Consider the following 280704-nt stretch of genomic DNA (forward strand, 5'->3'; position numbering starts at 1 on the left):
GCTGTGCTACCCACCACTCAGCACCTCCTGGGAGGTGGCAAGTGCCCTTGGCTGCAAGTCACTTCAGTGCAAGCTGAGGGCACCCTGAGCCTCGTAGGAGGCATTCGTGCTTTGGCAAAAATTTGCTATTTAAATAGGAGGCTGTGCTGCGTGTTTCATGATACACGCAAATAGAAGCTCTGGTGTCACTGTCATCTCCTTCTACAGTCCTAGAGCTGTAGATCTCAGTCTCCAAAGGTGGAGGGCTAGTGCTCTGCGGCAGTGTAAAAATACAGGTAAATGGGGATGCTGCCCAACTTAGATGAGCCGTTAAGGGTGCACACGAAGCCCCTCATATTTCCCACCAGTTCACCTAAAATGATGCCCATTCCTGGGCCCCAGGACCTTTGGAGAGCGCCTTTTCCTGAGGCCACATTCAGCATCCCTGCATTCCCCCCAAAACAGGAGTGGGGAGATACTCAAACCCGTGGGAAAAGCAAGGCCATGTGCTCCTGGTGCGAGTGAATGTAAGCACCGCAGCCAGGCCAGCCCTGCTCTCCCACAAACCCAGCACGAGGTGCCAGGAGCCCAGGGCTGGTACTGGGTGGGAATGCATCCTCAGGGGGCACTGGGGCCCTAAGCATCATTGTGCCAAAGCATCATCTGAAAACACATGGATAAAACCCATTTTTCTTACCCAGGTGCTTCCAAGCATTATAAACTTTCCCTCAGACAGAAAGGGCACAGTCAATACCATAATTATTGCAAAATAAAAAGATTAAAATTGATTAATGTATTCAGGCACCAGCATCAGGTCACATATCTATCTAGTTTTATCGGCACTTTCTTGGGCAGTGCAGAGGGAGGCAAAGCAGGCAGTCCTGCTCCTTAACTGTAATATTCTCTGACTTATATCATTATTTCTGCTTATTTTTTTCATTTTGTCTTTAAGGACAGAGTGTCCTGGACTACATGATCTCGTGTGAATAACAGAATTGGGGAGGGGCGGACTCTATTATCCTGGAAGGAATAAAGAAAAAAAAAGCAAGAAGTAATGATCTTTTCTTCTCCTGCTGACTCAAGATCATACAGCATGATCAACCCTGCAGGCATGGGCAGGCTGCAGGGAAGGAGTCAGTCGGGGGGGATGCTCAGCTAAACAGTGACACCTCAACGCTGGAGCAACCCTCCACAATCACACCGCCCTCTGCTAGCCCGGGAGGAACCAGCAGCTCACGATCCTACTTGAGACTGGAGTGACTGTCACTTTTGGGATGCTGTGCCTGGGCTTTCATTAGACTTCACTCGTGTGCCTCCTGCAGTCTGCCCGAGCCAGCTGGCATTTTGGGTGCCGTTCAGAGGAGAGAGTTTACGTGCTGAATGCTGAGGAAACCTTTACAGAGAAGGGCATGTGTAAATGTCTGTCTGCTCAGGGGCCAGGCTTCGCTTTCTCCTTTCTTATTTTGCTGCCGTTTGTTAGTCGAAATCCATCGTGATGCTTCCTGATCTCGATCCAGATGAAGTGACTTTCCCCAAAACCACAGGGGTCTTCATGAGAGCCTGCAGTGAAGAGGAGATACGGAGGGCATTAACTTGAGACGCAGGTCCTGGTCTCCTTTCCACCAAGGAATTCCTCTGCAATGGATGAAAATCAATTCAGTTTTGTTCTTTGCTTCAGCTTCCCATCTGCAGGACAGGTAAGATGGCACCTTTGTGCCTCTGAAGAAAGGCAACTACAGTGCAGATGCCCTCCCAGCCCTTTTCCCAGGGATGTGAGATTTTTTTCCCTCACAGCAGGAGCGTTGTTCTTCCATCAGGGCTCGTATGTTAGGCCATTGCTCTGGAAGGGCAGCCATCTCCCAGTAACCTGGCCCCTTCCCAGGCATCCCTTTGAAAAGCAGCTACAGCATCAACCTATTGCACCATCAACACTCCCAAAAGTCACAGAGCACTGTCCCTTCATGGAGCTTAAACTGGTCACAGGCAGTGAGGACTTCAGCTCCTTGGGAGAATGATCTCCCTCTCGCAGAGGGACACTGAGTCACGGAGGCAGGACGGGAACCTCCCATGGCCGGGCAGGACACCCTAGCCATGGTTTGCTGAGGGATGGACAAGCTGCAGAGGACTGTTCACCTTCACTTTCCTTCTTTCCTCCAGGCTGGATGAAAAACTATTCCTTTAGCTGGCAGAGGAGAGCCAGTATGCTTCCAGGTTATCATCGCTCTGCTCTGCTTACTTACTTCTCCCCTGCACACCCAAGTCCCCTTCTTGCCCCTGCAATGGCTGCAGGCAGGGGACAGCCACCGCCTGCCAAGACTTGGTGGTGGGTGGTGAGTGATGAACGACTGGTAGCTGAGAGCAGATATACCTAATGATCGTACCTCACACAAAGAAGGGAAGGTAGACAACTGAGCGTGGCTAATACACAGGCAAACACAGCCCCAGCCTGGCTGATAACTCCACTTCCCTGCCTTTTGCCACTTCTGAGATGCTTGTGCTGATGCCTGAACACCATGAAAGCATGTTGGTGCCTCCCATATTATAAATATGGGGGCTCTCAGAGATGCTGAAGAGCGTTCATAGTGATGCTGCTGCATTCAGAACAAATGCTTATCTGAATTAGTTGAAAATAGTATCATTTATCTGTTCCCCCCTTTCCTGTCCCAACCCCAGCATCATATAAATGAAACATGCTCAAAGTAAGCTTCTTGTTCATTTGTATTGACAGTTGGTAAGAGGAGATAAAACATGTCTCAAGACATTTGTCAGAGCTAGGTAGTCTCTCCCGTTCTCTGTTGCACTGGGACCTTACCCTGCCATGAACAAGTAACTCCTCTGAGCGGCTCTGCATTGCAATATTCACGGGCCCAGCTGCACGAGGGAGATTGTGAGAGCTTGCTTTCCTGCAGGGGGAATTGCAGGCAAGGAGCAAAACTGACATAGAAACATTACAAATATTTTCTTAATCACATTAAACAATCAGAGGGAAAAGAGCCCATGAAATGCAGCAAGGGTTATAAATCAGGCAGGGACAGACCAAGTTGGGGAGGAAAATGTGCAGAGTCCTGAGGGTGCTGACATAAAGTATTTCTAGCTCCTGAGTCCTGCTGAAATCACCCTCCTGGCTTTAGCCGACTTGCGGGGCCAACTGCTGGCAAGCCAGCTGTCCTCAGCCCCCGTGGGTGAAGGCGACGGCCTGGGAGAGGCTGTTCCTATAGGAAAGGAAAGCGTTGAGCAGCAGAGCTGAGCAGGACTGTGCCCGGGGACCCACAGTCCTCCTGCCACATCAGCACCTGGGGTGACTGCACAACCAAAATAACTGCAGCCATGGCACGACCAATGCCCAGCTGAGTAAGGCACAAACAAGAGAAACTCCTGACTGTTGCCAGTGTGGTATTTAAGCACCAGGAATGGTTTTGGGCAGCTGTCTGCCAAGGGGCTTTGCAGCCGCCGTCGCTCCTGTGATCCCCTGTTCGTGCCCTGCATGGCGAAGGCGAGGCTGTGCTGTGATTTTTCATTAGCTGATTGCTTTTACAGCCTCTGAACTTTACTCCTCACTACTTGATCATCTGGACTTTTATTTGTTAAAGGAGGCATGACATATAACCACTTTCCTAATGTACACCGGGTTGGTTTCACCTGCTCTCGCCCCAGCCCAGAGAGCCCACGTAATTATCTACATATATTTATGCCTTGTTTTTTTCCACGGATCCTGCTCTTTTATGTATGTAAGTGTTCATACGCCACCCAGTGGCTCCCGAGGCGTTGGGTACTGCTCTCACCCGTGACAGTCCCTCCAGGTACCCAAACTTGCTTTCCCGTGGAGCATCTCCCCAGTGGCAAGGACATGCCCGCCCAGAGCAGTGCTCCCCGGGGGTCACAGCAGCAACCTCCTGTGAAGCTCTTTCCAGACCTGGGTGCACGTAACCACATCACTTGCTCGCTCACGTAACCATATCGCTCGCTCACCACGTTCTTCAGTCTTGGGGTGTGGCATTGCGCTCTCAAATTAGCACAGGCTGATGGGGCGCTTGATGATCTTATAGGTCTTTTCCAACCTTAATGATTCTGTGATTCTGTGTACGCCATTTCCAGTTGCTAGCAGCCGTCATGCACATGAGAACGCTTTCTGCCGGATCACCTGGGCACGTGGTCACGTTCCTAGTTTTCAGCCAAACTTTGATCAAATTAAAATAAAGACAGAAATCCCCTGGGGCCAAACTCGGGAACATCCTTTCCCAATCACGTCTAGCCATGAGTCCTTCGGTCAAGCATAAAAATACTCTGTGCTATGGCCCCTGGCCCCTTACCGGGTGTCCCTGTCCACACTGCCTCACACTGCTGCTCCTTGGCTGATCAAGCAGCTACAGGGGAAAGCTGACAGGAGAAAAAGAAATGCCAATGTACAGCTGTAGCCAGCTCCATCCCCACTCCCAGTCTACCTCCCCCTCCTTCTCCATCAGAACCCCCCCTTTCCTCATCTCCAGCCCGCAGAGCTGAGGCCTAGACCACAAAGAGACTTGGGTGGGACCTCAGTTTCACCTGAGCTGCCATTCCTGCCTTTCTTTTGGTTTTCCTCCTTCGTTATTTTCCTGTAATTACCTACCCCTTCAAAAGCCAACAGCAACCGCGAAGAGCTCTCCGGCAAGATTTACATACCGTGCCGTCCCGCGCAACAATAAATTTTCCATCTGACTCTCTGCTTCTTGCATTCACCAGCCCTGGCTAACTTCATGCTTTAAGAGTATGCTCTTTGATTCGACATGTAGTTATTGGACATTACACATTCATCTCATTCACTTCACTGTTCCCCGAGGGCACGTTCTTCACCATTTGTTGCCATAATGCTCAAGGGCAAGAAGTCATTTTTCTTATTTAGTCTCTGCTCTATTATTTTGCCCTGCCATTTGCTGTCAGATGCCAGAGATGAGATGCCCCTTTGGGCAGAGCAGGCACACCTGACCATATTTGCAAAGCAAACCATTTTCTTGATCACCCTGAGCGAGGCAGCAGCAGTGGCTGAACTGGGAGGGAAAACCTGACCCTTGTAAAGCAATGTCCTAATAATAGGCCAGGGACTGATCCTTACATGCACAGATCCTCCCTGCTGGATCCTGGAGGTCTCAGAAAGCCCAAAACATGGAATTTCAATAGAGTCAATTGCTTACACTGTGCCCTAGCTGTATCCCACCCTATATGCAGGGCCAGGCAAGAGAGCCCCTTATATTTACAAGCACAGAGGGATCAGGGATTTGTCCCAGGATAGCTTTTTGCTGGATAGCACAGCTAAGTGGGGGCTCAAATGAGTGCGGGGAGCCGGGCAGCAGCTCCTCCCTCCCTCCAGCTGCTCAGGGTGCCTTGGTGACATTAGGGTTCTTCAGGGAAGAGGGAGAGGTAACAAGATGGAGAATAACTTTCTGGCCGCTGGAAGAGAGCACGTGAGCACAGGCAGCTCCCTTCCAGGATGCCCTTTGTCAGAGACCAGACTAGCCAAGCATACTGCTTTGCTTTTATTACCCAAAACCGGGCAACGTCGCGGCTCCATAACACTTGACCAACATTGACCCCAAGCAGATTAGACACAGATGAGTGCCTCGTGCTCCGGCGGGCCTTATGCCGGCTGCGACCACTTCCACGCTTCCTGGGGCCGGCCTCATCGTAGGACCAAAACACTGCTTCATGGATTTTAGACTTGCGGCACCAGCTTCTGTAACCCCGTGCGCCACACCTGAAGTTCAAGGTGGTGAGAGGATGGCTCCCATCTAGAGAGGAGCATGTGGCAGGGCTTCATGTGAAACCCAGACCAATTTCAGCCAAAGTCCACCCTTTTGCATAGGTACCACATTCCCTTCCCAAGCATTTCTGAAGCACCATGTCCGTCTGCAAACACTAAACATAATAAAAGGCCATTGCAGGTTCCATCCAAGCCTGGCTATAATTAAATATATTGACTGATAAATTGAGTATAGTTATACCTCTCCATCTGGTCTCAGCAGAAGACCACTGACATTTTGTTCATATGCACTCAGTTTTTCATCTCTTTCAGAACAAGATTTGCATCATAGCTTTTTAATGAGCTAATAGTTAAAATAGCCCCCTATAATTACGCTAGAATAATCCAGCATTATTTCAGCTTAATTATAGGGGGATATCTTAACTATACATCATTTGCAGTTCTCAGTCGCTCTAATGCACAGATGTCTGAAGAAATGACATAAAACACTAGCAAGTTATAAAATATCTAGAGTGGTGCTCATTGCGTCTGTGGAAAATGATCACATCTATTTTCCGTACCTCTGCTATGCAGTCTCCCTGCTCAGATTATTTCCTGCCAACCAAGAGATAATATTGAAAGCAATGGAAATAAAATACTTCACTATCTCATGTCATGCTCTGATATTGTTGACTCTTTCATTTTCGTATCTCCTTGATCCTCTCATAAATCTTCACATCAACATACTGTAGTTAATTTCTCCAAACCCTTAGCAGCTCTGGAAGCAAACCAATTCCTAAACATACTGCCTTCATAGCTGTGGCCAGACTACGGGGCTGCCCTTAACTTTGTTGTGGGTTCTGTTTATCTGCATTAAATGACCCGAAAGAATTGCACCCGGGAGCACACGGCGTTGCTATTCACAGTTAATCTCCTCTACGCCCTTGGAGACCGCCACATCCCGACAAAGTGGCATTGTTGGAAACATCAGCTCTGGGTAGACATGTCGCTGCTACACCACATGGCTCTTCCCTCTGGGGTACCTCCTGCTGCGGGATGCGGGAGAAGACAGGCAAGGACTTACTGGGAAGTGGCTGTTGTTTGGGGAGGTGTAGCTGCCACGTCTGCCCCCCCTGCACTCAGCACCCCATCATGTATTACCATGCCTGGGCTCACCTGGCGCTGTTATCGGTAGCTCGGCTACATCCCCTCTGTCCAAGCCTGCATGCAGGGATCTCAGCCCCCAGGACTCCTTACAGCCATCACTCTTCTCGCCTAACTAACTCAGCCATCCCTTCTCATCTTACAAGTCAATTCAATCTGCAAAAAACTCTTAGAGGGCACAAGGGAAATACAGGCAGCCCCGGTCTTCATGGTCAGTGCTACCAACAGGCAGAGTAAATATTTCCATTCACAGCCTGAGAGGATGTGGCAGAGGGTGAATGTGGCAGAGCGGTCTGAAAGCAGGCAGCAATGTGGGCAGGAGCTTGCCTCACAGTCCTTTCGCTGTCACTGTAGTGCTTGGCCAGCCAGCGCTGACTGCAGGCACAGGAAAATGCAGCAGCTCCTGGGTGCCCAGCAGAGGAGAAGGACCACTGCCTGACAGGTCTGTGCAGCACTGGCCCCCGGGCTGCAGGGCTGTCTGGGTGCGGAGGTACATCCCTGTCCCCACCAGCAGCTCACTGCAGGCTGCTAGCCCCACTGGGCAAGCTCTTGTGGAGATGAGCATGCTGCCCCGGGTCAGAAAGCAGAGGGATGATGAGGTGATGCCTAAAGAACCTGCATGGTTGAGTGACAAGCCCAGACACTGAGCCAGAAAGACCAACAAGGTAAAATCCTTCTGGACCCTGAAAGGCCAGACTGTCTTTCTGCAATGAGAAGGGAAACTTTTGGCCTAAGACCACTATGGGCACTGGTAGCCCTTCCTCCACTCCTTCTGAGTAACCAGCTTACCCTCTGCTTCTCCCATGCTCAGGGCCTTGGACTAGATGCTTACACAGAATACAACACCCTTTCCACCATTCCCCGAGTAGGGGTAGAATAAAGACGGGGTATTGAGATGCAGATAGGGATTTTATGTGTCTTAAGACATTTCCAAACAACATGGCATATTCGATGCATTTTTGAACTTAAAAAAAAAATCACAACAAATAATGGAATAAGTTAAAATTTTGGAATACTAACTATTTTTCTTAGGAGAAAACATAGCATGCTCTACAATTAGAAACCTATGCAAGGAATGCAGGGGGAAACGATATGTGTCCTCAAGTATATACTTTCACGTTCATAGGTTTATGTAGTCCAGAGAAGGAAAGATTCACAGGATGTTCCTCTAGGTCTGAGGACCCTGGAGAGGGCCACCAGAGACAGGCTGCAACCACATGGGAACATCTGCAAGGCTGCTCTGACTTTGGAGGATGTTACTGTGAAATGGGTCTCCATAAGGCAGGGAGGAATAGTTCGCATTATTGAGCAGACTGGGGAGATGGGCAGCACTGCTGCTTCCAGGGAGGTGTTAAGCACAACGGGAGAACACTGGGAGAAGACTGCTAGCTCCAAGGGAGATGCAGGCAGAGCCGCATTTCTGGGCAGTCTCTGAACTAAGCACCATTTTCAGCTTCATGTCTCTTAACAACTGTGGATCAGCCTAATAGGCAGAGAGACAGTGTATAATAAATGGCATAACCTCCCTGGAAAATAGCTCATGGCTTTTAAACTAATCCCTTGATACTTTGAGAGCACTGCTGCATGACATCATTGATTAAACCTCGGGGGCTGGTCATGCTGAGGTAACAGTGCTTGTAGGATGCTGTTCCCTTGCCAGGCTGGTCTCTGCCTCTGCTCCTCCATGCCATAGGGGCTCCAGAGCCCCTTGAGTCCATGATCCTGATGTTGATCCTCTAAGCTTGCACCAGACATGTCCCTCCTTGAGGGACATCTTCCCTTCAAAGTGGTAATGGATGTTACAGAAGCCTTGTCCTTATCCCACTGGTCTTACAACCCTACCAGTATCCCCCTCCCTCTACAGAGGTCCTGGTCTCTGGAGGGTGCCACCTCTCCTTAATTTGTTCTCCCTGTTAATTTGCTGGTAGACCTGCTCACTATTGTGACTCCCTTTCAAATGCTCAGTGGCTGACAAAGTCAAGGACCTTCACTTGGGACCATGCTGAAATATGAGACAAGTTTGCTTTACATTTGATTTGGGGCTTTTTGATGATCTGTTTGGTATTTTTACTTTTGACAAAAAAGTTTTTTTAAATATACTTTTTAATCTCACCAGGTAGAGAACTGCACTTGAGTGCAGGCAGATGCTTACCAGGAAGATGACGTCTGGCCAAGATGAGCCCAAAGCAATAGAAGTTGCACAGGAAAATGAACAGGTTGACCTACGTAATAAGCAAAATACTGTGAGGCACCGCAAAGGAGACCAACCATGAACGAGCAGTTTTAGGATAGGGAATGTTATGCACTCATCCCACATCTTAGCACATCCTTTTCCAGTGTATGGCAATAGCCTGAAATAAAACTCCAGAGGATTCACAGCTGGAATGTATGTGTGTGGAGGCATGCCCGCAAAAATTCTCAGATCGCTCTCCAGGGCTTGAAGGCATGAACAAGCCCTGGGTGTCTCTGGCCCTGCCTGTACTGTGAGATGGAGAGTGGCCTTAAGGGTGGCTTGAGCACATGGAGCACCATGACCTGTGCCCTTTCCCTCCCATCATAGCTCACCTGACTGAAGAGGAAGGAAGGATTATCCTCTGAGCATCTCACACTCACCCAAAGGGTCCACAGTGGCCTTAGGAGAGTCACAAGCAGGACACTGATGGTGGAGGGGGCTGCAGCAGTTGGTCTTGTCCATGCCCCATCCCCACAGAAGCCCTTGACAGGCAGCTGATCCAGTGCTGATACACTGCACCCGGAGAGGGTTGGTGTCGATCTCACCTGTCAGCCCTGCAGCTTGGGCTAAGAAACGCTCTTTGCATGACTGTATTTGCAATGTAAGGGTCGGGTTGGGCTAGCCTGAGCTGCCAGCAGAGATATCCCCCCTGTAGACAGTCTCCTTTAGATGTACATACTGAAGAAATGTATACTCTGGAAACTTCTAGCCTTCCTATGTTTCTCTTTCGATATTGTGTAGCTATAATGCTTTATACCCCTACTTTTGTATAGTAGGGAAAAGAAGTAGAGGGAATTGGAGTGCTTGTTCATCATCATCTTGTAAAAATGATAGAGAGCAGTCTCATTAAAGTCCTGAGTATCAGGAATCACTTCAGTATGCATTTTTAACTTATCCAAGGTTTTGGAAATATTACCAGGGAGCACAGGATGAAGACCTAAAGGAAATCACCTTTTATGACCTAACAAACCCATTAGAATCAATTATATTGAGTTATATCAAGCTGAAAGCTGACCCCATCAGCAACTTTCTGTGACCCACTTGTGAAAATGGTAAGGACGAAATTCTCAAGAGTTACACAAGCCTCTAGTAGCTGGAGGTCTGTTTGCCCTGCTCACTTATTTACATATGCATGCCTTCCTGCTACAGCTCCTCATTAACCTCCTTCATCTTTTATATGAATCAAAAGTATCTCTCTCATCTCCCTTACTGATGTTGAAAAGGCCTTCATACAGGTGAACTGGAAATGTCTGTCTTACACTCGAAAAGCTCTCACCTCCTGGAGATGTCTGTAAAACCAGTTAATGCATCTTATCAGGGCAACTGACTCCTGTTCCCAGAACCTGTCACTTGCCTAGAGCTCAGACCCCTCCAAACTCTTCCAAGGACTGTCCTGCACCGTGTCCATAAAGACTCCTACATCATCCATCCATAGTAGCCATCCTGGGCCGCAGGTGACCAGGATTTTCATTCCTTCACCCTACCTTTAAAGTGCACTTCAAATAGTGACAATGCAGCTTATAATGCTTGTTTGGGCCCAGAATCTTCTCAGCTAATTGCAGGCACAGGAATAGGGCGTCCTGAGTGAGGATACTCGTTATCAGGGTCCTCTCCAGCAACACAGGAGAGAAAGAAAGAGGGCATCTCTAGCAGCAGGGAAAGCTACGTGTCTTTGCCTCAGGGGGTAGCCAGACCATGGTCCCAGCCAAAGTCCTTCAACTGCATGCGATGAGTCTTTAGGTCTGTATTACATTGTCAAAGTTCATCTAACTGTTAAATAGTGATAAAACAAATCACCAGCATCCCCCTAACTCCCTGCCTAATGGCTGCACTGGAAGGGTTAATGAATTTGAGAGCTAGATGAGCTCTGCCAGAATGTTTGCAGACACAGTCACTCATAGATTTTAATGAATTTGGCCAGCAACCTCTCTTGGTGCTTGCTTTCTTGCATATTCATATGACAGGCTTTTATCAGCACAAAGCCTTGTAAAGGCAGTGTTTCCAGGCTGCACGCATGAGCGTTCCCAGGAAGAGGGTTTGAAACTCGGCCATGCAGGTGTTGGAGCTCAAAGTCCACGTGTGCCCATTCCTGTGGCGAGCACCCACAGTCTGGTCCCCCCAGCTGGGCAGTGATGCTGGGATGAGGAGCAGCAAGTCCTCCTCCAGAACTCTTTGAGAGGAAGCCACCAGCTTGGACCTGGAAATTGGTATACTGAACCATTCTGGGTAGCTGGGAGTTGCCGTTGACAGCACTGGCTGAGGATGCAGGAGTTTGCTCCTATATCACTTACCCCATCTCAGTGTGTGAAGTCAGAGTGTTTCAGGGTCATCGCTGGCACATAGGGTCATGATGGTGATTCACAAGGCTGTGAAAGTTTGAATTATTTAATCCTTTAGGGATCTGTGAGGGAAGAGCTAAAGACCAAGTTGTGGTACGTGGTACATCACACCGAGCAAAGAGGGAGATTTTGATTGTCTAATGAAGGCTCCCTGATGAACTTTCACTGAATCTTGTGTTTGTTCGTTAATGCCACTTCACTCCACATAACTGGTCCAAATAGTAACCCAACAAAGCAAATTACCTCAGCCCTGTGACTTGCCTGGTAATGCATAATTGTGCTAATTAGATCTTCACTTAATTTAAATCCTTAAGTAAATCCTTAATTTAAAGTGAGCCTTTGAAGGTTCACTGAACAAATAAAAGTACCGAGTCTATTGAAGAAGAGTCAGGCTCCCCATGTTCAATCAATTGACTTTAGAAGCTCATAATGTCCAAAGACCGTGAGTGAGCTCCAGGGCTCCTGCAGCGTTTATGAGGCACGACGCGCTCTCTGTAGAGCAAGGTGCCAGCTGGGACCAACTGCTGAGACCCCCAGGCCCAGGTGGGACACACAAAATAGGGTCTGCTAGGGAAGAAGGACCAGCCGGCCTTGTGCAGGAGGGAAGGAAAGGATATTGGGTCTATTAATTTTCTCGTTGCGGACTGAGAAGTCAGACGTTGTTAAAACGTGTGTTCAGTTTAAAAACCCGGCAAGGCCAGATGCTCGCTAAGTGGATACACTTCAGCAAGTGCCTGCGCATTAAAATACAAACTAAAAGGGAAAAAGCTAGTGCAACTGAAGCATTAAACAAACACTGACAGGACATGCGTGAGCACACACAAATCGCCGTGTTTACAGCCCAGGTCGCGCAGAGCTCCCATTTGCATCTGGAGACATCTAATTGTTCAGATGCTGCAAACACACTGTCCTTTTCCCCTCCCTCGTCATGGTCTGATCCTGCCTTCCCTCCCTGGGCAAGTAGGTACATAAAGAGGGGCAAATAGCTGCATAAATGGCCAGTTCACCTGGCGGCACATGGCCGCATCTGGGCGTGCAGCAGATCCCCGTCTGCCACAGCCGTGGGAGGTCACCTCCCGGGAGCATCCAGCTGGTTGTCTGATCCGTCTGCCCATGCCACGTCCTGGCTGCAGCCCCTGGACATCCCCAAGAGCTACAGCATCCCCTGAATGCTGCCTATGAAATGCCAGCACTGTCGCTGCCCTAGTTCCTGTGGATGCATTTCTCTGGCTGACACCTCCTGCCCTCCTGCAAATGGGGAGGATAAACAACAAACAGTTCTTTTAAACCAAATAATTCATCGTTTATGCTGCAGCTGTCAGACCACAAAACTGCAGCAGATGTTAAAGCAGGACTCCAAGTCTGCGGATCCAAAATGTAATGCAGTATCTGGTCAGCTCTCACTCCGACCACATGCAAAAGCAGATGCTAATGTCTCTATCTCCCGCTAGCTTATGAGGCAGAAGCTCCATCGTGATTCTCAGCAAGTCAGCAATATAGTCCATGAGGTCCCATCATAATGGTTAACGCTCCCTTACCACGGAGAATTTTTTAGTAGACTCTGTCCATACAATGTTATCGTTACCCCCTCGGTTTTGATCATCGATCTGAAGAGCATATCGCCTTGGAGATTAACAAAGAAATTCTGGCTGCAAAGCTGCTGAAAAGGCCACTTGGGTTGATTTTTTTTCATATTGCTTTGTGTTTCTGTTTCACAGAACAGAAGGGCAATAAAAATTAATTTCATGATGTAATAAAATGTTTGCCTCAGAGGTTTCTGGAAGCTGAAGCACTGGTATTTTATTTGCATGCAAAAAGTCATTATGGATATAAAAGTGTGAAGATATGGTGTGGTTGTTAAACCTTAGGATATCGCAGGCTTAGAACAACATAATCAACCAAATGAAATAGCATTTTAAACCACACCAGGTTACGAACATTATCATTAAAAATTGTAGTAAATAAATGCACTATTTCCAATCCATAATTGTTTTAATCTTCATGGAGTGGGAGTACAAAAGCATCATTAACTGGCCCCAAATGCCTCAGGATTTGGTTCCTAATTTGGAAGGTCTGCCTTCCTGAGCTTACCAGATGTTCAGAAGTAGTTTTGTGTCATTATAGGTTATCTTCGTTTCCCAAGGTTTTGTTTCCTCTTCTCCCAAATTACTTATGCTCAGTCAAAAAACCCGTCTTAGTCCCTCTCTTGCTGCCTGGATTAATAACAAGATGGAACAGCAACTCCAGAAATAAGAAAAGTAGCATAGTTGGATGACCCTCCTCTGAGGGTCAGAGCACTTAGCTGGAGGATGGAAAGGGAAAATAGAGTGATTATTTAGCGTGACTTGTTTTTTTCTTCATTCCTCCAGATGCCGTGTCCCCGTGTTTAGGTCGGGTTTGGGGTGTGCAGGGCGAGGCCATGACACAAGTCACTTTGTGTTCTTAGTAAGTTAGAAAGATGCTAACGAAGTGATTTTTCTGAAAGGTTGCTTTCACTGGCAAAGGGTGATGCTAGAGAACAAAGCATTAAATTGCTGCCTGACACTATGCGGTGTTTACTAAAGAAACTGCAGAAGATAAACAACCCACTGCAAGCGCTCTGAAGTGGGGGAGCCATCGCCTCATAGCCTCCCTTGGAGCTTAATCAAATACACACAACTAAGGTTTACGTTTGTTATCAGGAGGGCAGTAAAAATGAACTGCAAAGCAAAGATATTGTTTTGCCAGCGGCTGGGTACAGCCCCGTTAAGCTGGTGGGTGTAAGAGTCGCTCTTTGGGTGGATTGCAGAGGCTGAAACACTCCCATGTGAGCTGAAATAGCTGAAACTGTGGGATTCACTGCTCAAAACACCCAACATGGCAAAGCCAGGACCCCCGCAGCGCAGGCAAGAGGGTCTCCATGCAGCCAAATGCAAGCAGCCAGGGTCTCTGTTCAGGTGAAGGGGGAAGGTCCGGGAGCCTGTTTCTGGACCAAGGCAGGGAAAGCGGATGGAGGAAGCAGGAGAAACCTGAGCAGATGCAGAGGATGGTTTGCAGCGCGGTCCCTGGGCACCTTACATAGGCAGAGGCCATTCTGCCCATCCTATCCAAGCAAACCCAGTCCCACCAGCCCAGAAGAGGACAGACATACATGAGAAGGTTAGGAAATGTCACCGAAGCAGTCAGAGAAAGGCAAGGACCCGCCAGAGAAAGGTTTACAGAGTTATCATGACCAAGAAGTTTTTGGGATGGGGAGGGGATAAAGACTGGGGCTGTCAGCAAAGAAACACTCTTCCCACCTTCACCCCTACCAGCAGCATTCAGAGTAACAGGGCTTTTGTACATAATTTTACATTTTGTAAATAATCAGCCCAGGTCCAAAGCAGTGCCAATATTTTGTGTTTGACGTTCCCACCAGCCAAGCTCAAGACTTAGTGGAGCTCTCAGTCCAAAGTCGAGGTCTAATTTTACGTATATTAACCTTGTTCCTGCATCCTAGACCCATCTGCACAGGGAAGGCTCATCAAGTCTGAAATGCATTAGTATTTTGTAATAAGGGTGCTTTTTATACCACGGCTAGTCAAGAGCATTTTTTAAGCGTGACTGTAAGTAGTGATGTTATAGCAATACCACTTATTTTCCCAGTGTTAGATTTCCTTATTTGCTGAAGATAGCAGAAAGGCCACAGCACGAGTACCACAAAAGCCATTTGCAAGCCGCAGCGAGCCTATGGTATGTTGATACCCCAGGACTCCGTGTCCTGGAGGACCTCCAGTGACCTGTTGGCATCGCTGCATCTTTTGTGAAGGATTAATCAAGCTGGGTTTTTTCTTCCTTTTCTAAATGCCCCCCAGAGTCAGGACAGATCCACAGGCTGGTATGACCAACAGTCACCAAAAAATATCCCCCCTCTCCTGTTTCACCATGAGCACCCTGTGCAGCCCTTTGTTTTGAGCATTCAGTCCATGAACCCCCATGAACTTTTAGGCTTAGTGTTTTGGAGGGCAGTGTAGTTGTCCAGCACTGCTTTTGCCATAGTGTCCAACACTGAATTTTTTATAGCCAGACCTCAGTCACACTAACAATCGTGGGTCTTTGGGATTAAACATTCCTTTGCCAGGGAGCTGGAGGGTGTTTGGGAGACATGTATGGAAAGGCACAAGCTCCTGTTCTAGGACCATTCGGCACTCCATGTCTATGGCACAATTACCTGAAACTGCTAAGGGTTGCACTTAGTGACCCACACAGTCCTTTCCAGTCCACGTTCTTCAATAATCAAGAGGAACAGAGTCCCATGCAGAATGCAATTATGCAGGCAGGCTCAGTTATGCATAATAAAAATATTCCACCAGAAGGAGCCGTCTGTGAAACGGCAGCAATACCAAGAGACTAAGCAGTGACAATGCTCTGGGGATATTAATCTAGAATGAAGTTTAGAGACAAATAAAGATTAATACCATTTTGGGCTTCTTCAGCAGGGATGTTATGTTGGAAGACAGGATATTTTCTCTTTTTCACAGTAATGGGTTCACTCTCTCTCATATGACCTCTCCACACAGAAAATTATCCTGTGTAACTGCTCTGGCAGAGTGATACTCTTAATGCAACCACTCTTTAGCTAAGATCACTCCTTCTCTGAAAAAAAATATTTTGATAAGTAGCCAGGAGTTCAAATAAGAGCTATGAAACCAGTGAGAAATCCAATAAAACCAGGCCAATTTTGTTACTTCCCAAGCTTAGGTATGGTTATAACAGCCTATGTATAGCACGTACTGACTCCTGTGGGAAGGTTAGTGAAGTTATATAGGCAGTTGCTAGATGACAAAGACTAAAGAGGAATAAAGTATGCAATAGATATTATGTAGGAAGGACACATCATAACTGTCAACTACTCTATGCAGAGAAAAAGCAGACCACCACAGCCTATGGAGTAATTTTCCCCCCAGAGGAATGTGTTGGAAACATCATCATGAAAAACTATTGAATTGACCCTGGAGAAAATACTAATAAATAGATAGTCCTGTAGCAGCAGAAAGATGGACAAAATTACATAAAAAGGTCTTTCTTTTTTATAAACCTGAAAAGCAGGAGTGATGCCAGGTATGTTTGCTTTCATTTGAAAGGCTTGCCTAAGTAAGATTTTTCAAAAGAATTTCTCCTGACAGTGTGCTGAAAATGAAGACTTTTCTTTGATAGCAGCAAAGTGCATAAATGATTCACTGGAGAGAGAAAAAAAATCAGAGCCAGGGTGACAAAGACACTAAGCTAATGTCAATGTGAAGAGGCATTTCAGAGGGCTGGTAAACAAGCTTCCATCCCTGGTACATGCCAGCTTGTGGATTAGGACCTCAGGGCCTGAATTTCAAGTGAGGTTTAATCAGGTCTCTATTTCTCAAGTGCTGATGAGAAACCGTGCCTGCATTATTGCACCGCAAATAAGTTTTGAGTGAAATGTCAGTAGCAAGATACCTGAACTTCCAGTCTATGGGGAGGATCGGAAATATGATTAAGTGAAGGTACAAAATGATCATTGAGTAGCTAGAGACTTTCTCTTCTAATTAAACTGGTTCTGGATTCTGGAACAGATGGCAAAGAAACCTGTCTGATTTCAGGGTGGAGTCTGCCATCACTTAAGGGATGGAGTTGCTTGTGATTGCAGATGACTGGGTTTGATAGTCTATGAGGTCACTTTCTGTCCTATAATTGTATGTCCCTAATTCTACTCCCTCTGAAGACAATTATAAGTGGTTCATTGACTTCCATGGGGGCACGATGGCATAAGGATGTGAAGTCTTTAGGGAAGGTATGGCACCTGTCTCCATGGTCTGTACCTTAGGGCACAATGGCAGCACTTGGGAAACACTAGTATTGACAGAATGGTTAAAATTCAGCGTGTCCACCATTGAGCTCTTTCCATAAGTATGCAGAAGCGGGAGGTGGATGTACGTTGGTGGCTCAGCTCACTGCAGCTATACCACAACCACTTGCTGGAGCGGGCGCTCCTTCAGCCTTTCCCTGGAGTGAGATCAGTGAGAGGCTTCCCATTGCGCAGCTGGGAGCTACATCAAGTCCCTGAGTGTGACTCCTATTGCCTGGGCTCAGCAAGGTACTCTGCCAAAGTTTTGTCTGGGCTCTTTTCATGATGCATGGATGTTTCAGGGGTGCAGCTGAAGAAAGATCCCAGGGGCACACAAAAGATGAATGACTGGCCTGGACCCAGTAGATAGGAGATATCAGTCACATCTGCACTTGGGCTTGAAAACACTTTGATGTTTCATTATTGTCTTCAGGCTTGTGCCCTTTGCTGTCTGGTCCCACTCGTGTTCTGGCCATGACCTGATTCTAACTTAGTTGCCACCCCTGATTCAAACAAGCCCTAACTGTGCGCTATGGTTGGAAGTGAAGGCCTGGCCCCCATCATGGTACACTCCCCCTAGCCCTCTCCCACTGTGCAAAATGAGTTAAAGATGCTGACAGATCAGGATGGCTGTGTGTCAGCTGGAAATGGTTCTGCACAACCAGGGAATCAAGGAATCATGCCTTCCAGCATGGCTGCAACAACTTCTAAGTGTTTCAAGTTCAACCCAACCACTCCATCCCAACTCTGCTGCACTCCCACATTTCTTCTGGAACAGTTATTTGCAAGCCTACAGAGAAGGAGAATAGTTCTCTGCTCTTTTGTTTTGGCTTTTTTGAGCCAGATTCATCTCTGTGCCTGTTCCACACATGGTCCCAACAGGCAGATGAAGGAGCAGACCTCAGGAGGCAATGAGCTTTCATGAACCCCTGGCTAGGAGCAAAGTAAGCAGGAGCTGCTAACACCAGTCCAGCCATTGGAAAACATAGATCAGTTTGTAGCTGTCCCGTTTCCCATTACATTCATGCTGAAAGGCATCTTTTGAACATTCAGATAGGGGAAGAGGAGCTAAGCTCAAAGCGATTCTCCTTTCACGGGCAGGATACAACTGGCTGGTTCTGGAGGTGAATGAAGGTGATTAATTATCACTCACTTTTTCACTCCATCAGATTAACAAGGGACATGCCTGTCACGCCAACAGTCTGCCAGCTCAACCCCATGTATATACAGCTTGAGTGGTGTGATTCAGTCTCACATGCCACCTTCTGAAGGGAAGAGAGAGAGCTGTGAGTCAGTAGGACATGGCTCCAAGTGTCCTTAATGCAGTACTGTTAGCCTTATCAAGCAGCACTAAAATATTTATTAAACACAAACACAGAAGCGATTGTGCTTTCCTAATTTGGCAATGCTATCTGAAGAGTTAGAAGGCACACCGCAGATCAGCTTAATTAAAATGTATCATTTCAGAAGCTAATGATCCTCATCTGGCTACAAGGAACTCAATGAAGAAAACAGAAAAAAATGAATGAACTATGATATTATAATGAACTGTGGGGCATACTAATAAGTGTGAATTTCCTTTTGAAATGCCCAGTTCCCCTTTGTGTACGTACCAGCCAAGAACCGCATATCAGATAAAACAGATGATAGCTACGCCAAGGAAATCTGGGACCCTTAGCTGGGCTAATGGCCTAACAAGCGTTAAACCCCCATTAGTAACTACAATGGAAATGAACAATGACAGTAATAAATAATGAACGCTTGGCCGATAGATAAGATGTATTATATTTCCCATTGTATGTGCCACTAGTTAAGAGTATTTATAAGCTACAGTCACAAATGACTGGCTTGTGCTAAATGTAGCTTGGAGTAGGCAGACAAAATTTTCTTAGAAGTCTGTGGGCCAAATTCAGCACCGACGTCAGCGATACTTTCAGCAGTACCAGTTGTCCCCCATCTGCAGGAGCAACATGCAATTTAGTGCTTAGAGTACTTGAAGAAAGTGGCTGCAAATGTGGTCATAAAGTTTTGCTCGGTGCCCTCTCTCTTATTTTTTTTTTTTTTTTTTTTTTTTTTAGGTTGGACTTGATGATCTTACAGGTCTTTTCCAACCTTAGTGATTCTGTGATTCTGTGATTCTGTGAACACCAGGGTGCTTTGGGACAGTCTGTGGGAAACCAGGAGAGGAACCAGGAGAGGTCTTGGGGAGGAAGCCTTTTCCAAAACCTGAACAGCCACAGCTTCCTTGGGTGGGGAAGGGTCAGGCACCTGGGGCAGGAATCAGAGTGCTGACGCTCTTTTCCCTTGGACAGCCTAAATGTGAAGGTGTCTTCCCACCTGGTGTGTGGGAGAAGCCACCCTATGGAGGACTGCTGTGGGCAGTGCTGGGCAGGAGTCACTGGCATTTACTCCTCCAGGTGCCGAAGGGTTTGAGCAGACCAAGTCCAGAGTCACACTTAAATCGCTCGTCATTCAATGGCACTTCAGGACTTGTAAATTCAGAATAAACCAGAGCAACTGGTTCCTTAAACCAGCCAGTCAGTGACATCCCATGCTGCAAAGGGAAGGAGGTGGGCAGCATTGCCAACCCTTGGAAAGTGCCTAGCTCTTCTGTTTCCACTTGACAGAGTCCAAAACGACTTGGTGGATTTCATTTTCCCTGCTCCCAGCGTTCACTTTTTACCCATGCACAGAGGAGGAAATATGTTACTAATGTACCAGAAAACTGGAAACATAAAAAGAAAAAAAGGGGGGGTTCCGCCAGCTAGCTGCAGGGGAGTTGATTTCAGCCTGTGGTTTTATTCATCGTAGACGCCTATATGATTTCCAGGAAGGTGCATAGGCCCAGAAGATAGGTGTAAGCCAACTACTGATGGTAGTTCTCTTGTCTAGTTTTAATGCACCCCTTGAAGTACTCCACAGCCCCCCAGGTATCTCTGACCATGGGCTAAAAATTACTGCTCTAGCACCGCAGCTATAAGAAGGGAGACAACCTCACTTGAAAGGCCACTTTCACAGCTGCTGAAGCCATGGGGAGCTGCTTCAGGGGCACGGGGGTGATGCAGCAATGATCTGGTTTTCATTGCTTAGGGACAGTGAGGCTGTCCAGTACCCTTTTTCTATGCTGCTGAAGAGACAGATGCTCGGCTAGTGCAAATCAGTACACATTGTCAAGAGAATTTGGGCCTTACAGCCCATTTATTCAGCTGTTAAAGTCATTGCTGATGCTGTTGGTAAGCAGAAAGTTTTCACACAAAATTCGAGGCTTTCGGCAGACAGCATTGCAGTTCCTGCGAGGACTACACCTATGAAGAAACCCTCTTGGTAAACAGGAAAAAGGAGAAGGTCTGTTTGATTAGTGGCTGCAGCAACATCCATTTCTAGCAAAGCCTAGAAGAGGGGCTATTCCATCTCAGGCAACATTTGCTCTGTTGGCACAACCTGTTGTAAACCTGGTACAGTGAACAAAATGTGAACAGAGACCTATTAAAATGTCAAGCTGCAAAACCCACAAGCAATGGGGGGTGTAATTACCTGGAGAAGAAGTGCAAGGCTTTCTTGAAAACCAATTTCTTTTCTTTGTAGCCCTGTTCTCCTTGCAGTTATGCACTCGCTCTCTACCAAAAATACGTGGCCATCACACTCAGCAGGAGAGACAGAGAAGTGCATGAGTTATAAGCAAAGCTGGACAAAACATGAAGATAAACAGAAGCAAGAGCTTCTTAAAGCTCAATGAATTTTTTAAATGCCAACAAAGAGTATGAAGGAAAGCAGGCATATTTCTTATGAGTAACTGTTGCAGGGAGATGAGGCAGCTGAGATGGGATATGAAAGAGTCTGAAGATGACAACGCCTAAAGGAAACAGCGTCATGACATTTCTTCAGGCTCCCAAAGTCATTCAAAAGGTTAAACTGAATTTCTTTCATCAGACATTATACTAAGTGGAATATCTACAAGCAAAAATCGCATCACTGTATGACTGACCTTTCTTCTGATAAGGATTTAAAATATGTATTTTTAATCAGTCAGAAGGCATTATGTTTATGAAAGAAAAATCAGCTTTTGAGACAAAATTATTTGGATGACCATATGGTTTATGGCAGGCCAGAGCCACCAGAAAGTGCACTTTCCATGACTTAAATTCAGTAAAATACAGAAGCACAGCTTTTGTTTTCCAGAACAATTCTGTTTTTTAAAGGAAAAGAAAAGCAATTAAAATATAATCTATTTATCTTGGTATTCTCATTAAAGTCTTTGGTTCTTTCCCTAATAAAAGAAGATATACATCAATGATCCATTTCTTCAAAATAACTGATTTTCTAAGACAAAAGAGCTGTGAGTGTATAAAAGCATCCCCCAAGAAATCCAAACCTTCCAAGCTCTGTTTTATTTTGTATTTCTCCGAGTCAAAAATGTCTGTAGTGAATATTATCAAATTCAGTCTCTGTGAGAGATCCTCTGAGTCAGGTTTCAGCTCAGAAGAAATTGTTTTTCCTGTGAGGAGAGTGAAGGAGTCAGTGAAAACAGAGCATGATAATGGCATGGTCTCCTAAAGTTTAAGTATAATATTTCCAGTAGGCACCACCATAATGCACTTTATTGAGGGATTCAGTGGACACGTTGGTAACCATGAGAACAAAGCTCAGGAGTTTTGTGTGGAAACTTGAGGTGTAGCAACCCTAACATGAAATATACATTAGCCATGAAATCGGGTCATTATACAGCATATCTCTGAAGTCTTTTCATGAAAATTCATGGCCTTTTTGGAGCAAGCCTGGATTTCAGAAGGGCAGAGCTGCCGGACATGAGCAATCCCAGCTGGAAATTCAATGACAGAGAGGCAGAATGCTGGGTGCCACATTTCCTTGCGGACTGGCCTGGCCTCAGGGAGGATGGGGATGGAGAGTGGTCCTTCCCACTGGGGCTGCAGATGCTGGGGAGAAGCCCTGGAAAGGGCAGGCAGGTGGGCAACGCTTCTCCAGCCTCCAGCTGCTGCTCGCCTGCCCCTGTCCCACGGGGCCATGGGATGGGTATAGGACAGGAGATGGTAGCAGAGAAATGTTGCTGCAACGAACCTGATCACAAGGGACAGCCTGGGGGCTGACGGGAACCCCTGGCATGCCAATAAGCATTTTATAACTGTATGAGATGCACAGGGCCTTATCTTTGAAAATTAAACTGCATTAGACATCATGCACCCTCTTGCTCTCCATCCTTTGACTGTAGGATCTCTCCCCCAGACTAATTTTGCTCAAAGCAAGGCATGGGTGAGATTCAGTTTCAAGCAAGCAGGTGCTTTTTCTGTGAGTGCTCTGTACAAATTACTCTGTTGAGAAAATGTTCCAATTCAAGATTGAAACTCTCAATGTCTGGTAATGCCAAAATTGTGGCTAATGCACCAGCACCCGCTGAAGACGGTGCAACTTTTAAGGGGGTGAGGAAAGCGAAGTTATTGCTACTAATAATGCATTTGCATTTCTCAGACCCCTTCCATCTGTCTACAGAAATGCACTCCCCCCCAGGGTAATACAATCAGCCTTTGGGTCTAAGAAGTCAGTGAGGGGCCACTGGGACAATAAAACACCAGCTTGAAATTCAGACCAGTTTGGGTCTGATTTATCTCACCTGACATCACCCATCTACAAGTCAGTGTCTCCCTCTTGGCAATGAAGACACTTCCAATTATCCCCTGCTAAAAGAGGTAAGTGTACCAACTCTCCAAGAGGTGCTCATCTCTGCTTGGCTGGAGAGAAGGCTTAGACATTTACCTCAGACGAAGTGCCCGGTGTTTCGGTAGCTACGCTTACATGAGAGGAAACCAGGAGATGGTGGCCTTGGAGAGCTGTCAAGGCTGTGATTTTTAAACATCTCGTTCAAAACAATCAGATGAAGAGTATAGGACTTAGAGGTCTTGGAGAAAATAGGCTACAGACAGTCTCAGCTGGGCTCAGCCCTGTGTCCCGAAGTAGCTGAGGTGGCCAAAAGCTGCAAAGACATTATGCAAGAAGTCTCTGCCCTCCAAAGGCACAAAGCTAAATGAGGGACTGGAGAGATGTGAGCAACCAGGAAATATTCTCTCTGCCTCATATAATCAAGACAGCAAGATTTGCTCTGGGCTGAAATAAAATCAATTTTCTGATGAAAAACCTGTTAGAATTAAATTTCTATTAAATATTTCACCAGTGTCTGATTTCCACAGAGATTTTAATTTAGTGTTGCAAAGTCTTATGAACAAGTACACTATTCTTTCAGATGACGACTAAGGTATTTTGATCCAGAAATGCTGTTACGGTGTTGTATACAGCCCAGTTTCCTCACGTTCCTGTGCTTCAGTATCAGCGAAGCCACCAGCCAGAAAACCTCTTTCATGAGGTGCCACAGGTGGGTGAGCCCCATGACACCCCCACGGAGACACGATGACCCATCCCAACAGAGACGGTCACACCACAGAGCAAAAGTGGGAGTGCGACGCATCTAAACTACCTTGCTCACTAGCTAGCACCTCAGATCTGAAGTATTTGAAGTTTTTCTCAAAAACACAAGCGTTTTCTACTGAACAGTTTTGCCCGCCTCCCCTTCACGTTCTTTCAAAAATGTCATAGGAAAATACCCGTTTGCTAGAAAGGTCTAATTTGTACCCAGGTCAGGTCTCAGCCTCATGACAAATGTGAAGATGGGAACCTGGCCCAGTCTTTCACTGGACCCAGCCTCCAGAGCACTTTGCACCTCCAGTTTCAACTAACGTCAGCGGGAACTGGGAATGTGTGGCACTAACAAGGCTCAGGTCCCTCTAGGCCAGCAAAGGTCTAGTTAATTGCATGGTTAACTAAGGATGGAGTACCTGCAGAGGTGAGGAGACATGGAAGTTCACCTATCGCACTGCCAGCTGTCAAGGAGAGTTCAATTACAAGTAAATTCACCTGCAACCACCCGAAAGCACAGCTCCGTGCTGGGCATTTGTAGGCCTACCAGTTTCATCCTTGCTTTGCTATAGCTAAAATGCAGTTTCCATTATGCAATTGTTAGGGGATTATAGGGAAATCACATGGCCAGGTTCTAGGTAAGGTGCTAAAAATCCCATCCTGCAACCTCTTCATAGCACCTTTAACACTGTGGCTAGCAGAAGTCTATAAATAAACTCCTGTGAAGAGCTAACATAGACATTTTCTTTTGAACCACAGCTGGGAGAGTGAACCACTCATGAATTTTATGCCCTTTTTAGTTTTCTTTCTTCTGAGAACTTAAGTTTTTTGACCGGATAGTGAGAGCTGTTCAGCATCAAAACCGGAAATAATTTTTTGAAGAAAATGTTTCTTTAAAAAAACCCTGGACTGAAGTTACTGTTGAGGTTTAAAACCAATTTGAAGACAGAGGTAAAGACACCAAAAAAAAATCTAATGTTCTCCAAAATGTATCTCTTCTTGGTTCTGAAGTGGCATCATAGAATCACAGAATACCAGGTTGGAAGGGATCTCAAGGATCATCTGGTCCAACCTTTCTTGGCAAAAGCACAGTCTAGACAAGATGGCCCAGCACCCTCTCCAGCCAAATCTTAGAAGTGTCCAATGTTGGGGAATCCACCACTTCCCTGGGAAGATTATGCATGATTCCCTTGCAAGCTATATAAAAGTGGGCATGAAGTTTTGAAAAGTGAAAGGAAGAAAAAAGAATGAAGAGCCTTTATGTAGTATGAATATAACCTGTAGCCTGAAGGTAAAATTTGGAAAAATACCCATGTCTCCATTTTAAGCTCTGCGACAAGAGCGGTCATTTTCCAGACTTGCGTACACATTTTTTTCTGGCATGGGGACCGAGTTCTGAGAACTCCGTGGGGTAGATCAGGGCAGATGGGATGGACCTTTTCTGGTCGATGGGTGGCCTTGCAGGTCACGCAGCTCCCCGGTCCCGCAGGATTCCTGTGTCAGGGGATGACCCAGGTCATTTCATCTCAGTGCTGAAAAAGCAATCCAATTCCTAAAGCCTCCCAACTGCTACAGCTCACATAATTTTTTGGATCCAGAACACCTCCCAAAGCCCAAACAGAGACTTGGATACCTTGGAACTTATCAAGATACCTATGTCAAGGAGCTGGTGGTTTTCAAAGGCTCGTGGTTGTTAACTGCTATTGATGATCAAATGGCTTTAAGCTCATAGCTGCCATGTGCAATGATTTACCCAACATATGAAAACTTCAGCCCTGATCTTCTGAGCTGGACTTCCCCAGCAGTGAGAGGAGCTAACTGTACATCCATCCCAGGGGTGCTGGCAAATCTACCCATATTCAAAGAGTATACAGGGGGGGTTGAAGAGCAGTTGCCCTCCAGGCGAAGGCACAGCTAAAATCTATGATCATGTGGTAACCAAACCATGCCTCACTTGCCAGCTCTTGAGGCTGTCTCTGGATGATGCAGGTCTCAGGGTTGCTGTCTGGACACAGGAGAACCTTGATGCAGGCAGCAACAGGGACTGAAATGGCATGAGGAGTGGTGCAAGCCCAGAGCTGTGCGCGGGCAGGGAGGCAAGTGAGGCATTATTGTGCTGAGACCACGGCCAAGCAAGCAGGAGCAATGAGCTTGGAGGTAAGCCACAGAGAGCCAGAGAGGTGGTGGCGGGTGTTTGGGCTCTTGTTTGTGGATCTATTGTATCTGCACAGAGGAGAGAGAGGTTGGGATGAAAAGATGAGCTTTGCCAGGGCTGCTGCGGTGGAGGTACGGTGGTGAGCTGGTTAGAGTCAAGATGCTTGGCGATGCACAGCAGGCTGGCAAACAGCAGCATGAGTGCATGCATGAGTCTGCATGTATGTCCCATGTGCACAGACATAGTGCTGTTGTCACTCTGCCCACGGCATGACTAGCAGAGCCTTTAAAAAGAAACCACACACGCACAAATATTTTATGTGCATGCCTTATACATAAGGCATGGGCCAAATGACTTGCCCACACAGTTCTGAAATGTACCCTTTTAATCCCTTTGGTGCCAAGGAAATGTTACTGACTACAAATGGTGACAGGGAGAATTGCACAATCCAGTCCATACGTATAAAACCAGTAGGCTGAGCATAAATGTCTATTTGAAGGAATACAGATTAATCAGTAATGATATTAAAGTGATTAGCCAACTGCCTTAATTAATATGTACAAAACCATATGTGCTTATAAGCTTACAAATGCTAACTCACGCTTATCACCATCTGCACAGAAAAGCCACAGTAAATTTCCTTTTCCTTAATGCAGGTTTGTCTTTTTAAAAGAGATGGGCTGGGGAGGGTAGTGAAAGGCTGTGCCATGAAATGTCCATCACCACTGGCACATGGGTCTCTCTCAAACCAGATTTGTTTGGTGACTATAATAGAGGTTGGTTGTTGTCCAGGTCAGTGCAAAGACATGAGAGAAATTTAATAACCAGCTTTTCAAGCAGAAAAATAAAAGCAAGTTCTTGTGACAAATTATGAGGAAGGCTAGTTGAACATTGGTTCTCCTTCCTCTGCAGCTTTCTCCTGGCTCTTTCCTAGAATGGTATACGAACCCACAGGAGAAGGCTAAAGAAAAGCAATCCAGAAGTGTCTAAATGACTTACAAGTCCACAGGCACGTCACTGGTCACCAAAACTTCTGCTGGAAAAGCAATGATGGCAGGAAATGGTCAAGCGTATTTTTTTCCCAAAGTTACGCTGAGAGCCTTTGGCTGTCGGTACAAGTTCTTACTACCACAGTCAGGTGGAGTGTGGGGTCCTGCTCTATTGCTGCAGAGCAGTTCATGACCATGGTCCCTCATCAGCTCCAGGCAAAATGAGCTGTCTCTGTTTAAATTCAGGTGTGATGGCAGCTAAGCGAACTGCAAGAAGTAGCCTAGAATAACAGTCCCATTGCCAGATCAATGATTTGGCCTGACTGGAGTGGTTGTGTGTCCGTAAGCCAGCTCTGCCGGTTCTGCTGTGGGACCATCATGCCAGAAGAAGAGCAGCAAACAAGATTAAGAAATGACCTCTTCAAGCATCAGCAGTATTTGCTAGATGAGTCCAGGGCTAAGGAGAAGCAAAGGTGCATCTCACCTAACTTCAATAGCAGCAATGTATATGTAACTATGTGAGTTTGGTTCCTTCCTTGTACATATGTTCATACCAGTAGAGAGTTTTATGTGTTAGCAAGGTCTATGTCCTATTTAAAAAGTGGTGGAGGCTTAAAGTTAAGGTGCTATATTCATTCAGGCCAAATGTGTGTGTTTTCCCATCCCTTGGCAGTACAAATATGCTCCAGATCACTCACAGTCAAGGGCAATCAGTCATATTTCTGCTAATGTAGCCAGAGCATACAATTGCAGTGTGGATGCCAGCTCCATGACTGGCCCTGGGGAGACAGCTGACATCCAACCTGGCATAAATCTCTCAACATCATTTGGTCCCTCTGCTTCAGCAGAGTGAGTTTTGCATCACATATTGGTTTTGTCAAGTATCAGGTGCCCTGTAAGGTTATGCGACAAATCCATGAAGGTATTTAGGAGCTTAAATTCTGCTTAAAATCAGGAGATAAAGGAAAAAAAATGCTTATACATCCCCGTGGCCTGAAGGCTAAGTTACCTGCTTAAGCAGCACAGCTGAAAGTTTTATCCTGGCTGTCTCCACAGAAAGATCCATCAGGCTTTCCTGTGCTGGAGCCTGCCAGTTTTGACTTGGGCTTCATGGCAGAAGACTATTAAGAGAGAAAAATTGATAAGGATTCTCCTGACACTTCTGAAACACAGAGGACATGCATGTGTGACAGGGACAGGTGAGTTACTCTCGTTTTAAAAATCCTGACAGCGCTGTGCATTAATAGTGCCATAAATATTGTATCTGTGCTGCAAAGGAAGCTGAGAAGTTGTTATAATTCAGTTGTCACCATTGTGCTGGCACTGTGTTGTGTCTGGGTGACCTGCAGGCTCAGAATAATAACGAGGACGATTCATCAGACCCCACCAGTGACAAAGTGGAGAGGGAGTATGTGATGGGTAAAGGCTTTGATCACATTAGACAATACCAGGTGAAGGAAGGATTGGATGGGAAGGTGCATATGAAAAGCACGATTTTTAGACAGGTCCCAGTAGTTCTCAAATGACAGGGAATCCCTGGGTGCCAGCAATAATTGTCAGTCACTGCCAATTTAACAGGCACACCTGAAACAACTCACTCCTGAGGAGCTGACAAACATGGCAGGGGAGCAAATAAGTAAGAAACTGATCCAGGGGCCCCCAAAACATCCCACCTGATGTTTCATGTTATTGGACCTCAGGAACAACAATGGCTGGTCAAGCACAGCTGGTACAGGAGCAAACTCCAGGCAACGGTCCAGCTTGGCTGTGGGCAAACTATGTCATAGGAACAGGGACACCAGGTCATGTCCTCTTCGCTGGGTGAAAAACTGGCTGGACGGCCGAGCTCAGACCGTTGCTGGCAGCTGGTCACAAGAGGTGTCCCCCAGGGATCAGTTTTGGGGCCGGCCTTGTTTAATATATTTATCAATGATCTGGATGAGGGGATAGAGTGCTCCCTCAGCAAGTTTGCAGACGACACCAAGTTGGGCGGGAGTGCTGATCTGCTCGAGGGTAGGAAGGCTCTGCAGAGGGATCTGGACGGGCTGGATCGATGGGCCGAGGCCAATTGTATGAGGTTCAAGAAGGCCAAGTGCCGGGTCCTGCACTTGGGTCACAACAACCCCATGCAACGCTACAGGCTTGGGGACGAGTGGCTGGAGAGCTGCCCCACAGGAAGGGACCTGGGGGTGTTGATTGACAGCCGGCTGAAGATGAGCCAGCAGTGTGCCCAGGTGGCCAAGAAGGCCAACGGCATCCTGGCTTGTATCAGAAATGGTGTGGCCAGCAGGAGTAGGGAGGTGATCGTGCCCCTGTACTCGGCGCTGGTGAGGCCGCACCTCGAATGCTGTGTTCAGTTTTGGGCCCCTCACTACAAGAAGGACATTGAGGTGCTGGAGTGTGTCCAGAGAAGGGCGACGAAGATGGTGAGGGGTCTGGAGCACAAGTCTTATGAGGAGCGGCTGAGGGAACTGGGGTTGTTCAGTCTGAAGAGGAGGCTGAGGGGAGACCTCATCGCTCTCTACAATTACCTGAAAGGGGGTTGCAGAGAGGTGGGTGTTGGTCTCTTCTCCCAAGTGACTAGCGACAGGACAAGAGGAAATGGCCTCAAGTTGCGCCAGGGGAGGTTCAGGCTGGATATTAGGAAAAATTTCTTTACTGAGAGAGTGGTGAGACACTGGAATAAGCTGCCCAGGGAAGTGGTGGAGTCACCATCCCTGGAGGTGTTCAAGGAACGTGTGGACGTGGCATTGTGGGACATGGTTTAATGGGCATGGTGGTGTTGAGTTGATGGTTGGACTTGATGATCTTACAGGTCTTTTCCAACCTTAATGATTCTGTGATTCTGTGATGTTTGGTGGGCATAGCACCTTGTGCACGGGGCCGAAGCAATATAGCTTCAGTGCTTCCTGAGCCAGGCATTTGCAGAGCAAATGAGCCCCTTGGGAACCGGCTGCTCTAGAAAGCCCAAGAAGCCATCTCAGGTCTGAAACATTCTGGGTGTTTTCTTCAGCTGGGGTATCCCACTTTCCCCATCTCCCTCTGCCCGGCTGCCTGCAGTTACGGAAATCTGTACTCAGGATGCCATAAGCCCCAGAATAACATAGCAGGAGTGAGTCAGATGCAACTGCTACTTTGAGAAAGAAGCACACTCACAGGTGCCAAAGAGAAGCAAACTTGGCCTCTGTCCCATGAAATCCACGTATCAGGGAGTTTGCCCTGAAAATATTCCAAATTAAGTCAAGTAAAAAAAAAACCCAAACCCTAATGCAAAGTAATTCAGGAAGTACTGGTTTTACTCAAGGTGTTTAGAGGTACACATCAGCACATTAGCACCTTGCTCAGTAGAAGCTTAGGGGCAATGCTAGAGCATGAGAAAAAGGAAATGTATAAATCTAACATGCGCTGGCAGTGCTCCAAGACAGTGGTATCAAAACCAAAGGAACTTGCTGTATTTTCACCCAACCATGTCATTCGGTGTAGAGTCAACACATGTGTAAGTCAGTGTAGCACACATTAAATTATGATATTTGAAAGTCAGTAGTAAATATAAAGCCAGTATCCAATGGCAATTTCTAAAGGCATTTAGCAAAGTTTGTCTATGATTCCAAAACTCAGTTTTAAAGCAAATATAGCAAAATAGATCAACAATAGAACTGTATGTCAATGGTTGCACTATAGCAAAAGAGGACCAAAAGGAACTTGAGAGGTCATCCAAATCACCCTCATCCCAAGGAAGATTCAATGATACATTTACCAGCCCCACAAGTGCCTGTTTAACCTGTATTTTAAAACCTTCAGCAGATGCAATTCAAGCCGTGTACTTTTTGTCCTACGGACATGGCAAAGAGTTTGTTCTCTTTCTCTTTAGAGACACTTTTAACAAATTTGAAGGCTGTTATCAGTCTTCCATTCTTTACACTCTGCTGACCCAGTTAGTTTAGTCCTTCCGTGGAGCCCATGTTTTTGAGATCTGTCAGTGGTGGTGTTCTCCTCTGCATTCCCTCCAGCTGATTCACATTTTCTTTGAAGTGCAGCATCTGAAACTGAGCTTAGAGCAGCAGCAGAGGCCTTTCCAGTGCTGACCAGAGCAAAAGGAATATTTAATTTCTGTTGCAGGCTAAACAGCTGTCTGTATTCCCCACTGTAACATTTACCCCTTTTTTTTTCATCGTATAGACAGAGTTGACTCATGTTGAACGTGCAATGCATTGAAAACTCCAGTCTTTTCTGCAGATTTGCTTGAAAACCAAGTATTTGCCACTGGATATTTCTGTAGAAGGGTATTTCTACCCAAGTGTTCTACCTTGCACTTTTCCTTCTTGAAGCTGACCCTCTTTATTTTCAGACCATGCCTCCCATTTGGGAAGAGTGTTTTGAATTTCCAGTCCTTTCTTTCAGCATGTTAGCAGTCCCTCACAGGTTCATTATCAGCTACACAAGCATACATATTCTAGTCCATCATCTTAAGTCATCAGTGGGAACACAGAACAGAGTTATGGCATCATTATAGCATCTCTTTATAGCATAGAATAGTAGTTAGTATTTTAATGTAGAAGAAAATCTAAAGCCATGACCAGTGACATTTACAGGTGGTATAAACAGTGACATGCTAAATAATGACAAGTCAACTATACAAAGAGATCTAGGTCACTTTGTAAACTGGATTTATCTGAGAAGCATGAATTTTAATATGCCAAAATGCAAATCACAAGCATCATTGGAAATGAAGAATACAGGTCACACCTGTGGGATGAGGAAGTGTGTTTTGGAAATTGTGACACTCAGACATAACCCACTGAAAAGGCATCTTGAAGCAAAACAGCAGCAGGGCATAACGACAACCCTTGTATAAGTAAGCAGTGAATCATGAAGCAGAAAAAACATCCAAGGAAGGGATCTTTTAAAGAGTCAAAATGTCTCCTACAGAAATGTTTCCCAAGTTAAAATTAAATTGACAATTCTTTAAAAAGAGGTCAGCAATGCACTTCTTTCAGATACCTTTCTACCTGGAAGATATCATGTGATAGCATATGCATATCATTGCCTAAGATCTGCAGTGTCAGCGTGATTGCTTACTCAATGAAAGGAGTGAAGATGTTTGTGCTGCTGTCAAACACGAGGGCAGAATTCAGATTTGTGCATTAAAGGCACAAGACGGATGCGTGGGACAAGGAACAAAATGCTGCAGTCCCCAGATGAGTGTGCAATAATCCATTTCAAACTTTCAAAGTCTTAGCCTGTAGTGCAGAAACTGCACAAACCAGTGGTTTCCATTTCTGAAAGTTGTAAACAATGAAGTCTTCTTATGTAGTCCAGCTTGCCAGTATATCTGATCATAAATAACGCTTACGAATTAAGGACTAGTATGTCTTTACAGCTGCAGAGCTGAGGCTGAGAGCTCTGTTCTGCAATCATTAATATGGCACAGTTGAGTAGAGACCACTGAGATGGATTCACTTGCCCAGAGACAGGTAAAAACTGAAGAACTGAATGAAGTTCTTCAGTGCCTGTACCAAGAAGGTTTGGGGTGATCCTATTGCTGAAGCTTTAACACAGGCTTTATTTCTTCTGCTGCTGGAGCAGCAGGAAAAACAACTAACAGAACATATCATCTAAGGGTTTGTCAAAGAGCAGAAGTCTTTTTTTAATTCCTTGCTAACAACTTTCCACAAACGGGAAGAAAGATTGCAGGGAAGAGGTGCAATGTCAGACCCCATATGGCAGCATTCTCGACCAAAAAATGAAAGTGCGGCAGCAGTCTGGTTTCTACTGTAGACTCACAAATAGGCAACCTCAGACCTTCACTGGATATGAAGTGCCACCCACCTCATCTAGTCCATTATTAGCTCCAAGGCTGTCTGTCTCAGATACTTCAGAGGCTGGTGTGAGACCCTTCCTATACCGATGGCCACAATTATGCAGTGTTATGCAAGGTTGCACTTGAAAAAACTGTCTATTTTGAAGATAGCATCTCAGAGAAGGCCATCTGTCTAAAGCCCGCAAGCACTTTCATCCAAGCAGACTTCAAGATCCAATGCTCTGGAGCACCTTGGAGAATTTCAAAAATCTGGGAGAAGACTTCTTTTTGCTCCTCTGCAATACTGAGAAAGAACTACCGAGCCAGTTTTCCCTAGCGGAGGTGCAGCTCTGAAATCTCCTTTATTTCCACATTTTTAATGTCTAACTGCCTGAACTGGTCCCATACAGTACAGCACAGCTCTAACTACTTTCCAATGTATTTAAATGTATGCAATAGAAGTGTGGCTACAGTGCAATTAAAGTGCCACTTCTGTTCATTTTAAATGTCAGTGTAATTAAAGTTCACGGATAACAATATTCATAAATCTGTAGAATTTCCTATGGATTTTTTTCACACTCCCCATTTAATATTTCTGGAGATTTCCAAATGTGAAAACTTCGGCTTCTGTTATCACTAGTGCTTGGTTAGTTGCAGTGCTTCTCTACTCACTACGTAAGGCTTGCCTACACTGAATATCTGTTGCAGGCTGATATGTGGTCTATTGTGTTAGACTTGTACTTCTTCATCATTTTTTATCAAAAATAACCTAGCATTTTACAGTTCTTTAATCTGCAAACAACTTTATTGAGATACAGGGATAGTGCATCCCCATGCATGCTGGAAACAGATGAATATCCTTGACAAACAGCTGCTGCACGTGCAGCAGTCTCCTGCTTTCACACAGGGCTATGCCAGTGATAGTCATCATACAGCCCTATTTTCAGTGTGCCATGCTGTTCTGGGGTCTTTTCTGGCTGTCTTGTATGCTCCCTCTGCTACGGCTAGAGCAGAGCCGGCCGCTCTCCATGGCTCCTGTCTGAGAAGCGCTGGGAACTCTTGTCTTCTTGCTTGCTTCCCTGGTGAAAACCAAGAGACTCTTCCCCTCTGGAGACGACAAAATGTTTTACATGTAGAAATTTTCAGGATTCCCCTGAATCCTAGCCAGGGTACAAGTGGGGCTGTTGGAAAGGGAAAGCCAAAGTTCACATTTGCAGGGCCAAGCCACTGAAGCAGTAAGATGTTCTGGTTGGGTTGTAAGGAGATTATCACAGCTTCCTCATGACCATCCTATGACCTACAAGTGAACCTCCCTGCCTCTGGTACTGCTGCAGCTTTGGACATATTCTTCATAAAGAAAATCAAAAGCATGGGTTCTTATAGACTGTGCATACCATTGGAGAATAACGCCCCCCCAAAAAAAAAGAGGAAACCACATTAACTCAGCGAACAGCATACATCAGGCAAGTGTAGAGCCACTCCCGTCCCCAGCATTGAGAGACGTCTTCAAGAAGACAAGCAGAGCAGGCTTTCTGTGAAAGCACAAACTTCCCTACACCATCTTTGTGCTGGGTTGACCCTGGCTGGACACCAAGTGCCCACCAAAGCCAGACTATCACTCCCCTCTTCAGCTGGACAGGGGAGAGAAAATATAACAAAAGGCTTGTGGGTCGAGATAAGGACAGGGAGATCCCTCACCATTACCATCATGGGCAAAACAGGCTCGACTTGGGGAAATTAGTTTAATTTATTACCAATCAAAATCAGAGTAGGATAATGAGAAGTAAAACCCAAATCTTAAAAACACCTTCCCCCCACCCCTCCCTTCTTCCCGGGCTCAACTCCACTCCCGATTTCCTCTACCTCCCCCCGCCTTGAGCAGCACAGGGGTCAGGGAATGGGGGTTGCAGTCAGTTCATCACACATTGTCTCTGCTGCTCCTTCCTCCTCACGCTCTTCCCCTGCTCCAGCATGGGGTCCCTCCCACAGGAGACAGTTCTTCATGAACTGCTCCAGCATGGGTCCTTTCCACGGGGTGCAGTCCTTCAGGAACTGACTGCTCCAGCGTGGGTCCCCCATGGGGTCACAAGTCCTGCCAGCAAACCTGCTCCAGCGTGGGCTCCTCCCTCCATGGGTCCACAGGTCCTGCCAGGAGCCTGCTCCAGTGCGGACTTCCAACAGGGTCACAGCCTCCTTCGGACATCCACCTGCTCCAGCGTGAGGTCCTCCACGGGCTGCAGGTGGATATCTGCTGCACCATGGACCTCCATGGGCTGCAGGGGCACAGCCTGCCTCACCATGGTCTTCACCAGGGGCTGCAGGGGAATCTCTGCTCCGGCGCCTGGAGCACCTCCTCCCCCTCCTTCTTCACTGACCTTGGTGTCTGCAGAGTTGTTTCTCTCACATATTCTCACTCCTCTCTTCTCCGGCTGCCGTTGCGCAATTGGTTTTCCCCTTCTTAAATATGTTATCCCAGAGGCGCTACCACCATCGCTGACTGGCTCAGCCTTGGGCAGGAGTGGGTCCATCTTGGAGCCAGCTGGCATTGGCTCTACCAGACATGGGGGAAGCTTCTAGTGTCTTCTCACAGAAGGCACCCCTGTAGCCCCCCCGCTACAAAAATCTTGCCACGCAAACCCAATACAACCTTAAACAGCTTTTTTAGCTTTGCCCAGCTATGGGTTTGTCCAATATTTTTACTTCTCACATATTTTAACTTTGCATATTTAGTTCTAAATACCAAAAAATAACTGATGTTGTCCTCATAGTTCTGCTCATCAAACAATTAAGGCTGATTAATTAAACCTACCACAATCTCACACAAAGTATGAAGCGAGCTTCACGCTATTGCAGTTATACACTATTTTATGCGAAGTGATGATGATTCATGTTTAACATAAAACCAACCGAGCACCTAGCTGACACATGGCTTCTGACTAGGGACGCGGTGCTCTTGGACCTGGAACTGTTTCCTGGAGACATTTTTTTCCACCATATGCCTTTTCCGTGCTTTGGCAAAGGAGTCTCACTCCTTGCTTTTAGACTGTAAAACACACAGGAAGCTCCTGTGTTAGGCTAACAACCCTCATCAGCCTCCATTCACCTTTCCTTCTTCTGGTCATTCTCCAGCTACTCAGAGTACGGTGAAAGAGATCTGTATTCCCTCTCCAAATGGCCATTAAAAAGCTTCAGTCAGCTGGAAGAGTAACCAGGTTCCTCAAAATGAACAGAGAAATGAGGAAGCACTGAAGTCCATGAATACAGAAGTCACATCACCCATTTCAGAAAGTAGCTGATATCCTACTGCCTGTGATTTTTCAGTAATTTTCACATTAGTTAATTCATCCCAACAATCATGCAGATCACCTTGCAGCACTATCATGAAATACTTTTTTATTTTAAGGAAGTCCAAATCCTCCCAGCGGGCACAAAGGGGCACCCGGGTCCCCCCAGTAAAAGACTACAACCCAACTGCACAAACCAAAGCTTTTCGCAATGGTGCCTTCTGCATATTTTTTTTTTTCAGCTTGTCCCAGCTCTGCTGGGACACTGCCAACACATGTGCCAGTGAAGCAGCAGTATTGGGTCTCACATGTCAGAACCCAAAACCGGTCCCTAGATGGTCTGCTACAGAAACAAGTCTGGGAGAAGTGTCTGTTTGTTTTAGTCTCACCCTCCACAGGAGTGTGGCTCTGAAGTCGCTGTGTGAATATCAATGTGCTTGCAGCAAGCTGATGAGGTTCAGCACCAGTGTACTTCCTCACTGAAAGCACTTGGGAAATGGCTGTCACTGACTTGCAAAAAACCAGAGGGAAATGGGATCAAACAAAGAGAATGATGTGGATTATTTAACTGGACCACAAACCCCTTAATCCTTTTGCTTCCTAGTGCATAAAAGTCCCAGAAATCTGAAGGTTTTATTCCAAAATAGCAGTGTGGTTTCATCGCCATGGCAGGATTCATTTCCCCTAAGTCTGGCTGTCTAAAACTTGGGTGTCTCACTGTCTCTGGCCCCTCTGCAAACAGCAAACAGCTAGGTACTTCAACACGGTCGTGACAGGGGTAAGGAGCTTGAGCCTGGTGGTTTGGATCCTCCTCTGTAGACACCTGCCTCTCTCCACTGACAACTGGATAGCCCATTTTTGGGTGGCAAAAGTGAGTTATGTGGGATAAACCCCACCCAGCTTGAATGCACTGCCACAGGTTGTCCATGTTGCCCTGACATCACTTCTCAGGCAGGAACATGCCAGAGCCAAAAAACCTTGAGTGGGACCTTTTCCTGCCCATGTGTCAACACTCCCACCGCGATGCTGGTGGGTTATTGCCGTGCGAGGGTTATGCCGGGCGGGCAGGTGGCTCCACTGCCAGCTCTGGGACAATGCCCTGCTCCATCACCTGCCGTCCCCCCAGGGCCCCGGTACCTGCTGCAGACCGATCACAATGCAATAGCATCTCTCTAAGCTGCAGTGTCTGGAAAACACAGCAGAGATCAGAAAACAAATTTATGAAGCTGGGCCAACACCACAAAGACAGAAATGCTAGGTTTTATGGACTAAAGAGAAATCCTTCAGGGAGACAGCCCTTTGCATCATAAATAATGAATACACAGCCTGCTACCAAAGAAGACACCTATGGAACAGCTTATACAGTCTTATAAAACAAAATAGTTTTGTTAGCCTGCTTTGTCTTATAGTAATGCCAAAGGGAAAGGAACCTTGTAGACAGACAAAATGACTTGAACATATTTTCCCTGAAGTCTGCTGGATCCCAAGAGAATTTTTCTTTCTAATTTAATAAAGAAAGTCTGAATTCATAAACAGCTCCTTGAACTGAAATTTCTCCTTTGCTGAACTGCATTCAGCCTCACTACCCATGTCTCTGATCTTGGCTTAGGATGATGGTTAATTCAGATCTGTCCAAAACGAGATAGCTCCGTAATTGCTTATGCAAAGAAAACCTTATCTGTTTCAAGCATAAAGTCTGATGGAAGAGAAAACTTACAGAGGGCAAAATATATTTTGTCCTTATTTGGGCTGGCTTAAGCTTTGGGGAGTGAAACACAGGGGGGGTCTTTGTTTGTTTGTTTTGCTCTGGGAATGCAGCTCTTAAAACAATTAGTCATCTCTGAGAAATTAAGCAGAAGAAGCAAGTATGACTATGAAAAAGGTATTATTCATGCCCACATTAACCAAAACACTCTTTTTCTTCTTAAAAAAAAAAAGGAGCTGTTATGTGATTTGAAAGCTTATTGAGGCTATGAAATACAAACAACTCAGGGATTTTCAGCGCTCATGTGCCCTTCGTGGGCAGGGAAGGACAGTGCACATGCCTGGTGAGGAAAGCTGCCCACTCCGTGTGGAGGTAATGCGTCCAGAAAATGGAATATTTGCAGTAGAAAATGGCTCTGCCATGGCACTGAAACGGCGCTGCATTTCAGTGTATTCATCATGAATTACAAGCAGCACACTTGCACAGCTGACAGTATTAATATTCTGACCTTAACACTCACATTAATATTCTAAAGCAACCCAGCCAAAGTGAGTTTATAGCTTAGGTTAACCTTCTCTCTTAAACCCCCAGCCCTTTTACAACACAAAATCAGAGGGCTGCCAACACAGACCAAGGTGGGGATCCCCAGTGACAACCAGGCAGCGTGGAAAAAGGGAAGGCTGGGATCTCCCCTAGGAAGGGCTTTGCCCCTTTCAGGCACACTTCTTGCCTTCTTTGGGATGGAGCCACAGGGGCACAGGCTGGCTCTGCAGCAGGAGCAGGAAAAGCATGATCATACAACATGTGCAACATGGAAAGCTTTGCTGGCTCAGAGCTCCAAGTGCACCCAAAAATGTATCTGTGCCTCGCACACAGCATTTGGTGTGGCTTAGTACCAGGTTGGGCTACCAGCAGGCTGGCTGGGCTACCAGGGTCACTGAGGTTGCAAAATCCATCTCTGACATCACGCTCACCCAAGCACGAGCCTGGGGTCACTCCCCTGTACACCTCGCGAATCTGTTCCTCAGGTGATGAAGCAGAAAAGTACGTCTGGAGATGAGAGAGAGGGAGATGCCTTTGCTGTTTCCAGCACATCAGGAGCATGAAAAAGGCACAAGAGCTGCGGGTGGCCCAGCGCCCTCTCCCCTCCCTGTCTATGTACTTGGCCAGTGGCAGAGCCAGGGCCTGGTGGAGTCTGCCAGGGAGGACAGGTCCTCCTGTTTGTCAAATGGGGACCTCTCAGTTCCTGTCCAACGTGGAAAGGATGGACTTTGAGGCTGACCAAACAGCCTCCCTTTGCCTCTTGTGAAGCCAGCAGGAGAACTCCCATCAAACCCCACCCAGGCAGGACACCAGGCACTGCTGAAAGTCTCCATGCACAGATGGAAACCACAAGAAAGGTCACTTTTTTCTTAGATGTTTACATTTTCCGGGGTTATTTAGGGGTAGTGTTGAAAAGGTATCAGCAAGGAACAAGGAAAAGTGTGACAGAGAGGAGCAAGACCCTGTTGTGTTAGGGGCTGTACAAATCCAAAGAAGACACAGCCACTTCGCTAAGAGCATGGATTATAAAACATTAATGGCCGACTTTGGATTCCTCATCAGTGATATTTTGGTCTGTGGTGGCCCATGAATCCTCATTAAATGCTGTGTGTGTCACACAGAGCTCATATTCAAAACGGTGCTACGAAATCACACACAGGATCTAGCCACTGCTGTGGAAAACACCAGTTGTTCCCCCTCCACATCATCTGATGCAGCAGGCATGCTTGGGGAAGCCCTGGCCAGTCTGGCATAGAGCAGCTTCTTTCCTTTTATAAGTTCAATCTTACAGAACTTTCCCCTGAAAAGAAACGCCTGGCTACTTTTGGTCATTTTTAACTTCAGCAGTTCAGATCTGTGTTTTTCTTGAAGTCATTTTAAAACCTTTACAATTCTTGTTTGGGATGGCAAAGAGAAAATGTCTGTCTTTGAGAAAGGCAACAAGCTCAAACTTTTCCTGCTGCATTTGAAGCTTCCAGGTGAAGAAAGGAAAACTCTTGCCCCATGACAAGGGACTCTTCAGGAGATGGCAACTTGCCTCATCTGATCCTGGCAAAATCCTTTGGCAATACTGTTTATGTCTGAGATGCAACCGTACAGAAATATCCAACATCCTGTTAAAGAAAGCAGCTGGGGACAGACAACACAATGCAACTCATTTTTATAACAGCCCTCTTCACATGCAGCTGTCCCTGGTGTCCAACAGCAGAGCATCACACACTAGTTTGAGGCTATTGGAGCACCAGCCTTGAAGATGTGGGGTTACATTTTCCTGCAAGCACGCTACGGGGCATGCTGCCTCCTTCCCCATCCATATGGCTGCTGGGGGTAAGCAGCAAGCATGAGCTCATGCCTTGGATCACGAGGGCAAATTAACACCAGTTTTGATCTGCCATTACTCAGAGATATGTTCAACAGTGGCAGTGGACAATCTGAATGAGTAATGGTCAACAAAAATTAACAGCTTCAAAATCTGTCCCCTGCTAATAAACAGAAATAAATGTTGTAAGGTGTGATTCAGAGAGCTTAGCTGGTCCTGTGGCTTCAGAAAAAGGGTGTTGGGGTCAAAAGAGTTAAAAATTGAGATGCTGTACGGGACCAGGCACAGCAGAGGTTGGGCCAATGTCGGAGATCCAAGGGACCAGCAATGACTGGAGACACAGCAAGACGATGGCGAGGCTGTTGATGAAAAATAGTTAATTTCTCCAGAAACTAAATATATGGCATGCCCTGTACTACCTGCTGCTGTTTATGATTAAGTGCCAAGTTGAAAAGAAGAGGACTAAAAGCCCAGAAAGTGTGAGGTGGGTCTGAGGTGCTGCCGACCCTCAGGGGCTGTGAGGGGAGCCCAGCCCAGGGACAAGCTTGAGAGCTCTGTCCTGCAAAAGAAGCAAACCTACCTGAAAGTCTGCTGCACGCAAAGCTCAGCCTAGCAACTCCCATGCATCGTGTCTGTCCCTGCTAGCAGCCCATGCTTCACATACAGATAAACACAACTGTGGCTGGTCCTGGAGGGAAGAGTTTTTGTCAGCCCCCTGTGGTGATGATTTTAGAAACAAAACCCCAAGATTTGAATGCCTTATTTTAGCAAGCGAGACCAGGAGTATGTGATGGCCCACTCCAGCAGCCCCTTTTCCAGTCCAGCCTGATTTGGTGTCACTTCACTGGTTTGATGTCAGCCTGTGCCTCTGCAGCCTTGAGGAGGGTTGTCGTTTGCATTAGCGAGAGATTGCAGTCAGGTCTCTGGTAGTCACTGGTAAACATCGGGACTGGAGGGATAATTTTCATCCTTAATCAAGGCTACAGAATAGCAGGCAAGCGGTTACAAGACAGTCTCATCTGGGGTCTAAAGGCACTTGAATTGCAAATGGTGTTTGTTCTGCTCTCCTTCGGCAGCCCTTCCATGTGTGCACACATCTGCACCTGGGAACAGAAGAAGCAACCACATGCTTTATCAAAGATGAGTGAATTCAGTATTCATTTTGAAACATTAAAACTTCAGATGGCTTCCCAGGGGTGGCCTTTATGTGACACAATTACACTGTTACTGAACCTTCCTTTTTTATTCTTGCATGACTTTCACTGGGGAAAATCACGCTGAAAGCAACAGCTATTTTACAAATATTATAGTCCTGGCTCTGACCGTTTGCCAAGACTTTCCATTAAGTGCAGGCTATGTTGAGTAAAAATATTGTGTCAAGGCCAATATACACCAGGTAGAGTTTCATTAAACATCTTTGCTTTTATTGCCCTGTTTGGCCAAAACCAAATAATATTACCTCTCCTTATCCGAAGATTTAACTTGCATGGAAGCCTGCTTTGATTTTTATTGCGGGTCCTTTTAGGAATCTCTGAGAAAATTTTCAAGCTATTTGTAAGCATAAACACCAGCGGAAGGACCAGTGAGGTGTGCGGGCTGCCTCGCACGCTGCCAGCTGACAGGAGAAGCAGCAGAGAGAAAGCAGCTCAGCTGTGGTTGAACCCAGGACATCCACATGCATGGATGGAAAGGTGTTAAGGCGCTTTGGGACAGTTACAGCTCCTAGTTCTCTTTCTTTTGATTCTAACCCTTGTTTTTTGGTGAAACCCTTCAATGACGATCCCCTCACCTTGTGCACATCGTGTCCTACAGGGATGGAAGCGCTACCCCTATAGGTCTTATTGTTAATGCACGGGGTCCAGGTCAACAGTAAGGAAAGGGTGTCTTGTCAGGGCTACCAGGGCATTTTTAATAGTCACATTTGGATGTGAGAGCTCTGGGGCACTCTGCCAAACCGTTTTTCCCATTCCCATGCAGCTGAAAAATAGGCACAAGGCAACTGTGAGGGTGAGGGAGGAGACGAGGAGGAAGGATTGACCTCAGACATCCTTGTGCCTGGTCTCCTGCTATCACAGCAATGGCACCCCCATGTCCCTTTCAGAAATGCCACCATCTCCTGACTGGTGCTTCACCTTACCTTATGCAGCTGCACCTAGGGGACCAGCACTGTGTGTTTAAGTTATAGGGAAGTTATGTCAGCTTGAATGGGCAGGCACCACTTCTGCAAATGTCAGCCAGTGAGTGCTTTAGCCTCTTCTGGGCTGCAGTGTTGTAGCCTCGTTTGGGCAGCCACAAGAGGGCAATAGGACCAAACCTAGCTTCTCCTGGCTGAGATGTCCCTTTCAGCAGAAAGTAGGTATGCACAGAGCTCATCCCTGCAAGATGCTGGGCACTTGATGAAGGACACGTGCGCAGAGCTGCCTGGAGTCAGGGAGATGCAACCCTGGACCAGGAGCACCTATCTGGTCCTGCAGCCCCCCAGCCAGATCGGCCTCACTCACGAGCCATGAGCAGGTCGCAGGCAGAGAGCCCATGCTGATCCGCTTCCCTGGCCCTGTATGGGGCCCAGAGAGGAGGGGACAGCACCAGTTCTGGCACACAAGGCTGGGTGGGAACTGCTCACCCACATTGCTCCATGGGAAGCAATCAGTTTCACCATGGCTTTCAGGAGACAACATCTTCCAGCTCTGCAACCTACAGCCAGCAGGCATGTGGAATGATAAATGCTGTCAACATATTAAAATAATCATGTCCTTTGCCCATATTAAAAGCTGAAGTGGTGCTTTCTCACCATAACAAACCCCAGTGGGAACCTGATAAATGTTCCCGTTGTGAAAGTACACATTGTAACGGGGTTCAGCAATTAGCTGCATCAGAATAACGAAGAAACCTGCTATTTGCATAGAACATCACTTTATTTTACTTCTGTGCTTTCCATTTAGCAACCTTCAAACAATTTTTAAAGAGACAAGTAGAGGCAAGGACAAGAGGGAAAGCTGTGCGTTTACATGCTAAACACAGTGCGCCTTGAAAATAGCAAAAAAACCCATATGACTGTTGAATCCAGGTCAGCTCTGTGTGAACAATCCTTCTAATAGGCCTCATTACTGAAGGGAAAATTAGTTCTTGCTGTTGGAATTGTTATAAATGAAGGTTGTTAAAAGCCAAGTTTATTACTGTGAAGCTGGACTGTATTTAAAAATGTTATTGAAGATTTTCCAGTAGCCTAATAATTTCATTAGGAACCACTTAAAAGATCAGCTGAAAACGTGGTAATTTCTGCATAATACAAACAAGACTTATTCTTCAGCATGCAAAGCTACTGTGGTTTTATGTTTAAGGTTTATGTAAAGCAGCCATGGAGGTTAGAGATGCTGTTGACCTCCACGTGAGAACTGACTTACTAGCAGAGCTCAGCCGCACCAATACACCAACAAGTTTTGAAAAGTCCCCCCCCAAAAGCCTGCGGGGTGAACGTTAACATCCAGCAGATTAAAGGGGACTACCAGACACTGAGGACTGGCAATTCAGCTCCACACAACTGGCTCAAATCCAGACCTAGTCCCCAGTAAATGAAAGTTGTTAGCTCCAAGTGGCCTATCTGCCAGGGCGTGATGGTCTGCGTTTCTCACAGACACAAGCCCTCAGCAGCAGTCTCAGCAGAAGCCGGCGGTTAAGGGTGCACCTTGGCTGACCTGGCTTGGGCTCCCCGCAGAGCAGATCCTGCTGATGGTCCCAGATGTTGTGTCGACAGAGGAGAGTTCCCGGCTTCCCACCTCAGAAGTCGATGCCTGCTGGGCATATTTAATTCAGGTTTTAAAGTCAAACCGCAGGGCAAAAGGCATATTGTCACTGCAAGGTTATCTGAACTTGCCCCAGCTCAGAGACATACCTCCTTGCAAAACCCTTTCCTCTGGAGTGGTCTGTGAAGAAGCACAGACTGGAGCTCACACAAGAAGCACAGACCGGAGCTCACACTAGCACAGGCTGCAGTGATTTGGGCATGGAGATGATAATCATGCCATGGCTGCTCATTCCCCCAGAAAGTCACTCCGGAGCCAGAAGGGGTGCAACAAAAGTTTTCCTACTCGTAGTGGCGTGGGAATTCAGGACAACCTTCTCATTGCAAAAACTGGGAGCCACGGAATGTGCTTCGTACCGTCAAGAGCCATGTTGGCATGGGCACAGCACCAGGGTCCCTGCGTAGGGTGGACACCAGTCCCATGGACACCAGTCCAGCAGCTGGGGAGTCGCTCGGCACCAGTGGCTTGGGTAAATCCGCCGCAGCGATGTACCCTGCTGTAAGGGATATGGCAGGGACAGCTGAGGAGGATTTCACTCCTTCAGCTGGATGAAGGGAGGTCAAGACAGGCCACCAACCTCGTCAGTTGATCTCACAGGGGAGAGCCCCTGCGGCACAGCCCAGCAGACAGCAAGCTCCCCCTTCCATCTGCCTCCATGATTTCCTGGAGCCCGGAGTTATGCAAAAGGTTTTGCTCCATTTCCCTCCATGGCTATCATGTCAGCTCGTGGGTAAATTGCCGTGACAATTAGGGAGAATAATGGGAAGACGTGACATACGTTTCTTTTACTTCAGCGCTGTCTGCTGAAAACTGGAACTAAAAGGTACCAGGCAGCTTCTTCCCTGCCTCTGGAATTTCACAGAGGGTGACTCCGAGGCATTAAACAGGCAGAAATAATTACACTTGCACAGACTAAATTAAAAACAATGAGAGAAAGTGCATGATTTTCTTTGTAGCAACCCTTGCTTGCAGTGGTTCTGTATGTTTCAGACAAATAGAGTAGATGCTGCGAAACCTTTTGGAGGCTAATCAAAACCTCTAACACAACAATAAAACCTTCTCACAGCTGGAGCCAAAGAGCAACATTAATATTTACTAGCCAATGAGTATATTTGCATGAAAGACGGGATTCTAAGAGTATCTTCAATATGCAATTAAGGAATACACATGGGCTGGCAGGAAAATAAAATAAATCTTTTTATTATGTCTTTGCTAACATGTCCAGTAATGGGCTAATAATTACAAACGTACATGCAAGCTTCTTGCAATAGGGAAGGTTTTGCTGCAAGCTTTATTCTCATTTAAGCACATCTTGAAGTCAGTTGTAGCTTCTAAATTGTAGGGCACAGAGGAACAAAAACCAAAGGTTTAATTTGGGATCAACTACTTTAACACACTGTTTGTCAACTAAGATTTAGTGTGAGAACTATGGATATATTTCACAAACACCCAGGTAACAATAGCACTCGGTTAGTGTTCAAGGCTAGAGAAAAATGGTTTGGAGAGCAAAATACATCCCTTTTAACTAGAAAAATATGAGATTATATTCCTTTAGGTCTGCCTTTGTTTTTGGTGGGGTAGCCTTGCCCAGGCTGGGATTCTGCAGTGATGATGACCAAGAGCTGTGAGCACGTACGTCTCGCAGCCCACAAGAACAATGGGGCTTGTGAGGTCCACCGGGGTTTGCAACACAGGGCACTGGGGCACACCAGTTACACCCTTGCCCTTCACAGGTGGCTCATTTCCACTGTGCTGCCTTTTACTGGTACATAATGACAACTCGGTGTCAAATCAGAAGAATTAAAAGTCTTTAATATATTAATCAGGTCGTTTAACAAACAGTGGACAAAAGCATTTATGGAGGAGGCGGGAGGCCCTGTACATCTCTCCATCACAGCTCTCTCCACATCTGCATCGTGTAAGGGTTTTCCCAAGGAATGCTACATGACAACACAGTTGCCTTAGGGAGCCAGTTACATTTTTATTGTATTTTTATCACCTGATCTAACATCCATTAATGGGCTTGTTTGTACACACAGACCCTACTGATTTACCTGAAGGTCCAAGGTTGCACCAAACTATGGATATTTTGCACAAGAACACTTCTCCATAAATGTGAAAACCTAGCTTACAGATCTTGTCATTCAACCAGATCAATCCGTAAACATGTTTCCATACCAAATGGTTTAATTACAACAGTGCAGTAGTGTATGTGGCACAGCATCTTACAGTGAAATGCTCTGGACATTCATTCCCATTTTTGCCAAGAAGCACCTAACTATGGGGCTGTTCCGCTGAGAGTTGAGTAAGGCTTTGCTGCATTAGGACCTCAGTTTAATCCTGTCATTCTAGGCATGTTGTTTTGCATTATTACTTATTTGTTATTCATTTGGATTTCTGCTACAGGAATACCAATAGAATATCTTGTATATCCCAGACCAAAACAGCTGAAAGATGGGAAAAGGAAATATTGTCGGTGTTCAAAGAATGAATGATTGCCTACATCATCTTGCCTTGAAATATTTGAACTACAAAAAAATTGAGCATCAGTCTTAACAAAAATTACTGGTTTGGGTCTATCAGTCATTAGTGGTTCCTTCTGTATCTTTCAAGGCTCTGTTATGAAAATGTTATCAAAAATATATTGCTAGTGAAGGTCTTGGGCTTTATCCCTCAGAAAGAGATTATTAAAAGGGAAAAGGGAAAGAAATTTAAACATCCAATTTATTTACCTTTTTTTGATTGTTTCTCTCAGCTTGGCTAATAGAAAGTCACTAGCATCAGTTTCATGTTACTGGAATGAGTTTCACTTTCAGGTTGTCAGAGCTGCCATATTACGGCTGCCAACGCTGCAGGAGGATATTTATTGCTTGAAAAACAACGGTTCCCACTGGATTTAGAAAACAATATAATTGCAGTATTTTATAGGGCATAAGTTTCATAAATGCCGGAGGCGATTGGCCTCTCTCCCCCACCCTCAGCGTCCGTTTCCTTCCCCCTCCCCGCTCCCCCCAGGCTAGGTCTGGGAGCACTCCAAACCAGCAATGTTCTCTGCATGACAAACGTGCTGACGCACTGAAAGGAGAACAGCATTAATTGCCAGCTTAAGCCTAAAACCACACAAGGGAATTGCTAAGCAAGACTCGGGGTCAGGTACAACCAGCCTTACCCCTCCGAAGCAGCGAATGACACCAAATGTCATCAGACTGCCCACACGCAGAGCACCCCGCTGCAGACCCCAGACTGACCTGAGCACATCAGAAGGCAATGTCACGTTGGTTTTCAATTCCCCAAACCAGAGATGCTATAATTTTCATTCAGGGGTAAGAAACAAAGGTAAGACCTTGGAAAACATTCACAGGTTTGGCTGAAGGACACATAACTGAGCATTCCCGTAACGTGCAGAGTAAAGAAAGCAAGACTGAGTCCGGTTTTTATTTTGTCCTATTTTCCTTTCCAGCATTGGCAAACATTCACTGCAAGCCACATTTTCCAGGAAGAAATCGCAGAGAGAGAAAAAAAAAAAAGGTAAGAAATGGAAAAGGATAGCGTCATAGAGCTGGTTAGAGATAAGGAAAGCGGCTGTCTAATTTTAGGGAGAGAGACAGAGAGAAAAGTTAAGAAAATCGATACATTTCTTGGGTGAAAAGAAGAAGGTAAAAAGACTTCTAAAGAACACAAGCCAAGAATGAAATCCTTGTCCCTGGGCACAACCCAGCGCTTGGCAGAATATTTTCCTTAGGATTTAGGAAGAAATATCCTTAATTTTTCCATACGAAATTTTCCATACAAAGAATTTCCAAGCTGAAAAAGACAAGAGAGATAGACAGAAGTGCTTTAGCCTTGGGCCTTGAGTAGGGGAGCCATAGTTTAAAATCACCCAGAGAGTCCACAGGAAGATGTGCTCCCTGACACAGCTTAGCAGCATGGTCCTTACCCCATGGTGCCAGCCAAGCACCTCCTTCCCGTCCCTGTGCACAGGTTCTCGTGCATGGGAGGCACAAAACACAGGTGCCAGCGTGGTCCAGCACCGACACGTGCTGCAGGTGGGGACCTCAGCAACTGCAGCATGGTAATAACAATGAAGTCCTTCCCAAAGGGGATACAGAAAATACAAGTAGGTACTCAAAATCAGAGAGCATTTTTTAAAACGATCACTTACGAGGGGCATTTAGACAAGTTGCCAGGGGAAAGTATGCAAGCCGTCCCATTCAGAGTTCATGGGATCTCATTTCAGAGGCGTGAATATTTGCAGAAAATAGGTTTTCAGACACAAAATAAAAATCATCCAGATTATATTTTTTAAAAAAGAGAGAGAGAGTGATCCTTGGCCCTATATGGAAGCTGCACAAAGCACTTTTAAATGTACCCTAATGAACCTATTAATGTACCTACTAATGAAGTAGGTGCTGATTGCCTAAACAGTCCCTATCCAGAAGCCTCTTCTAGAGAAAGTTCAGGGTGCTGATTTTGCTCCTGCTTGTGGCTAATGCTTACAGCCAAAGAGGAGAGACAGCAGTACTTAAGCTGATAATCAGCTTTTGCTTCTGACACAGTTTTAAAAGCTAGCTGGGCAGGTAAGAGTGTACAAGAGGTTTGAATGTGCCCAGGGTTGAATTTACGCTGACACTAGACTGGGCTGTCATGCACAGAGCAAAGACATGAGCTATGCAGCTGCTGCCAATGAGCCCTGGGAGCTGTTTGTTTTGTCCAGTGGCTGTTTTTTATCTAAGCACGCACCAGCTAGGAGCTTCTCCAGTGAAGTGAGCTTGCCCAAAGCCACACTTCACCAAGGGTTATTTTCAGACGAGGCCAAAGAAGGCATTAGTAGAGGGTCAGAGGAGATGTCACATCCACTCTGACCACTGGTCAGCCAGGTGGTGGTCTGGATGCCTGGTGGCATGGGACACTCCAATCCTGTTTATGTCCTCACTTCTCAGGGTTTGTACGTCTGCAATCTCTGTGACCTTACAGTGAAGTCATTCATATCCAAGCCCCTAAAGGCATGGCTTTTTGAGGTCATATCTGTAACTAAGTTGCATCAAAAAAAGGGATGGTGGGACCCCATTCTGCAAACTGACTCAAGAACTCCCCAACACCTTAATGTTCCCAACATAGAAGAGAAAGGATTTTATTACCTGCTGCATGCATTTGTACAGCACTTGCCCAAGCTGTATTTGGTCTCAAGATCAGTGGCCTCACAGCAAAATATAAAAACTTATATTGCAACAGATTGATCTGGTGAGATTTGCCAACCGTGACTTTCATAGCTGCTCTGACTGAGTCCAAAATCCTAAGGTCCCTCCTCGCTGGCAAAACATCTGGCTTGCAGAATCTGTCACAGCATGCTGTATGGGTACAACTAATTCATTTCATAGCCACTTCATCATGCCTAATGCAGCACAAAGATAATAAGGCAGTTTCACTCTAAAACACTAGCTCCCAGGTTGGTACCACTGATTGAACTGATTAAATCCGGGCCACACCACCCCATGGGGCAATTCACAATGTCAATGGGACATGAAATGGTAGGACTTGTCCTCTTAGCAGTCAAATCACACACCACCCACAGCCCGTTGGAGGGCCCTTCTGTAAAGCTCCATGTCACGCCATGGGCCCTAACATCATGCCTATGAGTCACCATAAAGGACCACCTCATTGAACATTAGGCAACACGTGTGTGTCTACAGCTGTCCCTTGGCCAGTTCACAAAGAAAGGCAGAGAGATAACCTACTGTGTACACAACGCTGACAACACTAAGTATTTCACAAAATCCCCTTTCAATTTCCTGGGAAGAGCTGCTTTTGATCAGGTGCTGATGGGGGTTTCCAGATCTTGACTTGAACCAGCATTTGCTTCACGTGTGCTCTGGGCCATTTGGAGGTGGTTTCCAGGACGGTCAGTTCCCTGCTGCTGCTGCTACCTGGGCTGGCAAGCCCAGGACACGCAGCACAGTCCCAGCCCATACCTGGGACTTGTCTCCTGTCAAACCACAGATCTCCCTGCCTGTCCCCACCATCTCTGAGCTGTCTCTGCCACCACTATCATGTTAGGAAGCCTCTCTGTGCACCTCAGCACCTCAGCAGGGTTTATTGTTATTAGAATTGGCTTAAAGGAACCTTGCAGGCAGCCTCGACATGAGACATTACCTCGTCAAGGACATATAGTTGTAGCACAGCAATTACAGGGCTCTGCAGAGCTTAGGCCCACAGTCCTTGTAGCCCAGAAGCACCTTGTAGCCCAGGCTTTTTCCTGAAGCAATGAAGTAAGTTCGTAAAATGCCGTTGCTCTTTTATTATCGCTTTTAGATTCTTCACAATTATTCCTATCCGCACATCCACCTTTGCTCACCAAAAGAACAGGTGAGAAGAGCTCTTCTTCCCAACCTACCACACTGAAAGGGTCTCCTTCTCCCCCCACCCCTGACCCTGCTCCCCCAGCACAGCTGCACAGGAACCATCAGAGCAGGGCAACTCCGAGCTGTGAAAGACCAACGGGCAAAGGAAAGCCCAGGGCTGAAGTTTCCTCTCTGGAAAGATTTGACTTCTCCAACCTGTCTGCGTTAAAATCTCAAGGGCGTTTAAACCACGTGGTCTAAGGAGCCCAGCTGCTGCAGCGGTACTCCAGAAAGAGGCAGTCTCTAATATTAATGGGTATAATCCTGCTGGTTTGCAGATCTCCTCTCTAACTCTTGCACAATCGCACGCACAGCACTGTAGTGCCTATTGCTATCCCAAGGCCTCCCTTTGAGATGCTCCTCACACATCCAAATGTCAGGATGGACAATTACCTCTGATGATTGACACGAAGGAAGAGAGCTTCAGCAGTCATTAGCAGAGGCCTTCACTACAACAAAATCCACTCATCTATTCTCCCTTCCTAGAACACAGCTTGTAAAGAGAGAAAGAGAGAAAGAAAGAGAAAGAGAAAGAAGGAAAGAAAGAGAGAAAAAGAGAGAGAAAGAAAGAGAGAAAGAAGGAAAGAAAGAAAGAAGGAAAGAAAAAGAGAGCAAACAAGTAAGCTTCTTTTCCCTTCTGTAAACTAAAAGCTCTGTTTTCAATTTTTGTGGGTTTTAGCCTGAAGAACTCTACAATTCTTTTTAAAAGAAATATATAAACTGCCATTTGATAAAAAGAAGAAGTTTGCTCTCTAGTGGCTGAATTTAAATAGCTCAAAAAAAAAATACAGGCTGCTGAAGAAAGGGAGAGTTTCATCCAAAATGTGCTCAGTTCCTAATCTTTGTGCCACTAAATATTTGCTCTTTGCCAATATTTACTATTGAACAACTACCTATGACCAGTGTGATTGTACTAAGGAAAACCAAAGCGCATGGTATTAAGATCTAATCCCGTGGAGTTTCTAGTTGGAAAAGGAAATTACTTCTGTCTCTACGTGCTTCCTGACATGGGAAGGGGCTAGGATGGGTCTGAAGGGCCAGCTGGCATGGGAGAGCATGCTGCACAACCCAGATGTCACTGGCCATAGAAAGCTTACGGGGAGACCGCTGTGGCAGTGGGTGACTCCTATTGGTGCCATATGGCCTTTGGCCACATCAGGCCAACCCTGCACTACGGCACTTCCATCCATCCCAGTATTTCTGAGCTGGGACTGGCTTGTGCCACCAGCCAGGGTGTCATGGGATGGGAGAGCACAGGACTGGGGGTGGCCAAGGTCAGGAGGGGGCAGTGGCTTTCCCCAGGCCAGGAGGAGGACCACAGACAGTGCCCAGGCTCCTGCACCCGTCCCCGTCCCCGGGGCACCTTGCAAAGCTGCGCAGTCCATGTCAGGATACAGAAGAGACTTCCACATTTCTGCACATTTGCATTTCTGTCCCTGTTCTTTAGCCTTAGGGATTTCCGAGCAAGAAGATCCAGTCTGCTCCCCACACCAGGTCCCTGCCCCCCTGTTTCCCATTGTGGAAACCCCCATCGCCACCCCTCAGACCACATGTAGACCCCAGTGTCTGGGATCAGGAATGTGCTTCTGAGAAGTGCTTTTCCCAGGGTAGTCCCCCTGCCTTTAGGTGAAGAAGGTCAGCGGCAGGTTGTCTGTCAGTAGCAGTAGTGCCACCACTATCTCATTTCTGTGCTCACAGCACGTCTGCCAGGAGGAGCCGGGTGCCACAGTGTGATGGGATTAGTCCTGCAACGGTAATGAATCAGACGTTTCCTATCAACAACTACGAGGGAAAGGGGAAAAAAAAGAAACAAACTGAAGCTACAGCCTCAGTGAAGGCCAACCCCATCCACTTCTTAATTTTTTTAGTGCTATTATTTCATGGAAAAGCCTGGGAGACCTTATGCTCTGGCAGCCAGATGGAGAAGGGGATGAGGCAGATGAAAGCGACAGCCAGGTCTCAAAGGCCCACCCGCTTGCGAGGCCCATTCCCAGGCAGAGTAATTGCCAATCAGAAGCAAACTACTTTATAATTAAAGCATTGTATGAGCAAGGGGATGTCTGGGGCTTTTGCTTAATTGTTAGACGTGGCAGGGAAGCACAGAAGCATGCAGAGAGGGGCTCAGGCAATACTTGCTGAAATCAGGGAGGGTTTTGCCACGGAGCTAATCCAGGGCAGGAGCAGAGCTAGGGCAAGCGCAGAGGCACTAGTGATCCTCCAGCCAAACCCTGCTATACCTTAGCCCCAGAGAGCATCTACACCACCTCCTCCTTCCACACACCCGGGGCAGGCAGGGGCACAGCCAGGCCCTTAGGGATCTCATTCCCAAAAGAGGAGCCCCACGCATTTTGTCACCATGGATCATGCAAGTTTGGGCCATGCCCCATCGCTTCTGCTGCTCTTGCTCCTGGCCCACTGCCCCGCTCCCACGCTGCATTGAGGAGACCTTTGTGGAGCACAGGTCCTGAAAAGTCCTCTGTTGGGGAGTCCTTCTCTTTTCTTCCCATCACTGCTTCCCAAAAGATGGGTCTAGGTGTTTGGCCATGATGCCAGACTACCTTTCTTAGCTGCCTGGCTCCTCATGCTCAGAAAATCCTCTTTTGCAGTTTAAAACCAGAAAGAGTGCTGTGGTTGTCCGATCTGGTCTCCACAACCTGATTCATTTGGCCTTCCAGGACCAAGCCCTTCTTGAACAAAGGTATATCTTTGAGAAACAGCTTTTGTGCGAGAAGAAGAGTGGGATGATAAGGAAAGCCCATCCCTCAGACCGAGCACTGTGTGTGAGAGAATCTCACCCCACAGAGCACAAATTCTATTATTGGATAAGATTATTGAATTTTGATCTTGAAACAAATAATGCATACTCATTTACAGAACAAAACCATCCACACCTCGGTCATATTTCATCATTATGGCATTGCAGCATTTTGGAAATTTTTTTTTACTGTAGATGGAAAATGCAGAACCAGCTGTAGAAACCGTTTCTGAGTTTAATCAGACCCCTGGAGATGAGGAAGTGACTACATTAGTTTCTAGGGCTGTCTTTGGCTACAGCATCATTTCCTGTTACGAGCTAGTCCAGAGTGGCACAACATCAGTGGGAACCAGACCCAGGGTTTGGGGCTTTTTGCAAATCCCTAACCTCCCCAGTAACCACCATCCTCTTCCAAGTTCCTCCAGCACCAGCTGCCATGGTGTGCTCTTTGCGCACCATTAGCTGGACCACACAGAGCTACTTCAGAGAAAGATGCTATAAATCCGTCCCAGAAGGGACCATCAACCCATTCCTCTGACACAAGGCAGCAATAATATTACTGAGCATGGAGTTAGGTTGATGTCAAGACCAAACAGACCAGAGCCATGCCAGTGGGACTGGTAAAACAAGACATTCTCCTTCTTGGGGGTCTTCACTTCAAACAGGCCTGAGGAAAAAGAAAATGTGTATCAGCACTCTCCCGCAAATATCAGAGCCCTTCCAGGATGTGGAAGCACCATATATTCCCCTTTCTTCCCATCAGTCCTTCCAAGAGGCTAAACCTACTAGCTTGGCCATGATACTGCACTACCTTCTCCAGCTGCTCTGCTCCTCATGCGATAGAATCTAACACCAGAAAGGTACCACTGTGACTATCTTTTCTGATCTCCTACATAACCTGGCTCAGTGGACCTCCTGGAAGTGATCAAAGGTCCACTTTTAAGAAAAACACCATAAATGTTAAGTTTCCTGTGAGGGAGAAACCACTTCAACCTTGGTTGAAGTCACTGAAGTCCAATGACTATTACACTCCCAATAAGAAAATGCATTTTATTTTTGTCTGAGTTTGCTTATTTTCAGCTTCCACCCACTGTCTTTTCTGTTCATCTGCTAGAACGAAGAACATTCTGCCATCAAATGTGTCTCATTCCAGGTGATGATATTCAGTGACCAGCCCTCTTCTCAGCCTTCTTTCCAATGAGCTAGACAGAGGGAGGCCCTGGAGACTTTCTAATGTGCTGCCACTTCTGTTACCCAATCTGTGGCTTCATGTTTGATGCATGTTGAAGCACATGTTGTTCGTTTGCACCCTGCTGAACAACCGATCCTCCTGTGACCTGACCTTAAACATTCTCTGTTATCACCTGCAGATGTCATCAGCAATGGGTCCTCATTCTGCAGCATCAATAACATGTTCAGTAGAAACACAGCTTTTGGATAATGATTTATATCTGTGCTTATGGATTGATCCCCAGCAGTCACTGAAGACAAATCTAATGCTGTTTAGGCAGATCAGAACCAAGAAAACAGGTCTTACATACAGGATGGAGGGTCTTGTCTGGGAAACAGTGATCCCAGAAAGGACATGACACAAGGAAGCAGGTTGAACACCAGGTCCTTGGGACGCCATGACCTTTGCTGGCCAATACCTTTGCTGGCCAATCTGATCCCTCTTTCATGAGGAGAAAGGGCAGATCTTGCCTGCCCTGGAGTTAGAAATCTGGCAGGGCTAAGCCTGAAACCCTGCTTCCCATATGGCTTCCCCTGAGGAACAACCCCTCCTGCCTACAGACCGTAGACCAACCTGAGTTAGGAGGACGTGCCCAGTGAGGTCTCCCCTGGCTTCTGAGGCTGGACACGCTGTCCCAGATGGAAGGTGAACTCATCCAAGTTACTGAAATGTCTCTCCTGCACCTTACAGCGTGTGGGGAGGCTGGCAGGAATGGCAAGCAGATCGGGAAGGAGGGGGGGATGTGTTAGTGCAACGTGACGGGAGTACAAATTACATCACACCAAGCCTTGATGTCTCCCCTAATAACCTCTCAGAAACAATTTTTCTGATTTCCTTTCTGGCACTGTCTCACAACTAGGTTAGATTTTGCTTATGGACGATCTAACCCAGGCTTCACCAAAACCTAAGACTCTCTGAACAGGACACACTGGAAGTTCATTAGTGTAAGTCACACTTCAGCAAAGCCGAATGTTGCATAAAGAGGCTTTTTTTTGACCAGCGTTGAATCTGAATGAACTCCTCTTTTGACTCAGCTTTCATTCCCTGGAGTCTAAGTCCTTACGATCCTGTTTTTTAAAGGGACTTAGTCCCCGTCTCGCTGAAAGTGAAATCAGGGCTGATTAATTCTGTTGACTTGGGTGCTGTGCTGTGAACAGGCGATGTCTTTTAAAGTAGCTCAAACTTCTTTTAAAAGTGTATCTAAGGAATAAAAGTGAATGATGAGGTTGTTCTTATGTATTCTTAGTGTTGCCAGGGAAACCATTTCCTGCCTGTATTTATCTCAATTCATCCCTGTTTTTTTCAGGGAGGGGAGGTAAACCTTCCAAAATAAACAGACAATACGCTGAAATTAAGGTACTTATTAATGAGATGGGGTACCCCAAGATACACAGCATGGGATCTGGTACTTTTCCAGTTGAGGTCACGAGTTGAAATACATCCCATACAGTGAAAAAAAATTGATATAACAAATGGACAGTCTGTATTGCTGGTGGTCTGTGTCTAGTCCGTCTTGGATGGGGCTATATCTGGGGGGAAAACAAGGCATTAATCAGTATTGTTGTGTGCAGCTGGCCCTTGAAGTCTATTTCCACCTAGAGCTGGTTCTTCCAGACACACATCTGGAAAGCATTGCAGGGACTTGACAATCCTGTGAGTAAGGAGAGGCGCTTGTGGTGGGCCCACAGAAGCACTTGTGGTGCTCACAGAGCACCTTGCAAAGGATCTGAACTCCATACAGGACCCACAACACAACTGCCTACCACGGACTGACATAGTGTGGCCAGGATCCTTGTTCCTCAGGAGTGAACTGAATATATCCTTAGAAAAACAACAGAGATGGAAAGAAACGTGCCATTGGCTTGGTGGGATTGACTACACTTGAGAAAGGGTGCCCATCTCCTTCCCTCTTCCCAAGAAAGAGTCCAATACTGAAGGGGGATTGTTAGACCCATGTTTATGTCATTAACCTAGAGCTCAGTTTCTCACTTTTCACGTGCTCTTACCCCACGAGAAGTGGGTAATAGCACTTCTCTGTCTCACAGAGGGGTAAATACATACAAGACCGAGACATAGAAATACCTTCTTGAGAACTAAAAACATACTTTCAGTGGCATATTGCCCTTTGCCCTGTGCTGTCAGAAATGACAGCACTGTAATTATCCTCCTGCCTTCTGTCCCCAACAGACAACACATCACTCCCCTTGCACTTTGTAAGACCTGGCAGCAAGCAGCTCTCTCAAGTGGGATCCCCCTTTCTGGAGATCTGGAGATCCACCTTGTCCTGGTGGAGAAAAAAAAAAAGCCCTGGAGCCCTCAGCCAGCAATTTGCACGCAAGCTCCGCGCAGACCCAATGGGCTGGTGTCTGACAGGCAGCACATCACGATGTGCAACGAGGCATGAGGATCAGGATGCTGCCGTACACTTGCCACAGGTGTTCCCTTTGGGGCCACCGTGAAGTAACTCTGGAAGCCAAAACCCGTGGTGATGGGGCCAGCAGGAGGGAAAGCAGGGTGGAGAAAAAGGTAACCACGCTTGCCTGCCTTGTCTCTGTTCAGGTGTTCATACCTCCCTGCCGTGTTTTCCATTTTGCTGTCTTAAACATTCCTCATCATGTCAGAGCAAGAGTTTAGTGGAAAAACCCTCACTGAGTAGATTATATGCAAATCCATTAAAATCGGAGCATATTGCTAGAGACGTAAGTTGTGGATCCCGTGGGTGTGTTTGGCCTGTAGCTTTCCAACTAGCGTGCTGGTTAGGCTGAAACCCTAACCCTGTGAAAGCCAAGGGCGTTCTTCCAGTGAGCCCAGTGGGTTGGGGATGCGGCTCCTCACGTTCAGTGCCCGAGTGTTTCCACTGGCGTGTGAAGGCGGTGGCTGGTCTAGCAGGCACTGTGCCTGGCCATTGGGATTTGCAGGACCCTGGGACGGGAAACGATGAGGGGAGTGATGAAAGTTTGGCGAGGAACTGGGCCCTCACATGAACATCCAGAACATCCTGCTATTTCTTCTCCTTTCCTAAAAGCGTGACCCCAGATCCCTCCTGGGAAGACAACTGAAGTGGTGTTTTGAAAGACAGGCTCTCAAAATGGTGCAGACTTCTGCAGAGGCCTTTTCTGTTTCTGAGAGGGTTTACTTCATTTGTCTCAATTGCCAGCAAACTTAAGACTACTTCTCATTAAGCCAAAAGAAGGGTGGCGACAAAGGATTTAAATAATCAGCTTTTAAACCAACCTAAATGAAAAAGATAAAACAGCTTTATGGAGACAGACCATCCTCTGCAGATGTCACAGGCTGGGTTAAATTAGGCAGTCTCACCACACCCCTGCATTTGAGATAGCTCTGAGAGATAGCTAAGCACATATTTAAACCCAAAACAAAAGCAAACACAAGAAGCTGCTCTAAATTCTGGGCAGAGAAGATGGGTAGAGGGTGGAGTTGCCTATGCATATTCTGGGAGGGTGAGACTCCCTTCCCATGCCCTCGGCTGGTGATGGTTGCCCCTGGGGCAGCGGCCTGGGGCTCGGCATGAGGAATGACCTGCCAGCGGCAGGGGTGGCAGGGGAATTTCTGGTCCTGGCTTCCTATGAAAGGGAACATGCAGGGCACTGCATCCTGCGCATCGCCTTGAGCACGGGGTGTGTGTAAGGGGAAGGAGCAGGGAGGCAACACATGGAAGCAGACCTGTTGGATTCATATCAGAAAATGTAACTGCCTGTATAGCTGTGCTAGCTCAGGGGGAGAAAAAACACCATGCTTCCCAGCCCACGGAGCCGTCCTGGGCAAATTGGGGTGTGCACACAGCAACTCCATCAGCAGAGACCTTTTGTCAGCTTATTTTCAAGGAGATCATAGCTGATAGCTGCACCGCAGACACCACTTTTGGAGCCCTCGGCTGCACTGCCACCATGCCAGCCTTGCTTAATGCCAGTACTTGAGGGCATCCCAGGAGTACTCGACTCCTGGGATGTGGGTTACATCTCAGTCTTACATCCTGAGATGTAAAGAGGGAGTGAGGCACAGAGCTCTGCCAGACCTGTGCTGCCCCTGTGCAGAGCCAGCCTGGGCTGCCTCAGCACTGCCTTGATGGAGCCCCAGGGAAAATGTGCAGGAATGCCCAAGGGCTTAGGGACAGGTTGGGATCCTGAGCCTGGCCCAGAATCAAGCCAGTGTCGGGACATACACAGGGAGAGAACAGGAGGGCTCCTGGGGTTGAGTGAAGGGCATCAAAAAGGACGTGGGAGGAGGGCTGGGCACAGGGCAAGGAGCTGGACCCAGGCATGTACCAAGTGTTGCCAGACAGACAAAAAGCTGACAATCGTCATGTGGGCAGTCCCTGGAGAGGAAGCCTGACACATCCTGAACCCTCACTGTGCCTTAGGAAAAGCCAAGTATGTTCTTGTAAGTAAACATGATTGACCTGACTTTATCATACTTTGTGCCTCCTACCTGCAACAACCTACATGACACTCAAGGCTCGTAGCTATTTGGATCCAAAAAATTGTTCGGAAAGCTGCGTTTCACCCAGCTATAGCACTGATTTTCATCCCAACTGTTTATACTAAGGAACTCTTACACATACAGCGTAAGTATTTTGAGTATATAATATTGAACTATTAAAAGGGCTTTTGTTTTGTGGTATTTAGAGTAGTTCTTAAATCAAGACCTAGTCTGTCTCTTGACAGTACTATCCCTGCAACTTTCTGCCTTCAGTTGATGGAAAGATGAAGTACCATTACAGCTTCTTGCCAACACGCAGTATGATGCAGTTAATTAAAGAAACATAAAGTTCATATGTGATGCTAAAGATCACCTCTGTGCCTCTGAATGCACACTGGCATTAAATCAGCTGGGTAATGATGGGATAATTTTTTTGCCATTTTAAGCTGAGGTTTATACAGCCCATTATAGGAAGGAAATGTCATCTTATGATCTAGCTGAAGGTGATGTCAGACTGTATGGTCTATAATTTAGGCCAGATTGCCAATAATATTTTGATTTGATGACTCTGAAGTATGGACTTGAATGGTCAGACTTCTGAGCACCCTTAAGCATAGGGTGCTTAAATAGCCGAAGATGCCAGAGGAGAGGCTCACAGCCTCGCAGCCCCTCTGCTGCCCTGTGCACCTCCTCTAGCTGGCAAAACAGCTCTCCGGGGTGGCATTTGCTGTATTTGCACAGGTAACGGCTGCGTGCACACGATGGCCTCACCTGGGCAAGAACTGAGCAACAGATGATAGGAAGCCTGAGAATAGGCATGTCTCCTGCTCGCACCCACGTCGCTGAGGGAAAACCATCAGGAAAACTGTTGCTTTTAAATGAGCAAAAGCACTATGTTAGAGTTACCCCTGGTAAACACACGCTTGCAGAGAGACAGGCTACTATATCCAGAGCATCAGTGTTTTAATACAAAATGTTGTAAGAAAAAAAAAGTTTGCGTTGCTTCAGCACCACAAATTTAAAGTTCTCTTTGAATAAAAAAAGCCATCAAAACTCTTTAGATTTCACATTTCCCAGGTTGTGCATAACATTAGCATACAGCAGAGGCAGTAATTATTTAAGAATAAAGATACATAAACTATGTGCCAGCCACAAAATCTCGGGGGATGATATATCACTTGCCCTTGGTCTCCACAGCTTCTTCTTGGAAGCCCATTTTACCAGTGTCCAGAATACAACTGGCCTGTGCTGCGAGTCAGGAAGAACATTTCTAGGCCCATAATCCAGCCCTGTCGGAAACACATGCCTTGGGACTCTGCCGGGGTCGAGAGCCCAGCTCTCAGCAGTGTTAACCATTTCAGGCTTCAGTTCCCATTTACTGTTCCCAATTACCTGCCCCGCCAGCCTTGCACATCCCAACCCTCCAGTCTCTCAGGCTGTGAAGCCCGAAGTGTGAGCAAAACTCTGCAGCGACGAGGTGCTTGCACAAGGTTGAGGGAACAAGAAAAATGAAAACCCAGGCAAGCCGGGCCATGACTGGCTGCTGGATGCTGTGTTGGAGCAAGAATCACCAAATGGTTGGACTCGATGATTTTAAAGGTCCTTTCCAACTTAAATAATGATTCTATGATTCTAAAATGGGACTGTTTCCAGAAAGGGCACCAGCCGCATCATTCATTCCTGACAGAGTTATGCAGCTGTTACTTAAGCCAGTCCTTGTCATGCCACAGTTCCCTGATAGTATCAGGAACTACACGGACATTTGTCAAAACAGGATGACATTTAAAGATAGCATTGAACCTAAGAGAAAGGAATTTAAAAGAAAACAAATCACCATGGTTACAGTGTAGGGTGAGAAAAGTGTTCCCTGTGTGGGGAAACCTGACTTGGGCGACTTTGCTGATATGGACTCCTGAGACTGCACTAAGCTGCACAGAGACAGCGAATGGAAAACAAGGGAGTCTGAGCAACAAGCAAAGATATTTTAATGTTTAAGGTTGCACAGTGTAGCTGCTGCAAGTCAGACACCCCTGTGGAGCCCAAGGGCTCATCCCAGGGGGCTCAGTGACTTGTAGACACAGCAGCTGGAGCCCACATGCTGCTGGCAGCTCTGGCAGCGAAGGTGAACGTGCCAAAACCTCCACTGCATGGCCAAGCACCTCTACCAACCCATCCAAACACCCTGGCCAAACCACAGCTCAGAGCTGCGATCCAGCAACGCGCTGCAGCCAGCGTTAGGGTGCCTAGCGTCAAGCCAAATGCCACACGGTGCAAAGCTTTGATAAATTAGCTCTGGCTATCACGCTTGTTTAAAACCATTGGCGGGTTAACCTTGTACGAGCGTGCTGGGTGCTGGATGAGGTGCTGCTTGCCCGTGCCGCTCTGCCTCTCTGCTGCATCACGTCCTCCCACGGGCAGCATAAAGGCAGCATAAAGTCAGCAACTGATCTCATAGCAGTGTGGTCGTGCACCTGCTCTTGCCCAGCACCTGTGGAATGGCAGCATGGGTTTATAAAAGTGCTCAGTGCTTCCCGTGTCTTGGTGTGAGAAGCTGGCAAAGGCCAGAGCTTCCTTACCTGCGCACCTGGCCAGTGTATGAGGAAACACTCAGGGGTAAATTGCCACCTCTCCGTGCTGCCTGAAGCAGCAGCTGGGGTACCATTTCAACTCTTGTCAAACTCCATGCATTGGCTGGTCTCTATGCACGAGTGCCGAGCCTTTTGCTACAGCTCCGCAGCAGCTTCTCACTCAGCCCCTGCCCCGGCTGGGAGAGGGGGGAGCTGCAGGAGTGGATCACGCCTTTCACAGTCACTCCGTTTCCTCCTGCTGCTCCCAGCCCCACAGCACTGCTCTCGTTTGTGGCTCCCCTGGCCTTTTGGTGATTCCAGGTCTGATGTGGAGGAGGGTTCCCACGGTACTGCTCAGCCTGAGAAGAGATGTTACATCTCGCTATGACCCTTTGACCATCACAGCTACCACTAGGCAAACAGCGGGCGCATAAGGTTTCTGGCACAGATGCAAGCTGGCTGTGCTATCAGAGTAGAAAAAACATAATAGAAACATTTGTCTACCCAGGCAAATCCAAAGGAAGTTCTTGGTCTTCTCTTCCCTGCCTCCTGCATGCCTCTATTTCAAACCTCACAAGCGCTCAGGTACCTAGGTATCCATCTTTCACCACCATGTGAAACGATGAGACCCAAAACAGAAGGATGTTGATGTGGGAACTACTGGTACTGTATGTTCCTGAAACTCTTCTGAGCAGCATGGCCAAGAAAGTCCTGCTTTGGTGACTTCAAAGAGAAAGTCCACAAAAATCCTCTAGTTCCTGAATTTTTCATTTGATATTTTTGAGTGGTGTGGCCTTCTCTCCCAAGGCACCTTGTGGCAAGCTATAGCTGGATGGAGCTTCCGACAGTGTTTGCAATACTCCGGAGGGGATGAATTTGCATAAAAGCATCACTTCCATGCTGAGCTCAAAATAGTTTCACATAACCAAACTGTGATGAACTGATGAAAGTTTGTTCTGATGATGTAATCCCAACCATGTTAGGTAACACTGAAGGGTGGCATTGCCATGGACACAGAGATTTTGCAACCCTCCTTGTTCTAGCTTACTCACACACTTTAAGTTAAATGCAGCTGAATTGGTCTTTTTATTTTCAGTAAAGTCCATCTTTGTGTTTCTGACTGGTCTCTAATCTCTTACTACTAAGCAACAGTATGTCCTTAAAGTTTTATTTTTACTGTATGCAGGTAACAGACACAAGCAACGGGATCAACATACAGCAGCAGTGATAAAATTGCTATGCAGAATAGCAAGTTTACAAGTGCACCTTGCACTCTAGCCAGTGGTGGGTGTCTCTGTGTGTGAAGGAAGATAGTGAAGGTGCTTTAGCCCTCTAAAAAGCACCTCTGTTAACACCAGCCAGTGCTGTGACTGCTCTGGTGTCTCACATCCTTTCTCCCAAATGCTAAATCAGCATTTCAGCTATGTAGACATTAACCAGTTTTTTTTAAAAAATAACAGTTCAAAGCATCTGACTAAAATTCCCTTCAGCTTTCACTTCCCACTCTTCTGACATCATTCTTTCAGTAGCTCTCCAGCCATCACAGAAGACTGAACAAATGCTGAAGCAGACAATGAACTTTCCCAGAATTTCTTCATTTGTTGCAAATAAGTCAGCCAGTAAAATGCAATGGGAAAGGACAAACTCTTTGCTATGTTTTTAATTCACACACCTTCAAGACGTGAGTTAAAACTACAAATAGTTACACTGCACAGCAGAACCAAATTCATGACTGATGTTACAAACAGATTTTACTGTTTACGCGTGACCACAGTGTAACCCAAAGCACCCAACCATTTATTTCCCCAAACCAGTTACATCAATGTATCAGAAGGCACTGGGTATTTTGCAGTTGGTTTTCACTTTTTTTTCAGAACTATGTTGCAATATAGTTTTTAGCACAAAAATTTATCAAAAGTATTTACAGTTGGTTGAAAGTTCAAAGGGGCAAGATAGGAATTCAGATTAACTGGAAATCTAAACAAAAGTAAAGGAAAGTGAGGATCAGATTCCAAAAACCCTCTAGTCTACATCGCAAGCCTAACAAATGTTCTTGATTTGTGTCGGTTGTTGAAGAAGTGTAAATTCCATGATAAATTGATGTAGCTCCTGGGATGAATAAAATCAATAATGTAATAACACTGAGTTAATACCAAGCTGACGTTGATTGAGAATGAGTGCATAGAATTTGAGGTCTCCTTCCATGCACAAGGAGATATGAGTAAATCAGAGCCAGATTGCCAATTAAACCTTGTTATTTCAGGGCAGATGAATAAAATAATGTGTGCTGAAGAGAGCAGGCTGAGAGTAAAGCTATTCAGGTGGAAACTGAGTGTTCAGGGAGTCTATGATTCCTGAATGGGAGCATGTGAAGAAGTCAGTAATGCCCTCAGAAGGCTTGCAGAGCCTGATTGTGATGCCTTTTCCCATTGTTATTTCTATACAGGCAAAGCCAGTGGGGATAGTTTCAAAGCAAAAGACCTTTACTCCAAGGAATGGGGCCCCAGTTCACAAATTAGTCTTTGCAATTTGTCTTCAATTTAGAGGTATATTATTGCATTCCCTTAGCATATGGTGAAACTGGTTGATGAATGGGCCTGCTCCAGCTCCTAGCAGACCTGTTTGTTCCCTGGGCATGTTCAGCATCCTTGCTGCTTATATCCTACCCCTGTCAGGGGTGGAGCGTCAACACCAGCTGAGCTCTAGTCCTCTCTTGATACCCTGCTGAGAGCAACCGAGGGCTAATGGGAGGAATTTTTGGTTGCTAGTATACTAACTTACACTTCAAATCCCAAGTAAGGTTTAGATAACTAGGAGTTATGAGAAAACGAACAGAAAACCCAAAATAAAATTAGTGTGTGCAACAGAATGAGCAAATGAAGCCTCATTTCTTATGCCTTTCTCTCTGTCCCTCTTTCCTCTTCCCCACTGGGATCCTCTGATACCTCGTAAGACTTCTCTCTCAGCAGAGGTGATATTTGAATTACTCACTCTCTCAATTTTAGGGAAATTTAATGTAACTTTGATAACGCTGAGGCCTCTGCAGGTAGCTGGAGTTGGGCATCATGGTAGAAGTCACTGGGAGGGATGAAGAGGCAGACGCACATACACAGAGCACAAACTGTAATCTAGGTTTAAAAAAAATGTTCCTTTTATTATGATGAATTAAGTGGATTTGTTTTGAAGCAGGGAAGGGAGAATGACTGTGGAAGCTCAGGGTGCTGCTGGGTCACAGCAATTGCCTTTTGGAGCAGACGTGGGGACATTGCAGGAGCAGCGCGATGGTGAGAGTGACTTGCCCCAGATATGCAGAAGGACATCTGTATTGGGTTTGCATGGCAAAGTTTTGTAGCGGGGGGGCTACAGGGGTGGCTTCTGTGAGAAGACACTAGAAGCTTCCCCTATGTCCGGTAGAGCCCATGCCAGCCGGCTCCAAGACGGACCCGCCGCTGGTCAAGGCCAAGCCAACCAGTGATGGTGGTAGCGCCTCTGGGATAATGTCTTTAAGAAAGGGGAAAAACAACTGTGCAACAACAGCAGCCAGAGAAGAGAGGAGTGAGAACATGTGAGAGAAACAACTCTGCAGACACCAAGGTCAGTGAAGAAGGAGGGGGAGGAGGTGCTCCAGGCGCCGGAGCAGAGATTCCCCTGCAGCCCCTGGTGAAGACCATGGTGAGGCAGGCTGTGCCCTGCAGCCCGTGGAGGTCCATGGTGCAGTAGATATCCACCTGCAGCCCGTGGAGGACCCCACGCTGGAGCAGGTGGATGTCCAAAGGAGGCTGTGACCCCGTGGGAAGCCCACGCTGGAGCAGGCTCCTGGCAGGACCTGTGGACCCATGGAGGGAGGAGCCCACACTGGAGCAGGTTTGCTGGCAGGACCTGTGACCCCGTGGGGGACCCACGCTGGAGCAGTCTGTTCCTGAAGGACTGCACCCCGTGGAAAGGACCCACGCTGCAGCAGTTTGTGAAGAACTGCAGCCTGTGGGAAGGACTCATGTTGAAGTTGTTTGTGGAAGACTGTCTCCCATGGGAGGGACCCCATGCTGAAGTAGGGGAAGAGTGTGAGGAGTCCTCCCTCTGAGGAGGAAGGAGCAGCAAAGACAATGTGTGATGAACCGACCACAACCCCCATTCCCCGTCCCCCTGCGCTGCTTGGTGGGAGGAGGTAGAGAATTCAGGAGTAAAGTTAAGCCCAGGAAGAAGGGAGGGGTAGGGGGAAGGTGTTTTAAGATTTAGTTTTTATTTCTCATTATCCTACTCTGATTTGATTGGTGATAAATTAAATTAGTTTTCCCCACATCAAGTCTGTTTTGCCCATGACGGTAATTGCTGAGTGATCTCCCTGTCCTTATCTCGACCCACAAGCCTTTCGTTATATTTTCTCTCCCCTGTCCAGCTGAGGAGGGGAGTGATAGAGTGGCTTTCGTGGGCATCTGGCGTCCAGCCAGGGTCAACCTACCTCACCATCACAGAGCCAGACCTCAGGTTTCTCCCTTCCAGCCCCCTGCCTTGAGAAAACACAAACAAAAGTCTCTCTTTTCCTACGGCTGTGAGACTCACACATCAGCTGGACAACTCTGATAAAATATTTAGACATCTATTCAGACAGATCACAACCTCACCATCTAAAAAAAACCTCTGCCAGGCAAAGACCCCATCGCTGCTGTGATGAGAGATTCCTTCGTGCCTGGGGTCTGCAGCAGCCTCAGACTGTCCGTGATGGTTGTGCTGGGATCCACAGTGCATGCACCACTGGTGACGAATAATTACTTGACCAGTTACCAAACTCTTCAGACTGACTCCTATGCGTGTACACCCTTCCCAGATGTATTGGACTGGAGGATTTCACAGAATGACCACCTGACCTGGCTTCAGCTTGATCCCCTGCAAGTTTGGTCACCAGCTTCAGCAGAAAGGGGAGATGAACCCTACATGCTCCCCAGGGTTTCCTGTCAGATACCACTGTCTTCTAATTGCAATTCACTGTTGTGTATAACTATAGAGGCTGATAAGTATTGAGGGAAGATGTCAGACATGAACGCCCTTGAAATAAGCTATTCTAATGATACCATGTAGGGATCAAGAGAAGCACATTATCCTGAAGTTTGTGTGAATGAACTGGGGTTATTTGGCAGCTCTGTAACTCATTCAGCTTTTTTTCCCTCCAAGTAAAACACCAAACTCATTCATTATAGTTGGCTTCAGGGCTCTCGGGAGCCACCCTGAAAGCTCTCCGTCTTCAGCACGGACCGCTAATCTGGACAAATAATTCCAAACCGTTTAAGAAACAGTTTGACCCCCTAGGTAAAATAACCGAAGGTTAAAGGGACATCTTGGTGTGTATCTGTAGGGAATATAAATTGAGCTGTTTATTCCTTCTATCTGGAGCCTGTGCAAGGTTCAAATTCAGTTTATAAGTTGAAATAAAATAAAATTCATTTTATATAGTACCTTAAACATAAACTCCCACTCAGTCCAATCAAAGCTTTTCCAGCATGAAGCAGCTGAGCTACAATCGGTTCCCTTGTTCAGTGAGCCAAGTCAATGTTCTTAATCAGTATAAAAACATTAGAAGTCAAATGGTGGTTTTTAATAAAATGGGTTTGATCAGCTGCCAAGGAGGTGGCAGAGGTCTATGGAAAGAAACATTCCTGCCTGCTCCTAAAAAATGCATGTGAGCCCTGTAAAGTGCTGGGCTCTGAGAGGACCCTGTGGCTTGCTGATGACCAACCTCATTATCCTGGGAGGAGGGCGCAGCCTCTCACCCTTCACTCTAATCCACCTCCAGCCTGAACTCTTTGAGTTCCCTACTCCTGAAAACTTATTTATCTCAGCTCCTTCCACTGGATAATAATCAAGCCCCTGGGCTTTGCCAGAGATCAAAGTATGATTGCTCCAGTTGTCTCAAAATCTATTTCTTCTTTAGATGCTGTTGTTGCTTATTCAGACAAAGCGACCTTATGCTGAAAGGAAAGTCCACAGGAGCTGAGGATTAGAGACAGGACAATGTTTAGGAAGTGATGTATGCAGCGCAGCATCTCTCTGTCTTCCTGGGTGCTCGCTTAAGAGAGAGTGGACATACACCCAAGAGCACTGCATGGACATGGCTGTCCCCAACAGCTGCTTGTTGGTAGCGCTCCTACAACTCTTTTCCAAACACATGCCCATAGATGACAGCCTCTGCTCAGTGGTCATGACACATACACCCAGACGTGCCCCACAGATCAACACATCTGGCTGGAAGCTAAGGTCCTATTTTGAAATTATTGAACATAAAGCCGATTATTCCAGTGGTAGAGAAGGAGCTCCCTGAAGCCCGCACCCCTACAAAGCACAGACAGGGAGAAAAGCCATGTCCTGGGCTGTCTGATCCAGGACACTGATCACCCTGAGCACACTGGAAAATCAGTTATATTGCCCAAGGCTTCAGTGTGATTTGGGATTGTCAAAAACAGCTGGACGTCCCCACACTACAAAACGGAAGAATCAGGACAATGCTGTCTTCCAATCAGGTCCCCAATGGGCTCCCAACCTTCCTGATGTTTCTATGCTACAAATGGTCTTACTCCAAAAGTCTTCAAGCACCAACTGCCAGAAACCATTTTACTACCCAAAGAATAGCTCAGCTATGTGCCTCTACATGGCCGAAATAGAGATGATCAAGAAACATTCATGGCAGTTACGAAATAAAATTATTCTCTGGAATAGCTTCAAACATTTAGGGCCAGAAAATTAATGTGAATTAAATTCTGATCCATGCAATTAAGTTACAGGAACAAGACAGCAGGGCCATTTTAGATTCATGTGCTGGGAAAAAGAAAAAGACCTAACTCATGAAGATGCACTTCTGCATTCATGAAATCCTCTCCTCCCTCCAAAAGGCTGTCAACAGGAGTGGGCAATAAGACCAATGTCACTGAGATTTTTTGAGGAAAATGATAGCTTACCGACAAGACCTATTCACACATGCAAGTCATCAACAAACATTTCAATTGGGAAAACTAACCAAATTTGGCAGGAGGAGCCTTTTTTGCCCTTGGAACTATGCTTGAAACTAAGCATCACTTGCAGTCATCAGCCTTGTTGGACACATCACTACCCCAAGGAGTTTAATCAGTGAAGGCATAATCTCTCTTTAGGATAATTTGGGCAGATTCTTCTCTCCCCAAGGAGCCACTGGGAGGCAGGAGGGATGTGTCCACACACTGGTTGGTGCAATGAGCTGACTGATAGGAAGGAACCTCCAACCAGGAGGTTGGAGAGGGGAGGAAGGAGGCATTTAACAGAACATTTGTATTTCCATTTATTTATATTTTGATGGGTTACCCATCTGCAGAGATTTTATCATTTTAAAGAACCTCAAATAAAAGACAGGAAAAGTAGCTGACCCATTCTACTGGTTTGTTATGCATACTACCAATTCAGGCAAGTAGAACGACTCCCACAAAGCCTGAACGACTAAGCCCTACTCCATTCACAAAATAAGAGCAGGAAGAAGAGAGAAGCTGAAGTTGTCAGTGATTCCACACTTTTGAAAATAGGAGCGGTTCCTAAAGACAGACTTGTGATGAAATTTTTACACACACTTGTTAAAATCTTTATCTGATGCCCTAGCAATATCCTGTGAGTAATCCCTAGCTTCAGGAACTACACAGATCATGTCTTTTTGTCCTGATGTCACTATCGGTTTCATAAATAGAGCACAGTCCTGGCTTTTTTCCAAATCTCCAGCAGACCCGGTGGAGTTGAGGAGATGCACATGGAAGCACACAAATCTCAAGAACCTCCCTCCAGGCTGCTGGCTACCTGCTGATAATCCATCCTCTCTCCAACCGTGCCACACAATGTCTGTAAATCTACAGAAGTCTACGCATTATGTCTAAGTGCTGCAGCCAGTGCTTTCTTATACAAAGTATTCAATCCAAAGGAAAAGGTAAGCGAATTACTAGTTAAAAAATAGAAATGAAGCACTGTTATCTCTCATTTTTCCTTTGTTAAGTGCCCATCAAGCTTATCAGCTTTGCCTTGTTAAGTGCCCATCAAGCTTATCATCCTCCTTATGCATCCTCCTTTCTTATCACCACACAGTGACGGACAACTCAGATTTTCCCTCTGCAAGCCTGACCACCTTACCCATATCACTGATCTCACAGCCCTGAGCAGGTGTGACCACCCACCTTGGCACCCACACAGCCCATTTCCATTTTGGTGCTTCTGCCCAGCTTCTTCCTGTTGCTTCTTCTTGTTATTCTTGTTGTTGTTCTTCTGTTTGCTAACAGAAGTATGTTTGTGCTCAATTATAACTGCCATGCTATTGAATCACTGACAGATACAGGACAGGAGTTGAGTCAGGAGATTTCTAGGAATAGTATATCTTTCCTGTGCTGCTGAACTGTCTCTCTCTGAAATGCATGTGAATTACGGATTTGAAGAACCCATTTGTTACTGTATTCACCAAGCAAGATGCATCCTGATTCTGGGTAATGATATCTCCTCATTCAAATTCCTAAAAGTGAAAAATACATGCCTTGTTCTTGCAGTTCTTTGTAATATCATCAGTTATATATCTGCATGTATAAAATATTGTTCACCTGCATTTTTCACCTGTAGTGTACAGTGACAGAAAATAATTATACAGAGTAGTTGTTGCATTGTCATTGAAGAAGGCAGCTGACAACCTGGTTCAGTTCACATAAAGCCTGCCAACAAGACTTAGAGATTATAATTTTTGACGCACTGTTAACTCTTAGTCACAATATTTATTGCGCTCTGTGTGAGATAATGACAGGTTTGATCCTGCACCTTTGATAACAATACGGGGTTTGTCATATATTTCAGAAGGAACAGGATGAGGAGGGTATCATTCTTTCATTTTTGTTTCAGCCAAGTAAGAGGAATCATGTAGGACATCAACTGGAATAGTTCAGTGTAAAGCCTTCATCATTCCCACCTCATGTTGGTCACTAGTTGTTGACATGGTTAACTAGTGACCTAGATATCAGTAGGATGATGAGAAATGCCCACATTGAGAGACTTTATCTTTGTTTTACTACAGCATTTCTTGCATCTCCTCTAGCAGCCAGCGTTCATTGTTGTCTGAAGCAGGATACCAGACTTAATCGGTTTGGCCTAGCATAGCAACCTCCATCTTCCTATAAATAAGGAGGGTGCATTTCTTCTGCCTACCAGACTGGATGCAGTATCTGTGCGAATACTCACCAGCCTGCTCCCTCCTTGCAGCCGCCACAAAACTAAGCCCATGCTTCCCATACTTGCAGCACAGTGCCACAGTCTGTCTCCCACTCCGTGACCCCAGGCTTCTGGCAGAGGTGACCAGACAGTCTTCAGCTGGCAAAGCAAGTGGATCTGGGAAGGCAGAGTGGTGGAAAGGTAAAAAGGAGTCAAGGAGGTGTAAGGGCTGTCTCACCCACCACAGGCACAGCTGCAGGATTTCTGCCTATCCATGCTCTGTCATCTGTGGGGCTGAGTGCTGTGTCCCTCCCATCCTGCATGAAGAATGAGTTCTCTAATGCATCATCACAGCCAAAGAAACTTTGGGTGCCTGCATTTAACACGAACAAAGAGCAACAGTGTCACTTCTGATTGCAGGCTGAGGAATTTGAACTCAGCAGCTTTCACTCAAGCCCAAATAATTATGCAAGGAGTGAGGGTCACAAGACCTCTGATGAAAAAAGGAAAAGGAGGCATAGTCTGAGAATATAAGGCTCAGATGCTAAGAAGAGGATCGGGTTGTGTTTATGTAGCTAGGTAAGTAGTATGAAAGGTGATTCAGATGTTTTTATGAGCCAGATCCATATAACTACAAACTGGATAAGGTGCCAGATTTCTGTGCGGTTCTGTTGTGCTTTAGGGAATTGTCACACCCCTGATGCTGTGCTGGAGAGGAAGAAGGTGACTTTCCCCCCAGCGGAAGCCTAGCTTGTCATACAACAGCACCCGTATTTTCCCAACCAAAAGCTGCACCAGTCACTTTGCCAGGAATGGGAGAACCCCACCCCATCTGCAGAAAATAGAGGAGATTGCAATAAACATCCCTTAAAAAAATGTGCAGCTCATAATGGCTGCAGGCCACAGCAGGCCATTTTCTATCCTTCAATTAGTGATGGTCCAAATGACTCACCAGTGAGCATTGCATCAAGGGACCTGCAATCTGCAAGGGCCATATCTAAGTATTCATTGACAGGACTGGTAGCACCACTTTTTTGAAGATTGCCCAACTTCTTCCCATTTTCAGTTTGCTTACAGCTCTGCCAACCCTTTATCAGTTCCAGCTCACGTGTTTCAAGCTTAGTGCCTGCCTACAGCTCATTGCCTGTTGGGTGGGTTTGTCAGTTTGGTTTGGTTGAGTTTGGGGCAGATACCTTACTTTCTGTTTAACCAGTTCAGCTGTTTCCAAGAGAGATTTGTCAAAAAAAACAACAAAAAAAATTGTGGCTTTCTTCCTATAATTGCTCCCTGTGGCTGAAATTTGTCAGGCTGATGGTCCTCAGGTCATGAATCTGCCATGAAAGTCCATGCCAAATGGACTCATGATGGTAATCAGATTGCAAACGAGCAACTTGCCGTGTTTCAGCCCACACAGTAGGTGAAGCTGTTTCTTCCTTACAGTGGTTACTCCCAGCTGCACCGACAGCACGGAAGCACTGTCATCTGCCTACAACTCAGAAAGCCCAGCAACTAGGCTGGCCAAAAAGAGCCTAATGAGAGAAAGCTGAGGAATCTGTCAAGCACTGGAGCAGAAGATAAGGGCTGTCACTTGGGGTTTCACGCAGAGACAGAGCAGGATGGGGACCAACAGGGACTGGTCAGTCTCAGCCCCTCTACACTGATCCCTGTCACTGCATGGCACCCACTGCCTATTTGTGCAGCACTAGGGCAATATCATCATGAACAGCATTTGACCACCTCAGGAAGGGAGCGCTAAACTGAACAGGGCACAGGCATCAGGCATGGGGAAGCAGGCTTGCAGGCAAGAACCTACCATCAGCGTGCAGTTTGTGGTCACCAAGTGATCCACTCATTCCCTGTGAGGGTGAAATCTACTTGGACCAAAATCAAGAGAACGACCTGTGAGTCTGTCGTTGCTACCTGCCTCTGTCATCAGTTTTCTTTTAGTCCAGAGAAATCAGCCCTGCCAATTCGTACAAACTAATTCAGAAGAGGTTAATACGTTCTAATTCTAGAGGTTCTAGAATTCAGAAGAGGTTAATACGTTCTAATTCTAGAGGTTAATACGTTCCGTATGCTCCACGTAGATACGTGAGAATATAAGGCATGTGGCTGCTTCTCAGACCTGGGAGATTGTTATGCCAGAGAGCCACCATCAATCAATCAATTAGCATTGATTAATTAGAGGGGAGATGAAGGACAGCGAAGATACTGTAATCCTGTTTTCTGAACAACAGATTTGAGCATGTGTAAGCTCCAAGCGTTCCTGAGCCATGAGCCCTGCAATATAAGGTGTCCGGAGCAGGATCAGAGACTGTGTGGTGGGAAGAGCGTCCTAGGGGAAGAGGAACTGTATCTTGGAGGAGGAAGAAAGGCTTTCTGCAGTGAGACCAGGCAACTATGTGAAGGTAACAGTAATAAAAGAGTATGGATGATAGAAGTTAGAGGGCTAAAGCTGGAGAAGGGGAGGGAGTAAAGCAAGGGAGATATACTTGAAGGGGAGACCAGTGAGAGCCTGTCTGCTTCCCACTCTCCCCCTTTGAGGACTGAAACAGGACTAGAGAAGCTAGGACTAGCTCTTCTTACCTCCCAGGCCAGTCCCACCTGATCCATGGCATATCAGAGGGCCCTTGCCACAGCCAGGCTGCAATGGGGGAAAAAGCAGATACCAGTTCATGAGTCCCCAGTTGGGGTACAGGCTGGTTCCCACAACTGCGTAAGGGTGTGATGGGATGTAGCCTGGACAGGTATTTGCAGCACCAGAGGGCACCAGACAGCAAGGAGCAGGTGTTAACTGGGTCCTTAGGGCTACAGAGCTAAGGGGGTAGGGACAGGGGGCTGAGCTGGAAAAGTAGACAGGAAGGGCTATATATCATGAGGGTCAGGGTGGCAATGTCAAGAAGCATACGTATTTTTTTCATTTGCTTTTTGTAACCGACTTGGAGTAAATCTCAAGATACATGGCTTCTGGGATTTCTCTCTTTGCCCTGTCAAATCAAGAAAATGAGGCTACAATGTAAATTTAACCTACCTCCTCTACTACTTCTACCTCCTCTGAACTGGGCATTCCCATACCATGCACACCCCAAACGTGGCTTTGCAGAAAGTGTAAAACACTTTGAAGAAAAGGGAACCACCAGAGCCACTTCACTTTGCAAGCGTGATGAAACTTGTGCTGTTGGTCTGTACGGTCAGCATTCATTTACAGCCCTAGAAGCAATGAGACACCGAGTAAACCTTTCAGCCCTCGCACTGTCTCTTGCAGCCGCCTCAGCCTAATGCCAAAGATACCATCTGTACTCTCCCGGTGTCTGTCACTGAAGCCATTGGCCTCAGTCATTTTCCTGCCCTTTGTTAACAACCCCAGTGGCAAGAAGGCCCAGAGGTGCTCCCCATGACACAAATCTCTGCACTGATACAATCATTTGAACACTGGAAAAATCAGGCTTGCTTTTTCCCTCTGTGTCCTTGTGCTCTGAAATTAGATTTCCTTAGATGTAGGGCAATTAATATGAGTCCTCTCCTCAAAAAAGGCACATCAGTCAGGCTGCAGACCTAACTCTTTGGCTGCATGACAGAGACAAGCATTACATCTTTCCTCCACAGCCTGCTCAAAACGCAGTCTCAGGGCTCTAATGGACTCTTGAAGAGAAGCAGCTGTGGCCGAAGCAGACTCCCAGCCTGGGAAACAATGGGGGGAAGAGAAAATACCCTACCTGGCATGATGATTTATGGATGTGTTCAGAGCAAGACTTTCAACTGTTCCCCAGCTACACAGTCATCATCCTCTTTCTCCCCTACAAACTAGATCCTCTAAATCCCCCATTTAGCCTCTTTCCCACTAAACTTCTTAGTCAGGTCGTTTCATTTTTAGCCTTGAGTTTTGCCACAATAACTGCTCAGAGCAATGGAGGCCTTCTTTGCAGAGGTCGCCACAGTGCCTTTCAGCTAAATTAGCTGCTTTAGCTCTGACAGCCCCTCATTTAAACTCACTTTCTTATTGCTCTGCTTGAGTTTCACAGCAAGCTGGGCCACCAAGAGTGAAAGGATGTGGTCTACCCATCACATCAAAGATTAGAAACACCTTGTTTTGGAATGAAAACTAAGAAAAATATGAGGATGCGGCTGAATAGGAGTAAGTATTCAGAAAACCTTGATGTGTCATCTTAATCATCTTCCTATTCATGAATGCACTTGAAACCTCTCACAAGGTTATGATAAGGAGTCGCTCACCAGTGTTACAAGAAGACAAAGCGTTCTGTTTTTTCTGAGCAGCAAGTTACAACACGCAAGCGAACGCTGTGTGCAGAACACTTTTCACCTCCATGTTCCCATCCAGAACTGTATTTACCCTTGATAAATGATGAACTACGTCCTACAGCTGTGCTACATATTTCAGACTAACAAGGGTAGGAGTAAGGTCATACTGATTCCAGAGTGCTGTCTATCGAGACAAAGGCACTCACGCTGTGTCATGTGCTCTGTATTTCATGCAGCCTAGCCTTAGACTATTTCCTGAATTCCTTGTTTTCCTGGGGACATGGCAACAGTTTATGTACACTGCCCTGAAGTTAAAGACCTGGCCAGCTTGTGTGTTTTTCCCTTCCTCTACCAAACATTATCTTGTTCCTTTAAACCCTGCTTAACCTTACTTTGGTTCCTGTTTCTCTGCAGGGCCCATACACCAACAAGAGAAGTGAAAGCAGCTATTTCTGTTTCTTTCCACTGCTCTGAACAGTGCCTGAATGCCTGAAAGTGAGTAAGGGCCAGGGACATGTCCAAGAGGCTGAGTGAACCTCCAGTTCCAACTCAAAACAAAAGGAATCCTTGAACCATCCCTCTGGTGCAAAATCTCTAGGCCTCATCTAGTAATGGGAGTTCGCTCTGCTGCCAGCAACACATGGTCAGGCTGCACAGGAGCTGAACGCTAAGGCTGGGATTCATCTCACTGGACGTTAGCTGTCTAAAAAATTCAGATGGTCATCTAGGCCTGCTCAGCACACAACGCAGACAGACAGGACAGAAAAAGAAGGGTTCATCACACCCATTTCATACCTGTTTTGGGCTGGAACAAATTGTTCCTGGAAGGTGCCTCTTTGTCTCCATAGGCAGTAGAGACTGGTGTGGGCTAGGTGCTGAGCTATCAAATGACTGGGGTTAGACGAGAGGCATCGAAACAATCTTGAACAACTGTGTTTATCTGGGTCTTTTGCCAGTCTGTGCATCTGTATCTAGGCTCTCCCAATGCTGTTACTTCCAAGGCATCCAGAGGGCTGTTAGGTGGTGCCTCCAGTGACTCCATGTCTCTGTTGCTTTCTGGCTGTTTTTGTTCTCAGGAAGTTACTTCCCTTCAACCAGGAACATGATTCTAGAAGTCCAAAGATGATGGGCTATATGGAGGAAAAAAAAAAGGAGGTTACATCTCCCCTGCTCTTAATGGTGTCTGAAAAATGCCGAAAAGCTGCCCTTAAATGAGTAGTTCTGTGAGCAGTGTAACTGGTGACTCCTGATTTCTTATGGATTTCTGTTTACAGTTAAATTCTCTGATGCTTAAAAATGTACAAATGCCAATTACAGCCTCTCCTGCACTTGGGGAGGTCATAATGATCCACTCCCATATAAAGTGTCTGGTGTCAGCCATGAGTTCTGCCTGGGTCTTTCCTCCAGTGAAGGCTTATATGGGGTATGTCTCTTCCAGAGAGCTAGCTACTTTCCTGATTGGAATTGGCCTACGTGTTCAAAGATCTGGGTGGGATGGCAGAAATACATAGTTAGTCTTCCAACAAATACAGCAAGACTCTTAAAAACACAAACCCCATTTATACTGTGAAGAAGTAAACTAAGAATGGAAATACTTTTTCCTCTGCACAACTTTCAGTGAAAAGTTTTCTTCACCTCTGCCTTTTTTTCCCCGTTGCATCACACCTTTGAAGGCACAGGCCTGGTAGATGGTAGGAAGAGAGCAGTTGCTTTTGTTATTATTTAGATATAGAGCACCTTAAAGTATGCTAGTAACTGCTGAGTCGTGTGGAGAAAGCTTCCTGATGGCAAATTGTGCCTCCCTTTCAAAAAAAAAAAAAAAGAAAAAAGAAAAAAAAAAGGAGGTACTTGGAAAGATAAAGGGCAATTCAGTCCTTTGAATGCTCATATCACAAAACTGAATACAAAATAATTACCATAAATGAGGCAACTAGTTCCTACGCCCTCTGCAACCTGGATGACATCCTTCTGTGTCATCAAAATAAAAGTTACTTGCAGAAAACACATTCCTTACTACCTTATCTCAGTTACCTGAGCTCACACATACAAAAGGAGAAGACCAAAGTCTTCTAAATCATCTCTCTCTGCAAAGAAATGGACTACAAAGATTTTAACTCTATTTCCTTCTCCAAAACTACTGGCACTAGGACAGGCATGTGATTTTATCCCTAAACAGGGTGTTCCTTAGGCTCTTTGCCAATTTAATTGGCTTATTCATATCCTTCCCTTCCAGATTACCTCAGGGTGATTTACATGTTGGAGGCCTATAAACACTGATGATTCAGTGCATGAAAACCAAGAACATTGTTCAGTGCCTGACAGGGTCCTCACTGGCTTTTGCCCCAAAATTAATTGTTCTTATTGGAACAACCTAACTTATAATCAACCTCTGACATCATCCCAATGTAATACAGACAAAAGAGCTTCTAAAATACAATGGGAGTAATGTCATTTGTTTTTTACCGGTGTTTCCAGGTACTCTGCAGGGGCAAGCAACAGGAGAAGTTTTCAAGTGGGAAGATACAGATGCTCCCAGCACAGCTTCTTCAGACTACTGGCCATTTTGAAGACTGTCTTCTTCTGATTTTCCATGAATAAACTACTCGGACTGAGCTCTGAAGAAATGCAAATACAAAGACAATTTCATTTCCTCTCTCTGCAAAACATAACTTTTCTCATAGCAGTTCAACAGCTACTTACTATGGTGTTATTTAGAATGTGCAGGTGGAAATCCAGTGAATTCAGAACAAAATTCCTTCACATGTTGAATCTGAACTCTCTAGCTAGGAAATATTTTGCAGGCCAATTAAGGACAACTTTACCTCCATGAAATACAGAAACAAGCAAAGATTTGTATTCATGAATAAAGAAAAGGCTGAAAGAGGTTCATTTTGCCTTTTTGTTGCTTAAAGTCTTGGACTTGCATGTATCTCTCTCTTTTTGTGACATGAACAGTTTTAATAAAAAGCACCAGAAAACTTTATACAGAACATAATTCTTCTGTGCATCTTTGGTAACAATTTAATATATTCTTGTCTCAGTACTCTCACAAAAAGCAGTCACTTGGTCTCCCTTCAGGGGAAGATTACTGCACTCCATGTTCAAACAGATTCCGTTTTCTCCTTATGTTGTATGCCCCTGCAGTGTGTTTCCTAAGCAAGCTCCCTGCTTCTAGACCACACCTATTACCAGCTACACAGCCACTCATGCAAATCCAGCACCCTTCTGGTACATTCCCATTTTGCTGTCCACAAAGATTCTCCATGCTGAACACCCATCTCCCTAAGACCATCAACCAGCGCTTTTTAATCCTTTTCACAGTAAGACTTCCATAACGTCTTTAAAAGCCACAAGTTGCTTCATAAGGCAGTCCTCACCATTCTGGTACTTTGGCATATCAGCTGCTAATAAAGTTTGTATTCTTTAATAACAGAGTTTACGCACCTAAATACCTGCCGGGGGATGAATACATCTCCACCATTACAGCTGAAGTATTTCAAAGTCCAGCACTTTTAAATCAGCGCAAATGCCTTAAAACTAGTTTCCCTGTTTGTGCTGACAGTTGTGGTTACAGGTGTTATGCACTTACAAGCTCTGCTTAGATATTAAAACTTGCAGACAAATTCACTCATATTTGCATTCACTGACTGTGTTTATCTACAAAAAATCTGCAATACATTTGTCATGCCCACATTGCCTCTATATAACATGTTCATACAGAAATTCCAAGCAACATCACAGAATTATTGCAGTCCACATATGTAAATGCAAGTGAGCCACTGCATGAAGCTTTTAATATATAATACAGGAGAGTAAACATGTAATGAAATGGTGGGAAGAATGAGGGGTGAACTCCCTAGAATTAAAGCATATATGTACATAATTTTTATAAACGGCAAGAATGTTTCACTCCTACCGAATACTTTAAAAACATTTATACCACACACAAACCAGTAAATAAGATTCAGATCTCACAAGAAGTCCATTATAGGACCTGATCATTTAGAGTATTAGAGAGGCATTGCCTAACCGAGAGAAATAAACCCAGCCCGCACTTCAGACTCACTGAGGGAAAGTGGAGAGCTGGCAGCCCCGAGAATTCCTCCTCTTTGATCCACAATGAAAAAGGATAATAAGGGTGTACGTACTCACCCTTGTCTAGTTTTCACTTTCTTCAAGGAAAAGAGTTATGCTGATTCAGGGCTCTGGTCGTGGCCCAGGAGAATTTTGTTCTTATACTCCCCACACATCAAATCTCTACTTTTTAAAAAGTTCTCAAGACTTTCTCTCCCTTTCCTTAATTGAATCAATTCCAGTAACAGACGCTTCTTTGTTGCTTGTCACCAAAGTATTTTAAGCATTTTAAATCCTGTCTCGTTTTACACTTGTTTCTAAAGGAGTCAGTTCTGGCCTTCAGCTCTTTGTTTTCTTTCAAAACCTTATTGAAGGAGTTGTGCTCCTCTGCGTTCACTTCAAGGACACCACATTTTCTTTTGTCATGGTAACTCTCACTCTGAAATGTCTCGAACTTACAATCAAATGCAAAAATAAAACTCTCTCTTCCATTTATTCTTCTTAACAGCATCCTGATGGCTGCATGTTTCAGATAACCACTCAAAAGGGCATGCTGGGGGTAACCATGCAGAAAATGATGCTGAATCCTTGCTCGTCATAGCTCAGGGAAGAAAATCTGCTAGTGCATTTTATTTGGGAATGCCCAGGTTATGTCTCTATATTTACAGTTTACGTTGCAACATGACTGACAGCTGCAGTAGGTCTGGCCCTCTCACGTGCACTGGGCCCACATTAGCAGTGCCTTTCCTAAAACATTAAAGGTAAGCATGTGTCGAGCAAGCATGGGTATTGTATAGAAAACCTGCTCCTGCTTCCGCCCAAGTCAACAGGAAAACAAAACAGCCTAGGAGTCAGAGCTTTCCTTTCTTTACTCTTATTTAAATGTCAACCAGTGTTTTATGTGGTTGTTTATTAAATAATAATAATACAATAATGCCCAGAGGCTCCAATTAGGACTGGGAAGTCACTGCAGTGGGATTGTGCAAAGGCGGAGGAAGGGACGGCGGGCTGGGAATTGGATGGCTCCCCAGCAGCACGGGCTGGAAGCTGTCTCCTCTCGGCAGGCGGGAAGGGCTGCTCCCAGCGCTCCCCACCACCGGCAGCAGCTAAGCCTTTTGTTTGCGTGGGAGTTTGATGTTACTTGGGTTTTTGATTTTTATTCGTTTGGGGTTTTTTAATGTAACATATAGAATAACCAGGAAGACATACAAAGAGGTTTTCTTCAAAGCAGCTAAGCCCGCAAAGGGAAAAAAAGAGTGTATGTAGATGTATATGCTAATTCTTATTAATTAAAACCAGAGTGCTATGCTGGAGCTGTGCACAGGCTTTATTAGCTACTATTAAAAGAAAGGGTTGATTCGCCTTCCACAGAAATTTCACGTCGGCAAAGCTCTGTTCGCTGCAGTGGAGTTACTCCTCGCTTCACACCAATGTGAGCGCAGGATCAGGCCAGGAGCCCTCAGGAAGGACTCAAAAACCGATAACAAAACAAAAGGACAAACAGGAGGCACATGGGGAGGACAATCCTAAGGAGCAGGATAAGAACAAGCATGTTGCTCTTGGCAGAAAGCAACTGGCAAAAATTAATTGCGTAGTCAGTCTCTCGCTCAGTTCTTTTTGTTTTGTTACGAAACAGGATTTGTTTTTATTATAGAGGAATGGGATATATTTCAGCAGAGGAATCTGAGCTGGATAGGCTTTATGGCAGAAGTACATTTTATGGGGAGATCTGAATGAAGACAGAGTGGATTTGGTTCACAAGATGGGCGCAGTTGTTCCAGGCTTAAACAAAAAGGGCAGCATGAATGAAAGCCCTGGGAGGAAAGCGGGAGGAGGGAAGGAAGGAAGCGATTAGAGGAAAGCTGGGCTGGACCAGAACGTGTGGGAGCAAAGACACAAATCCTGAATTAAGGCAGCAGCAGAACAATGCCGGGCCATGAAGGTGAGGCCTGAAACTGAAGGGATGAACAACCCAAGAAGGCCCAAGAAGGGGCACAATGGTGGCGAGATGCTGCCACTCGGTGAGGGAAAAGGGGCAGGAGGGTAGTGAAAACTTTATCTGCTGGAAGGGGGAACAGAGTGACCCTGAACTGAGTGGAAAGGAGAAGCTAAAGATTCCCTGGGAGAAGCTTCTAGAAAGCTGGCAATTTATATGAGCATCTTCAGGTGACCTAAGTCTGGGAAGAATTTTGGAAACAAGGTCTGAGATGGGGAAACGGGTCATTGGAAATATTTAACAGGAGAACAAGCACAGCCTAAAACTAGCATTCATATGGGGGAGAAAAGGGAGCAAATGAGCTCAGAGGATGACAGAATTACCCATGGTGGTGGAGAAAGGACGAGGAAGGCATTTGCCAGCAGAAGATGGTCATCATCTTCTGTTTTATGAATGGAAAAGGTATGCTAAGTGAGAGGTACTGCACGGGATTGGCAGAGGGGGGCAGAGATGGGGAAGCAGAGGGGTGGACTGATCAGAGGTGGAGAAGCAGGTTAAGCCGTAGGTGTGTATAGATGGTACGGTGAACATACATACCAGCTGTGAAACTGAGGAGCATCCCGGAGGTCAGCTGCAGAGGGAGAGAGGAGGTTTTTGAGAACAAAATGTAGCCAGATACTATCTGAAAAAAAGAGAAGGATGGAAAAGACAGGTAAGATAGTGACAGAGAAGTTGAACTCTTAGTAAATGATCTGAGAAAAAAGAGTTTTAATTCAAGTCCTCAGTTCTTCATTGTTCTTTGCAGAAAACAGAGTTTAATAAAGCAAAATTTTCAGCTGGCTTTCACTGAATTTCCAAAGAAGCAACAGGTCTGCAAAGAACAGTACGTGCCCGTTTCTTCAACGTGCACACCAAACTACAGAGCTACATGTTGCGAGTGAACTGAATGGACGGTGTCTCAAACCTCCTCCTAGACCTGAGGAAATTAGTAGGAAATAGTCAATATGTCTCAGTTATCACTCTGCCCTACACTGGTTTGTTCACTAACATACTGGCACAGAAGAAAAGCCTGAGCTTCACCACTTCTCAATCTGACACGGTTGTATAAGCTCGTGGAGGATCCGGGCTCCAGTCCACCGCAACAGTGGAGAGACATTCACAACTCTGTGTTTGACTTCAATGGCTCTTAATTCACACATTCAGTATCACTCGTATGATTAATACTTGCCCTGTAATTTTTTTCACCATTCCAGTTCAGTGAATTTTTGGTTGACTCAATTCTACTCTCCAGTTAATATTTAATATGACACTGCTTTTTTACCCTTATAATCACTTAGGAAACATCAATTGTCCTACAAAGATGTAATTGAAATTTTTGGAAAAAATCTTTGTATAAGAAGTGTAGTTTTCCTTTCTGCTAAAGCACTGTGGCAGATTTTTAAGATTGAAAGCAAAGCAGAGTTTAGTTTGTTGCAACTTTCTCCAAAAATTCAGGCAGAGAACATTATATATGAAGTTTAAAAATGTGAATTCTTCACAGAGAAAAAGGAAGATAACAGATAGGCATAATGTAAATGTTTGTGTATTAAAACGTTTGACAGCGGAGGGTAAGGGTGTGCAGGACATGGGGATATAAGACCTTCTTACTTTAGGTTGCAGTAACATTTCCAGTACCTCATGACACTGCCTTCCCTATACCCCATTACTTTTTTTGGTGAACCCATTCAAGGTCATGACTGACAACGGATGGAAAAGTGCACTGATCCATGCTTTGCTAGTGTTGACGCTTTTCTGAAAATGCCAAGATAACTGCAGTAGTCAGAGCTGCAAAATTTTACTCACTGCTTCCCAATTATTCTAGATCCAGGTCCGTTAGCACAATTCATGCGTACACCAGTAAGTTTAGTAATTTTCCTTTTATAGCCTTGATGTATTAGCCTGAATATAGGTGAACTGTCTCAGATGGGTTATTACTGCTTCATCTCCTTGCAAGTAAAAAGTTTAGTTCCACTGTGACTTTGTTGTTGCCACCTTACATTACAAAATGACTGCAAGGACTTCCTGGGTCATTCTCGATAGTCTCGTGCCACTGAAAGCAACTGTACCATACAATCCCTTTTCTTAAAATATTAAGCCTTACCTAAAGACCGTCTAAGCCTCATCTAAAGATTTTAGTTTGATTTTGCTTATTTTCACCCATACTACTGCTACTGGAAGAGTGCTCTGGAAACTCATTCAGCTGGCAGTTATACATCTTCCTCTTACTTCTAGATTGGGTGAGGTAACTGACAGTTCCTGTATCAACACAGTCCGCATCACTAAAACAGATCTTAAAAATCTCCCAAACTTATCTCCTTCTTGCGCTTTTAGAGAAAAATCATAGACTTCAACAGTTATTTGGTTGGGCCAATAACCTTTAACTAACAATCCTTTAACTTGTGCAATAAGTAAATTTTCCATTTCTATTTTCCTGATCAGCTCAGTCACCTTTTTCTGGACAAGTTCTGGTTTAAAGTAATCTTTCCTGAATATGTATGAGTGGAAGTATACACAGTATTTTAAAGGAAATAGGTGTTTAGAATGTCTCTCATATTGGCAAATATACTTTTGTACTCCTGCTGGAAATACCTTAGCACCTTAGTCCTATTGAAGGTCACTGCATGTTGCAGGTTCAGATCATAATTTTTGGTACCATTTACCAGCATAAGTCAGCACCTAAAAAAGCAGAGCTGACTTTCACTGAACTCTGGCATTCATTCCTGTTCCCGTGTATCCCCTCCCTTTTGCCAGCACTATCTGTGTGACAGTATAGCAAAGCAGATTGAGAAATGTATTCCTTTTTTCTTTTGTCTGTTTTTCCATCTTACCATTCCTGCACTAATCCCCATTTTTTCAACTTAACTAATCCTTTTTCACTCAGCACCACACAAACACTTCACTGAAGTCCTGACAGATAACCTCCACTGCATATTGTCAACAAAATCTGCAACCACGTGTGCCTGATAGATCACTAAGAAATCTTCGGTATGCATGGCCAAATTCAAGTGGAATGACACTGCTTAAAGGGACTTTTGCTCACTCAGGGTGAGATGGAACAAGCCCTAGAGAACAGCTCAGCTAACCAGTGGTCCCGTGGTTGCAAAAACATGACCAGTTAATGAGAAATGAGCCACTGTGTGAAGTGGGAGGAATGTGGTTAGACAGCATAAAAGAAAAGGTAAGGACTGTGATGTGGACCCTGCATCAAATGAATAGGATGTCTCAAGGAAAAGGAAGAGGAAGCAGAGTCAAGATGTTATATAAAGAAAATGAGAGGAAGACAGAAAAAAAAAAAAAAAGAAAAAGAAAATTAAAAACAATGGGGGAATGGAGCAATGGCAGAGGAAGGGGAAGAAAAGAGAATGCATAAAAACTAACATTTGGTCAACTATGACATTTCCATCACAGTCCCAAAGCAATACGCTGAAAGGGTTACTTTCCCACCCCATTCAGAGCTGTACAAAGGTCAAAACATTCTCCTGCATCTGGACTTGTCTTTTTAACAGGTGTCATGCTTGAAGTGCAGATCCAATAAAACCTAGCACAACATCAGTTATAAATAAGCTCTCCCATTCCCAGTATTAATAAAATCTGTGGGTAGTATTTATTTTAAAAATATGCTTATAATATATAATTTTAAAGGCACCCCATGTAGCACATAATGGGACACTGCAAATTGGTTATATAATAAGTAAGTAGAAGAAAGAACAATATAAACAGTGGTTTGCAGCCTTGACCCTATGGTGTTTCCTGCCACAATGAAAGTAAAAACACATGTTCCCTGACAACCATCAAGCACTTTGTCACTGCTGTTGGACATTTTGCTGCCTTAGGGCTTGTCTACATGCAAAGCTACATTGGTTTAGCTGGGTTTAATTTGCTGCAAAGGGCTGTGTGAATTCTTATTTTGACTTAAATCAGACTTATTTCAGTTTAGCTCAACAAATTAAAGGTCAGATAAAGCCTGAGTAACTCTGTTGATTAGGACAATCATGGTTCTAATCAATTGCTTACAATTATAGTGCTGCCTGCACTGGCAAAAGCTTGCTTTCTACTAGCTTATCTTAATGAAGTTTTGCCTGATTCCTCAGACTGTTTTAATTGACTTAAATTGTGCCTGAATGGTCCTTAGAATCTGGTGTCACATGAATTAATGTAACCGAATCTTTTCTGCTCCTGAATGCAGAATATATATCCATTAAGATCAGTGGGAAAGTGCTGGTTATTCTGCATTTTTTTTTTTTTCTCAATATTGCACCCAAACACAGGCAGTTCTCAGCATACAGATGAAGGCAGAAGTGGCTGTTTCAGTCCTGTGTGAGCACAGGGCATTCCAAATGAAACAAGTGCATCATACACGTGCTGGAAAACATGCAAGATTTCCTTAATTTAAAGCCTGCAAGAACAACTTTGCCTCAGTCTTCCCGGTGAAGCGCTTGGTAAGAATACTTAAGACTGTTGCACGAACACAGGGAAATTTATCTGCTTAGGGAAATGTAAAGGAAATGAAGATTTAAATGAATGGAAAAACCGTCATCATTATTCCAAAGAAGAGTGTCCACAGAAGGAGTTATACTGGTATAGTAATAGTAGGACAATTATAACACTGTAATAACATCAGTACATTTCCTGAGCCGTGTTACGGAGAAACAGAACTTGTCTTAGTTTTAGAAAGGCTTTTCAGCATCCTCCTTACCAAGGAAATACTCCAAGTACTTCCTCTACAGAGGAAAAGTTAACAGTAGAAGAATAATTTTGCTATTTTCTGTAATTAGTTTTAGGCCAAGGCAAGTCAGGCAAACCTAGGGTGAATTTCACCTAATTGTTCCAACATTGTCATGAGCTATCTGTCACAGAAAGCAAATTATTATTATTTCTATTTTTGTTGGGCAAAATGGCTCTGCCAGGTCACCCCACCACCTGAAACCTGAGTTATGCTAAGAGCAGCACAACCACATTGCCAGCAGAGACATCAGATTTGTGTTTAAACTGACTGAGTGCTGTTATGGCTTAATAATATATGGCACACACCAAAGATGTAAGGCAAAAACTTGCTTCCAAACGATAGTAAGGTTTGTGGGGTTTTTTTTGTCATTAGAGAAAGGTCAGCTTGTGTTTCACTAGACAATAAAAAAAAACACTGAAGTGTTAAAATTTTATAAAGGTATATTGCTCATTTTATTTTCCAAAGACAATCTGTCTTTATATTAATAGTTAAATTAACAGGATTAGATACAGAAAAAGCTGAAGGTTATATATATTTTGGGGCCTATCGATTCCTGTTAACTTTTCCACCAGGGCAAACTGCGACACAAGTTTATTTCAACTAGGAAGCTCAACAGGAAAGAGCTCTGCTCTTCCCAGAGGCAGCTATAGTTCTTTGAACCTCTTCCCTCACCGCCCTCCTTAAGCAAGAAAGCCCTTTACACAACTGCAAGGAAATCAGTTGGTTACACCGAGATAAAACCCTCGGCATCGCCGGGCCTCTTCTAGTGTGTCCTTAGCCATCACCTCCACCTGCTTCATACCTCCGACTCCTGCGTGCTCCCTGCCCTGCCCTCATCATGGAAGCCACCAAACGCACTTTGCCCTTATTTCACATACAGACAAGGGCCCTGCGGACATACAGCCGCCAACAGACCCGCTCGACGCCTGCGGTATCAGGAGGCCCCCGGGCGCAGCCCGCCAGGCCGCGGGGCCTAGCGCAGGCAGCAGGGCTTTCACCCCCTTTGTGTCTCCGGGAGCTGACGGAAGCCCCCTGCCCCTTCCCCAGGGCCGCGCCGCTCCCCCGGGGCGCTGAGGGCGCCCGGCAGCCACCCCCGAGGCCGAGCCCTGAGCCCCACTCCCCACGGGAGGCACAACCACTCCATCCCCACAACCCCATCCCTAAACCCGCACCCCACACCGCAGCCACCGAAGGGGGATTTAAATCAGAACCCGGAAGCCGGGGAGGCCGGCGCGAGGCACGGCGGGATTTGTAGTCCAACCGCCGCTGTGGCCGCCACGCGCCGAGCCGCGGGGCCGAGGCGGGGAAACGACGAATCCCCTGAGCCTCTGCGGCCGCCAACGCCCCTGGAACGCAGGCGCAGTGCGGGGGGCTGGTTTTTGAATCCGCGGCGTTGTTATTGACGCCATATTGCTGGTGCGGGAGTTACAGAGGGAAGCAGCGCCGCCGCCGCCGCCGGGGCCCCGCCGCCATCGCTCGTCATCGGCGGCCCCGAACCGGGTAGCCGAGCCCGGCCCTGCGCCCCTCGGCCCAGCTGCTGCCTCGCCACCGGCCGCGGGCGGAATTAGCCCGGCCAGGGCAGGGCGGCCGGAGAGAGCGGGGATCCAGCCGGCCGAGCCGGAGCCGCTGGGGGGGCCGGGGCCGCTCCCCAGAGAGAGGCCGACAGGGAGGCGGCGGAGGCCCTGACGCAGCTGCCCCCTCCTTTCCCTGCCGCCCTCCCTTCCCTCCCCCCCAGCCCGCCCCAGACAGCGGGGAAGGCGCCTCTGGGCAGGGCCGGCTGCTGCTACCACCACCGCCGTCGCCGTCTCCCCTGCCCCTCGCTCCGAGCCCCCTTCCTCCGCCCCGCCGCCGCCCCGCGCCATGGCTTGCGGCGCCACTTTGAAAAGGACTCTGGATTTCGACCCGCTGCTGAGCCCGGCGTCCCCGAAGCGGAGGCGATGTGCGCCATTGTCAGCCCCGGCCTCGGCCGCCGCCTCCTCCTCCTTCGCCGCCGCCTCCCCGCAGAAATACCTGCGCATGGAGCCCTCGCCCTTCGGAGAGGTGTCGTCCCGGCTCACCACAGGTGAGGGAGACGGCCCCGCCGTGCCCGGCAGCCCCCCGGGGCGGTGGCGGCCGGGGGATGTGGGGGTGCGGGGCGGCGGTGGGGGGACCTCGGCGGGGAGGGGGGCGGTGGGTGCGCAAGGGCATGGGGCCGGGAGGGCGACCGGGGACGGGGGGAGGAGGAGGAAGAGGGGAAGGTTGGGAGGGTCTCGCGTCCCCCTCCAGCCATTTTCTGTTGGGCTGTGTGGCTGGCAGCGGCGGGGGCCGGGGCGATCCCTGCTCGGCTTGGCACCGCCGCGGCGGAGACACAATAGAAATGGCCGTTTGCAGCAGGAGAGGGGGAGGAGGGACGGGGAGGAAGGGGGGGCGGGTTGAGCCGATGCGGGCGGGTGGCTGTAGGAAAGGGGTCGGGGGGGGGGGGGGGAGACTGGAGAAAGGGACCCGAGCGGGGGAAGCGGAGGGGGGCGTTGGTGGGGGAGGCTTGATCCGGTGCCGAGGAAAGGGGGAGGCTGGCTTTCCTCGCGTTGGGGACGGGCACGGAGGATTTTTTCCCCCTGTTCCACGGGTGCCTGGATGTGGCAAGGGGAGCCGCAGGGGCGAGTCGAGCTGCGGAAACGCTGGGGGGGGTGGGGGGGTGACCGCGGTGTCTGCGGGGGCGGGGCTGGGGCTCGCTCCCAGCCTGCGCCCGGGGCCCCTCTCGGTGGGGCCCCCATCGATCCCTTGCAGCCATTATCGGTGGGTCGAGCGTTGCCCGAGCCGAGGCGGCGGCACCTCCTCCCGTTGCTCAGACATCGGGGGGGGTGGGGGGTGGGCGGGAGGGAGGGAGGGCGGGGAGCGCGGCCTGTCATCAATCACTCGCAAAACGCCAGTGGGAAAAGGCAAAAGCAGAGAAAACAAAGGGGTAATTCCGCTTCCAGTCCCTTAGTGCGTGCCGCCGTCCCGGATGACCCATTCTGTGGCAAGCTTAAAGTTTCGTAGGAAAACCGAGCGATGAAAGCGATTGTGTGCAAGGGTGAGAGTTGCCTTTAGGGCAGATAAAATGGAATCGGGCAGTCTTCTCGTCTTGGAGACGTTGGGCGAGAACGAAACCCTTTTGCATTCTTAACGTGTGAGAGATGAGTCAGCTGGTGGCCCTAAAAGCTCCAGGTCTGCTTGTGTAATTGTCAATTAAAAATCAGCCGAGTTCGTTTTACCAGCGAGTAGGGAGAGAAGAAAGGAATGAATCTTGGCTGGGCACGCAGGATTGATTGGCCCTTGCTACGGTTAGTCTAGTGGGTAGCTTCCAGTAATGCACTTAAGAACGGTTAATCTCGCAGCCATGAGTGGCTGTAGCGCCGAGGTATGGATCTGTGTCCTTTGTGTGCAGGAAAATAGCCCTCTGCAGTTGTTGCAGCTGAATTCCTTCTGCTGTTGCATTCGGTACTCCCTTTTATACAAAAGTTGGCCCCGGATTACTGCTAGTATTACCGAGCAGTAAGTTTGAATGTGTTTTCAAATTGCCATCTCCTCCTTGTAGGACAGTGCCTTGTTTCGATATTCTTACTTCGGAAAACTGTACACTAGAATATATTTTTTCACAGGTTTTAATCAAATAAAAAAACTGCTATGCAGGAAATATATAGAGGGCATACATAGTACTTACACTTGGCATCAGTGCCTTGATACTTTTTTGCATCTCTAGGAAAAGATCTTGAATGAGTCAGCGGTCTGGGATGAGAGTTGTGATGGATGGCACTCCTTGATACAGTGAGGCATTACATATACTGCAAGATAGATTATTTTTTTTTAAAAATCAGAGTTCATTTGATTCTTTTTAGAAGATAAGTGTTGCTTCATTGCAAGGATTTATTTTGGCTTGTTTCTTTGGGATTTGGAGAGCTTAGGTTATGAATATTTAATGTAAATATTGTCTGGCCAGTAAGTGTGTATGGCTGAAAGGGGACAAATCAATAACATTTTCAGCAGAGGTAACATACAGCAGTATTTGAGGTAATGCCCAAACGCCTATCTTAATGATTCTGAAGCTCTTAAAAAAGAAAATGTTACTGAAGTTGAGCAAATACAGGCCTCATCTTCTCTTGAGAAAATCAGAGGTGCCAGGTGGTAATCCATGTGAAAAGGTGATTCTGTACTGACAAGGGTGTGTTTTATATAAGCCATTTGTATAATATAATGAAAGGTGAAAGACAGTAAATCAAAATGTCTCTTACAGCACTTGAATGCTCTTGAACAGAACTTGAAGCATTTATAAATCGTGCACATTTACATGGGTTTTGCTTAAAAGCTCCCTCTATGGTTTCTGTTACAAGAAAAAAATCTTTATAAGGTGCTAGTGCAAATGTAACTGTTAAAGCAGCTTGCTTAGTTTTTACTTTCAGTTGAATTTAGGGGTATTATGACATTGTGTATACTTCATGTTGACCATCAGTGAACAAAATAGAGCTTACAGTTTTAAAGGGGCCACTTGAAAGATTGTGTGGGATTCATCTCATCTAATTTTGTAAATGTACATCTGACCTAATAATTTGTGGTTTTCTTGATAGTTGGAAGAAACATGGTTTATTCTAGAGCTTTGACTTACGATGAGGTGAAGTGTGCTGTAGAAATATGTATTGCTTTCCACTGACTGTAAAATGAATTTACATGACCATTTCTGATGTAGATGTCTACAGTTGGGTCAGATAAAGCTTGCTCTGTGTGTGAAAAGAATTCCAGTCTAATTTTAAAAGTGTTCCCAACTGAGTCACCATTTTGTTTAGTTTTTACATTGGGAAACTTAGTAACAATAGCCAGAATTCAGTTGACTTCACTTACGGTTTTCTCAGCATGTTACTGTAATGCTTAGGTTTCCAGCACTTCAAAAGGGTCTGTCTGAATTTTGTTTAATGAAAATTAATGGTCATACAAAATCAGAGCTCTGAATGTGAAACCTGATGCTGATACTTTAAGTTCACACTTAAGCATTTTTCTTCTGTCTGACACTCTGTCCTGCTAGTGTTTAACTTCACCCAGTGGAGACTATATCAGCACCAGAACTCCTTATCACATGGTTAATCATTTGAAAAATGAATTATCTGGAAGCAGAATACAGATTTATTGAGGGGGGTGCTGAGATCTAAGAGAAAACAGCTGTCTTTATAGAGTGGTCATACACAAATAAACCATATGTCTGTTTGAGAGAGGGTATGCTTGTTCAAGATGAAATTTATCTCTCACAAGAGTGTTTTAATATTTTGTGGTTATTTGAACAGCTGTTAGGTCACTTCCAGTTTCTCAATGAATTTGGCAGCCAAACTGTAATTGTGGCTTTACTGTCTATACTTTCTGTGGAATTTTGCTTACTGGCTTGACCATACTCTGAGTGTGTTTGCTGATTTTTGGATACCATTGTTTGCATCTAGAATTATGTTTTAAAACTGTGTTCACTATAAGCGGTGCAGAACATACCTGCCCGGCATAAGACGTGTTCAATTTTGAAAGAGTGGCTCCTCTAAGAAGTTTTCTACTGCTTGAGTACTAGAGATGAGTTTTACTTTCAGGTAAGCTCTAGCCATCAATGAGACTGTTCTGTATGATCAGAATAACTGCACTTGCCTCTGGATGCCTGTGTGTAATGCATTGTACATGTTCAGCTTCCTCTGAAGTCCTAAGGGTGCTGTTCTGTTTTGAAGCTGTTAAATGAATTTTAGAGGGTGACAGGAGGAAGCGGTGGCAGTATTTCTTTTCTGTTCTCTACTGCATGTTTTAGAAGCATTATTTGCAATTTTACCCTCATGAAAGATTATGTTCGGGGTGGAGGGGGAGAATAAACTACCCTTAAGTTGTTTTTTTAAATTCAAAGGCAGGTCAGTGTTAGAAAGCTTGCATGTCTGGATATTTCTGAGATTGAAGCTACAGTGGGAAATACAGTCCAAAGAAATGAAGGCGGGGAGGAAGGGGAGATGATGATGGCTTTAGGGATTTAAATCTCCTAATTCATGATACATAGTAACTGAAGACAAACTGAGATCAGTTCTTCTTCCATACTCCTCACCCAAAATCAGATGTTAACTTGCAGCTAGAACTTTGTAGAATCAAAAAGAATGTTGTATTTAAAAACAGTTTGTGAAATTGCTTAAAAATCCACAAACATTTGCATCTGCACATGTAGTTTTTCCTCCATCTGAAACATTCATCTGCCTCAGCACTCCCCCAGCAACCAAGTGATGTTGCAAACCAAAAATTGTAGTGGGTGGGGTTATTGAGAACAGTCCTTCAACTCAGGTCACTGGTTGAAATCCAAGCAGAGATAATGTCAAAAGTTTGACGGAGTATGGAAACTATTGAATTTATGCAGTATTTAGTAATGAATATGCATAATTGGTATTTGCTGCTGTAATGGCAGTTGCATGGCAAATGTCTCTAGTTAAAGATGGCAAATGAAGTTGGTTGTAAGAGCCTCTCTGTCATGAAGGACTCTTTACAAAACAGAAGGTAGATAAATTTGTCTTTAGTGTATACCTTTTTCTTTCACAGAATAATCGGAAAAAAACCTGATCTAATTAACACAAGTTTTCAAAGTTAACGCACGAAAATGACTTTGACCTTTTTGAATAGGAAGAACTGTTAGTCTTCCCTATAGGCTGTCCTCCTGTGACCTTTCAGTTGCCCTCTTAAGCAACCTTAACTACTTCTGTCTGAAACTTGGTTAGGCAGTGGCCAAGTACAGGTTTGGCTTTTAAATGAACAGATCTAGTGGCTTTGGAATGTGACATATTAGTAGTCCTGCATCTCTTTCTGCTTAATTTCTGTTTTGTTAACATTTATCCCCATGTGTATTTGTTGCTAAATTATCTTGGCAAGATGCCAAGTTTGTCATTGTGCTCCAGTATTGCAGAAATCATTAGGATTTTAAAAACCAAAACATTCCCACCCCTTAAAAAAAGAAAAAGCACATAATGGCTGCATCTGCACTTGATAATTTAATTTATATGAGAAATTTCTATATGGATGCCTGTGGTGACTATAAATGTTAAATACCCTTGGCTGTAGATGCCATAAAATGTTGAAGCAGTTTTTTGTTTCAGTGGCAAGTCTGATAAATGCAGTGTGACATTTTTTTATGTGAAGAGAAAGATCTAATTGCTGTGTCTAATACATTTTGCAGTGCCTGATTTATTTTTCATTCCTCAACGCCTTGATCAGGAGAACTGGGCTTTCCTGAAATAACACATTTGCAGAATGAGCTAATGCATATGTGAGCATCTGACTTGTTGTGGGAGAACCAGAACCTTTGTCAGCCTGAGACCTTGAGTAATTGGATCTTGTGAGGTGGCCAGCTCTGTGCCACAGAGTCCGTTGCGAGCTGCTTCTGTCTGTTCTGTAGCTATAGTCCCTGGCTGTGAAGTGTCAGCGTGTACCCGTTATCAGTGTTCTCTCTGGTGCTTAGAGCATGCTCCTCTGAGGTGAGCATGATTTCCAAAAGTATACGTTGTATTACTGAAGTCTCACAGACCATGCCTAATTAAGAAATGTAACTGGAGTGATTGATGTCTATGACCAAAGCAAGAGAGTAAGAGGAATATCTGGATTATTTTAATTTCTGTCTGTGCCTGTGGATTCCCTGGTTAAGTAGATTAAAAAAGTGAATACTGTTAACCATTGCTCTGCTGCAGTGCTGCCTTTAGGGGAAGCTAGCTTCTTAAAATTAATGTTGTGTGTCAGTAGTGTGGTGGGGAGACCAAAACTAGTAATATGGTAGCGTCAACTAAATGTTGAATAAGGGTGATGGCCTAATGGAAATGTTACAGATTTGCTAGGACAGTGAAGCAGTTTTGCTTTAGCAGGAGCTGAAATCCCTGAAGATGTATGCTGTTGGCATCAGGATAGCATTTGATTGATTCACTTAGAAGAAATCTTAGGCATGGTTCAGGTTTGAATGCATATGTTGAATGGTGACATTGCAAACTGAAACCTGAGCTTTAGGTTCATTTTGGGCCAGGAAAACTAACTGCTACTCTGATTTCAGCCTATTGAGTCACCTTCCTACGTATTTTGCCAAATTTTCCTTCAGCGAAATGAGAGAAGCCAGGAACTGAGATGAGAGATTAGTTTGAAAATCAAGCCCTCCCGAAAAAAAGAAGAAGAAAAATCCTAGGTGGAAACAATCAGCACCCTCATAGCTGATAAGCAGTTATTAAAATGGAGAAAATAATTGTTTGCCTTGTTACCTTTTCAAGTTGAACTGCTGTTTTCGTTGTACATAATTTCTAGGTAATTACAGGTCAGGATGAAGTAATTAGATGACAGAACTTTGCAAAAGAATAGCTTGCCTTTTTATCATGAATTAAAGGAAGTAAGAAGACAACATCACTCCTTGGAAATTAATATTTGGCTTTGTAATCCATTAGTGTGACATCATATTTCAGATGTCAAACTTGAATTCTGAATTGCCCCCTTCGTGTTTCATCCACTCTTCGTTGGGTGTGAAAGCAGCTGAAACGTGAGATTTTGGTTCCCCAAATCATGTCTCAAATTCTGAAAGAAGACTTGACGTGAATGCTGTCTTTCATCTTAATGCAGTATTTCATGAACATATATACTCAACTTTATGCTCTTAGTACACAAAGCTCTAGATAAAAATGGAGTGTTTATGCATTTCATCATACTCGGGTGTATTTATCTGACTTTCCTATGCCTTTAGTGGTCATGGTGAGACAGTAGCAATCTTCGTTTGTCCTTCTTTATCTTGGCCTTGAACCTGAAGGAGGAGAAGGGGCCATATAATACAGTCTTGCATAACTGGCCGGGATTCACAGTAATCTTGAATTTGAAATGTCATTTCTGAAGTACTAATTAATTTCAGTGTGTTAGCAGTGTGGCTTTTTCTTGCTACTACCCTAGATTCAGCAGCCCTAATTTTCACTTTCGGTACCTCTGCCTGGTGTTTCCTGTTAGGTAGCTCTGTGCCTTCAGAGGTACTGCTAACCGGTAGGAAACACTGAGCACCAGAGGATGAAGTGAAATTAAAAAGAAACTGAGGATAGGCCTCAGTGATGTATGTTTGATCATATTAGACATATATTCCTTTTGTCACCTCATAAAGGAAATTATTGCCTGATGTACAACATCTGATTAGAACTTCAGTACCTATAACATGGATGCAGGTCTTTATTTAAAATACCTAATAAGTTCTAATATATATGATTCAAGTTCTCACTTCAATTTTATAGTCTTAGAGAAGCTTCCTTAGATTAGGTTTTCTTTAATGAGTCCACTTTCAGATTCTAAATTTTTATATATAAAATAATTTGTTGATTAGAATGCATGTCATTGTTGAAAAAGACAATTTGGGCCTCCACATTGAGGAACACATAAAAAAACCTGTCCTGTGTTTGACACCAGTTAAGTGCACATTTTAATTCGGTTGTCAACTGCAGAGAGAATAGTCAGAGCTAATTGGAAGTAAAGGAAGTTAAGAAACTGAACTTGAAAAGGCAGGAAGGTTTTCTGGAATCAAAATTAGGCTGAAGAAAGAGATCTGTTAACTCTAAGCTTTGTTTAACTGGGCCAGAGTTTTAAAGGGCTTTACAGTTAGATGCTTGCAATACAGGTGTTGTTCAAAAGGTGTCCAGTTTGAATGCCTCAATATTTCATGGCTTCTTTCAAGTGCTGAGATGCTATAAAAACTGGTTTGAACAGAATATGTTTATTCATTAGACATATTTTTGTGGATTTATTAAACAAAACTGTAAATGCCAGAAGTAACTTGGTGCATTTAAACAACTTTTCTTACTCTCCTGGATTGTTGAAAAAAAAAAAAAGAAAATAATTCAATCTGGCATTCAGATTTTCATTTAAAATCAATTGTAAAAAAATTTGGAAGCTTACATTTCACTTCACAGTGAAGTAGTTTTGTTTAAAGGAATAGATTTTTTGCCACTGTATGTTAATAAAAGTGTCTATTCAGTCTTTGCTGCTGCAGAAAAATGTGCCTGCTTAATTTGAAGCATTACTAGTCTGATCATTCATGTGAGAAGTCATTGAACAGTTCAATGCTATGTTAAACTTGTGTTTCTTAACTATTAACCTCCATTTTACAAATGGTGGAGATTGGGAAGTCTGAGATGAGTCATTCTCACAGTCATCTTGCCTGCTAGCAGCATGGTACTGAGTACAGCTGGTAGTCCAGCTCTCTGTGTTGAGCAATAAATGCCTGAATCTTGTAAGTTAGACTAAATACAGGAATACTGTTTACCAAACCAGATTATGTACGTGCTCAGCAAGTGTTCAGTCAGGACTTGGATTTCAGGTGTTTTTTCCCTCTGGTGGCTGTTTGCAATGTAGACAGTGTATTGTCATGTTTAAATAGTCCCCTCCTCCATCCCACTTTGCTTAGTTTTCTACCTTCACCTGAAGTTACAGCAATGCAAACTGTCCAAGTGGTTTTGTCAGGACAGGGATCTCCCAATGTATCTGTCAGTGGTGTTTCTTAGATTTCTGATTTTCAGAGCAAGATTTAAAGATGGCAAGTTGAAAAGTGTTGCCAAATTAGAAGTAGATGAAATTGCTGTAATATCATTGAGACTTCTGTGTCCACAATTCAATATAATTTGGAATAGAACTGTGTATCCTTGGTGCACAGAACTTAATTTTCTGTCCCAGTTGTTACTGTTTTCCCAAAGTCAGTACCTGATTTCTCTGCTTCTGCTCCCTGTCGTGTCCCATGTCGGTCCCCACCCCCCTATCATGTGGCTTTTGCCTCTTCTGTTCTGGCTGATATTTTAACATTTTTTCTGAATTGTTCCCTATTTAATTTGCAGGGGTTGTTAGGGCTGGAGGAAACCTGGCTCATGATTGTTGGGAGTTTTATCCATTGACCAGAGTCTGTTTAGGTTTTTTTTTTCTTAATGCTTTTGGTGGTTAATGTTGTTTGAGAATGTTTCTGCAAAAAGGTAATATAAAGGAGAGCTATAGAGAAGATTTTTATCAAAGTTGTTAACACCTGAAGTTTGGTTGATGTTTTTACAGCTCATATGGAATTTGGAAAGTATGCCCAAGACGAAGTAGTTGTAGTGAAGGATGCACGTGATCTGTTACATTCTTCAATTAATGTAAATACAGTGGGAATGTTTGCAGTCACGTTTTTCATAATGTAGACATGCTTTAGGACAGATGTTATCTTATGAGCTAATTTGGTTCCCGCTCAAAATTACGCAGTATCGCTTTAGCTAGAACAGCACTTGATTCTGAGTAGAAGTACTGTTTTGCCACCATAATGCTGTTGAGTGAAAATGTTGCAGGGCCATTCTCTGACGTATGCAGTGTGTATGCATGTGAGGAATTCTACATGGGATTCTGTTTAATTTTGGAAGCCTGACTGCATCTTGGTTTAACCTGATTTATGTATTTCTGTACCATGCTGGAGTGTAGTATGTATCTTGTCCTACAAAAAGTATGAATCCTTCAGCCACCCTTGAGTACTTCCCCCCCCCCCCCCCCCCCCACTTTCTCATAGTTTCCTTCTCTTCATTTCCCTACTGTGCTGCTTTATTACATCTTCTGCATTTGCTGCTTCTTTGAACCAAGCTATTGATCCCCCTTTAGGGAGCTGAAAATTGTGCAAGCACAGTAGGCATGGGACTGAAAAGGTATAAACTGCAAGGCCTTCATCAATGGACACAACCCAAACAAGAAGCTTCTTTGTTGAAAATGCTGGTATTCCTGTTGACTGGAAACAGTTTCCTCTCTCTTTACGAGCTGGAAGCCCCCAGAGTGACTTACGGAATCGAAGAACCACTGCAAGAGTTAAACCTCTGAACTAGGAACTGTCAAATGTTTGCTTCTGCTTGGTCTAGCATAGGCTTCAGCCACTGACTGTATAAGCTGGTAGCTGAAGGTACTTGCTTCACACAGTTGTTTACTAGAAATTGTTCAAATAAGGAACCTCAATAGTGTACTGTTTACAAACCTGAAAATTAGTTGATGTTTTTGTGGTATTGTATTGGCAAAATGCCAAACAGAAGTAGGAGTGTACTGAGTGAGTGGAGTCCTTTGCAACTCTGACGTGATCACATTGATTTGTATGTATCTGAGTTTTGGAAAGCTGTCTTTGCCAATACTCCAGAAGTCTTAGTGGAAGACGATAACTGCAGGGAAATTTTTTTTTAAATGCATTTGAAAGTAAGAATTCTCATAAAGAGGGAGTCCTTGGAAGTCTCTTTCTGTGAAAAGTCTTCTGTAAAAAATAGAAAACGGCTTTTTTTTTTTCCTTTAATATTTTACATTACCAGAGGATAGGCAGTTAGGGCACTGATATACCTGAGAGTGTTTTGGTACATGGAATTTCAGAGAGAAGGCACACAGGATTGATAGTTTTATTGCAAGGATTGCTTTTTTCCTTGTAATTCTACAATGGAGATGAGATTATTAAAAGCACTTGCTGTATTTTGTTTAGTGTAATCAAATTCAGGACTACCTATTGCCATACTCCTTTAAAGGAGACTATTGATCTGTCCATTATGTTTATTTGGCTAGATCTGAGGCTGTCAGAAATGCTGTGGAAGGCTTTTGAATTTTGTCTGTCAGTCTTCCTTTTGAGTGTACAGTTTTACTTTAATAGTAATTAGAAGTGTTCTTTGAGATTTTAAGCAGTAGTTGCTTTATGCATATTCTGTCTAACTTGTGTTTTCCTCTCCACTTTGCCTATATGCCCGTAACTATACAGAGAGGAATGGTATTTCATGTACATGTTTTATTCTGGAGTCTTTTGTTACCCTTAACTGTATGAATGATAAACACTGTCTGGGGAAGAAAGATGATTGCAAATTAAATGTATGAATGGAAGATGATGAATACCGGTAGAAGTTCTGTAGCCTAATTTTTATGCATGTATATTGTATAGTTGATAGTTCCTAAATTTTAACCTTACGCTGTTTATTTTAGTTAGCAGTACTCTGGCACCAATACCTGACCTTAACTAACAACATTTTTGCTAGTGTCCTCCTGGTGAAAACAGTCTGGAGTTATCTTTCTTTTAGTTATAGTTTCATTGTATGCGTCTTAGGTAAAACATGGTGGTTTTTCCAGGCCGTGTTTTAAGAGTCTAGCTTTTATCATCTGTTAATTATCTACAGTGTTTGGTGTTTGAGTGGAAATAAAGTTAAGTGAAGTACTGAAATGTAATTATTTTAGGCTTAATTTTTTTACTTTTTTTTTCAGAACAAATTCTGTACAACATAAAACAGGAGTACAAACGCATGCAGAAGAGGAGACACTTAGAAAATAGCTTCCAGCAGACAGATCCTTGTTGTTCTACTGATGCACAGCCACATGCATTTCTCCTTACTGGACCAGCTTTGCCAGGTACCCAGAAAATTCTGTGTAATTTTGCTAAGTGTTCTTAGACTCTGTTAGTGTAAATAATTTTCCCTAGCTATCTGGTGGGTTTTGGCACCTTCTCAAAAGTTACTGTTGCTTTTTTTGGCAATACTAGCATTGATCTGGAAGATTGTAGGTTCTCATTTTAAGAATCAGTAGGACACAAAGCTTGCATTGTTTTCAAGAGACCATCGTGATTACCCTGCCACTGATATTGTAACATGCTTTTGCAAAGCAGCTGTCTTTGCAAAAATACACTGTACTGTAATTTTTACATAAAAAAGAAGCTTAAATTTGTAAATGGCAACTGCCATGTAAATGGCAGTCACAGTGTTTGTGTAACACTCTTGGTGTTTTGATACCCGTGCGTATTGTCCATTGTAGGCGTCTTCCTTTTGAGTGTCCAGTTTTACTTTAATAGTAATTAGAAGTGTTCAAATGGCAGAGAAAGACTTCTCCAAATGTTCTGAAAAGTTCCTTTAATGTAAAAGATGTGAAGAAAACATTATAAAAATGGTTCTGAACTACTTGTAAGTGTAAATTGGTATGCCCAAATATTTAATCTCAGGTACTTCATCTGCAGCAGCATCATCACCATTGAAAAAAGAACAGCCCCTGTTTACTCTCAGACAAGTTGGAATGATCTGTGAACGTTTGCTGAAAGAACGTGAAGAGAAAATCCGTGAAGAGTATGAAGAAATTTTGACCACAAAACTTGCAGGTATATTGTAGTTCAAAATAATGTGTTAGGATGAGTTTGAAAGCTTAAAACTTTTCCGCATTTTTGTGTTACGTTGTTTTCTCTGACCTAATCTGATGAAGGAATGAGATTGCATACAGGACAGAAAAAATGATGTGTAGTCTCTTTGATAGGTTTTTTTTTTTCTTCTGTGCTGCCTTGGATAGAAACTATGACTTCTGGGTATTACTAATTAATGGAAACAGTGGTTTTATTTCAGATAGAACTTTCTCTTGCTATCATGATTGAATTGATCATTTCCTCCTCATTTTTTTGCCAGAAAGACTTTCTATTCTACTGGCTTAAGAGCTCTTTGGGAAGGACTTTTTTTTTTTTTCCCCCCCTGCTTGGGAACTGACTTCCTTTTTCTGGAATTTGGCAAGAAGACAGTACCTAAGATTTCCCTTTCTCTTCCCAGTACTTACCATTACACTGCTGCCAGCGGTGTTTGGTATCTGCCTGAGCATCAGTAGTTTAGCTGCATTTCTGATGCTCTGTGTTGAATTGTTGTATTTCACATAATTTGGCTGATATTTTTGGTGCCTGATGCCAACTTACATTGTCATAAGGATCATGTTAATGTCAGCATTGTAAATATGGCTTTTCCTTAGTTGTTGAAGTTTTCTACTTCTAAGCATCTTGCTAGCATTTGAGCACCTAAGTTCTGTTGCATTGAGAGGTGGGTGCCTTCAGAGTATGATTCGGTGTCTAATTTAGTATTTAGTGTGATGGTAATGAACATCTGAGTGTGCTCTTTGGCAGCAAATCTGCTTTTGAGTACCTGGGGCAGTTTTGCTTCCCACCTGAAAACACCAGAATTAAAGTTTGCAGATCTCTTCAGGTGTGGGAATAAAACCTTCTACAGGCATGCCCATGCTGAAAGTCACCAGACTTGTGTCAGGCTGGTGGGTTGCCTGTGACAGTATTGTCTCTGCATCTGAGCCTCTGTTCGTGTTCTGTACTTGCTGATCTGCCATTGCTATGTAAGAAAGTACTATAGTTCTAAGTCCCTCTTAAATCTACATCTATTTACAACTGTAACTAGAGCCCTAAATACTTCTGTTGCTTTGGGCCTAATGTTCCATTTCTGCATTTTTCTTTTTAACCTGCTTCAGACTGATGAATTAGGACTCTGTAGAGCTTTTTTTCTTCTAATTTATGTATGTTAGGAATTGGGTCATTTCTTGCGTTCTCTTAAATGCATTTCAGTTAGCAGTGATCATAAAAAACATTTGAAGACCAGATATATTTACATTTGTTCCAGACACTTTCCGAGTACAAACTTGCAGTTCTTTACAGCAGGAACCCCTCTGGCAAGTTTCTTACATGTGCTCCATCTGTCAGTCCCAATGGGAACATTTTTGGGTTTGTTTTTGGGAAGGGAGGGGGAGGATTTCTGTTTGTAGTTTACAGGGAGATGAGCTAGGTTTACTTGTTACCATGGTGGTCACCAGAAGAACTATTAGAAAGATCATGTTACTGCATCCCATATATCAAGCCAATAATAAATTTTCAGCATTATATGGGAATTTAGAAAGAGAGACTGCCAAAAGAATTCAGAAATGCCTTACATAGAAGGACAGTTATGTTTTTCTGCTGACAGAATGATTATATCTTTTTCTAAACTTTGTACAGTAAGGTGATACCCATTCTTACAAACTAGTGAAGTCAATGGAAATGTAACTGGAAATTCTGTAATAAATCTCAGTTGAATAGCTTCTTTCAAGTGACTTAAATGAATGTTTGGATCTTGGATATTTTCCTCATTCCTTTCTGAATCATGGTTTTCTTGTAGGTAGTTAGCCAGATACTGCCTTTTTTCCATCTCCCATGTCCTTTGTGAGCAGAGTTGATTTTCATGCAGAGTGAGTGTTTGATAAATGGAAAACTCAGATCACTGTAATGCCCTGATTTCCGCTCCTGCCTTTTGTTACCTGAAACCACTGGGTTAGCCAAATTTGGGTTTGCAAGATCCTTTGCAGATTTTAAAAACAGAGGAGGACTGTAAGGGGCTAAGGGAAACTTTAGCTTGAAAGGGTTTCTAGAATCTGTTTGTGAAAAACAGCTTTTTATATTAAAAGTCAAGTCATATAGTAATCATATTTGTATTTGTGCTGTTTAGCCACTTTTTGACTTGAAATAGGTATGTTGAACATACATGATACGGGATGCCAGTGGTATAAGTGTCTTTTCAAGCGTTCACTTAAATTTTCAAACAGTTTGCTGTAGGTTGCTCTTACCTTTGGATTGCTTAACTTTCCCAATCTGAATGCCACAAAAAGGGGATTTTTAGTAACCGTGGATTCTTTAAATTTCCAAAGCCATCATTTTAACAAAGATGATGCTACAAAGCAGCTGTGTATGTTGACTTAAACCTTTAAAGAAGAAAGCTTGCAAGTTGGTTTCTGGCCTTTAATACATACTTTTAGGAAAAGTTCTAGTTGCTGTTATTTTTGGAAATGGTTTCTGGGCAACAGATCCTTCAATCTGCTCTTTGTGTTATTTTGTTGTTTGGCTAAGATCCTCGCGTGGCTGCTGAAAAGCCTTCAGTCAGAACTGCAGTGAAAGAGAGGTCCTACTTGTGGGCAGAGGGGAACTGGCTGCTGTGACCCTGGGCCCCTTCAGTCAGGGATGAATGTCCTTAGATCATTGGGTCAGGTCCGTACTTTGGGCTGCTGCTGGACTACTTGCTGATTACTGATACCCTGTTTACTTCAAAGGTGAAGCTCATCCCTGCAAGAGGATGGGGACTTTAATGGGGCAAACCTGTGGGACTAGGAACCACTTCAAATCTAACTGCATTTTTGGTTGAAGATTGCCTTCTTTGACCTTGCCCTTTTCTCAGAACACCCCACATTGCTGCACATGTATTTTTCCACAAGGGAGGAAGGGGAATGGAGAGGAGCGGCATCTGGTAGATATTACTCTCCTTGTTCAATTTCCTAATTCTGAAAGGTGATATCCTGCTGATGAGTGCAATATTAAAACTGAATAAAATATTGCGAATGTATCTGTATGTATGTGTGTATAGAAAGAATAATCTTTCTGGAAAATAACAATGCTTAGTTCAAAGCCAAATTAATACATTTGATACCTAAATTTCATTTCAGATTACACAGTAGCTGTTTTCATGAAGTCCACAGTCAACTATATGTCTCCTATTGTGGCTGCTTTTGTGATTGGAATTAGTCAAGTATTAGTCACTTAGCATTTCATCCTTTTAGTTTGTCATTTGCTTTTGATTTTCTGGTCGTCACCAAAAAGAATTTCTAACTCTCTAGCAAGTCCCTTTCCTGTACTTCTGTGTTTCCATTTCATGAAATTAATTTTCTTACATCTGGTAGTGATATGAGCAGAGAGAAGTTTTGTTTCCAACCCTAGCACTGACTTTAATGCCATGTTTGCTTAACTACTCTGCCCCCATTATGGATCTGTGAAATGAGCACACTTGATTACTTCAAAATACAGTGTCAGATGCTTAGCCAGGTGTTAGGTGTATTGAAGTCTTTGTGTATCTGCAGCGTAATTCTCTTTGAGCTTATTACTGTCTTTCCCATTACAGAAGTTTGTAGGGGAAAGTTTTAATTAGGGGGACATGTGCTGCGTTGTTGTTTTTGGGGATGAAAAGGAAATGGCAGCTATGAACTGTGTAAAGTCACTTAAAACTGCTGTTAGTGGATGCGTGTTTAATTTATATTATTTGTATGTATAAAAAAGTAGCCTTGAATATTTTTCAGCTTGAGTTAAACTTAATATATTCACACTTTTAATGCTTCATGCTTGCAGAACAATACGACGCATTTGTGAAGTTCACGCATGATCAAATCATGCGACGATATGGAGAACAGCCTGCGAGTTGTGAGTATCTATTTCTTCTAGTTCTATAGCAGCATTAAATTACTGGACGTTCAATAATTTAAGCGACCATTGTTTGTTGTTAAGGTTCAGCTAGGCCCCAAGTTAAAATACTTTAAATTGGTAATACGGAAGACCGAGGTTGAAAGGAAAATGTGAGATAAAATGCAGCTTTTGTTTAAAACATCTAAAACTGTCTCATAACATGCTGTTTTTTTTATTTTTGAAGCAGGTTTTGATACCACCATAACAGGTCTGTGATAGAGCTGGCATTTGTTAACTCCATCATTAACTCTTGGTTTTTTTTTCTCTTTCCAGATGTTTCATGAATCACACTTTCTGCATATGTGGGCTGCCCTATACACCCTGTTTTATTGTTGCAAGCTGTCCCAGTAAAGACTTGCAGCAATGCCATATTTTTTCCCCCTGTGAACACAGGTTATTTCAAGCTTTTGTCAGTGGCAACCACTCTTATGCAGCAACTGGTTTTGGAGTGCTCCCTGATGTCAGTACCACCTGGATGTGGACCTTTGCTACCTGTAATAATACCAGTGGCCTCATTTGCTGTATCATTACAATTTGGCTTCTTATGTTAATAAGTTTGAAAAAGTAAAGGATTAAAGCTGGTGTTCTAGAAGTTGCCCTTCACTGGTTGTGTAAATAAAAATGTAGAATGACACTTCTGACTGAAGTTAGTGTGGTTTTCATAACTGTGCACTACAACAAAGCTGTAATCACAGTTAAGTTAGAATGTAATCCCAGGACAATTTTAAGCAAATAGCCCACAGTACTGCCTGTGAAATAGTGAAGGAGGGCATTTCTGTATTCCATGACTTTTTTGGGGGTTAAGAATGGGTTTATATGATTTCTCATTTTTGTAGTTTTTATTTATTCTATCAGTCTTTAACAAATGTTTATTGCTGCAATTTTTCAGTGTATCATTGTTTTACTGCCCTTGTAGTACTGGAATTTAGTTGGAAGAATAAAACATTTACTTCTAATCTGTTTGTTTTTAATATGCAGGTGGAACTTTTGCTGTGTATGAATAAACTTAAATCTGAGTGTTTAAATGAAAACTTTATTTACTAGCAGTAGTGGGTGGGTGAGAATTTTAGATCGGGGAAAGGGTGGATGAACATTTCAGGTAATTTTTCAGAGGTGAAGGAGTCTTCCTTCAATGGGCTGTATTGTTTCCTGTTGTGGGAGCATGTTTTTATGGAACTGACAAGAAAGTGTAGATTTAACTTGCTGCAGCTGACTCAAACAGCTGTGCTTGTCTTCCTTCAGATTTAAATGACACATCAAAGGAACTCTGTTCATAAGATAGAGCAGGTGCTTGCACCACAAGCTGGAACTATGTAGGTATTGGAAGAGCTGAAGGTGTGTAATCTTTGTGTTCAGGGTCAAAGAGTTTGTTGTTGGATGGGTTCAGCTGTTTCCAGAGTGCTGTATCAGTGCTGGCTGTGCCATTCTGAGTCCTGGTGTGGATTGCTGAAAAGTTAACTACATGGCATGTCCAGATCTGTGTGCTGTGGGGTAAAAGAAGTATTGCTTACCAAATAACTTGGGTTATCTGCTTTGGGGACTTCACAGTAGTTTCAAAGTAATCCTTTGATTATAAACTCTTGTCTTCTCTCACTTATTATCAGCTTCTGGTTAAGTGGAAGAAGTATGTTGTGCAATAGATCTTTGTACCATTTCAAATTAACAGAAGAGTTTTAGTTGAAATGTAATTGAAACTTCAGCTGGTAGGTACATGCATTAATTGGCTCATGTTGATGCTTATGATTTCAGAAGAAGCCATGTGATGAGCTCTAGTTCTTAGTGAACTTTAGTCACTTAGTAGTGAGATTACAGGTTCAGAATTAGGCACATTGCCATAGTATCAGAGTATTTTCTGCTCACTTTCCTGAAACCTGTCTTACCCAAATATTTGGATTTTTTTACTAAGTTTTCAGAATCTCAGAAGTGGGAAATCTCTGCTAGACTCCCCTCTCAGGTCTTCTGTTACTGAAGATAAAAACAAAACTTACCAAGGGCTGTAATTTTTGTTGTCTTCTGCCTTAGGGTTCTTGGTCCCTCTCCTTACTGCTCCTCATTTTTTGACCTCCTGTTACTGTTAACTTGCCCAGAGTAGGAAAACCACTGCTTCTAGGTGGACCACTACCCAAATTCCAGCATCCTGATATATTTCCTATATCTCCTGTGTTCTGGAAGATCCTTGTTCTCACTTGACAGAAGTGTGTGTGTGCCTAACTGGTAATTTGAGCTAGGAGTAGAATTAAGATACCAGCCATTGTGATCGTCTCTGTGTCTCAGCTTATCTTTCTTTTGGGTTACTAAGAGTTATTATAAATAAGAAGTGATGTCATGTTAGCACCCAGCCACTCCTGTGCTGCTCCAAATTAATGCATAATAAGCAGTCTTGTGGCAGATTAAATATAATGCCACCATGGGTGTTTATGCATCACAGCTGTGGTATGCCTAATTTGTGCCTGTTCTGAAAATTAGGTTACATTCTTCGAAATTTTCTATTTTTTAACCTGCTGCTTGTTTCGTCTTGGACTTCAGACTGGCTCCTTTTCCTCATCTCAGTGCCAATATCTGATGTGATGAATTTCACATGAAAGGCTTGTTCTAACAGGCGACTTACTCTTTAGCAGGAAAATCGTTGGCAGCTTGATTACTGTTGGAAAAAAAAATAGGAAAATTGGGGTGCTGTGAGGAGCAGGCTGATGCTTAAAAACAAACGTGCTTTGGAGAGCCTTTTGAAAGGCTTTCAAGTCAAGTAGAAATGGGTAAGATTCAGTAACTACTGAATTCTTGGCACTACATTTTGTGATGGCCACATTTAGAATATTTTTGCAATTTGTGTGTAACTGCAGTCATTCCAAAAGCAAAGCAAGCTGAGGACAGTTAATTGCAACTTAACAGTGAAACCAAAGATCTTGGTTAACCTTTTTTTAAGGTAGCAATGTGTAAATGCTTTTCCAGCAGATCTCAGTTACTGTATGCTTGAAAAGCAGCACGTACATCCTGTGTGTTGATTTTTATGTCTAGATGTGAAAGCATATAACTGTAAGATTATTCAGCATTTTTCACGGTTGAAAAGGAAGGAGATTGAAGCAGTCTTGTGTGCTGATGCTTGAGATCTGCCTCTGTGCTCTTGAACAGCAAGACTGTTAGTAGATTCTGGTTAGAAGCTGTGTTTTGTGAAAGTTGTCTCCATTCCTGAGTTGGGAATTGGGAAGGATTTAGCTGTATGATTCCATAGTGGGGAGGAAAAAAATGGGGCTGGTAACGTATTAAGAGTTTATGCTCTTGTTGTGAACCAGTGCTCATGACCTTTGTATTGGAAGCAAATCTCCAATATGTGAGGAGGAGTGTTTGGCTTTTACTGGCACCTGGCTTATTCTTACATTCTTGCATTTTACTACTGTTGTAGGCTCCAAGAGAACAGAAAAATTACCTCGTTTGTGTTTGAAACCAGTAGTGCAGTCATGTAAAAAGGTGTCAAAGAACAGCATCTGCAACAGTAGAGAAAAATGGTAAACTATTCAAACAAGAGCTAACTTACTTTCAGGTCTGATTTTTGGCAGTGGTTTTGTTTAAAGATTTGGCTGTTGAAGAATATAATACAGTTACCAGTTCAGACATGAGGCTTTATGTTGTTATAGTGTCAAGAGCTAGTACCACAATACAAACATTTTGGTCCTGTTTGCTTTCAGTGAACATTGCAGACAGAGAAGGTTTCCTGGAGTATCTGCAGAACATGTTATTACTATGCAGATAGTTGTAGAAACTAACATTGTAAAATTCCGTATATATTTGCAGTTGAAATCTCCTGTGTGTGTATTTCAGCTAAGGTATGTGAGGGTGAGTTTGGAACATTTACAACAACAAGTAGTAAAATAAATTATATGACAGGAGCCAGATGCAAAATTCATACTATATCACCAGATTATCTGCAAACAGCCTGGTGTTACTAGACCCCTAGCACCAGAATTTCATTAAAGGAGGAAAAGCACCAGGTGCTTTTTCATAGCTGCAGTGTTTCTGCTGTTACTGATGTTGGTTCAGAATTTAGCAATGTTAAGCTCTTTCTGGGCAGCTAGGGCTCTGACTACAAGGTGCAGCCTCTGAAGAAAGGCAAACTAAATGAAATTTATGACCGGTTTTGTTTGGTTTGTGTTTTTAACTGTCCAACGTTCCTACCCTCCTTGCTGAAGAAAGTTAAATGACACAGTACTTCCTACATAATTTTAGTCAAGTATTTCCCCTTTATACATCTTACAGTCTGAAGTGCCCAGTACTGAATTAAAGATTTGATCCTGAGAAACCGTATATAGTGTAGGAAACGTGACTTTAAGCTTCAAAATTTATGTTAGTTAAAGGGAAGAAACAGCCACTAACTTAATTTTTCTGTTTTCATGTCATGTTGCCTGCACATTTGGGAGTTAAAAGCCACACACTTTATTTCCAAATCTTTCACCCTCAAAAGGTGTGGAAGTTAGATGGTGTGGGCCTATATTGTGTTGGGTGAGGGGCGGGGAGGCTGCAGATAGGTGGCAGAGGACAGCTGCGCAGAGCATGTGGCTCTGTGTCCCCTTGCAGATCAGGGAGATGTTTGGCTGTTTTGCTGCTCCCTTCCATTTGTCAGGTGTATTTGCAAGATGCTTAGGTGAGGTTCAGGGTGGAGGAGGGCCATCGGGCATTCGCCTCCTACTGAAGTTTCTGACTTTCCTCTCTGCTGCTTTGAGAACCTTATGTATAAAGACAGACCACTACGACAGAGGTGCCCTAGCTTGGTCACCAGAGTGAAGAACAGTGGAATTTGTTTACCCCCAGTGTCTTGGTGGAAGAGAAGAACTTTTCCAACTGCTCCACTGAGATCCTAAAAATTCTTGCTCTGAGTTTTCATCATTACATTTCTCAAGTTGTATGTTTAGGCAATATAAAGGCTGATTAAAAGACTCGTCCTTCTCTGCTACTTAATTTGCCTGGCAACATCTAGAACCAGCCTCTCCTGTAAGTACAGCAGGAAGTGTTGCTGTGTCTGTGCAATTACAGCAATTGGGAAATACATGACTCCTACCCTCTCTGAGGGTATTTAAAACAAGCCTAACCTATCTTACGTAGGTTCCTGGGTAAACAGCCTGGTAAGTTACAGGCTCTTGTAATAGGACTTCCCCACCCCCCCCACCCCCCCCCCCCCCCCCCAGTACAGATCTGATTTATGCAAGTGATTCAGTCTTCAGTGCTCCAGGCCATCATTTTCAGTTGTTTTGAGTAGGCTGAAGTGCCCACGCAACTAAGTGGGAGCATCTGGATTCTAGTGACAGTTGAACATGTGTACTAAGAGCAGCACTTAAATGCCTCAAATAATAGAAGGAAAGCGAAGTCTGTAGTCCTCTCATGCTCTGCTGAGGAAGTCTGGGAGGTTTTTGGTGTTAAATACAGTCTTTTACAATAAACTTCAGTAATCACCACTCAATTTTTAAGTAGGCTGGGAGGGACAAAGTCTAAACACTTAACCACTTTCCTAGGTGGTAAGACTGACCTGAAGTTTCCACCCATACTGCTGAAATGCACGTTGCAGCCCTGGGGCTAGTTTATCAACGTATGGCAGACATGCAAGCTGTTCTGGGGGGAAATGCAGCTTTTCCCCTTTGGTTTTTAAAGCGCTTTCCATGGTTGGAAAACATGGGATGCTGACATCAGCATAAACATGTTTGCTCCCCAAACTGAGTCTGAGGGAAGCTGAAGCTTACTGCAGTTAAGAGCCGTGGTGTAGCTTTTGAGGGCCAAAGAAGGATTGGGCTGGTGAGAACATACGCATGTTACTCTGATACCTGGCATCGGGTGTAGGTTTTTCTTAACAACCTCAGAACTCCAGTGATGACTGTGTTTTTTCCAGCTTTTTGGCATGGTACTTTATTTGGGGCTTTCATTACTGCATCAGGCACTGATCTGTGACTGACTCAAGGCAGAGAATAGCAGCTCTTCAGTCTATCCTGACCAAATCAGAAGCAGCTATGAGCTAGTCCAGTTCCTACAAACAGTGCAGAACTGGTAATCTGTACTTGGGTGTAGGCACTGCATCTTGGGCTTTCTTACTGCCCAGGGCCAAGTGGCTGAGACGGTTCTTTGACTGAAGATCTGTCAGATGAACAGTGCTTTAACACTCTCAGCCAATAGTTGTTATTTTCACAACCCTGTTTCCTTTGCTTGTGTACAGTACAAACCCTCAGCAAAGAGAGAAGTTACAGTGTGTACTTCAGGTGTGGATTTTACTACCTTCCTCCACTGCACCTGAGTGCATGTTCTCATTTAGTGTATGCTGACACACATTCCCCTGACAGCAAAAGTCAGCTAGTACTAATCAACTTCACTAGAAAAAGGGAATGATTTAAACAGTTTGCTTTTGTTCTTAAAGAGCAAAAAAAAAAATGTGTATCATCAAAATTATTCTGATGTTTTCCTCATGAAGGAGTTTTCAGGGAGGTATGACCAGTTGTGGTTTAAAGAACATGGAAGCTTACTGTCTTTTGTAGCATACTTTTTTTTTTAAATCTGTAGTTCAAGGAACTGGAAGGCATTTTATAATGACTCAAATCCTCAAAATCAGCTTAGAAGCAAGTTAATAATACTGCTTCATCACTTCCATAGCATACACAGTAGTGTTGTCTTTTTGGCTTGCTAGCCTGAATTATATCCATACAGTGTTAAATATCACACATGAAAGAAGATTAAAACTGGCACAACATTACTGTATTCAGAACATGAGCATTAATAGAACAGTACATTACACAGGGAAGCTGAGTATTAAAAACCAACATTGCTATTCAAGTCTATCCAGGCACCTGGAATGTATCTCACAACATTTGGTCATCATTGACTTTGACTCAGTATGCAAAGTTAGCAAGGACTAGTTCAGTAGTGGGAACACAGCCATTGCACAATGTTAGAAAGAACAGGTTTATTAAGATCTCAGTGGCACATTAACAGCCTCCCCATGTCAATCTTGCCACGTGGTCAGTTTTCTGCTTGCTAGGCTTTATGAAGCCTAAGAGTTCCAGTTCAGAAACAGCTCGAATAAAACGAGCACTGGACATTTCAGTAAAGGAAATTGAGTACATGATTTGAGTACAGGAGGGGAAGATTTCCAAGTCATGGTAAGCACAGATAACACAAAATACTGTGTTGCACACTAAAATTGTTGGAAAGGAATAGAGCATGATTTCCCTACAGAAAGACAGATCTGTAATCTATCTAATCAGTATTTTTTTTGCTACATGCATACAATGTGGCAATGAAGGAAGAGTTCCTTTCCCCACTAAGAGAAGCTTAAAGCCTACAAAGATACTAATTTTGTAGTCTCTCAGAAGAGAATTTATACTTTCATGTCCCTTGACAAAAAAAAAAAAGAGATAATACTGAGAATTTTTTTTCGAGGTTTCATAAAACAGCACCACCTTTTCTTTACTCACTATTCGCTATACCTTTCTTGCTACCTTCCTGAAACACAACTATATATCCTTGAGTTAAATAGAGAATTCATTTTGTGTTAATTACCAGCAAAGCTTGTAAAAAAGGAAAGGCCATATACTAAAGAAAAGCTAGGTGTAGTATTAGAGCATACAAATATTCTTCCTGTAGTTAAGCCTCCTTTTGTACAACTATTCATCTCTTCTCTTTGGCAGCACTAGTGTTGTAGCCATGAGTTTTGGTTCTAATGCTCATCCTTTATTTTGGAGATCTCAGTTAAGAATCAGGACAAAGTGAGCAGCAGAATGGATGTTTTGTGGGAACTAAAATCTCAACTCTAAGGTACTAGAACTCAAGGCTTCTACAGAGACACTACTTTTATAATCATCTCCTCTGCTAATGCTTCCGTTTTCCTCATAACAAAACTATGTCTCCATCTGCTCTCTAGGTCACAGCTATGCTATCATCTGTTCCCTAGTAATGCTCTCCCCGCTCTACAGCAGCTGTACCAACTCTCAGATGATTTAACTGAGTAGAATAGTGCAATTTGGTTTAAGGACTGTTGGATCTGTTTCAGACCCATACACTTTCTGTGGACAAAAGCTGCTCTCTTGCTTTGCCACCCCCAGCCCAGCTATGTCAGCTGATCTATTTCTGTGACATTTTGAGTACATTAAGGCTTTTTAAACCAGTCATCTTATTTTTCTGGAATTAGTTATCAGTGCATATGAAGCTGTATTTTGAAAATCCTGGTTCATTAATCCTGTAAGCATTTGCATGTCAAACTTGAGAGAAATGAGAAAGGATACTGGATAATATCATCCACCTGGTCTGAAGAAGCTGCATCTGCATTTGGTCCCTCACCTGCCATCACCACAGTTGAGAAAGCCTAGAAAGGGAAAAGCAGCACAGATTCAACACATTTCATAGACAGACAGAGCTGCGTATAAAATAACACGCTCCGAGTTGATGACTATCATTCAGGACGAATGAGATCTCGGAATGGTAACACCATGAGAATGTCTGTTCAGCAGCAATCAAAAGAGCAAGCAAGGTTACATAATATTAACCATGGCAGGAATACTGAAAGACATCACTCTATGAACTCCTGTGCCTGCATTTTAAATCCCAATACAGTTCTGGTTCCCGACCCATTCTCAAAAAATACAGAACTGAAAAATGTTCTCAAAGGGAGATGCTTAAACATTCTGGAAAAATTAAGGAGGTAAGTCGTCTGTGAAGAAATCTGTAAAATTGAGGGACAGCAAGCAGCTGGGTAGGAATCTTCTGTCCACTTTTATTTCCAATACACAACCAAGGCAGCAGCAAACAAGACGTTCTCAGAACAAATAAACGGAGTGTCCTTTGCACTGCATGTAGTTAAGCTACAGAATTTCTTGCCAGAGGATGCTGTGGTTGCTAGAAGTTATATTAGTAATGTAATCCAGGTAAGCTTACGAAATCCCAAGAAACCATTCCAGTTCAGGAAACTTCAGAGCTAAAACATGATTGTTAGCTAGGGAGTATTTGGAGAATGTATCATATTAATGTCTGTTATCTTGTTATAGTCTCTCTGCTTTTAGTCACAGTATGAGACAGGGTGTCAGGTTAGAAGGACCTTTGCTCTTCCCTAGCACAAGCATTCTCTCCAAGAGCCCCACACTTGCCAAGCAGCAGCACTTACTTGCCTGTTTCCGTAAGAGTGTCACAGAATACTTAAAGGGGGGAAAAAAGGTAGCTTTGTGAAGTGTAAAATCTGATCTCTGCTGAGCATAAAACAGAAGCAAAAGATTTTTATCACAGAGTAATAATGCTGAAAATACATGATTCACAGTAGTCAGAGGAAGACTGGGCTGCTGATTGGAGTTGGTGTGTTCTTGCACAGGAGGGACTGAGGTATGCCATGATTTAAGCTATCAAAAGCAGCACTAAAGAAAAGCAGACATGCAGCATAAAGATAAATCAGAATACTGAAAGCAGGTAAAGGCATTATTTGCATTGTTACATACCTCTAACCAATCAACGAGATTAATCAATCTGCCACACTCCAAATGAAGCTTATACACTATGCATATGTCAGGGGCTTTATTAGAAATGCTTCCTCCATCACTTTTCAAAGCTTGATTCTGATGAAAAAATGAAAGCAGTATCTTTGATCAGTTTTTAATCTTTAACAATCTCTAGGGCTAGATATTATTTCAGGAAATTCACATAGTAGGTATTTTAACCAAATGTTTACTGGATGTGTGTTTAATGGCAAGTTGATGGTACAAAGGAAAAAACCAAACCCAGGAAAATGAGAAAATATGTAATTAAAAAAACCAAACTCAAACAAAAACCACCTAGGCACTTCACTCCTGGTGTTCCTTCAACAATTTTTTACACTTATGCAGTCTACCTTAATGAGTGATTACCTGATTAGGCTTTTCCCCAATTCTTTTGCTAGTTCTATTTACATATTGGAAAGAAATATTCTGTTTTGTGGATTCAGGAAAAGAAACTAGTCATGATTTGCCTCAGACTGTACTATGTAGAAAACAGAGAAGTGCCCCTTGCCCTCTGCCACCCCTGAAAGGGAAGAGGAAGTCTTAGTATAGCTGTGTCAGATGTACTAAAAAGCAAAATTGCTTCTCTCATCTCAGAGTTTTATCTTTGAAATGTAACAATCATTTCTCTCCGGCTTGAAACTCAGCACCTATAAAGGCAAAAGTCTGATTTCTCACAAACTATTCTATATGTCAGGAAATTCAGGTCATCAGCACTGAACCATTTACTTGAGAAGTAAAAAGCCACTTGAGCCAGAAGCAAAAGTCTCTGTAGAGCTGCAAAAATTTACAACATTTCATATCCGTTCATAATTTTTTTTTCAGTTTTCAGTTTCATGCACTTGAAGAAGCCAGCTCTCTTAACATGAAAACAACCACTGATCACTCCTTTTGAGTTCATAGAAGTTTTTGCTAAAATGCTTTTATATGCTAATAAGATGTACCAGTTACTTTTGGGAAGTCTATAAAGCCCTATCAAGAATACCTTCATAAATAAATGCTTTTCAAGATCGGAAAGAAGAGTCGGCAAAGAATGTAACTTTGCTTAAGAATCTCTTAGCTTACCTTTCATAGATCTCAATCCCTGCAATTTGAGACTCAGATTCAGTTTGGACTCTAGCACTTACAAGACATTTCACAATTTCCAGAAAGCCTAACAATTTTCAAGTTTATTTATTCTGTACAGGAAACACAAAAGCTGCAGACATTAGGCTAATGTCTGTCAGTTCAGTCCAGATGGTCTCCAGATAAATTCAGAGTAACATGGCTAAACCTTCAGAATGTTACAATCCAGACATTAATTTACCAGACTGTAAATTCAGGAGCATACCTTAATAGTTTCAAATACTACTGTGTTGCTAACTGGAACAGGCAGTTACACCTTCCGGCGGATCTAGCAGCTCACCACTGCCCAGAGGGATAACCCTACACCTTTCTCTCTTCCCCTCTTCTACTTCTAACTCTGTGGCTTCCTACACTTTGCATTGATTTTCTAATCTTAAGGCCAGAACAGTTAATCACAACCAAGAGAGGATGCAACTTCTAGAGCAACTGCACTCTCCTGGAACAGGTTCATCTGCAGAACTTAGTATCTAGCTGGACCACAGGCAAATGCCAAGAATGATCCAGGGAAGATATTACTGATGGGCACTGCAGGGTCTCTGCCAGCACCTGAAAGAATTCAGATTCACTTGTGATAACTAGGCCAAAGTCTTTACAGCATAGCAGGAGGGAGCTGCAGCTGCATGCAGGGAAACCTCAGCTTCCTGAGGTGGCAGCACATGTGTTGTCCCTGAGAGGAAATAACTAGACTGACAAGCAGGAAGCTGCCCTAAAATAAGCAGCCAGTTGTGAAACCACCTGTACAGCACAGAGGTGCTGTTTCAGGAAGAGTATGGGAGTGGGAACAACGCAGAACACTGTTGATGAGGGGTTTCTCTTGCTTGACCCTTCCCCCTGAGGCTAAACAGCCGACAGACTTGTACCTCACCCTGGAATCAATGTTACTGTCTTTCCCAAGGATCCAATGCTAGTATCCCCCTTCCCTGATACAGCTTAATTGCAACTCAAGGATTTTCGTTTCATAGCAATCAAAGTATCTTCATGGGTAACAGGACTCATTCCTTGAGATCAATGTGAAAAATCGCCCTTCTTACCCAAGGTCAAGAACAAAACTTGCATGACCATCTAAACCCCAGCAAGATCCAAGATCAGATTCCTTGTGCTGACACAATACTAAGCAGTGCCTTGCTGGTATTCCAAGTTACAACTTGTTGAATTTTCAAGGGAATCGGTGAAAACAAAATTACACTTTTTTGTGGCCTTTTTTTTCAGGATAAGTATAATCTTTGGTTCACGTTTTGCTAAATAAATAACTGGACTGGATTCCTGTAAGAAATGCAACACATATTAATCATTTGCTGGTACTCCACTGAAGCAAATCTGTTTCTGTCCTAGTCTTCTGGAAGGAACAGCTCTAAAGAACTTTGCTCTGGTCATGGCCCAGGAAAGTACAAGCCATGCAGAAGTCATGGATACAATTAAGAAGAAACATTTCCTTGATTTACATGGATTAAAATGCTAAGCAAGGTACTCAGCCAATACTGCTGCCGTTAGAAACTATGCCAAACCTTCACAATCTACTCAGAAAACATCGGAAATATGTTAAAGTATGTCAAAGAACAAAAGTGCAGGATGACAGAGGGCTTTAAATCCTGTCAACTCATCAAAGAGAATACTTATTAAACACATCAGTAGCTAGATTTTGCTTAGCTCTCCTAATCTATACTTTTACAGGTTTTCTAAAAATATAAATTACTGAGGTTTGTATTGGGTCTCTCTAATGGTAGCCCTCTTGCTAACTACTGTTTTCACAAATAAGCTCTTTAAATGGTTTTAGAAATAAAACCATTTGCACCTAGCAAAACTGACAACCCTCATTCAAATAGAGGCACAGTGCCAACAAACCCAATATGAATCGGGTTGTAGATTTCCAAGACTGATCTTCATCAAGTATGGTTCCTGATTAAAAGTTGGTTTTGACTCAAGTAACATATAATCACTCAGATAAAGCTACAACCAATGTTTTCTTCAAAACTATAATCACAATTTTAAGCGAAATGTTAGGGCACGAGGATAACTCCAAGTAGCATCTATAATCAAGGACAAAACAAAGAAATGTATGTTCACTCCTTTTCCAAATCCCTCTCTATTCCTTTCTTTCGGTCATCCTGTGAATTTGATTTATGAAAGAAGTGGAAAAGGGGCTACTTTTCTTCTCTACAAAAGGGCGAGGTTAACTAATAGAATCAATGACAATCCTCTTCTTGGACTTGGAAAAGATAGGAAGTCAATACACAACAGATTAAAATAAACATAAAAAGAAAAAACAAAGGACTCCTCTAAATACGCTGTAATTAAGCTATTGTTAATGTACATCACTCCACCTGAACAGAGCCTTCACCTTACAGCAAGTCTATATAGTGAGGACGAAGCACCAGCCCTGTAAAGAAAGTCTCTGGAAAGAGCCACAGACACTGTATTTTTCCCCATGGACAGTCATCCCATTTGTAATGGAGGACAAAATTACTTTTCTGCTACATGTACAGGAGAAAGAAAAGATCATACCTAAATCAGGCTCTGGAAAATGGATTCCCCATATAAAACCCTTTCCATAATTTGCTTCTTTATTTCAGCCAGACAGATTCCCTAGCTCTTTGCAAAGTCCCCAGTTGCTTATCAACACCAAATTGCTGGTTCTCTGCAAAACAGCTGAATGTGTGCCAAGCTTCATGAAACAGCAAAACTAAGCCTTACACATCATCCTCATATGCAGCCTTCAGAAACTACTCCAGCACCACAAACAAGTCACTTGTTTTTTACCTTCAGGTAGCAGTATGGGTTATTTAAAGCTGTATGAAGTGCAATCCTCGGGGCAGCATTCAAGTGCTCACGGAGAACACTGGCTGTGTTGAAATACACTATCTCATGCAGAGTCTTGTGGTCTGCAGGAACAAGGTAATTTCTGAAAAAGCAACATGAGGTATGGGGGAAGGAGGGGAGATACAAGCTTTACCTTAAGGGAAACAAGTCTATTGCAGTCAGAGACTACAAGAATGTATGTTTCCCAACCAGTACTGACAAATATCTGAAAAAACAAGATGAACAGTGCTGAAATCAACTTCTAAGCTGGGAATTCAGTTATTAGCAACTCTACATCTAATGGATTTAACGTAGAACTCTAGCTGGGCCACTGACAAATTCAAAAATAAGGGCAGCAGCTGAAACGCTAACACGAGTCATGCACTCTACAGATCTTTCTTATCCATCTCAAGGCCTCCTGATGAGTCTCTGCTCATTTTTGTCTTCAAATTTGAAGCTTTTTTCCTGGCACAGTCATACTTCTGTTAGCTTCTCTACCTCCCCCCCAAGACTCTATAATTAACAAGTGTCTTTGTCTCTTCCCCCACCCCAAGCCTTTCACATTTTCTGCTACAGAGCTGCCTCCAAAATCCTATCTGCTATGCCTTGCTCATCAAAACAGTTCCCCAAACAGATAGGATATCACACTTGACATCTCTACTGTTTCATAAGTAGAACAGATCAGCAAAGATTAGGGTAAAAACTCTTGACTTTATTTTGCCACATATACCCAGTCCTCTCTCAACTTTTTTCTGTAGCCAAAACAAGTTGGTCAATTTATGTACCAATTACTTCTACTAATCTATGGAAATTGAGATTTTTTTAAATTTTTTTTTTATTTTTAGAGCCCTCAAAGAAAGAACAGGAAGGAAAAAAGTGTGCTTCATACTGCAGGGACCAAGACACAATTTTGACAAGATTAACATGTTAGCAAAATTTCTGTTGCAACTTATGGTGCAAACTAATGTAGGAATATAGAATAGGAAAGCTCACCTTACAAGACTGTCTATATAGTCAACAACTTCAAAACGAAGCATTTCAAATTTTGTCAGTTTCTTAGACCGCCTTGATTCCTTCAACTCCAACAAAGTCTTTAAAAAAAAGTGGTGCATAAAACTACATGGGAGGTAGTTATTCTCTGGAGAACACAATCTACATGCTTAACATGTACAATTAATTTTTGCTGGCACGTCTTCACTGATGATGTTTGAAAGTGTGATCGTGCAGTTATTTTTATTTAGGCCAGTATATTCAGTTCTCAAACTGGTAGGAGTTTGGGAAATTCAAAGAAATGTGTGTTAGGCAGAATGTGTAATTTACAAGTTAAATAAGAAGAAACCCCCTAATTTGCATTTTAAAATCCTAGTTTATGACAGATATTTTTTATAATTCTAGATAGTTACTAGTTCTATTCTAGAACTAACCACGGACAATTACATCTTAAAAAAATCAGTTAAGGAACTAGTCAGTAAAGCCTACGCAGGCCTAACCTTCTGAAGATGGTAAAGGTCTGTCTTCTTCTGGAGCTCCTTTTGTGGCGATACGGACACATCTCGTTCTTGGAAAGCTTCTGCTACTAGAACAAAACTAATGTTTGATATGTGGGGTAAACTTTTCCTGACTACCGATATAAACCCCCTAACTCAAGCAATCTGCGAAGTGTTCAATTACTTGTTCACATAGACCCAAACACAGGCAGTTTAGAGTCTTCCACCTTGTAAAACATTATTAAAAAAGGAGTCTGCAGCGCAGCTTAAACAACTGAAGCAATTCAGTCCTGAGCAAAGATCCAGCATAAGCCTTGCACATCACTTGAATTCCGCTTATGTCATCCTAGGTCATACTCTCAACATTTGTACTACATACTACTGATGTTTTAGGAGTGTTCAAAAAGCCACACGCTGCATATTTTTTTCCTTCTCATGCAAAAAAACCCACTAAGTAAGAAATTAGTTCTCCCTACTTAACGCAGAAACTGTAACCAGAGCAGCAAACCAAAAGCGAGCTAAGTTATTTCATTGTCCAGTTTTATTCTCATCTTAGTTTATAAGAAAATTTTGTTTTCATAGCCATATAGTTTGTTGATCAATTGCACCAATAATTAGTAATTTTTAGGTAAAAACGAAGCAAGAACTCCCACAGCACAATCAATGTAGGGCTGAGTGATAATCAAAATAAAACAAAAAGGGAACTAAATTTCTCGCCTTATTTAGGAAGATGGTAATAAGATGGAGATTCCACCTATAGATCACAAGTAAAGCTCCAATCAGCAGTGACAATCATGATATACAAAAGCTTTTTGGTGACCTACATAAAATGAGTTTATATTTTCCAGTGCCCTGTGGACATTTGTATTTGTGTTGAAGACTTCAACACAGAGAACCTCCTCTCTCCACTACTACATGGATATATGTCTAGATATTTTTTATCAAATCCTTCAGCTCAAAATAGACTGAGCATAAGAGTATTTTGTTTCCTCAAGCTTCATGTTTTTATTTTTTCCAGTTCATTAGGCAGCTGGGAAGATGGACTTTGTTGTTGTTAAAAAAATAATTTTGGACTATCCTTTCAATCTAAGGGCTCTGTGGGAGATTTGGGTACATAATGCTTTTGGCAGACTTCTGAAAACTGCTAAAGATCAACACAATCACATAAACATACAGGAAGAAGTCACCTAACTCAGCAACCTATTCACGTAAAGTTTATCTTAACTTCCTCTTCTCACTTTTTCATTATAGCTTAAATCCACTCTAAAAACAAAACTAAGATCATTCATGGATTCATTAGACCTTCTCCGCTTTAAAAACATCTTCAAATCGGAACTGAAAATAAATACTGCCTTTTTTGTTTTATAGTTCTGCATGTCCTTGAATTCTCAGAGTCGGTCTTTCTTATTTATTCCATCAAGGTAAAAATCCAATTACTAAAAGCCTTTTGGTTCAATATGTTTTTTCTAAACTAGATGAACTTTCAGGTTTTCCATCATAGTTCAGATTCTTCAGTGCTGGTATCTTTAGTAACATACACAGCTTTTTCAAAGTGATCACCTATTTCCTGTACCACAGCCCTGCTATTACCACATCTGTTCAAAAATATATCATACAGGCAAGAGCCAATTCTTCTAAACAAGCCTCAGTTAACCCTAAAGCATTACATGACTACTTTAATTACTATTAGGCTGTATTTGGTGGCTTATTGCCTACTTGTCCAAATGCTGGGTAGTAACCACACTGATAATGAACTTCATTTGATATGCATAAACCAGACCAGATGATAACCACTGCATCTTCAAAAGGAAATCATAGGCAAGCACTTCTCTGTAGTTCAGGGGAAGCAGCAAAATTCCTGTTCCAGAAGAACGCTGGAATATGTCACATTCCTATTTCAGAAGGAATACGGCAGTTTCTGTTAACCTGCCTCTGAAAGATGGAAGGCTGTTACTCATTTGCCTTACTAAACTTTCAAATATGTCCTCTACCGTGAACAATCAAATATATGGGCCTGACAATTTACAGCATGTCAACAGAGCCTTGACAACGGGTGCTGGGTCTCCTAGCTCTTACACGAATTTAACTGAAGGTGCAAGTGAAAGAACTTTATATACATTTGGATTAAATACCATGTCATAAGGAAGTCTCCTCCTATTTATCTTTCAAAATCTGTTTTTATATTTGTTAAATGTTTTTAATGATTGCAACATCTGGTAAAATGCTCAAAAATATACGTATGACTGATTTAGTGAGTAATGTTTGCTGATCTGTCCAATTCTTATCTTACATCAGTCTTCCGTATTACAAAAAGCATGAACCAGATACCAATAAAGAATATAAACATTTCCTAATTTTGTGCATGTAGTTAAAGAAACAACCCTGAAAAATCTGATGGTTTGATACAACGACAGGCTATCACCAAGGAAAATTATACCCATTGGTCAGATTATAAAACAGCTTTAATATAATCTGCAATGGAATGTATGATGGTACACACCCACCTTCTAGTTTCTGAAACTGGGTCAAGAACTCCTTCAACTTCTCTATTGTCTTATCAAACTCCTTTCCAGAAGATGACACAAAAATTTCCACACATTGTTGAAGCATGGTTACTAAATCAGACTTATTCAACATCCTGAAAGACACAATTGTTGGCTGAAGTTGAAACACAGAATGATGAAAGAGTTTTCAATGTTCTTAGCTGAAAAAAATTTTTAAAATAATTTGAAAAACTCCTTTTAAAAGAGAAAACCTCCAAGATTTCAAGCATTTAGTCTTGCATTAAAGTCAATTTTTTCCTTGCTGTCATTAACAGAAAGAAACAAATCAACTTGGACAGAGGTCCCTCACATTTTCCTGCAGAATTGACAATGAAAGCTTTTCTGATAGTCTACCTAAAAACACTTGCTGGATACAGAGTTATAATTTTTGAAACTGTGAGTCAGGGGAAAAAAATTAAAAGTACAGTAGGGGTCATTCCCAAGAATGGCAAGTGAAATGGTAAAAAAAAAAATCAGATTAGTATGTACTCACACATCCACAAAATGCATTACTCTCTGTGATTCAGAATGATTCTCAAATAAAATCCAAATTGCTTTTTTCTATAATTAATTGCTATAAACCTAACCACCACTAGAATCCTAGAATCATTTAGGTTGGAAGGGACCTCTTGAGATCATCTAGCCCAACCTCCAGTCTAGCATTTACTTACATTTAATTATGTATTAGGGCATTTTATAAGCATCGCCAAGCACTGCTCAGTCTCAGAATCTTCATTTAAAAGATACCAAAGGAAGTCCTTGCAAATATCCATAAATGAAATCCAGAATTATAGTCATTGCATCAAGCCAGTACCATTACACATGCATGTAACCTTTTTCATGCAGTATGAGAGGTTCCCGATGCTAAACACTCTTGTTCTGAACAATCACACATTTTAACAGTCACTGTTACGAGGAGCCCTTCCCAGCCTATTCTTGTGGTTTTGCTTTATCTTATACAAAACAAAGGTGCTAATAGTTTAAGGATTTTAGAAGACACAAAAAACAGCTACACAAAAAATGGAGCATGACGAAAGAATGAAATAATGGCAATCAGTGTGGCAGGCAGCGTGTCTCTGTATCAGCTCCCTAAACATTGAGTAAGAGATATTTCAGGAAGAATTTAGAAGAGGCTGGGGAAGCTTTATGGATGTCTGGAGGGGCAATTGCAATTTGAGCTCTAGTTTCTAACTGGCCATTGATGCTAAATGCTTGTAAAGGCTAGAATTTGAAACTTCAGTTTATCTGATTCAGGGTTATGGATTTTTGCAAGTCAGGCATTGCCTTCAGATACACTTGTTTTGTACAGAAAAGCATCAGGAGTTAACAACAGAAAGGGTGACCTTGACCACACAAAAGGCTAGAAAGCATTTTGAAACTGTCTTGTAGAATATAATGGGTAAACAAGATAGCCTTCTCCCAGGCCAGAGAAAACACTGCAATAACTAAACATCTAAGACAGAGAGAGAGGATAACCAGATCTGGAGATCTGTGAATGGGAAAGAACAAATTTATTTTAGCAATATTATTCAAAAAGAAGCTGCAAGTTCTAGAAAAAAAAATATTTACAACAGCAATGGGATTACAGGGCCCAAAGAACAGGCAAGAGGATGGTTATCACATATTAGGAAACAGTAAAGGATGCTTTTCAACCTTCTGGGCTTGAGATTACTGCAAGGTGTGCCAGGTATCAGAGAGCAGGGTTAAGATTCTAGTTCGTTTAGGAGACAGGCTTAAAGCAGAAACGAACATCTCAAATCATCCAAAGACAGTAAAAAAAAAAGTCTCCTATTATTCAGAGACAAGTTATGAATGAGAAGAAAGGAAGCTAGGATGAAGTCTATAGAAACTCCTTCTGAACGCTGAAGTGGAGAATCATCTGAAGTGGTAACAGAGATCGGTCAACAACAAAATGCCAGTCACAGAAGGGGAGGAGTGTGATAAGCGGTATGTGATGAATGGCATCAGTCATTAGCAGACAAAAACAGAGTATAGTATCTAGACAGAAAACAATAGGTCAGACAGTCCTCAAGGTTTTGCCACCTAAAATCTTGACCAGATGTCCCAGACAGTTAGTTCCCCATAACCAATCAAGTAAGTTACTCTCCAAAACCTCTTAATCTTACCTCTCTTCTGATTAGATTAATCCACTGTGAACTAAAACTCACACACTCTCCCTGTCTCCCCATGATATTTTTTAGACTCTAGACAACTAGTTTAAATTAGAATAACTATTGTCTAGATTGCTTAAGTTAGATCACCTGAAACACCATCTTCGGGGAAAGCACTTTTAGCAGAAGGGATAAAAGCCAGTCCAAGGAAAGGCTGAAGTAGAGAAACAACCAACGAACCACAAAAGGAACTCAATGCAACAACTGAAAACCCCACATTCAAACATAATTCATGAAGAGCAAAAGAGAGACTTTGTTACAAACCAAGAAATAAGCTGATCAAAAGCTTCTCTGTTTTTTATTTTCTAAATACAAGAAAAAGAGATGGACTCCAGAAAAACACTGAAAAGAAGAATAAGGGATGGTGAACATAAGGATATCAACAGGTGCTGTGGCCCCTTGGAAGACAGAGGTATTAAGGAACAGTGAATAACTTCCATACCCAAGCAAAGAAGATTGTGAGTAGAAGCAGAAAGATCGCATTTTATCATTTCCTTCTAAAAGATGGCAAGATTCTATGCAGAAAAAGCAGAGGCAAGAGGAAGTATGTCTGAAATGGAAAAGGGAGTTAAAGTTAAAAGCTGAAAAAATAACAATCACAGCTAGAATCCCAAGTTTTTGAAGGAATCGTGTTGAGGGAGCTTTGTTAGAAAAGTGACAGAATTCCTGGAGTTAAAAAAAAAAAAAATATGAAAGGATTGACCATGATCACTGCATTTCTATCAGAAGCTCGCACAGTGGGAGCCAGGACCAGAGGAAAAACAGGAGGGAGATGAACAGGTAAGAATAAAGGCGGAGCAAGCCAGAATATGATGGCAGCATCAACTTCGAGATAGAAGAGGAAGATTAATTCAGAGTGGAAGACAGCAAATTAAACACAGGAGGAGAAAAAGGAGAAGAAAAAAATGTCCAAGAGTTATTAGAGATTACAGAAAGAGAGTACAGGAAAGCAAAATGACACATATGTGGTCAAGGGTTGATAGGTGATTGAGTGCTGTCAAGATTCAGGACAGTCAGAGAAGGATTAAGAAAGAAAGACTGGAGAAATGACAAATCAAGATTGTAATCCTCTCAAAGGGATGAGGGTAGAGAACGCAGCACAGTGGTGGTGCCTAAGAACCATGCAGTATGGCAAATGTACATTTTGAAGAGTATGTTTCCTTGTGTATGTAAGCCCAGAAAGTTATCCTCCACCCACCAATGACGTGATTTTTCTATTAAATTTTACTGTCAGACACATTAAATCTCACAAGCTCAGAGGCTCTTGAAGAGGCAGTTATGGTTGCATCAGCTCCTTGTGTGACAGAACCGATGTATTACTTGAATGAATGCAGCTATCAGGAAACAGCCATCTGCCATGATAAAACACGTTTAGAAGTCTGTAGCTGCAACATTGCAATTGAATGGTTTTCTATTAAGAAAATTGGCTTAGATGACTTTTCCATTTTAAACACTGACAGACAACACAAGTGTAGGCTCTCCTGAAGTCCTAAGCTCACCGTAACACAAAAAATTAACTCAGTCCCTGTACAAACTCTTAGACAAAGGAGGCAGGGGGAAAGCAGTAAAATAAAAAAAATAAGAAAGGCCTCAGCTACTCATTTGGAACACATTCTAATTTCACAACAGATTAAAATTTAGGCCAACTAAAACTAATAATTTGGTTGATAATATCTAACACAATCATACTTTAAAAGACAAAGCCCAACCGATGTTCTCATTCACACACAGTAATCTCAGTGGTTTCAGCATAATTACTCAAGGCATAAAACATACTAGAACCTGGTTGAGTTTCATGGAAAACAGTAGAAAGACAAAATTAAAACAGCAGTCAATTATACTTGCAAACAATTCTACAACTAGCTGCAAACAGGTAATATCCTCAGCTTTAAGTTCCAGAATAACAGATGACTGATATTCTCCGTGTGTACAGTGGTATTAAAACATAATGGGGAAAAATAATTTTAAAAAAATCACCTTGCTAGCTGAAGAGATGACTCATACTCCTCTGTCTCCCACACTCGCTTTTCCAAACACGCACAATGCAGCTCCCTGATCTGTTATGCAGACGGTGAAGAAAGGATAAAGTGTTTTACAAACAAAGCAATGCAGAACTCTTACAACAAGCTTTTCAAAGTAATATATAATTCCTTTGGAGCTTGTTTCCCAGAGATGCAGAATGATTGCAAAAGAAATGAAAGCATTTAGTTATCTTACAGAACTAAGCTCCAAGTGTTGCTGGAGTTTATGTGTTGCTCTGCACCAGATTTCAAATAACTAACATTCAGATGAAGATAACTGCAGAGAACAGAGACGAACTCCAATCAAATGCCCCAGCTAAAACATCTTTTCATTCTCAAATACTGGGACAGTTCATGCTGATTTTGTACTTAGGGACAGATTCTAATAACAGTATGGAATACATTGAGAACTGACAGACGAGTGCATATGCACAGAATATATTGCTCTTCTAGTGGAAGAAGAAATTGCTTAGCATGAGAAGGTGGATTTAATGACGTTAGAGCAATATGACTATTAAGAGCAATTATCACTGTTCCCTTACTATCATTTTCACCTTACTATCATTTCGCCTTCGACACTGTCTCCCACAGTATTCTCCTAGAGAAGCTGGTGGCTTATGGCTCAGACAGGTGCACTCTTTGCTGGGTAAAAAAAACGGCTGGACGGCCAAGCCCAGAGAGTCGTGGTGAATGGAGTCAAATCCAGTTGGTGGCCAGTCACAAGCAGAGTCCCCCAGGGCTCAGTTTTGGGGCTAGTCTTGTTTAATATATTTATCAACGATCTGGATGAGGGGATTGAGTGCTCCCTCAGCAAGTTTGCAGACGACACAAAGTTGGGCGGGAGTGTTGATCTGCTCAAGGGTAGGAAGGCTCTGCAGAGGGATCTGGACAGGCTGGATCGATGGGCCGAGGCCAATTGTGTGAGGTCCAACAAGGCCAAGTGCCAGGTCCTATACCTGGGTCACAACAACCCCATGCAATGCTACAGGCTTGGGGAAGAGCAGCTGGGAAGCTCCCCCACAGAAGAGGACCTGGGGGTGCTGATTGACAGCCGACTGAATATGTCCCAGCAGTGTGCCCAGGTGGCCAAGACGGCCAACGGCATCCTGGCCTGTATCAGAAACAGTGTGGCCAGCAGGAGTAGGGAGGTGATCGTGCCCCTGTACTCGGCACTGGCGAGGCCGCACCTCGAATCCTGTTTTCAGTTTTGGGTCCCTCACTACAAGAAGGACATTGAGGTGCTAGAGCGGGTCCAGAGAAGGGCGACGAAGCTGGTGAGGGGTCTGGAGCACAAGTCTTATGAGGAGCGGCTGAGGGAACTGGTGTTGTTCAGCCTGGAGAAGAGGAGGCTGAGGGGAGACCTCATCACTCTCTACAATTACCTGAAAGGGGGTTGCAGAGAGGTGGGTGTTGGCCTCTTCTCCCATGTGACTAGTGACAGGACAAGAGGAAATGGCCTCAAGTTGCGCCAGGGGAGGTTTAGGCTGGGTATTAGGAAAAATTTCATTACTGAGAGAGTGGTGAGACACTGGAACAGGCTGCCCAGGGAAGTGGTGGAGTCACCATCACTGGAGGTGTTCAAGGAACATGTGGACATGGCATTGCGGGACATGGTTTAATGGGCATGGTGGTGTTGGGTTGATGGTTGGACTTGATGATCTTACAGGTCTTTTCCAACCTTAGTGATTCTGTGATTTTATTCTGTACAGAAGGTTGCTAAAACTCAGTCTCTTCATCTGAATTGGACTAGTGAGCTAATAGGCAGTAGAAGAGAATACATTGTCTGCAATGCATACAGATAATCACAGATGTGGGAAAGTCGATGTGGGGATTCTTTTGCTGATCTGCCCATCTATGTCTTCCTGGAAATTCCTTCCTGTTGACTGACAAGGTATCATCCACGCCGCTAGAGAAAGCACATACTGTTGCCCTCTGCCTATAGCCAGAAAGCATCTGTCTCCATTTTAAGAAGTAGGGGAAAAAGCAGCAGAACAGTAAACAAAGAGAAAGAATAAATACTTACTCAGATGTCATACTTTGAAACAAAAAAACCCCCATGTTTTGCTAACATGGCATAACAGTACATCACCTGCTTGCCCAAAGGGTACTTTGGAAGAGAAGATGTGAAAACATGAAGACATCTCAGAACCGAAACATAATTTTCATGGTAAACATGCAAGTCCTCCAGCAACTTCTGTATTACTTCCTACAGTGACAGAATAATTGTTTTGTAAGTCATTCTGACATCCATTTATTTAAAACTCTCATGAAGTACTTAAAATGACTCTGAAGTTTTGACATTGTGGTGTGCTATGATTTAACTCACCAGTATTAAATTAAGACTATTATGCAAAAAAGCTGTATTTCAACAGTTCACTGCAATCACATTGCATATTTTTAACTTTACTTTCTTCCTCCATCTCACTGGAGAATTGTTATTGATTAGCATTATTATTTTACCATTTTCAACTATATTTAGCCTTTAGATTTGGTATGTCATCTTGCAAAAACAAGACTATACACTAGACCTTTAATAGGCAATGAGAAATTACATAGCTACTTTTACTCAAATCCTTATTATTTGCATTTTTGTATTACAAATGCATTTAAAAAATTATTTCTTATATTGCGGGTGGCTGCTGTTTTTATTAGTTAGGTATACGTAAAAAGGCCAGTTCACAGTTGCTGCTCCTATGTGCTCTTAATTTTACTTCTGTTTATTCATAGATTGAGAAATGCAGAGAAAAAAATTATCATGTATTAGGAAAAAGAAATTATTAACTGCTGCTACTGAATTTACTGGATGGCACCTCGTTATCACTGGCCTCCCATGGAATCATATGCAACATTTCTGGAAAACCACACTCAAAATTTCTGGTAGCTGTATTAAAGTACTTTGGGCTAATTACACTTAAGTTTGTGCACATAAGCACAAGAAATCTGACTTCCTTCCAAGAGTTACAGGGTGAGGCTTGTGAAATAAGGGGTATATTATTAAACGTATAAAGTTTAAAACATACAATGTTTACGTTGATGAGCATTCAACTTTCAAAGTAGCAGCCCATTATATGGTCTTTAAACTTTAAACAAAGAAACAGCGTCTCAGCTGCTCATTCCCACTCCTTCCCTCCTCCTGTTGTTTCAACAGAAGCATTTATGCACCTGCAGAGTGAACTGCATTGAGGAAATCATTCTGCAGAAACAACCCAGCAAAAAAATTCCCATGTCTTGTCCTTTTTTTTGGTGAGGTTACTTTAATTGGATTGTTTCTCTGATTATATTCATTGCACAGCCACACAAGCAGTTGTGCTGGCACATCTGCTGAGATGTGTATAAACAGCAAGGGAATGGCAGTAGCTCAAGCTATTTTTGCCACTGAAGACTATGGATCATAAAATCATGTATAAATCATGTCTTGCCTTGACTACTATAATTGCACTGTACTTGCAAACTTGCCTGCTACCAACCTCTCTTCCAGCCATTACCATTGTTCTTCACACTTCAAAAGACCTTACAGACCAGGAGCTCTGCTAGGATAAATTAATTGCTTTATCTCTAGTAGTACCATTTGCCTGACAGGTTAGATATACTTGAGATGAAGAGTTAGTAGAAACCCTTTACACTGAACAATGCTTCTACTTGGAGTGGTTCAGCTGGTGAAAAAAACCAACAGATCTTTGTTGTTGAATTCCCGAAAGGCTCACAATAGTAGTAGCCTGACTTTAATCACTTGACAAACCTTCAGATAAACATGTAACATAAAGTTTTAATCCTGTGCAACATCTAGTGTGAATGTGTGCCTTGGGACCCAGACTGCCCTACTGAGTTCAGTCAGAAACCATACAGCAGGTATGGAGGACTAAGAGCTTATCAAATAACCTCCAAAATGACTTACTCATTCTTCAAACACTTCACTGACTTTCCAAGAAAGTCAGTCTGAGTAAGCATTAAAAGACCAGGCCATAAATAAACCTTGTAACCTTCTTTTTAAGCAGTTCTATTTCTAGACATAGTTAAAAGTTGATGTCAGAAAAGTTGTGCAGCTTTGCATAAGGGTATACCTGGCAACCCTAGAGATTCGGAATTTCGACCTGCCGATCCTAATTCTGCATTCCTGGACATGAAGCACAGTATGTACTGTATGAAAGAAGAACTATACGTCTCAGTCTTGTATTTTATTATGCTCCACAAACTAATATATTGTGAAAGTTATTTTTGCTCTCCAAAGACGTTCATAAAATTTTACCTTTAAGAAGCTGTCTGCTGTCAGCAGTGCAATCTGTTTCTCTGATACTTGACTTTCCACATACCTGATGGCAAGAAAAAAAACAAGAACATAAAAATTATAATGTAAAGTACGATTAAAGATTATAGGGTTAAAAAAATTCAAAAGTTTATGCTGCTAAAATGATTACTTTGGAAAGATTCAAAAAGGGACAGTTAAATCCAGCAAGTTGAAAGGCCACTCCAAAACACTAGAGATTATGCTCCAAATCAGCTTAACAAGTTCAAAAGTCATTTATGGTTATTTGTCATAATAGAACAAAAGAAAAAAAAAGTTCAAGTGATTAGACATCACAGAAGCTGGAGTCTCTACACCAGAAGATTAAGGCTTCCTGAAATTATTTAGAACTGTCCTCCTTTTGATCGACTTACCTTTGCTACAGAAACATACGCACAAGTGATCTACAGTTTTCACGGAGCTACATTTTACAGATTCCTTTTTTTTCTTTTTAAGCTGACTAAATACAAGATTGTCCAAAAATTTATTTCACCTTTTACCTTCTAAAAGAGGCCAGTTGCCGAATGTTTTCACACTGATCATGTGATAAAGAATTTACTTTCTTCTTAGCATCTACCAGTTGGCAACACAGTACACTAAGAGGCTGGGAATAGAAGTGCTCCACAACACAGAGCTGAAAAACAAAGCAAGAACCAGTGATGTTAATAAAATTCATCCTCCCTGCTATATCTACCTTTTAATGCTTTCTTACTATTACAGTGCATATACTACAATGGTAGTAATGGTATTCCTTTAAAAAAAATTTCATTACAGTTCATAAATATTCCATAAGTCACTACAGGACACTGATTATTCAGTTTTAAATACAGTCACATCATTACCTTTTCTTGCTGTATGTGCTATTCATTTTCAGTACCTCATCTTTCCCCCCTCTTACATAACAGTAACTATAGTTTGTCAAATATTTTCTATTCACTTATATGAATTACTGCATTCTTTAGGTTACATATTCAGCTCCAACACTCACAAATAACAAAGAGTGTATTTAAAGATATGAAAAGCAACTACTGTACACAAACTTACCACATGTCCTAATTTCAATTTCTGTTTCACATCCACAAAAATACACTGCTAAACTCTTACTACATATATGTACAAATATGCTCTATCACTGATTTCAGCTGCACTAAATGTTTGTAGCGTCACAGCCCTGCAGAACAGTAGCATATACTCATCACATCTATTCTTAAAAACAAAACAAAAACCCAATCAAACAGACTATCTCACTAAAAACTTCTAAAACAAAAACTGTCAAAGAGGAAAGACACTTCCTGTCAGAGAAGTTAACATCACTCCTAGACATAGAGATGATGGTGATCCCTTGTATCTATCACTTAAGAAATCTGATCTGAAATTGCTTCATCCTTGAACACTTTTAACACACAAGGACACGGCCATATACTGTCAGGGCTAGGACTTACATTTTCGCATCAGGCCAATGGGGAATCATTAAATCCTGGCAACTCTTTCAAATAAGGAGTTGAAACCTATGAAAACCCACACAGGTCCGTCTGCAGGAAGATGTACTATAGTCAGGATATTTCTCCTGGCCACATGTAATCATTGAATCTTAGATGTCAAAGAATCTGAGACACTCTAAAGGTGTATGACACTAAAAGGGCATGTTTTACTAACAGGTTCATACATGGAACCAGGCAAGACACAAACGATTTCACAGTCCTGCATTAAAACAGATTACAGGGTCCACAAATTCTTTGGAGAACTCTCATCCACAATCCATAAAAGCTACAAGGAGACTCAGACACAGAAATACATCTAGATATGAAGATCTATACAAGCCAACAAAAATATAATTATCATGCTCTGTATAGACTATTTTTGGAAACTTTGAGATCTTCCACTTTGTCTCCTGATAGGGTAAATATAACTCCTGCATTGCTGCACAGCTGCTTGGAGCACAAGCACCACCTACTCTGAGGCACAAAGTAAGTGACCCTGCAGCTCCTACTTCCCTGAAAAGGCAAGAAGTGTGCATCCAGAAACTGTGCCAGAAGAGTTCAAGTGGGGAAGAGATACTGCTGAGCCTACTCACACCGTGACAAACCAGAGTACAACGAGCTGGTACAGAGGATCAGAGCTGGAGAGTTCTGCCAGGCGTGTTAGAAGCTGCAAGTTAATCTGCAGCAAAATACAGGTCTTTCTACCCACTAAAGCAGGTTACCCTTTTAAATGTAACCTTTAAACGAAGCTTTTTGTGGCAGAGTAAGCTTTTACATGCTTCTTCATACCTGTCCTACAAGTTTTCCTTTAAAACCATAACATTTAATGTTTTAAAGTTAAAACACCCACCTGTTCACAGATCCAAACTGTTTCCGAAGGACATTTTTTCATCCAATTCAGTGACAGCAAGATTAGGACCTAAGAAATCTTTTAGCGCCTAGTAATTACCCTTTGTTTTCACAACCATAATTTGAGTTCTTGTTACCATTGCCTACCTGAAATCCTTTGATAAAATTCTGGACAGAAAAATCATGGTACAAGAATATGTTGATGAGAACCTGCAGAACTTTCGCACCCAGTTTAAAGGGAAAATGGGCTGTCAGAAGCAGCTAAGGGAGACAAAAAGGAAAAGTAGCCATAGCAGAAATTCTTTCCTGAATTCAACTCAGCAAAATTTATATATACAATTTAATACAACTCTCAGTATCTGTTAGCATTCAACTAAATGAGAAAATAAATACACTAACTTCTAAAAACAGTATTTCTACTAAAATATCCATGTAAAGATTAATTTTTGGTTTGTTATTTCACCACATTTTTCTAAGTACCTTTTATTAATATGCAACGTTTGAAGTTAGTTTTGCTTAACACTATTTTTGTATTTATTTTTAAAATTACAAACAACAGAACAGAGATTGCTGTAACAACCAGGGATACCACTACTTTCAGCATGTGTAACAGTGATTTTGGAAATCCTGCACAAAGTGGTGTACCAAGAATCGCACAGACAGTGTCTATATGGCTTGACCATTTGGATAACTCTGCTAATTTTTGAAGGCAGCAAAATTCAGGCTGAACTGAATTTTTCTATGTTTAAAGCTATCTTTTTCTAGAACAAAGTAAAATTCAAATCAAAGCACTAATTTAATGAAGAGGTGAGAATGTCAAAGTGTAGTTGCCCAAGTATGCATGCACAGATGTCAATAAAAACAAAAGATGAAAGCAGATGTGTGTCTCAGTGTGTAAAGGAATGTCTGAGTATTAATGTACTTTGCAGCTACGAGTAGAAATATCCAAAATCCACAGCTCTCAGGAACTCTCAGGATCGCATTTCAAAAGCTTCAGACAACCTACTTTTAAAGGCCACACTGTGCTAGAATACACACACACTCCTCCTATTTAGAAAAGGAATTACCTTGTCAATTATAGTAGACAGGTGCTCCTTACAGGCAAGGGACTGGAAAAGCTCTATGCACAGCAGAGAGGAAACAGAGTGAGGAAGTAAGCTGTGGATAATCATTGGAGATGTAGCAATTCCAAAAATGAGTACTAGAGGTAATTCACGGATATGCTGACTAGGATCACGGGGGAAGGGAGGAAAAAAAACATAATAGTTACATTACAGAAAATCATGAGACAAATGCATTATGTTCCTACTACAGCACTAAGCTTAGATGCAGAAAGGGGTAAATTAAAAGATTTGTTGCCAGTAACCCAAAAGAGTTTTGATGTGGAGTAAAATGAAAAAGAGAGGAAGCTATTTTAAAGCCCTAAAGTAGAAAAGCAAATTAAATTATATTTTAGGATTCAAATTTCAGGAAGTGGAATAAAAAGCATCTTTTCAGTTAGAGCATTGTACTGGTGCTATCTTCCCAAAGAGTTATATTCAGAGAACTGAATCTTACGATTTTTTTTTTTTTTCCAAAGACATAGAAAAAATTAAGGAGACATTAAACAGCTAAACAGTCTCAAGAAAATTTACAAGTTTTACACCATTTAATAAATTTTAAAATAAATATGAAACCCCTCTAATAGTCTATGTTCCAATTATATTTAAAAAAAAGAATTCAACTTCTCCAGATTCAGTCTTCCTCTTCAGATAATTTTTAGCATATGCTTTGAGAACTGATAACTGAACGCTGTATTGTGAACAGCATACGAATTATACAAAATGCAGTGTTTTCCATATTATTTCATCATTATTTTTCCATTTTTTATTAGTTTCAAGCAGATAAAAATTCTGCTATCTTAAATATCTTCTAGGTTAAAATTGACAATTTGTTCCTTTCCTCTGTTTTCACCACAGCAACTTTTTGACCTTTAGTTGTTATCCCACAATTATTTCATTTCTCTAACTCCTCAAAAGCCATTGCTAGAGACTTAAACATAAAAGCCAATAAACTTTATATATTACTGTCCACTGTTGATAACCTAAAGGAATATTGGAGAGAAACTGAATCTTGTGATTAAAAAAAAAAATCAGAAAAGCCTCTCACATTTACCCACTTCACCCTTATTATTAAACATGTTTAAGACTGAAATGGAGAGAATAAACCCAATCTCTACAATTAATCCAAAGATCTTTTTCAACGTATTATGCAACTCTGCCAAGCTTCTATTCTACCTATCTTCTACTTTAATCAAGACAATCTTTAGATATAAGACCATTTGAACCCTCAAAACCTTTTTTCTGAAGAGACACACAGCCTATGAAAAAAGTGTATTTGCAAATAGTAGACTGACAGACATGAACTGCACTTCATCTGCATTCCACATGCTCATAAGTAGGTATTTATCCTTGCCACAAAAAGCAAAATAAAAAACAACACTTAAACAATTAAAACACATTTTCCCCTGCCTTACATCCGAATTATTTCCAGATAATTGTGCATTTCTGATTTTACTTCTTGAAATGTTCCCCAGAGAACCCATCTGCCAGATTTGAAGTAAAAAAATATTTTTATTGTGGGTCTCTCAGCAAGTGAAATTGCCTAGCCTTGTTCAGAGGTAATGTCAGGTGTGAATTCTGCAGCTGAATTAATTGTACAACTGCAGCCCCAATTCTGCTGCAACTGTAGTTTCAACCTGGGGACTAAGTGGAAGATGCTCTTTTTTGGAGAACAGCATGGGTTTTTGATTAAAATGCATGAGATGATATTAAGGAAGACAGGTGAAGGAAGGACAGAAGTACCGGAGCACCTGAAGTAGTCAGTTACTCATTACAGGTCCTGGCCAACATTAAGAAATTACCTGGGTAAGTTTTATATACTCCTATTAGTAAGCTAGTCACCTTTAAGCAGCAACACATCAGTAATCATACAAAAAAACCCCTCTGAAAATAATTTTAAAAGTCTACAGAAGAAAGATCTAGGCATCTTAAAAAATTAATTTCACAATCACAAATTCTATAACAACTAGTACCAATAAATCCTCCTATGTAAAGAATTAAATCAGCCACTCAATACCTCAACCCAGCCCTTAGGCACTCTGGTTCAGAGTCCCACGTTAGCTCTAGGATAATTTATCCCCAAAACCTAGCAAATACTTTTTTGCTCAATCACTGCTGCAAAGAAGCAGCATCAATATTTGATTCCAACTCTCCACTGGCCTCATTGTTACACTTCAGAACAGCTGCAAATAGAAAATGGGTAAAGGAGCAGAAGAACTAAACTTCAGGTCACATTACCTGCTGATGACTATGAAATCTTGAAGTACTTTTGTGGTGAAACTTTCCATGTCTTTGAATATAACTACAACTGGAGGATATTGCCAGTATCTAGAAGAGGAAGTTCTTTTTTTGCTTGGAGTTTCAGAATCTGTTTTCTTCAAAGCCATTCATTATGCATTAATAAACAGAAGACAGGAAAATAAAAAGATTGAATCACATCTACGATATTACAATGCTCCAAAGTGACATGACTGACTTTCTGCTACAGTTGTATTTATTATTAGCATCTAGAATTGCAATTTTTCTTCCTTCTGTTTGGCACAGCAGGAAGTACAAAGAATAAACAAATTTTTAAAACCCACATTCCAACAAAGACAAGAATAGCTCTGTGGGACAGAACTGGTGAAATTCTGTTGGGATTGAGGGAGCAGATTTGGTTTGTGTACATGGACATTGCCCACCTCCTCTATCTTTACCCAGTAATAAAAAGAGCATGTACTCAAACTTTTATTTAACACATTGCTCTGATGAAGTCATCATAAAATCAGTTCTAACTTTTATTCATGGCAGCAACAAAACTTAGAACTTCATCAGCTTTATTAACTACAAAGATACAAAAACGTTTGGAAGTTATTTTTTCACTGCTTGTCAATGTAGTGTGGGCTGCAGATGACATAATGGCCCATTAGCACTAATACGGTGCCTTTCCCCTGGATGGCTGTTCTTTCTTAAAGTTTTCTTTTAATAAACAAAACATCTCAGCACTCCTGGGAGAAAAGCATCTGGCATCAAGCTGATACTGCATTTTAAGCCTCTAGTTCCCAACTAAATATACGATAAAACAGTACTTTTTGCTTATTTTTCAGAATTCTGACATTCATACCTCATCAGAAACTAACTCCACATTTGTTTATATGTTACAGATTTATATTCAAATCACCTCAATCTCAGTTATTGCTTAGTATTAAATGAAAAGCTAACCTTTGGCATTTTTTGACTACAATTCTTTTTTAAAAGCATCTAAAGGTCAGGCGTGTTTATAAACTGGTGATACCAAAAAAAAACCAAACCAAAAAACCATACCTTTGTTACACTGTCATACCAATTGATAAGAGAAGTCATTGAACAACGTATTCTATTCTGGGAAACCTGCACATAGTCCTCATCTTCCAATGAGTGCACATCTATATAGCAGTTCATCAGCTGCCCCATCAGCTTCTGCATCAGATTTTTTATGCCTTCACAACACATTTTTAGATACACAGTAAAGACATTTGGTTATTTGGTAACACTTCTCCAACTCATACTCCAAAAAATTACCCCAAGTTGTCACTTACTATTTTTCACTTTTCTAATTACTCTCCCTCTCTCTCCAGAATGCATATCTCATGCTCCAGAAAGCTTGAAAGTATTCATGATAGGCACGTTGTTAATGCAATAAAAATTATCCTATTAATTTGCCTAGTTAGCAACAATTCAGGTTAAGATGTTGGCCCCCCACCTTTCCTGAACTCCAGCCACACGCTATTAGACTGACCTAAATATAAGGCAGCCAATCCATAGATCCGGGGATGATACCATAAGTGATTTTAATCTTTTTACTTAAAAAAGGAGCAGAGTGGGACAAAATTTATTCTACCCATTCCCCCACTGTAATAACATGACTGTAAGCATTTAAAAAGTAGAACGCATACATAAACTACCCAATGAAACAAAAGGAAAGCCAACCTACAATATCAACATGCAACACACTAAGCAGCATGCTCTTGACACGCTACAACTATGCAATTTTTCAATCTTCATCATTTTAAACAGAACTGGATACCTCTTAAAATAGAGTAGGCATTACTGCTATGTTAACGTGGGACTGAGCAAATCTTTAGAAACTCTCCAAGATTCCTCCATCCCATTATTCTTACATTTGGGGGCAAAAGCTAGAACTTCTAGTTAATTGACAGCTTATTCAGATGAAGAAGCAAAGCTATTGTAATATTTACCTGGGCAATCTTTGGCTTCCAGCAAGGCTATGTAAGGAGTAACGTTATTTTGAAGGACTTCCGAGAGGCTTCTGAAAGTCAAGTCATGATCTGTAACATTTACGCCTAGAAGACAGACAAATCTTTAAGGGCATTTTTCCTGTGATTTGTGACCACAATGACTGAATAATAAACTGAACAGCAGACAAAAAACAGAAGATACCTTAAATATTCAAGGAAGGAATGAAAAACATCACATCATCTATGAGGAAAGATGAAAAACTAGCACAAGATTAGACATACATGTTAATACTAGCTGATTAAAAGGAACAGGGAATCACTGCAAAGACCCCTCATATAGTTTGCATTTTTTTTTTTTTAAAGAAAGATTTCTCAAGGGTGCAAACCTGCAAGGAGTAGGATTGGTTTTCTAACTTCCCTGCTCCTCATACCCTCAGAAGCCATCCACAGTCATCTAAGGCCTGCAGACAAGAAGATGAAATTCACCTTCTCTACAAGAGCAGCAGTGCATACACCCGAGACCTGGATCCTCACATTGCTTATGTAAGGAGGAAAACTACGAGTTAGTATGAACTACAGTCTGAATTTACTATTAACTACTCAATATTTACTGCCTTTGTTAACATCCTTAGTCAATCAAAAAAAGAACAAGCCCCTCCACAAGGCAATTCACAGCTTCTTGCACAGAAATATTCAGAGCAGGAACTTCTCACATTCTACTACCTACAAAAGTAGACTTCCAGGCTTTGTTAGTAGTCATATGGTAAATTTGAAGCACAGGCCTGATTTTAGGTTCCCTAAAATGATCCACTGAAAATGCAATCAGGTTGCTTTGAACCAGGTTTAGGATATTACAGTTACAACCCTTTGAAAGAAAGGGGGGGAGAAAAAAAAAAAAACAAAGAAAAAGACTTCAGAACTTCACTAACTTCAGTAAAAAGATCTTCAGCTATTTTCTTCACCCTCTGCTCCTTTTCCAAGATAATGACACTGCCTTCCTACATGTAAAGATGCACTGCAAGAACACATATCAGAAATACAGAAGCTGTGTAATTCCATGGTTAGTCATAGAAACCACCAAGCATGTTGATGGCAGAAACAGGTACAGAATCAAAGCACCTCCAGTGCATCAGTGGAAAAAAACCCAAATCACTACCAGCTGCCTAAGACAGACCTTTAGGGAAGGTGTTACCTTACTGCACTATTATGCATACAAAGGTGAAGGAGGTCTTATCCCGCTTCCTTCTCCCAGTCCAATCTCTTCTGTTAACATTTCCAAACCTGATATTGCTCACAGTAATTGCTGGAAGTCAGCAATACATTTTTCTTTGATCTCCGTGTCAGTTTTAAGCAGAGGTATATAAGAAAATATATCTTTAAAAAATTACCTAAGACAAGAGCTGCAGTAGGGATTTCTCTGGACTTCATCCGACAAGTCCATTCTGTTGTCTCCTCTCGGAACTCAGAATGAGACCGCCTCAAAAAACTTACTAGGTTATCAAATAACTGCTTATTCAAGTCTTCCTGTATTTTCTGTAAGCAAACACAGAGATATTTTATTTATAAAGATGTGGAAACAACACAGTATCTTGCTTTTCATACTCCTTTGCTGCATAATTTTTAATCCTTAAAACTCCAGGGTAGAATTTTAAGTAACACAAAGTTTTCCTATGAACTATAAACATGCTAATTTATTCACTGTGTGGCAAACACAAACATTTCCCATCTTGGAACTTCTGGGCAAATGCTCAAAAATAACTTGGAAAGCAAATGAGCTTAACTGTGTTGTCACACCACAGGCTTTAAAGAAGAAAAAAAAACATACTGACAAAGTGTAAGTGACATAGGAGGAATAAAACAATACAGTTTCTGGAAGAACGTTAATGAAAATTCCTGTTATTTCCTCTTGGCTTACAAAACACCTGTAAACATTTTTCTGAGACATCTATATGAGAGCAAACATACAGCTCCTCCAAATCTAATTGAGGATGAAAGAAAAAAATAATAAAGGAAAGCATTAAGTATGCTTTATAGGAAAAAATACTAAACCACATGACTGCCACATTTGCTACACTGTCTTCTGCCCTTCAGGATGATTTTCATACAAGACTATGTATATGCAGGAATGTATGGAAAGGTGAGAGAAAGCAGCGGGAGATAAAACTTTAAAAGGCAGATATATAGTGGCAGCATTTTGTATTCCTTTAACTATGTATGTTCCTTTGAAAAACTATCTCTAATCCAAGATACGCCTTCTGCTAGAACAGACAAAAAAAATGTACTCTAAAGTTCAAGATATCAATACATACTTATAGAACCTAGATGTTAGAAACAAGATTAAACCCCCGCACCCAATAAAATCATCATCAAGATTTATTAGCAACAGGAAGTGACACACACAGCAGTGAACTTGATTTTAAATGAAGTGGCAAAGGCCACCTCTAGCAGCATTGATGAGGCAACTATCAAAGGACTTAAGGTCATATCTCCAGGAGATTGCACATGTTGCCTGCCCAAAAACCTGAGCTCCATTTCCATTATACAGAAGAGTTCCTGTTGCTTTCCTGAAAAACTGATAAAACTGTACACAAAGTAATCTTACACTTTTCACCCTCTACTTTTTAAAAAATATTCTTCTGGCCTTTCTGGTGTTGACTGTGCACCTCTGAGCTCCCACCTGATAAATTCTATGGCAACTCAGAACAAACTGTAATACGACATTTTAAAAAGAAGAGTTTACGCCATCAGCTTTATAACAGCATCGTAACAGCTCCTGTATTACCATAAATCCCGTAACAATCCTCCAAGCTTCTGCTTCAGAATCCATCAGACCTTGAGCTTCTTCTGATCATTACTGTTTTCACTAAGCCACCCTAACAAGAATCTAAATCCTTACTTTGCATGGTTACAGTATATATTGTTTCTTCCAATGCACACTTGCGAAGATGGAATTCAGCCTGCCATAGCACTACACATTTACTTAGCTTTCTTAAAATCCATCAGTCTTTTCTCGTCAAAACAACTTTGTTACTGGCACTATTTTGGTAGTGTTCCAGAAAGTACACTAGGCTGCTCTGCATCTCAAGTGACCAACTCGTTTACTTGCATGACACTGCTTATGCTGGAAAAGTCATATGAACTGAAGTTCAGTCCTGGCTACAACATCAGGTTTGGTCATGATTATCTGTTGTGTAGTCTGAAAACCATTACCTGCATATTAGAGCTAAAATTACCATATTATAGCTCTGCACTCAGGCTTTTTGTTTCTAACCTGGATCCTGGTAATGCAACTGGAATTCCTCACCTTACAGGAAGGGAATGTTTCTGAAAGTCCTTGATGAGATGTATCATAAGAACATTTGCAAGGCCACCGCTGACAGTAGGGTTCAAAACTGGGATGCCTTGCAATACTGAAACAAAAAAGGTCCAAAATTCACCTTCCAAAAATGAAGGACAGTTCCTGCAGTACTTTTGCCAGCTTTTCATGTTGTGAGAAGCCTGAAAGGATGTCATTACCAGACGACAGATGGTGCTGCCACAAATGCAGCACAGTTTACAATGGACATACAAAGACCAAGAGTGCTCCGCAACAAAGTTCTTGGAAGCCAAATCCTCTTCACTCTTCAACACCTCAAGAAGATACCAGAGAACTGGGAAAACACCAGCACAAGCACATGGTCTGCCAACAAATTGTCAGGTAGCAGTACCCTGGCAAAAACTTTGGAGAACATCCTGCTAGGCTCCCTTAGCACACTACCAGAACCCCTAGAACTCAAGTTCCAAGCAGCAAGCCATGCACTTCCCAGGTATTCTGCCATGAATCAGGCTTACTACACCAGGGTTTGAAAGTATAAAAAAAATAAAATCCTGACTGGATAAATCCCACATCTACCTGGTCTGACCTCACTTTGAGCAGGAGTTCAGACTAAAGACTTTCTAAGGTCCCTTCCAACCTGAATTGTCACATAATTTTACATATAAGAACAATTACCACCTCCAAGCTTGTCAACAGTGGGATAAAAGGATGGTAATACAAAACCTAGTAGAAAAAATATCAGATACCCCAGAAGCAGGATAAAGAAAATTCTATGTATAGCAGCAAAAGTAACTGTAGGTAATCTGCCCTTAGGCAAGTTAAACTCTAAGGCAAGACCCACATCAATTTGTTGATCTAGCATGAACTGTCTTCCGTCAGGAAGAAGAACAGAAGAAAGTATTTGGCAAACTCCTAGCAGCCTCAAAGAAAAGAAGGGTAAGAGATTTAGAACAGAAAATAATGATGATTTTGCAGATAGCAATGGCCCTGTGCTTCTGAGCAGTTAAGGGAGGTTTTTGCTGTGATGATGGCTTGTACCTGCTGCTCTGGGAGAAATCCTTGCAGAGCACTAGGAAAAAACCCAAAACCAACACTTCCTCAACCTGAAAATCCTGCAGCCACTGTTGGCTATGTAGAAGCATTGTCTCAAAAGCCTTGACAACACTGAGCCAAAGAAAGAAGGTCCAATAAAGGTCTTTCAGAAGTAGCTACAGAATGTCATCTTCCCTATAGGCCACTGTGTAACTGACAAGGCAGTTTTCTGGTGCAGCTGCCAACAATACTGCCAATGCTGGTAGCTAACCTGTGAAGCTGAAGCAGTTGGCAGGAAGATACCAAATATACTTCCACAAACTTCTGTGTATTCTCTATAATTAGCACCGCAATATAGTGCACTATTTTGCTCAGCCTAGCTAGCTATGGTTTGAAAACAGTGCTGACTAGTCAAAGTGAACTGGATCATGGAATAGTAGGAACAGAATTAGAGGAATTTATGAGTTTAGCCCAAGGGTCCAGATTGCAAGCTACATCCAGCTGGCTTCTATCGTACATCCCAAAACAAACTTTGGAAAAAAATTCTCATAATGTCTAGAGCCCAACAGCAGGCAGAGGAATATGGAATACTTGCCCAGAATCCTTGACACTGAACAGAGGAGGAAATCCCTGCTGTACGGAAGCAATTATTTGTGCTGGTCACAAGCGACGTTCCCCATGACTCAGTATTGGGGCCAGTGCTATTTAATATCTTTACCAACCATCTAGACAAGGGGATCGAGTGCACCCTCAGTAAGTTTGCAGACGACACCAAGTTGGGTGGGAGTGTTGATCTGCTCGAGGGTAGGAAGGCTCTGCAGAGGGATCTGGACAGGCTGGATGGATGGGCCGAGGCCAACTGGATGAGGTTCAACAAGGTCAAGTGCCGGGTCCTGAACTTGGGTCACAACAACCCCATGCAACACTACAGGCTTGGGGAAGAGCAGCTGGGAAGCTGCCCCACAGAAGAGGACCTGGGGGTGCTGATTGACAGCCGACTGAATATGTCCCAGCAGTGTGCCCAGGTGGCCAAGAAGGCCAACGGCATCCTGGCCTGTATCAGAAACAGTGTGGCCAGAAGGAGTAGGGAGGTGATCGTGCCCCTGTACTTGGCTCTGGTGAGGCCGCACCTCGAATCTTGTGTTCAGTTTTGGGCCGCTCACTACAAGAAGGACATTGAGGTGCTGGAGCATGTCCAGAGAAGGGCGACGAAGCTGGTGAGGGGTCTAGAGAACAAGTCTTATGAAAAGCGGCTGAGGGAGCTGGGGTTGTTCAGTCTGGAGAAGAGGAGGCTGAGGGGAGACCTTACTGCTCTCTACAATTACCTGAAAGGAAGCTGCAGCGAGGTGGCTGTTGGTCTCTTCTCTCAAGTAACAAGCAATAGAACAAGAGGAAATGGCCTTAAGTTGCACCAGGGGAGGTTTAGGTTGGATATTAGGAAAAATTTCTTCTCTGAAAGGGTTGTCAAGCATTGGAACAGGCTGCCCATTGAAGCGGTTGAGTCAGCATCCCTGGAGGTATTTCAAAGACATGCAGATGTGGTGCTTAGGGACATGGTTTAGTGGTGGACTTGGCAGTGCTAGGTTAACAGTTGGACTTGACGATCTTAAAAGATCTCTTCCAACCTAAATGATTCTATGATTCTATACTATAATACAAGCCAGCTGGCTATAGAGACACAACAACAGCATGCCATCTAACACACAACAATTAGGAGGCCACAGTTCAGTATGAAATTAACTCCCATCCCCACCAGACAACCCCACTGACACTGTCTGTACTAATTCAATAGACTATGCTTGCAGCTGTGTCATTCAGTATTTGACATCCATGCAGTTGTATTAACATAAATCCACTGTGAATCCTGGGCTGCTATGAACTCAGTAACACTGAGGTCAAGAGCAGCCTAAAATCCTCAGAGGGCTGGCAAGTACGTAACTGAATCGAAGGTAGAAAACAACAGTATGCCAGGAATTAATAAAAAGGACAATTAGTATGAAGAGAAGCTTAGAAGCAGTAGCTTGAAGCATCAAAAGGATGTAGTTGTGTGATTAGAAGTAATGTGCAATTGATGGATTTATTATTACTATTTTATATTCTGGACAGGGATTTCAGTCTCAGCCAGTATTTCTGGCCCTTTTATGCATGTAAAAAAGAAGATGTCCAGAAACAAAGCAAGCAGCATTGTTATAAATGCAAAACACTGCTTTAGTATTAGGTGCAAGACTCACCTCTGTTTCCAATTTGATCTGATTCCATAAAAACTGGCAAGTAACAAACCGCAACTCAGCATCCTCTGAATCATTGTTTCTTTCCTTGAAATCATTAGCTAGAAAGACAGAAAGCAAAGGCAAGCACAAATAAGATTATTAAAACAAAACACACTTTGTTGAGAAGAAAAGAAAGCACCCTACTGAAACAAGAACATCTTAATATACGCATATATCTGAGAGAGATGACTTTTCTCTTAACCAATTAACTAACTGCTGGTATCTGTTAGAATAAGCGAGGGAACAAGCAGAATCTATTACCCAAGTATGCACGCAAAAGGTAAAGAACTGGCTTCCACCTCAAGTCGCAGATGAGCAAAAGGCTAAATCAGAGCAAACTGCCTTTATTATTAAAATTTTTTTTAAAAAAATTTTCCCTTGCTTCAGAAAGTTTTGTGGGTCTCTGACACCTATTAAATACTCAATCCTCCTTCACTATTACAGTCAGATATGAACCATGAAAGCTTGCAAGAATAGATACATGAAAATCCTTTCTGTTCCCCCAGGAAGATGCAGCTAACACCAATTTCCTGAAAATAATAAGGTATACTAGAAAAGGACTGTCAGGTTATATGAAATACAGTTTTTGTTTGTTTTTTTTTTTTTTAATACATTTAATCAACACAACTATGCCAGCAAAACTTTTAAGCACAAACCAGGCCTGCATTTCTGGCTCACCTCTAAATTGCCTCTCACTTCTATACATGCTCTTTATGAAAAAGAGAAGGAGAATCAGATCCTTTTTGGTAAAACAGTGTCTTGGCATATTTTCTGAATACATCTGGCTTCCCAGGTGCTGCTCTGCCTCACAGATGTGAGTACAGAAACTCTCCACCAGCTTCCAACTAAGAAGGAAAGACAGAGCTGGGAGTAAAATGGGAGACTGAATATAAACTAATATAACTGAGTGAGATTTTTCTCGTTGTTTTTCCTCCCACATTCACAGAGTCTACCTTTCTCTTAAAAAAACAAAAAAGAAAAAAGCTTGGAACCATCCTTCTAATCCCAGCATACATTTAGCAGGCCTGGTGTAGCTTTAATGCTTCACTAACACCACCTGGAAGAACACAAAGACTGAAGGTTAAGTAAACAGCCTGCTAATTGTTGCTACAAGGAAACATTAAAGACAACAACTGATTTTTTCTAAACATATGCATATAAAAGATTTAATTTGCTAGCCATTAATGTCCGTTTGGGGGCCATTCAATGGAGCATCAGCAGTGGTCTTATCTCTAGAAAAGAACCAGTTGATGAGCATATTCAATCTCCCAACGCATTAAAACCACCCGAAACAGCTCTGTAAATGACAAACAAGAGGCATCCCTCATCCTCCATTTTCATTGTCTCCCCTAAACCAACACCTTATTTGTATCCCTACGAAAAATCACTTAAAATACATAATCCACTCTGATTACACAGGTCTTAGGCTTTTAGTTAAAGAAAATCCAGCCACTACATTATTGGTAATATACCAGGCATAATACTCTTTTTATGCTACCAAAAGTCAAACTTTAGGTGCAAATGTGCACAGAAGGCCTTTTACGGGGTGCAACAGTATTATCAACTATCGATGCTGTGAAATTTCACAACTGAAACTTCACACTTGACAAGTTTGGGCTTCCAAACTGGACAAATGCACATCAAAGTACTGTTTATTTAACATCATTCTAACCAACCTCTGTGAGCAGCCAAACTAGCTCACCTCTGCCTCTCTTTTAGGGGTAGTTCAGTCAAATTTATTTTTCTGTCTCAAAGCATTTGCTAACTGGAACAACATGTTTAGCAGGATTTATCCAAGCATTATTAATCTTGCAAAAACAAAAACGTAACATCCAGTAAGGGGTAAAATTTCAATGTGATTTAAGCACATAGGTTTTGGTTGTTGGTTTATTTATCTTGCAATGACTTGGAATGACAGACTGGATTCTATTTCCCTGCCTCTCATTCCCTGAGCTACAGATTTGCCAACTCTCACAGAAAATATAATTTGGGATTCATTTTAAAGCAGGTGTTACAGTAAGTCCCTTTGGTAATGAATGAGCCTGTGGTGATTTCCACAAAAATCTGGCCTTATTACTTTCCCCTCCACTTTTTTTATACAAATTGCTGCCCAAAAAAGTTTAACCTGGGAATAAGAAGAGTAACTTTCCTAACTGTGTCTCAAACAGCAATTATTTAAGCAGCATTATTTGTGACTCCAATAAGAGTCAGCCCTGCTCAGTTTTCCTCAAATAACAAGAGACCTGTATATACACAGCATATATAGGCTAGATAGAAGAAAATATATATAACAAACACTACTGGACAGAAGCCATGGAATCTTCACAAATGGCTTTCCTTTCTTCTTTCCCTCAAGAAACTTAGAACTACTGAGAAAATGATGAGACTTATGAATGGGATATAATTTCTGACTCCCATAGCTTAAAAATGGCTCATTCAGACTCTTCAGATAAACAGTTTGTCAGTCAGTAAACAATTCATGGTAGCACGGAAAGGAGTTCTCCTGTAAAATAAAATTTGCAAAGACAAAGATACCTGTATGATCTTGATTACTGGAGATGAAAAAAACATTTACACTACCCAACAATTTGCTGGGGCTCCTCTGAAGAAATGAGTTTGCAGCAATATCGACATCAAGGAGCAACAGAAATCCTCATGCAGCTATGACAGAATTCAGTCAGATGTGGTGAACCTTCCAGGATTAACCCAAGCAGAGCGCATGTATCAAAATGCACTAACCTGTTTTCCGAGACACCCTTCTCTTCTTGGGATTTGGTTTAAAAACAAAGCAGCCCTAGAGAATAGCAAAAAAATATAAACTTCAACATGAACATCAGTCTGACTGGCTCCTGAGACCACGATATTCTCCTTTATTTTCAGTGCTCCATTAAACCAACGATTTTAACTGAATTGCCAGCATCTTAAGGATATCAATTTGCACGTTGTCCCTTTATCTTCCTGTTTCAAGCTGGAAAACTAGTGGCAGCAGTATCCCAGCATATTTGGAAGGAACTTTTTCACCTTTCCGTTATGTTTTTCAATTCAACCATCAACTAGAACAGCAGCAGATTCTTTAAGTTCCTCATAACCTCCAACAGGTTTAGAATTAAGAGGAAATTATACCCTGAGGACACATCAATGGAGTTTTCTCAGTACAGTTTCAGTGAAAAACAAAATGAAAGACAAAAAAGCAAGAGGCTGGGATGCATAGAAAAGGTGACCCAGAATAATGCAATGACTATTATTAAGTCACCTACAAAAGCCAATGACATGCCTAGCTACAGAGGACAACCGCATCCCAACTCAAAAAAGTAAAGATGGTTAGAAGCAGAATGAAAAATGGTTTGGAAAAAGTTCAGAGAAATAAAACCCGTGTCTCCAAGGAAGTCCTTCAGACAGAATTCATCTCCCAGTTAGATCAGTTTCATCACAAAGGAGGAGGAAATAAAACACAAGTATTAAGCTTTGACTTTTGGAAGATTTTTTTTTTTTATTTTTCCTCTAGAAAATCTGAAATTTCTTCCCCCCCTTCACAAATAAAAACTCATCTCTTTTGAAGAGTTATAATAATTTCCTATGTATCAGAAATCATATGCATTCCCCAACTCTCACTGTGAGGTTCTTGTGTGTTTCCTTCCCCTTCGCTGTAGCACAAGTGTTCAAGATAGATAAACAGACTGATTCAAACCTGTTTTTCTCAATGGAGATGCTTATATAAGCAAAGATTGCTGAACTCAACCTAGGACAGTTCAGCCACTAGCATGGTGGGGCATGGTGTTGTGTGGTGTGGGTGTTTTTTTGTGTGGGATGTGGGGAATTTTTTGTTGTTTTTGTTTTGGGTGGTGGTTTTTTTTGTAATGGTTGGACTTGATGTCCAACCAGGTCTTTTCCAACCTTAGTGATTCTGTGATTAAGAATAATCTAGGAAAAATAAAACTGCAGGGGTACGTTCAATTTTGATCACAGACACTAGTCTGTTGGGTGACTTTGGACATGTTATTTCCCTTCTGATACAAATAAGAAATTGCAGTAAAACACTGATAACAATATCGGCCTCCTCTGAAAAACAGCCTTATGAATTGGAGATGCCTTCAGATACTTTCCATTTTACCACATGTATTAGCAACCGTCTAAAACCAGCTGGACAAAGGTTGTGGTTATTTTACAGATCCTAACGCTCTGGAACAATTCCAGTACAAAAAGCTATGTTACAGCCTTATTTATGCTGCAGTATGCACAACGTGTCAGAACAGTAATTCACAAGAGCGCAACTGGAATGGGCCAAAATAACTAAAAGTCATATACATAAAGAAGAAACAAGGTATGCTTAAGTCAAATGAAACATAAGTATTATTTAATGCTTTAGAAGCATTGGATTTCCCTACACCACTGAACATAGTAGAAATCAGATTATAAAACGGCGAAGAAGTATTACATATAAGACACGGGAGGCAAGGGGGGGTACACCTTTCAGTACCTAACTACTTAATAGCAACAGCCATTTTTGAAAGGGAAATCCACTTTCTTTGGATTAAGTTTTAACTTCGTTTAGAAGTACTTCCCCTTATTCCTAAAAGTAATAACCTGCACAGCGACTTCCACACCAAAGGATCCAGCTGCACATCACGATTCAGTGAAAAACGATATAAGGGAGAAGAGTCTTCCAATGATAAAACGTGTCTGTTCCTGCTGTGAACCACTGCTATTGTTCTCTATACAGTCAAGCAAGACAGGAAATAAGTTAAACGTTCCAATACAACATTTTAAGTCTCGCTACGTATTAAGACTCTGATGAATGCACTGTCCCTACTCCCAACCCTGACTACAGGCCAGGTAAAAGCTTTCAGCTCAGAAATATCAAGGCGATAACAGATATTTAATATTACGTGTGAGTGTCACCACCTTTATTTTTATTTCTCCATTAAATTAGTTTTTGGGGGAAGTAACAATGAATGCTTCAAAGTGGCAGCAAGCGATGCCAACAGACTTTAGCTGGAAGTGACAAAACCTACAGCCACAACACTACTCCTCAGTTCCAGGTGAGGTTTACTTCAAGTACGAGCGCTTTTCGTGTGCCAACAGGACAGAGGAGCAAGGCAGGAGGGCTAACTCTTTGTTGTGAGACGGGGTGCCTTGGGTAAAGCGGGACCGGGCGGGCGTCAGGGCACGGAGGAAGAGCCACCAAGGCTTGACACAGCAAGGGAAGGGAACAGACTGGGAGCCTGGGCACTGGGGACGAGGGAAACGGCAGAGGATGACGATAGGAAGAGGAGCAAACGCAGGACGCGAGAGGCACAGGGCAGCTCTGCGGGTCAGTTCCTTCGGCACTCGCACAACCGCGCCGTTCGCCTCACGCGGCCCGGCAGGGACCTCTCCGAGGGGGCCGCTCAGGTCGGACGGCGCCCCCGCCCCGCCGAGGCGGAGGAGCCGCCAGGGCTTTGGGCACGCCAGCCCCGCACTCCCGGCCGCCCGCCCGCCGCGGCACGAGGCCCCGAGCCGCCCCACCGCCTCGGCAGGGCGGGAGCGAAACCCGCGCGCCCGGAGCGGCGTTTGGAGGGCGCCCCCCCGCTCACCTTGGAGACGGAGCACGTGCTCATGTCGCCCCTCTCGCGCCCCAGGCCCGAGCGGTACCGTACCAGCCGCCCCGCCGCCACCGGAGCCGCAGGGGGAGGGACCGCGCAGGCCGGCGCCGACCCGTGGCGCACGCGCACTCCGGCGCTGCCGCCTGGCTCCCTGCTCGTCCGCGGAACGCTCCAGCCTCACGTGCCCGCTTTGCGCCCCCCCCCCTTGCGCAGTGGGACAACCCTCCACCTCTGCGCACCTCCTCCGCGCAAAGGCGGACCAATGGGCTCTTCCTCTCCTTCCCACCCCCGTCCTGAGAATGGTACGACCCAGCCCGCCCCTGGGCGGGCGGAAAGGAGAGGTGGGGGGGAAGGGGCGGCTGCGACCTTCCGCCTGGCGGCGCAGCCATGGCAGCCTGTTCCTTTCGGAGGAGCATCGCTTCCCAGGTACGTCGGTCCCTTCCGCAGCTTGCCCGGAGGAGGGGCATGCCATAACCAACACTTCCCATTTGCGCCCTCACCCAGACCCACCCCCACCCCCCCCCCCCGAGTGTCTTACAGTGGGTCCGACCCGTTGCCAAGAGGCTCGGCGCGGGCTTCCCTGCCCCGCCCCTCTCTGGCGGCTGGGTGCAGGGGGTGGGGGCGCGCGCCTGCGTCTCCCGCGGGCCCGCCCGCTCCCCTGCGCGCGGGGCGGGCAGGTGAGGGGTGCCCCTCCCCCGCCCGGCCCTTGGCGGGAGGTCTGACGGGACCACGGTCCCCCGGTGTCCTTACAGTCCCTTACACCCCCTCCCCGCCCTTACACAGCCCGCCCCGCACCAGGCATGCAGCTGTGCCGAAAGCGTTAACTCGCCCCCCCCCCCCCCCCGTGGACTTCAGCCCGTGAGCAGTTAATCAGGAGGCCCTTCATCTTGGCAAGAATCCAGCCACTCGTAGCCTATTAGTGAGGCCTTGGCATGGTATGGGCCTCCTTCTCCCCTGCCTACTAGGTGCGGGATAAGCTAAGTGAGGTGTAGCGACTAGGTAAAGGCCTGCGAGGGTTTGATGGGATCCTTCAGGGAGGGGGAAAAAACCCCAAAACAGAAACGCAGCTATATGTCCTGTTTTCTCTTGCTTTTTCTAAGGCTCCTTTAACATTTCTTGGGTTTGTATTGCATACTTTATTGTATTGCTTATGGTAGTTAGTAAGTATTTTGCTTTTTTATCTGGGTTGAGATTTGCTTTCAAACATAAATAATGCATCCCCCAGGGGTATTTAAGCAGGGAGCAGTACTTTTTTTCTGGATCTTTTTGCTTAAGCTGCTTTGTTCTTCATTTCAAATTTAGCTTTCAAAGGTTTTGGATCTGCCACCAGAAAATTTAATAAAGTCCATATCTGCAGTTCCTGTCTCCAAAAAACGGTAGCGTTTACATTTTGTCTTACAATGTTATGTCATGTTTTGTTATTTTCTGTTGTGCTTATTATTGCAAGAGCTTAACAGGACTTTAGGGAAAAAGAAATACAGAAAAAACAAAACCTAAGCCAATATACCAATGCAATTATAAGAAGATACATAAATCTAATTAAATCACTATTTTCTCAAGCAAGCTCAAAACAAATATAATTGCTTATAAAGCTGTACAGATTATAGGCAGTGGTTGAATAGCAGATGTTTCAGCATTAATGATCTGAATGTGAAACTGCTTAGAACCAATGTAAAGTTATAATGGATTTTTTCTCAGTGTTCTGCTCGAGAGTTGTAATGATGTTAGTAAGTAAATTACATTTATTCATGAGCATAATTATTGTGTATTCTGAAATGGTGTTCTCACCATATCTACTTTCTGACTGTGTTAGAGCAAAGGTAGTATTTGGCTTTCTATTGCAACTTTCTAAACATAGTGAACTTTCAGGTACCTGTGACTGGTTTATGTTTGCCAATTAGACTTGTCATATGCAGAGTCAGCTTGGATCTGCCAAATCTTCTCAACAAGTTTTTTTTTGTGATTTTCATCTGTTCTTTTTTTCAGACACGCTGCTGATTTCCAGCTTTCCATTGCTTCTGTAACAGAAGACAGTTCTAGTAATTGCTTAGCCCAAGATCTTCAACTTCGAGCTCAGAAGCTAGCTGAAAGGGTATGCTAATGCATTAATCATATATTTGATGAAACAACAAACTTAGAGACCCGAGGTACAACAAGAAATGGTACTCTTTCTCCATGCACCTGTTTGGGTAGAGTAGTTTAATGACTGTAGCTGGTGTAATTGTACACAGAATCTTCACAGGGAATTGGAGAAGCAGCTTTAGTTAAGGTTCTTGTGAAATTGTTTTCAAATAGTTTGAGAGTAAATAATATTTGTGAAGTTAGGAGGGTATCTAAAGGGTATGGTCTGTACTGTTGCCCAAAACTTGAGGAAAAAAATTGAGTATGCAGTGGCTTGAAAAATCAGGGACAGCAAAGTCCAGCACCAGGATGGCAATAGAGAAGTTTAGCTTGTGGGTCAGACAGGCCAGATTTTCAAATCCTTAACTGCTTGAAATTGAGGTTTCTTAGAACAGCAATTTTTTCAGGCATGTTAGTCTGGGAAATGGCAGTAGCTGAGGTGTTAAGACTAACTACAGCACAAAAAAGAAGCAGCATGCAAAACAAGGTCTACAGAAGTGACACAAACCTTGAAGGAAGGGAAGGAAATAAAAAATTTGGAAAAGCTGGCATGCATAAAGTTGAGCAAAAGTGGGATCAGAAGGGTGATGCTAAGGTTTGAGGGATCGTTTGAGCTGAAAAAATCCTTTGCAATCTAAAAATGTGTTGCTGATGCCAATGAAGAGGAGTATAAACTAGGAATTTGTCATAAAGTTAGTTGCAAAGTGGAGCTACATCCCATAATGAAAGTGCAAACAAGATTCTTCGTCTGCATCAGAAGGAGCAAGCTTGAGAAGGAAGCAGTTGGGTTCTATATGATTAGGCGTTAAAAAGGACAAATAAAACCAGTTTTAATACCACTGAGAAGCTATACTGTTTCTCCATTTCATTCTTCACTGCCGAGATGCTGAAAAGATCCATATCTTGGACCCATTCTTGTAACAGATGAATATTCTGACTCAGGTGAAGGAACTGATGGTGCACAGATGTACAACCAAAAGTTCTGAAACAACTTAAAGATTATAGTATCATAGAATGGTTCGAGTTGGAAGGGACCTTGAAAGATCATCTAGTCCAACCCTCATGCAATGAGCAGGGACATCTTTGACTAGATCAGGTTGCTCAGCTTGTACGTGATCTTAGAACCATAAAATAATTCAGGTTGGAAAGGACCTCAGGAAATTATCTATTCCCATCTTCTCCTCAGTGCAGGTTGCTGAGGGTTTTTGTATGAGGTTGCTGAGGACCTTTGAAATCCTATCAGGTTTTGAAAGCCTCCGAGAATTTGACAGCCTCCCTGGGCAATCTGTTCCAATGATTGTAACGTCACGGTAACAATTTTTTGTCTTGTGTCTAGTCTCTCACTGTAAAAACAGCTGCTGTTCCCAGTGTTTAGAAAGTTGCAGATTGTCTCTCTGCTTTATTGTTTGTGGCTCATTAAATAAATCTGGGACACTTAGCCCTGCATCTTTACATGAAAGAGCAGTTGTAACAGTAAAGAAGAACAGACCGTCAATATAAGCCCCAAAACTGACTAGACCGTGCCGGTTAGACAAAGGAAAAAAAAAATCCATTAATCTCTTAGGAATGATTTTGTTGGGGAGTGGATAAAGGAGATGCATTTAGTATAATTTGTTTAGACTGGCCATGTCAATCCACAAAGAAGGTAAGCAGTGTAGAAATTAGCAAAATATGACCACCTATCAAACAATGTAGGCAGTTACCAGTTTTTGTCATGATAAACAGTTGATGGAGTGCCTCAAGGTTCAACAGTATGTTCTTAGTCACTTCCGAGGAAATAGGTCACAATATTTGAAATACAGATATTTAGGTAAGGCAGAAGAGATGGAAATTTTTCTCGTTGACTAAAATAGCCTAAATAATAAGGCATTGTGGTACTAAATGAAACATAATGTGCTCTGATGTGCTGAGAATTGTCTGATTTCCATAGGCTTTTGATTTCATTTGGCTGGTTGGTTCTTGTTTCATCTTTGGACTGTTAGCTCCTTGCAGAAGGGACATTGTGTTGTGGGGTTTTTATGCCCCTGTACAGCATAGTGGCATTCTGGTCCAAGCCTTAGGCACAGGGAGATCTGGTTACTAAAGAACCACAAGACAGTCGGAGGAGAGGTTGTTAAAGCTACGGAGAGGCCAGATGAGCACTCATATTAAAGAGAGATAAAAAACACTGAAATGACAAATGACAGATTATGTAGAAAATGTTTAGCAGAACAAATCGTATGGAGAAAGTTCAGTGGGAATTTCTGTTTTCTCTCTGTCCTGTAAATAAAAAGGACCTTTCGTAAAATGAAAAGGTGGGAAATTCAGAGTCAATACAAGAAATATTTTTACGTGTACCTTGTGGATAAACATTGGAATTTGTTGTTATTGGAGCTTGTGAAGGTTAAAGAACTTCAAGACTAACCATAATTTCATCTCCTGGTTAAGTTAATGTCTAAGCTGGAGACCTAGCATGAGGGTAGAATTTCTTCTTCATGCTGATGAGCTTCAGTAGGAATGTATAGCTTGCCTCTATCAAAGATATTAAACAAGTGATAAAGCGATTGTGTTGTCTTTTATAGGCTTTCCATCTCTCTCTTTTTTTTTTTTTTTAAGACAATTTCTTGGCTATGAAAGACAGCTAGTTTAATAAGAAACTCTCAAACCTGACAGGTTGAGATTCAAAACTCTCAGCCTGTGAAGAGATCAAAATTTGTGTAAAGAGGAGGTTGGCATTAGGGGTTGGGTGCCCAAATATTCTTTGTGGGTTCAGAATTTTAAAAACATGTGCCTTATGGAAATTGTAAATGAATTTTTTAATAAAATGGTCTTTAACATCTTTATTTTGTATCACTGGATACTGCAGAACATTGTCATTAAAGTCGGAAACTTCAAGAAACAGCAGTCTAAAACTTCTGTCTGAGGTTTTCTTTCAGACATTGATATTAGTGGTTTGGTTTTGTTTTTTTTTAAAGTGCTGTCAGGTACTGTGTAAGCTGTCAAATGTATTTCAGCTTTTGTGTGTACAAAGAGATCAACTACTGCTCCCACTCAAAATAAAACACAGACTGTACACATGCAGGGACTGAAGTAAAACGTATGTGTGACATTTCAGGCTGAGTTACATTCAGAGGTATTGAGCATGAATTGGAAATAATAAAATCATCCCTTTTCCAGCAGGATTGATTAAATGATTGATTTGTGCTTGCTTCAAACCAATAAATAACATAATAATGTTTATAGTGGATTAAATTAATATTTATAGTGGATCAAACTACAATTTTCCAATTTACCTGTTTACATGTAGAGTTTCTGTTTTGTTTTGTTATTTTAGCTAAAATGTGATGCTGTAGTGAGTGAAATCAGCGCTGGTCCAGGAACAGTGAACTTTACAATAAACAGGGAATTATTAGCAAAGGTGAGTACTATATTTCACGTGCGTTAAGGTAAAAATAAATTCCTCAATATAAAACTATAGAATACTTACTGTTGTCTTAGAAAGGTATTTTCTATGTCAAACTGTCTTTTGTACGCTCTCCTCGAGGATCCCTGTTGCTGATTTGTTATGTAGGCCTAGAATTTGGAATGAGGCTCACAAAAGTTTATCCTTATGAGGAAACAATGTATCTACCATTCACTGATAATCATAACTCCTCTTTTTCCTCTCGCTTTCTGCTTTAAAAGGCAGGCTTGTTATCTGCTTTGAGTTTCTACAATATACAACTCAAAAGTTTTGGTGTTGTATGTAAAGACTCTTGTTTAATAGAAAAGGATGATGAAAAGATACCTGAAATAAAAGTATTTGATAGCAGATCTATCATTACATACTTTGTTAAAAAAAAAATAAAATAAAAAGGGAAGATATATTCCTCAAAGTCCAACGCCTGACTGAAATTGAAAGCTTTGTTTGTTAAACCAGTAAGTTAATGAAAGGAAGATACCGCTCAGTCTGTAAGAGTAATGTCTCAGTTGTACTCTGTCTGGAGTATTTGCAAGAGCTTCATAAAGATAAGTGGATGGCTGGTACTGTTAGACTGGAGACTGAATGAAAGCTTTGCTAAGCCAGTTCAACTAATTTATGGAGCAAGCTACATTGTGGTGGTGTTCATGGTCTTAATCTATAGGCTTAGCAACTCTTGTGGAAAATGATGTTGTGGTCTTAGAAAATTAACCATATGTGAATTAGGGGCAAGAAATCAGGTCTTACCTAATACTGGTGAAGCCCTCTTCCTATCAGTACTTCCACTGAGTCACTTAGGCTTGTAGTCCTCTTTTCCTGAATGGTAAGACACTTTCTTCTTGTGGATTGCTAATGCTTAGGCATGCCTATCAATCAGTTGCTTTATCTCTTTTTCTTTAGCTATTTATAATCAATCCATCTTGATAAGAACATAGCAGCTGACTATTCACTGAAATAGTAGGTTCAGTGGTAAATTTTATTCATGGACAGGATTTCACAAGGTACTTAAACTGACTAGAATCCCTACAGATAAATGGTTCAAGCAAAACTATGTGTCTGGCCAGGTCTGATCAGAGAGGATTCTGTAGTAGTTGTTTTGTCTCTTAAACTGTCTTTAGTGATAATCATGAAGACTAGAACTCCTGTATTTCTGTGTGAGATTTCCTGAAGCGAAAGAAGTATGTTCATGTGCTATTCAGTTGATGAGCATATGTGTGGTAATGCTCAGGCAGTCAGAGCTCATGGGATTTCTTGCAGGCCCTCGGTCACAAGGAGTGTGTGGGAGGCCTGATGTGTCCCAAAGGGTTGGACCTACATGATCTGGCTGTGCTGTGCACAGCAGGTGTCCCCTGTATTAACACCTTGACAAAAACCCTGGATATAGGACAGGACTACTAGTAATTTCAGAGAAATGGCCAAACACCTCAAATTGTGCCTAGGTGAGATGTATTTGTGGGAACAGGACACTTCTGAGGAAGCCCAAAGGTATGGTACGTAGCTTTTTTTAAATTAATTAAAAAGCAAAGGAAAAAAAAAAAGCCTGTTGAGAACATTTGGCTGCCCAGTGAGATAAATTCTCTAGTGAAGTTTACTGCTCATAAGGTCTCCTACTTTTTCATCAAAATCTATGGTCTAGTTCTACAAGGTACCCTTTTTATTTTAAAATGTGTTACCTGAATTAGGAGAGGTGAGGGTCCTGGTTAGAACCCTATTTACATGAGAACTGTCTCATTTTACATGAGGTCACTGTTCTACCCACCAATTACCTGTGGATTACTCTCTTGCCCTTTCATGTTATGTAACTAAAAAGTGATAAAAACTAGGCTTTCCACTTCCTTCTAAGTTTCCACCAAAATCAGCCTTGATTTTCACCAAAATCTCTGCCTATAATTTCTCTAACTTTTCAGTTGATCAGCTTTCAAAAGTTAATGGCATTTTCATCTGTATATGAGATCTTGTTTGCTTGGCAGACCAGCCACCTAATTGCTAATGTAAATAAGGCTGTGGAATCAGACTCTTCTGTGATTGGTAAACAGTTTTCCTGATCATGCTTTCTGTTTTTGAAACACATTTTCCGTTTTTCCTTTTTTTTTAACCTTCCTTGTGGTTTAGACTGTGTTGCAGCAGGTGTTGAAAGATGGCTCAGAGTATGGAGTAAAAAGTGAACTTTTCTCTACAGTGCCTAGACAAAAGGCAGTGATTGAGTTCAGGTAAGCACGTGGCATGAGTCCTTTGAGAAAATTGCCTTGTCTGCTGATTGATATTTTGCTGATTGATATTCATTGCTGTAATGTATGATGCCTGTGAAGTTAAACCATATTTACAGTATTATATTCAGCTGTATTTGATACTCCGATATATTTGCCAAGTAGGATATAAGCTATATTTAGGGAATTGAGGCTTTTTCCCAGAATATATTTTGGTATTTAAAGAGTTCACGCCTCACACTGCCCTCCACTAAGAATAGTCTCATTTAGTGCATAATAGCATTCAGTTTTTAAGTTGGCTTCTTTTATTTTGTTACCAAGAAACATGATCTGAATTTTCAGTCACTAACCCATTTTTTTTTTTCACCTTAATACCTTCCTCCCTGACTTGCTAAAGCAGCCAGGCATTTGTCTTGCTAAATCTTCTCAGTTGCTGGCCCCAAAATTTCTGTCCACTGCAATTTTGTTTATGGTCACCTGCTCATGGAATGAAAAGTGACTGACTCAGATCTCTTTATGTATAAATATTTTTGTTCTCTTATACTCCCTCTGTAGGTTTCCATAGTCTTAGAAAGTAAGCACTTGGCTTTAGTTTGGAGGGTGAATTTTCATAGCTGAACTTCCATTTTATTATCAGGGGCAAATAATTGTGGGTACAGGGTTCTTTTTGGGAGGGCCATTGTTGGTAGAAGGTGATGTGATTTTAGTTACTGATTCTTGTACACAAGGTCCCCTGTCCTGGTATCAGATTTATCTCTAATAAAGGTATGAGTAGAATGATCCATATGTCCAAAACGTGTAAAAAGTGAGAAGATAGTGTAAGTCCTTTGTCACTAGTACAGTTGGGTTTTAGGGGGTTCTTTGTTGTGGGGTTTTTTGTGGTTTCTTTTTCCCTATAACACTGGCTGTTAGCTGATATTGGAGGAAGAGCTGGTTGGATAGGAAAATTTGCTGTCTTGAACAGAAGCTAATCAGGAAATTTTAAGGGAAAATTGAAAATGGTGGTTTTATTTCAGTTCTGCTACATGCATGAGTTGAATTCTTTTGATTTGGTGATCTGGCAGTCTTGTGCATTGAACCAACATTATTTGTGAAAATTTGTTACAGCTCCCCTAATATTGCCAAAAAGTTTCACATAGGACATTTGCGTTCCACAATAGTGGGTAAGTATGCATTTAACTGTGTCCTAAAAGGGCTTCTTTGTCTTCCTGCTTCACTTGACAGGGGAACACTGCTAACCTTTCACTCTTTTAGTGGAGTGGCCGTGTCAGCTCGACTTGCTAATTAAAAACCTTTTCCCCATTATGCAGAGAAGAAAAGAGCATGGTGTGTTGCTGGCAGATTTATTAAGTCACACGTAATACAGTTTTATGACTGTGAATATTAAATGAAGTAGTTTAAAATTGTTCTACAAAGACACCCAGGGCAGTTTTCATTGAGGTGTTATAAGAGTCCTTTGAATTTGAAATTTGCAATTTGCACTGGACTTCAGAGCAGTCAGATAGTTAAGTCTTGGTGGCTGTCTTGCAAAAAGCTTGCTTTTATATGTTAATTACTTTATGCCAGTATTACTAACACAGTTACTGTAATTTGTAATGGAATAATTAATAAGTTTATTGTGCAGTACTCTAATGGCATATGGAAAACATTATTTCTCCCTCCTTTCCCTCTTTCACAATAAAAACTAGTAGGTTATTAGCAGAATATCCTACAGTGTCTGGGCATCTAATATTGTATTAGTTTTTAATTATTTAATGTATCATGTATAATTATTAATTACATAAAGTTAATAATTCTGCCTTTTAATGGACTGATACTTGAGTGAAATTACGTATTTTGGGCTCTTCATGTTCCATTTCTGGACCCTTTGCTATAGAAAAAAAACGCTTTCAAAAATAGTTCTGTAGATCAATGTTTGTCCAGTTCTCTTAGAGTGAATTGACTACAGAGGATGGAATTGCAAGTAATTGCAAGCTATAATATGGTGTTACAATAACAGAAGAAGAGAAACCTTTCTGCATCCTTTTACATCAGTATTGTAATTGAAAGTTACCCTTGAAGCACAGGAAAATAGAGGAAGGGATGCGGATATTTCTTCTTTGTAATTCTATGGTTTTAGCTAAGCTCAGGAGAAAGATCAAGGGGTTTTGTTCTAATAACAGTTAGAACCAAGACATGCTTATGTGATACGGTAAGTTTGGAGCATATCAGATATATAGTGTGTTAAGTGCAGAGCGCATTACTGCTCCAGCAGTATATAGAGATTCAGGTCTTGATGCTCTATTTAACGTCACAGTTAATAGCAGTTTGTGGATTTTGAGTACTTGCTTAACCTCCTGGTATGAGGTTGCCTGACTGCAATGGAAATTATGTATACTGCCACATATTTGTGAGAATACAAGAAGACTTTAAAAAGTGTTTTTCATGTTCATATACTTTGCACGCACATACACATGTGTATGTTTTTATCACTGTTGTATGAGACACTTTATGGCACCTTTCAAATGCATGGCCTTTCTTTTCCTGCTCAGAATACTATTGCTTTTAGTTGTGAGCTATTTTAGGAAATTCTATGGAGTAGTTCATCTGATTGCTTTTCCTCATCATTTTGAATACAGAACATACAAAACCAGAAAACTGTTTTGTTGGGATGAGAGACTACCTACAACTGAATAATAATAATACCAGTTTTGTTTCCTTACCAGGGAATTTTATAGCAAATCTCAAAGTTGCACTGGGACATGAAGTAATAAGAATAAATTACCTCGGTGACTGGGGCATGCAGTTTGGTATGTTTTAATATTTGTTTCTCCTGTTCCTTTTCTACTGTATAATATGGTCTAGGTTTCCAGCTTCAGTTTTTGCAGGCATTGGATTCACTCTGGGCTCATAAAGAGTAATATTGTGTTTCCATGCATGTAATGTGTAGTTACTCTCCTTAAAATATGAACAAAACAGTCCAGACTGATTCATCAGCAGTATGACTTCTGTACAAGAAATAACAGGAGGAAATTTACCCAACAGTCCCTCTGCCTCTCAGTAGCTCCTCTCTCAGATTACGTATGTGTAATTTGGGATTTATTTTTAAAGGCCAGTATAAATATTTTCTCAGTGTGCTAGTTATACCTTTGGAGCTTTCATAGCTGAACAGACTTCTGTTGCTGCCTCCAGACAAAATGCATACGTATTACCATAGCTGTTGCATGTCTACTGTGATACTGTCTTCCTTATTCAGATTTTGCATGTGTAACAGTTGTGGAAGAGCAAGATTGTTAACTTACCTATGCCACACCTGTACACACAACAATAGAATAATTGTAACAAAATTCATATGTTATATTTGTTTGTCTTTGTGTGTGTTGTGGCATTTTCTGTATATGTTTTTTGTTCCCTCTGGAAACTAGTACATAGAGGTCAATTAACTTCCACAGCAACAGCATTTTGGCAGGTTGAGGCCTGGAGAGTTTGTATCTTTAAAGATATCCCAACACTTCCCCCAAAATATTCAGTTTCCCTTTAAAATGTAGCAAAAGAGAGCTGTGTAGGTGGAGAATGTGCAAGTGAATAGGCCCTAGATGACTAGTAATCTTGCATGTATGTGCCTTTGCATGCACACACACATACACACTCCTACCTCTTCTGAAATGTCCATCAGATAAGTGAGGACTGAAAAATCCTCTCATGTGCAGCCTAGCATGGCTTGATATTTATTTCCTGACCAGAGATTATTTATGTCTGATTGCTGGATCTGTAAATATCCCTCTTAGATGGCAGTTGACCCATCCATAGGATTCACAACTTTGTTGATTTCTGTTGTTAATCTTGCATTTTAAATTGATCCATATTCTCCTCTCCTTTTCTAATTTACCCCCAAAATCTGTTTTTGAGATATTTTTAGGCATTTTTAAAAAAGGCAATCATGCCTACTTCCTCATTCTTCAAAGCTGGTACACCTGTGCAAGCTATAAAACTCCCCCCCATCTTGCAGTAGGTTCTGAAAACAGTGTCCATGTGTCTACTTTTAAATGGCAAACACAAAGTGCAATGTCTATTACATGGTCGCTTTTACTCATTCCAGCCCTTATGCGGCCCCCTCCAGTTTCGCTGGTACCACTGTTTATGGGGACATCAATGAATCAGCTTTATGAACAGAGCTGTGTTAAAAACTTGGTATAAATACCCTACTTCTACTCCATTTATGTATTCAGATTCAGCAGTGTAGATAACATTACTGAAATGTATTCAGTTCTACCCATTCTCCTTCTAGAATAAATTCCTGGATTTTAGACAGTTGAGTAAAACATTCTTATGACTGTGAGAGCAGTAATAGAATATTTTTTCCTTTGTTAAATTATTTCTTCCGCAGTTCATCTTTCCTGATGCTGTTTCTGATCAAACAGTAGTTTATAGCAGAGCCTTGCTTCACTTAGGATTTGTTTCATAGGAATTGAATACAGAATGAGTTCACCTAAAATTCAATAAATTTCATCATTGCATATTTCATTAATTTTTGCCCCTTAGACATAATTTTATCACTATGCTATTGTATAATGAATGTGGCAATGACAATTAAGCAATAAAATGCAATGTGGTTAAAGGGCTTTTCAACTGACCTCACTCACTCTGTCTTTGAAGATACTAAATGGTACTCCTGAGTCTGAGTATCAGGAATTTTATGTACTTTAATACAAAGTTTCCTGAAGGTATAAAGATCACAATGTCTGTTATTGACATGTGTACCTGCTGTCCAGCACACAACTGTTAAAATCATGCTTTTGACCTGGTAGTTCCAACTGTTTCTTTCAAAATGGGTGCTCCCCTCTTTATTTGGGCTGGCTCAGCTCAAATATATGACAAGTTTTATAACAAATAATATAATCATGCTTCACAAAATTATAGCATAGGAATATTATTATAATGGTCCTTTCCCAGAAACAGTGCTATAATTAATGATCTGTCAGCATTTCTATTACAACTGCTATTGTCAGAGGCTTTAAAACGTAATACTTGAAAACATATTTTGCTGAAACACGGCAGAGAAGTCCTCAACCTCTAGGCAGTTTTGGGGCAGGTTTCTTAAGGTAACAAAGCTTATGCACTCACACTGTCTGTCCATCTGTCTTCCTGTCACTCTGCTCCTAATAAATTTTGAACCCATTGGCCAACTTCAGTCAGATCTGAGAAAGAAAAATGTCTCCAAGAGAACAAATTTATTTTAGTATTGTGACAGTTGGCAGCCGAGTGGGATAGAAATTCAGTGTAGTGCCCTCTGGGAGAGAAAGTTAACTTCTGTGTTTAGCCTGCTGGCTAACCAGTCAGCACATCTAAGTCAGAATCAGTCCTACCACGTGCTGCATCTTGCCAATAATTAGTGAGTATAACAAGGGCTGGGGATAGTTCGGGGAAGACAAAAACATGTGGAAAGATGTGTTTGGGTTGAATAAAAACTGGCAGTCTTGCTGGGGGTTGGGTTGTGAAGCCAGCATTGAAAAGTAGAATGTGTAGATTCACTAATATCTTAAGAGAGATCATTAGGAAATCAAGCTCTGATTGCTCATAGAACAAGCTGTCCTTAAAGAAACTCCCTTTCAATAGGATTAGACTAATTTTGTTTCCTGAACCCTAACTTGTTTTTCTTGCCTAAATCTGCCACGGTTTCTGTCACACTCAGTGTTTCCAAGAGGGAAGATCTTGAGACAGTGCTATTTGTTTAGTTGCAGAGGGCTTTTTGAAGGGATACCTGCATACCTATTCCTTGGATGCTGTCTTCACATCAGTCCTGGTCCTTGTCAGCTCAGAGGAATGAGATGGCCTTAAAAGCAGCCTCAGGAAATCTAAGAGGCTTCAGAGTTAATATTGCTAGATTACTGAATGAGTTAATGGGCTCTTTTGATTTAGACGATAAGACTGGGATTTGGATCTTGCCCTTTTGGAAAGTGCAGAAGCCAAGTCAGGTATGTGAAAAAAGCTGCATATTCTCAGCGTGCAGCATAAAGTTCCCTTGCAAATATTGCATGAGTGGTATGTGGAATACCGTATTGTGGCCCAGTTTCTATTGTTCTTGAAATGATAATACTGTTAAGGGAGGAAGCAAAACAAGGAGTTTTGAGCATGTTCTGTTGCTGGACAGTTTCCACTGTGTGGCTTCTCGTTTACAGCTGGTTACTGTGTAAAAGATAATTTTCTCTACAAGTCCAGAAACACAAATTCCATTTATGAGGAATTGAAGAATCAACATAGTGTTTCTTACTAGTTTCTAGCTATTATAGTTTTGGGTTTTTTCATGCAGTGGAATAACAGGTTATGCTTTTGATTCGTTTTTATAGCATACACCATTATTTTGTTTAAAAAGGTAAGGCGTTTCTTTCATTACATATGTTGTTTTCGTAAGTAAGTCTAGTCTTAACAACTTAATCAGCGAAACAGTATACTCTGGGCTTTGGTCTAACTCTGTATTTAATTGTTTTTCAAGGCTTATTGGGTGTTGGTTTCCAACGCTTTGGCAGCAAAGACAAGCTAAAATCCAGTCCTTTACAACACCTTTTTGAGGTAAGTTCAGAGAAGATCAACTAGGGACTTCAGAGGACAGTCCATTTAACTTAGCTGGCAATTTTGTACAGAATGGTATGTCTGCAGGGTCATGATGAGATTCATGTTGGATTTAAACTACCTTGCTTGAAGGACCAGTGCTAGCCTGGGCCATGGCAGCAGAGACAGTTTTCACAGGTTTCATTAGGCTGAAAAATACACCCATTAAGGTAGGTAATCATGTAGATACTTAGGTTGCATTGATTACTGCTACCACCACAGCCAGCTTGAATGATATCAACTATCTTAACTGGGCATAGGTGACCGCTGAGCTCACTGTGGTAACTGCAGTGGAAATGGTGTCTCACATCTAATGCTGTAGCATGTTGGTTACTGAAGGTGTGAAAAGAAGTGGCATGTATGGTGTAAAAATCCTCTTGTTGCTAGTATTTTTAGAATCGGTAATATTTGATTTACATTGCTCAATACACAATTGTGGTTGGGGAAAAGGATCTTTAGTGTTTTGTATCTAATATGGAGCCTTAGCATATACAGGTAGGAGGAGTGACTGTCACTTTCCAGAATACTGCTCTGGCTTTGCAGAATGCTCTTTTTTCTTCCACGAGTGTAGAAGAGCCAGGAGCATTAGAAGGTGTGGTTTCTGCTGACAGGCACTCATGAAATGCATTTCAGCAGTAGGAAAGGCAGTTTCATTGCAGAAGGTTGCCCTCTCGGTTGCCCACTAGCATGGTGCAAGTGCTATAGACTGCATTTCCATGTGTCAGGACCAAACTGACTTAGTGGACTGTCCAGGTTAGCAATAAAGATTGAGATAGTTTAACAAGCCTTGTTTTTCCGGGACTAACATGGTTTTGATTGTTGGTTTGCTCCATTCAAATATGCCTAATATCATCTGAGTTAGTATGTATTTCTTCCTCTTTACCAGTTCCTGTGTCACTTCTTGTTTCATACAGTGCAATGAGTAAAAAAGGTTTTCATAAATCTTTTGATACTTGTAAGTGATCTTTGGTTGACAACCGTGCTGGGTATGATATGTAGGAGAACATGACTTATGTACTTACCCCACAAATCCAACAACCATAAGGGTAGGTGGACAACATTTTCTGAATGGCTAATGTTCAAGCCCTCATCCTTTGAAAGAAATATCTCATGTGTTAATGGGGCTTTGTCAGGGTTCTTTTGTGGCACTGTCAAGTGTTCTGTTATTACAAAGCTGAGCTGTGCTTCACCCTCTGAGCTGGATATGGGAACTATTGCTAATGCGGGTGTTCGGCCATTTTCGCATAAATCTGTTTGCTGGCAAAGGAACAAACTGTGTTTGAATACTTGGATACTCTACAGCTGAATACATATTACGCAGATTGTTTATATGTCAGAGTAGCTCCTGAGTTTCCCAGCTTCTTTGACATAGATAAATTTTGTTCGCTCAATAAAATTGATAGATTCTCAACATGGAGGTGTTTTAGAGATGTAGGATGGATTTAAAAAGACAACAAGAAGTAGTCATATTCCTGTGGTTGTGCATTGCTGCATATTATTTAATTTTTATTTATGATTTCAGTTTGTTCTTAGGAGTTAAATTTCGAATACTTCAATTTTGCACTAAAGCTTTAAAATAGCATCTGTTGCAGTAGCGTGTAGGCTTTATGACCTTAAAAATTTACCTTCAAGTGTAGAGAACAGTATTCAGTCAAGCTGCAAAAGGTTCTAAAACAGTAGTTGCTGAGACCAAATTAGTTTCTCAAATATTCCCAATTTTTAACTGTTTGTTCAGCTGTATTCTTGGTTTATATCAAAAAGTGAGACATGTTTCAAAGTGGTGTTTTTTTCTGCTGTTGTGTGAAACTAATCTTTCCTATAGTTTCTTTAAAAAGAAAATTTCCATAGTACAATTTCTATAGAAATAAATGTATAGACAAATGTACCTTTCCAAACCTCCTTGCACCCTCCATTTTGGTCAAGAATCAGATGCAAATATGCTGTTTGCATTATTTTTGCTTTATAACATCAAAGATTGGTGGTGGTGTCAGATTGTGTGAAACTACTGATGGGGGAGGGGGAGTATTGTTCTTGGAAAGGGTTGAATTTTCCCTCTACTTTAAATTTCTTTTTTGTGGCAGAGCTAAGCAAACATTAATCTTTGAGGCTTGTCAGCAGTACTGCCTGTTAAAATCTCTAAAGATCTTGGGACATAAAAGGAAGGGGAAAAGTTCAAGAGTTTTGCTGTGGAAGCTTTTTTTTTTTTAATAGGTGGAACCCATTAGAGCAAGGTATTGTTGGCAAACGCCTTGTCTGAACATTGCAGGAGTGAAGTTATTATAATTACTTATTTTTTATCAAGATCTCAATGATTTGGGGATTAAAACTCCCTTACAAACACTTAAAAGTTAAACAGCATTGAGCTATTTGGGTCTAAACACATAGTGTAACCCCTAGTTAATTTAATTATTTTTACGTAGTACTTTAACTTTTCAAAAACTTTTCGATGGGCTTTCAAAATGCTACGTGTGGAAAGCAAGGAATCATTGTCTGGGCAAATATTTGGCCTTTAGATGTAAAGGAATATGTTATCATAGACTAGATTCATAGAATATCTCAAGTTGGAAGGGACCCATAAGGATCATCAAGTCCAGCTCCCGGCTCCTTGCAGGACTTCCTAAAACTAAACTATATGACTAAGAGCATCATCCAGGCACTCCTTAAACTCTGCCAGGCTTGGTGCTTTGACCACTTCCCTGGGGAGCCTGTTCCAGTGACCAACCACACTCTCAGTGAAGAACCTTTTCCTAATGTCCAGTCTGAACTTGCCCTGACGCAGTTTCATTCCATTTCCTCGTGTCCTGTCACTAGTCACCAGAGAGCGGAGATCAGTGCCTCCCCCTCCGCTGGCCCCTCTTGAGGAAGTTGTAGACTGCCATGAGGTTACCCCTCAGCCTTCTCTTCTCCAAGCTGGAGAGCCAAATTTGTTGTACATAGATAAAGTTGGCTAATGCAAGAGTTTGCAATGCTTTTAGCAAACTGACAGTGCATGTGTGTGTGTAGTCAGATGTTGACATTCACATGCTTGACTTCAGCCACAGAGATAGCATGTATTAGTATGGGTGCATAGCGCTATAAGTAAATGGCTTTTGGATCAGAACTGTTTGGGGTTTTTTTGACCTTGTAAAACATTGAGTCTTATGAACTTTGTGGTCCTCTGAAGAAAAGTCTCTGGTTTAAAAGTCTGTGATGGTTTCCTTTTCATGCATAAATTAGTTCTTCCATATTCTGTTGCTGCAGTTTGTTTCAAGGTTACGGAGAGGATGATAACAACATCAGTAAGGAATGATGGTCTTAGTCTTGTTTCAAGATAAGCTGCACATTTTCCTATTGGAGTTTGGACTACTCATTCATCCTTTAAGTAGGAAATGTGTTCTTTTAACGCAGCTTTAAAATTTTGACATTACAAATGTCATCTTTAAATGTATTTGTATTGTGCTTGTAGAACTTTGCTCTGCTTATTTTTATTGGAGGAGAGGATTATATTTCTTCAACATTTTCAGTGCCATTGTATTTTAGGTGTATGTGCAGATTAACAAAGCAGCAGAAGATGAAAACACAAAAAAACTGGCTAAGGATTTCTTTAGAAAACTGGAGGAACATGATGACCAGACATTGTCACTTTGGAAACAATTTAGAGACTTCAGTATTGAGGAATATGTCCGAATTTATAAGGTACAAATCATTCACTTCTTTTTCTGTGTTGTTGGTAAAATGGTCTCTTTTTATCTGTTGCTCCATCAATCTAATTGACAGTGCACAGCACCTTTTCATCTAAGAGACCGCCAAGCAGTGAACTGACTTAAGAACAGAGGTTGCTGTAATGCTGTCAATTCATTGCCTTTCCAGTAGACTTCACAGTGTTGTGGGGAAGATGTTTCCAAATATGCCAGTTTATGCCCCATTCTGTTTGGAGAAAGCACAGTAGTTGATTTAACATCCACGCAGACCATCATTTTAGCTGATGACAGCCTGGATACATTTTGTTCAATCGAGTCCATGTAGTTGACCCTTTGACTAATTCTCCCTTCTCAGAAGCCCTGAAGCTAGGAGTATGGTGCTAGGCAACAAAGCAAATCAGTGTTAGATAAATATTGTTCAGTTTTACTTTATCTTTGAAGTCAGCAACAACTCACTAAATTTAACAGTTTCCATGTAATAAATTTTATTAGGAGATAACTCTGTTTTCACACTTCTGTTACGTTACAATGCAGAGCTGTGTATGTTGCCTATTAAATTGAGTGTAAGTAATTATAGCAGCAGGAGTTTACAATAGTAATAAGTGCATAAGTTACCTGCAGGATGAGTTGAGCTAATACACAGCCATCTGTTGCACACTGTAGTCTCAAGAATGGAGCCGGTGTCCACTCTTTCCTGGGAGATGTTTGTGCCACTGACCACAAAATGAATCTTACGAATTTGAGAAACAGGAGTGAGATACACCTTCTGTCACTGAAACCAGTCTCTTGATATTAGTACTATGTAATCTTACTCAAAAGTCCATCTGAAAACCAGCTAGTGTTTTTCTTTCCCACATTCTTGTAATGAAGTTCTGGAATGGGTGCCCAGTTTTGGTGGGCTTAGAAATTTTTTTCTAACTTGCAGCTCCAAAGAATTTGTGACTCGTTTGATACCACTTCCTTCTTCTAGTATTATTCTTTACTTAAAATTGCACTTCCATGTCTCCTTCTTCTTGATGTATTTGTAGAAATTGGTCATGTCTTCTTTCATCCTTGATTGCAAAGTTAAAAGAGAACTGGCCTGCTCCTTTCTCATTAATCCAGACAACCTGGCTGTGCTTTAATTTCTTCCCTGAAACATATAACAAGATTCATGCTAAGTACTCTAAGTTAAGATCTCCTAAGTGAGACACAGCCTTGATAATTCTAGTGGAAAGCTGACCTGTTAGGGTAAGTGGGTACCGGGCTACACAGCCTTGATAATTCTAGTGGAAAGCTGACCTGTTAGGGTAAGTGGGTACTGGGCTGTGTATGCAGCTGCCTCATGATGGTCACTGATCATTGATCACATGATGACTGGTACAGCTAGATCTTTCTCCCCCGATTCCTTTTCAAACTAACAAATATCAGGCTGATGGATCACAGCTTTGTTGCCCTCAGTTAAAAACCTTGTCTTTTGTACTAATACATTTTACCTGGTTTTGACAGCAAAGGTCATGCTCTCTCTCCTAGGTGTACCCTCAGCCTTCCTAGTAATGGTGATTTGTGTGATCAGCAGTGTTTGTGAGCAGCTCCTGCTTTTTTTTTTGCTTTCTTTTAGCATCCTTTTAAAATAGGATTGGTCTCAAGTCCAAGTAACTTCTCTGCATTCCACTGGTTTCACCTTCAGCACAGCAAGTTAGAGACCTACCTCAGATCTTTTGTGCTAATTTCTCTCTCCACTTTACTCCTAATTTCTCATGAACATTATATCCAACACTGCATTAAATTCAGGGAGAATAATTCTAATGCAGAAATCGATTAAATCAAAATCAAAACATCCTTTCCTTTTAGCAATGAAGTGACATTTCTTGGAATAAAATTAATCTTTGCACTCTATCTGACCTGTGATACACTCCTATTGTCTGACTTGATTTGAAGAAATGATTACCCTCAATCTAACAATGTTTCCCTTCTTTGATATTCTTGGAACTTTTCAGCGTCTAGGAGTGCACTTTGATGAATATTCTGGAGAATCATTTTACCAAGAGAAGTCCCAGGAAGTTCTAAAGATGTTGGAGGATAAAGGACTCCTTCAGAAAACAATGTATGAGCTCATTATTCAATCTATTTGTGTAGTTTACTTAACAACTCAGTTGCATTTCAAATGAAATCTCATGAGTGAGGTGTGTACATCATCTAAAGGGAAGAGTTTAGATGGTTTTGATAGCTATTCTAGTAGGCCAACAGGATTTGTGCAATCACAGCTAAAAATAAAGTTTGCCTTTTCTTGTGGTTAGCACAGAAGCCTAGCCGTGACAAATTAGGTACAATGACAGTGTGCACCTCCTAATGGCCTTTTAGGCTGTTAATGAGTTTGGTAGCTGCATGTGCCATTTAACGAGCAGAGTTAGATGAGATCCTTGCCTTGATGTACTGCCTTGCTGAACTGGGACAGAAGCTGTAGTTAGGGAGTGCACCAGAATGTGGGCAGGCAGCTCTCTGGCATCAGCAGTGGTGACAACAAACTTAGAGGAATGGTCTTCAAAAAGGCTTAAAGGATACAGTCATTCAAAGAAAAGAATGAGATTGTCACAAGAGGTTCTCACCTGTATCTTACCTGAACTTTACCTGTATTTTGGACCTGGCTTGCAGTTACTTCAGTGTTTTCTCTCAACTTATAGAAAAGGGACAGGAATTGTGGATCTTTCAGAAAAGAAAGACCTCTCATCGTTTTCCACCGTTATGCGTAGTGATGGGACATCGCTTTATATAACAAGGCAAGTAAGCCCATCTGTGTTTCTTGACATTTGTTTTGCCAGTAAACTTTTGTACATGATTAGGTTTGTAACTGATAGTACAGATTTTGAAGCTTTTTATTTCTGGGATGGAACACCTTGACAAATGAGTAATTGTAACTGGAACTAGTAAGGTAACTATGATGGGATGAAAATGGCTCAGGAGGAACAACCGCTTTTTAATATTTTTCCTCCCCTTAAGCAGTCTGTTAGTAAATCTCCTCTTTCCATAAATCATAATACTTTCTCCAGCTACTGACTTTGAAAACAAAGCTGGGATCTCTTCATCTAATAAACACTTGCCAAATAATGAAGGCTTTAGAAAGACCTTTGCTTAAAATGTTTATTGGCAGTGTGTTGCAGAAAAAAATGGCTTGTTCAGCCATGTCTTCTTTGACTCAGTGGACCACCAGCACTGTACCATCAATTTTATCACTGTTTTCCTGCCTTCTCATCAGTATCCTAAAATTCCTCTTGGTTATTTTAATATGAAGCCTTAACAGTTTCCTTGTGCCGGTAATGTAAATAAATCAGATGTCTAGCCCTCAGGGTAAACTGTGTATAACTTTTCAGGATAAGGGTATTAGAGAGATGCTGCAGTCAATCCTTCACATTAGGAAGCTGCTGAATCCTGGAGCCAGATATAAGCAAGGCTGCCACAAGCTCCATGCTCACAGGTCCCACCAGTAGTGAGACTGAGCAGCTGTTCCCAGTAGGCACACAAACTATACAGATAGCCAACCAAACAGGGCAACACAGACAAAACCACTCAGCACTCAGCCAGCACGAATGGCTTCATTTTGTTCTGCTCTGGCTGATTAGGGTGAAGGTCTAATAGTGTGAAGCAATATACGCGCACGCGTGTATGTGTATAGACACATCTATGTATGTGATACATATTATCTACATAAGTAATATACATATGTATTATATGTATAGAGTGTGTATACACAATGTAGATCTCTCCAGTAGCTGAGCTTCAACTCTCAGTTCGCCCATTAGCTGGTCCCTGGATCCCCAGGTTTCCCCACTTGCTGGCACCTGGGCATGTGAGCCCCCAGTGCCCATAGCCCCACTCCAGTTGCTGGTACAGACACAGTGAATTCCTCCAGTAACTGGGTTTCAACATGCGGTCCATCCAGCAGCTGGCCCTGGATCCTCACTCTCCCTGGTTCCCTCCTACACAGAGACACATACGTACACAGGTGGGTCTCTTGTTAAACCCCAGGCCCCATGGTCTCTCCAACAGTTGGCCTGGACACCCTGATACTGACAGTACAGACTCCTCTGGGTGCCTTATCTTTGAAGACACACATGTTCCTGGCTCCCAGCACACTTCACCTGCTTGCTGGCTAGTTCAGCTTGATATTTGCTGTCAGTCACATGTGGACGTGTGTGCCCCCACTCCAGTTGTTGGCAGCAGAGACACCTTGGCCCCTGTAACCCACGGTCAAACTCCAGTTGCTATTTAATTTCACTTACCTCCAGTCCCTTCAGTTGCTGGCACCACAGATGCATGGCCTATATGACCTGTAGTCCCCAACTCCAGTTGCTGATACTTAGATCTCTAAACACATGTGCACATAGAAGAAAGACCCCCTCACCCAGAAAAAGTTTGAAATGGAGTTTAATGAGAAGACAGGACAGACTGTGCTGATCAGGTGCAGGGCACAACTGGACAAACATACTAACCAGCAATCGGTTTAAAAGCCACATGCCCCTTTTATCATCTTCTCCCTCTCTTTTCCCATCTTTGGTTCCTCCCGTAAGCATCCCATAACGTCTTGTGCAATTACAAAATGCTTTTCCCTTGCATCCCATGTCCCTTAGGCAGTAACCTCCCTCAGTCAGAAGGTGGTCCAGAGAGCTGCTCCTGGTGACCCCTGAGGTGGGTTTCAGACTGGAACATGGGGCTAATGGCTCTCCTGTGACAGCCCTGGGAGGGGCTCAAGCAAGTTGTTTCTTGGTACTACTTTGTGTGTGTGAACATGAGCTTTTTATCATATAACCTAACACTGAGTACTGGGTTAGTTTTCCGGGAGAGTGTTGTTTCTCTCAAGTCTCCCAGTTGATTGATTGTCCCGGTAGGCAGACAGAGACCAGATTTACTCTGTGCCTAAGAACTGTTTCCTCAGTAATTTTCATAAGTGGTCGTTTAAAAAAACATTTCAAACACATGTTGTGAACAAAATATACATGTCCTCTTTTTTGTGTAAGGCCTGCATGGATCCCTCTAACCTGGCAGTCCTCTTCCCTCCATAAGAGTAGATTATTTTCCCAAGAGGCAGATAATGAGGTATGTTTGAGTGAAAGTCCAAATAGTTTCTCATTATCTCTTTCAGAGATCTTGCTGCTGCTATAGACCGAATGAATAAGCATAGCTGGGATACTATGATTTATGTGGTAAGTAATTGTAGATTCACCAAACCCTTTTGAGCCTGACTCTCACCAATAATCCAGGGGGCCTCTTGATCCCAATATGACTTTGGCGTATGGTATTTTTGGCAGTAAAATAAATGCCCTTACTGCCCAGCAACTGTGCCTCAATGTGGCATTATTTCTTGGTTCTGTTTCAGTTCATGACCCACAGAACAGTTGAAAAATCAGCTCTGGAGTTATTCTCTATTCTCTGTTTTAAAAATTCATTGCAATTCATTTTAAAGGAACTTTCACTCAGTTGACATTGTATTTTCTATATAAATGTTGTAATTAATATTTAAAGAAGTCAGAAAAAGCTGTTAGAGTTATAAAGGATTGTAAAATGTTAATTTAGAAATTAATGTTCTAAAATGAATCTAAGTCTACTCTAAAGTCCCTATATCTTATCTGAAATGTAAATTTTTATGGCTTTGAACAATGCCTTGGTTTCATTATGTAGAAATCGCACATGAAGTACTGCTTAATCAATGGAGCATTTGTAGGCAGGGAATCTTTTTATGTTTATTGGTTTGCTTATTTTGCTCTTTAATGATTCCAGCAGTGTCAGTAATGAATAACAGGATTATCTCCTCACTTGTGTGAAACTTTTTTTGCTTTAGTATTACCAAGGACATGTCACATGATGCTTTTAAATTTTCTTTTTCCCAGATTTCGGAAAAAAACATTTTTAAAGCCATGTTCTATTATGTGAAGTCAATTAATGACCCGCAGTAAAAATCTGCAGGTTTCTGGAATGGTCTTTGTGATGTGCTTGGTAATGGCCATAAATCTTCCCTGGTGCAACTCTTTCAAAAGCCAATATAATGTTACAAATACCATGATTCAGAGGAAGGGGAGAGATCAGTAAGCAGAAAATTAAATACCCAGATAGTTTAAAGTTCAGCTTTTAGTTAAGTCACATTCCTCCCTTTCTTTTCAGTCTTCAGGAAGTTTCCACTAACTTGTCATTCCCACAGGTGGTCATAGAATGGGGGGGGGGGGGTTGTTGTGTTTTTTTGGAGGAGGTTACCTCTACTGACTGGAACACAGTAGATTCACTGACATCGAAGAGTAGTGTGGCTGTGAAAGTGCAATGCATTAGGAGTAAAGGAAGCTTCCTGCCTAGTTCATGTGGGTAGGTAATTATTTGTATTTTCTATACCAGGAGGTAGTAGGGACAAAGGGAGAAGGAACAATTAGAAAGGAAGAAAATAACTGGGTGGGTATTTTGCACAAATTAGGATGGGGGCTGAACGATAAGCTAATGGAGTGTACATGTACAGAAGCAATAGTCTTGAGCTGACTGGCTGCTCATAGCTGAACTCCAGTAACTGTTCACTTCCTTGCCCAGGCCTCTTTGGTCTACTCCTAGCCCAAACAGTTAGGCAGCAAAACCAGACTGTGACGTGATCAATGTGACTGTTATAATCAATGTCTCATTCAAGTTGGAAATGACAGATTAAGCCTATTTAGTCCTGTTCTCTCAACCTTGCTAAGGTTGCAGAGTTTTTGGATAACATGGTTAGTGTTTCTATCTTTTCGGACTTTCTGAGGGCTGAGAAAGTGGGTTGTAAAACGAGAGGGTGATAACATGAGCTGTTAAGAGAGTTTGTGGGACAGTGTCGTGGTTTAACCCCAGCCAGCAACCAAGCACCACAGCCACCAGCTCACTCGCCCGCAGTGGGATGAGGGAGAGAATCAGAAGAGTAAAAGTGAGAAAATTCGTGGGTTGAGATAAAGACAGTTTCATAGGTAAAGCAAAAGCCACGCATGCAAGCAAAGCAAAATAAGGAATTTGTTCACTACTTCCCATCAGCAGGTGTTCAGCCATCTCCAGGAAAGCAGGGCTCCATCATGCGTACCGGTTACTTGGGAAGACAAACGCCGTCACTCCAAATGTTCCCCCTTTCCTTTTTCTTACCCCAGCTTTATATGCTGAGCATGACATCATATGGTATGGAATGTCCCTTTGGTCAGTTGGGGTCAGCTGTCCCGGCTGTGTCCCCTCCCAACTTCTTGTGCACCCCCAGCCTACTCGCTGGTGGGGCAGTGTGAGAAGCAGAAAAGGCCTTGACTCTGTGTAAGCACTGCTCAGCAGTAACTAAAACATCCCTGCTTTATCAACACTGTTTCCAGCACAAGTCCAAAACACAGCCCCATACTAGCTACTATGAAGAAAATTAACTCTACCCCAGCCAAAACAGCACAGACAGATAGCCTGATGAGGGAACTGCCAGCCTTGCTGAGTTTTGCTGCTGTTACCTGGCAGTGCTTTGTATTGGGTTACAACTTTACTCAGTGTTACCAGAGGCAGGGGGACTTAATGGGTTTAAATGAGAACACTGATGATTTTAGTCTCTAATTATTAAATCCAAATGTATTTCAGAATCCTGATCTTGTTACAAGAAAATTATTTTTGAGGGTCTTGAGTCTTATTTCGTAAGATCATCTTATTTTCATCAGATCAACTTGTTTAAAAGAACATGAAGTCAGTTTATTAGTTGTAATGCTGTAAATCAGTGCATTCACCTATTTATATTTTTAAAAAATCCTACTTATCTCATAAAAAATGCAGTGACATGAGCAAAATATTAAAAACATTTAAAAATGTGTGATGTATTATTGAAGAAGTGCTAAGATTCCATTGAATGCTGTATTCAAAACAGGAGATGAAAACACTTTTATATATGAAGAATTAAATATAATCCACACTGTCAGACTGCAACTTCTCCCTTAAAGCTAACCACTTAGACTACATTTGGACATGTATAATTTTGAGGTCTGTAAGGAAAAAACCTGCCATTCTTCATAATATGAATCTTCTTTTTGAGCATTTGTGTTATTTTTGCTATGCTGTGAAGCTATGAAAAAAAAAAAGTAGTTTTATGAAGTGGTAATATCTGCAGGTTCATTTTTTTTAATCTACTTACACATCCATGTTTTGAGCATTACTTTTAGGCAGAGACGAAGTTGTGTGGTACTCCTAGTATTTATTTCCATCCTTCTTAACAAATTTTGTTTTCATGCAATTTTAATTATGTGGATTGTTCAAGCATAATAAACACTCATTGTTATGCTTCTTTCAGTATCACACAGCATCCCAAAAACACAGGAGTTGATGCTTAGCTTTCAGGTGGCCAGCTGAAACCTGGAATTCAGCTTGTACTGCCTGATAGGTATTCCTATCTTGGCCTGTCTTTTCATGTTCTTATTTCCATGGGAGTTTAAAGGATTATTAAAAAAAGCTATTAGATTATTATTGGATTATTTTCTGTTAATGATTTTAAATATTCTTCTGTATGGTATTTCTATATACGTTGGTCAAGGCAAGTAATTACAAACTTAAGTCGGCTTTTAGTTTAGTTTTAGCTGAAAATTCTGCTCTGTGAACAGTTACAAAGAAGTAATTAAGTTCAGAAGGATTGGTGTCTTTTGTCAGTGGGTATTGTCATGATTTGTCACAATATCTACTCAGAAAAGACTGCAGTCCTTCAAAGAGGCTTTTAAATGCGGTGCTTGTGGTCCACGTGGTGAGGGACATGCTGTTGTGCACACAAAACAAAACCAGTTTCTGTCATAGAATGTATAATCCCTTGTAAAACAGGAGAACACAGATTAATTCAGACCTAGAGGGAAGCAGAGGAAACAGCGAGGCAGCATTGGCCAGTACAGTGAGCTGGCCTTAATCTAAACTTATTGTGAGATCTTTTAGCGAGAGAGATCTGGCTTTGTTATAAGTACAGAGAGCTTCTCTCATATGTAAGGTTTATGAAAAAGAGCTTGGAAGGCCTTGTTTGAAATGATGACCACTGCTGTCCATTTATCAGCCTTGCTTGTGAATCGGCACAAAGAGAGGTGATGCATAGGAGCAGAGCAGGTTATGAGGAACTGTGAAAGAGGAGGCAGGTGCTTGAGGCTTGATGCAATGGTAGAGTTGGAAAAAAAAAAAAACAGAGAAGCACTTCACTCACTGCTCGCTCCCTGTCTTGGAACACCAAACAAATAAGGAAACAGTGGTTATTTGGTTATCACTGCAGTGTTTTTTAAGGAGGGATAAAGGAGCCTTGAGTGATGTAGTCAAAGCAACTAGGTAGGAAAGTGAACTTCGTCACAACAGCTGTAGCTAGAAACATAAACGATCATTGTTAGACATAAAGAAGCTTCCATCAGAAGCTGTCTGAAGTCATAGGAGAGAGTAACTGGAAGTGGAAGAGAGCACAAGATGCATTATTAATATGAAAATGTGATGACGTATACTTTTTTTTTAAATTATGCACCTGACTTATGATGTAAAGCTCCACAAATCACACTGGAAACAAAAAAAACTGGTGGGTTATGGAGACAGAGAGCTTAAAGAGGTGTTCTGTTTCTAAGCCAAAGGAACCTTAAAGTTTGGTGATGTAAAATATGGGAATATAACAAGAGCAGCAAGGTTCTGAAGTGGAAATGGAGGCATTTTGTTTGATGGGCAGCTCACAGAATATGTGAAACTAAAGAATATCAAGATTTCATTTCAGTTCATGGCTTTGCCTTCATGACCTAGGAATAATAATTTTTGGAAAAGTAGATTACTTCTTCCAACAAGATGCAAAATCCCATTGCCATAGATTCCAGCTGTTACTTTTTTCAAGTCTTACCTGTCTTCATGGGTTTTAATTCTGCTTGCAGTCACTTACTGGCACAGTATCTGTGGTGTTGTGTATTTGTGTGTTAAAAGCTAATTCTTATCAAACTTGGAGTGTTTTCTAATATGCACCAATTCTATTCCTTAGACAGATAAAAGTCAAAGTAATCACTTTCAACATTTGTTCCAAATACTGAAGCTCATGGGTTATGACTGGGCAGAAAGGTATGTATTTATGAATCTTAATTATATACCTTTTTTTTTTTAAAAATGGGTAATATGTACATTGGAATTTCAGTGGAGTGTTCTTTTGAAGAGAATCTCCTGACAGTGTTCACCTGCCACCACACTGTAGCATATCATGTTGGCATTTTGGATGAAGCTAAGCTACAAAATGTGCTGCTGGTGAACTCCAGAGTGCAAGCAGACATTTGGCCTGTAGGACCCAACAATGCTAGTCCAATAAGGAGGAAAAAAATAAGAAAAAAACCCCCTCAGAATTGTGTGCAATGTGGGCCTCAGGTCCTCAGCACCAGCTTTTTCATTCTATAGGTCTGTTCCTGCTGGTCTGCTTTATTTGCGAAGGGAGACATTGCCATGTGTTCAGGATGTGAAAAACAGCCCTGTCTCTCATTTAACTGGTCTTTCGTAACTACTTGATGTAAAAAAGGGAAACAATCTTTCAGACGCTTTATGGCATAGCTTCTGGGATATTGTGTGATCACGTATTAAACAATTACTTCTTGAAGTATGATATTAGCAAGAGATCTGAATCTGAGTTTGAATCATGCTTCAGGCTTGAAATATCTATTGCAGGGAAATGTATCCCCCCTCTTACTCATTGTAATTACCAGTCTTGTTAGCAATCTGAGCAAAGGTCAATAATGGATCTGCAGACTAAATCATATTCCCCTCTGACAGACTGCATGTCTTTTGTGGTTAAATATAGGATTTTAGCCTTCAGGAATATTAGTTTGCCTCCTTTCACAGTCCTTAAATTTGCACTAAAATTACCTTAGGTTATGGATCCAGAATAATGCTTGGGATTATCGTGAGCAGAAGCAATGAATGTTTTATTATTAGCAATGATTAATTACACTTCCAGTTTAATGTGGCCACAATAGAATTATTATGACTCCCTTTCTAATGTTATTAACAGATCTGTGTTGCCACAGTAATTTGATCTGTCTACATCCTGCCTCTCCTCAATTTATTGCAATTTATTGCTTTAAGTCCTCTGTATTAAAGCTAGTAGCAAGAGAGGTTCCCAAGAGCACGCAAATGACCAGGTTATGATCAGAATGATCATAATTTGCCCATTATATAATAAGTATGGAACTTTGGTTGCTGAAATGAGTTACTGATTATATCACCAAGCTTCCCACATTGGAGCGCTATTTATTCAGCTGTTATTGCTGTTTCCTGGTAAGAGTCCAGCTCTGAACAAACACGGCAAACATTTCTCTTGATTCAAATGTAATTTTAGGTCCTGCTGCTTTTCAACACAGGTGCCAGCATGTGTCTTTTGGTCTAGTTCAAGGGATGAAGACTCGGAGAGGAGAAGTAATTTTCCTGGAAGATGTTTTAAATGAAATTCGCTCAAGGATGTTACAAAACATGGCTTCTGCAAAAAGTTAGCTATTTCAGGTCTTACTAATTTCTTTTGATGTTCTGTGTTGATCAAAAGTGTGTCGTCTTTTCTAGCCTTCACTTTTCCCTGCATCAGACTAATCGCAGTGATATGCCCTGATCTGTGCACTTTTTGTATCTCCTGTAATATAAACAATGTTAAAATAATCCTTTGCAACTCTGTGAACTTACCTAAATTACAGAGTTGCAAATTTTAACATTCAGTGAAATGATTTCATCATGCTTTTGCTCTGGGAAGGAAGTACCTGTCTGTGGGGGACAACAACTGCTTTTTTCTGGAGGGACAAACTAGTCAATACTGGGGTTGGGGCTGGAGTTCAGGGAACAGTCAGATTTCATCCAAAGGATTTGTAGGTCTGACAGTTTTCTCTAGCAAGAGTGACTGTAGCTTGTCTGCAACTACTGCCTTGTCATACTCTCAGCCTCATGACTGTTTCCGGAGTCCCCAGGAGGTCACTGCTCTGCAGCTGAATCTGCTGAAGGGGATGTTTGCCTGCACCTCGGGCTGTGGCTGTGGAGCTGTTTCCTCTTGACGCAGTGAAGATTCAAGCAGTTCCCAGTGAAATGCTGCCCCCTCATGTGCTTTCTGGAGTTAGGTACTGAATTGAATCAGTGAACTGATCAGGTTAAGTAGTGTGCATCTTCCTTGCTCTGCCTCCTCAGCTTTTTTAATCCAGATAATTTTGCTTGCAGAGTGGACAAGGAGAAGGGGGGGGGCAGGCAGAATGATAGAAGGGTGACCCTCAATTCAAACAGGTTTTACTGCAGAGAGGAATAGAGCTTAGAGCTTCAGTTTAAAGGTCAGTATCACAGCTGAGTGCAAAGCAAACTTATTTTTATGCTGGACTGAACTGACATGGCAGAGGTACAGACCCATGTTCCATTGCACAAGCAGTAGGCAGAAGAACAGCTAAAAGACGTAATGTGTTCAGATGGCACTGCAGCATTGCGCAGAGCTTATCCGTTAGATCCTAAATCCTACCTGTGCTTGTAGAAATTTTCCTCCTTATGTTTGAATTCCTGCCTTACTTCCCCTTTCTTAAATTAGAAATCGTAAATCCCTGACTCATAGCAATGTGTTCAATGTTTGAAAAGTGTTTGGATACACAGGGAGAGATACTACATATTTGTGTGTGGTATCAAAAGGCCTCACTGTCATTGAAAAGATTTTGGAAGCTGGGCATCTAACAGCCAATGCTAGCTTTAAAAATCATGCCTGTGTGGAGCTGGAGCTGGTTAGTTAAATACCTTTGTATAAACTCTTTGCTATTAACTGTACACAGTCCTTCTGCTATTTAAGTTTCCATTATAGGCATCCTTTTTCTTTCTACTCATCTCAATGAATCCTGCAGTCCATGTAAATCCTCTCTATAATGCCTATTATTTCCTTTGCAGCTTTCCTTTCTCTTAGTAGCTTTGTCTGCGTCTAATCAAGCATCTAAACAAAGGCCTTAATTCTGAGATAGTTGTTCTGCTTTGAAACAAATCTCAGTTATGAATGTAATAATGTAATCTAAACATATTTGTCTTTGTGAATGAATAGCCAGTCTGAGACTTCTCAGGGCTATGAACTATCCCCACACTTTTCAAGCTTAATCCTCTCTGAATTTTGTAAATAGCGAAGCTATGAGTAGTGTGAACTACTCAAAGTTGTCTCAGTTGGCTTTGCTGACCTGGCACTAAGAAATAGCAAAGTGAAAGACAGAAAGCGTGCTAAAACTGTACTGCAAAAGTGTTTCAGCTTAAGTGATGCCTTAAGAGAACATCTGAATTCTCCATATTCTGCTGTTAGTGGGAAATCAGCTAGGACAGGAAATCACAGAATCGTAAAATGGTTTGGGTTGGAAGGGACCTTAAAGATCATTAGTTCCAACCCCCCTGCCATGGGCAGGGACACCTTCCACTAGACCAGGTTGCTCAAAGCCCCCTCCAACCTGGCCTTGAACAGTTCCAGGGATGGGGCATCCACAGCTTCTCTGGGCAACCTGTTCCAGTGCCTCACCACCCTCATGGTGAAGAATTTCTTCCTTATATCTAATCTAAATCTACCCTCTTTCAGTTTAAAAACATCACCCCTTGTGCTGTCACTACAGGGCCTTGTAAAAAGTCCCTCTCCAGCTTTCTTGTAGGTCCCCTTCAAGTACTGGAAGGCTGATAAAAGGTGTCCCTGGAGCCTTCTCTTCTCCAGGCTGAACAACTTCAACTCTCTCAGCCTGTCTTCACAGGAGAGGTGCTCCAGCCCTCTGATCATCTTTGTGGCCTTCCTCTGGGCTTGCTCCAACAGGTCCATGTCTTTCTTATGTTGTGGGCCCCAGAGCTGAATGCAGTACTCCAGGTGGGGTCTCAAGAGAGCGGAGTAGAGGGGGAGAGTCACCTCCCTTGACCTGCTGGTCACGCTTCTTTTGATGCAGCCCAGGATACAGTTAGCTTTCTGGGCTGCAAGCATGCACTGCTGTCTCATGTTAAGCTTCTCATCAACCAACACCTCCAAATCCTTCTCAGGGCAGCTCTCAATCCATTCTCTGCCCAGCCTGTGCTTGTGCTTGGGATTGCCTCGACCCACGAGCAGGACCTTGCACTTGGCCTTGTTGAACTTCATGAGGTTTGCACGGGCCCACCTTTCAAGCCTGTCAGGGTCCCTCTGGATGGCATCCATAAAATTGTAAGCTGAACCCTGCAAATTTAATAGATTACATATACCACAATAAAAACATGCACTTGACCATTGCTAAATCGGAAGAGATTTGCTTTGTAAAAGACTATGATAAGAATCCTCTTTTCTCTCCAGTGGAGACAAACAGGAAGAGGAGACCCTGGTAGAGCACACTGTGATCCCAGTTTAAAAATAGAAAGTGGTATGTATGTCAAAAGCTTCGCCTTTTTAGTAGGCAAGGTTGTGGGTCCAAACACAAGTAATTGATTTCCCAGAAGATCCAGCATCTAAAGGGCTGTTATGTAGGCAAGTTTATTGTATTTCTGATGAACTGGAGCACCAGCTTGGCCCTGTGAACTTCCCTGTGAGACAGGGAATGAAACAGGCCCTTTGGTGAATTTCTGTACACAACAGCATGCTACTTATCTGCTGAAGAATATCACCTGAGTTGTGAAAAAGCTGGAAATAGCTTTGCAGACATGTTTCTGCAGCTGTTGTGAGGACATTCCCTCTTAGACTCTTCCAGATTAATGAGGTTTTATAATGATAGACTTAAGTTCAGCCTATTTAGTTAGAGGAGCTTTGGAGAGGTTCTTGTCATGTCTACCCAGGGAGAAGGGCAAATCGTGCCTAATTAATCTAAAGGCCTTCTATGATGGAGTGACTGCATCAGTAGACAAGGGAAGAGCTATGGATGTTATCTACCTGGACTTCTGTAAGGCTTTTGATATGGTCCCCTACAACATTCTTTTACCTCTAAATTGGAGAGATTGGAGTTGGATAAGGAACTGGCTGGATGGCCATGTCCAAAGAGTTGTATTTCAGTGGTTCAATGTCCAGTAACGAAGTGGTGTCCCTCAGGGGTCCGTACTGGGACCAATAATGTTTAATATCTTCATCAATGACATAGACAGTGGGATTGAGTGCACCCTCAGCAAGTTTGCAAATGACACCAAGTTGAGTGGTGCAGCTGATTCTCTGGAGGGACAGGATGCCATCCAGAAGAACCTGGACAGGCTTGAGGAGTGGGCCTGCGCGAACCTTGTGAAGTTCAGCAAGGCCAGGTGCAAGGTCCTGCACCTGGGTCAGGGCAATCATTGGTATCAGTACAGACTGGGGGATGAATGGATTGAGAGCAGCCCTCCAGGTCTTGGGGGTACTGGTGGATGAAAAGTTGGACATGAGCTGGCAGTGTGCGCTTGCAGCCCTGAAAGCCAATTGTATCCTGGGCTGCATAGAAAGAAGTGTGGCCAGCAGGTCGAGGGAGGTGATTCTCCCCCTCTACTCTGCTCTCGTGAGACCCCACCTAGAATACTGCGTCCAGTTCTGGGTTCGCCAGTACAAGAAAGATGTGGACCTGTTAGAGCAGGTCCAGAGGAGGGCCATGAAAATGGACTAGAGGGCTGGAACACCTCTCCCGTGAAGAAAGGCTGAGACAGTTGGGGTTGTTCAGCCTGGAGAAGAGAAGGCTCTGAGGAGATGTGTTATTGTGGCCTTTCATTATATAAAGGGAGCTTATAAGAAAGGCTGAGAAAGATTTGTTTTGTTTTTTTTTTTTTAATCAGCGCCTGTAGTGACAGCACAAGGGGTGATGTTTTTAAACTGAAAGAGGGTAGATTTAGATTAGATATAAGGAAGAAATTCTTCACCATGAGGGTGGTGAGGCACTGGAACAGGTTGCCCAGAGAAGTTGTGGATGCCCCATCCCTGGAACTGTTCAAGTCCAGGTTCGGTGGGGTTTTGAGCAACCTGGTCTAGTGGAAGGTGTCCCTGCCCATGGCAGGGGGGTTGGACTGGATGATCTTTAAGGTCCCTTCCAACCCAAACCATTCTATGTTCTCAGTTCGGATTCTCTGAGTATAATCAGTTTAAATATCTACAGTGGATGGTGTAAATACTCCCTAAATGTACATCCAAATGCTCCATTAGCCATTGGAACAATTTTTCTTTGATTATTTATGCCTCCATATCACTTGGAGATTTTTATCAGTTTTTAAACAAAATCTGAACTGCCCTGTCATTCTCTTCCTGATCTTAGAGACTGGCTGTCTGAATTGTGAAGAGGAATTCAGGTCAGTCTGCCTAGCCTGTTGTAATGAACCCTTCTGACCTTAAAATCTGCATTACACATACTATGTGAAGTGGGGAAAAAGCCCATCTGAAGCAGCTGTATCTCAACTTTTAAAAAAGATTTATATCCTGGACTTCTTGCTGTATGCATGCTGACAATTTCCATATTGCTAGTTCACAGTTTTAGAAGATGCTGTTTTATTGGCATCTCCAAGTCTGAGCAAGGGAGTTGTCATGCTACTACGAACTTAGGATTTCTTTTTCTCTGTTTCTCTTCAGCAACTAAAGAGATAGAAGACCCTACGGAGACAGCAGAGAAAGTTGGTCTTGCGGCACTAATAATTCAGGTTAGTCTGAGCTGCCTCCCAAGGTGTTTGCATCTTCTGTGAAAAGTTTAAAAATTGAGGTTGAGAGCCATATCTAGGCATGGTGGTGTTGCGTTGATGGTTGGACTTGGTGATCTTAAAGGTCTTTTCCAACCTTAATGATTCTGTGATTCTGTGAATTTATTGTTGCAGGACTTCCGGGGCCTTCTGTCATCCGATTATCAGTTTAGCTGGGATCGAGCTCTTCAAAGTCGTGGAGATACAGGCGTGTTCTTGCAGTACACCCATGCCAGACTCCATAGGTAAGAGGAGCGTTTGTATGCAGAAGTACAGTTTGACATGTATTTTAACTTTATTAATTTACTGCTTTGTTAAGTAGTAGTGTTAACTCCTTCCCTAAATGTGACACATGTTCACTTTTTCAGCAGAGGTGTGAGTTTATGATAGGAATCACTGAGACTTCCCAGAAGAGCAAGGCAACTGAAATGAAATTTCCACCTCATTTCCACAGGGCTGAGCTAACTGCCCATGTACTTGCTCAGTTCTAGGAATAGCCTCTCTGTGTGGTTAGTGTCAGCGATGAAGAGTGGTAGCCCTAGAATTAGGGAAACTGATGTAAAAACCAAAATGCCCGTACTTGTAAAATATACCAAATGACAGAGCTTAGATGTTTCTGGCTACCACTGTAGCTAGTGGGTATTTTTAATATTCTGTTATTTCCCACTGTTGGTAACCAAGGTTAAAAGCAGACCCCTTCACAGAATCACAGAATCACTAAGGTTGGAAAAGACCTGTAAGATCATCAAGTCCAACCATCAACTAACACCGCCATGCCCATTAAACCATGTCCCACAATGCCTCGTCCACACGTTCCTTGAACACCTCCAGGGATGGTGACTCCACCACTTCCCTGGGCAGCTTATTCCAGTGTCTCACCACTCTCTCAGTAAAGAATTTTTTCCTAATATCCAACCTGAACCTCCCCTGGCACAGCTTGAGGCCATTTCCTCTTGTCCTGTCACTAGTCACATGGGAGAAGAGACCAACACCCACCTCTCTGCAACCTCCTTTCAGGTAATTGTAGAGAGCTAACTTAGGGTTAGAGAGTTAACGTAGGTCAAACACCTGATATGTTTAATTTTTTTTTTTAAAAGAATTTCAGAAGAGTCCAATTTGAACAGGTTTATGAATTATAGTGATCTGTCAGAGCATTTTTAATGCAGACGTCGATAGGTATTTTCATAAAAGCACATCAGATACCTTCTTGGCCAAAGGTCCATACCAACCTGATATTCTGTCTGAGGCAATGGTAATAGGAGATGGTATTCAGGGAGAGCATGCAAGCCTGGTCCCTTTCTGTAGTCTATTCCTCTTGTACTCCCTTATAATCTAGGTATTGATGGTACTAAGGTACCATTACTAGAGCATTGACTACCTCCCCAGTCCTTTTAGCATCAGTTTCTTGACCTGTTGTCCGTGCATATCTCTAATCCTGTTGATACTGAAAGGCTAGCACAAATTTTCATTTTTTTATCTTGGGTTGAAGTCAGCTAGTTTGCCTCAGTGTTCCATTCAGCTTGAGCAGAAGAGGCCTATCTTTTTTTCTCAAAACCACAAATTACTGTTTTTCTTTTTCAGCTTTGCTAACAAGAGTTTTTCATCCAACATTTGTTTTTCATTCTTACATTTTAGTTTAGAACAGATGCATGGGATTGAGCAGCTAACTGACGTTAATGTGGCATGCTTGCAAGAGCCAGAGGCCATCTCTGTTCTTCAGCATCTTCTCAGGTTTGTCTAGTTTTCTTTCCAAATACCAGTTCCCTTAAAATAAACTTCTGGATTTGCTGCCAGCCTGTTCAGCAGGCACAGACTGCACGATCATAAGAGAAATATGGCTATTTCAGGCAGTGGCTTGTCTGTTGGGTCATACTGATTGCAACAGTAGCCCTCACTTGAACTCTTCATGGACTTTAGGAGCCATATGAGGGAAAAAGCAGTATTTGGAACATACTTGCAGGTACATGAGCCTCTTAGCGTATTCTTATGAAGACAAGAAATAATTAAGCTCTATATAACTATTAACTGCAGATTTGCTTGGTCCCTCTCGTTCTGTTTTTGTCATGTGGGAAAGAGGAGAGGAAGTGCTACTGGGTGAGGTGAAATGGAGTATGTGCATACACGTTCAGTAGCTCAACATCCTTCAGAGCTACTGAACGTGCACAACTAATACCTGTTAATAGCAGTAATGTTCCTCATTAATTCAGTCTTAAAGTTGAGCAGCTTCTGTTTTCATTATTTCATAGGTGTGTAATTAAAATGAGACAAGGGAGTTGTCCATGTTGCGCAGCCCATTAAGGAGTTGGAAGTAATTGAAGCTTTCAGGATTCTCACCTCAGTGAGAGGGTCCTATATACCACATCGCGCACTGCACAGTGCCAGAGATCTAACTCCTTTGGCCACAATAAGGACTTTTTGAGGGCACCTCTTTAAAATTCAGACTTCCAAAAGTCATGCCAGAGTCCCAGGTGGCTCCTTTCAGCCTGCAACCACAGGTTGCAGAGTGCTACATTAACGGTAATTGCCTCAAGGGAACTGCCTGCAGTTTATCGTATGCTGATACTCTCTTGAGCAACAGCAAGACCAGCCAGCACTCTAAATAAGACCAGTAGTGTCTTATTTATCCAGTGCAATTGTATTTCACAGAAAACTCGTGGATCATTTCTTGGATTTTATCAGATTAGTGTGTAGCTGCCTGTCTTATGTGTGAAAACTGACAGGGTTAATGTATTTCAGGTTGATTTGCAGGGATCACTGCATCCCAGACGTGTCCATTTTCAAGCAGAGGTGGTTGCTCCACTGCAGGGCTCTTGTTTTTATAGAGCTTCAGGTCTGCTTATTGCAAAGGCCTTTGAGTCTGGCCAGGCACCATATGGAACCTGTATGAAACATCTCCTGGGGCCTTTACTTCCAGCAGAAAGCAGTATTTAGGTTATCCATTACAGCAGGCACTCAGTGGCTAACAAGTTCACGTTTAAATATCCCATGATTTCAGGAGTAACAATTACTGTTCAGTCCTCCTTGTGAGGTGCCATGAGTAGATTCTTTTTTAAAAGTTTCCATGATAAACACTCCTGAGCTGTCAGAAGCCCACTTCCCATGGCTCTGCTTCTGCTGTTTGAAAAGCTACCAAACATCTGCCCTTAAAATTAGCTGACCAGTTCTGAGCACTACTAACTTTGCAGACTGATGAATAGTAGATTGAAGGTAGCGTGTATATCCCTGCAAAAGTGGACTTATTTAACTGATAAAATAATCTAACAAGTTGTCATAGGCCAACACTGAAATGGCAGCTTCATGAAGCAACAAAGTTTGTATCAGAAGAGGGTCCCTTCATTTGATACCAACTTTGTTGCTTTATTAATGGCTATTTGATGATGCTTGTTAAATTAATAGTAATTTTGCTGGACCTAAGTTGCTGTCTCTGAGGGGCCAACAGCTGCTGATATCTGAACTGTCCCTGAGACAATGCAGAGGTTCCCCCGATTTTTGTCTCTCTCACATCCGTGGCACAGCGGTATAAAGGCAGCGATCTTCCCTGTTTGAACAGTGGTCACCTGGGGCGTGCTGGCTGAGATGAGCTGCTGAACACATGTGTAAGAGACGTTTTTGTAGCTTACCTGCCAAGGGAATGGGGAGCACTCCCTCCTTGGTCCTATAGCTCTTATATGACCACTGAGCCCTCATTATCGGAGCTTACTCCCCAGTTCTTCTGCAGCTTGCCTATGTAGGAGGAAGAACCCAGGGAAATCCCGCTTGGGCATGCTGGCAGGGATGAGCCTGGGAGCTGAGCAAAGACCAGGAAGTCCACTCCCCACTTTGAATTTGAAATCTATTCAGCCCCAGAGGTGTTGGTAACTTCTTGCAGGCTGTGAAAAAGAGGATGTGCACAAGTGGACAGCACAACACATGAAGAAAAAACATGGATCTCCATGACGCTGCCTGTATTATCCAGTTTAATACCTTCTTACATAAGTCGATTTTATTCCAGGATTATGTAAACATACTTTGTTTTTGTCATTTCTAATGTTACAAGATTCCCTTTAGCTACTTAAAATTCTAAGCTGCATTTACTAAAGGCAACATCCTCTGAGGGACTATTTTGACGGCCTTGCTTATTTAATACATGGTTTTTCCTCCTAGGAACTTACAATTAGTGTTGAAATGTAAAACTAGACATGTTTCAGGAGCAAATACAGCTCTTGTTTTCTCTTTGGTATAGCCTGCCTCTCTGAGTTCTGCCATCTACAGTGTTTACGTGATGAGGAGCAGAAGCAATCATCTCCTTCAATAATAAGTGAATGAGGAAGAAATAATCAATTGTGTGCCAATTACATGGCTTAGGTCTGGTTCAGAAGATTGTTTTTGTTAATTCTGCAGTTGTGGTTGTGTGTTTGTTCTGACTTAAGCAAGTCTGATGAGCCTTATATCTGAGTACACCTTCCTACCACTTTAACAGCAAACAATCCTTTTCTTTCTTCACAGGTATGATGAGGTCCTATACAGATCGTCTCAGGATCTGCAACCCAAGCACATCGTCAGCTACCTCCTCACGCTTAGGTAAGATGATTGCTGATACTGGCGTGCATCTCCAGTAAGGACGGGTGTTCCTGAGCTGGCTCTGCAGCCCTCACATCTGCACTGCTTTGAAGAGTAAAAATATTGGGAAGATGTAAATTTGTGGGACAGTTTCTCTGGAGCTGAAAAGGTATAAAGTAAGATAGCAAAGAATATAATAAGTAGTAGAGATCGAGGTTGGAACCAGGAACAAAGGAGCCAGGAGCCTCCTCAGAAACTAACTGCTTTCAAGAAAAAAAAATCACTTGGCTGTAACCCAGTGTCTGAACCCAAAATCATGCTGGACTAATCATATCTTAAAGAGCACATTCGAGCTGATAATATGCTCTCAAATATCAAAATTTCAGCTAGGAAATTTTTTCAAACCCCTTTTAACCACTGATCTCAGCCTATGCGTTGAGATAGACAAAGCATATTATTACTGTAAGTCATACTGCATACGTGACCTCCATAGGGAGGGTCCCCATAGGGACCTGTCTGATTTAACCGCGCAGTGAAACACTGGAGTAGACTTGCTGGAGGAAGCTGTAGAGCCGGTGTATGGGGAAGGTTTTAACAAGTTACAGAATGGTATAAGGAATCATGGACCTTGGGAATGACAGGGGAGGCTCTCAGTGATCTTTCCAGGCTAGTTTTGAGTAGGTTTGGTTTTTTTTTTTGGGGGGTGGGGTGGAGTGGAGAGATTGTTTTGGGGCTATTTTAGAAGCATTAAGTTGTTGATGGCATGCCCTGACAACATGCAGGCTACAGCAAACCATGCCCTCCCTCAGCCAGGTGAAAGAGGCTATTGGAAATAAGACTCTGGCACGCTGCAGTTGTGGCTCTTCCAGTTCTGCTGCTTTCTCTAGGCCATAGCACTGCTCTTGTCAAGAGACTTGATCGTTCTCACCATTCATTTTTCCATTTCATTTTCCATTTCAGCCATCTTGCAGCTGCGGCACATAAAACCCTTCCTGTGAAAGGCAGCACCCCTGAACTAGCCCAGGTATGGCACAGCGTTGTTAAGTGGCTGGAGTCCGTGGGGGTCATCCCAGAGGAATGATCCATTAGGGCTTTGCTAACCCAGCTGTGTAACCACTTGGGTGAATATGCACCTGCAGGCTAATGAGCCAACAGGCAGGCTCTCCCATGGGCAGCACCGCTTTGGGAAGGCAGGGATTGCTGGTCATGGCTGTGCCTTTGGGAAAGGGCTGCTCTGTCTGATCTTCCCCACAAAAAAAAAAGCTCCATAAGCACAACTGCGCCAAACCCAGTCAAGCCCCTTTCCTTCTCATCACCTTTCCTCCTGAACTTTTTAAACGTAAACATTTGAGCATTTAACTTGCTGGTTAATTTCTGATGGTTTCCTTCAGTGGTTATGTGGGAAGACAGAGAATTAGGAGATAAATGAATCTGTCTCCTCCCTCTTGCCACCTGCATAGCCCAAGTTGTCTGTATTGCCTTTTTAGCTAAAGCACAGAGGCTGACTACTGTAAATGTGCAGTTTCAAATAGATGTGAAGTATTTTCTACTGATCTCCCAGGCAATGTTTGACTCCTTAACTGCTCAGTCAATAACATACTAAATACACTGCCTTTCTTATTTTCTCTTTCATCCATTTCAAAAGCAATTACCTACCTGATTTTGGTAAGAAATCACATTTAAGTGTTGGGCTGTGTTGTGGGGGGAAAAAAATTCAGTGGAACTGATGGAGCTGCGCTCTGTATTTGAGCTTAGATGCTGTAGGTATTCCTGCCTTTGAAGATGGACTAAGACAGTCCAAGCTACCAGGAAAATTTCAGTTCCTTATCCTGTAAAAAAATATTTCTGAATATCTTACAATGTGTCAGCTTTCAAGAGCTATTTTTTCGCAGCAAGGTTGATAGAGCCATTCCCAAACAGCCAGCTGTGTAACAGCTAAGATGTCGACAAGGAAGAGTGACATTTTCAAAGCAGCCCGCAGTTGCTTGGCAGCCTCTAACCCAGGCACAGCATAGAGGAGGGATTCCAGCAGTATCCTCAGGCTGTAATGAAAGATTTTCACATTTTTGTCATTGCTAGCTCTTTTGCAGACATTTCCTCTGGTCGCCCTGCCCTGAGGGTACTAGACTGGGCGGGACACCCCTCTCCAGCTTCTCTTCACTGACAGAAGTGTCCCTCTGCTGACACTGTAATGTGCTATGACCAGCTGCTGTGAATTCTGCCACCATTGGTGTGCTACTCAGTACTCCGATGACGTGTGTCCCCAAATCCCAGTGCCCTGCATGGGGACAGAGGGCACAGTGTTCTCACCTCTGACAGGCTGCTCCTAACTAACTGCTCTCTTGAGAACTACGCCCTATTCTGTTAACAATACCGTAAGCTGATGCCTGTTCTTGTTTTCCAGGCAAGGCTCCGTCTCTTTCAAGCTGCACGCTCAGTTCTAGCCAACGGAATGAAACTTCTCGGCATTACACCTGTAACTCAAATGTAATGAGGCTGTATGCAATGTAAAGTCACCTCTCTTAGTAAAAGGATTTTTTCCAAGATAATATAAATACTCTCCTGTGTGTCATTGCTAATGCAGCCTGGAAATTCTTTGTCTGCTCTTGGCGGTTTGTATGTTCCATCATACTGACTGCAGAAGAGCAGGCCTGGTACAGCTGTTTGGGGGAGGCTGAGGTTGTCACAATTGCTCTCTCCCAGGCACTTGGTAGGAGTTGTGTACTTAAGACACTAGTCTACCTGGTATTTCCCATAAAAGAAAGAGAACTGCTCTGTATTTGCCATGTAAATATAACATCCTTTTTGTAGAGGAAGTGGTATTAACTGCACTGCCCCAAGCAATCAAACCTCCCCCCTGCTGGGGTTGCCATTATGTACTTAGGCCTGACCGTACAACAGCTACAGGTGCTTTGTACACTAACAAACTGAGTCAGACCACACCACACATTTTTTTCCTGTGTTGTACTGCACTCCCCTTCAGTAACATTAGCCAGGACCAACTGCCAACTCCATCACATCCTGTTGCTTACCCATTCCTCTGTCACGCCAACATGATGACCGGGGAGAGGAAGGTTTGCTGCGCAGCTGGTGGAACAGGAACTGCAGTGCTCCTTCAGCACCGTACATGCAGTCAGAGGTGGCAGGTGCTGCTGCTTGGCACGCCTGAGCCACCACACTGACGAAGAGAGGTGGAGCATCATGTGTAAGGTAGTGCAGGTGGCTGCTCTGGCCTCTGAAATGCTGACAATACCCACCACCACCACCACCACCACCAGCCTTGACTCACCAGAGCGGCACATTCGTGGCACACTGTTCTCCATGCACAGAACAGTTGGCGAAGGGCAGAGAGGAGCATGCTCTACCCCAGGAACAGAATTTAAGCCTGTTTGTTACTGCTGTGTTTAACATGCCCCACTAGTAAAACCCAGCTAGTTAACTCACGGCTGAAGGAATCCAACCAGGATATAAACTTGGTCACACTTCTGACTCCACTTTGAACGTAAAACAAGTTGCCCAAATGCACTAGTCACTTTTCCCTCAATGCAGAGGTGCAGTTCCTGGAAGGGTAGAATTGAGTGAGGCCTCAAAAAATGAGGGAGGAGGTTTAAATTACACAGTTGGCAGTCATAAATTAAATCAAAGCCTAACATGCATTACAGGAACTCTTCTCAAGCATCAGTCTGTATGCACAAAAAGTTTTAAAGAGAAAACATACAGATAAAAATCTTCTAGTCTGACACTTTGAGTTGACTCATACTGAAGCCAGAGATACAAGAACACATATGAACCTTCCCCTGTACAAGTGGGGTTTGACAAAACACATGGAATAGAAGATCCCTCTCCCAGCTACATCAGGTATAAAAAACATGCGAAAAGTGAAAGAAAAGCTGCAACTTAAGCACCAGTCTTTCATTCTGACTTTTTAAACCAAACAGCAAGTGCTACTTCTAATCACTTCTAGGTAAGTGATGTTTGAAGCATGGTTATTCCTGGTGGAGTTGCATCATCTCATATGTAGCACCTAGAAGAGAAACTTTTCCTGTCGTTAATCAAACTGCAATTGCCAACTAGTTTAAGAGAAAATGCTGGCAGTAATTGCTCTTTTTAATAGATTTTTTTATGAAGCTTTTGGGCATTTCCACCCTCAAAGGGCAAGACAGTTTATCAAATACACAAAGAACCAACTTCCCCCCCATTATATACATTATGTACAACTGAGTGTTCAGTTCCTTCATTCGGCTTTCCTTGTAAGCAGGACTCTTCATTGTTTGATGCGAATGAAGAATACCTTCAATAAAATACCCATCCAGCTCCTCAGCGGTGATGTAAGCCTCAGCGTCAGCCACTGGAAACTTCACATGTATCGCAGAACTAACTTCTGCTTTTAGTCTATCCCACTTAAACCATTTCATGACTAGCTTAAGGCTAATTTTTAAAAAATGTAGGTTTTTTTAAAGTCCATTTTTTCTCTTGTCTGTCTGTCCATTTTTACGGACAATGTCACACAGTAGCAAGTCTCTCTTTTGAGCTCTTAGCCTCTGATGGCTGGATTTTTGTGGTGTCTTGTCGAGGTAATCCATAGAGGTAAATAGAAACGCACACCAGGAGCGCACCCAGGGAGAAGGTAACAGCTGAAAGAAGGCAAAACAGTTTAAATAAACACTTCTGTAGAAGAAGAAACCTTCAGAAGACTAAGCTGTGTAAGTTATGATGATATCTGAAGGACAGTATTAAAGTTACTCCCAACTAAACAGGACAAGCTGTTAATAATTCACAGAATTCACACTCATCCTCTGTCACCGGGAACTCTCGAGTGTTTACAACCCCCACACCACTTCAGTTAGTCTCATATCAGCAAGAACGTGGTGATGGTCAGAAAAGCAAGCATGAGACATCTCCTGCAGTTCCAGATGCCATCTGACAGGCTCACTTTACAATTACCGATAAAGATACAGTGGACGTGATAAAGTAGCCTGCGATAACACACTTTGTTTGCCTTTCCACTTTTAGATAGGGTTAGGAAACACTGTTAATGAGGCATTCACCAAAAGATCACCAGTCCAGGTTTGATCTGTGTCAAGTATCAAGAAAATGTTCTGCCCAAGTGGTTTTTAAACTAGTTGTGTTTTTCATCACTTGCTTTAAGGCACTCTTTTTCAGCCAAACACTGATGATTTTCTCCTTATGCAAACTTCCCTTAAGTTTCATCTCACTAATGCCACATCAGGAAGCTAGTTTTTCCACCGTCACACCATACTATCTTTGGATTATGGTAGGAAAGTATAAAATGCCCAAAACTAAACAGTGAAGGACTGAGCAGGAGCTACTGAGTACAGTATCGGGCACAGAACTGATCAGGGAGAAAACCCTTTGTAGTTGCAGGACAGCCCAAAGCAATCTGCTGTTTCCTTTCAAAAATATTCACCCCATCAGTCATGACCCCAGCTGCTGTTTGACTCGCTCTCATATGCTGTTGACCACAGCAAATAAGGAAGGTAAAGGTTAACGCAGTAGTGGGTATAACTTAACAGGGATGTGGCAAAGCCCTTGCAGAAATAGCTGAGGAATTAACTTGGCACTGGCTGTACTAAAACCAACAAGAAATGATAACTTATCAACAGCAGTCTCAGGTAAACAGCTGTATCACACACTAAACTGCATCCAAAAGTGATTCATGAATAAAGCCGTATAAACTTGTAAGCTGTTTAAATTGGAAAGAACCCTTCCATTTGAGGTTGTAGGATGCCTCTGAAAGAACTAACTGTGAATGCCTTTGAAAGCACAGGATCATCAGGCACCTTATGTGACACAACAGGGATGATACGTTAGTGCATAAGAGTCCTGGAGAAGACTAAGTTAAAACCAGAAAAATTCAAAGGAGGTGCAAACATATGAACTGCGTACAGCCTGCTAGCCAGGAAGGAAACATGGGTGTACGGTCAAATCAAATGGCAAAAAGGCACTTACTTATCTGGAGGCCAAAGAGGACGACTGATGCCACAGTAGAAAGAACAATGGCTGCTGCTGCAGAAAAGCCTTTCATAATGTTGTCTGTGTACTTAACAACAACTGATGTGTAGAGGCCACCTACGCTGGCAAGAACTGGAAAGCAGATAACATGCTTCTATTAGTAAAGGTGCAGTAGGTTACTCTTGAAATGATGCATTTTACTCCACTGGTGTACTCATTGTTGGGGCTACGTCATCCTAATCGGTGATGTAATGCAACATTCAGCAAAATGGCATGTCTACATGGCATCTAGTAGATCAGATACAACTTATTTAAAGATTATCTACTCACTACTCAGTCATTTAGACTGCTGTTTCAGCACAATTTTAAATTGAAAAAGTGAATAATTTCCAAGATAATTATACTTTAAAAAAAAAAAACCACCCTCAAAACTCAGTAAAGAACAGTGGATCAGACTGAATTTGTAGCTTCATGCAATCACTTATATCATAGTTAAAAAGACAAAACAATGTAACAAGACCCTAAAGCCACAAGATACTTACAGATGACAAACCAGACGTAGTATGTATAGCCATAGAAAAACCCTTTCTCAAGAACTTGGGCTCCGTCTGACATGTACACACCAAATAAAGTCACCACAATCCCAGATAAGTACATCTGAATATTCCTCACCCACAACGAAGTATCCGAACTCTTTAAGACCTTCTCAAAATAAACTCCTACAAAAAAAAAAAGTTTCCGTGAGATGAAGTGTCATCTTTAATGATTCATGCTTCATAGTGTTTTAAAGCCAGACAGGAGTACTGAAATCATCTTGTCCTACAGACAGGTATAATATATTTCACAGAAGTTCCCAATGCAGAAGGCCCAAAAACACATCCTGCTAATGTGTGTTTTCCAGGATAGGATCATTTTAATGGGTACATAACACCAAAAAGATTCTATTTCTCTTTACAGTTGTTTTAACAATGAACCTCATCGACAATTGAAACTACTACTCATTTCTGTTTGATTTGCCAGGCTTCTGTCCAGCAGAGCTTCTTCTGTACAATTCTACAACAGAAAAAAAGCATTTCACCTTGGCACCTGGAATTTTATACCCAGGACAGTATTTATGTATTTTAGTATGACGTAGAACTTTTTCCTTTCCCCTCCATTGGGATACTTAGCAGTAAAAACTTAAAAACAGGGGTGGGACTATATTACCTCAGTACTGAGACTGAAAATTCCTCGGAAGCCTTGTGCTTGCAGAGTACTTGGCAGAGCGGCGACGTTCTGAAACCACAGCTTCAGGGGATTGATTACAAGAGCAAATCAAAACCTATGCCTTCTCTTAATTGAAACTTCAGATTGGTTTTGAGGAAATGGAATTCATTTTAATCTAAAGCTCTTGTTCACAGTGCCACGCTGACGAGCATTACTATTATGCTCTGCGTTACTGAAATTCCCCAAATCCTTTTTCATTATTCTACTTGGGAGGTGTATGCCAGAGTAAAAGGCCGACAAGGCCATCACCAGCTGCCGCCTTAACCATTGCTCCCACACCAGGACTCTGCTAATCTCTGAAATTTCCTCCGCATTTCAAAACACAGACAACAGTTCGCAGGACTCCAATCTTCTCAGACACTTCTATGACTTTCTGGTACGAGTCCTACTGACTAAATGCTTATCGCTGATTAACGTCACCCAAGATCTTTCATACGATACAAGAAAAGTGTATGGAACTGACAAAGACAGCACAGAGAAAAGTCCTGTGGGTTAGAAGCCCCAGGAACACATTCCTCCTCCTGAAATCACAGAGTTAGCTTCAAGGAAAGTCTTGGTACTCTTATTCATGAAAAATGCAATTTATGATTTAACACAGTATATGGAATATTCATGGTGAATGAATTAGAGAACAGATTGATATTTCAGGTGTTCAAATAGTAATACCATGTTTCCCTGTTTGTTTTTATCTCATACGAATATACATTTTTAAAGTCTAAACAACATCAACAAAAAACTAGTCTTGTTGGTGATTGCAGTGCTTAAAAGAACCCACAGTAATCAATCTCGAGTTTTCTGCCCGCTGAGAAGACCCACAGAGCACAACCAGATGTAATCAATGCACCAGAAATCTGGCTTGAATAGGAAGCATACTTGTAAACTTTATAAACTGTAACTTGTTATAAAACAAGTAAGCCAATGAAATTATGCTTTCAGATTCCCAAAAAAGCATAAAAAACCCCCAACACTCCACTAGGCAGGATGAAGGAAAGAATGGGTGCTATTTAGGAGAAATTATTCTTCAGTACCTTTTCAAGTCACTAAGGGTCTGGCATTATATATTTGTCCAATGCTCTTATAAGTATTGTTGGGCCCCCGGACACTTGGAAATTACCACAGGATCAGCAGTTTGATGAAAAAACTTTTTTCCAGCTCCAGGGGACAAAACCACGTAATTTTTCTGATTTTGCTGTAATAATATAAAACACTTAACACGGTCAGTCCAGAAACTGAAGGTTTAACGCCAAAGTAACTTCTTCATGTGGGTGGGGGAAGGAAGAAGAGGAAAGGAGTTTGAATAGAACTTATGTTTTCAACATGGAAAGCCCCAAGGGCACAAGGAAGATGAAATACTCTGTCCTCCCAGCTGCCTCAAAGCTACAGCTGTCAGTGAGGAAACACCCAAGCTGCAATCCTTTTGCTGCAGAAGAAAGCTGTATGTGTCTAAATCCTCTGGAGGGGCCCGCATCAGCCTTTTCGATGGTCTGAATTTGCAGACCTTTAGAAGCACAGCTATCTCCCCACATGATCAGAGAAAGCTAGAGAACTTCAGGAGACTTTGAAGGCTTCACTATGAATGCTATATTTTGTCTCATGGCTTGGGAGCATCTACTGAAATGAGTAAATTTATAACCTTCCAGGAAAAGCTGATCAAGCTCTACACAGTCTTATTTAGTACTTCTGCTTCATAGTGCCCATTTCACTGAAAAGACACCAAACAAGAACGACATCCTCCTTTTCCCCTCTGCCAGCCAAAATGTTTTCCAAGAGTAACAAGCGTGTATGCACGGCACAAGATTATTCTTGCAGGATTGTATGGTACTAGAGGTGGGTGATAGTACCTTGTTTTCTTACAGAGGGAGGGGGAAGAATCCAGTTTACAGATATGAAAATATGCCCCTGTGAGTAATTTGCATTTCCTTATTTCTTAGCACCAGCTCACTTGTCCTCCAGCTCTGGTCTCCTTCTGCAGAAGCCAGAGGAAAAACTACTCTGAGGGGAAATACTGTTTGTAAAAAAAAAAAAAAAAAAAAACCAACAAAAAAACCAACCCAAAACCAAACCACCAAACAACAAACAAACAAACAAAACCCACAACGAAAAATCCTTCATGGAGTTTACCTAGGCTTCCTGTTACTCATCTTCCTCTCTGCCTTACTCATGCTCCCTCTGCATCTCACTTAGTTTTTCCACATACAAGACTACGGCAATGTGTACTTTGGGGCTGAGCTAGCACAAGAATTGAGTGAGGAGCACAGCTCCCCTTATAAAAAAATGCAAGTATTTCATGCGATCACCATAAGGGAGCTATTCACTGTAAAGCCAACTTTATAAAATTGATGTAGATAAATTAATTGTACTGAGTGAGTCATTATGGATGTTCCCCACAGTATTAATTCCAAGCATTTGAAAGACGCTTCCACTTGCAAACCAGCCTTCTAAGTTGCATTACGTAGAACCAACAGTATGTGCTTGTAGTGATTTGCTTGACAACTGGAGTAATCATGTCATGAATGTGTCATAATTACTGCAAGTAGAAGATAATTATGGGCAGAGGAGATAAAGTCCTTTTTTATCTTCTAATCAATGAAGATAGTTAACTAATGTAGAACGTTCTGGTTTAAACATGATGAATTCTCCAGTCCTTTTGGTGTGACCTGTGTATGGAAATAATACTATACCTGCAAATCCTGAACATAATACAGCAACAGCAATCGCTCCAAATCCTAGCCATGGATTCTGCTCCACCTGCAACATCGACCGTTATTTTAAAAAGGATGCAACACTTCAGTAATTTACAACAATCAATTCCAGAGCTACTTCATTAAATACAGCAAAATTACTAGCATTTCATTACATTATAAAATGTACTTGCTTAGCCAGAGCTGTCCTTCAGATTAGCTCAGCGTAGCTGTGTGGCGTTTCACTCTCTGCATGTACTCCTATCAACCCTTGCAGTGCTCAGAGGTACAGTCTACTTGGCTGTGGCCAGTCTTCCCAGCAGCATGGCCTGCCTTTCCCACTAATGCTGCTGACCAGCAGCTAAGACCTAAGAAACAGAAGACGCTTGTTTCTTCCTGGAACGGGATTAGGTCAGTGCCTCGGAAGCGTGTGTTTAAATGACATACCCACACCCAGAAGGCACTGGAGTTTCACTCCTAATGCCGCCAGGTGCTTCGATTCCAAGTTCTCTGCTCCAACAATTACAGTGACACCAGGGCCAACTGCTGGAAACAATATATTACTCAGATACTCCTATGATGGTGCATTAGACTGTGGTAATTTATACTAATTGTAGCAATCAGCTGCCTTTCCAACAAGTGAGACTGGAGCAATACCACAAGCCTGCCTGAACTGGTACACAACAAATGTGAAAGTGAATGATCAAACTTGCATTTAAGTTGTAGATGAAGTGGCTGGAAATAGGAAACGGATCCTGCTCTGTGGAGTGTAAGAGACTTTACCTTAATCCCAGCTGCTGTGAAGTGAAATACAAAGCATAAGGCAGTTTATTTTTCATTGTGAAGTGACAAAATGTAAACTCTTACCTGTACTTTTGTAGCCTGAGCAGGCTTCCACTGAACCAGGGTAACACCACCACACAGCATGAAGACAGAGAACCACTGCAACTTACTAAGGGTACGGTTTAGCATTAGGACTGTACATAAAGCTGTACAAGGGATCTTCAGCTGGTATGTCACCTACAGAAGATGGGAATATAGCATAGAGGGTGTGGCTTTATAAACTCCTCCAAAACAAGAAAATAAAATAGAAAATTCAACTACAGAATGACAAAATTTTATATTCACTGATTTCCTATAGATCCTTGCGGTTTTGTACTGTCGCCAATTACAAAGTCAATTTGAAGTGACTCTAGCAGTGAGTAGGTTAGCTCAGAAAGCCAGAGCACTGCAACGGCGTGTATGCTCTGAATATAGCAAAGCATCATTTGGCTTTTAACACTGAGGCTAGAGAGGGTACTGTGTGCTAGGCAGACAGATACCTAGCACGCATGCCTCATGAAACAGTAAAGAGAAATGTATTTACAGATCAGTTACTGACAAAAACGTGTATTACCTGATAGACTGCTGCATCCAAGTTGCTAAGAGCCACAAACGCCATATTGTTTTGGAGAGCATACACCAAAGACGGAACGCTTAATTTTAGCAATTCTGTAGGGCTTCCAAATACATTTTCTTTCAAAGATGTTATTAACCTTGCCAGACTTCCAGTTTCTCTGCAAAATAAAATATTACTATAACTGAGGGCTCTTCTTAAACTGATATTTGAAAACAGAAATCAAATCAATGAAAGCTTTGGGAAGGCTGAAAATTTGTTCTCAACAATCAGTTGTACCTTCTGCTCATTAAAGAAAAATTAACTGGGAAAAAACAGTGAGGTTATCAACAAGTAGGAACCCGTGAAGACAAAGAAGACATTCTGGAATCAGGAGATTAGATGCATTAATGTGTAATAAAGTAAACAACAACCATGAACACTGTAAACAGTAGAATAAGTCGCTAAGTATACAGGCAGTGGGACAGAAGGCTGTCATTTCCCCCCACCCCTCCTTTTTTTTTTGGTATTAATATTTGTGTGGGATGTCAAATGCCTGTGATTTTCCAGAACCCCTTTAAACTGGGTCTCACAGTACAGCCAAAAAAAATTGTACCCTTGCACACTACTGAGCTGGAAACACCTCTCATTCCTCAGCCAGCCCTGGGTTCCTCTTCTCGCTTGCCCTGCGGGAGACACTGGACTGGCACCAGCACACATGTGAAGAGGTCTGGCGGGTGTGTGGCAGCTCCCTGTCGCCTTGCATCTTCACACATCTTCACGTAATTACAATGCGATTCATGTAATTACATGCCTGCGGAAGAGCAGGCAATGGCGAAGAACGTGTTGCTTCTTGATGCTGTCCCCTTTTGCGGCTTACTCCTCAGCTTATTAAAGGTGACCTCTGCATTGCTAGTTCTCCCTTATCATTTTTACATCAATCTGACATTTCTTGCTTACTTGTCGCTGCTACTCAAGTCCTCCAGTTCCCTTCCCAGCTCTCCCCAGGTCCCACGTTCCCGCTTTCCATCCTTCTCTCGCTTGGCCACTGTCAAATACCAACATCCAAAATCCCTCCCATCCCCTCCCACAGGCCTCTCAACTTGCAGCCTCTATTGCTCTTGAATTTAACGCTCCTTTTGCTTCCATTACACGTGCATATGAACAAATGGCTCACATCCTCCTCAGTGCTCCAGGAGCTCAGTTCGCCACATTTCACCCACGTCCCACCTTTTCTTTTTCACAAAAGTACGTCATCTACCTGCCCCAAACTCTTATTAGCAATTACCAAAATTAGCAATTTCTCTATGTCCCAGGCTCCTTTATTAACCACCTTGTTCCTGCATATTTTCCATTCCTGATCAGCCCCTGACTCTGTGCTCCAGGTTCTTAAGCTTTTCCTCTCCAGAGACCTATGGACTATATCCTCTCATGATCCTTCCATCCAAATTTCTCTCCTCCCTTGCCTTCCTCCCTGCCTGGCACCAAGCATGTACCTCCTTTTCTTTCTTTGTAGTGAGAGCAGTCTTTATACAGGCAGCTGCAAGGGATTCTTTTTGTCATTTTCCCATAACAGAGAGCACACACAAAAAACCAGAGTCAGGGGCAGTACAGTTACCAAACAGAGGTGAGTATGGTTTCCCCCACTCTTGTTGTACAAGTAAGGTCACATGCCAAGCTCTTTCCTAACTTAAGGGGACACTTTGCTTGGGACAGACGTGGTGACACCAAGCGTGTCACATAGGTCTTTTGCAAGACACGTCTGGCCACAAGGGACAACCATTGACATGAAAATCTATAGACAAGTAGCACTTAAAGTGAAGTTTGCAATACAAGGAAGGGAAGAGTTCATGCTACATCTCACCATGGTTAGTTGCACTAGACACAGAGCTGCATAAAATGTTATGAGTCATTGACATTATAGGCAAAATTGTTGGTTTACTTATTCCTCAATGTATTTATTATATTGCCCAGCACTGGGAGAGAAGATGTACAAGAAAACCTAGAGTCCCTGGTAATACCCAAGTACAGCTGGACTAAAGTGTTTCTATCTCAAATGTCTAACTGCAAATAAAATATAATTAGCACAGCTATAGTTCTACTCTGTGAGAATAAGTCAACAAATACCACACAGTAGTGGCTTCTTCTACTTGTCGCTACTAAGGTAGGCTGTTGAACAAGAAAATAATATTTAAACTCTACCTGCTTCTGTCCCAGACCATGCTCGGTGAATCAGCTGATCAAATGTTTAAAGTCAAATCACAGCAGTAGTAGTAGTTTGTGTCTGCTTTGACTTCCAGCATGGAATTTCAGCAATGAAGAATAACAGATGTCCAGTAAGCACCATTTTCACCTTAGTTTTTGAGAACAAGAAGATGAACTATCTAATAGTTCATCTTTGCAGCGGGTGTGCTTTCTGAAGCATGCACTTACCAAGAATCGCTAACTGTAAGCTGAATTCAGTACAAAGATCATGTGGACACAGATTTAAATCTACACAAAAAAGAATTTAACCAAGCCTCTGTGTACAGCTGATAATGCAAAATAAGGTGCCCAAAGATGTACACTGCATATTCAAATAAAAAAATAAAAAATGATCTAGCTTGAATTCAGCGTTCTTGATGTTGATCAAGATTCAACTTAAAAAACATTCTGTTTTCTTCATAGGTCTGAATAGCTGAGACACACTAACAACAATCAGGTCTGCAACAGAAACATGCATTTGTTAGAAAACCTGAAGTTAAAACTAGAGTTTGCAAATCAGGTCTACTTTTCTTCATCCATTGCTAATTAATTATGTGCTATCTAAGAATGTAGACAATGTAATTACCAGATGGCGAATTGGATAAATTTAAATAAATACAAGAAGTTCAGTTGAGCAAACAATTAACACAGCTTATACTATCATAAACTTCTCCTTTGAAAGACAATTTTTGGCATTCATCCATTCAATGTGCCTTCCAGGAGAAACCTTAAAAGTAAACACAGTGAAGTCACAGTGTAAGAAAACTAATTCTGCAGCCGGAACAATGCGAGAGTCATACTCCAGTATCCTGTATATTGCAATAATGAATGCTGCCTGTTTCGAAAAGAAAACGATACCCACCCAAATGTATCCCGCTGCACAGAAAAAAACAGATTGTATTCCACCTTCTAACTGGTGATTAAACTACAAAGGCACCTTGCCTTGGTAAGACAAATTGGTTAGGACTTTAAAACTGGAGGAAGCTGTAAAGGAGACACTGAAGGAAACTCTGCTGGAATTTATGCTGTTCAGCATATTCATAAGTGATCTAAAATGGGAGATTACTAGGAAATTGGCAAATTTTGCTGATTACACTCAATTGGCAAATTTTGCTGATTACACTCAATTATATGTGGCATCCAAAAGAAAACTTTCAATAGTTGCCGAAGGGTCTGTCACTACACCGAGCAGAATTCACCAGATCCTTTGCCATCTGAGAAACAGCTCAGTTACCTGGACAACAAAGGCAGACATTCAGACCCACCAGTAAGCGAGACCTCCTACCAAGAAGAGGTGAGCATGGCCTGATCAATAGCGTCTGCTGGTGCCCATCTCTCTCTCAACTACGGAGAAAAGGATCAGGCTGGATCGATGGGCCGAGGCCAATTGGATGAGGTTCAACAAGGCCAAGTGCCGGGTCCTGCACTTGGGTCACAACAACCCCATGCAACGCTACAGGCTTGGGGAAGAGTGGCTGGAAAGCTGCCCCGCAGAAAAGGACCTGGGGGTGTTGATTGACAGCCGGCTGAAGATGAGCCAGCAGTGTGCCCAGGTGGCCAAGAAGGCCAACGGCACCCTGGCCTGTATCAGAAATAGTGTGGCCAGCAGGAGCAGGGAGGTGATCGTGCCCCTGTACTCAGCACTGGTGAGGCCGCACCTCGAATGCTGTGTTCAGTTTTGGGCCCCTCACTACAAGAAGGACATTGAGGTGCTGGAGCGTGTCCAGAGAAGGGCGACGAAGCTGGTGAGGGGTCTGGAGCACAAGTCTTATGAGGAGCGGCTGAGGGAACTGGGGTTGTTTAGCCTGCAGAAGAGGAGGCTGAGGGGAGACCTTACTGCTCTCTACAACTACCTGAAAGGGGGTTGCAGAGAGGTGGGTGTTGGTCTATTCTCCCATGTGACTAGCAACAGGACAAGAGGAAATGGCCTCAAGTTGCACCAGGGGAGGTTTGGGCTCAATATTAGCAAAAATTTCTTTACTGAGAGAGTGTTGAAGCACTGGAATAAGCTGCCCAGGGAAGTGGTGGAGTCACCATCCCTGGAGGCATTCAAGGAACGTGTGGACGTGGCATTGTGGGACATGGTTTAATGGGCATGGTGGTGTTAGTTGATGGTTGGACTTGATGATCTTACAGGTCTTTTCCAACCTTAGTGATTCTGTCAAAAAAACAAACCACTAGCTGACCAGATCAGAATAGATATTATAACCTTCAAACAGCTCAGTGAATCAGGTTCATCCCATTTTAACTGGCAAATAAAGCTCAGTTGTCAATAAATGAGAAAGAATAATAGGAAATGACAACCCCAAAAAATACAGCACTCGTCTCTAAACCAGCTATGAGCATTTGGGAAAAAGATTCAAGCAGCTCTCCAACAGTGCCAGCTCAAGGCTCAGCTGTGTTCAGAGAAATGAGCAGAATGTCATGAATCCTTAGGAAAGGAACTGAGACCAAGACAGAAAGCACCTTCACCTCTCTGTCTAATGCCACGGCATGTTCACATCCTGAATGCTGCATGCAGCTCTGGATCCTGTTTCAAAAGGGATGTAACAATACTGGAAATGCTGTGGAGATGGGTACTAGGATGATCACAGAAAAATTAGACTAGGACTCCCAGCTTAGAAAATAAATAAGTGATGAAAACACAATACAGATCTGTAGATAAATGAAAATAAAAATGAAGGGGGAAAGATTATTAATTGTATCTGTCAACACAAGAAGACAGAATCTAGTGAAACTGCTAGGAAAAGTGTTTATTAAAAATTACTTTTTCATATACTGTGTAATTATATTGCAGAAGTCATTTCACAGGTACAGTAGGGACTAACAGTTCAAAAAAGAAACTGGACAATCTCACAGAGGACAGGATCGGTGTGCACACAGCATCCAGGCTGGGAAATCCATAAGCTTCTGCCACCAGCTAAGGAAAGTTCAGCCCGTGCTTACCCTATTGCCTGTACTTCTGGTCTAAGCATCCTCTGCTGACTACTGTCAAAGGGAATACGATGGGCTACATGGATTTTTGGCTGTGCAGGGCTCTTCTAAAAACATAATAGACTTCCGAGTTAAAAGTAATTGTCTTTTTAATTATTTCAAGCAAAAAGACCATTCATACATTTAATGAACACAATATTACCAACCCTTAACAAAAGGAGATTGCTGACACTGCTGAACTCGGCCTCTCTGGTATACTATAAACAGCCTGGGTCCCAGGTGCAAAAGAACAGATCTGAGAAATCACACAAACAGGTAAGGCTACCAAATGCCACCCACAGGTCCCTCACTATTAAGAAACGTGGGCTGCTGCAGTCTCCAGACAGCAGGCTGGATCAGGATCCACACTGGCCACAACGCTGGGAGAACCACAGCACAACCACTCACCAGCAGAGACACTTCTGCCAACTTTTTGTGCTGGCAGAGTGGGAAGCCCAGGGTGTGTAAAATGAAAAATAGAAATTTGCCACTGGTCACACTTGCCTTTTCTAACGCGTTACGCTTATTAAAAGGTTAAACCAAAGGCAGTTTGCCACAGCTGCCTTACCAAATTCAAATATTGTCTCATTTCTAAAGCAAGTAAAAAGCCATTTTGATGTTAAGTAGAAAAGACCTGATAAAAATCTGAAGTACACCATGTGACTTAATTATCCTCTAGCACAAAACAGCCAGCCTTCTGATGTACCAAAAGCCACAAAGAGATAGGCAGAGACCCTGAAAGAACAAATTCTACCACAACAGCAAGAACTGGGCTTTGGAAAAGTCCAGAATATAAAGATTCTTCCAAGGAAGGATGTAGCACAGGGAAGCTGAGAGGAAAGACAGCAGACTGATGGCCTCCCTACTTCAGATGCTCACGTGTGGACTAAAGTTCTAGTTCTTAGCGGTAGTCTGGGATTATAGAAACTCTAATATTTTCTGACCACAGCCTTTCAGCATTGATTCTCCAGGTTAACAGAGACAGCAAAATGTCTGTCTGTAACAGTGTTTGGGAAAATTTATGAGTAGGAACATTACAATTTTATATAAAACTCAGCAGACGATGGCTCACAGTCCAGCTTTCATCTACACCAATATTTTAAAGACCCAAAACATCGCAGATAATCCATGCTGACATTTTGAACCTATTCCAAAGCATACAAAAATAGAAAATATGCAGAAAGGACACACCTGAATACTGTGCTGTTTACAAAGCAGTTTCAGTTGAGGAGGACTCACAGGCTCTAACCCACTCTAAAATGACTCTTCCACAGCATGACTATCCAGCCACATTCTCAAATGTATCTGTACTTTGCTATCTGAGAATCTGAGGTTAGAAGCAAGGATTCAGTTTCAAAATACTGATTAGCATTCCCATACTTACTTAGCCAAGATGCCTACACTCAAGAACAACTTAATAACTTCAGTGATGCACACAGCCGTTGTTGAAAAGTAGAGTTCTGTCTCCACTGTCCTTGTGTACCGCAATGCAACTGTGTATGTTGCAGCAACCAGGGTCATCACTGTGAGGCAGTACAACTTGAACAGTAAGCTGACATTTTCTGAAAGAAAACAAAGATAACAACTCAGCATGCCCTTTATTTTAATTTAAGAACTGAAACAGGGTGTTCTGCAGCTGGAGGACTGTATCAAATACTACTGTAGCAGCATACAAGAATTACAATGTTGTGAAACACTTCCTATAAAAAGTTCAAGTTTTAAATTTAAAGTCTCTTCTAAAAGAAGCTTGTATAGGAACTCCAGGTGTTTGAAAATAAGATGTCCTCTTGCCCTCATAATCATCCTTCATTCTAGGAAAACTAATCATAGACTGCTATTTATCTAATAGTAATCAAAAAGTCTTTCTGTGCTCTCCTGCTCTTTAGCTGACAGTAAGTGCTCGCTCTGAAACGGCAGCTGACCCTCTCCACATAGTATACTGAAGTCTGACACAAAGAGTGTTGGCAGACCAGTAAAAGCAAAGAGATAGGAAAAGTTCAGTATCAGCAAAGAAGGGAATCAATCTAGCGAATCTTAATAAGGCAGCGTTTTTTTCCAGCCTTGTTTTCCACCTAAGTTAGTAAAAGAAGAGAGTTTTTCTCAGAAGGGTGATGGGACCTCATGCAAAGGGCTTTCTTGAAAAATTATTCTCTGTAGAAAACACTAAATTTATAGCTATTCAAGTAAATTAAATCATACAAGGACTACTTATCATCTGTGTTTTCCCCTCTTATCTTCCCCACTGCTATACTCCTACAACAGTAGCAATTCTTCTAACAGTTTTGCCCTGGACCAACTACTGTCCTGCATAATTTGGGAGTGAGTCTGTTCCAGATCTACTGGTGAAAAGCAGTTTTTCATAAAACCGCTCTCCTCTAAGGCCTAAGAGTTTCATCGGGTGGACGTGGCCAGGCCACACCAGTTCCTTCCCATGTCACAGAATGGCTAAGACTGCATCTGTATCAGTGAAGAGAACCACGCATGACTCCAAACAGGACTTCTCTGCATGAAGGCATGACCTACAACACGAGACATTAGCAAATGTGTGGTGTCTACAAAACCATTTTTCAAACTGGTAAATTATTCTTTGTTATGTATAGCATCTGACGGGTGGATGTTGGTCATTCGGCAGCATCTTCCGGGCCATTATCTGTCATGTTCTGAATGTCCTAAAGAAACGTACTTTAACTGGTATAAGTTTATGTTCCTCTGCTGACTAGTGAATGAGCTAACAGATAAGCTCCAGGCAGATCTGTAATAAATTTGTTCATTTAATACGGGAATGAATTGCTGAATCCAGCGCAACCGATGTTTTGGTTTATTTTTCTTTCAAGCCAGTGATGTCTTCTATTGCACAACATTTCTGCAAGGTACAGTTAATACCTCCTGCTGCTGCAATCACTTAAATTAGCTACTTCCTTATAGATAAAAATCTTACCCACGTCAGTAACCACTTTTAAAAGGTAGAGCCAATTAGTTTTTGGACTAACAATGCTTAGAAGAGACTTACAGCTATAATCCATTTTCAAATTAAGTTTGGATTGCGGGGAGGGGTGGTGGGAATCCAAGGGCATAACAACCAGAAAATAAAATTAACCCAGTCCAGTTTTACAAAAATGTATTTTCTAATGATATTTTAATGCTGACAGAAATTATATTAACAATGTGGTTTTACACATTAAGATTTTAAGTCTATGCACGACCGAACTAAAACTAAATTTAATCCTTGCCTATATTAACTACTCTTTAAAAAATAAGTAAATGCCTCGATTTGGCAACAGTTTGCAAACTTGGGTAAACCGAATGCAGCAGGACATAATGAATCTAGTGACTATACTAGATAGTTCTAGCGTTATGTAAAAAGCTATTTGTAGTTAGTTGTCAGCCTTAACATTTCTCCAGCCTGGCTCACACGTCTGCATGAGTACCAGTGCAGCACTGGGCGCAGAAGGCAAGTATAGCTGGGGCACCCATATCTTCTGCTGGTAAGTCTGAACTTAGACCAGCTTCAAAAAAAAAAAAAAAAAAGCAGCTAAAAGAAGCTGTTAATTCTTTCCCAGAGTTTCCCTCACTGGCTTCAGCAAATCCCGCTCAAATGAAACAATTTCCAGCAAAAGGGACCAGACAGGCCAAAAGCCTCAGGATATACATGCAGGCCTCCCACACACCTCCACAGCTCATCTAACCACTCCGCCAGCGCTCTTTCAAACGGCAGCCCAAGGCCAAGCCTGGCACTTGAAGTAGGGCCGAGCAGCCTGCCAAAGGCAGCTGGAGCGGTGGGCACCTCAGACCCGGCCTTACACAGGCCGCGGGAAACCCTCCTGCTCCTGGGGTTCCCCCCTTCTCATCCCCACCAAGCCTGCTGCCAAGAGTCGAGGAGCCCCGTGGGGGAAGCGGGCAGAGGGACAGGCGTCGCCTTCCTGAAGGGTTTAAGCCCACCTGGCCTGCCCGAGGGCTCTGGCTTCGAGACCGCCGGGGCTCCAACAGAGACCCAGGGTCCGGCGGTGTTTTTAGGGACACCTGCGTCACCCGCAGGGTGGGTGCCGAGGAGCAGGGGGGTGCCCGGGTGCACTGACGGCCTGGGCCTCAGGGCCTCGGGCTAAGCCCCAAAAGCCTCGCGCCGCGTTCAAACGCCCCCAGAGCGGGACCGGCGACAGAGGCGCCACCGCTCCGGAGACGGCTGCGGCTGAGGGTGGTCCTAAAGGCGGAGGCGCCACCGGTGGCCCGGCGAGCCCCGGCACGGGAGCATCCACCGCCCGATGGGCGGCAGCGGCCGCCCTCTGTCCCCCCAGACGGCGCCTCCCACACGCCGGAGAGGCGGCGGTCGCGTCGCGCGGCCCCCGCCGGCCCCGGGCCACGCCGGGCACAGGCGGCGGGAGGAGAGCGGGAGGGCGGGAAGGCGGGGCGGGGGGGAGAGCCCCTCCCCGGCGCGGCCCCTCACAGCCCCTTCCCCCCGCGCCCGCGGTGGTGGCGCCCGGCACCGCAGCCCCCGGCGGGGAGGACAGTTCCACTCCCTCTGCAGCGGGGGAGGCAGCGGGGAGCCGCCGGCGCGCGGGTCGTGCTTCCTCTTGGCGGGGGAGGGGGGGGCGGGATTGGCCCCCTTCTCCGGCCGTACCTCCCTCCGAGAGCCGCGGTACCCCTCTAACCAACGCGCGCCGCCTCGCTCCGCGCCGCGCCGCCGCCCTCACCTTTCGGAGGCGACATCGTGCCCGCAGAAGGCGCCAAGACCGCCGGGCCGGGGCCGTCCGCTGTGCCCCGCCGCTCCTCCCATTACACCATAGAGTGCGGCGCGGCCGCCTAGAGCGCCCCGCCTCCCTCGTTTCACCATCGAGTCGGAGGTCCGTCTCGCCCTGGTATCCTCTCTCCGCGCCGCGGGAGGCGGTGGCGGCAGGTGGCGGCAGGGCCCGGAGGCAGGCTGCCGCCTGGCGGGCCCGGGCGGGACCTCTCTCTGCTGCCGGTCAGTCAGCGCTGGTTGCTCTCAGCGTTTGCCGTGAATAAGAACAGCGCTGTTTTCTGATGCGTGCCCGCTTCTACTTAGGTATTTGCTTCCCCTCGTAACCTTTATCCGGCTGATTTGTGTCTCTGCCGCGAGTGCGCAGAGGAAAGTATTTGGAAAGGCGCGGGACAGGGCGTACCCGGGAGCTCGGCGGTGGGTCGGAGCGGCCCCGGGGGATCCGTCACCCCGACTCCGGCCTCGGCCTCGGCCTCGGCCTCGGCCTCGGCCTCGGCCCCCGGCGCGGAGGGCTCGCCTGTCGGCAAGGGCCATGCGGTGATGGGGGGGGCCGTGTATAAATGCCTCTCTTCGGAGGCCGGGGAGACTTCAAGGATTTGAAAAGGGAGCGATAGTGTAATCTCTGCAGCTACGCAGGCGGCCATAAACCCACCAGGTGGTTTTAATGACTGTATTGACGCATGCAGGTTGCTGAGTGCAGCTCTAAGGAATTTAAGCCAGACACGCTGCAATCTACATATCCCCTGATGCCTGTGTACCTGTCTTGTGCTCCCCAAACAGCAAAGTCTACAAAGGAGAAAGCCCCCAAACCAGCTGTAAATGCAAAGGATGCCAGCGTGCTGCGACGAGCTACCCTTTGAACAACCTTAAAGCCTGATAATTGCAAGGGTTGCACTTTGTTACCGAACCCCTGGCTATGAGGCTCTCTGTGCATTGCACGGCCTTGCCATCACCAGTGCGCTCACCAGCGGAACAGAAGAACCAGATTCAAATAAAGAAAAACTCAGGCTCAAATAGGCATCAGCTGAACGTTGTCTCCCCTTTCGCATGAATAAAGCCATTTTGAAAAGTAACCTTTTTTTCTGAACTATTTTATTGGTAGTAAACACCCAGGAATCTCACACATGTATTTCTCATTGCCAGTAGTAAGCTCTTAAGTACTGACATGTTTCTGCTGTGCCAAAACTGAGATGATTTACAATACTGCAGTAGCTTCTCCAAATGGAAAAAAGTGGGATAAAAGGGATTTTCACTTACCAGTTTTCTTTTAAATAAATGTATTTATGTATTCTTAAAACACTGGGTTGTTGGTTAAAAGTAATAACTTTAATGTAAAAGGTTCAAAGCAAATGATGATAAAAATACATGGGGATGACAACAACAAAATGTATTTAATGAAGCAGCAACAGGGTATTTTCTCTGAATTCAAAAAAAGCTGCAGCTGGTAATACTATTCATGTTTTTATTAATAAATCTAAAAATCAGTGCCAGCTCATCATTGAAAAACATGGAGGAGCAACACATCTGCCTGCTACTGACGAGTTTCTTTTCACAAGAGAGAAAATCACAGAGTGGAAACCATTTAGCTAAGTTTTTTCTATGCTCCCCTCCTGCTCCATTTTTTTTAATAATGCCTTGTGGATTTGTGCCAGCAGTGTAACTTTAAAAAGTGAAGCCAGATACCTTGGAGACAGTTAAACAAAAAGAGAATGCTATCCTGCACAGTGCCACCGAAAAATCACCCAGCAGGCTTGAGTCTTCAAGCTTCACTGTCACAAGCTTGTGTAACCATGACCCGGGAAACCACGCTGCACCACGCTGCACCTGACCAAAAAAGAAACTTAGTACCTTAGTAACACCCTAGGGCAATCACAGTTGCACACCTGGCCTTTTGGCCAATAATAATTAGTGGAGCTCTTTGTTGTTGTGAAAAGTATCTCTGTTTTGAAGTACCCCAACTTTCATTTGAGAAGATGTTTCATCTTGGAGCTCAAATGATTCAGGCTTTCACAAACAGAAATACTAGCTGCAGTTGCATTGATCAGACCTGGCACATATTTCACTGCCACAATGACACAGAGCTAAAGACCTTTTCCTGTTGTGCTTTACTTTTTCAAACACAGGTGAAACAGAGCTTTCAAAAAGGTGCCCCAAAGTCAGGTTCCTAAGGTTTGCAGTGTGCTTACCAGCCAACACATACAGAAATTACTAGAGACCTAAAAGGCTGCCAGAGCCATCCAAGCTAGATTCCCTCCTCTCGACGTCCCTGCCTCGGCCTACACTCGTAACGCCTATTACCCTCCAAAGACACTTGGGATAACGACAGCACAAATGGACAGGCCCAAGGACCTAGACTGACCACAGTTTGCTGGTTTTACCTTCCTGATGATTCTGCTCTAAGGGTGGAGCTGTGACATTCAGGTGACTCTCTTGGGATCAGTTGTGTTTCACACCGATGGGAATTATGCCTCTGTAGCAGCTGCAGCATTGGCCCTGTATCTCATAAAAGCTGTTTGTCTTACATTATCCTTTTCATGTACCAAAGACATGGCTCTTAAGGACAGTGTTTCAGCAAGCAATCATTGTTATTAAAACCTCAAGAAAATCCCAGAACACACACTACACTTTTAAATGTTAGTTTAAGTTTTTGGGAACATCTTGAGTCTAAACTGTTTAAAATCCGTGTGTTTCAGGTTTATAATTTCTATCACTTAATGCCAGTCAGCAGCCCCAACAGATAAGGTAAATGAAATAAATCAACTGCTCCTGGAATCAACACACACAGTAAAATCTTTTGTATCTTAATTCAGATACATGCAGGGATTTTTATATGTACATTCAATATATATCTTTAGGTTTCTCATTTTCACTCAGGTTTCATCTACTGCTCTTGTTAAGTCTACTTTGACCATATGAGTAGTAGGAGATGATCCCCCTCGGAGACCGTCCAAGAAAGTCTGTGGTCGGGGTACATTGCTTGAGTTGTCACGCTTCGTCTGGGTGCAAGCATCTTTTGGCAAGTACACTTGGGTGGAGTTCTCTCTTCTCATATGGCTGAGATCAGTCTGCATGGCATGAGTTAATTTGCGGCGCAAATTGGCCTAAAGACACAAAAAGAATCAGATTAAGCAAAATTTTGCTTGAACATTTTAGCACTAGTGTATACTTAGGTGTGTTTGTATATTTTACATCTATGGGCTTCACAAGCCTGGAACATGGCCCACTTCACTCTCCTGTCAATACACAGTTGCAACTGTGATTTGGTAACTCCTGAACTAACAGGATGTGTGAACGGCACTGTATGTAGCCCACACAATTTTAAGTCAGCCTCTTACTGTTTTCATGTTTTCCTTTGGTCTCTGTGCTCCAAATTTTGCTAAATGCCGAAGCCTTTGTTTTCTTAGAATAAAATGTTGTTTTCATGTTAAGCTCTACCATTGCTTCAAATTAATTTCAATCAATCTGAAAGCACACTGAATGGGATGGCAAGCAGAAAAATCTCTTTGGGCGTCTGAAACCTAAAACAAGCGTGAAGACCCCAAATATTGTGGATAACCGAACTACAGGATCAAGCCTCTGGTTTCAAACCAAATGTGATGAGGTTTAGGTGTTGGTGTCACAAAGTACCAGATGAAAGGGAAAAAAATGCCTTCTTTCAAGACATTGCTTATTAACCCCTTGGCAAGGGGCAAAAGGTAAGGTAATTTATGATTAAAGCTCTGTTTAATCATGGAAACTGCTGTAGATACAACAACAAAACCACTTCTCACAAAGTGTTAATATTACGAAGTCAGCACTTGAAACAACAAAATGATCCTTATTCCAGTGAGCCTTCTATCTCAGCAATGATGTAAAACACTGTAGATCATACGACATAATGTTGTCATCAAAATATACAAAATTCAGTCTCATGTGGTGGGATCCAGTCCCCTACAAGTAAGTGAGAAAGTCCCCGGAGTCCAGTCCAGTCAGTGGAGACTGGAGTCAGTGGAAGCTGGAGAGTGATTAAGTTGGCCAAATTCGGTATTCCTATCAGAGTGAGTCAAAATATTCTCCAGACTCCACTAGCTAGGTCTCTTATCCACTGGAATGGAAGTTGAAGCACCTATATGTAGACACATTTTGATATCTTAATCTACACCTGAATTTTATGCACAGTGTCATCAAGGGAAATACAGAAAAGAACAATAAGGAATTTACAGAAAAGACGGCATGGAAAGAAAGACAATATTTTAGTCTTTTTTTCTCAGTGTTTTAATGACAGTTAAAATGAGCAGGCATGTGATACTGTTTCTCTGTTAAGTTTATGCCTCTTGAAAACTGAATGTATGCTATTGCAAGGAACTATGGTTGCACAGAGAAACAAATATGACCTGAAAATTTTACTTCTGACATCAAGTAGGTGTTATAACAAACATATTTTGACACCTCCTATCACTACAAGCTTTCTGGCTAAGTATGACCAATGGAAAAAAACCCCAAGGCACCTGAGCTCATCCTCTAACAAAACCAGCAAATATGTCTGATGCTCCCCTAAATGTATCAAATTCACAGATGCATTGGTAAGCTATTTCTCTTATTTTAGCACTTTGATTCTAAATGTTGTATCACCTCCATATTACAAATTCAGCATAGACAAAACACTTTTGCATGTATCTGGGATTTTTTGTTTCAACTCAGCATCACTAATCTCCCATATGGACAGCTGAGGCTAAAACACCCTTAGTACTTTAAAGTACTTTAAGTATTTCAAACTAACGAGCTACAAATTTGCTTGTGAATGGTCTTCATGCTCAGCTATTGGAAAACATCCAGCTTTGTTTATGCTAAAGATAAACCACTGACCACATCCTACATTTATTTATGTACTTTTGTCCATTACAGAAGTGAAGGAGGCTTTTAGTTAGGCCTCTTGTAAACCGAATTGGTTTCTTTATATACCTCAGTAACAACTATTACTTAGAATCCTTTATAAGCTAGTTAAGGCTGGCAAGACTTCTCAGTCTAAAATTTTGGTTTCCTTTTATAATGTTGGGAGATTTCATGGCAAAAAGAACAAGAAAAAGGAAACAGGCTGCACAGCAGACCACAGGCCTCCATAGTGCATCTGTTCACAGAAAAAAAATAATCAACCCTGCAGTATTGTGTCCAGTTGATATTGGTAACTTCAATATTCCCTGTACTCACAAGTTCATTTGGACTGGATTGTGAAAATCAGGTGCTATACCTTGACAACTGCATGTGCTGTCAAACCGTAGAAAGAAGCTTTTAAAATATATACTGTGACTTTAAAAGCTTTTATGTATGTGGCTGACCTGTGGACAGACTGTCCTTTCCAATCCATCATATTTCCTCTGGATTATATATACTACACAAAACCTACTTGCTCTCTTTCTTACCCCTCTGGATTGGTCCCACATGAAAGAGAGAAATTTTTCTTTCAAAAAAAGCAGAATTGGTTTTAGCAAACATGAAGAATCAGGATAAAATGAAAAATATTTCATCATGTAAAAAAAAAGAAGGAAAAAAAAAAGACCTCATGCTTTGATACCTTTCAAGGATGGATAAGTTAGCTCAAAGAAGGCTTCTGCAGGGTCAAACACATCCAAAGGTATTCCTGACCATTCTGTCTGCCAGTTACTACATTTTTCCTCTTCTTACTTGATGGTAATGGATATTAATGTAAATTGCACAACTTGCAATAAGTTTTGCCTGACCCAAACCTTTCTGCAACTTTTTTATTTTTTACAAAGAAAGTATATAGCAATATCTTCAAACTGTTAAATTTATTTGAGTGTAGAGAAACAACATAAAAATTCAATGCTAATCAACAAACTCTTATTACTTAAAGAAGGCAAATGAAAAATTTTGAATGAAGGGACATGGCATTGGAAGCATTGCTCAAAAAATTGGGGAAAAATATGGAAAAAGTGGGAGAATAAGAAAGTCTAGAAATACAGAGAGAAAATACCTGGAAAAAAATATTGAGCCAGTTGTAATGGAATTGTGCATCTTTGAATAAGATTAGATTTATGTTGCAAGGAATACAATATACAATACAATATACAATAATTTATTCTGTACTTTGTTATCTAGCAATGAAAATCTGGTCATAACAATACAAACCAATTTTATAGCTTTTCTTCTCAGTTCCCATTCATTCCATTCATAGGACGTCACAATAGTTGGAGGCAAGATATGAGTATCAGTTTGAGTACTAATGTCACATTTTGTGGTTGGTTTCATCAAACATTTGTCTGCATTTCTGGCCTGGATGAAAAAAAACCCAACAAAACCAAGCAAGGCATTAATGAGAAGAATATAGACATCTGAGAAAAACAGCATATGGATATGCTACTTTTAAAAAGCAAATAAAAACCTGCAAACCGCAAGTGGATAATGATTTTTACATTAAAAATATTTTTGTTCCCCCTGCCCCTGCTAAAAAAGAAGAAACCATTAAGTATTCAATGGATTTAATTTCTGACAGAAAACCCTTTAGGCAAAGGCCACAGCTGAATTTCAGACTCCCACATCCCAGATGAGTGCTTTAATCATTGAATTTTGATAAAAGTGGATCCCACCACCACAAGTATTTTATGATGCAGGGACCTCAGTTTATCTTTATGAATGGACTAAAAATCACAAATCATAATTAGGAGAAGTGCTTACATCTCTGCCAGAGCCAGGATATAAACCATTATCTCTCTCACCAAAGGCCAGTCCAAGACTACACACTTTGCATTGCTAGAGACCTAGAACTCACATTGTATCACAGAGAATGTCTATGAATCCAAATCAGGTCTTTCGGATTTCACATGGTAGCACTGACGCATTCATTATTAATGAGTCCCCTTTCATTTTGTAATATATTCCATAATTCCTGTCCCCAGATTCCACAGTGATGAACTGCTGAGCTAAAACTCCAGTTAATATGGTATCTGGCTTATCTTCTATTGCATTTATTTACTGTCACTTTAAGCTACTTTTGCAAAAATGAGGAAAAGAAACATCAGACACAGCATCTTTCTAGGCTAAGGATGAACAGCTTTTATCACTGCCACAATCCTTTCACTCTACATATTCTCCTATGCAGACATAAGGTGAGAACAACATTAAGGGAAAATGTTTCTTACCAACACCCTGAAGACCCGGAAAAGATGGACCTTCAGACTTTCTGTTTGATAGGCAGATGATTATACTTATTTTCTGAAGAGGGGTATCATCTGTTCTCTTTATGTTCTAGAAAGGACAGACCAACCAGTCACCCAACAGCTATTCAGCAAGAGGCATGGGCAATGTGTACCTGTGCATATGGAGTAAGGTATTCAAACTGATGATGAAGCTCGAGCAGTTGAATAAGCTCTGCATGTTCTTTTGCTTTTTCTACATTCAGTTGAATGAACTTATCTGGATCTTGAGCAAAGATGGATGCGGCTTCTTTGGAACTGAAAACATAACATCTCTCCTTGTGCTTCAAAATTCCAATAGCAGGATTTCCTAAAAAAACCCAAAACAAACCTCACAAAATAAACTAGTGAACAGTATGATATCCAATACAAAAGACATTTGTAATCAAGATTCTGTGTTTCCCTCAAGTCAGTTTCACTTCCTTTTTTTCTGAAATCAGAATAAATCCCTGAAAGTAAGCTTCTTAAATATAGAAAAGTCGATTTCATTAAGTCAGTACAATTGCTTTTGATCAGTTCACATCCAACATGCCTTAGTGCATGTCTGTCAGAAAAACAACAGATAAAACACCTACAGCAAAGGCATAAGAAAACATTGCCCATACCCACAAACATTTCCCCTATAATCTCCAGAAAATATTTGACTGCAGATCAGCAGTCCATTTATACCAAACGGCATAACTCTGAAATTAACTGTACAAGCAGATGAAGCAGCTGACAAGCTGGACAATAAATTAACAGAGAAAATGTCAATAAAGGCCAAATAACTTATATAGGAAAACACAAATTGAGCTCAAGGACAGTGGTAGGCTCTGCTTCAGCTGTCATTGCCCAGGAAAGACCTAGGTTCATCATAGACAGTGCCTTGAAAATACTAAATGGCACTACTCAGTGGCAATCTAAAAAGCAAAAAGAATGTCAGGATTTATTAGGATGCCAACAGAGGGGGAGAAAAAAACAATGTTATAACAACCTATATGCTATGTTTGTAATACTACATTTTGTTCCAACACAACAGGGTAAGAAAAAGTAAAATGAAGGGAGTTGGGAGTGATCAGAGGCTTGGAATACCTTTCTCAGAAGGAGGCCTTAAAGAAAGAGGCCTCTTCAGCATTAAAAAGAAGCAACTGAAGAGAAATAATATGATACGGGGTTATAAAAACATGAATTGCATGCAATATAAAATTACTATTTGCTAATTTTCCTAATAGAAAGACTATCAGGTCTTTGATTAAATTATCAAGCCAGAGCTTAAAACCATCTCAAAAAGAGGTACCTTTTCATAGTATATATAATTTTAATTGTGGGACTCTTTGACAATAAGAATGTCCCATGGCAAACTCTAAATGGGTTCAAAAAGCAATCAGATAAATGAAAAACCTCTATCAAGGATTATTCAACAGAAAGGTACAGGCTCAACATTTATCTGAGGCAATCCCATAACCACTAACTGCTAGAACAGGGAAGGATATAATTAAGGAAAGATCATTCCTACTTGATTTCTCATAATCTTCAAGTGTTCACGACTGACCACATCCAGAAATTGGATACAGGGCTAGACAGACCTTCAGTCCAATCCAGGACAGCTGTTCTCATATGCAATACTACATAAGTGTAAGTAATTTACATTGTCATTAAAATATCTATTTTTTAATACTGCCAAGAAATGGCAGTATTTTCCTCCCAACCTCCTGTAGGTTTAAAAAAGTTCTGCATGGATAGGTTCTATAAAGAATAGGGAGACAGAAAACATGAACTGATGTGGTAGCTGAAATAAGGCTTTCTTAAAAGACAAATGACTCCAGAAGATACAAAAAAAAAAAATTCCTATGATTAGTTGACTTAATCAAGTGCACTTGAGTGACTTAATCAAGTGCATTCTTTTCAGAGAAGATTTTTGGTACTTTGTATCTACTCTTTAAACATACATATAATGTAGGCATGAATGGGTCTGTTTGCAACAGACAGATACACAAATTAGAAGGAATGACCATTTTCCTATGCCTGTATTAAAACACATTAACAACAATAAACTAACCTGCATTCAGCGGCAGTGTACGTTATACAAATGCATATACAGCAGGAGGAAACATTTATCCATCCCATCTTGTTTCTGCCTCTGCTTGCTCGTGCTTACTTCCTCTTGAAGCCCTCCTACCTTCTATTTAGGGCAGTTTATTTGTGTATTTTTAAAAGAAAAATACTTTAATGGGAGAAATAAATTATCTGGGGTGAAAATTACAAACATGAAAATACAATACTCCAGCTTTGACATAAGAGGATGCATTCAGAACATGTCTTTACATTTTCACTAGTACTTGTGTACATATAAAGTATGGAAAAGACCCAGCTAGAAAGCATACCTGGGAGGGTGAGGCCTTTCACACCAATTGCATATGCACAGAAACCATGGTACTGGATTAGCAACTGATCAAAATTATCAGTAGTCTCTGGAAAAAGCCATTCTCGGTTCTTGAAATCAGAAACATTCACTCTGGTTCCTAAGGAAAGGTTTAACAAAGGAAGGATTTCAGTAACAAAACATCAGATGTTTAAAATACAATGTTACAGGATGACCAGATTACTGCAGTCTTCACAGGATGACCTGCAGTGCCAAGATCCCAAAAGCCAAACTTTAGCCCTGCCTTAAGAGACATCCTACTGAAAAATCAATCCTGCAGGAGCCTTCTTTAGTAGCATTAGTTTTCTTTGGATCAGGGGGCAAAAACAAGAAGGCAATATCTTATTCTTCTATTTTGTTTTCACCCGTTCACGCATTACAAATCCCCTGAAGTACAACTTGGTTACTAGGGGTACCATCTTACAAACAATACTTCTGGTAACCAAAGCCCTGTTAAATTAGCTTTTTTATTCCCCCCTCCATTTCAGAAGTTCTGAAAGGTATAAAAAGACATAAACAAACTTAAGAAATGTCAAAAAAATGTAGAAATATTAGTCTCTGATAATTCTGCCATTCTTATAAGGTATGTTTCTATCTAGCAGCTATATTTTAATTTTATATATAAAAATAAAAGCCCAAACTACAGTACATGAAAAATAAGTCCACACACTACAAGACTCATTTTAATTTAGTGTCCAAATACTGATTATTAAAAAATCAATTTATAGCACCTTCGTAAATAAAATTCAAACCACAAAATCTTGGAAAATGAAGGAAAACAAAGAAGTAATAACTTTCAGTACCCATGGTTTCTTTTATCCTTTCCTCATCACTTTTCACAGTCACTCCTTCCACAAGAGATGTTAGGACTTCCTCAGGAAAAAGCTGTGATTGGATTTCCGAGAACTGTTGGAGATTGTTAGTCATATTTGTGAGGAAGCTTAGCAGTAGTATCTCATCCTGAAAGCCGGTCCAGAGGTTAGAAAGCGCAACAAAGAGAGGCTAGAAGATAAAGAAAATGATCTGAAATCCAGATTTGTTTTATGTCTGCAGCATAACCCAAGTGCTATGCACAACAACCCCTGCCGTGAACAAAGCGGGGCTGATCTCCAAGGCCTTCAGCACGCGGAAATTCCAGGGGAACTCCTGGACTCTGTAAGAGGAGCTCCCATCATGTATGCCCAAAGCATGTATGTCCAGCGTGCAGGCCCATAGGCCAGAATGGTACTTTTCTACATTTTACTCCAAAGCCTTTCCCAAATATGTTACTCTGAGACCATGCTTGGAATTGAGCACTTCACTGACAATTCAGTTTTATAACTGAAAATAAGGGGTACAGGAATAAGAAGGACCAGAAGAAATGCACCCGCTTATGTACCAAATGAAGTAAAAACACACCTATATTTACAAACTATCAGGCTTTGTCATTTTGTTTGCCCTGATTCCAGAGTGACTTAGTACCACAGCCCCCAAGCCATCATGTGTGCCAAATTACTGGGATGCAAGCCTCTTCAGAGTGGTACAAGGTTCAGGACAAAACTGGAAGCTGCCATTCATAGCAGCGATGCTGACATACAGGTATACACACATACAGAAGAAGCCTATGAGCTTTGAGTATAAATGCTGATTTCAATGACAGTGACATAAAATATGCCCTGTTACATCTACGCAGAGTGTTTATGGGAAGAGATTCAACAAATCTGAAATGTATGCTAACAATGTTATATTTTATGCATGTTAACAACATTATTATAAGAACAGCCAACAGAGTCAGCTCTGGAATTCATCTGCATCACTAATGCTGTGGAAACGTTATGCTTACAAAAATGGAAGAAACTAAGGGAAAGGCAGCAAGATCAAAATCATTCTTACTAGAATAAACAAAGAATATTAATGAAATCTACTATGTTTCCTAAAACAAATGTTTACGATATAGATAGGCTTTATCCTACAGTGTTTAAATGGCAGAATGTCCTTCTTCTCTACATTCCTGTAGGATCCAGCTTCTCAGCAACTAGCCAAAAACAAGAACTATTTAAATGGTGCTGTAATTTCAAAATGTCCACCTGCAAAAGACCTGAAAACAAATGACATTACATATTCTGTCTTCAGCAGAGAAGAAAACCCAACTAACCAACCTGAAGAGAGAATAAAATCTAGGAAGGAAGCAGACAACAGCAGACAGCTTCTAGGGAAAAGGGTACCATGTAGTCAGAAAGGTTAAATCCAGGTAAGTGAACTGAATCCTCCTAGGCTCCTTCTGTCACCCAGGGGAAAAGACAGACTTTTCCAGAGCAAGTCAAAGAACCTAAACTCGGCACCCTTCTCTGACCTGCCTTTGAGAAAAGACTACCTATCTCTTCACTTTCTTCCCTCCTCTGCCTTTATCACTGTATTACAGTGCGTATCAGTCACTTAAGCCTCACGAGATACAGAAGAGAAAAAACTGCTGTGAGCAGCTGGAAGAGAAGGGAATATGTTCTCCAAATGAGAACATCTGGCTTATAAAATCACAAGCACACATAAACTGAAGCATCAGATCACATCTGAGGTGTACCTCAGTTAAAGTGCTATTCCCATGAGTTTCCAGCTCAGATGCCCTTATGAGAAGTGTAAAAAAATACTCCTGAGTAGGTCATGGGGGCATGATCTTCCTTCTTCCCTCTCCACATTAGACTTAATTTTGCTTTCTAATTATTTGTTTAGAAGGCTGAAATATAACCTAACATATGTATAAACTGCATGCTAGTTTAGCAGCTAACTACAGGGAATTAAAATGATAGACATATCACACAAAATAATGAGCTCTTCCATGAAAAGCAAATTAAACAAAGCCGGTTTCTGACATATTTCTTTCCCATTTCCGTTACACCATGCCATCATGACAATCCCAGTTTTTCACAGTGTCATCAAGCAGCCTCCTTCACAATAGCTGCAGCTGACATCACACATTCCCTCACCTCCCTCCCATGTCCTGTAACTGCCAGCTAAATGTGAAACAGTAAAGAGTATCAATTGTACAGAGGTACGTGGCTGCTCTCTGGCCAGAGAGCACACACATCAGCTGGCTGGACAGGTTACTGTGGCATTCCCATTTCAGATTTGCTATTAGGAGGGCTGTGTCTCTCCAGTTGCTTGTTTTTCACAAAACTTGCAGAAAATAACATATTTTGAGATCTCCAGTCTGACAAATTTGACTGAAACTGGCCACCAGGTTCAGAAGCTATTGGGAGGAACAAAGAGACTGAGACCCCCATCACAGAAACCTAATTTATTTAGAAAAATTATATCAAGGAGTCATACTGTAATGACAGGAATTGCTATCTGAAAGGACTTTAAGATAATCACATTCTGATGTGCTTTTATTTGTCATCAGTAGGTTTTTTCTATTTTTGCAAGGAACAGGAGAATATTTACACAAACCAGGAAAATATCACTGTAAATCTACAAATACTGAGAAACGACTCAAGACACTTACAGTAAAATACCATTTAATTATTTCTCCCCCTCTTTGTACCTTGCTTTTCTTTTACCTTGAGATCAAGTCTTTTAGTATAGTTGCCCCTTCAAAAATCACAGATGCTGTTATAATAGAAAATAATGCAGCCTTTTTCTTAACACAAAGTATGCAAAAATATACTGGCAAAGGAGTTTGTAATACTTTAGTAATTTTTTATAATTAAGAAGAAATAGGTTTTCCATTCAAAATACTTACAAAAACTTCTTTGGTATCTATGGAAACCTTATTCTGCACTGTGTTTTTCAACCGCTCCATTGTTGCTGCAAACTGCACATTCATCTTTTCAACTTCTTGAGCACTTGTAATTGCATCAGACTGGAAAGAGAATTTACTTCAGGTAAGAAGTATGACAATCAAAAAATCAAGTATTTAGCAAGAAGTATTTACTTGGAATTCTTCATTCAGCTATTTTCAGACAACTGTTTCAAGGAACGAAATGCACCCTAACTTTCCACAAAATACATTTTTCCTTAAGTGTTCAGGTATAAAACCCGCTACTTCTCTCAAACATATACTAGTAATTTTATAGAAAACCTCTACATTTTTATAATGAAGAGAACTGAAAAAAAATGAAAAGAAAAATATTTTTCCAAGATTTATGATATACAGGAAAAACTAATAAAACCCTGCAGTTTCTCAAAAGACAAATGAAAAGGTCTTCATAAACAAAACAAGTTTCAAGAATTTAAATTGTCTTTTTCAAAGACTTCTGGTGACTCCATCTGTGTTGGGGATGTCTGCAGACTAAAACTGAGGTGATTTATGGATTGAACAAGGAGATTTTTTCTCTCATGTCTTTTGAGGCAGCGTGACTATCAATATGCGAACAAGAAGAAAGTCCGACTTTTTTAGGCCTTTGTTAATGAAATTAAACCAAAAAAGGAAACCTCCAGAAATTAAATGGAAGCACAGTCACACTTCAGCAAACAATTAATTCACTTTGTGTTCTACTTGAAAGTAGCCAAACCCAGCAAGTTAGGTACAAAGTTCAGCGTGACAGATGATGTAGGTTCTCATACATTGAGATGAATTTTATTTCATTTATTTCTAAATAATTTTTCTTATATTTCTGTCCTGTACTAATAGGTTACTTGAATACATTCCATCTGCAATAAAAACCCACAGGATATAACATGATGGTATCTCACCAGAAGGATGCAAAGGAAGGCTTCATATTGTCTCACACTGAATAGTGCTTCATTTAATTTAAAAGAACTAAGCTGCGCATATCTCTGTTGGTCTTCCTGCATGGATTCCAACAGAGCTATGTACCGGTGGGCTAGCATATGGCAAGTATCAAGACGTTCATCAACAGTCCGTGTAGCTGATGGAATGGCTTCACTCAGAATGGCTGGCACTGTTTATATAGAATAAATATGAGATATATATAAAAAGAATTATTTAAATAATTAGCAAAAGATTACAGTTCAGTATTCAAGCAAAGTAGACTTCCAATAAAATTTCTAAATTTTGTCCTTGTATTCATGCATTTCCAAATGCTTGCATACTAGATTCAACCACTGTATCTTACTAGTCAAGTGGTTCCAAATAGTGAGAATTACAGGTGTGGAAATATCACAGTCAAGTCAAGGACTGTGAGAAAACTTGCTTTATAGTAGATGCAGTTGAGTTGATACTACTGACATGGGTTTCCTGAGAGACTTCAGGCAATCTGCACAATTTTCAGTTCTCAGTTTCCTCTAAAACTGGGCTGCAGACGTTTCTTACAAAGAAGTCCCCACACTGAGCTACAATACTACATGCATATTTATAAAAACATTTCCACTGAAGAGGACTCAAAATGCAAAAGATTTTTGAGAATGTGGTAAGAATCTGAACAGGTTACTCTAAATTATCAGAATACAGATAATGCCCCAGCAACTGTTATCACTTCTCATTACACATATGCAACAGAAAATTGTAACTGGATTGACAGTGTCCTTTCAAGATTTTAATTAAGTGCTTTTAAAGGCAAACATTACATATTTAGTTCACTTAATGGCAAGGGATCAGGGAAAAGTTATCATGAGGTAAACTAGCGCATGAAGTTAATACCTATAATCCTTCCACATCAGCCACACAGGGCTCCCTCTTAGCTAAAAAGTAGTAGCCTACATGGAAACCTATAATTAAATACCAAATATGTACCTTTTCTTCAGGTTTACAGATCCTGCAACAAAGCTGTCTGTCTAGACAGATGGGATATTACTGGAGCCACTCCAGTGAAGAAGGCCAGGAAGAATTTCTTGGGAATATACAGCCCAAATGCGACTGTCTACTTACAGTCACCAATGCTGCTTCCTCCTTTCCCACATTCCTTGTTGTACAACCAAATTCCTGTGGCTAGCATGGCAAGATTTTTCAGCTGTTGCTCTTTGTTCTTCTTACTGAGTGAGATGAAAGTAACCAGCTCCGTCTGGGGGAATACACTCTGCAAGGCAGCTAGAAGAATGACAAAGGGTGAGGAAATCCTCAATATGAGAGAATAGAAAAGAAAACGATTGAACAAGCAAAAATACCCCCTCCCGAACAACTGCAGAAAGTAGGAAATCCATGGCAAATTTAGGCTTCAAGGCTGAGCAGTGACAGTTTGGGTAGTAAGCATTCATCACAGTGTACCAGATCTGTATCTAAAGATCAGCAAAGAAAAGGTGAAATGTTCTTTTTCAATAAGAAAAGCCCAATTTTGCCGCTGGGAGTTTACTGACCTGTTACCTCCCTGACAACCTCAATATCTGTTGGGCATCCCAGGCCAGAGCTCAGCAGCACATAGCTAACGATCTTTCGATACACATTCTCCATTTCTTCTTGCACACGCGGACGACTATCTGTGATATCTCTGACCACAGGAGCCAGCCTTCCCTCCAGAACACGGTGCTGCTCACTGAGTAATTCAGCTAGGAAAGAAGGACTGTTAGAAAGTGCTGTCTATCTAAATTCTTTGGAATTTGGCTTATACATAGGGTGCAATTAATTTCCACAGTCAGAGCACCAACTTCAGGTTTCTGAAGCACAGACAGGTGGAAGAGATGTTCAAGATACCATACCTTTATCATTAACAACAGTGGAGTTAAACATTAACACAACTAGCATGATTAACATCAGTCAGTAGAGTCCAGAGAACTATTCAGGCCAAATTAAGCAGCAAGTCTCTGGCTCTCTGACTGCAGTAGGACCTAACACACACACGTATATTTCATACACACCTGAAGTTAGACACGCAAATCTGAACACTACCCAGAATCTCAGAATCTTACTGAGCTTATTGAATCCAGAAGGCTTTGGAGCAGCTTCCTAGGTTTGCTAATTTTTGGCTTTAATCCATGTTAACAAGAAAACATTTTCACGACCTTCTCACACAGAAATGTTTATTTTTTGTCTACTCTTATTCTGTGCCTTCTGTGTCCCAGCCAGCCCTCACCGTCCCATTGAGATCTGAAGTTACAGTTACAGCAAAGACATTCTCCCCGTCTCATTTTTCTTCCACATTCCCATTCTCAGACCATATGAAGTTACCACTGATGAGACCAAAACATACTTTGTTAGAACTGTAACTGATTGTTCAAGATTGCTCATATGTCTCAATTAAGGATATTGAAAAAACATCAAGTTCTCTTTCAGATACACAGGTGCAGTTTTGGGTACTGGTTCTCTTTCAGATACACAGGTGCAGTGCAAGTTTTTCTTGCTGAAGGCAGCTAGCCTCTGCACCTGAAAGCATAATTGTTCTCAAGCGAACTAATACATTACATTCAGTAAATCTCTCGGCAGGATGAGATGAGTGTGCTCTCAAATCTAATGTACATTTTTTCCTACTATATCCATACTGAAACACCATACTCCTATATAGTACATTTCTCCGGGGATTTTTAATTTGCTTTACTGCCAGCAGTCATTTAACAGGAATCATTATTAGCCCAGCAGAGAGAGACATTAAATCCTACACTCAGCATCAACTTCTTCTATGACAATATTTATTTATATTGAAATTACCTCGGTTTGCATAGTTCATATCAAAGTAAACTTGCATCTTAATTGTGTTCAGGGATGGGTTTCTTGTGTCAAGCAGCCTGGTAACACAGAGCTAAGCAGAGAGACAGAGAAGTGAGTTCTTTCCCATCACTGGGGAAATGTCTGAACTGACAGTGACTATGCTACAGGTTTCACGACAGCAGTAGAGCCCCCTCCCTACCATTCTCTTGACATACTATGAAGTATAAGGCATTTTTTTACATGAGGAAACACATAGGCCAGTCTTTAGCTACAGAACCGTTAGAATAAAGTAACATTAACATTTTTAAAAGTGTCTGGGGTGGAATAACCCCAAGCATCAGTACAGGTTAGGGGCTGAGCTGCTGGAGAGCAGCTCTGTGGAAAGGGACCTGGGAGTCCTGGTGGATAACAGGATGACCATGAGCCAGCAATGTGCCCTTGTGGCCAAGAAGGCCAATGGCATCCTGGGGTGCATCAAGAAGAGTGTGGCAAGCAGGTCGAGGGAGGTTATCCTCCCCCTCTACTCTGCCCTGGTGAGGCCGCATCTGGAGTTCTGTGTACAGTTCTGTGTACAGAGAACTACTGGAGAGGGTACAGCAAAGGGCTACGAAGATGATTAGGGGACTGGAGCAATCTTTCTTATGAGGAAAGGCTGAGGGACTTGGGTCTTTTTAGTCTGGAGAAGAGAAGACTGAGGGGGGATCTTATCAATGCTTATAAATACTTAAGGGGTGGGTGCCAGGAGGAAGGGGCCAGTCTTTTTTCAGTGGTGCCCAGTGACAGGACAAGACGTAACGGGCACAAACTTGGTCATAGGAAGTTCCATCTAACCATAAGGAGGAACTTCTTTCTTTTGAAGGTGGCAGAGCACTGGACCAGGCTGCCCAGAGAGGTTATGGAGTATCCTTCTCTGGAGATACTCAAAACTCGCCTGGACGCATTCCTGTGCAACCTGCTCTAGGTGAACCTGCTCTGGCGAGGGGGTTGGACTAGATGATCTCCAGAGGCCCCTTCCAACCCCTGTCATTCTGTGATTCTGTGATTCATATCAAAATAAAATGGCATTGTAGTACAGGAACAGGTAGCAAATAATGCTATAGTTTTAGCTAAGTACTGACTCTCAACATCATGTCAGAATTACCTGGATAAGATTTTGCACATCTTTTTCTGCAAGGAGTCGATCCACATTAAAGTCATTTCTTGGATCTAAAAGGACAGCTTTCACCTAGAGATTGCCAAAAGAAAGCTATTAATTTTCATCTCAACATACATTCTTTGCAACTAACCTTTTGTTTTCTGAAAAATCTGAGATGCAGTCAATATTTCTTTACTCTTCTTTCTTTCCATTTCAGTCTTTGATAATGAAACAAAGTTAACTTCATTTCACATGTATTGCCAGTTTCAATATCAGTTCTGGGACATAAGTGAAAAAAAATCTATTTGTGATGCAAATTTTGCAGAAAAATATTTAAATACAGCTCCTTTAAAAATTTCCTGGAAAAATATTTTTCTAAGTAAAATTTTATAGAAATCCTTCATGGTTATTTATAGACTTCTCAGTTGGTGTTGTATGCATCAATATAACTGTTTACCATTTGGATAAAAAATTCATAGTGTTCTACATACAGGGAAATATGTGCATTTTTGCAACTGGTATGCATGCTGGGTATCTTGTCAGCCACATGCAGAAGTTTTTTACCCATGAAAATGTTCATGCTTACAATTAATATTGCTTTTGATCCCAATTTATTTTTTAAAGGCATGGTGCCACCTTTAGGAAAAAAAAGGGCAGACTAACAGTACTGCTGTGAACCGTTTACATTTATATATAGGTTTATCAAGAGCTGATTCTGTTCTTATACCATCAATAAAGAAAGAACCTAGATCCATCTTTCTGCAGACACAGCTTTGCAGATGCATTCAGACTATATTCTACAGCTGTGCTGTGTCTCCTAAGATGACATGCCAAAGTGTATAATGTTTTTTAGGATACTTATAGTTGTCTACCAAGGACAACACTGAGATTGATTCCATTTCGGTTTTAGTTTAAGTGGGATCCAAGCCCACTCCTTCGAATATTCAGCCCATTTATACTCCCTGGCCCAGCCTAAACAGAGAAACAAACAAAAGAAGCCATCACAATAGAGGGAAGAGGTAAACGTCAAACAATAAATATAACTGCTGCAATAAACATTCACCTATGCATCATGCCTTTTTGTTTGTTTATGAAAGAATGAGAAGAAATGTTATTAAAACTTGGGAACACTTCTCACTGTCACTTTAGAAAGAAAAAAATGGTTTACCTGCCTGTAGAAAACAACTGAGGGAGACCTCCCAGTCGGAGTTCAAAGAGTTCCCAGGACTCAGGGCCTGCAGACTTTTCAGGGCCTTATATTCCCATAGATAGCATTTCAGAGGAACGAAATACTTTTTCAGGTTTTTAGGACCCTATTCTGAACACCACTGAACGCCCCTTTAAAACCTCTCAATGCGGGCGATGAGAAACTGAGATGTGTAGAAGTTGAAGTCACCCCTGAAAGCGCCGGCTGCCACCATCCCAGCCTGGGCAGGCTGCTGGGGAGCTGCCACTTGAAGTTTGTTGACTTTTAAGACGAAAGGAATGATTTATGTCCTCGCTTCACATCATTCAGCCCGAGCTGTGTCAGTCAGCAACTTCGGGGGAACTATTCATCCCATGTAAAATTAAGCCCCTACCTCAGGAAAGCCTTAAAATCGGTTTGATCTGCCAAGCTACGGGCACCCAGGTTTGAAACTCCGGATCGATACGCTATCATTACACGAATATCTTAGTATTTTACAGACCATAGCAGAATTTCGACACAATTAGAAAAACACCCAGGTGAAATAATAATAACAAACGCCACCCTAAAGGTTTAATTTGCCCTTACCATGAACGCCACCAAGGTTTCCGAAACGGTTTGTCCCTGGGCGGCGCATTCTCGCCCGATCTCGCGAATGATTTTCTTGATGACACTTTCGGTCTGGTCGCAAGACATCCTGGACAAACACACACGTTAACGGGATTAACGTTCATTCCAGATTTCGCGTGCGTCTTTCAACGCTTCTCCTCGAGCGGCTGAGGGTCCCTCCCGCCGCGGTACCACCGGTCGGGGGCCGCCCACCGCCCGCCACCCCCTCGGCCCCGCCGCTCCCGCGCCGTCGCCGCTTGTCGGGGCACCCCCCTCCCGACCCCGCAGCGCTCCCGCCGCCCCGGGCGCCCCCAAAACGTCCCGCTCTCACCTGCCCCCCCCGCCCCGGCCCGGCCGGCGGCAGACGGCGAGAGCGGCCCGCAGCCGGGCGCCAGCCGCCGGCCGTTGCCATGGGGACGCGGCGCGGCCTCGGCCGCTGCCGCCGCAGGGCGCCGCCGGGGAGAGCGGTGTGGGTGCACGTACGGATGAGTATGGTACCTGTACAGGTACAGAGCTGCGTACGCAAAACGCGGGCTTACATACCAGGCGGAGATGCACGTAGAGAAATACATGCTTATACAGAATATATATGCGTGTGTAGATGCAAAACATATATACATACATGCCTGTGTATATACAAAACATATGTATATGGAGACATACGAATAGACGTATATGTGTACATAAGCACCTGTATGTGCATACAAACCACGTATGTGGACGTCTATGGCTATATGTAGGTATGCATAAATACACATGCATATGTATGTATGTATGTATAAACATGCATACATACCATGCATAGGTATATGTACCTAAATATATACTCATAGATACAATACACAGGTATATGAATATGCAAAACGTGTATATGGATGTATATGTATATGCATATGGGACATGTAAGCCTAGTTATATACACACAAATATGTATTTGTATCTACAAAGAAGTATATATGTATATATGTGTGGATATGTATATGTATATCATACGCAGATATCTTCCAAAGGCGCTTGTGAGGGTAGGAGGAGGCAGGAAGAGCAGCAGGCACAGCTTCACAATTCATTTATTTGCATATTCTCTGTTTTATTTTCAGCTCCTCGGGCTGGAGCTGCCGGCGGTGGCAGGGCAGCCTGGTGCAGGCAGCGCTGCAGGCAGAGAGGCTCCCCTGGGCACAGAGGAGCCGGCAGGACAGCTCCTCCATGGTGGGCACCTCGGCGGCCAGCCAGTCCATGGGCGCCAGGGCACGGGTGTACGCCGGCACCAGCTGCCACCACACGGCCTGCAAGCACTGAACGTTGACTGGGTCTTCGGAGACCCAGTCGTTGCCCGGGTTGCTGTAGACCACCTTCCTCCATGGTGGTCCACCTCCCCTGGTAGATCCTTGAAGGGATACTTCTTCACGCCCCAGAGGAGCTGCTTCCAGAGGCTGTGGGTGGCGGCCCCCCTCCTGATCTGCCTGTCGCTGGAATGGTCCCTCGTGAGGGACCCCAGCTGCCACGCTTCCCCGCCCTGCAGAGCCAGGCTGCCGGCCCCTGTGTCCCAGCACTGGAGCAGCCAGGTGGTGAGCCGCTCACCCAGCTGGCGGGTGAAATCTTTCCGCCCCTCTCACACCTCGCCGGGGCAGAGGCGACAGGCAGTTTCCGCCTCCTGCCCGCCTCCTGTCGCCCTTCACGGCTGCCCTGCTCCTTCCTCCTCCTCCCTCACCAAACAGGGTGGACCTCTGCGTCCACTCTTTCGCCTCGGAGGTAGCCGACAGCCGGGTCTCTGTGGTAGCCAACAGCCAGGTCTCTGCTTCAGCCGCCACGTCCTTTTGCATGTGCTTGGATGCAGAGGCCAGCTTGCCACCGCGAGGCTGCTGGAGGAAGGCCCGGTAGGTGTAGGTCGGGCCCCAGCGCAGCACCAGGAGCTGCTGTCTCTTCTCAGCGTAGAAGAGACAACCGGTCTCCAGGTGCTCCGCCACCTCGGCAGGCCTCTTCGGGCATGAACTCCCACACCGTTGGGGCGAAAACTGCCGCAGGCACCTGCCCAAGCTCTCCCACACCCCTTCCCACCCAGGAATTGGCTGCTCCGGGGCACATCCCTCAGCCTCACCCCCTCACCGGGGTGATCCCAGAGGCACCACTGAGGCCCAAACTGGGACCGCCAGGTTGGGGACAAGAGGCAGTGGCAGCGGGCGGTGGGCAGCCAGGGGCCGCGGGGACGCTGCAGTAACCCTCACCAGCAGCAGCCAGCTTCAAAACCAGGCTGATGGCACACAGCAGTATGAGTGTTTGTGTTGCACAGGGATGCTTGAGAAGCTGGGGATCCATTGCAGCACAGCCGGGAAGACCTGTGCCCCCGCGGAGAAGAGGAGGAAGGTGTGATTGTTAATTGCCTCCACGAAATGGTCCCCAGAACAGTGGGATGGCAGCACTGCCGGGGCCAAACACTCAAGGCCACTTTTATCATAGGTCCCCCTGGGCAAAACACAGCAACGTAGCAAACAGCAAAGGCTGAAAGCAGCCATTCACAATCTCAGCCAAGTAAGCGCCACGCAGCTGTAAGTTCAGTCTAACATGTTCTGTCATTATCTCAACCCCCTCCTCAAGCCCCACGTTGGGTGCCAAAAAGAACAGTGGTGGGTTGACCCCAGCCACCAGCAAAACACCCACACAGCTGCTTGCTCACTCCCAACTCCTGCAGCGGTGCTGGGGAGAAGATAGGAAGGACAAAAGCAAGAAAACTTGTGAATCAAGATATAGACAATTTAAAAGGTAAAGGAAAGAGGGAAGAAAACCCAAGCAATTCAAAGGCAATCGCTCACAAGCTCCCACAAAGAGACGGATGTCCAGACTCTGAGCAATGGCCACCTTGGAAGACAAAATCCTCAAAGACAAATTCCTGCCTCTTCTTCCTGTACCTTAGCTTTTGTAGTTTAGCATGATGTTATATGGCATGGAATATCTCTTTGGCCAATTTGGACCAGCTGTCCTGGCTGTGTCCCCTCACAGCTTCTTGGCTGCTCCAGAACTAGTTGCTGGGGGACAGAGTGGGAAAAAGAAAACCTTGAGGCTGTGCAAGCAGATAGCCAGAACACCTGTGTGTTATCAACACTGTTTTAGCCACAAATCCAAAGCACAGCACCACAGGGGCTGCTGTGAAGAAAGTTAACTCCATCCCAGCCAGATCTGGTACAGATACATAACATATATATGTGCCTATAAATGCATACAATATGTAGATATATGCACATATATATGTGTACACAAAATGTGTATGTGGGGTACACACTGAATGCTGGAGGCAGAGGTGGCACAGACAAGGCAGCTTCCCTTTGCAACACGAGCAAGAGAGCCAAGCTTGCTTTCAGGTCTCATGCTTGCTGCTGGAGGTGGCAGTTCCCCCAGGTGTGCAGGGTCACAGCCCTCAAGCAGCAGCCCAGTGAGCCCCGAGTTCATCCTCAGTTCTTGCACACACCGGTGAGCACGCCCTTGGATGATGGCAATGCCTTGCTGTAACTAGTTCAGTTAGTCAATACTCAATTAATTTCAGCTTTTCCATGTCAGATAGAGGAAAGAGTAATAGCACATTAATTAAATTTAAAAGCCATGTCCCTAAAAGGCAATCAGGTAAGCTCAAAAGGCACAGGGAATGCAGAGATAAGAGCTGACAATCTACACCAGTTTTCAACTGTTTTAATTTTTTCCCTTTGGTTTAAGGTGTCAGACACAGAGTACTCTGCTGAGAATTGCAGTGAGAGGAAAAAATGACATTTTTCCTCTGTGACCTCAGATAAGTCACTCTTACCATTAAAATTAAGATGATGCTATGCTACCTGGCAAACAGCTGCAGGATTACACCCACATTCTCGGTGTGCGTACAAGGGTACAGTGCAATGAGTCCCAGCATCGCCTGTGGGAAACGCTTTGGGAAGGTCTGTGAAGCAGGCATCAAAACAAGACTGCAAAGGACATTGTGAAGTCTTAGGTTTCACTCTAGTAGCACAGCTAATGGGGCTTCTTAATATGTCTTCTGCATTCCCATTTTAAAAAATCAATATCTGTAAGCTTAGTAATTATTGCAAGACGTTTATCAAGAGAACAAAAATCTACAGGACCACTTTTTCCACAAATTGCAGGAGGAGAAGCTTTCATGGCCCTTCCCAGAGCAGAAGCATGTCGCTGTTAGTGAGCTTAGGGTCACAGAGATTCCCCTCTGCACTTCCCAATAAATCACACAAGAACCAGCTCTTCTGCAGTTGCAGGTGGGGAGGAATGAGGGGAGAAGAATATAGTTCTGGGGATTAAAAGAAAAAAGAGAAGGTGCCACTACCAGGTTTCTCTCTACAAAAGCAAATTTCAAAAGTCAGTGACAAAACCTAGTGCTCAAAGCAGTGATAGTAACACTTTCTCCTGAAAAGATTATCAGCTAAAAGTGGACAGTTTTACAGACTTTAACCAAACACTATCTTCAGTAGAGATGGTGTTGGAATTTGCAATTTTGCAGCTGCAGAAAGCCAGTTCCCATCCCATAACAGTTAGAAGCTATGGCTAACACATTCACAGGCTTACACAAATACTTTCAGAGAGAGCAGGAAGCCATAGGTAGGATTTGTCCAGTTTTTAGTACATAAGCAGAGCCTGTATAATTGTGCAGTTTTAGCTTGACAGTTTAAAGACTTTTTAAAGACAATTTAAAGCCTATTTCAATAAATTTGCTTTTCTTCTGGTACCTGTGGCCATGTCTACATCTGCAAGCAGCGCAACCTCTGCAGAGCAAAGCAGTTGGTGCTGAGGACCGGATGGCCACACCACACGTGCTTCAGCAGTTGCTACTTCAGACTAGCTTTAGTCTGGTCCCAGTGGCTGGTGGTATGTTCATGGCTGGAGTGCATTAGGGACACTCCTGGAGCACACCTTCAAGTTTAATTTCACCCAAAAGGAATCTGGTTCACGTACTCAAAGCCCACTCTACTATGCAAGCTGAAGCACAGCAGGTGAAGACTATCTCTCCATAAACACAATTTTGATCCTAAAATAAAGAAAAAGCACACACACCCTGACCCACACTCTGACCACCACCCCCCCCTCATCTCAGTTAACAATATTTACAGTCATGTTAGTTTGGTTGACTATTATTTCCTAGAAGAATAGTAAGATATAAGAATGTCTTACTTCAATTGAAATAACTGACATTCTTTGATTTTGCTGTTGTCAGTAGGACACCTGCAAGCCAAAGAGCACTTGATTCCAAAGACAAAACATTGGGAATAAGTATTATGAGTGACTATGTCGCCGTGTTTCTGCATTGGTTTTGCAGAAGCTAACATTATATGGAACTTCTGAAAAGCCATCAACAGTGCTAGCTCACACCCATAAATCCCAGTAGGATATATATCCAGCTGCCTTATGCACTTTTAGGCTGCAGGCGGGGAGCAAAGAATGATATATTTGCAGCTTAGCTTACTGAGAATTTAAATTCTTTTATTGTTTTAAGAGTTTCAGTAGTATTAACCTGTATTTCAGATAGTGCTAGAATTGAAAAGTTACAAACTGCCAGCAGTAGAAGGAAGGAAGGAAGGAAGGGCGGGAGGGAGGAAAGGACAGCCAATTATATATTTTCCAAAGAAAATTGTGGTTTCAGGGGAGGTTTGCATTTAATTTGTTGGTAAGCTACTGAAGACTTCAGGATGCAGAACAGTATTTTATGATCAAAGGAGTTAAGTTTCTTCCCTAGAATTAGTATTAGCTTTAAGTTTTAAAGGAAATGGAGGCCTGGTTTACGCAGTGTTCTTGTAACTAGAATTAAAGACCCTTCTTACTCCCTCAAAAATTCCTAGTATAGAGCTGCTCAGAGTCAGCCACAAACTGAGGTGAAAGACAGATGAACTATTCCCCCTAGTGGTGTGTCTCAGCCACTGACTTCTAACAAAACATTGTAAAATATTCTTGGCTTTGTGATACAAGGATTTTAAATATTAGTTTGAAGAGCCATTAAAAACGACATAGTAGTTTTTAAATTACTATAAAGGTTGACACCCTAGTCCTTTCTTCAAGGGAAAGCGTATCACCTATTTGACGAGTCTGCTATCACATTGGACTAGCTATCACATTTAGGAAGTCACCTCTTTCTCCAGCTATATCCGGAAGACAGGATTTACTCGGTAGGCTGCTCAAGCCTGAGCACATCCCCTCGTTTTGCCGGTGTGGGGACAAAGGTGCAGCTGGGTGCTCTTACACCGTGGAGCTGGAGGGGAAACACACCAGAATCAGCAAGTGACTTAGTGGGTAAATCTGGGGCTCAGCCTGAGCTCTTGGCAATCACATTAGGTGAATGGAGAGCTTGTGCCCCAGAAGACATGACTGCCAGGACAGCAAGAAGTGTTGCCTTATAAAGCTTGACCCACTGCATCGACCCGTTGCCTTGTGCCCAGTGGAAGAGTCTATCTGAGCTCCCCTTACCGACTCATGCACACCAAGGGGTTCTGCAATGCATAATCCTCCAGTCATTCTCACTCATGGCTCATCTGAAAGAGACACTAATCAAGCTGACCTTCCAGCCCAGTTAGCCTCTCCCTGTGCTCAGGCCTCACCTGATCAGTGGCTGGCTAGTGAGTGAGCACCAGCCCTCTGGCCTGAGGGTCTCCTGCTGTCAGAAACAATGCAAGGCATGAAATGATACACCTAAGTGCAGGGATTTACAGCTGACAATGCAGGAGCCAAGCAGAAGTTCAGTCACTGTCCCTTTCTTCGTCTTTGAAGTCAAAACATAAGCTGTGTGATGCAGATTTTTGTTTGCTACATTTCAGGGTCCTGAAACTTGCACCTTGATGCAGAGACTAATGCTCACTTGATTACACTGGGTTCTTCCAAAGGAGCAGTGCAAGAAAAGCCTGTATTCACACAAGAATGAAAAGCCTGTCTCTTTCAAGAGGGAAATACACTAAGTCTATCTGGCTTTTGTTATTGCCAAAGAGTCACACAGAAGTCTCACAGTCAGAAGTCTACATTGTGAGGGCAGACACGTCATGCCACCTTCTTCCGTTTGTCTGTTAGTTCACAATAAAACTGCTTTTCAAAGCTGAGAATGTTTTGGTGCAAGAATTTTTATTCTTCCTTCCTCCTCAAGCCCTGCATATCAGCGATCGGAGGCCTCCGTGCTTGTGCTGCCTTGCTTGGAGCTCCACTGTGGTGCCAGTCGACAGTGCTGACCGGCTCAGCCTTAAGGACACATTCACACAAGAGTGTGTAGCACTATTTTAAGTTTCCAGGGCTCTCCTGGAAAGCTATGTAAGTAATAGGTATCTAGCCATTTTAGGCTCATTGAGGCACAGCGCCAACTAATGGTTCACACGTAAGGGAATCCCAGATGACACTATAGCAATTACTTAAGGCATCGTTAAGGGTTTGAGCCTCTCTTTTAGAATATGGTAAAGGAACGTTAGACTGCTCTTCTGTTTTCTTCTCCCAGCTCCATCATTTTGCTGCAGTAAAGAAGGGATGTCTGAGTACGTTAGCACTGTATCTCCCCCTAATTCCCACCATATCAGACTTTCACCACTATATGAGGGTACCTAGCAGGGAGCTTAGACTTACTCATTGTACAGGGAACTCAGATCAGGGAGGCTGACAGTTGTTCCCAGGATGAATGTGTCACCAAGGCAGCAAGATTTTGCTGGACAAAGAAGTCCGATTTGGCTTTTAACTTAGAAATAAAAAAAAAAAATCATTCACAGATAACGTGGCACAAAAGGTTTACCCTTCATTTGGGCATTTCTGGAAAAAACCCAGAACTGTAGAAACCCAGTTAACAAATGCACTATTGTTAGCCTGGATCACTTAGCAAGCACAATGGATGGACTGTATTTGCCAGGTTACAAAAAAGGGTGCGGAGCAAAATTATTTGTCCTTCAAACCTTGAGAGCTCTGGCATTCGCTGTGCAGAGGGAGCGGAGAGATTCCAGACATACCATTATCGAGTGCCTCAACTGGAAACTCCTGCAAAAGATGCATTATTCAGCTGTATTCAGATGAATCACTACCTAAGGTTCCTAAACAATATTAAAATTACATAAACATTTCAGTCAAAGGCATAATAAAAATAACATGGATCAAGAGCTTTTTCCATTAATCATCCCTCTAAAAAAATCTGCTGAAAATTAGACCCAGGACTTACCATATACTACTTGATATAGATCAAGTAGTTCCCATATATTCCTGCTGAGTTAGGTGTCAAAAGAGCTGCAGCTTGGCCAGAAGCCAAACTTTAATATTCTTTTTACAGGAGACCACCTTCTTGTGCAATGCTAAGACGAGTCATTGCAACAGCCCCAAATCCCACCAGTATGCAAAAGCAAAAAAAAAAAAAAAATTGATGCAGTAATTTTCCTACGAGCTGAACAAGCGTAAGAAGCAACTGCTGGGCAGCACCCCACACTGATAGGATCCATCAGGCGATCCAGGACTGAGGACTTTTTTTCTCAGTTCAGGTTATAGGAACTTCTTCCAAAGTTATGGAAACACTACTATCCAGTAGGCGGATAAAGGAAAGAATCTTATAGGGAAAATGCTGCTATGGCTCTGACTCCATTAGTGGAGAAGAAAAAATGCACTCATAATGGGAATGTGATTATTCCACAGTTTGTAAATGAACTTCTCACTCAGCTCACTTTTATCCAGCTACAGACTTCTCGCTGATTTACAAAGATGTCCTTCATTTATCTGTCAGAAAGGAAGTGAATGATCAGTGAATCAGACAGGGAGGGCAAGAGGATTATTATCCACACTACTCCAGAGCCCTCCTGGCAGTGTTTTCCCCATGTCAAGAAATGAGCTGGGAACCAAATGGATACCCTTGCAGTTATGTACAAATTTGCAAATCCTTCTCCAAAATTCTGAATTTTGTTGCCCAAAAGCTATTCTATTCCCAGTGAAGCTTCTTTCCCCTAGAGCAGCTATTAAGGCTTAAGATCCTGTCAATTTGTGCTGAATACTTGGCAGAATAACTCTTTAGAGAGCTGTGCCTGTTTGTAGTGATCTTCAAAAGCGGCACTAAAGACTGGAAAAAAGTGGTATTTTAACATCATGGGATGCCTGGTAACTCTTAGAAAACCAGAAGGATTGCTGTATTAGCATTTCTTACCTTTTAGTTTAGAAATTAATTCTATGACTTTTCTACAGATATGCAGCACTGGCCAGCTGTGACTGTTTTTTCAATCTGGCATGTCAGCTAATCTTGATGATAGAAATGAAAATAATATTTAGGTAGAAAATATCCTGAGGAGATAGAAAAGCAATTTGTGAAGTTACAAGTACAGAAAACATGTGATGTAGAAGTAACCATTTAACCGTAGACGTAAAATGTGACTGAAAAGGACTTAGACATGGTCATTAAATCCATCTTGCTGAAACAAGGACAAGAGTACTGTTCCTTGACATGCACAAACATTTGAGAAAGACGGATAGTTTTGCTTTGAATTAAAGGCATGTTTTGTAAGAAATTTTGAAAGTCCTTTGCTAGGACAGTTTACCACGCTGACTCTCTCTGACCTCCCATTCAGCTCCTTCCCATGACAAGGGGACAACTGAAGTGAAACTGGAGTTTTCTTCAAGTCTTTATTACAGTGTAAGCTGGAGGCCATACAGACGTACAGACTGACTGCAGTGTACAGCCACGGCACAGAGCTCAGGAGGATTTTGAGAAAAGAATACCTATCCTTTACAGTTTTGGGGCAGTTAGAAATGGGTCTGCTGGCAGGTCATTTTGAGCACAGGAAGTCTTAATGGCAGATTAGAAAAGTTTTAACTATTTATAGATATGTAAGACAAATGCTGTCATGTGCTGCAGGAAGACATTGTTTTACTGAGAAATATAATGTGAAGCAACAGCTTTCAAAAAGCCCTCTTTCTGGGCAGCTCTTTCCAGTTGGTCACTTGCAACATCTAGGACTACTTGGAAAAAGCAAAAAGAAAATCCCTACATTCACATTGATTTCTTGCTGCCAAAGCTGTCCCAGTTGCTTCCTCTGGCATTTCCATGTGGAGATATTAGGATGCAAAAGACATGACCATTAGCCATGAGCATGACCTGCTCCCTTGTAGTGTCAGAGGTAGTCATCATTTCAAGAGAGTCACCAGGCAATGCCACAACCCCCTTGTCCTAAAGCAGACCACGCTTCTACACAACCACCCTGTTTCTTTGTTAACATTGAGTCTCATTTTGATCAGAATTTCTTCTAGAGGTACCCATAGTGGTGCCTAGGAGGAAGATTATTAATAAGTTACACACATCTTGACATGCATATATGGATACCTGCACATGAGGGAGGTAGCATGGTAATAGCTGTCTTGGTCTGAAGCATCAACCAAGAAGAGCGAAGAGCTGTAAGAAATATATTTAAGCCCAGAGCAGCCTAACGGACATCTCCCAGAGTTCCTAGTAGATATTTAAATGTCTTTTAACAAGATAACTGGTTATAGTTGGCTGCATTATAAACAAAGACTACATATACCTGTCTTGGGCCTCTACTGACTGTAGCCTTCCTTATATCTTTGCAGAACTCACTCAGTGGTGGGAAAGTCACCTGTCCTGATTTCCTTTTTTGTTTTTGCCCTTCAGACTCTAGGTCTTACCTTGTAGCCCAAATCTTCAATCCAAGCCCAAGCAACAATGAAATCCTCTGCCCACCCAGACGTGGACCAAGAAAAGGTGTGGCCAGTATTTGGCCTCTCAGAAGTGCCCTTGCTGCCATCTAATCTAGGGGGAGGTCAAGAGGGAAGTTCATTTGCACTCCTGCTGGAGCCAAGCAATCCTTTCAAGGCTGAACTGCATATAGCTTATTCACTTTTCAGAATTCTTAGCTTTTGCAAGTCCTGTGACTCCTGAAACAGCTACTTACATCCCACTCTGAGGGTGGCATAAGGACTTTCACCTACCTAGATGAGTATCCCACATCAGTGTTGCAAATTGTTGGCTTTCTGCACGTGAGAGAAGAGGTATTATAGATAATCCACTAAAATCTCTGAAGGTCTGAGTTTGATTTTTTCCTCTGCTATGGAATATTAGGCTTTGCTTTAAAAGACAATTTAGATTTGTTGTCAGGTGGTCTTTTGAACTAAAACAGACACTTAAACACAATATTTATATACATAAAAAGACCCTCAAAATAGTTTCTGTTACAACCTGATTTTCTTTGACTAGCTGAACCCTCGTGTTGTTCCGTTAGAAAACTGAACAGGATTATCTCACTGAAACAAATTTTGAACCAACTAACCATAAAGCATAATGCTCTCTGTTCAACCAAGTTTCTTTGTGGTTAGTTTTAGCTTAATATATGTGCAATTTCATGCTGTTTCAATCTTAAGCCCCCCAATAATGGCCAAAGGATACTTGTTCTTAGAAATAGTTAAACTGGGTCATCTGGGTGATCATCTGGGTATGATCATCTTTGTAGGACAGGCAAGGAAGTTCTTGTTTTGCTTTTCTTCTGTGGCTTTAGTTAGTGTTCTGTGGGCTTTATCTCTAGTCTGGCTTTCTTCATCTTTTTGAACTTCATTTAATTCTCTCCATTTGTGTGTCACCATATTGCTGATGTTTAAGCTGTGGTGATGTTGAAATGCTGCTCCTAGCTCAATTTCATGTAGTTTCTCTATTCTTAAATGAGTATAGTTCCCTTAGTCTCTCAATTATCAACTTAATCTGATTGTAAAATTTTTGTTTTATAGTGTTTGAAGGACTGAGTCATTGGTGTTAATAAAAGACACATCACATTAGCTGTCTTTAAGCTTGCACACACCAGACTGAGAACTTCCAGAGATTTCTACCTGCAGCTTCACTGGAAGCTATAGCCTAAAGACAATTTAGGACTTAAACATAACTGTGAAACTTCAGGTTTCACAACCTCTTTTCAAAGTTAAATTAGGGATAGAATTAATTTAAAATGTAAGTAGCCTCTAAGCTGAGGTTTAAAAGACAACACATGTTAAGTATTGACACAAGTGTATTTCACAAAGACAGAATTCAGGATTGAGCTTTGACCTACACTATCAAAGCAGTAACTTACAGATTTCTAAAAATGGACACTTTGAGCAAAGCAAGGATTTTCATGCCAGTTCCAAGCCTGGTGGCTGCACTTGACGCAATTCTTTACTTCTGAAGACCTTCAACCCCTCCAGCCAGCTCTACTGCTCTGCAAAAGGACATCACACTGAAAATACTTTTACTTCATGCTGAAAAATATCCTCTTCCTCCTAGAGTAAGAGTTTTTGAAGGAAGCCCACCCTGGCATTAAAACTTATTTCTAAACTTTGTGGATGACCCTGAATGTACAAACTCCTCTCAAAAGTAGCTGTGAAACTCCGGAAGGATGTTTTGCTGAAAAGCCGCTGCTCATTTCTTTGACCTCTTGCTTATGCTGGAGGCTTCACAGCATTCTAGATAATGGACATCTAAATGGGTAAATAAATATAGAATATCAAAAGAAAGTATATAAGTTTACAGCCTGCTAAGATCTGTATCCTCTCTATATCAGACTTCTTCTAGAAAGTGCCTGAAAAACACCCACAATGTAAAACTTCCACAAAAGCTTGAGTTAATAACTACATATCAACGGGCATATCTGGCAGTAAACCTGTTTATGTCCCAATCAGGTAGAACCTACCCAAGCCACACCTTAAAATATGAGCAGCAGATCAAACATTTACACAATACCAGACTGGAATGTTATTGTTCTCAAGACAAGCGTGAAATAGCCTTTTGCTTTGTTCCTGCATTGCACCCCTTACTTCTAATGAAGACAGATATTCCTAGCACCCACATCAGTGGTTATCTGTGGGGTGAGGCAGTCATCAGACTACTTTGCCTGTAAAAAATTCCCTACCCTGGTAACTCAGAGCAGCTTTGCAATGAGCTGCAGAAGGGGCTTCTGACCAGCATGTGAAGGAAAAAGCTGTTTCCATGTCCCATGGAAGACTTGGGGCTAACTAGAGCCCTGCAGCTAAAGGAAAGATGTTTCCCTCTTATTTGTACTGACAGTAGCAGAGTGAACATTTCCACCATTTGGAGCCAAGAAGAGAAGAAGAAAATACAACAGGTAAGAAAAATGGGCTATGCATACAGCTTGGGGGTGTGTGTGAGGGTGAAATAAAGCTAAGAGATGACTGTATATGCATATTGTAATTCCTCAAAGATGTTAGTTTGCCAGCTTTCACACATTTCTGTGCTGGTTCTGGTTTCCTTGGTTCTGATTCCAGTAGATTATTCAAAACCATTGAAATACTTTTAAAAAAATGTTGTGGTGCCTCCCCTCTTCCTACATACTGTGTGTGCACATACTGTGACACCACACAACAGTCACTTCCAGGGGGAGGGAGAAAGAAACTGCTGCAAAATATTCTTCAGGAAGTTCCTGCCTCCAGCATGCATTCCTTAAACTGTTGTCAATCCTTTTGACAGTCTCAGCAGACTCACCACTTCTCTGGTCCACAGACATCAGATTCATTAAGATAGCTTGCAAGGAAAGGGGAAATGTGAAGAGTTTTGCCAGCCTCAGTAAAAAGTCACACTGATACCAGTGGACACCCAGCTTTTCCAGCACATTAGGGTTAGTATCATGCCTGCAAAATTTTTTACAGGAAGAACAATTCCAGCTTTAAAAGGTAATTCACTAGAAGGTGCTGTAAGAGCATTAGTGCCAGGAGTTGTGGAAGGAGATCTGCAGCAGCACTGGGAGCCTTGCTCGCAGTGACAAATCCGCACAGTGTGTTTGAACTCAGACACTCCTTAATGCCATAAATTGGATTTACCAAAGCACTTCGTGTCCAAGAGGAAAGAGGCCTGACAGGAACATACTGAGAATGAAGAAAAAGCCACCACCTAACATGAGCTGCCATTCTCCTTGTGGGGTTGTAATGGTTCTTGCTGTTCCCCTGGGCTTTAGAAAACAACGTACATCTCAGATTTTGCTGTCTGCTTCCTGTGCCAGCATTTGGGTGAGAACAGATCAGTAAAGTGCAGAAGCACAGACCTTTTTGTCCTAAGTAAGGCTGCAGGGCAATTAAAATAAGATGTATACTGCTTTTATGCTCAGGATTACAGTGTCCAAAAGCCATTTTTTTGACTAGAGGAAAAGAAAGATATGCAGTTTTAGTATTCTCAAAGGAAAAATAATTTTAGCAAAGAAAAAAAATAGCAGCAGGAACTTTAGAAACTTATAGGGCTTATAGAGTTGAACCCATATTATTCACTTCCAAATGACCTCAGTTCTTTCAAGCAGTCTTTCAACACCATGAATGTCCTCCTCTACTGCCAGATTTTCAAGACCCACTCCAAGTCACTCAACATATTGCTGCTTAGATAGAAGCAAACACAGGAACGGATGAAGCTAAGGCTTTCAGGCTTTAGAGTATTACAAGTTTTTTTGTTCAGGAGGACCTTTGAACAGTGCATGTTCCAACATCTTAACCTTGGATTTAAAGCTACAAAGACTGGGGCATGTACTGAAAGAGCTCTGATGGTGTGCATAGAGAATCTCAGGTTATTTTCCTTCTGAATGGAATAAAAGAAAATTTTGCTGGCTCTCTGGCAGCTTCCCAAGTATCCTCTGGCGAGATCATAGTGGTCCCACATCATCCAATGACAGGAATCCAAATCCTCATTGTCCTCAGTGAAAGCCCTTCAGAGGATGGTCTCTACAGAGCTCAGTTCAGAATTGGCAAGCCCACAAGAGCATGTGTCAGCTTGCACAGCATAGACATGCATCAAGGCCTCAGTCACATGGGTGCATCTCTAATTGACTGGTAATAATGTCAGTGACTTACAGTTCATGTCCCATATGCAGCAGACTGGATGGCTGGTGGTTTCTGTAACATTGCAAGGTTTCCAGCAAAGTCAGCCAGTAACTCTCCAGTACCCTGCCAATACAGCCCCTTTTGGCAGCAGAATTAAAAGCATAAGAACTTTTCCTTGGCAGTAAAGTTAGTGATTCCAAACTTTCACTTACAAAGCTCAGATTACTGAACTGAACCAAGACTGTAATACTTTACAGTCTTATCCGAGTCACGCTTTGAAACACAGATTCTTTCACATGGTTTGTGAGATGGCATGGGAAGTTTCTGCTCTTGACTACAGCAATCAGTTTCAATTAACGTGGTTTGGAACAGAAGAAAGGATCAGTTCAGTTTGTGATGGAGATCAGATTTCTCTCATTAACAAATAGAGTATTCCAAACCATTTAGGAGTCTTTATCCAGGAAAGGTCAGCAAGTCTTGTATAGAGCACTATCTGTTCAATAACCAAGAGGTGGATATTATTGAATGTATATATATATTCTTGAATGTTATCCAGTTTCCATTCACAATTATCCACAGACAAATTACTATTTATATTTATATTATATTACCCTAAATAGAATGGGTAACTAATATAAGCTGGTTACAAGAATAATGATTTAACAGCTATTTTCTGATATTGATTAAACACATCAAGAAATGGGAGATGCAGCTATTTTTTGTTTCCTTGAACTGCCTTCTCTTCCTCATCACAGTGATGGTCTCTGTTCTCTTTGCTTTCTGGTTCTTCTTCGTTAGCACAAGGATGCAATGTTTGGGTTAAATATATTTGTAGATGAAAGTCAGAAGCCAAACACATTTCTAGTTTATTTTATTTTCTCTTGTGGAGTTCAAGACTTGCCCTGGAAAGAAACACACCTCAGGTAGTTAACTTTAAACCTAGATTCATCCAAGTTATTACTTACAAGTGATCACTATGTGACTTTTAGTTTCTAGTGGAAAAACAAGTTTTGTAAAAAAACCAACAAACACCACAAACCAAAACAGAGTCAATCTCAGAGGTGAAAGAGTTTAGGAAACGCTTAACACAAACATTACAGTAGTGGCCAGCTCCTCCTCTGCATTCCCCACATGACTGATGATAATGCATTAAACATGCCAGCAAGCATTTACCTTGTTCTCTATTGAATCAAGAGCAAAGGGCCTGTTTTATTACAAAAGATCTACATATATCTGTGTTGCCTAGACTCTCAAATCTCCTCTTTTAAAGAGGAATCAGGTCCCTGACCCAGCTCACAGCACCACAGCAAATGCTTGGGCCAGAATAAAAGAAAAGGGTGGGGAGGACAATTCTTTAATCCAGTTTTACTATGGGGCACTTCATTCTGTGAAAAATGTGGACCTACTTGAAGGTAAGGCTAATGTCTGTTTAGCAAGGTGAGGGTACTTTTATTACCTGATTCGGAAAGTGAAGGCGTGCAGTCTGTTTTCAGCATGTAGCTCCAAGTCCAGAGTAACTTTCCATTTTTGATGAGGAAACCTCCTTTTGTACAAATGGGGAGAGTCTGTACTAAGAGTTACCCCCAAAGGTTCCTATCTTTAATTCTGCCTTGTAGCCCTGCAGTACCTTGAGGAACATTGACACTTGAGCTCCACTGCTGACCCAGCTGGCATTGAGATACTAGCCTTGCCAATGCTGGAAATATTTCAAGCCTACTTTAGTGCTTTGACATACCTGAGACACAGGCACCCTGTCTCTTTTGGGTTAGCGAGTTTGCAGGCCTCAGATATTTTCTGACACTTTCCTGTAGTGTTTGCCAGAAACTTTTCATAAAGGTCCTCCTTGTAAGTGCCGTAAGATACACTTTCCTTTTTCTAGGACTGCCCATCTTCAGGTGACTTGCATGCATGTTCAGCCACGGCAGCTCCTACTATAACTTGGCAAGAGCTTCCACAAGTTTCTGCTATGGATTTTTCGTACTTTTTCTGCTGAAGTACGAGGTGAGCTGTATAAATGATTCATTTCTAACTCATTATCTTGCACCCATGTGTGTTACTATAAAGACTGTAAAGCAACCTTAGCTGTAAAGTGCCTTAAATACTGTGAGCCGATGCCCAAAAGAAAAAGTGCTCCTTTTTTTATCTAACTAAACAAGAACTGAGAGAACATGGGCTTTGAGAGTACAGTGACTCAAAACCTTCTGTGTGGTTCTACTTAAAAACAAACTAGTGAAAAGACTCGAAGAAGCATTATGATTTCTGTTTGCAGTACCTTTTCAGTGTTATACCTTTCTCTTCCTCAAACACAAAGGGCTCTTTTCTTGTGTATTACATTTCATGGGCAAAATTGATTTAAAACAAAATTGGTTTCGCTCACATTCTCATAACCATGCACTCATAAGCAAGAATATGCTTGTATCCAGGTGGTCTGCCCAGGATTCACTGCAGTGACACAGAGGACAAAGGAACATACCTACCATGTCCTTACCATACCTCCTGGGTTAGAAGTCAGGTTAAAGGGAATGGGGCACAAGCACAGCAGTAATGCATTTACTCGCACACACATTACTTGCACCATCTAAGAACACTTCTGTTTGAATTAAGTTTTTTGAAAACCTGTTGAACACCCCTGAATTAAGCTTCGAATCTAGAAAATATGGTTAGGGAAACTTTCCAGCTAGCTTACTGTAGTTAACAAGTACTGGTATCTTGATTCCTCCATCCGTGCAGCCAATGAAAGTCACAAGTCAGGAAGAGCAAGTATTTGGCGGTCAGAAGTAAGATGTTAGACCTTAGAGGAAGAGGTTTGGGACCTTCAGGAGACACTTTCCAAGGCTATTTAAAGCTATGCCTGTAAACAACAGCTTGTGTAGATCATTTATCAAGTCAGGCTGGGAACGTAAAAGAATGTGTATCCCGCTGAACAGTATTTTGAAAGTTGACTCCCCAGTCATTTTCTCATGAAAGTCAGCTCTAAAGGTTTAATGCAATTAAATTTCTAGTCCAGGTAACCTTTCTAAGAATTCATGTCCTCTTATTACAATGACCTTTATTTCAAGAATCTCCAAATTTCATTCCTATATGCAAAGGAGGTGTTTATAATACAACAGTATACAGAAAACCAGTTTCCTCAAAATAAAGGAAAGGGTACATTCAAGTAGAGATTATTATTGCTATTAAAAATGTCCTTCATAACTGAGAAAGTCAAGCCTGAAAAGTCACCAAATGTGAATGGTGATGTTGTTCAGCTAGAAAACAGGTTTTATGGATGAGATGGAACCATCTAGTCAGTTGACCCATAAATAAGCATTTCTTGCAGACAGACAAATTTAGTATTTTAAAGGGAATGTCACAGAAGGGCTTCAGATGCTCACTAGAATAGCTGTGTCTCAGAATAGCTGTCTCAGCATCAGAATCCTACCGATATAATGAAATTATAAGATTCTTCAAGGTGAAGTTTAAGGCTGAAGGTCCAGGTCACTGACTTTTAAATCCACACTGAAAATCAGAACTCAGTATAAATCAGGATTATAAACATCATACTAAAGAGGCACTATCAGAAACATATCAAAGATGGTTAACACCTTAGGTATAGAGTCACAGTAGCTCAGATGCTAGCCTCAGATTTAAACTACTCTCTCCCAAAACCTAATACTTGCAGTACTTGGCAGGTAAGGAAAAAAAACCCGCAATAATCAGGAATCATTGTGGGATGTCATAGGCAGCACAGGGAAGGGACTGCACCTTTTGTGGCTAGCAGCAGTAGTACCCAGAGCCCTGCAATTAATCTGGCATCAGCAGTATAAGTTCCCAAGAAGCTGCAAGAGAAGACAGAATGAAGTGGAGCTCAACTTCGGCCAGCAATATTCCATTTATAGTGTGGCTTAAGTTTTCAAATAAGCAAACTGAAAGTGCCTGTGCCTTTTGGAAAGTTTATTAGTGGAAGGAAGGATCTTATGAGATCTTAATCTTATAAGAAAAATAATGGAAAAATATGGTGTTCAGACACCTTGATGAGTAGGATTTTTCTCTAGCTTTAGGACACTCAAGTTTTAGGACAAGCATAACAGAGGACTGCAGCTGTATATTGGAAAAGTGCAAGTATGCAAAAGAACAGCAAGATCCAGTGTCAAGAATGAGACAGCCATACTCTTAGAAGAAGCCAAAACAGAGTGCTAGAGGCTGTTTTAATAAAGAACAAGTCAAACTGTTGATGATCAGCTAGAAGAAGAGCCAAGATTTGGGCAGGCCATGTCACAGTTGGGGTACAGCAGTTGCATTTCTCCTTTGGCTTGAAGTTAGTTTACTAGCTGTGGTTAGTCAAGCTGTTGATCTAACTCTTGGTTTGCTCACTGGCCCAAAGAAAGCTAAGGTGATATGTTAACTGCTAGTCCCAGTAAACTGCAATGGAGGAGGCACAGGTTTCCTCACTCCCTACAATGGTTCTATCATTGTTGTTGGCCCATTCTTCCTTCTAGGATTTGTCTTTCCCTCTGGTCACTGCTGACACATCCCCAGGCAGAATTCTCTCCTAGATATCCCCAAAACACCCATGTACTGTACCTACTAGTCAATATTAATGCCAGTTGTTCCAACATCTGCATCTCCCACCAGTGACTTGATGGGTTTTGCAATTAGTCACTCATATTCCTTTACTCAATTTGTATTTTAACTAGCAGAAAATGTAACGCTGAACTGTTGTTAATTAAGCCCAGCAAAGGAAATCATATCAATAACTTAAATCACAATTACTCGGTTTATATCTGTGTGGGTACACTACACCCATGTATAGACAGAGTGTATTCATTCTGCAGTCTGTTGCCCATGAGGCGCTGCGGTTCCTTAATTGCCTCACACGCACAGACAGCGTGCGCTCACACTTCAAATGCTACCAGCATCATTAGTTCCTTTCACACTTCATTTCTCCATGCCAGGCATTCAGAGATTTCACAATCTGCATATCCTCCTTTTAAGACACCACAGATCTCTTCTGCAGACCTTTGAGGGACTAATGAGCAAGATGTCTCTAGTTTATTTATTAGCTGCTTATCAGCCATACTCCACAGCTCTCTACTAGTTCAGCTGCTCAGCTACAGTAATTAGACAACCCACTTTTCAGTTTTTTATAGCATTGCCTTGGACAGAAAGTGTCACTGTTCCTGAGACTATGGTACTTTCTGGCAATTTTAGACATCTCCTGAATGACTAATAGAGAAATCCTGCTTTCTGTATTATTCATGGCAGCATTACAGCTCCCCATTCTAGGTTTTGTCTCATGCACTCCGCTGTCAATATATGCCATCACCGGCACCTTAGCATCCAGATGTTATCTGAAAGCTTCTTTATTTGTATTATTCAGACAAACAGTCAAATAGCATGTATTCATGCTCTCTCTGATTCAGAGTGCAAGTAAAGTGGGTAGTGTTACTTTTCATGCTGCAATCCTTCTCAAACAGGAACAAAATCAAGTCAACAAACATATGCTGTCTCTGCCTCATGCAATGAAAGGCTTGCTTGTATGTCTGAACTCCTGATTTTTATTAGCTACCAATAGCTCATGTACTCACAGATTTCATTAGTTAAGTATCTGACATGCAGAAACTTATAGAATATGAAAAACGGCCCTTTTTTTCAGCTTGCAGTCAACCATAATTAATATTGTGTAGTGAGTACAACTAGAAGGGGAAAAAACCCCTTTTAAATCAGGCTTAGTTAGATACTTTACTTTCTAAAATATTTCCTTGAAATACCAAACAGTGTCCATGGCAAGTGGCTCTCCAGGTCCCATACTGATTTTCCTGCTTGCTATCTTGTCTATCCATTTATACTGCAGAGCTATTTACTTAGGCCAAGCTGTGGCTCCTTTCATCTCTACACAACCAAGCGCACAGACTTAAGAAGACATTCTGTTTCTAAGCAAAGCCAACACAACTTCACCTTGACATTTGAGAGCAGTAAACCAAAACGTTTTTCCTTTCCCAAAAGGCAATGAGAAGCAACACCAGTGTCTGACGGACTGTTATATGCTGTATATGCTGTGCATACACTGGTGACTAAGTCCACCCCAGAGCATGCCTGCAGTATATATATGTATAGACACCGCTGACTGGATCTTGAGCCCCTGCTGCCTGTCTCCAAACATGCCCCCAAGGGTGTAGGTCAAGAGGGGCCTGGGATGTGCACTCACAGGGGCTCTTGGTCTTGTCTTGATGACTGAGGTACCCAGGACTAAGGTCCACCACAGAGAACACTTACCCCTGTAGACAGCCACGGTCTGTATCAGTCACTGCCACTGTATCCCAGATAAAACATGGGCTAACCCTGTAAGGCAGCGTGACTTCTTTATCTTCTGAGACAAATGCTCACAGTAAGACATTGCAGAAGTATATGATGATTATATTATATCCTTCCCAGTAGAGAAGAACAAAAAAATCTACTTATCTATCACTGTAAGAGAACTTGAACTGTTTGTTCAAGGGGAGTTGAAGGACTTCATCATCATCTTGGTTTTCTGACATACAAGATGCAGAATTGCCCCTCATGTTGCCTCATGCACGGACACACACATGCAAACAGCATGTCTGGTAGCTGGTCCAGACTTAGGACCTTACCAGCAGCCAACTCTCAGACCTCACAGCCTCTCCAGTCACTGGCTTTGACCACCTGGTCCCTCAAGTAGCCAAATCTCAGCTGCTCTGGTCTCTCCAGTATCTTAGATTTATGGCCACTCTGTCACTTGGCTGCCACGCCTCTTACCCTATTTGTCAGCTAGCCTTTCGTGATATTTGCTAGTGATTACACACTGACATACATGCACTCCAGTCTCTCCAATGGCTGGCACCCTGAGCCCACAGCCCCTGTCACCTGTGGTCCAACTCCAGCTACAGCAGGTAGACCTCCATGCATACACATGCACACAGAGAAAGTCCTGCACCCAGGAAAAGTTAGAAATGGAGTTCAATGAGAAGACAGAACAGACTGCACTGATCAGGTGCAGGGCATGGTCAGCTATGACCAGCCCCTGTTTACATGTAATCAGCCTCTTTTATCCCCTTATCCCTCTCTTTTTCCACTCTTTTTCATCCCCAAACCACCTTGATCCCCCTTTCCCCACCTTTGGTTCTTTCCCTAAACATCCCATAATAAGCCTTTGTAGAATCCTCATACAATCCCAAGATGCTCTTCCCTGCATCCCATAAGGAGTCCCATACCTCCAGGCTGTATCCACCCTCAGTCTGCAAGGTGCTCCAGAAAGCCTATCCTGTTGACTCACAGTGATGGGTCTCACTCCCAGTCCATAGGGCTGATGCCCTCCTGGGATGCCCCAGAAGGGACTGGATTGGAAGCTCATTCCTCTGACTGGGTTGTTGGGGTTCCCCCAGCTGCTGCTGTGCCTCTGGGCTCCACAGTGTGTGCTGAGGTGAGCCTTTAATCAGCTAACTTAATAGAGAGTGTTCATCAGCTTTAGGTATTTCATGATGCAGCTGCTAGTACTTTAGTTCCAGTATTTTACTTGTGTAGTTTCAAGACTTGTATGCTTAATGCACATGTAAATATTTTCTTTAAAAAAGAAAATACTCCATAGAGCTTATGGAGTATTTCAGACTGCTGAAGAACTTTTAAGATGTAAATACAAGTTTTATCTTGGGCTCTGTGCCATTTATGCATTTGATTAGACAACTGTGAACATGAAGTTTGGATTATTTTCATCAGGTGCGTAAGGGGGGAAATGAACAGGGAGCATCAGATCTCCACAGAAAGCTTCCACAATTCAGTGAGGTAAGGTTTTACAGGCATTTAGGTCAGAAATACTGCCAGAGCATGCCAAATATCTGTTGAAAGTATTTTATATGAATGAAACTGTTCCACGAGAATCCAGTGGCTTCACTTGTCTTCACTTCTTAGTTTGGTAGAGCGATGGATACCTGTGAGATTATTCTGTTTTTTTTGTTTGCTGGGGTTGTTTTGGAGCATGAGGAAAAGAAGGCTGCATAGATTGCTCTCTTAAAAATTCCCTTAAACAAGATGCCTACAGACAGTTTCCTTCACCGTATAACACTTCCTATATCACCAATGTAAAGACCAGCTCCTTTACATTCCTCAGCTCACACTCAAGATGCTCTACAGTGTTTTCAGATTAACAGGTAACAAATGAGACAGACACAAAGCTTTAGTGACTATTAAGCAAATGCTGTGAGAAGTCTTATTACACAGTGAAGACAAATCAGACATTTAGGCAGGTTGAATCTCAGACCCAATCAATGTATTGAGGCTGGCCTAAAGCCACACAGGCTTCAAGCACGTGTGAATAGATAAACTTGAGTCCTCCCACAGGAAAGTTATTTTGCATGCCTGCTGGCACACACTTTTTGCCCAAAAGCTGTCTCTCAAGCCAGGTAAGTTTTCAGATCATATAACTACCCATTTGCAAGTACTCTACATAGACATACACATTGTTACGTAGAATAACCACCCTGAAAATCTCAGAACCTAAGTTGCAGGTGTTTAAAGCTTGTGTGTCTTACTCCACACCCGAGTATTCAGGGGCAGAGCCAACAGCCCTCACAGTCCAAGCACTGATGCTTAACTAAGTGACAGATTTTCTGATCAAATTTTCAGATTTTTTCCTTCTCAAGAAGGACTCCGTGGGAAGCTCCTCAAGTGCTACATGTTCCAACTGCTGCCCTAGCATTTGTAAAACAAAATTTAATGCATAATTTCTAAGCATGGCTCATCACTTCATTATTTAATACAGTGGTGATTATTTTTCTCTGTATCGTTCTAACAGCACTCATATAATTCAGTGAACACAGATTAATTTATTTTTCATCATCACCTATTTGTAGTGCTGTTTACCCATGGCTGTGAATCTCACAGTTCTAATATTAGTTCTCTTATATTCCTTGTTACTGTCCTCTGCTTCTTCTGGGGTGTCCTTCTGCTCAAATGCTTTTCTGAATGGCAGAATAAAATCTGCTTGTCCAGGTGACAGATGAGGAAATGTGGCATCAATATACTTTTGAAAAGCTTGCCTTGTTGCTTGTATTTCGGTTTCCAGGCTCTCCTTCCAATCTGTCATCTTTTCCAGTTTTTGCGTGAGAGTCTTTACCTGTTCTTCTGCTGCTTTCAGTGTAACCATCACTTTTTGCAGCTCATCAAGATGTAGGGTCTCTGCTTCTTTGAGCTGTTTTTCAGTCTCAATCTGATTCTCTTTTCGTGTGATACTCAGGGCAATATTAATCTCATGACATTTTTCTTTGTTTAATTGCTCTATACTCTTATGATATCGTTCCTCAGCTAACATACTTTCTTCTCTGAGTTGCTCTAAGTGCTTTCTATTTAAAAAAGAAAAAGAAGAAAAGAGTTGTAGGGAACACTTGTTATTAAAGATTATTTAAAAAACAATTCAAGTCCATTCAGGTTGTTGTAAAGCCTCTCTTATTCAACTATAAATATACATGAAATCAGAACTTGATGTAGGACCTCTGAAACAAAATGGGGTAAAAGAAGGCCACTGATGATACAGAGAAAGGCAGCTCTAGAATATTGTATTTCTGCATGTGTCACATCCAGCAATAATTGAATGATGCTTGCTTCCAAATGAAAAATATAAAAGATTACTATTTAGCTCTTTGTTCAGATCTCTCTTTGAGCTAGCACTTAAGTACACAGTGATTTTCAAATAGACTTTGAACAATTCTGCCCTCAAGTAAAAAAGTTGTCTGGAAGTGAAATCTAAGAACTGATTTCTAGAATACAGATTCATCTGTAATTTTGTTTAAGTGGTACTGAGAACATCTTTGCGGTAGCATGCCAGTAATAAAACATATAATTTATGTTATGTAGTCAAAGCATTATGGGTGCTATTCACTAGAATTGGCTCAGGTACACGTAAACAATGGTGCCTCAGGCATCCATTAAGGTTACTGAACCAAATACTTCAATGTAGAGAAAACAATTTCTGCCTGCTGTTATTGCTCCCTCTGCTTTGCTGGAGATATTTTCGCAGAACTCTGTTAACATGAGAAGTTAAAGAGGCCAACTGAGTTTATGCAGAATGTGATTTATCTTTGTCAGAAAGGGCATGTTTTAATAGTGAAAATGAAGGTATTAAATAATGTATCAAAACTTAAGTGTGACTCTGTTCAGGAAAAAAAAAGCATCTTACAAAGGAACACACCTGAACTGGTCTTTTCATTGTGAGAGTACAGTGTTATCTTGTTGTTTGTGCTCTCAAAAAAATGAAATATATTCTACTCTTAAGGGAGAAGGGTGTGTTACTATTTTGACATCAAAGCTGTTTAATTCACAACGCTTAATCTATATGGGTAGAATCTCCTGTGCCCTGCAGATCTCCATATGAACACATCTTTTTCAGTTTTGCATAGGTGTCATGAATCGCACAATAGGCCCCTGAGATCTTTATTTCTGATGACTCTAAATCAGCCATAAAAAGCAAAACTTTTGGATCCTTGGTTGGCTTTGTGATACTTGCTTTTAGGAACAAAATACGTTTTATTTCTACATGGGACATCTGCAAGAGAGAGTGAGCCTGCAAGTCTTGCTGGTCACTTGACATTTTCAAATACATTTTCTTCTAAAGGATTTATCAATCTTTTCCTAGAAGACCCGCATTTGAGCAATGCTGATGCAATTCCAGTCATTTTCTTTAGCACAGCATGTTTGCCAGCCAAGTCAGGGGACACACTAAGAATACCTGTGCTGTCTGGCTGCTTCCTTCAGGGCTGCCTCCCTCTCCTGTTTCCTGGCTTCAGCCACCGCTTGCATCTTCTCCCGGGCACACTCCATGAGGGCGCAATGAAGTCTGTGAGCCATTCGCTGTTCTGCAGCTTCAGCCTCTCTCTTCTGCTCACCCTCCATGTACTGCTGCATCTCTGCCTTTGCCTTCCTCACCTCTTCCTTAAGCAAAGTTAAAAGAAGATGTAAGTAGTGACACCACCTTATTGCTCAGTTGTCTTTAAACAATCCCCAGCAAAGCCCAGCAGAATAGACTTCAGGAAAATATTACAGGGCAATTACAGTGACTTATTGCAGCATCATTCCACATCATCCATGTTTTCTACGTAAGGCACAAAAAGTTCCCTGATGTATTTTCTTCACAAGCTCACATGGCTGATGGCATGGTTTTAGAGTGAGATGGAGAAGCAGCCCAGTCCTTGGTATGCCTGCCAGCAAGATACTGCTCAGGCTGATACATAAAGGTATGACACCAGTAATCTTACGTTGTCTGGATGGACATACATCCATTTGGAATCTCAGACAACTCAGTATATACCAATATACCGCTGTTGACATTATAGGCCATGCCACAACTGACCATCCAGTAAAGCAATCCAACCCACTTAACTCACTGCCCAGTCACCTACGCTGCTTTGTCACCATTCACAAGACCCCTGACAAGTGCATCCTCTGTGGAAGTGGCAAGACACTATTGGGAAAGCTCTGGTTGCTTAGATCTTGGTGGGTTTTCTAATACAGAATGAGCAGAGTTACATGAGGTCTGACGTAAATCTCTTGCACACCCATGTACAAGCCCTGTGTTCTCTGCATTTTTGTGGATACTGGTTGTTTGTCTACTGCTGGCAAGCAGAGTGACAAATAATAGGACCTGCCTACAAGAAGCCTAACTAAAATAATTTGACCATTAGTGGTGGTGAAACAGCCACATCAGCACTGCTGCAAAAAGGCATTCCTGAGGCTATCAGCTGAAAGCAATTGTCTTTGACCTATCCTACATGTAAAAAGCCACTTCGATCACTCATTCAGTGATACATTTTGTTGGCTGCCACTATCTGTTTGCTTAGACAGATGCTGAGTAAATTCTCTGCCACCACCTCTCCAAGCTAGCTGCTAGTGAGCCATTAGCTCACTATTAACACGCCTCTTAAAATGAACTGCAAGAAACACAAACCACCAAATCTAAACCATCTTGCAATTACTTTATTTATCCCTGCCTCTTCTTTTGTTTCAGCTGTAGAATTCTGTATCTGCACCCTAGCCCTTGTTCACTGGAGCCAATGTTATCAGGACAAATTGTACACGTTCAAATCCTGAGCGCTCGGGTCTACGAAGACATATAATAGGCTTATGGCAAGTAATTGAATGGTTAAACACAAGGCACTGAGCTTCTGCCAACTATCGTCTGCAGATGCAATGACTGCAAAAGACAGGGCTCCCTTGGAAAACAGCTCCATAAAATGGAATGAACTCTGCCGGAAACTTACGACCACTGTAAACCTCCCTGCTTTTCCTCTTGAGATGCCAAGCACATTGCTTTGACTGCCTGCAGTATAAACAGATAGCTATTTAGGAACTTGTATAAAATAAAATTCCAAAGCAAAACACTCCAGCAATTCTCTGTGCGCCCTTCATCCACTGGTGGGAGGCTGCAAGACTAAGGATGACAGGTGTTAAACGGGCTGCATAATGCCTGACTGAGTAGCGCTCGGATGCTGTAGTGGTAAAAAGCCCTGTGAAGCGGTGCAGAAAGCAGGAAGGCTCAGATCCAAAAGGCAGTAGCCTTCCTCTCTCTTTGTATATCTCTGAGTCTCTTCTCAGATATCCAAACAGCCAGATAAAGCATGTGCTAACCATATACAGAAATAAAAAGCTAGAGTTGGTGTGCTTCATTTAGGAATATACATATGCTGGCACTCCTTCTCCTCCACCCCACTTAGGGTCCCGGTTCAGTAAATCAGTTAAACACCTTTCAAGCTTCGATGGACAGGAAACTTCAGGACAGATTTAATTAAGCCTGTATTTAACTGCCCTTAAGAAATGCACCTAATCAGGTTCAGTGGCTGGCTGAATCAAGGCCTGACAGGGAATTTTCAGCAAAGTCCACAAACTTCGTTCACTAAAATAAATGTGAAACATGCTTAAAGTGAATTAAAAAATCCATCTAGCGCAAGCTCACATCTCATCTAGCACAAAGCCAGTCATCTTTCAAGCCAAGTACTTCTCCTGGCACTAGAGTTCAAATCTCAGAGGAATGAAGGTCCTGGTTATGGCAAGCATTAAAAAAACACCTTTTTTTTTTTTTTTTTACATAGAATGACATTCTTGGTTGTCAAAAACACGGTTCTGTCATGTAGCTATTTCCACTGTAATGAAAGCAAACCGGTTCATACCCTTAATTCCTTTCCAAGTTTTTGTTTAAGGTCTTGTACAAATGCACTGTGGTTAGCGGCTGCCTCTTTGAGAGCTTTATCCACTGCATCTTTCTTGTGTGTTTCAGCCTTCAAAAGAAGTTATTATTTAAGTATAGCTGCTCACATTCTGTTAATATCCTACTAAGATGAAGCAGAGTTACATAATCAATAGTTCTGTATTTTCTATTTAAGAAATCAGAGCCAGTTAAATTTAAAACCAGATGGCAAAATACATTTTGGCCCATTTGGCAATTTTATTGCAGTGATTCCTGTTAAAATGTGGCCACACAATAGCTTTGAGCTGCCACAGTTGTAACTACTATACATACATATAACACAAAGGACTGTTTCAGAATCTTACACACCACTATGGGGAACAGCTTTAACTGATAACTTCTGTGTGCTTTAGAGGCCATTTTCAGACCAGATGTAAAATTTGTTATTAATTCTAAGTATGCTTTGTTGCGATCAGAAACTGGAGAAATACATGCACACAGAAATCTGTGAACAAAGGACGAGCTGTAAGTAATGACAGCTCTATAGCAGTGACCTCAAAGTTCTTTATTAACTGTCTTTATGCTGTAGCAATTAATCCAAAGAATCATCATCATTTAAATGACAGGAGCATAATTTAATTTACCTGAGACCAAAGCTCAGCTTTCATTTTTTCAATGCACTCCTGTATTTCTGCCTCCTTCTTTTTGTGTTGTTCTTGTTCAATGCTTGCTCCAATCTCTGCACAATCAACACAAGTGTTTCATGCACAGCAAACAACCGTAGTGCAGAAACCCATGCCTCCCTCCCGACCCCTTTGCTTGGCTCCGCAGCAGAATAAAAAACCCAAAAGGCTAAAAACCATACACCCTCATTTCACATATAGGAAAACACAACTACTACTGCTTGGGCAGTTCCATAAATGTAATAGGAAGGTGCTGAACCCCCAACTCTCACCTTCTAGGCAAGGCTGCACAACAGGAGAGCATCATGGGTGTCTCTCCTGGCCCCTTGTCTCGATGGTCATCCGCACAGCACAAGCAATAGGTCAATCCTCAGCTTTCTTGGGAATGATTTACCTGGTTCTGTCTGTGAGCAAACCTCGTAGCAGCGCGGGGAATGGCTTTGCTCCCTTTAGACACTAGGGGCAAGACTAGGGGCTCCCTCTGCCCTCAGAGTCCTCCAAGGCTTTCAGCAAAGTCTCTTGCCCAGAGATACCCTCAGATGCCTTCATGTCACTTTAGGGGCACACAATAAATATTGTCAGGGGGATATGGCAGAACATTTCAGGTATTTGGAAGAAAGCATGCACATACAAAGCAATCCCTCTGTCTCTCAGGCTGCTGTGTCTGTCCAGGGCCCAAGGAAGGCCCAGCCCAGTGCTGCAGGAGCACAGCTAACCCCTTCTAGAAAGGGGGTGTGAAGCAGCATGAAGGTGAGCCACACTGCTTCACAGGGCCTAGGCCAGGGTCGCTCCCTTTAGCGACATGGATGGGGTCTAAGTAAAATATTAGCATCACCATCTCCTCCTGTGGACATGCTGTGTAAGAAAATAGGTAGCCCTGCTAACTCATTTGAAAGGCTGGTCTTCAGCACCAAGGATCGCCCAGAAGAAGGGAAGCCACTGCAGAGGGAGGTGGATAAAGATGCATTTCTGCAAACCAAAACTCCCCCACCAACAGCGGGATTTCAGATCCACACACCCCCCCCCCCCCCCTCCCACCTTTCCTACTCAGTGCCAAGCCTGGGCATTGCTTTGGATCCCATTCTCTGTGCCTGGCATGGCCAAAGAGTCACCTTTTCCTGGGTTATTAGGAAAATGAAAAAGGAATAGAGCCACAGGAGATCTAGCTTCCACACAGCCGCTGGAGGATTAGGTTTCCCTCATTCACTCCAGTCTTCTTCCCCACTCCACATGGGTGGGCAGAGTCCTCTCATGGAGCTAACACAAAGTGCATGAACAACAGTAGCAGGATGGGACAAAGGGTCAACTGATTTAAATCAGCAAAATAGAAGTCCAACAGTGCATAAATCTTGGCAACACGTATGTTGTGCTCTGACTGCATAGCTTTTCCCCAGTCCATTTTTTTAAGCAGTAAAGAGAAAATAATTTAAAAAGAGACTGTCTCTGGCCTTCTGGACGTGTTTTACACTGTGTGTATCGACACAGGGCTGAAGCCTCATGTTCTGAGATACGCACGGCACTCACCCTGCTGCCAGGGATCTCAGTACACTGATAATCTCTTGATATTGTTTAAAATAGAAACAAAGCACACACCTCTTCACAACACGTATTAATTAAAATGCACAGCATTATTTCGACAAAACTTTACACAGCTGATCAGAAATCTTTATGACAATTAGGCATAGCATGTAAAGGTACTTCAGATTCTTGCTAGATCCTCAAACATGTGAATGCTACCATATACTTTCCTTCATCGTTGAAGTTACGATTGTGGTATGCCAGGAAAAAAATCAAACCTCAAGAGGCTCTACAGAGCCTCAGTCTAAGGTCAGCTGCCAGAATCAGGTATAACGTGGTAGGATTCAGGATAAAACATCCCAGCTGTGTCCTGTTGAAGGATGAGGGGATGATCTTTGCAAATGTTAAGTCAAGCATAGTTCTTCCCAAACTACTTGAGCCTTACAAAACATTTGCTAACGGTCTTACAGCTAATTCTCTTTTGCACTTCATTACACCCAAATCTGAATGCCTTCATGCACCTCAGGACGGCTGACCCTGTCTCCCCTCTGAATATGCAGGATTTATTAATAATTTGGAAGGTAAGTGCAGTTCTTTCTTACCAAGATGTGAATGCCTTCATGACTGTCAAGAACAGATGAATACAACAGCTCTTGGAGTTTTCCTAAATCTCAGATTGCAAGGAAAGGATTTCAGAAACAAACTTACCCAGTATATCACGATGAGTGTAATACCGTGTTCTGAAAGGCTTATACTCCCGAATCCGATCAAAAGTGGCCTTGGAAGGTGGTGGTGGTATTATTTTTGAACATACAGCACAACAAAGAAAGGAGTCCAGATCGGGACTTCTAATCATTGTGGTGTTCTAGTATTTTTCTGCAATACAGTTACTAAAATGTCAGAACTCTATTCCTGATAGATCTCTTGCTTGCAGGCATAAACGCTTATTGTTGCTACAGAAAACATGCAAGCTGATGAGGAGAGAAAAAACATTGACCATTACTTTTTACCAAGTTAGCTGAAACGTTTGCCTTCAGATAAGGATTCACACATGCTGATAACTCAGTAACATGCTGTAGGCAGATGATGAGGGAGGGTTGTATGAAGTGACCCCCTCCAGCCTTAATACAGCTCCCTACGTAGCAACTGTCACTAGGCAGGGCTGGCTTTGCTCACAAAGAACCAACTTTCCCTGGTAATAGTTAAGCAGTGTCACAGCAGGCTTCGGCTTTTTAATGCATTTTTTTGTGGTTGAATGCCAACAATTCCTATTCAAACCATGTAGTCTAAGGAGATTTTAGGAGCAGTACAATAGCTACTGTTGCAGGTACTCGAATCATAGCATTTTGTTGCTGGTTTTGGTAAAGATGTGAAAGCCAGCACAGACAATAAGGAATTGGCAAAAACCTGAAAGAGCCTCTGTCCGGGAAATCATTTTGACTCACAGTTTCTGTCAAGCCAGCTATCATCCATTGTAAATAATTATTACTACATTGAAGATAAAATTGAGAAAAGCGGAACAAAAGAAACTGTATTGGTGCTGTTTGCTTATCCTCCAATTGTATAAGGGGAGCAGCACTTTCAGAGTTGAGTGAACGAATTCTGTTACCGATGTAGTTTTGTTTGGATAGGGTTTTTTCCCTTTTGATCCCTATACACACATAGTTTTTATGATATAAATCAGGTCCTTAAAATAGCAAATGCCAGTATTGATACTATAACACCCATTAATTACTACACTCTTCTTTGTATTTGCACTGCTTTATCTCCTTTTTATATGTAATTTTTGTAGCATTAAGAGAGTTACCTGTACAGCAGCTGCCACAAATAAATATGGAGAAGCTCCTTAATAATAAGGACAAGTCTAAATACTCACTCTTTCTTCAGCCCAGGCAGTTCTAAATTAGCCTGGTTAACAGGACTTGACCCCATCCAGCAGATCAGAGGCCCCATCTCAGACAGCTTTTCTATGAAGCACCATTGGCATGCACATCGCTTAGACCCTGCCCAGGTCAGTCCCACCACCTTTCTCTTTCATCCCCCTCCTCCTTTTCCCTCAGTACCTTCCAGATACATATTCACTTCACAAAACATAATTCAAAATTTTGAGAACCCAAATCCTGCACTACTCCCAAACATGTGAAAATGAGACTGGGCTTTCTCACTTTGAAACATCCGCAGGTATAAGGATCGAAGTCTGTATTTTAAAAGCCTGCAGAAAAACAGGTTAAAATGCTTACTGTAGCACTGGTTTTGGAGTAACTTAGTTAAATACGTGCAAACATACAAGACTCCTGCATTTTAATGAACTTGAGAGCTAAAATCCTGTGTGACCCTTTTTTAAAGAACAGATTAATTCTAAAGATCCATCACATCCTATCAAACAAAACATATTCTACAGGATACACACAGCATGTGATAGTTCTGAATGTTTGACCAATGCACCTGGAAATTCCTTCACCAATCAAAAGACAAGTAGTTTCCTCACCTGCAAACTTTCAGATTTGCCCAGGACCTTGCTGTTGTAAGGCAGCTAGGCTCACAGAGGGGAATATGCTTTTAAAGGCTGTAAACATGCTTTTTTTATATAGCTTCATCAAAGGCAGAGCTCACTTCCCTTCTCAAGAAGGAGGTAGCCAAAACAAGGCCCAGCTGAATTTAAGATACAGATAACTACAAAACACGGACAGGAGGAAAATCACTGGTTCACAATGAAGTATTTGGAAGGAGATACAGAGAAATCCCATAGAGCAACTGCTGTCCCTCAAGGCAGTCAGTCATCTTTTTTATCTTCAATGACAAAATCTTTCGATAACAAAACTCAAAGCAATTCCCAGAGTGGCAAAGCAGATGTCCTTGCATGTTCTTCTTTGGCCTGAGAGCAGCCATCTTGGCCAGAAGAGGGTTAACAAATAGGTCTCTCAGCTTCTTGGGAGCCCTTGGGGCTGTAAATATGAGGAGCTGAATGGAAAAATGCAACCAGAACATTAATAAGGCTCCATGATGGAAAAAGGGCACAGCCTGGTACGCACCTCCCACCATGTGTTCTGGAGTTTGGTTAATGGGACACCATCTAGGAAATGTAAGGCACACAGAAGTAGCTGGAGGAGCTCATAGGAGGCCTCAGTGCTGGAACAGGGAAGCACCCACCTGTACAGTTTGCTCAAGGTAAAGGCTCACAGGGGACCACCTCATGTGCTAAGGAAACGCCACAACACCCACCTGCCCTCCAGCCACACTCACAGCAGCACCAACCAGCATACTGCCGAGGGTCACCTCCAACCCACATGTGGGGCTGTTCGGCAAGACTGGGCTTGCTCAGGTTGATACCTTCTCTTCTCCATGTCTGTAAGAACCTGTTGATTTTAGGGTTTCCATTCCTTATTTTGAGCTCAGAAACCTATAATAAATTAATGTTATATAATGTACTTTGCAATACAGATAAATTTAATCTTTGATTGCAGCTTAAATAAACTAGCCCTGCTGACTAGTCAAGAACACCCCACAAGCTCCGGCTAACCCAGAGTTATACATATTGATTGGCAAGCTGATACTGGTATGTTCACTGATCTGCTGCCTGATGCCAAACAGGAGAGGAAATGGCTGAGTTCTTCCTCCCTTTCTCTTGGCAGAAGCACTCGTTTCACTTCTTCCCCTCTATCTAGCTACTGATTTATTTTTTTCATTTGTAAGGAAGAGTATATTAGCATCCAAGGATTATTTTGGCCAGCATTTTACAAATTCCTTTATTAAATAAAACCCTTCAATGACTGCTTTATCAGACCTTTCTTGCCTTAAAATTATTTTACTGGCACCACAGATCAAGAGGTCAGCTCTTTCTTTTCACACACAATACATTATGCCTTCTGTTTAAAAAGTAGAAGACAAAACCCTGTTTTCACTTAATCAAAGCAAAGAGAGCAATGAGCTGAACTATCATGTAAATTTCTAAGGCATTTACCAGTCTTGACTGCAGGCCTGAGTTAACTGCATGTCTTCTGACATACCGTGGAGATCGCAGACAACAATTCTTAAAATCACTTTTATGTTCGCATGTATCTTAATTGCAATTTATTTGTACAGGCACGGCATTTTATAAAGAAACTTAAATTGGATTAAATAGCAAGAGAGACATTTATCCATTATTCCAATGGACAGAGGAAAAAATAGCAGTTGCCTTGAAAAGTTCTGTGACTGATTTGCTGATTTCCTTCCTTACATTGTCAGTCCCACTTGGAAGTTTTCCTCCTCATATACCTGGACCCCTCACTGTCGATTGCTTCATACAGGTCCTTTTTATTCTCTACTGTTGCATGCAAATAACCAAGGTAGGCCACACAGAGGGTAATTGCTATGAGTCCAAATGCCATCACAGGTTTGTTCTGACCAAAAAAAAAAAAATTAGTACATTTTTAGTCAAAACATTTTTCATTCATCACAAACATTACATTCTTCAATCTTAGCTTAGAAAGTGAACAGTAAACTATTGTGACATCTCCAAAAATCATCGCTGCCTTCTTATAGATTGATCCAAGTAACTTTAATAAGCAGCAAGCAGGGAGACCTGATTTTCTGATAGCAAAAGGAATTCCCTATGAAAAAGACAACTCTCATCACATTGCCCAGTGCTCTGTCTTTTGCTGGTTGCAAATGCTGCTTCAGCATGAATGAACAGGCCAAAACCAATTACTGAAGGTAACTATTACAAGTTCCAACTTGTACAACTTCTAACAGAATTCATCTGGATATAATACTGGGACAATGTACCCTGCTCCTGTCAAGCAACCTTGATTATATTCCTCTAAAACAGATCATGTATTATCATCATAACATCTACTCCTATTATATGCACAAAATTTCACCCAGTCTTGCTGGGTTCTGCTACTGTAAATAAAACCTGAGTATCATCAACTTAATTATAAAGGCAAGAAAAAGAAAAATCCAAAATATTGAAAAGCTACCAAAAATCTCCTCCTTTCATACCAAAAAGCTTGCATTTTATGATTTGTTCCCTTTTAAATATTAAAGAGGACTCCTATTACTTAACCTGCCAAATTACATGGGTAATATGCCTGTAAACAATATGCCTTTCCTGAAAGCAACTGGGCTAGGTACAAAAGAATCACACAATATAACAATGAAATAAAAACTGGAATAAACAATGTAATGTTCTGGGCTCTTAACAATCAGAGTGGAAAAAAGTAAAAATATTTTTAGTTACATTACTGAGTAGTTTGCATAACAAGAGATGGTTATATAATACACACAGAATTCCAACGATTATTTTAAAGCAACCGTGTATCTCCAAGCGTATTTAGCTTTTCTCAGTATGAGCCTCTTACAGGTTTAATGAAAAGCTCTGGGTTCACAGCTCGGAAGAGCATAGTTGTTTGAACACTCCTCAGTCCTGGTTTTCTCTCTTTGGGTGTTTCATTTTCATTTGGAGGTTTGGTAGAAGACATTTTCATTAATGTTGAATACTTCCTAAAAACAGAATGAAAAATATTTTTATAAATGAAATTAAATTTTTTTAATAAAAAACCTAAAAGAACTACATTGACTGAATAGGAGTTCACAGTCAGCTTGTCTTCTTACAGCATAAATTTTTGTGTATATATTAAATGATTGCCTTTGGTGTTACCTAACATTCCCAGCTTAAGCACACTTATTTTCAATCTTGTCAATTTTGTGCATCCTAAAATTAACTTTTGGAGATGCACATCTTTACACAGCAAATGTAAATTTCCTGATAATGGGCTTGGGGTTTTTCACTTGCCTTTGGCTAATGCTTTAGCTACCTGTGGACCAAGCAGCAGTCTTCAGGCTAAAAAGACAATATCAGGGCACACTCTTGGGGGTTTTTTCCGTTTTTTTTTTTTTAAATAACCTTATCTGTGTCAGGACAGCCTGCACCCTGTTGTAGTGTGGTCACTCTATCCACCCACCCCAGCGGCCCTAAGACTCAAGTCTCATTTTCAAATATGAAGGGCAGGTCACCCGCAAGATGCCACCTGAGCAAAGGTGAACAAAACACGCCCTTGGTTAACCCCGCTTACTGGGGGGCAGAGGAGACACGGTGCTACGGCCCCGTAGTTTACACGACTGGGGCACAATTGGGGGTTCCGGGGCAGGATTTACAAAGGCAACCCAGCAATCGCCCCGAGCCTCCTCCCGCAAGGCCCCAGGCACAGCAGGGAGGTCAGGGCAGCGTGGAGGTCGACTAAAGGCGACCACGCGGGCACAAGACACTGCCAGGCACAGTGGGGCACACCGCCGGTCCACACGTGAGGCGCAACCTCCCAGCAGCTCAGCCCGACTCCCCCGTAGCGGGCCCCGAGCAGCACAAACCCTGAGGGCAGCGAGGGAAAGGGCAGAAACCTCCCCTCGGGCGGTGAGGGGGCTCCTGACGCCGCTACCGGCTTTAGGCCGGGGACGAAGGAGACAGTTTCCCAGAGGAAAAGCCCGGCGGGGACGCCCGGGACATAACGAGCGAGGCCAGGCCGCCACCACCACCGCCGCGCTCCAGCGGTGCCTCAGAGGGCGGCAGCCGACGGTTAACGCCCCGCGAGCACCGCTCACCGCCCCGCGCGGCCTCTCACCCCCCTCCCCCGCCGCTACTCACCCCGCGCCACCAACGGGACCTCCCCCGCCGAGGGGGGGGCCGGGGCCGGCCTCCGCGTGCGCGCTTGCGCCCCCTCCTGGGCGGAGGCCGCCAGCGCGGGCGGGAGGAGCAGGAAAGCGGCCGGGCCCCGCCCCGCCCGTCCCCTCAGGCGTCCGGCGGAGCGGGAGGGGTTTGGGAGGTGCGCGTCCTTCTCGGCCGAGGTTCTGGGTCTTCCTCCCCAAGCACAGCTCCAGATACTGAGCGGGAGGTGGGGGAAGAAGGTGGCTCGGTCGGAAGAGGCGCAGTTCACGGCTGAGCCGCTCCTCAGCGCCCGGGCAGGCGCCGTCCCCCGCGACCCCCGGCCCGGGAGCAGGCGTGTGCTGGCGGGCGTTGACTGTTGTAACGGGCAGTCAGTCCCTGGCAACCCCCTGTAAACTCCCCGAGAGCTGTACAAGATTCGTTCAGTTGGTGCAAATCTTGGTACTCAGGCTAGCAGCAACTGTATTTTAAACGGGGGAAATGGGAAAGGAGAAATGGTGAGATTCCACCGCCTGTTGATCCCAAGTGCCGGCACCGGGATGGGGTGTTTCATGAGGAGGAGCGCCTCTGAAGTGCGGTCGTTTGAGCAGAAAAATACGCGGCCATTTAAGCATCCAATTTCTGTTATTTAGATCTGAACTCAAGATTTCAGGCGTCTGGAAACTCCTGGTTACGTAAATGCTGCTTCGCGGCACTGTTTTGTTTTCTGTTATTTGTAAACAGTAAAATTAATAAAATTATCTGGATTCCAGAGGAAACGAAGCCCATGCAATCGCATCTGCCTGCTCGTGCCTCCCTTTCTCTTTCTACTGACTTCGATGCCATTGGGCTGTTAAGCCGCGTTCGAAAGAAGAAACTTCAAATTTTGGAAAACCCAATACCTGGGGGGTAGGGGGAGACCCAGATTAGTGCTCCCCTAAGTAACAGGCGGGCAGAACTGAGATGTGTTGGGTAATATTACAGAGATTTAGCTGCAGCCAGCTGGTGGATTAGTAAATACGTAGCTCTGGACTCGCCAACCCCAGCTCACGCTTTTCAGCATCTGGGGGGTGTGTCAGAGGATTTTGGTGGAGTGTTTGGTTATTGCAGCCACAGAGGCAGAGCCGGACAAGCATAAATGTAGAGGTATCCAGGCTCTCAGAACCACTTGCTCCATGTTTTCTTTTGCAGTAATCAAACTGCATTATTTTTTTTTGAAAGGTGGCAGAGTAATAGGATATTGCATGTTAACTTGTCCTTTCTAAATCCAGATGGAGTATCTAAAGAATTTTTTTTGCTGTGTGTAAATATCACGAGGTGAGAAAAATAGTAGGGAAATAAGTTTTAGTGTCAAGAGAGGATTGAGTGGTATGTCTGGGTTTTGTGTCAACATTTAATTCACAACATACCATCTGCTAATCTGGTAGCTATTGTTTTGGCAGCATATGCCACACAGCTGATTTTGTTTGGAAACCATTGAGTAGAAAGAAAGTCACTTCTGAGCGAAGGTTCCTGCTCTAGTTTTGATGTTTGTGTAATTGACAGAAGCCGATACAAAGTTTTTGCATGAGCCTTGGGTTTTGGGAAGGTAGCTTGGTTTTCTTGAGAGAAGGGGGAGTTTTTACAGTACTGTAGGAGACGTTCTGCATACAGCTCCCAAGTAATTGACACATTGTATATGGGAATGCAGAACATTTACATCACCCCACTGGGAAGTGCACTCGCTTACCAGCACATGCACCTCTTCCCAGCAGTTACTGTCATTAACTGACCCCATCCACGCAGATAAAACTTCTGACCCAAAGTCAGCCAGGGTCATAACAATATTTTCCAGGCCATGGTAGGATGGGTTTATGCCAAAACACACTTGCCTGATAAGGGTGGAGAGGATTGTTAGACAGCTGCTAGTTCTCTAGTACTTCGCATCTTTCTTATAAAGGACAGGTAAGTCCCAGACATCATTGACAGGGGAAGAACTCGTACACAGTACAAAGAGCACCATCAGCTGGAGAGAAAATATGCACTGTAGGAAGAGTTGTGGGATAAGGCTTTATGCGAAATGAAATTGGGTTTTGATGTGTGTGCTGGTACTCAGCGTACATTGAGCAGGTGCCGACTAACCAGATTAACTCTGCAGTGAAGAAAACCTTGGACTGCTTACTGCTCCTAGTTTTGCTTTATGACTGTGGGAAAGCGTCTTATTTTATCTTTAATGTGAATATTACGTTGCTATCATCTGACCCAACAGGATGTTGAAATGCCTATAAAGTTGCCTGGCATCTTTTTATAGAAGAGACTCTATAAAGGGTAGAACTGTAAACATTTGTGGTATTTCTGAGTCACCCATCCTCTTAATATCTGAGTATATCTCCTGAAAAGTAACCACACAAAAAACCTTTCCTTTTCCAAACCGAAGGCTGTTGCCGAGACTTATTTTCCCTTTAAATAAATTCCTTTGGGATTCCGCATTTGGTATTGTGCTGTATGCCGCAGCCATTCAGAACTTAATAGCAGTTTCTGCTTTTCTTGAGACTCGCATCCCCTTATCGTTTGAGCTGCAGAAAAGCCTCTGCAGGGAACAAAGCTAATCTGATCCTGTGTCCCACAGACGTCGTTAGGATGCAATAGGCAGCCTAATGCAGTCCGGGAAGCAGCAGCGTGCCTCTGCATCTTTGCTGATTCACCTCACAGCTCCTGCTTATTTCAAGTACCACACAGGAATAGAGCTTCACGTTGTCTTCAAAACAAAGATAGGATGCCTCAAGCTACCGATAAGCTTACCCCCGCTTTAGAGATACACAGTTACAGAGCTGTTGGGGACACAAAAAATTCTTTTTGTGTCAACATTGGGACTTCAGCACTGGTATGACTAATAGTGAGAGGGACAACTTCCATCACGTGTTTGTTAGCGTATTCATACATAAATGTCTAGTGTGTATTTGCATTCCTGTTTTGCCTGATTTTTACAATGTTTTGTACACTGTGAGTTTCATGATATTTTAGTTACAGAGTTGACAGTGGGACTTTTTTTGTCCTTAACAAGTCTGGAGGCAAAAGGAAAGCAAAAATTAGGAATTACAAGTACTTCCTCCACCTTACTCGCAGCTAATGGCAAGGGGAAATATTATTGCACTGAGGCATGTCACAGAATCACAGAATCACTAAGGTTGGAAAAGACCTGTAAGATCATCAAGTCCAACCATCAACCCAACACCACCATGCCCACTAAACCATGTCCCACAATGCCACATCCACACAGTCCTTGAAAACCTCCAGTGATGGTGACTCCACCACCTCCCTGGGCAGCTTATTCCAGTGTTTCACCACTCCCTCAGTAAAGAAATTTTTCCTAATATCCAGCCTGAACCTCCCCTGGCGCAACTTGAGGCCATTTCTTCTTGTCCTGTCGCTAGTCACTTGGGAGAAGAGACCAACACCCACCTCTCTGCAACCCCCTTTCAGGTAATTGTAGAGTGAAACAGTGAAACAGTATTGTCATATTAAGGGCGTAAATGCAGAAGAAGAAACAGATCTCCAGCTAGACAGAGGTGGCATTGAGAGCTTTCTGTGCGGTTGTTGCTCAGCTCATGCCAGTCTCAAGAGCCCTTATGCTGCTTTTCAGCTGCTACTGCTCATTTGTATCGTTCCTGTTGAAAGAAAGCAGACTTTTCAGACAGCAGCATGCAGTGGTTGGGACCCTACCATTGGCAATCCAAAACAGTTTTAAGGCAATATGCATTTTAAAAACAAAAATCTGTTAGAGTGAATCATCTGTGTTTCATAACGTTATGTGTATGTCTTCTATAACACTTGTTAGCCAGCTGTGTCTCTGAGAGACAAACAAATCACCCAGCCGTGCTTGCCAGCAAAGATTAAAGCAATTGCTATTCTTCAAATACTGATCAAGCTTATAAATCTTTTTAACTTAATTCAATATGGAAGGGAAAATATGCTTGTTTGGTTCTACTTTCATTAATGAGTGGGCAAATTGTTTCCGACTGGAAACAGAATAATATCAAAACCCAAAGCATCCCCTCTGGAAAGAAAAAGCTAGTTTCTACTGAAAAGGAAGAGCAGAGAAACAAGTGCAGCACTGAAGTTGCTCACAACAACAATACACAGCCAGATACTTTAGAGTGGTGTTTACAGCCAAACTTGAGCTAATCTAAGACTGCACCTCCAAAACAGAAGGGGCAAGGGGGGACCTGTTTTCGACTTGCAGTTGCTGTGACCTTCCTTGCATGAGGATTCAGAATTGCTCAGCCTTGGAGTATGCTGATTTTGCTCCCTGGTCCAGCCGAAAACTAACATTGCCAGAGAAGAAAAAAGAAAAGCAAAGTTTCTTTTTCAATTGGATGAATGAGACAGTCTGATGTAAGCAGGGTAATGTGGTTGGGAAGGCAGTTGGAAGTGGGGGCATGGACCAGGACTAGCCTCTGCTTGCAACATTGCGGTCCCCAATTGGCTTAAGCTGTGATAAGTTAAAATCCTTCAGCTAGTGCCCTCTCCGATCTAGGCACCCTTCAGATCTCAGGCAGGGAACACAGCTTCTAGGAAGACTCTGGAGGGTAGAAATTTCACAGGTTTAACAGAGTGAACTCTGCAGTAAGGGACTCTGACATTTTGTAATCTGGAGCTCTTCAGATTTTCTGCACCTTACAGTTGTCTTTTAATATATAAATACCACCATGTAATTAAATACAGTAGAGAATGGCAGTGTCTAATGATTATATACTAGATACGATGGCGATATAACTGTGGGTGCCATAAAGATGTTTAAACAGCTTTGACATTTAAGTGATGGGATTGTAACCATGCAGTTCCAATTACTAAAAAATGGACTGTTGGGCTTTTGTCAGTTTTAGTTTCTGTAAGTGTAGGACAGTTACAACTGCTCAGATGCCTTTAATGCCATAATAAATTTTAGATTTAAAGGTAAATTTTAGCTTTCTCAATACTACAGGTAGTTACAATATTCCTACAGTGATTTTGACCTTTGAATTACTGATGTGAACTGAACCTTATTTGGCTGGCTGTGGCTTTTGTCAGGCATTCAGCAGCAGTACCAGGAGGCAGGCAGCTCCCTCCAGCAGGCAGCTGGGAGGCTCTGCATTACCTGCAGTCCAGGTCCAAGCTCTGGCATCTTCCTTCACCCTCTGGGAGGCATCAGCTTCTCTGGGGATGGTACCAAGGTCCTGATTCAGGCACATGTGTCAGGGTCTGTGATACCCACTTCTCCATAAAACTGCTGAACTTTCACGTAAAATCCCCAGATAAAAGCCACAGTAAATTTAAGCTAAATAAATTACACTGTGAAGAATTCATTTAACAGGCAAGGAGTTCAGGCTTTCTGCTGTTTTTGTAATGTTACCCAGATAGATAAAAATTACTTTCAAAGCACTGATGCTTGGTAAGATGCATTAGACAGGACATAAATTCCTATTCCATTGATTAGTTATTAAAAATAAAGTTACAGGCTTTCTGGTGAGGAGTGGTTCAGCTGCCTAGTCCAACACAGGGATTGATTAGCATGTACAGTAACCAAAATACATTTTAATAACAAAACCCAGGCTTCAGGTACTTGGGAAAACCACTGTAATTTAAAATTTTAATAGAAACACCTGTCTGAACACTTGTGTAATACATTGTTGGGAGTAATACATGCCTAAAAGAATATTTATTTTTAGCAGACAATTCACTTGCCCAAGAGAACATGAAATACAAATCTGACATAAAATGTCGAAGAGCACACAGGGTGGGAGTTAAGGCTCTTAGGTCAGTTATATGATTTCAGAAGGTTACTGTAATTCCATACAGAGGTTTCAAGTTTTTCACATGGACAAAGTTCTTCTGAAAAAAATCAATAAGCCATACTATGAAGGGGTGCTAAAAGTCAAGAAGTATTTCATGAAGACCTTTCTTGCTATTTTGATATTGCAGTAAAGTTAATACTGGAGAGAGAGCATAAGTTGGATGAGATGAAAGGTAGTGATGAAGCAGCATCTGAAATGGGGAGCTAGCCAGATCCTCCAGGTCATTCCTGTAGGAACGGCATATGAAAGGCAGGCTCTTTGCAGAGAGTCTTCTGTGCGTGTTCATGCAAGATTGACGTGGTCAAGTGACTTCTTGGCTTGCAGGTGCACAGCCTACATGTGTCTCACAGAGAGTCACTGATCATTGCCCGCTGCTTTGGATGCCCCAGCGCGCGTCTTCAGGTTGTGCCGTTGCTAACGTGAAAGCACAAAGCATGCAGCATTAGAGTTGATGCCGATGAGCACTCAAAAGATGATGCAGATAAAGTCTGTGACTTTAAACAAGTGCTGTAGTTTTCTCATCTTTCTGATGATAGGAGACACATTATGGTTCTTGTTTGAACAGTGTGCTAGGAGAGGTGATCAGGTTTCACTCGTTTAGTTTATATTACCTAGGAGACGAACAGTTTCCATTTTCAAGGCTTAAATCAGTAACTCCCTTTCTCGGAAATGAATCGTTGATTGTTAATGCCACTAGAAAGCTGGGGTCCAGCTTTAATCATTCACTGAGACGCAGGTAAGTTATAGTTTCTTATTATAAAATATAGTTATAAAATATAGTTTTACCAAATCAAGGAGGCTTGATAATAGCTTCGTGAAAGTGTCCCATCAGCCAGCATAAAACACAGATATAATCATCTTTTCATTGCGCTGTTGCAGTACTTTATAACTACTAGAGAGCCACAAACTGTAGTGTAGCCATTGACCATTGCTTGTTCAAGTGGAAATCTTTTGACTTTGTCAGTTCTTTTTTTTTACAAGTTGACTGAAGTTTTACAACAGCAGCATTACAACAGCAGCCTGAATGAAGCAGTAATACTTATTAATGTTGAAGATCATTTGCTGCAGAGGGAGTTTTTGTTTATAGCAGGAGAGCACGGGAGAGATGGGTTATCTGTTTGGCACGAAGGTGATGAGAAATGCAGTAGTAGTTGTGTGGGCGAAATATAGACATCATGACTTCCAAAAAAATTAAGTCATTTTGGCTCCTTCTAATTTTTTTAATTACACAGTTTACCAAAGTAACGAAGAAAACAGTAAACTGTGTCTGCCCTCTCTCAAAACCCATTCATTGCTGTGGAGGAGAGACCACAGCAATTAGCAGCTGGCAAAGCATCACACTCAGCAGCTGCTGGGTTATTAAATGGTGTTTGTGGTTTCCCTAAATACAAAATGAGATGGGATTTGCCACCACTGGCTATAGAAAAGAATGCTAAGGATGCTTAAGGTTATGAAGCCTTCAGTAAGATGTAGTTTGTAAGTGATATTTTCAGAGAAGTGAATGTTGGGCAGCTAAGGTCCTGAAGCCCAGGGAGGAGGGAGATTTGCCCCAAGCCTCTCAGGAAGCCAATATGAAAGTCAGGTGTAAAAGCCAAACCAACCAGCTCTGGTTTAGTGCTAAATGACCAGATGAGCCCTCTTCCATCTAGTCTTTTCCTTCCTGTAGCTGGTGGCAAATAAATACCCAGGCTGATGTTTTTACACAACATTTGTACATTTTAAACACTATTAAATTGTTTGTGGAATTCTACTTTTAGTATCAGTTATCACAGTACCCAGAGGTTTATCTCCTAATGTACGTAAGGGCATATTTCTTGCTCTGAGGAGTTAAAAGTTAATAATAGGCATGAAGTAGCGAGAGGTTAGAATCAGTAAGCTAAGGAAAATGAAAGCAAGGGACTGGGCTATAAGAAGCCATGGCTCTTTTCTTAGCCCTGCCTCTGATCACAGAATCACAGAATCACAGAATCACTACGGTTGGAAAAGACCTGTAAGATCATCAAGTCCAACCTGAAAAAAAAAAAAAAAAAAAAAAAAAACAAACCAAAAAAAACCCCCAAAAAACCCACCACACAACAACAACAAGCCACAACCCACCCAACACCACACAGCACCATGTCCATCAAGCTACATCCCACAATGCCACATCCACACGCTCCTTGAATACCTCCAGGGAGGGTGACTCTACCACCTCCCTGGGCAGCCTGTTCCAGTGTCTCACCACTCTCTCAGTAAAGAACTTTTTCCTAATATCCAGCCTGAACCTCCCCTGGCGCAACTTGAGGCCATTTCCTCTAGTCCTGTCACTAGTGACTTGGGAGAAGAGACCAACACCCACCTCTCTGCAACCCCCTTTCAGGTAGTTGTAGAGAGCGATAAGGTCTCCCCTCAGCCTCCTCTTCTCCAGGCTAAACAACCCCAGCTCCCTCAGCCGCTCCTCATAAGACTTGTGTTCCAAACCCCTCACCAGCTTCGTCGCCCTTCTCTGGACACGCTCCAGCACCTCAATGTCTTTCTTGTAGTGATGTGTTGGGTGATGCTGAATAAACCGCATCACCTCTTTGGTGGGCATCTCCTCCTCCACAGCATGTGTTTCCTCTATCTAGATTGTTGATGCTTTGAGGAGCGGACCTGGAAGAGTTTATACCAATGAAGTTCGATCTAAAGTGTCTATAGGTTACTTTTTGACGATCTGTGAGAGAAGGACAAACTATTGCTAGTACATTTACATCTGCCATTCAGGGGCCTCCACTTCCACTGGAAGCATCTGAAGGATGAAATAGGTGGGAAACCTGTGGCTCACGTCAGCCTGAGAACCATGGACTCTGCTGCATTACCACTAGCAGCGGTTGTGGCAGAAGTGAACAACTTGGCCAGCATGCAGACTGAGAGGGCTATGTTTGCTCATGGGTTGTCAAGTCTTACCTGGCTTGTTTCTGGAGAGCCTTAAAAAGCAATGAGTATCAATATGATGTTAACGTTACAGCTTTACTTATTTTATGATAAGAGATGGGTTGTCTGAACAAGGGAAGTTTAATTTTTATGACCTCTCTGTTTTCTCTTGGTGGCTTTTTCATAAGGACCTGGAAATCACCTTACATTGGCACTCTCATTGCTGAACAAGAAACAAAGGCATTGCAAGGTTAGTGACTTGTAGCCATAGTTTTTCAGCTCCTATCACAGATGTGCAGCAGTTTGAATAGCTGCCGGAGCTTCCATCAGTTTAAGAGCACACTGAACAAACATCTGCCAGGAACAGTATATGAACAACGAAGCCACCTTAGGGCCAGAGAATGAAGCAAATCAGTGTTTCTCAGCCTGTGGACCTTATGCCTCTGGTAGTCAGTAAGGAAGCAGTGGGTAGTCCATGAAAGAAACACAAAGGCTCCGCAACCACAAAACGGATGCAGACTTCCTTATATCAGCAAACAAAGAAAATAAGGGGAAAATGCAGTTACTAAATGAACATCTGAAGTTAAGCTTCATTATTTGTTTGGTCATTTATGGAAACCATTGTGCCAAAGCTTTTTTTTTCTTTTCCCAATAACACTGACATGATCCTTGGTGTTTAAAAAAAAACCACTGAAATGATGTTTTGACTAAATTGTAAAAAAAATGGAGAGGATGAACTCTGAAGATTGTTACCAACTCTGCTTTTTTATGATCCTATATGCTCCTCTGTGATTCTCTACTTCTGGTCTCTGCTTTACTATCTTTGCCACTGTTTATGGTTCTCTTTCTTCCTGTCAAAAAACCCAAAAAAAGGGTAAGTTGTAGGTGCAGCAAAATACTCCCATTAGCAATGTTTATATCAGAAAAAGAAAGTGGTTTTCCATCTCTCAGCCTGTGAGGATAATCCAGCTTGCTTGTACACTGTTCCCAGGCTCATATTCTTTCTCTTATTTCTCACTGTTCCATCTCCATTTCCTGTAATATTGCACCTTCTTCCTGTAATTTGCCTGCTCTCCGAGCTCTGAGCTGCATGCCCTCTTTGTGCCCCTAACACTTTGGATGCTTTCCCCACTTCCTCTCTACTTAGTCAGTTTGTTCTTACATTTTCTTAATTTTTTCCCACATTTTCCTCTGCACAAAGATACCGTTTCTGTTTTTAAAGTAATTAAATGAGCAGAGCTGATTGAAATCTAGGTGAACTAATTCTCTGAGCAGCTATGCTTTTCAATGGGTGCATTACTCAATGCACATTAGCCAACCTTCTGTAGACCTCATTGAGTGACAGAAATTATTATTTGATGAATATATTCAACAACAATAGTATTACTCAAACTCTTTACTCAATAAATTACATTCAGCACACTCAGAAGTTAATGGTGCATTCAGGTTGCTCTGTTTGCTCAGCAGAGGATGTGTGCAGCCTTAAAGGGGGGATCCAAGCCACTGGTATGTCTGAGGGAAGCAGGGAGTATGGAGGGTCTTCTGGTCACTTGTGTCTCTAGTGAACAGGACAAGGCGGGGGGGTGTTGGTGGAGGAGGGTGTTTAAGTCACATCTAGGGAATAAATTATGGATGTGAGGAGGAAGAGAGATTATCTGCTCTATTTCCTGGCTGGTAGTAGGAGCAGCCCAGGCACTTGTTTTTCATGCTCATCCCTGGTACTTCAGCCAGAAATGAGTACACAAATCAATGTATCTCTAATCTTCAGGTTTTGCGCAAGTTGGGGTGCGCATGTGTGTATGAAGTAAATCTAACCTCAAATTTCTGTTCTTCACTTCTTGCTTCACTTCTTGCTTCCTTCAACTTTGTCTTGAGCACTTGGAGCAAATAATCTTTCTTTTACTGTTTAAGACTCTCCAGTGCCTCCTTTGTAATTTCTGATAAAGGCTAAGTCTTCTTGTGGTCTTTATTTCCACAGTCCACAGATCCCCCTTTAACCCTTTTGTTGTTTTTTTTTAAACCTCTGAGTCATTTCATTGTTAGCCTCAACGCTGGACATTACCTTGATGCAAATTGATGTCATCTGCATTTTCCACAATCTACTCAATTTCTTTAGCCAGTTCCCTTCTTGACGCCCTTTCATTCATTCTGCACAAAATGAACCTCCTCCGAATGCTAAGGTTGAAATCTCTCTTTGGCAACAAGAATTTGGATCACATTTTTTGCTTTCTTGTCCTTACGTTAGTCAGGATATAATTTTGCTAAAGCATCATGCCCTGACACTACTCTTGGCATCTGCTTCCACATGTACTGCCACTTCTAGAAGTGTTACAAAACCTCATAACCACTGTCATCTTTTTCCTACTGCTCAATTGTGTGCTTACGTGAAAACTTCTCTTTTTTTTTGTTGTCTGAATCGTCACCTTTCTCTGCATTTCATACAGCCTATATGTCTTTGTCTTCTCTAGCCTCAGCTAACTTAACCTCTCACCAGTCTGTGCCTGTACTGTTCCATGAAGTCAATTATCTCTTGTTCACCTGTTGAGTAACTCCTTATCTTTGATGTCCATTTTATTTTTTCCTTTCCATATGTTCTTTGTAATGCTTCAGTGAATTAATTGTATTTTCAAAGGACATAAAAGCATCAGTTAACATTCACAATCTTCTATAGCAACAGTGGTGCAAAAAGCAAACATAACCTTTTAAAGGCACATTTGCAGCTCCTTTGAATAGAGGAGCTGTGCTGGTTACAACCCAAACAATATGTATTGGGTTTGTGTGGCAAGGTTTTAGTAGCAGGGGGGCTACAGGGGTGGCTTCTGTGAGAAGCTGCTAGAAGCTTCTCCTATGTCTGATAGAGCCCATGCCAGCCGGCTCCAAGACGGACCTGCCACTGCCCAAGGCTGAGCCAACCGGTGATGGTGGTAGCGCCTCTGAGATAATGTATTTAAGAAAGGGGAAAACCAACTGCGCAATGGCAGCCGGAGAAGAGAGGAGTGAGAATATGTGAGAGAAACAACTCTGCAGACACCAAGGTCAGTGAAGAAGGAGGGGGAGGAGGTGCTCCAGGCGCCGGAGCAGAGATTGCCCTGCAGCCCCTGGTGAAGACCATGGTGAGGCAGGCTGTGCCCCTGCAGCCCATGGAGGTCCACGGTGGAGCAGATATCCACCTGCAGCCCGTGGAGGACCCCACGCTGGAGCAGGTGGATGCCCGAAGGAGGCTATGACCCTGTGGGAAGCCCATGCTGGAGCAGGCTCCTGGCAGGACCTGTGGACCCGTGGGGAGAGGAGCCCACACTGGAGCAGGTTTGCTGGCAGGACTTGTGACCCCATGGGGGACCCACGCTGGAGCAGTCTGTTCCTGAAGGACTGCACCCCGTGGGAAGGACCCACGCTGGAGAAGTTCGTGGAGGACTGTCTCCAGTGGGAGGGACCCCATGCTGGAGCAGGGGAAGAGTGTGAGGAGTCCTCCCTCTGAGGAGGAAGGAGCAGCAGAGACAATGTGTGATGAACTGACCACAACCCCCATTCCCTGTCCTGCTGTGCTGCTTGGTGGGAGGAGGTAGAGAATTTGGGAGTGGAGTTAGGCCCAGGAAGAAGGGGGGGTCAGGGGAAGGTGTTTTAAGATTTGGTTTTTATTTCTCATTATCCTACTCTGATTTGATTGGTAATAAATTAAATTGATTTTCCCCAAGTCGAGTCTGTTTTGCCCATGACGGTAATTGCTGAGTGATCTCCCTGTTCTTATCTTGACCCACGAGCCTTTCGTTATATTTTCTCTCCCCTGTCCAGCTGAGGAGGGGAGTGATAGAGCGGCTTTGGTGGGCATCTGGCGTCCAGCCAGGGTCAACCCACCACGCAATACCACAAAGCAGGCTCTGTGGCCCTTCGGGCTTGTGTTTGAAGGTTGTCCTATACAACCATTTCTCAACATCAAGTAGAGGCTGCAAGTGGAAAAATATAACCAAAGCTCTGCAGACTTCTGGCTGCAGAAGCATGGCTGGCCACAAGGCCTGGCCTGCAGTCCTTTAATAAATTTCAGTTTCTCATCAACAGAGCACATAGACCAGGAGGCATCTTTAGTCCTGTGAAATCGCTGCTGCCTCACTGCCAGACATCTAGGTACCAGAATATGTTGCTGTCTTTCAAAGTAGCTTTGCAGGAATCTTATCCATTCCATCTTCTGGCTGGCTAGAATTTGCCCATTGCTCAGGATCTGCTGGAGATTTTAGTCAAATCCTTGGTCTCCATTTTCTTTGGGCAGGACTTTCTTTTCCTCTTCACATCCTTCTCCTCAACGTGGGCCTGGCAAAAGCAGGTGTAAAGTTGTTCTTTTCTAATCCCTCTTGCTGCTCAGGTAAGGAAGTAGCAGCTCAGCTTTGGGAAAAGAGACCTCAAGGTAAATTTCTCAATCTGTATTTAGGTATCTCCGTGGCCTGATTTCCACCGGTGTTGGTTCCTACTGATTTTTGTGCCTTGCTGGTGACCCAGCATATCTTTCATTTCTGTCCCGACTTGTTCAGCTGGAGCGTCAGAACTGGTGTAACTCCAGCCATGGATTGACAGGTGACACTCGGCTTTTTACATTGGAAAGGGATGGTGCAGTTCTTCTAGCCATTAGCAAAAGCCCACTCACAGCCGTACTAATTTTCCATGGAATAACAAAATTCAGTCTGCCCTTCTATAGTGCTTGTGCACATTTTACAATCCTAGGAAAGGCCTTTTGAGGTTTACCTTCAAATCTACTCCAGAGGACAGCTCATCCACAAGATGTGTTCATACATATTAATATCCACGCTCGCTCATATGAATGTTTTGTTTCCTTGCCTGTGATTTATTACATAGTAGTATCTTCACGCTTTGCTATTCAGCTCCTTTGAGACCGATGTATTGACTGTGTATTACTTGTCTAGAAAGCATTAAAACCCTAGTGCTGATGTCTTGAAGAGCTTGATTTAAACCTCTGCTTGGGCTCTAATTGCAGACATGGAGGACAGAAATAACTCTTTAATGACAAAGTCACTACCCTGCCAAATATATTTAAAAGCATATAAGCATATGTCTGATAGGATATAAGATAACTGATATTCCCCTGGTAATCTTTTTTACCTGCAGCATAAAGGAGTAGCTTGGTAACAATTCTTCGTGAGAACATCTTTTTTTCAACATCCTTCCCAGTATAAATCAGCAATATATTCATTCCTGCAGCTGTCCCTCAGTTCCTCAAGTCACCAGCACACCAGCTCTAATGGTAGCAGCGTAGGAATACCCAAACAGGCAAATAACCTTGTTTTCCTGGCCATAGGCAGAGGTCATGGTGGGCTGCAGAATCAAGGGACAGCAAAAGAAGTAATGAGCTTTCCATCTGTGTTGAGCTTAGTGATGCTATGGCCTGATTACTACTCGTACTCAAACCTGCCAGTTGATGGACTTGCTCAAACATCAGTGCTAACTGCAGCTATGGCAGTGGCAGCGGGATTTGCATATGCCGCTGCAGCCACAGAGAACTACATTTTCTCTCCTGCTAGGCAGAGGTTGCAGGAGCAGTAGATGGGATGAGGACATTAAATGACAGAACACACAGATCTGGAAACTTCCCAGATTTCCCTCCTCATGTC

General features: G+C 42.6%; 7 protein-coding genes across 10 annotated transcripts; 2 read left to right on the forward strand and 5 right to left on the reverse strand.

Annotated features, from left to right (window-relative positions):
* The first annotated feature begins 87226 nt into the window (after positions 1–87226).
* AKIRIN2 (akirin 2) lies at positions 87227–104453 on the forward strand. Of its 2 annotated transcripts, none has more exons than XM_059830932.1 (5): positions 87227–87462; positions 98640–98783; positions 99367–99519; positions 103324–103395; positions 103711–104453. In XM_059830932.1, exons 1-5 carry the CDS (start codon positions 87261–87263, stop codon positions 103719–103721), a joined length of 582 nt encoding a protein of 193 aa, XP_059686915.1. In that variant the 5' UTR covers positions 87227–87260; the 3' UTR covers positions 103722–104453. The 2 variants fall into 2 exon arrangements, with proteins under 2 accessions (XP_059686915.1, XP_059686923.1); XM_059830940.1 differs by having other exon boundaries at positions 99382–99519.
* Positions 104454–110374: 5921 nt separating this feature from the next.
* ORC3 (origin recognition complex subunit 3) lies at positions 110375–149234 on the reverse strand. Its single transcript, XM_059829630.1, has 20 exons — positions 149189–149234; positions 146355–146409; positions 143577–143674; positions 138386–138530; positions 136998–137102; positions 136084–136238; positions 135019–135155; positions 132748–132907; positions 131828–131941; positions 129851–129984; positions 129315–129378; positions 127158–127274; positions 125025–125104; positions 120838–120971; positions 118337–118422; positions 117840–117937; positions 116808–116949; positions 112890–113006; positions 111690–111769; positions 110375–110499 (listed from the first exon to the last, which is right to left on the reverse strand). Exons 1-20 carry the CDS (start codon positions 149210–149212, stop codon positions 110394–110396), a joined length of 2151 nt encoding a protein of 716 aa, XP_059685613.1. The 5' UTR covers positions 149213–149234; the 3' UTR covers positions 110375–110393.
* Positions 149235–149584: 350 nt separating this feature from the next.
* Positions 149585–190847, forward strand: RARS2 (arginyl-tRNA synthetase 2, mitochondrial). The gene is made up of 20 exons (XM_059835343.1): positions 149585–149623; positions 150500–150573; positions 151184–151289; positions 154632–154715; positions 156870–156967; positions 158072–158127; positions 159670–159753; positions 163437–163513; positions 167072–167227; positions 169212–169318; positions 169896–169991; positions 172352–172412; positions 177200–177276; positions 178560–178684; positions 183704–183771; positions 183943–184052; positions 185443–185538; positions 188293–188367; positions 189307–189370; positions 190751–190847. The coding sequence occupies exons 1-20, from the start codon at positions 149585–149587 to the stop codon at positions 190835–190837; spliced, it is 1740 nt and encodes a 579-aa protein (XP_059691326.1). The 3' UTR covers positions 190838–190847.
* Positions 190848–192423: 1576 nt separating this feature from the next.
* SLC35A1 (solute carrier family 35 member A1) lies at positions 192424–209612 on the reverse strand. Of its 2 annotated transcripts, XM_059835439.1 has the most exons (8): positions 209547–209612; positions 206243–206420; positions 199663–199822; positions 199134–199286; positions 198267–198333; positions 194862–195038; positions 194317–194451; positions 192424–192980 (listed from the first exon to the last, which is right to left on the reverse strand). In XM_059835439.1, the coding sequence occupies exons 1-8, from the start codon at positions 209560–209562 to the stop codon at positions 192850–192852; spliced, it is 1017 nt and encodes a 338-aa protein (XP_059691422.1). In that variant the 5' UTR covers positions 209563–209612; the 3' UTR covers positions 192424–192849. The 2 variants fall into 2 exon arrangements, with proteins under 2 accessions (XP_059691422.1, XP_059691421.1); XM_059835438.1 differs by lacking the exon at positions 194862–195038 and having other exon boundaries at positions 209547–209587.
* Positions 209613–212460: 2848 nt separating this feature from the next.
* On the reverse strand, positions 212461–229711 carry CFAP206 (cilia and flagella associated protein 206). Its single transcript, XM_059835806.1, has 12 exons — positions 229604–229711; positions 227836–227919; positions 226695–226785; positions 225410–225598; positions 224985–225143; positions 223850–224058; positions 222897–223016; positions 219985–220183; positions 219144–219281; positions 216897–217090; positions 215717–215860; positions 212461–212691 (listed from the first exon to the last, which is right to left on the reverse strand). The coding sequence occupies exons 1-12, from the start codon at positions 229709–229711 to the stop codon at positions 212461–212463; spliced, it is 1866 nt and encodes a 621-aa protein (XP_059691789.1).
* A 23248-nt stretch (positions 229712–252959) lies between these two features.
* On the reverse strand, positions 252960–260677 carry C2H6orf163 (chromosome 2 C6orf163 homolog). The gene is made up of 5 exons (XM_009808921.2): positions 260471–260677; positions 258206–258300; positions 257545–257652; positions 255111–255313; positions 252960–253728 (listed from the first exon to the last, which is right to left on the reverse strand). Exons 1-5 carry the CDS (start codon positions 260616–260618, stop codon positions 253230–253232), a joined length of 1053 nt encoding a protein of 350 aa, XP_009807223.2. The 5' UTR covers positions 260619–260677; the 3' UTR covers positions 252960–253229.
* Positions 260678–263532: 2855 nt separating this feature from the next.
* SMIM8 (small integral membrane protein 8) lies at positions 263533–266421 on the reverse strand. Of its 2 annotated transcripts, none has more exons than XM_059835606.1 (3): positions 266385–266421; positions 265105–265246; positions 263533–264144 (listed from the first exon to the last, which is right to left on the reverse strand). In XM_059835606.1, the coding sequence occupies exons 2-3, from the start codon at positions 265228–265230 to the stop codon at positions 263986–263988; spliced, it is 285 nt and encodes a 94-aa protein (XP_059691589.1). In that variant the 5' UTR covers positions 265231–265246; positions 266385–266421; the 3' UTR covers positions 263533–263985. The 2 variants fall into 2 exon arrangements, with proteins under 2 accessions (XP_059691589.1, XP_059691590.1); XM_059835607.1 differs by lacking the exon at positions 266385–266421 and adding an exon at positions 266111–266250.
* Between the last annotated feature and the right edge of the window lie 14283 nt (positions 266422–280704).

Source organism: Gavia stellata, chromosome 2 (assembly GCF_030936135.1).
Source record: "Gavia stellata isolate bGavSte3 chromosome 2, bGavSte3.hap2, whole genome shotgun sequence".
Classification (NCBI taxonomy): domain Eukaryota; kingdom Metazoa; phylum Chordata; class Aves; order Gaviiformes; family Gaviidae; genus Gavia; species Gavia stellata.

Coding starts and splice junctions, on each gene's coding strand:
- ORC3 (XM_059829630.1), bottom strand. CDS start 149,212: ATGAGCACGTGCTCCGTCTCCAAG. Junction 136,239..136,997: donor GGAAGCCAAAGATTGCCCAG/GTAAATATTACA, acceptor TGTGTTGTGAAG/GCATAAAAAATCTGATGCAG. Junction 132,908..135,018: donor GATTTCATAGTCATCAGCAG/GTAATGTGACCT, acceptor CCGTGATCCTAG/TCAGCATATCCGTGAATTAC.
- RARS2 (XM_059835343.1), top strand. CDS start 149,585: ATGGCAGCCTGTTCCTTTCGGAGGAGCATCGCTTCCCAG. Junction 149,624..150,499: donor GGAGGAGCATCGCTTCCCAG/GTACGTCGGTCC, acceptor TTTCAAATTTAG/CTTTCAAAGGTTTTGGATCT. Junction 159,754..163,436: donor TGACTGGGGCATGCAGTTTG/GTATGTTTTAAT, acceptor TTGTTTTTCAAG/GCTTATTGGGTGTTGGTTTC.
- SMIM8 (XM_059835606.1), bottom strand. CDS start 265,230: ATGAAAATGTCTTCTACCAAACCTCCAAATGAAAATGAAACACCCAAA. Junction 264,145..265,104: donor CAGAGCTTTTCATTAAACCT/GTAAGAGGCTCA, acceptor TTTTTTGGTCAG/AACAAACCTGTGATGGCATT.
- CFAP206 (XM_059835806.1), bottom strand. CDS start 229,711: ATGTCTTGCGACCAGACCGAAAGTGTCATCAAGAAAATCATTCGCGAG. Junction 225,599..226,694: donor TATGAACTATGCAAACCGAG/GTAATTTCAATA, acceptor CTTCTTTCCTAG/CTGAATTACTCAGTGAGCAG. Junction 215,861..216,896: donor ACCTTACTCCATATGCACAG/GTACACATTGCC, acceptor TTTTTCATCCAG/GCCAGAAATGCAGACAAATG.
- SLC35A1 (XM_059835439.1), bottom strand. Junction 199,287..199,662: donor TGGATGCAGCAGTCTATCAG/GTAATACACGTT, acceptor CATCTTCTGTAG/GTGACATACCAGCTGAAGAT. Junction 194,452..194,861: donor CTACGTCTGGTTTGTCATCT/GTAAGTATCTTG, acceptor TCTGCTTTCCAG/TTCTTGCCAGCGTAGGTGGC.
- C2H6orf163 (XM_009808921.2), bottom strand. CDS start 260,618: ATGATTAGAAGTCCCGATCTGGACTCCTTTCTTTGTTGTGCTGTATGT. Junction 257,653..258,205: donor AAGCTGAGCTTTGGTCTCAG/GTAAATTAAATT, acceptor CTTCTTTTGAAG/GCTGAAACACACAAGAAAGA. Junction 255,314..257,544: donor AACTTGGAAAGGAATTAAGG/GTATGAACCGGT, acceptor ACTTTGCTTAAG/GAAGAGGTGAGGAAGGCAAA.
- AKIRIN2 (XM_059830932.1), top strand. CDS start 87,261: ATGGCTTGCGGCGCCACTTTGAAAAGGACTCTGGATTTCGACCCGCTG. Junction 87,463..98,639: donor GTCGTCCCGGCTCACCACAG/GTGAGGGAGACG, acceptor TTTTTTTTTCAG/AACAAATTCTGTACAACATA. Junction 99,520..103,323: donor TTTGACCACAAAACTTGCAG/GTATATTGTAGT, acceptor TCATGCTTGCAG/AACAATACGACGCATTTGTG.